The sequence below is a fragment of the Micromys minutus genome (genome assembly GCF_963924665.1).
Source record: "Micromys minutus genome assembly, chromosome: X".
Taxonomy (NCBI): Eukaryota; Metazoa; Chordata; class Mammalia; order Rodentia; family Muridae; genus Micromys; species Micromys minutus.
The window spans coordinates 83,253,107-83,541,464 of NC_137970.1; the positions used below are offsets into that span (position 1 = coordinate 83,253,107).

Here is a 288,358-nt window from a genome sequence, read left to right on the forward strand (position 1 = left end):
GACACGGGTTTCATCTTCAGCAGCATCTGGGAAATAGAGACAGGAGATCCTCAGGAGCAAGCTCACTGTCTAGACTAGCTAAATTACTGAGGGCTAGGTGCAAGGGAAAGACTCTCCCTCAGTACATAAGGTAGAAAGAGAATGAAGACACCTATGTGGCCTCTCCACACATATGCATGTACCCCAACTCATATAAAAGCTCTTATTTATGTACACAAATACACACAAACACAAGGTGTACAAGGGAAGTGTAAGAGTGTATGTTTATGGGAAAAAATTGGAGCAAGGTGGTGGTGTTGCACACCTTTAATACCAAGTACTTAGGAGGCAGAGTCAGGCAGATCTCTGACTTTGAGGCCAGCCTAGTCTACAGAGTGAGTTCCAGGACAGCCAGGGCTACGCAGAGAAACCTTGTCTCAAAAAAAAAAAAAAAAAAAAAAAAAAAGATGGGAAAACAAATTAACCATATATATGAAATATATAAGTTTGAAAGTATGGCAGAAATAATAGTAAAGAGTAGAGGAGGATTATATATCAACGTGAAAGGTAACAATTTTGTTTGTAGAAGTAAGAATATTTTTCTTTACAGTTTACAGCATCTGATTATTCCAACATACAAAAAAGGAAAACAAGGCTGGAGAGATGGCTCAGTGGTTAAGAGCACTGACTGTTCTTCCAGAGGTCCTGAGTTCAATTCCCAGCAACCACATGGTGGCTCACAACCATCAGTTATAAGATCTGGTGCCCTCTTCTGGTGTGTCATATGAGCAACAGTGTACTCATATGTATAAAATAAGTAAATAAATATTTTAAAAGTATCTTTAAAGGGCTGGAGAGATGCCTCAGAGGTTAAGAGCACTGACTGCTCTTCCAGAGGTCCTGAGTTCAATTCCCAGCAACCACATGGTGGTTCATAACCATCTGTAATGGGCATCGGATGCCCTCTTCTGGTGTGTATGAAGACAGCAACAGAAATGAAATAAATAAATATTTTAAAAAAAGAAAAGAAAAAGAGAACTTAATGATAGATTTTATAAAAGATTGTAGATTTTTTTAAACAAAACTTTTTTTTTCAGGTAACTAAAGGGCATTTATGGGGAGTTTAGATCCAAGATATGCTGCAAACACACTCTGAAGTAAAGTAGGAAATGCCATTTTTCTAAAGACACTTTTCTAAAGGCTTAGAGACTGTAATCCAGTAATTGAAGATGTTTCCTCTCTGTGATAGAGGGCTTGATTCATACCATTCACAGGTATAGCCACAAGGATGGGGTACAGACCATCCAGAACAAAACCAACTAGTACAGTACACCCTGTGTCGTGGTACAGGTTTCACAGTTCAAATCATTCTGGTTGGTTGGCAGACCTAATCTGAACCTGCTGTTGCATAAGATTCATTCTTCTCTAAGTACTTCACTATCACCCACAGCTTCTTGATTCTAATATTTCAGCTTTGAGTGAAGCTGTCTGATTCTGAAAGTTGTTTAATTTTTCTAGATATGATATTAAATATTAAACCACCTTTGCTAGCACTTGGTTTATGACTTTCCATATTGGACCACTCGGCGGAATGGCAGCAGTTTATGGCCGCCTCCCCCTCCGACCGTGTTTGTCCAGGTCCTCCTGTGCTCTACCATAACCTTCGCTAGGGTTGCCTGGGCTCCATCTTTTGTAAACAAAACATTTCATTTGCCATAGTTAATACTAAATCTCAAAAGAAGTAATAAATATGCTAATATTTTGCTCATGTTAGATTCCTTTTTTATGGAATATTTAAAAGCTTATAAAATTTCCCAACAAATGTAATATTAATTCAAAGTAAGAATTTAGCTCTTTGTATTAAAATGATCTTTTCAAGAGAATAGATAGATTTTGATCAATAGAATAAAATATAAAACCCCCAAACAGATCTCCATAAACATTTATTTTTGTCAAAGTAGCACAAGTGTCCTAATAGAGGATAGATAGATGGCCTCTTTAACACATGGCACTGGATAAGTTGGATATCCATATGTCAAAAAGTGAATCATGGCCTATATACTTCATACTTTAGTTAAAATTAAACTAAAAATGGCTAGTAAACATGAATGTGAAATGTGAAATTATAAAATGTCTAGAAAGAAGATGAGGATGTAAGACCCAAATTGAGTCTTATCTATTTGAGGCTCCCATGAATGAGACGAGAGATCGGGGATTGATGCAAAAGCAGGTTTATTAGTCCAGTGCACTGGGGTGGCCTACATCCAGAGGAGAGGTGAACCCGAAAGGCCGTTACAGCAGTTTTTATACTTTTTTTCAGTTTTTATACTCTTTAGGGGTACAGGTTACAACAGCAAGGTTATAATTTGAATTCACTGGCTAAGCGTATTAGCCTTTGAATCTATTGTCTAGCAAGCATGTGACAGGCCATAGGACCAGAGGGTCAGGTTACTATCAGTCAGTACTTTCTGTGTTATTTTTAAGAATGTTTCTGCTCCTCCAAAAAACTGTGGATGGAGAGTGGAACTTAGCCTAGACTTGACCTGAGGCAGTGGGTGTAAGGCTGGTGGAAAACCCCTAGGTTCTTTCAAGAAAAATAATCTTTACGCTCTAGATTAAGTTATATAAAGTTTTTACAGGATATAAAAAATGAATGATGAAACTAAAAACTGATAAACTGTACTTTACTGAAACAAGACAGTTTTGGCTGGAGAGATGGCTCAGTGATTAAGAGTGATTGCTCAGTAATTGCTCTTCCAGAGGTTTTCAGTTCAAATCCCAGCAACCACATGGTGGCTCACAATGAGGTCTGTAATGGATCTGATGCCCTCTTCTGGTGTATCCGAAGACAGCTACACTGTACTTATATATAAAAAATAAATGAATAAATCTTTTTAATAAATCAAGAGTTTCTGGCAAGGGAATAAGACAAACAGCAGTGCAGAGGGGCAATATTCTCAATCATGTCTAGTTAAGGCTTTGCATATATAAATACCTATCAAAATTCAAAATTGAAACAATTCAATTAAGAAGGAGATAAGCAGGCTGGAGAGATGGCTCAGTGGCTAAGAGTGCCAACTGCTTTTCCAGAGGACCTGGATTCAATTCCCAGCAAACACATGGTGACTCAGAGACATCTGTAATTTCAGTTCCCAGGATCTGACACCATCTTCTGGCCTCCAAGAGCACCAGCCTCAGACATGGTATGTAGACATAAATGCAGGTAAAACACCCATACACATAAAACAAAACAAAACAGAGAAGACTATTGCAAGTAAGGCAGGACAGCATGTCATATACCTGTAGTTTCAGCCCCTTTGGATGCTGAGGCAGAAGCATCATCATGAGTTCCAGACCAGTCTGGGTTACATAGTGAAAGCTCATGACACATCTCAAATGGGGAAAAAAAGTACAAACAAAACAATATGCACAAACATTTCATCAAACAAGTGGCCACTACATGAAAAGAATGTGAATATCACTAGCAATAAAATAAATGCAATACAAAATTACAAAGAGAGAGTACTCTACAGTTATTAGAATGGTTAATGAAAATAGTGGTGATTGTAAATGCTAGTGAGAACGTGGGAAGGCTGTATTACTTATACATTGCTGGTGGGAATATAAAAATGGTACATAGTTTGACAGTCTTCCCAATCTAAAAGTAGTTTTGGCCATATGATCAAACAGTTGAAATTTTGGCATTTACCTCAGATAAATAGTTATTTCATACAGGGACTTGTACATAAAGGCTCACAGCCACTAATTCATAATAGTAAAAAACTAGAAATTACCCTAATGTTTTCAATGGGTGGATGGGTAGACTACTTTGAAAGCAAAAAAAAAAAAAAAAAAAAAAAACAACCAAAGAACTGCTATTTATAGCAATAGGAACAGATCTCAAGGGATTATCCTGAGTGAAAATATACGGTCTGAAAGCTCACATACAATGTGGTTTTATTTGTGCAAAATTCATGCAATGGCAGATTTATGATTGCGAAGCATTGAGAATGGGAGAAAGGGGGTGACCCTGGTATGAGTAGAGAACGGGCTTTTAAACCATATAGTTGATTAAGTTGATTGCAGTGGTGTGCAAGGCCACACATATGCAGACACACCGTGTATTATAAAATCTGAATAGGCTTTATGGCTTATACCAACATCAGTATGTTAAATTTGATATGGTATTGGACTTGGGTAAGCTGTTAATGTTAGGGAAAGCTATAGAAAGAGTATGACTATGCCATGTTTCCTTCTATGTTTCTTTTACTTGCCATTTCCTGTGACCTATAAGTATATCTAAGTAAAAAAATATGAAAATTTCATTTCACAGGATAACATTAGATGTATCTTCTGTACAAGTTGCCTAGTAACAGATTTCATATATCACAAGAATGATTTTAGTTGCATTTTATTATCTCTAATTAGTGTTTTTAATTCCAAAAACTATATGCATTCCAACACGCAAAAAATAGGTTAAATGATTAAGTTATTTTATAGAACTTTTGCTTTCCTCTGATTATTTGAAAATGTTGTACTGGGGTCTAAAGCTTGCCTTCTATGTCCCTAGGTTCCATCCTCAGCACCACATAAACCAGGTGCGCTGACACACACTGATAATCTACGTCTCTGAAAGACAGAGCAAAAAGATCTTAAGTTCAAAATTATCCCTGGCTACACAGCAAGCTTGAGACCAGCTGGGGGTACATAAGACACTGTCTGGAAAAAAAAAAAATATTTAAGGTTACTATTGCTGTGATGAAATTTAGTGAACTAAAAGCAACGTGGGAAGGAAAGGGTTTATTTAGGTCAATCACAGCAGGAAGTAACCGCTAGCTTGGTAGCTGAGACAAAAGGCTAAGCTGCCTATTTAACATATCAAAGCAGACCTTGGGCCAGGTACTTCTGGTGTTCCCTTTTTCTCCAGCCCAGAGGTTCTTCCCTATATTCTCCGGACATTTTGGTTACTTGTCTCATTTGTTCCTTTGGTCTTTTTTTAAAAGATTTATTTATTATATGGATGAGTACACTGTAGCTGTCTTCAGACACACCAGAAGAGGGCATCAGATCCTATTACAGATGGTTGTGAGACACCATGTGGTTGCTAGGAATTGAACTCAGGACCTCTGGAAGAGCAGTCAGTGCTCTTAACCACCGAGTCATCTCTCCAGCCCTCCTTTGGTCTCCTTGATGCTGCACCTGGTTCTCCTATCTTCTCTCTCTTCCTCTCCCCACAACTTAGTGTGGTCACACCCACTCTGGATTCTCCCAGGTGTCTCTTCCTTTGTCTAAGCTCTCCTACATACTTATAATAAACTTTCTCTTTCATCATACATAGGAGCAGGTGTACTCCTTTGCTTTTCCTTTTTATTTCCTCTTTTCACTCCCCATTATTTCATTCATCATCAAAAGCAGTGAGGACAAATTCAAGCAGGGCAGAAACATGGAGGTAGAAGCTGATGGAGGGGGTCATGGAAGGGTGCTGCTTACTGGCTTGTTCAACATAGCTTGCTTAGCCTGTTTTTTAATTTAATAGGACCCCAGAAAATAAGACAAGGAATGCCTCACTACAATAGGCCAGGCCCTCCCCCATAAATCACTAATTTAAAATGCCTTACAGGCCCAGCGGTAATGACCCATGCCTTTAATCACAGATATCAGGAGGCAGAGGCAGGAGGATCTCCGAGTTCAAGAACAGCCTGGTCTACAGAGAAAAACCTTGTCTCAAAAGAGAAAAAAAATTACTTCACGGGCTTGTCTACAGCCCTATCTTATAGAGACATTTTCTTTCTTTCTTTCTTTCTTTTTAAGATTTATTTATTTTATGAGTACATTGTAGTTGCCTTCAGACACACCAGAAGACGGCATCAGATCTCATTACAGATGGTTGTGAGTTACCATGTGTTTGCTGGAAATTGAACTCCAGGGCTTCTGGAAGAGCAGTCAGTGCTCCTAACCACGGAGTCACCTCTCACAATTAAGGCTCCCCTCATCTCTGATGACTCTAGCTTGTGTCAAGTTGGCATAAAACTAGCCAGTACAAAAATCATGTCCTGTTAGTAAAAGAAACAGATTATTTTCTTTTTTTATTAAAAATAGATTTTTTTCATACAATATATTCTGATAATGGTTTTCCCTCCCTCAACTCCTCCCAGATTCTCCCTACTCCCCTGATCCACCCAAATCCACTACCTTTCTCTTTCTCATTGGAAAATGAATAGGCATTCTTTAAATCCACCAAACGAACAAACCAGAATAGCACAAATTGAAGTAATAGGGAATAAATAAGAACCAAAGAACATGCACAAGAAATACCTAAAGTCATGGAGACATACACATTTGCTTACACAGGAATCCCATTACAAAAACACACAAAATTGGAAAACACAACAACAAAAGACCTACAAGGTAGAAAACTGCCCAGACATTATTCCCAAGCATTATGAGACAAAAAACAAAAACCTCCAAAAACTCAGATGCCACTGAGTTCATTTTGTGTTGGCCATCTATCCATGGGTGTTACTTCTGGCCTAGAATGTGGCTTATATCCCCCACCCAGTAAGGTTCTACTTGACAAAACTAATTGTTCCTTTTTGAGGGATTATCAATTGGAAATAGTTTCTGGGTAAGGAATGGGTGCATGTGCCCATATCTTCTCTCAGCACTGCTACCCTGTGTGACTTAGACCTGTACTCCAAGAGTATAGCAGGATGTCACGAGGAGTCATTATGCTGGTATATCACTGTTCCATCAGTATTCGGTTTTCCTCTGGGTCTGTAGACTGTCTATCTATCTAGGCTTAGTTCTTGGCCACCTGAGCAGTATTAGACACAGGTCTCATGGAAAACTGTTTTTAAAATACTCATGATTATCTTGTAGACAAGTTGTTTTCATTAGGCCTAAAACCTAGGACAAAAGGCTAACTGAGGTGCTCATTAACATATTAAGGCAGATCTGGCCTCCAAGTTCTCCCAGCATCCCTCAGTCCCTACCTGTTACAGGATATGGCTGGAATACTCTGAGCCTTACCTTAAACTTCTCCAGCCCAGGGGCTGGGCTACCCTTCTCCCAGGTTCCCTAGCCTATATAATTCACCCATTTTGATCACCTGGCCTTTTCGTCTATCCTTTTTTGCCTTTCCTGGTCTCTTGGTCTGATCCCTCCTCTTTTCTCACATGGGCTGACTTAGTCCGGTCATCTTCACTCTGGACTCTTCCCAGATGTCCTGGCCTCTTTCTTTTATCTACAATAAACTTCCTCTACCCCTATACCTCTCCGTTTTTGCTTCTTCTTTTCATTCAGTTTTGTCTTCCCAAGTTAGAATTCCTCAAGGTAGAAAAGCAGAACCAAGCTAAGCGTGATGGCGCATGCCTTTAATCCCAACACTCAGGTGGCAGAGGTGGCCAGATCTCTCCGAGTTCTGAGGCCAACTTGGTCTACAGAATAAGTTCCAGGACAGCCAGGGCTACACAGAGAAACCCTATACCAAAAAAAAAAAAAAAAAAAAAAAAAAAAAAAAAAAAAAGGAAGAAAGAAAGAAAGAAAGAATAGAAAAAGAAAGAAATGGGGAAAATTATTAGGTCAGGTGAGACATTCGCACATCCCTAGGTCAAATTTGTAAATAGCATGGTCTCTAGGCAAATACTTCCCAAATTACACAATTCACAATAAGGCATCAGAAACTTGTGAATGGCTTCATTGTTAACCTGGGTGGGTGAGGGGGGAATAGTTCTTTGCTCTAGTCAACTGAGGATTTACCTGTGTGCCATTCTAACATTATTGACTACAATAATTTAATCACACCTCTGATTCTCATCAAAGAGTTTCCCTCCTGGTGCATGCCTAAAGTCTCTGCTATGTGTGTTAGCTGCTACTTCTCTTTCCAATAAGGACTGAAGTGGGAGAGATGATGGCTCAATTAGTAATGAGCTCTTGCTGCTTTTACAGAGGAAGCAGCACCCAAAAGCTGGCTAATGACCTGGTTGATGTCCATGGCCACCAACTATGGGAGAGGTTCACATATATGCATGCAGACAAAACACTTATACATGTAAAATATCAAAATAAATCTTTTATAAAGATACTTTACTCTGGAGTCATATCTAAGTCTTTGTGGCCCATGAGTTCAGACAGATTTAGAGTCTCCAAATTCTGTGTTCCACGGTGGTAGTGGTTTCATGAAGTTTTGAATTGTAATTCAACAAAGGAAGTGATAAATCAACACTTTTCAGATAAAAAAAAAATGTCACGTAATTTAATAAAATTGAATGGAAACATCACATAGGTGTGTTTGAACCCAGCAAAGTAGGCAAACCTCTGCTATGGGGCCCAGATGCTGTCTGGTGACATTTTTTAAGCCCCTTTCCTTCTGCCTTATGCTCTGGGAAGTAGTCTCCTCACCAGGCTTACTATGCCTGCCACAAGTGCTCTCACCGGCTCTTCCATATCCCTTGGCCCTTGACGTAGTTATCACTTGATATTTTCTGCTGGTTTCTGAGGTTGGGCTTTTCCCCCATATTTATTGGCTGCTGTACTTTCTCTTTTGAGAACTATGTATCCATTTCACGAGTCTGCATATTGGTTGTGTTATTTTATTTAATTATTTACTCAGTTACCCAAGCTGATCTTGAACTTGCATGGATATTTGGCGTGCATATGGACCTTGCATATTGAATTTCTAATCCTCTTATGTCCACCTTCCAGGTGCCAAGAATATTTTTAAGAAGCAATCGAGTGCTGGAGAGATAGCTTAGGGGTTAAGAGCATGGACTGCTCTTCCAGAAGTCCCGAGTTCAATTCCCAGCAACCACATGGTGGCTCACAACCATCTGTAATGGGATCCTATGCCCTCTTCTGGTGTGTCTGAAGACAGCTACAGTGCACTCACATACATAAATATGATAAATTGTTTTTAAAAATTAAAAAAAAAAGAATCTCCTTATGAACCTTCTATATAGACTGGGCTGGCTTCATACTAGTGATCTTCCTGCTCTGCTTCCCGAGCACTAGTATTACAGGCCTAAGCCATGATGCTCAGCTGGAGAGCCTTCTTCTGATGGAGTTGTAGCTTCCAGACTTGACACTTCTGGCCTGATAGGGATATATCACTAGGAGTGATAGTGCTGATTATCAAAATGTCTTTTGAGCCATTCTTCTTTTTGGTTGTTTTTGTTTTTTACATTTTATTTATGTGTGTGTGTGCAGGCTTGTCCATGTGAGCAGATGCATGTGAGTGCATTGTGTTCTTGCTTACATGTGTGAACATACCACAGTATGCATGTGAGGTTAGAGGACAATTTGAGAAAGTCAGTTTTCTCCTTCCACCATGTAAATTTCAGGGATGAAACGCAGGCCCCAGGCATGGCAGCAAGTTCCCAATAGCTCACTCTCCTGGTGAAGAAAGCTTGGCTTCCATTGACTTCATTTTCTGATCTTCATACTCATCTATTTCCTGGTGACATGAAATTTTAGAAAATGCATAGATTGGACTAACTATGATACGTGAACTTGTGATTTGAGATGGGGTCTTACATAGCAATCTCTAACTTGCTGTGTAGCAGAGTAGGTCCTTGAATTTCTCATTCTCCTGTCTCCACCTTCGAAGGGTTAGGATTCCAGGTATCTACGATCACTCTCAGCTTTGCAAATGGATTAGTAAATATCAGATATCATTCAAACTTTAGCTACTAAGTAATAAATGTCCACACACCTATTTTTAAATATTTTTTGCAAATATTTACTACTGCATATACATTTAGTAATTTGTAGGTCATATATAAGCAACCCTGTAGCAACCTTTGCCTTGACAAGTAACTAATAAATATATACAATATCTTCCACCTAATTAGTACACGAGGGCAGGTTGTTTATAAACAGAAAACAAGGGACACATTAAATATCCCCAGACGTACTTTCTACATACTGTTAAGCTCAGACATGAGGAAGACAGTTTGCTTTTTAAGCAGAGAGCCAGATAACCTTCAGAATACCATTGAATTCAGCAAGCAACTAAAAGAACTGGCAACCCATGAAGTAATAGTATTGTTTGTAGCCCCAGACCTGGGAAAAATTAATTACATTCATTTTACCTTCATGTTCGAGATCTACTTAAGAGGGCAATATAGAAAACTGTAATTTTGCGTTTAGTATTTAGTATTTCGTACTTAGTAACGTGTACGTCTCTCCTCCACCTTCCAACAACCACTCCCAAGTGACTTCAGGTATCCATTTACTAGGATTGCTATAGAAATCAACTACTAATCAGGGAATATCTGTCTCAAGGGACCAGTAATGAGTTACCAAGGACTGCATATCACATCATGTTCTAAATACAGATGAGGTTGCCATCTGGTGGATTTTTTCTTAACTAAAATCAAAATAACAAACACAAGCACAACCTTCTCCATGAAGATGGGAAAAAACTTCCATTTACCAACAACACAACGTACATTTTTACAAAAAGATATTGAGTGCTTATTTTATTATTGGTACTGAATGAGATTCTGTCAGAAGTGAAGTATGGGGAAATACTAGGAAAGTAAGTACACTGAAGGTTCTGGTGTATATAAAAGTAAATAAATATGACAGATTTTTGCCATGGGGACTCAGAATTGGGTAAAAACAGAAACTAATCCATTCAACCCATAACCTATGACTTGTCACTGTCATATTACCACCTCCCCTCCTTCCTTTTCTCTGTACAAGGCAAACAATAGCTTATTCTATGTTTATATGCTGACCACCTACTGGTACTGTGACCCATGGTCATCTCACAATTACCAGTTGTTTGTTAATCATAAAAAGGAGCAGGTCGGACTGGGGATGATGCTTAGTTTGTAAAAGAGCCTGGGTTTGATCCCTGGAACCACAAAAATCAATAATGAAACCATACAAACAAGTTTCCAAGAAGCATGAAATTTGAATTACCCTTGAAATAAAATTTTATCTCTGAGTCTCAGAGAATGCCTAGGTAAGGAGCTAAACTCATTTTCAATACAAGCCTGAAGATGGAGGTTGAAACCCTAGAGCCCATATTATTTTAAAAAGTAGTAGTAGTTGTTGTAGCTAGGGGCGAGATGACTTCGTCAAGTTCAAATCCCAGCCCCCACATGGCAGCTACCACCTATAACTGTAGTCTGAAGTTACAATCATGTGGTACAGACATGCATATAAGCAGAACATCCATGCACATAAAATAAAATTGTGAAAATGAAGGCAGATGCTACAGCCACCTATTTCCGATCTCAGCACTCCTATAGCAGGAGAGGAGGTGGAGACAGGAGCAGCTCTAGAAACAGGCCAGTTAGTCTGGAGTATGCAGTATAGCAGTAAAACACAAGCAAGAGCTTGCCTCAAACAAACAAATAAAAATCAACAAAAACCAAAACAAACAAAAAAACCATGGTGGAAAGACAAAACAGATTCCCCAAAAGTTATTCTCTGACCCCCCCAAACACTAGGTGTTCATATCCTGCACACACTAAACAAAGGGATACATAAACATACATACATGCATACATACATACATGAAAATAGTACTATACATGTTATGTTTCCTGCCTTAGAGTTACCTCCTCTTTCTCTTCTTTCTCCTTTTCCTCCTTCATTTGAATCAATGTTTCTTACTGTGGCTGTCCTAGAACTCCTCTATACACAAGGCTGGCCTCAAACTTAGTGATCCACCTGCCTCTGCCTCCCAAATGCTGCTATAAAAGCCAATGCCTGCCCAGACTCCTTCTTCATAAGTGAGTTGTTTTGGCCTCATCTTTTAGCTTTAAAAAGTGGGGAAAGTCTAAGCATAGGTTTGGTCCTTGGATGGCATGAGAATGACAGAACCTATTAAGCTGCAGGGTTTAAATCATGATACTTAAATGTGAGGAATTCCTTTCAAAGAAATGATGGACTTTATTGTGTTTATATTGTCCTCATATCAGTTTTTGCCTTATATAAAGATTGGATCTATGACTACTTCCTAACTCCAAAATTGTTGTTGTTCTGTTTTTGATGCCACATTTGCATAAGTAACACCAAGACTCATTTACAACAAAAGAAATGGGCAAATACATAAAATTACTAACTTTATACAATTGTAGCAAGTATTCTTTGGAGAAAGACACCACAACTGCAAATGTGACGTGAATGAACATTTCTGACCTGTGATTGTTATTTGTGTCTGTGTGTGCACCTGAATTTGCCTATGTATACCTTATGCATGCAGTTACGGATGGTGGCCAGCAGGTGGAGACATATTTCGTTGGCCCTGGAGTTACAGGCTGCCTATGAACAGCACAATGAACAGAACCTGGGTCCTTGTGCAAGGGCTCTTAACTGCTCAGCCATCTCTCTGGCCACAAATGTACTTTTAAAAGATTTTATAATTTTTATAAAATGTGTATATGTATGTCTGTGAAAAAGGTCCAGGCACTTGTGAAATGTTTGAGTGGATTCTAGAAAATAAAAGTATTCTGGAAGAGTGGTAAGCCATCTTTAACTACTGAGCTATTTTTTTTTTTTTGTTTTAGCCCAAGAATGAAATTCTGTTGACAGAAAGGAGATGCAAATAGTTTTCTAAGTCAAAGATTAGGAACGAGAACATTGAGCCTGGCAAGACTGGTGGGTAACAAATCCAGTCTAGTGATGATGCAGACACTTAAGAAGACTAAAGGCAACAGTGAAAGGAAAACTGTTTTAGGAAGAGGGAAAAGCAACACAGCTAAATGTAATTAGATGATGTCTTTAAATTATTTTTCTAAACTAAAAACTAAAAGTTAGTATTATAGTTGTTTTAGTCAGGGTTTCTATTCCTGCACAAACATCATGACCAAGAAGCAAGTTGGGGAGGAAAGGGTTTATTCAGCTTACACTTCCACACTGCTGTTCATTATCAAAGGAAGTCAGGACTGGAACTCAAGCAGGTAAGGAAGCAGGAGCTGATGCAGAGGCCATGGAGTGATGTCACTTACTGGCTTGCTTCCCCTGGCTTGCTCAGCCTGATTTCTTATAGAACCCAGGTCTACCAGCCCAGGGATGGCACCACCCACAATGGACTGGGCCCTCCTCCCTTGATCACTAGTTGAGAAAATGCCTTACAGCTGGAGCTCATGGAGGAATTGCCTCTGTGTGATAATTCCAACTGTGTCAAGTTGACACAAAACCAGCCAGTACAATAGTACTTACAATCTTTAGTAAACAGCTAGGCATGTAGCACAGGCCTTTAATACCAGCAACCAGGAGGCAGAGACAGACATTTCTATGTGAGTTTCAGGCCAGCCTGCTCTACAGAATGAGTTCCAGGATAGCCAGGGCTGTTATACAGAGAAACCCTGTCTTGAAAAATTAAACCAAAACCAAAACAAATAAGCCAAACAAACCCGAAACCATCACATCCTTCATATTTAAAGTGAAAATTACCAAGGTCACCAGGCTTGGGCCAAGGTGATTTAAAAATTAGTACACCATTCTAAATATATTTGGCATAACCTATTAAGGCTGATACTGTATTCTGTGACCCAGCAATGAGCAATCCATATGTATATCCATTGCAACTACATTATACACACACACAAGCCAGGAACGTCCTGTTCAGAAAAGCAGCAGTAGTCTTTGGACAGAATGAGAGTTGGCATGACACTGGCACACACTTTAATGCCCGCACTCTGGAAGCACAGGCCGGTGATCACCAGGAGTTCATGGCCAGCCTGGTCTGCAAAGAGAGTTCCAGGACAGCCAGAGATATATCGTGTATGAAACATACAAAAAATTAAAATAAAAATAGAATTTGGGGCCTTGAGAGACGGCTCACTGGTCAAGAGCATTGGCTGCTCTTCCAGATGCACCGAGTTCAAATCCCAGTAACCACATCACCATCTTAATGGGATCAGATGCCCTCTCTGGTGTGTCTGTTACAGTGCACTCACATATATAAAATAAAGAAAAATAGAATTTAACTGTGAATTGTAGAATACTAAAATTACAAAATCTATACAGGCATGAAAATAAGTGTAGTATACTGTAGAACAGTATAAATGAGTACTGGAAATACCATATTAAATTGCAGAAAGCAGATACAAAAACCACAGTTTATATAAATCTTTATCTATAAAGATCAAAAAGAAATACATCCAGTCTATTTTTATTTCTTACAATTTATTTTAATCATATCTCCTTCCCCCAACTTCTTCCAGACCCTCTCTGCCCACCCAACTTCTCTCTCTCCCTCCTCTCCCCTCTCTCTCCAAAATACAAAAAAATAAGTGGGCTGGAGTGATGGCTCAGTGGTTAAGAGTGGTAAGAATACAGTAGATTTATTTCTCAGTTGATATCTGCTGAAAATGTTCTCTGTGCATTATTATGGAGAAAATATCTGAGATGCTGTCCATTTTATTAATACTCCCATAATCCAATATTGAAGATAAAGAAGATAATGCATGTGGGTTTTTTTTCCCATATTTAAGTGACATCCCACATCATAAAAAATAGGACACTGAGGAACTCAGGGGAAATTGCATCACCCCTAATACCTTAATTGGACATAGATTCATATGTAACAATGTATATACTCCTTTTTAAATTTTTTTGATTTATTTATTTATTATATGTGAGTGCACCATTACTGTCTTCAGACACACCAGAAGAGGGCATCAGAGATGGGTGTGAGCTGGGATTTGAACTAGGGACCTGTGGAAGAGCAGTCAGTGCTCTCAACCTCTGAGCCATCTCTCCCTCCTGCATATACCCTTTTAGAGTCCATATATTTAGTGCCTGTCAAAGTGAAAAGAATACTTTTTAAAGGCTGGAAGAATGTAAAGGCTCTAACTGAGTTGTTTTTATCTGCGGTGATCTCTTCTTGCTCTGCAAACGTACTTACTGTTCTGGATTATTTCATTTAGATGTTTTCATTAGATGATTCCTAACAGTAGGAGGAGGGGCTGTCTCTGACTTTGTTCCTTACTTTGGGGATCCTTTCCTTCTACTGGGCTCCCTCAGTCAGCCGTGATAGGAGCCAAGGTGCCTTGTCTTACTGCAGCTTGATACACAAGGCTGGTTGACATCCATGGAGACTGGCCCTTTTATGTATCGAAATGGAGGAGGCAGAGGGTCTAGAAAGAGAGGAGGGGGTGAAACTGCAATCTGGATGTAAACAACAGAGTGATTGATACATATGAATTCAGAGACTGCAACAGTGTGCACAAAAACTTCAGGGATTCAAAACAAAAGCACTAGAAGGGGAAGAATTCACACACACCCTGACCAGGAATCAAGAAACTATTTGTATTTGATTTGATTCCACAGGGAAAGGGAAAATAGGTTTTCTTGAATGCAATGTCATTTGTAATATCAGTCACACTCCAAGCTCCATGCCCAGGAGGAGTTGGCCCGCACAAAAGTAACCCCATATTTTGGTGTTTTGTTGTCTATTTGTTTTTAAGTGATTTGGTTATTTTTTTCCTCTTATTAATTTTTGTTTTTTCTTTTTTTAAATTTATTTATCTCATGTATATGAGTACACTGTCCCTGTCTTCAGAGACACCAGAAGAGGACATCAGATCTCATTACAGATGGTTGTGAGCCACCATGTGGTTGCTGGGAATTGAACTCAGAACCTCTGGAAGAGCAGTCAGTGCTCTAACCACTGAGCCATCTCTCCAGCCCTGTTTTTTTTTTTTTTATAAATAGCAAATATGAACTGTTCAGGTTTATTGTTATTATTCCTAAATTAGCATGTCTTGAGGTCCAGTTCTTTCTTTTTAAAATTAACTAATTTACATCTCAGCCAGTTTCTCCTTCCTGCTCCCTCCCTCATCTACTCCTCCTCCTGGTCTTCTTGGAAAAGGGGAGGTCTCCCAAGGGTATCAACCAGCCTTGGCATATCAAGTTACAGTAAAACTAGGCCCCTTCTCTCCTATTGAGGCTAGAGGAGATAGCCCAGTAGGTGGAAAAGAGGGTTTGTTATTTTCTTATTTTTACTTTCTATAAAAAGATTGGTTTATTTTATATGAATACACTGTATCTGTCTTCAGACAAGAAGAGGGCATCAGATCCCCATTAGAGATGGTTGTGAGCTACCATGTGGTTGCTGGGATTTGAACTCAGGACTTCTGGAAAAGCAGTTAGTGTTCTGAACCACTGAGCCATCGTTCTAGCCCTTTCTTTTTCTGTTATTCTTTCTTAAAGAAAGGGTCTGGTTGTGCTGGTTTGGAACTCTATGTAGTCCAGGCTGACCCCAAACTTCATCTGACTCTGCTTCCCCAGTGCTGAGAGTGAAGGAAACACCACCATACCTAGCTCCTGGTGGATTCTTTTACAATAAAGACTAATACAAATTCCTCATTCCAAATCTAGTGTCAGGCTCAGATAACTTTTTTGATCGTACATTGCCTCAGTAGTCTTTTTGATGTTAAAGGTTAAAGATCACTGCCTTAAAGATAGTTTAGCCTTGTTTTTGCTACTGTTATTAAGGTACAATGCAACCTTTATGTTTGCTGGATGCAATTTAGAGCAAATAACTAAAAACAGACACAAAGTGTCTAACTTGGGAGTGCTTAATACATGCTAGCTCTCAGTCTTGTCAGAGATCTGCTAAATGTAACATTAAGTGTTTAAGCTCACTGTGACAGAGACTTCCAACTCCTAAAAGTGACTCTTCCAATTCCACCACAAGGTCTCCAATAAGATATGGGCACAGTGACAAAGGACTCTACCCAGATTGTGGTACTATAGAACCACTAAGAAAGACTGCTCCATTGCCTGTGTGTTGCCAGGGCGTGGCTTAAACTGTGGACAAACAGAGGTGCACCAGGAGAATGAAATGTCTCCTATTTGTTGTGTTTCATAAAAAAGAAAAATAATCCAGGGATATGTTTGGTAGAGGAGCGGTATGGTGCAGGGGAAGGGGGTGCCCCTGCAGGCACATGCTGAGGCATCCCTTTCCCCGGGAGGTACCTGTTGGGATTCTGTAAGCCCTACCCCATAGTTACCTGGCAAAAGCCAGGTATACCCTACCCCACAGTTACCTGGCAATAGCCAGGTATGCTCTGCCCCAGTTATCTGACACTATAAAAGGGGCTGCTTGCCTCCTCCTCTCTCTCTTCCCCTCTTGTACTCTTGTTCTCTCCTCCTTGCCCCTCCTCTCCCCATTCCCTTCCCCCCTCTCCATGTGCTCATGGCTGGTGGCCTCTACTTTCTCTACTCTCCTCTCTGCTTCTACTACCCTCTTAACTCTTCTGTACTATACTGTCCTGTGGCTGGTCTCTCAGGGGGAAGGGATTCCCAACACTCCCCTAGAGGCATTCCCCTTGCCCCCAGGCTTCACCAAACCTCCATGGGCCACACCCCCTTCCCTAGTCTCTTCATCCTTTTTCTAACAGTGGTGCCTAAATCAGGGACATCGTCTTTTTCTTTTATACACATCAGTACCAGCAACAGGAAGGTATAGTATAGCATAGAGTGTATTCAGGGCATGGAGAGGGGAGTTCAGGGAGTAGAGACAGAGACAGGCAGAGGGGGGAGGGAAAGAGGCCAGCCATGAACACTTGGAGAGAGGGGGGAGGGGAATGGGGAGAGAAAGGACAGGGGAAAGTTGAGTCAGGCACACCTGGCTGTTGTCAGGTAGCTGTGGGGCAGAGCCTAGAAGGCATGCTAACAATATTGCCTAGACAGGTGAGTCATTTCTTCCTTGTTTCCCCTCCTCAAGAAAAAGAAAAAGCCTCTCATCTTCTGGGCCTGATGCCCAAGCTGTGATGGAGTCCACAGGGATCTGGGAGAACTGCTAGGTGGACTACAGACTAACCTCCGTCATTTAAATATATGGAATCTAGATGAGAATTTATTCTTTCTAGATCTCTCATTACATTGACAACTAAGCTAACTGCAGCTTGCCAGGTAGAAAACAGACAAGTAGCTAAGATAATCAACTGCCATCTTAGCTCATTAGTCAATTCATTGACTAGTTAAGACTCCTAAATCTCTTATCAAGAAGGCAGACAGGTTTGCCTTGCTGGCAGTCTTTAGGAAAAAAGAGACACAGTTCCACATAAAACCTTTTGCAGATGTAACCTTCTGCTTCTTCCTTATCTGAATGCTCCATTTGTAGTGACTGCCTGCTCTGACATCTCAGTAGGTCCTCTCCACACACCATGTTCTTCTCTTGGGCCCGGTTTTTGTGTTTTTTTTTTTTTTTTTTTTGAGACAGGGTCACCTACAGAGCAGTTTGGCCTCTGTTAATTCTCAAACCAGGGCTTCAAAAGGCTGAGGTGCCTATTTAACATAGCAAAGTGGACCTGGCCAAACAGGTTTTCCCAGTATCCCTTTATCCCTACCCCTTCCTGGACCCTCAGGGTTGTACTCCAACCCCTTCCCTTTCTAGCCCAGGGGTTGGGTTGCCCTTTTCTAACCTTCCCATCCCTTTATAATCCAACCTTTGTTACCACACCTCCTTGGGCATCCAGGCTGATTCCTGGTTCTCTCCTCTCGTGGCTCAGAGTCCTGACCTCTCTGGACTGTCCCAAAAGTCCCTGCCTCTGGCTGTGCTTGTCCTTTATCTGCAATAACTCTCTCCATCAACCCTAGAAGCAGGCATGTTCTTTCATTTTGTTTCTTTTCTCATTCTGCTTCCAACTTCCTGTGTAGCTAAGGATAAAACCGAACTCCTAATCCCCAGTTTATCTCCTTGCTGCTTAGATTTGTAACCATTCCGGTGGAAACAAAGATACTCTAAAGAGATACTTGAGCGCCTTCCTCGACTATTAGACTATTGTAACAATGGTCCCCCAAGGAATTGGAATTTCCTCCAGGTGATCTCCTGCTGGGAGAAAAAAGAAAGCTGAAGCCTGTCTGCCAGAGCTTTGACTTGTCTATCTGAGGGAAAAACAAACCCCATTTAGTTCTTAGAACTTGTCAGATCCTCTTATAGGACAAACTGAAGTCTGGAAAAGCTGGATCACATCCTAAGCAGGACTGCTTAGTTCTAAGGCCTCTTCCCCTCTCTTTAAACCTAAACCTCATGTCAGGATCCAGAAAGATGGACTTTAGAGGGGGAGGGTCACAGGACCTGTTTCTTTAATCTGTTTTCTCCCCTCCTCTTTCACCTGCTTTTATTCCCCTTCCCCAAACTCTAGTCACCGGAACCACAGGATAGGCTTCCAGACTTATATGTCCATTCCATTCAGGGTCAACACTGGCAGTCTTCAGACCTTACACATCTAGGGGAAGAAAGCTACAGAGGACATTTTCTGCCCTCACTACCAACAGTCACACTTGGACAAAGGGAAGAATTGCTATCCCTCTGAGTCTTGGTCTGAGGTTTGGTCCTTGATGTGGCCAATACCTGTCAACAACATACACCCACTAAGAATTTCATCCATCCAGGGCTTTTCAGCTGGGTGACACCCATGGGCTTGAAAGTTTTCAGGCTGGGGTTGGAGACTCCTCCCCACTCCTTTGCTTGGCTGACTTGTCTGCAGAGGTCTCACTCCACGCCCTGGCAGGCTTAGTTAAGTGACACCACCTTCTCCACTCAGGTGAGCAGCATGAAGATCTAGGTGCTGTCAGAGGGACAGCAAGGGACTGCTGCTCCTCTTGCCCTTGTAGACAACTCTCAAGGAAGTAGGGCTGGTCACCACTGGGTGTGTGTGGTCATACTGCCTGCCCTGTCACCAGATGCCCCAGCAGCTTACGGTTCCAGTCTACTTGGCTCTGTAATTGACTCATTGAATACTGGTGGCTTAGCTTAGTTGGTCTGGTTACACAGCGGGGGCTCTCACCCAATCTTGGGTAACTTGATTACAGGTGTGTTCTACTGTGCGGAGCTGATAAGGAGTAATTTAAAACACGTGCATTACTTTTATTTAGTTGTTTGTTTCTATACAGGGTGGTGCATATGCTATGTGGAACATGGAAGACAATTTGTAGCAGTTGGTTCCGTACCCCCATCACATGGGCCCTGGGGATGAAACTCAGGTCCATCCAATTTGCCATTTCCCTGGCTCAGATAGTATAATCTTTGTTGCATGCTAGCAGAAATTGAAGCAAACTGGATAAAACAAAAATCTTGAGATTCTGTTAGAAGAAAATATCAATGTTATGATACTTTGGCTCAACATAACAGCATGAAGAAAATGTCTGGTAAAATGAGATCAGATTTATCCATCATAATATGTGGTCCATTAGGGGTATTAGTAAAAAAATCATTTTCCCCAGCCTCTGATGACCCAAGTAGCGCTACAGGTTGTTACTGTTTATTACAGTCCATTAAAACACCAATCCCAAGAACCCACAGTTGTGACAAAGATTTGCAATCTCAGCCTATCAGTTTATGGTCATCCTCAGCTAAATAAGGAATTCTAAGCCAGCCTGGGCCACTTGAGACAACGTTTAAAAAAAAACCAAAATAAAACTTTACTTCCATATGTTCACAGCAAAGATAAAACAAAACAGTTTAGTAGCCTTTACTGTAGCAAACTGTTTATCTTTTTTCCTCTCTAAATATTGACTGTCTGTCACCTATTTTATCTATTGCTTACTTGGAGCTCCCAACAATCCGTCCTCTTGACTCTTGTGCACTTCAAAGACATGGTAAGGTTTGCCTGAGAAAAGCTGTTCTTGTTGCAAAAGGCTCATATGAACCAGGAGCAGCGGACGTTTATGTTGTCACAGGAACATCTCAGACTTAACAGGGAAAGATTTGAGGTACTCAAACCAATACCTTCAGCACACAGTTTACTTAGGTGTTCGGGGTGTCTCCTTTTCCTCAGTAGACAAAGATTACAATAGCGAGTTTCCACCCCTTTTGATGGATAAAAACCCGCGCTACCTGCAAATATGTACAGCATTGCAACCACGTGGGAACTTGGATGGCCAAAAGGCTCTGGGACGGAAGCGCTTCGGCCCTCCCCGGGGGAAGGAGGGAACGCCCTGGCGAGTCCCGCTTCCCGCCCCTCCCCGACGCGTGTCACTCTCAGGCGTTCCCCCGTGGACTTCCGCCCCCTCCCCTCGCTTCCCCTTCAACATGGGCGTGAGCCACCTACGTCACATCCGCTCCAGCAATTCCGAATCTGGAACCCGCGCGATGAAGAGAGCGTTTGTGACCGTCGGGACCACCAGTTTCGACGACCTCGTCGCTCGTGTGGTCGCCGAGGATTTCCTTCAGGTGAGTCGGGCTGGGCGGCGGGCGGCTCTGGCTGTGGCTGCTGAACTGCTTAATCTCTGCTTGGCCTTCCCAGCGCACTGCGGGCTGAAAGGAAGCCTGGGGCAGCGGTGGCTCCCGGACCGCGGAACCCTAGCCCAAAGGTCCACCAGTGCCCCCACCCCACCATTTCTCCCTCCCTCTTGAGCCTTTCCCCGCGACTTCAGTGGCCCTCCCACAGCCTTCCCTCACGACTGTCACACCTTCCGCAGTCTCTCCCTGCGCCTCCGGTCTCCCCACAGCCTCTCTCCACCACCGCCCCTCTCAATCTCTCCTCACCCCTTTAAGCCTCTCAGCCAGTCTTTCTCTCACGCCCTTTTCCCCGGCCTCTCCTACTGCCACGTTTGGCTTCCGTGGCTTGGTCACTCCCCCGCCCCAAACTTTGTCAGACCCCTTGGGGCCCCAGACCGCGACCTCCCATTCTCTCAAGCCAGTAAGGGGTTTAGCTCGCGGCGCCTCCGTCCGCGAACCCCCACCTCAGCCCCTGGGAACAGGTTGCTCAGAGGCTCCAAGGTCCCCAGACCCTTTAAGCCCTTAACGTTTTCACCTAGGCGACGCCGTTTTAGCCCGCGACCCCCATTTCCTCCACGGAGCAACCGGCTCTCCCCCAACCCCCGCTGTGCCTCTGTCCGCGAGGCCCCACCCCCCCTCCGGCCGGACACAGTTTCCACCCCCGCAGAGTCCGTGTGGGCGACCCCTCAACTCCCTCCTGCTGGTGTCGGTTTTCCCTGCACACCTAGGTTCACGCTCCATTCCCAGGTGGGTAATGGTTGCCTTTAGCGCTTTGGTCTGCGACGTCCTCCACGCCACCCGGCCCCCTGGCCGGTAACAGGTTGCTTAGTGGCACCACAGCTCGCGACCCCTTCTCTGCACGCTGGTAACAGGTTGTCCCATGACACCTGGGCTCGGGACCCCATCCTTGCGCGCTGATAACCCGTTGTCCCGTGACGCCTGGGCTCGTGACCCCCCCTCTCGGCGCGCTGATAACTCATCCGGAGACACCGCGGCTCGAAAACCCCCTCCCTGCACGCTGGTAACAGGTTGTCCCTAGACACCTGGGCTCGCGATCCCCCTCTTAGTGCGCTGATAACCGTTTGTCCCGAGACACCTGGGCTCGCGATCCCCTCCCCGCGCTCTGGTAACAGGTTGTTCCGGGACACCGTAGCTCGAGACCCCCTCCCTGCACGCTGGTTGTCCCGAGACACCTGGGCTCGCGACCCCCTCCACCTCCCGCACGCTGGTAACTGGTTGTCCAGGGACACCGTTGCTCCACGACCCCATCCCCGCGCGCTGGTAACAGGTTGTCCCGAGACACCTGGGCTCGCGACCCCCCCCCCCTCGGAACGCTGGTAACAGGTTGTCCAGGGACACAGTGGCTCACGACCACATCTCCGCGCGCTGGTAACAGTTTGCCCCTTTGACTTAGTGCCTCCCTACACCTTCTCCGCGACGCCCTGGCTCAAGACCCCTGCCCCTTCCACCCTTCCCTCTGCTGGTAGCAGGCTATCCTGCTGCACCTCGGCTTCAGACCACTCCCAGCCAGTAACAGGTTGCCTGGAGGCGCTGACTTTCTACTCCTTGAGCAGGTAAAAGAGGGTTTTTGCCCCCGGGGTGGCTCCCCATGATGACCCCCTACAGCTTTGTAGTATCTCAGCTCTACTGGTGGGACCTAAACAAGCCCCTCCCTTGGTTCCCTCACTGTTCTCAACTCCTCCTTCAAGGTATGTTTGTTTGTTCTGTGCTCCACCAGCTGGTGGGTAGTGAGGTTCCTTGGAGGTGCCCGGATGGGGGATAAAGGGTTAATTTTGAAAACAGATGGCTTTCACATGGCTGGCTGCTGCTTTTGAGCTGCAACTTGGGGGTTGCTTGACTGGTGTTCTCAAAAGAAGTAATTTAAAAGTGCTGTGTTTTCTTATTTTCCTGTTTCAGATCCTCAAGAGTCTGGGTTACAACCACCTTGTCCTCCAAATTGGTAGAGGCACTGTGGTGCCTGAGCCATTCAGTACTGAGTCATTCACTCTGGATGTTTACAGGTATAAGGATTCTTTGAAAGAAGACCTTCAGAAAGCTGATCTTGTCATTAGCCACGCAGGTAAAGTATCTGAGAATCTTGGGGTTCTGTGTTTTTTATAAGAAGCAATAGACACTTTTTCAGATTGAATTCACGAGGGCTAGATGTGTAATTCATTGGTAAGGTACGTGCCTAGCTCCATTCCTTACTACAACAGTAAAGAAAGCCGAGCTCCATGGCTCACACCTGTAATTATAGCACCTGAGAGGGGAAGGCCAGCCTGGGCTAAGACTGTCTCAAAAATCTCTAAGTTATTACACAGAATAAATTCGTCACAGCCCCCATTTTAATAGAAATGTTTGACTTCCTTGAATATACCCACTGAGAACTTTAGTGGAGAGTAGGAGAGAAGGCTATGAAGTTATTTTAGCCCAGTTTTATACTAGGAAACTAAACACAGAGGAGAAAGATAATATATGCAATGATAATAATATTGTAAATCTAAAATAAGTATCTGGGTTTAGATTTTAAGGACATTAACCTTTTTCAGTGGTAGGATTGTAGTTGTAGAAATTGCTATTTAAAGATTGTCTTTATGGACTGGAGAGATGGCTCAGTGGTTAAGAGCACTTACTGCTCTTGCAGCACAGGTCCTGAGTTCAATTCCTAGCAACCACATGGTGGCTCACAACCATCTGTAATGGGATCTGATGCCCTCTTCCCATGTGTCTGAAGATAGCTACAGTATACATATATACATAAAATAAATATTTAAGAAAACATTTTAAAAGACAATCTTGTTTTTAAGGATTTATTTATTTTATGTATGAGTACACTGTTGATGTTTTCAGACAAACCAAGAGGGTATCCTATCCCGTTACAGATGAGCCACCATGTGGTTGCTGGGAATTGAACTCAGGACCTCTGGAAGAGCAGTCCGTGCTCTTAACCTCTGAGCCATCTCTCCAGCCCCCAAAATGTTTTTGTTTTTAAAACTTTGAACTCAGAAGATGTGTGTCAGCCCTGCCTCGGAGTGCTGGAATTAAAAGTGAACTTCACTGTGGTCTTTTTTTAAACAAGATTTTTCTTAATTTGTGTGTTTGTATACCGTGGAGCTGGACTTCTAGGCGGTTGTGTGTTTGACCTAGTCATATTTAGGTACTCTGCAAGAGAGCAGATCTTGAAATCTGAGCCATCTCTATGACATTTTTTGAAACAGTCTCACTGAACCTGCAGTTTAGGCATTAGCTCACCTGATAGGTTAATGAGCACCAGGGAATTTGCCTATTTCCCTCCTCCCCTAGTTGGTGTTATAGACTGAACTCAGCTTTTAATGTGGGGGCACAAACTTTTCTTTAATGCTTGCAGGGCATAAGCTTGCTTTTTCTGTTTGTGTTTGGATAGAAGTGAAATATAGTTACTCCTTGATATCAGCTAGGGATAAACAGGATGGATGCTAAGTTCAAGATGAGCCTGGGATATGTAAGCATGTTTCAGATAAAGTTGAGATGTAGAGTAGTGAGACCTTCACCGGCCCCACCCCCCAGTAAACCTGTTAGAGAAAAATTTTGTCTTTTGTTGTTGATAACAGACTTTGCCTATGTAACCCATGATCCTCCTTTAGTCTCCCCTATGCTGGGGTTTGGGGAATGTGACATTAAGCCTGACCTACTATACAGCTTTGTGGACTAAATTATTCAAGTTAGAATTAAATCTATAATGATGACTAATTAAAGTTTAGAATAAAAACTATTTTGATATAGTATCGTAACTTTAAAAAATTGAATCCATGGCTTTTATTTTTGTAGGTGCAGGAAGCTGTTTGGAGAGTCTGGAAAAACGCAAGCCACTTGTGGTAGTTGTAAATGAAAAGTTAATGAACAATCATCAGTTTGAACTGGCAAAGCAGTTGCACAAAGAAGGCCATCTCTTCTATTGTACCTGCAGGTATACTAGAGACTGATCTATTGTTCTCCTGCCCTAAATTCCTCCTTCCTCAGCTGTTATTTAGCCACCCGCCTACCTTTTTTACTTTGTTTTTACCTTTTTCATACTTGCTAATTACACTTTGATTTTTCTCAACTGAAACTTTGCATTTGTCTGTAGCTTTGACTGTGTTCTTTGCCCTATCATTTTCTGTTTTCACAGCCAACTCTTTGTATGTGAATTTGAATGTGTGAATGCACATGGATGTGCAGGTTTCCAAGAATCTTAGTTTTGTAGTTCACTGTTCAGGTTTTCAAGAAGGTGCATATTTCTATTAGTTAAGAGATAATTTATTTTGACAGTTTCAAATATGCATATAATGAATTTTACTTAACCTTTGACTTATTTAGTAACTTCACTGGAAGCCCTAAATTATATTCATTCACTTATTCTCTTTTACCTAGTATAAAGTAGGTACTGTGTTAAGTGCTCAGGGTACTGTGGCAAGCATTGCATTAATATGGTGGTAGAATTTCACATAGTGAGTTTCACAACAAATAAAAAGACAGGGCGATGTCATAATTGGGATAAGGAAGAATTAGGTAGACCTTAGGAGAGGATATGGACCTTGAACGTTTGCAGTGAGTCCTAAATTAGAAGGAAGAACCAGTGATAAGAAGAATAGAGATGGGGGCTGGAGCGATGGCTCAGTGGTTAAGAGCACTGACTCCTCTTCCAGAGGTCCTGAGTTCAATTCCCAGCAACCACATGGTGGCTCACAACCATCTAAAAGAGATGATATCCTCTTTTGGTGTGTCTGAAGACAGCTGTGGTGTACTTATATAATAAATAAATAAATAATTTTTTTTAAAAAAAAGAAGATGAGAGTTTATAAAAGCTTTAACTTGGAGTTTGGAATGCTTGAGGAACAGGGAAGGCCCATACGGTAGGGGCATTGTTACCAAGAATAAGTATGAAGGTGGGATGACATAGCTCACATAAGAGTTCTAATATTTTATGTTTAATAAGTCTCTGAAGCTCTTTAAGCAAAGGGATCTGGTAAAGGAATATTGCTTGATGAAGTGGTTTAGAATTTGATAGGAACTCATCAGCATCGCAATAGAAGCTTGAAGAAAAATGCTGTTTTTCTGTTCTTTGGGACACTAGAAGCTTGCCAAAGGGCCAGGTCAGTAATTCACAGGTTGCTTGATTTTAGAAGCTTTTCTACTTTGGCATTTTAAAAAAGTAAATGACATAGAGAAATTAATCTTATGGCTATATCTGTATTATAATATAAAAGTTAAAACACGATAAGTGTTTGGATTTATTTCTTATTTCTTTCAGGCATTTGTATATACTTGTACATGCATTAAGTGTGGAGCACTTGTTACGTGCCATGATGTTCCTAGTGGGAGAAGACAGATTCAGTCAATGTCTATCCCAGTAATAAAATTAATGGTATGCTCATTTCTTTAATGATGGAGGAAAAGCAATGTAGTTTTGGTAAAATGAGACAGAAGAAAAGCTAGGTATGGTTCAGATAATTGGTGTTATCTACCTATAGGTAGTTGATATCATTAAAAGTTGGTAACACCAGTTTAAAACAGGAACACATCTTTCTAACAATTTAAGCAAGTTAATATTCTGAGGACTTACTGAAAAATATTTTCAGGTTGGAGAAATGAGAAATGAGAAATGACTCAATGGTTAAGACTCTGCCCTTCCAGAGGTCCCGAATTCAAATCCCAGCAACTAACTACATGGTGGCTCACAACCCTCTGTAATGCGATCTGATGCCCTCTTTTGGTGTGCTTGATTGATAAGGCAACAGTTTACTCGCATAAAATAAATACATTTTAGAAAAGAAAAATATTTTCATTCAATTGTGTCAGCTTTTCTTTTTGGGGGGGCAGTAGAATCTCCAAGGTTAACCTTGAACTGATTCTTCAACCTCAAAGTTTTTGAAATTGTGGATAGATATGAGCTACTACTATGCCCAGCTACTTAGCTCTCATTTTTTGTTGTTGTTCTTCTTTTTAAAGATTTATTTATTTATTATGTATAAGTACATTGTAGCTGTCTTCAGACACACCAGAAGAGGATATTGGATCTCATTACAGATGGTTGTGAGCACCATGTGGTTGCTGGGAATTGAACTCTGGACCTCTGGAAGGGCAGTTAGTGCTCTTAACTACTGAACCATCTCTCTAGCCCCTGTTGTTCTTAGTATATTGTAAAAGAGAACATATTCTTGTGAAGACATCCTAACGTTTTCTGTAGGATGAAAACAACCTGTATGTCTCCTTTTTGAAAAAAATAATTTATGTATATGTGCTATGGCATGCACATGAAGGGCAGAGGACCACTTTGAAGAGTTAATTCTAACCTTCCATGTGGGTTCTGGTGATTGATTTCATAATCTCTGGGCTTGGTGGCAATCAACTTTATCCTCTGAGCTATTTTTGTCCCTCTTTTTTTCTTTTTTAAGTTTAGAAACTTTATTCTAGAAAAGTTATAGAGAAGCATTTATTATGTTTTTGGTATCGTTCAATCATTGGTTTTCCTCAAACATACATTGGATCATAATATACCCGTTGTAATTTAGTTGACTAAAGTTTCTGAAGTAATGTTCTATGCTGTTTAGAATCTTATTTCTAACATTCATGGTAACAAAATATTGATTCATTAGTTAACAATGAATTAACCATTCAAGATGGTTTTCAGTAAAGTTTTCTCCTAGGTTGGACAGATGGCTCAGTGGTTAAGAGTAATGGCTAATCTTCCAAAGGACCCTGGTTCACTTCCCAGTACCTCCATGGTAGCTTACATCTGTTATTCCAGTTTTATGGGATCTGACACCCTCATACAGATAGGCTTTCAGGCAGAACACCAATGTACATAAAATACATTTAAACTGAGAAGTTTTCTTACAGTCTGCATGAATTATGTAGTATAGTCACTCTAGCTTACTTGTGTGATACCTAGCGCTTTTGCTTTCATTCATTGTTTTTGTAAATTTTATTTTCTGAAACACTCCATTTGACTCAGATAAGAATATATTCTATTCTTTTGACATTTTATAGTATTTTTTGTGTTGGCAGCACAACTGTTCATTCATCAAATGGGTAACAGGCAGCAGTTATGTTACAGAATTTTCTCTCATGTTACCTGATATTTTTCTTCTTTTGTTTTAGCATGCTTCCTGGGCTGTTACAGTCAATGGATTTATCAACACTGAAATGTTATCCTCCTGGCCAGCCAGAAAAATTTTCTGCATTTTTGGATAAAGTTGTTGGATTACAAAAATAAACTCTCAACACTTTAAAATACCCCTAAATCCAGTTCATGGAATATGATTAGATGACATGTACTTGTAGAACAATATAAATCAATATATTTACTATAAACAATATAAGGAATTTTGTGGCATAAACATTATAGTCTGGTCTAGATACTAATTTTAGTAAATATTTGAGGTTTTCCTAACTTTGAATATGTAGTGAGTCCTAATTTTGAAAACTTAGCCTTCATAGTTTTGTCCTAAATTTTCAAGAAAGCAAAACCTGGGAAATGGTGGTGCATGCCTTTAATTATAGCCTTTGGGAGCCACAAGCAGGACTACCTCTGAGTTCAAGGCTATCCTGGTCTATATAACAAGTTCCAGGACAACCAGAGCTGCTCGGAGAAACCCTGTCTCCAAAAACCAAAACAAAACCACAAAATCAAAAAAAAAAAAAAAAAAAGAATTTATTTTGAATAAAAAATGCTAACAATGTAACATTTTGGTGGGAAAAAGTAGTAATTGTTTTTTTTTTTTTTAAGATGAGTGCACTGTATCTGTCTTCAGATACAGCAGAAGAGGGCATCAGATGGTTATGAGCCACCATGTGGTTTCTGGGAATTGAACTCAGGACCTTTGGAAGAGCAGCCATCTGATGCTGAGCCATCTCTTCAGCCCCTGTAGAGGTAGCATTTTTGTAAAAAAAAAAAAAAAAAAAAAAAAAAGGCTGGGGGGGTTCTTCATAGAAGCTAATAGTTAATTTGAAAAAGATGAATGTAATTGGAGTAACTACTTTTATCCTGAAGAATAAAGTCAGTATAATCATCTTTTGAACTTCTGTTCCTTCAAGAGCTTGGATTGCAGGCATACACCACCATTTCTCATGATATTTATTCCTCTAAAATAGACAAGGGAAATTGTTTAGTGAGTAAAGTATTTGGTATATAAGTTTGAGGACCTGAGTTTGCATCTTCAGGATAAATGTTAGGCATGGCAGTTTGTATTTAAAATCCTGTGCCTATGATGCTATTGGTAGATGTAGACAGAATCTCTGAAAGACAGTGGACTATGGTAAAAAGAGATCTGTTAAAAGCAAGGTTAAAAAGTAAGTGTAGAGCCTGAGGTTTTCCTCATCCCATGAGTACATACAGCAGATACACATGTGGAAAGATAACTTTAACAATACCTTAAAAAGAATAAACCCAAAAATACAGTATGACTTGGCTGTTACTGTTTACATTTTTAATTTTTTGTATGTTTGGACATGTGCATGTGGAAATCAGAAGACAATTGGGACCATTTCTCTCCTTCAGCCATGTTCCTGGGATCAAATGTTGGGTCTCTAGGCTTGGTACCAGGATGTTTGCTGTCAAACCTTTTCACTGCTCCCCACCCCCATTTTTTGGATAGAGGCAATAGGGCTTGAACCTAGGACCTTTAGGACTCTACCACTTAGCTATATGTCTTGTTTTCACAGTTGCCATCTGCCCCCCCCCCCCAAATCTTTGGTCTCTGGTACATTCTAGTGGTACCTCCTACCCCTAGCAGCTGCATATTTCTATTTATTATGGCTCTCTTGGCCTCTGTGCTGTCTCCAACCATACCTGCTCCTGCTACCTCTTGGGCCTTGTTTAACTTAGGATCTGTGGGGTGTATCATGAGAATTCTGTACCTTTTGGGCAATATCTACTTATCAGTGCATACCATGTATGTCCTTTTGGGTCTGGGTTACTTTATTCAAGATATTTTCTATTTCCTTCCCTTTGTCTGTAAAGTTCATTATGTCCTTGTTTCTAATAGCTGAATAGTATTCCATTACGTAAATGAACCACATTTCCTTTATTCATTCTTCAGTTGAGGGACATCTGGCTATTATGAGTTTCTGGCTATTATGAGTAAGGCTGCTATGAACATGGTAGAACACATGGTGGAACATGTCATTGTGGTATAGCTGGGTGTTCAGGTAAAAGTGCTTTCAATTTTCTGAGGATCCTCCGGTTTGATTTTCAGAGTGATTGTACCAGTTTGCAATCCCACTAGCAATAGAGGAGTGTTAACCTTTCTCTACATCCTCAGCAGCATGTGCTATCTCTTGAGATTTGATCTTAGCTATTCTGATCAGCTTCAGAATTTTTCATAGGAGTTTACTGTAGCTATTTTCAGACACACCAGAAGAGGGCATCAGTTTTCCTTGTACATGGTTGTGAGCCACCATGTGGTTGCTGGGAATTGAACTCAGTACCTCTGGAAGAGCAGTCAGCAGTGTTCTTAACCACTGAGCCATCTCTCCAGCCCCAGGTTTTGCTGTTTTTCAGCAGTAGTAATTTTACACCTGTTGCATTATAACCTTACTTAGAATTCACGCTTGTTGATTTGAGTTTGGAATTTATAGAAATGCTTTGAGTAAGATCAATGCTAGAAGACTGTTTTAATTGACAGTTTTGGACAGTTATGTAGATTGTTAGAGGTAGAAGAGATTTTTGAGAGTAGTACAAATGTGTAAATAGACTGAAAAGTCTGTTATTGGTTATGAAAAAATGTATTTGAAATATTTCTGAATAAAGTTTAGTTTGAAGTTACTGAGTAAGTGAAATTCTGTTTAATATTTTTATTAGTGATAATTAGATGTTCAGGTATAAGGAGACAAATGTTGATTGTTGGTAAATTGATGGTAGACAGATTCAGAGGTAACTTGACTAGTTCTAGAAAATACATAGTGTTTCAGTGTATGAGAGGTGATGTCATGAGATGGCCCTAGGAATTGGGGGTTTTAGATTTTCATGTTTATAATTGGGAGAGAATGGGCTGAAATGGTTGGGAGATACTGCAAGTCTAACCAGTAAACTTGTTACAAGGTTCTGGGGCAGAACCAAAGTAGGTGTTTGATTTTGATTGCTACAATTAGACACTTAAGAGACAAAAGGAAAATATAAAAAAGTCAGGAATGACAAAGTACTGTAGGCATTTTCCTTTCACCCTTAGTGTGGGGTTAGCACTCAGTTCCATGTTTATCATGTCTGTCAAGATAACTGTAAGTCATCTTTACCATCTGGTAAATGAGGTACTGTGGGCAGATTGCTTGAAATATTAGGAATGGGTAATGCTGATAACCATGTAGATGGTGACCAATTTTATGAGATACCAAATGACATTTTTCTGGGGAGAATAGGGAAGGAAGAACACCAGTTGTGGTTGACACTTGCCATGCTACATGCTGATGCATTCATTGCTGCTTATTCAGAGTACTATACACGTGAACTTAATCTCTGCAGTAGTCTTAGGAAGTAGTTTCATTTTGTCCAAATTTGTAGATGAAAAATAGGTCTTTAACAATCCAAGCAATGGGCAATAATCTGGGAATGGTAATTAGAACACTAAATTCTTAGTACATGATCAACTTTTATTGGTGTAATAAGACAGTATTGAAATTAGAACCCTATCCCCCATATTGCACATTTATACACTGCATGGGGTTTTACAGTGCTATTTTGAAGTATATGTTTATTCATAGAATCTATATGGAAAAAAAATTCTCACAATTGATTTACCTTATTACAAATATTTGCAATTTTTGTCAGATATTTTTGTATTTTGAAGTTATCTTCTGGTACTATTTCCTTCACATGTTTTTCTAGGTATTTTTATCATTCCCAAAACCTTTACTACTATATATCTTCTGACACTCATCAAGCATTCCTCAGGAGCCTTTAATATTGCTAAGAAGGCATTGTGAATCTCAATAGAACTTACTGTTTTAGAATGGTGATTCTTAAAGTGAGCTCCACGGACTAGTTAGTAACCTTAGCATCACATGTCATCTTGGGAAATTGTTTCAAATAACAGGTAGATCTACTAAATCAGAACCTAGGTGAGGGACACTGTTAACAAGCCCTGTACTTTTTATCAAGAGGCAGGGTGGTTGGCATACATTTTTAAAGATATATTTAAGGTATATGAGTACACTGTAGCTGTCTTCAGACACCAGAGAAGGGCATCAGATCTCATTAAAGATGGTTATGAGACACCGTGTGGTTGCTGGGATTTGAACTCAGGACCTCTGGAAAAGCAGTTAGTGTTCTGAACCACTGAGCCATCTCTCCAGCCCTTGATAAGAACGTATTAGTATTTTGTGTTTTTGTGTTGCTGGCCACAATTTATTTTCTGAGTGTTATCAGCTCATGCTGAGATTTCTAGTTTTGAGGGATCATGGCTGGATAAAGTGAATATTTCTCCCAAATAGACACCTAGAAGTGGAATTGTTAGATGGTAGTTTCTGTGCTTAATTTTGTAAGAAACTGTTAAACTAGTTAACAATGATATTTTATGTTCTCACTACTAACATGAGAATCTCAGTGTTCTTTCTTTGTCAACAATTGGTATTTCTTTGTTAAATAGATTTTTTTAAGAAAAATTAGTTATGTTTCAATATGTATATACTGGTATTTCATTAAAAATAGAAAAAACCTTGGCCCAAGATGTTTAGGACAGTGGTAGAACTTAAGTCTAGTGTGATCAAGGCCCTTGTTTTGATGTTGAGTTGGGTGAACTACAAACAACAAACCCCCAAAACAAAAAACAAACCCAAATGGCTGAAAAACATAATAAAAGGTTCTTAATGTTATGGGCCTCTGGGGAATTATAAATCAAAACAACAGTGAAATATCATATCCTAACTACTAGAATTCCTTAAATCAAAATGTAGATATAATTTGACTTTCCCTTCAGTAATAACAGATTTACCATATGATTCAAGAGAACCAAAAACATAAGTCTGTTCAAAAACTTACGCTTATATCAGGTTTTCTAATAGTGTAGAATGGAAACAACCAAATTGCTATTAATTGATAAACAGATAAATTAGGGTTTGAAAGTATATGACAGTGTGGTTGGATGTTGATTGAAAAACTTATGCTAAGTATAAGAAGCAAGTCACACAGGAGAATAATGTATGTTTACATTTATTTGAACTGTCCAGAACATGTCTATCTCTAGTAGCTGCCTGGGATTGTGAGACAGGATAATTAGAGGTGGGTAGGTTTCATATTCAAGAACAAGCCCCAAATTTCAATGGATGCATGACTGAATATATGAAAAATCATTTGAATTCTAACCTTAAACTGGATGTTAGAAATTAACCAATTTGAAAAGAGTATAATTGAGCAGCATTTGGGAGACAGAGGCATATACATGGCTCTCGGAGTTCATGGCCAGCCTGGCTCACAAGGGGAGCTCGAGACTTACATAGAAACCCTGTCAAAAACGGAGGATAATTTGGTAATTTTTAGTGAAACCATTAGGGGATTTTCAGATTTTTATCATTAAAGATTGTACTAGCTTGTTGCCAGTGCCTGTTTGTACACTACTAATCTGATTTCTACCTAGATTTGCCATTTTAGCATATTTCATTTAAATAGAGTCCTGTGTTTTGGAGTTACACCTTTTGCATCTGGTTCTTTTTTATTATTTATTTTAAAAATTTATTTTACGTGCACTGTTGCTGTCTTCAGACGTACCAGAAGAGGGCATCAGATCCCATTTCAGATGGTTGTGAGCTACCATGTGGTTTCTGGGAATTGAACTCAGGACCTCTGGAAGAGCAGTCAGTGCTCTTAACCAGTGAGCCATCTCTTCAGGCCTGAATCTGGTTCCTTTTGGGCTCTTCACAATCTCATTCATGCTTGCTGTATAGCCGTCCCTGTAGGTGTGTAATTGTGCCATTGTGATTTTAATTTTCCTAATAGCTAGTCAAACTGAAAAATTAACTACTCAGTAACCTTTTTTTGTTTGTTTTGTTTTTTTTTTACCCCTCCCCTCTGAGACTCTAGCCCAGGTTGGCCTCAAACTGTTTGAGAGAAACCTTAATCATACTGTTCCTCTTACAGCTAGCTCCCAAAGCTGGGGTATTGCACATAAGATAGGCACTCTTCCAACTACGTTGAGAGCTCCCAATTTATTTACCTTTAGTAAAACATGCTAAAATATTTTCCTCATTTAAAAATTGGGACTGTTTATTGTTGACTTTATTTTTGTAGTAGAGACCAGCCTCAAACCCAGTGTGTAGCTTCTGGTGATTGGAAACTTCTGAAATTATACCTCTACCACCCAAGAGCTTAGATTACTGGTTTGTGTCACTGTGCCTGATTTACACAGTGCTGAGGATTAAACTCAGGTTCTCTATCATGCTAAGTAAAGGCTATTAACTGAGCTACATCCTGGGTCTACTTTCAGTGGTTTTTAAATACATATTTTCTATACATTTTTGTTAGATATGTGATATGCAGGTATTTTTACCCTTTGTAACTTGGATTGTCACCCAACTAACAATTTTATTTGCAGAGCAAGAGTTAATTTTGTGAAAGTCCAATCTGTGTGGTTTTAAAAATAACATAGCCTATACTAAGGTCTTGGAATTTTTTCTTAAATGTCTTTGTAGTTCAGAAACTAAAGCATACAATACAAAGGGCACAGGGAGGTTCCCTTTTGGCTTTTCTCTTGCTGCCTTAACCCCTTCTTGGGAAGCAGCTGGTGAAGAACAAACACAGACACTTTTATTTGACATTTTGATCTAGTCTGCTTTGTATTAATTAAAAGAAGATGTTGAGATTCAGGTCTAGGGTTATATTTTGCATTATGATTCTTGCACTATCTGATATAAATACTTTATTGTATTATCTGTTGTACTCCCTTTGTTATTTTGTCAAAAATAAATGATTTTTTTATATGTCTGTTCTAGCAAGTGCTTCTTTTCTCTCTCTCTCTCTGTTTCTAGGTTTTGCTTATATTCTGATTGCCTTCCTGGCTCTTTTCTGTTCCATTTCTTTTCTCAAATAGAGGTATATAAGTAGTAGTTGCTGAAGTTTTTTTACTCATGTTTAGTTTAAAATTCAGTAGATGTAAACAATTTGTATTTTGTCTTCATTTGTAGAATATGACAAAATCAATCAACTTTTTAATTGTAAGCTTTAGTCATTAGTGAATTGGTGATCACAAAACAGAATTGTTCAGAACTTTGACAAAAGTTACTGCTCCTGTATTATGGTTTCTTTAGAAAAGAAAGTAATATAAAAATTGAATGGTAAGGAAAGTGGAGGTTTTATTCATTTATCTCCCATGATTTTATTTTATTCTTAGTTTTCCTATAGACTGCAGTCATACAAGAGTAAGATAGCCACTTTACAGTGGCTTAGTGGTTAAGAGCACTGACTGCTGCTCTCCCGAGTTCAAATCCGGGCAACCATATGGTGACTCACAACCATCTCTAATGAGATCTGGTGCCCTCTTCTAGTGTGTCTAAAGACAGTGACAGTGTACTCACACATACATGAAACAAATAAGTCTTATATAAAAAAAAGATAGCAACATCTCTGAAGTTTTTAGAGTATACCTTCATTGTTTTTTATAATCAAAACTGTAGATAAGAATTTACATATTTAGTCTGAAAACATTGTACAAATAGAAAAGTACAAGTTTAACAACTCCAGACCAATAGAAAAAGCAGAATTTGACTTACTTATTCATTGATTTGTGGTGCTGGTATTGAATCTAATATACTCTAGTGCACAGGCTTTACAACTGAGCCTTATGTCCCTAAAACTTTAACACTTTTTCAACTTGTTTTGCATAAGAGGAGGGTTCTATTCTGGTATTTTAAATAAAGGACATTTGATGCCAGAAGGAAATAATAGAAACTGTGCTTTTAACTGCTGAACCATATTTCGCTCTCATTGTTTCCAATTCTGTTTTAATTAGTATTATGCAGTAACCTGATATTCCTCAGGAACTGTTTTCTAGCATAATTAATGGATTTATTATTAGTAGTCCTAATAGACAATTTTATCTAGAATTAAATGACTTGATTTTATTCTCATACCTGAAATATTCAAGCAGTTAGTTGCTTGGCAATCTTTGTCACAATAGATGGAGGTCCCACCCATTTCCTTTGTCTTTTAAAAATGATGTACTTAAATACTAAAGGGAATTAACTAGCCTGCACTCCTACATCCCTGAAACTCCTCTGGAGGGCACCTGAAGGACAGAAACTACTTGGAAATTCTGGGAGTGATTTCAAAGGTTTTTGTGGAGTAGGCTCTTCTACACACCTGAGTCTTTTGTAATCTCCTTTGCAGCCTCCTGAAGCAGCTAGCTTCCCTGAGCTCTTTAGATTTCTGGAGTTCAGCTGCTTAGTCACTTTTTATGCCTTGAGTTGATTTTGTAGTCCCACCTTTCTGTAACCATTTACCTTCTTCCTCCCTTGACTCCTCAAGTTTCTTACTCTTTGGAGCATCTGCTCTTCCTTTTTTGTTTTTCCACAGGGTCCTGTCTTGTCCTGCGCCAGTCAGCCTCTTGCTTGTGCTTCTGGGAAGTGCCAAGATTCTGCAGCCCTGCCGCAACTGCCTTCTGCCTAGACCTTGAGCTGCTTCGGATACCTGCCTACACAAGCTCCAGTACTTTTGGCCACTGCCTATTCTTCCCTGCGTTCTGTGTTTTCCTTTTCCGCCCCTCTGTACCTTTCTCCTCATCCCATGCACAATGCATAAAGGATGGAAAAAGTACTGCGGACAGAAGTCTTTGAGTGAGGCATCAATGGATGAATATTTAGGCAGTTTAGGGCTGTTTCGAAAGGTGATTGCCAAGGATGCCTCTTGCCTCTTTCGTGCTATTTCTGAGCAGGTAAATATAAGCGTGACCATTGAATAATGTCCTGTTTGTAAGTTTCCAGACAGGTGTGGTGTGGTCGAATAGTTCAATCTGTAGAATATTGAAAGTCAAAAACTCTATTTTCCATTTCTTATTGAAAACATGAGGCCTGCTTGAGAAGTACAGACTGAATACTGTACTGTTGCTGATAGAGCAAATACTGCTCTCCAGTTGCTACTTTTTTGTTCTTTATTGCCTGTTTGTAATGGGGGAGGGGTACATTAATGTGAGGTTAAAGAAAACCTTTGTATGCATGTCCTACTTTGTGTACATAAGAAAAAGATTTATAGCCTGTACACTTAAAAGTTGAAAGTCCAGGACAGAATCATTAACCCTCATTCTCACTAAAGACCTTTTTTTTTTTTTTTTTTTTTTTTTTTTTTAAAATAACATAAGGAGGCATGGCTTCATTGCCTTTGGCTAAGATCAGGTGTAGTAGCAGTAGCAGCTGGACTTAATTTAATTTCTGTTTCCAACATGTGCTCTAGTTTAGGAAACTAAATGTCTAATTCGTACTCTTAATTTAGAAACTTCTATTTGAAATGACATGGCAGTGAGTTAGTCTTTTCTTTTATAGTTGTTTCACAGCCAGATCCACCATTTACATATCAGGAGAGCTTGTGTCTCATATATGAAGGAAAATCAACAAGCTTTTGAGTCTGTAAGTAGAATATATGCACTGAAGAGAGTTGTTGGTAATGTATATAGTAAACGGGCAAAGAGAACTATTAGTACCTAGTACAAAAACTGAATTGTCACACATATTTTCTCAGTAATCAACTATTTGTAAGCTGACTTCCTGACAAGAGCTAGCATGCTTTTGTACCTCTTCCTCAAATTAAAGTACTGCTTTATGGTGATTAAATCTAAGAATGGCCTGTTGTGGGTTTGTAATCCAGCACCAATCTCTCATCCCAGTACTCTGGATGCTGAATCCAGCCTGGCCAGTCTAAGCAGTACAGGGAGACTGTCAGAATAACAGTGACTAAAAGAAGTGTCTGTTTTCCTCCTCTACACTAAAAACAGACACCCAAGACTGTAACATTTATGTTTGACCGCAGTTTTATATTGTTCAAACCACTTTTCTTGTTAGATTTGACTTTGGAAATATTGTGAAATGTTCATTTTAATCTATACTCACTATTCCTCAGCCAATTTGAATAGTCTTGTAAAATTTAGTTGTAAGGAAATGTTTATTAGTCTTAGTATTACAAATTGTGGGAATTGAAACTTTCCCCCTATGGTTGACTTTAAAATAACCTTTATAGAACATCTTTGTACACATTCTGTAGCTTGATATTTGTTAATTGAAGTTTTATCAAGGTTAAATTTGACTTTTACTACTTGATTCTTTTGACTGTATATTGACTTGCCTTAAAGCCCTTGGAGGTTTGTCTTTAATTTTCTCAATAGTGACTTAAAATCCTGTAAATGCTTCTTTAAATCTTGTTGATTATAGTCTTCCCGACGCCTGGGGGAAGTAGTGCTCCTGGTATTGAAATACAAGTCTTAAGTATTTTGTGCACAGTGGAGCTTTTGTTAACCTAACTCTGACTCCAGGAGTTAGTGCTGTGGCATTAGATCTCTGCATTTTAAAACAAACTTGTAAATTAAGGGTGTTGCTTCCTTGACTATATTTTGACTAACAAAAGATGTGTAAAACACATTGTTAAAAGCCTGTTCTTCCATTTCCCTCTTGTAGAGTTAATGCTGTGTTTATACCTGTTTTTGGTTAGAGAAAACTAGGTCTTTGGGAACCTTTGGGTGTGTTAGATAAATTCATTATCTTCAATGTCACTTAATTCATTAAGGAAGTTTCGTGGTCAAAATTTGCACTATTTTAAGTTACTCTCTTTATTGCTTGCTAGTTGATCTCTGCTGACAAATGAGCCAGTTCATGTCCAATTAGAGCTATTTCACAGACCACACAGGAGGGGGTCAGTGAAGTAGAGATGGAGAGAGGGAGGGGGGAATGGGAGAGAAGGAGACGTGGAGGAAGACGGAGACTACACGAGTGAACTGTGAGCATCAGGGCAAGCACCAGAGGGGGTGGGGGGAGAGGGAGCAGCTGGAGCAGAGAAAATGAGTGTAGAGAGATGAAGAGAGGGCAGTAGAAACAGACATGCACAGAGAGCTGTGGAGAGAGGGAGGGGATAGGGAGAGGAGGAGAGGTGAAGTGAGACAAAAAGTCTGGATTGTATAGTAAAGAGCAGGTGGTTGAGAGAAACCCAGCCATTGGGTTGGAAAGTTCTGCATGGACGGTATGGTATGTGAGCATTCATCTTTCACAGGTTAGGGTCTGAGGGATGCTGGGAAAGCCTGCAGGCCAGGTTCACTTTGATATGTTAAAACTGCATGTCCTGGGTCTAAAATAAAAGTATATTATAATCTGAAATAAAAGGAAAATCTCATGAGATAGTGGTAAATATAGACTATAATTGGATTGCCATAATACTATGATTTGACTAAGTCAAGTTTGTTTTGTTTTTGAAGTATGTGGAGGGATCTTTTGAGAAATATCTGGAACGTTTGGGAGATCCCAAGGTAAGTTCGAATATGAGGATATCTTCTTCATAGTTGTTTGAAATAGTAACCTAAACATACTCCTATGGCTATAATGACTCAGCTGTATTGAGTGAAATAATTATTGTGTAAGATGCAATGACTGATTTTATGTTGAATATTGAGAATTATGTTTAACATTTCTGTGGCCTCCTGAGACTACACAGTGCTTGTAAAAAGGACAATGTTAGCAAACTTCACTTTAGTGAAGAAGGGTGTGATAATGTGGCTGTGATTTTATTTTTTTTTAAATTAAAATTTAACAATTAAGTTTTTTTTTGTTTTGTGGGTGTCATCCATAGTTTAAAAATGTTTGTTTATGTTAATTGGTTTTTACTTAGACATTTACTAAATATCTTGCCTACCCTTTAAAAAATAGGAGTTACATTTTTATGCTTTTATGGTAAGAAGAGCTATGGGTTGATTATTTTGAATTGTTTATATTATTGCATAGCTATCTTAATTTTCTGTTATTCATGCTGAACTTGTAAAAACTACTTAAGAGTTCTAAAATGTTTTTCAAAACTCTGTCTTTAGGAGAGTGCTGGCCAGCTGGAACTAAGAGCTCTTTCTCTAATTTATCAGTAAGTTGTAACAAAGAAAGGGGTCAAAGGGAGAATGGAAGAGAGAATATATGAATATGAATGGGAATGATGTCTATCAGAATTCTTTTTAGAACTCATTAAATTTGAGAGTTAATAAGTTAATGCCGAACAAAAAGGAATGAGCAAAATCCATTTGATAACAGTTCTTGGGTGAATAACCTTTTTAGTTCTGTCCTAAAATTTGGGTCTGTCTGAAAGGAAGATGAAAAGGAAGGCAGAAGTATATTGGGACATGGCTATAATGCTAGCACTGAGCAGGGAGGCAGAGGAAAGATTATCTTGATTTCAAGACCATGATGGGCTACACAACAAGATCTTTAGACAAACTAAGACTGAAAATGCTGAACTGGTAACATATCCTGTAGGAAATTAGAATAGCTATTTTTTAAAACTTACTAAATACTTTATATATTTTATATGTTATTAGGCAATATGTTCCTGGTTTTTTGAGACAGGGTTTCTCTGTAACAAGCTCTGACTGGCTTGGACTAGCTTTGGATAGACCAAGCTGGCCTTGACTTCACAGAGATCTGTCTGCTTCTGCCTTCCAAGTGTTGGGAGAAAAGGCCTGTGCCACTAAGCTCTGCAAGGACAGTATCACTTGTAATGTAAAAGTATGGGGCAGAAGTTTTTAGATACTTTTAGTTGAATGATCCCTCAAATTTACACATTATATTTTGATGTTATCACTTCGTGGAAAAATTAAGAAAAGTTAAAGGCTACTTAAATATAAATACAATCTTTTCCTGTCTTCCTTTGTTTTCTATCTGTATAGTCGAGATTTCATTCTTTATCATTATCCTGGAAAGCCACCAACCCAAGTCACAGATAATGGCTTTGAAGACAAGGTAGGAAAATCAATGCTGACTAAAGTTGGATGATGATGCTGGCTCACCACAATATTTAGAAATAACCCTTTTGATTTAATTAGTGAAACAGTAACTGTAGTCAACAAGTTTTCTAGTACAAATAATACATATAAGGGACAAAGAAGGAAGACTCTCCTTGCTCTCAGCAAGTTAGAATGCTTCATGGTGGTAGTGAACCAGTAAGAAAATAAATTGATCAAGTATGAAGTGCAGTCTTTTCAGGGGAAACCTTATGTGCAAAACTGTGGAAGCAAGAGACCCTTTGGAGATTTAATTAGTCAAATATGGAAATGTGGTGCAGAGGGGTAGAATGGGCCTTGCTGAAAATTTGGATTGTCCTTATACAGAATACTTAAGTGAAGCTTTATTTGATACAAAAAGTTTCAAACATACAGATAAAAGAATATTATAAAAGTATTGGTGTGCTGGCTTAGTGTCTCTTTAACAATTTGGTTATATATTTTATTGTGTGTGTGTGTATATATATATATATATATATATATATATATATATATATATATATATATATCCTTTTATATATTCACTATATTTTTTAGATATTTTTAGAACATTTATTTATATGAACACACTGTCACTATCTTCAGACACACCAGAAGAGGGCATCAGATCCCATTACAGATGGTTGTGAGCCACCATGTGGTTGCTGGGAATTGAACTCAGGACCTCTGGAAGGGCAGTCAGTGGTCTTAACCACTGAGCAATCTCTCCAACCTGCACCATATTTCTTAAAACCTTGTTTACAGTACGTTTTGAATTTCAGTGAACTTACCTCTAAATACTAATTTTAAAATCTTTCTATTAAATTATTTATTCACATTATATCCTGATTGTACTTTTCCCAGAGTCCCACCCTTTCAAATCTCTCAGGAATGTGATTGGGGTTCGTAGTATAACCTTAGGTGTTTTCAATCTTTATATTTAAAAATTGTAGTTAAAATTTTACTATGAGCTACAGATTGTATATTTTAAATCAAGATTGGTTAAGTGTCTTGTAAGATTAAAATTCTATTTAGTTATCAACTGCTGATTACCAACTTAATTTTTATGACTATAAGACATGTTAACACTCACATATTCTGTATATTTTTCTTCAGATACTTCTCTGTTATTCAAATAATGGCCATTATGATTCTGTGTATTCAAAAGAATTCCAATCAACAGCAGGAATTTGTCAAGGTATATGAAGGGCTTTTATGTGTGTGTGTGTGTGTGTGTGTGTGTGTGTGTGTGTGTGATTTCAGATGATTTGTTATCAGTCTTTAAACTGAAGGACTTAAAACATTGTTGGTACCTGTGGAACTTATATGTTGGGTTATGAGTGTATTCACATTGATATGAAGAGTCTTTGACAATTGGGATTTTCGCTTTTTTTCTTCCTTCAGCTATATTATATGAACTTCTTTATAAAGATGTATTTGTTGTGGATGAAGACACATTGAAAACTGCAGTTGATTTGTTTCGAAGTGGTTCCAGGAGAAACAAACATAATGCTTTGACTGGAAATGTAGAAGGCAGCACTGATCAAAAGAGCTCAACCCAAGATAGGTACTAAAATATAAGGGTTAACTCTGATTGCAATATTTCTTTGAGTTATTATCTGAAAGTAGAAATAGTCAACTCTGATTGCAATATTTCTTTGAGTTATTATCTGAAAGTAGAAATAGTCTGATTTTATATGTACGTGCATGTCTGTTAAGAGATATATTGTTTTTAATGAAAGGACATAATTCAAATTAGAATCCTTTTTTCAGTATAAGAGATATGAGACTATAGAATTAGCATTTCTTGAAATTTAGCTGTACACAAATTACTCATTGTTGATTATACAGATCTTTAGGCCTCTCCTATCACATTTGAGGTCAGGTTGTATCTAAGAAGCTGCTTTAAAAAATATTATACCCAGGTTGATCAGGCTTAGCAGATAGAACCTTTACACACTTGAGGCATCTTGCTTACCCACAGAAGAATAGTTCTTGAAGCTTATTTGGGACCATGAGGAATCTTATCAAAATGAAAATTGCTCCATTTGCTGATTCTTTAAGGGTTTTGGATTTATGGATGCTACAGTAGTTACAAGGTCATATTACTAAAAACTGCCAGCTTACCACAACAGTGATCTTACAATTGTGTGATTTAGAAGTTCCATGCTTAGCTGCTTTTGGTGTTGATGTCAGAAGACTAATGAAGGAAGGAGTTGACCAGGAGTGAGGTCTTAACTGAAACTTTGGGATATGCCTACTAATGGTTCTTGATAGCATTTAGTTCTTTCTACCTAGTGGGCTAATAGCTTTGTTTGTTTTTCCATTTTGTTGGCTGGTGGGAGGAGTGACCTACACTCAGCTTGGTGAATATGGCTGCTTACTTTTCTACTGGCAGCAGGGGAATGGCAGATCACCAAGTTAGGTATGGGTGTGTGTGTGTGTATGTATGTATGTATGTATGTATGTATTTGTGTGGCCTAGGAATCAGGAGCTATAAACATTAGAAGTCAGGATCACAGGGGCCATCTTAGAAAATAATGTCAAGTATTATATAACACATACTTAACACAGAAACCTAAAAAGATGTGTTGAAAATTTACCTGCTTTATATTTTAGGATTGAGCTAATTTGTCACTGAGTAATGGCATAGTTTTCAGACATGAGACCAATAATTGCTGCATCTATATAATGTTCTTTTCTCTGAATCTTTTCAATTAGAATTGAAGAGGTTGGTGCCTGTTCCAGTGTCGCAAGTTCCAGTGTTGAAAGTACCAGTGTCACAAGTTCCACTGTTGCAAGCACACCAGAAGGCAGTAAGCAAGGAACAGAAAAACAAAAGGTTTGATACTTTCTCAGGCAAAGAATGTTCATGCACTTGCCTTGAAACACCATAATTTAAAATAAGACCAGATAGTCTAGTCTTTTTTTAACTGAACAACTTTATTTTAAAAAACAAAGATAAATGTACAGATTTTAAAAGCATTTTTGCGAACAGTAGTATATGAATACATTTTTGTCAGTACTTGATTTTTTTTAAAGGTTTGATAATATGCCTTAAAATCTTACTAGTTAAAATGAGCATAAAGTACATGTAAAACAAGATGTCATTTTTATTTATTATTTATTTATTTTAATTGAACAACTTTATTTAAAAAAAGATAAATGTGCAGACTTTAATAGCATTTTTGCATAACAGTATATGAATACATTTTTGTCAGTACTTGAATTTTTAAAGGTTTGATAGTATTCAGATAGTTTTATTCTAATTCTATAAAGCTGGGAAAGAAGTAGTCTATGTTTTCCTTCATGGAAATCCTACTTTCTTAAAAGTGTAAAATATGTATTTTGCGAGTTTTATTCATAAGTACTAGAATTTTTTAAACTGACTCTGAACCTTTGAGGAATTTTATAAGCTGTTTTAAAATTAAAGTAGTAGTACACAAATTTGTTATAATCAATATTCTTACATTGCTTTTATCAACAGTGGACTATAATTATAAAATCAGGTGCTAATCATCATTTCTGGAAGTTAAAGAAACATATTTCTATATGTAAAGCCTAGTTGGTTTTATGCCTGTCTTGCTCTTTTAGTGTCTTGTTTTTAAATACATAGAGTAAATTTTTGTGCTATATTGTTTTAATAGCAAAAGGGGGTTATGTATGGTTTGTTTATTTAATGCATGTATACCTTTGTGCTAGAAGAGGGCATCATATTCCATTACACATGGTTGTGAGCTACCATGTGGTTGCTGGAATTTGAACTCAGGACCTGTAAAAGAACACCTTGCACTCTTAACTGTTGAGCTATCTCTCTAGTCCCCTAGTTTTTAAAGAAAGAAAATCTTTATTCATTCTTCATGAAAGAATGATTTTTAAAGATTATGAGTTTATAGCATGACTGTTTTTGTTTCAGGTTCCAGAAAATCCATCAAGGATGCTGTTTCCCTATAAGGTGCTAAAAGGTCTGGATCCAGAAATCTATCGCAACATAGAATTTGATGCTTGGTTGGACACTAGAAAAGGTAAAAATGTATCAGCAGGATACCACTGAATCCTGATCGATACAGGGGATTATCTTGCAAGTTATTCCTAATAAGATAAGGTTTTTATCAAACTATAAGAAGTTGTAAGACATGAAAATTACATAATTCAAACCTTAGTGTTCATTAGTTTTATAGGAGAATGAAATGTTTTCATGAATTACATTTGTTTATTTTTTTGTGTATGTTATCTGTATACATGGTTAGGTGAGATTCTGTGGTGGATTACATGGGAAATTGGAGTACAAATTTTGTTCTCTTTTTTTCTTGTTTTAATGAGGCAGAGTTTGTGTAGTCCTGGCTGTCCTGGAAATTGCTCTGTAGATCTTGTTGGCCTTGAACTCAGATCTCTTTCCCCTGCCTCCTAAGTGCTGAGATTAAAGGTGTTTGTTACTACCACACTTTTAATCTGTCTACTGGAGTGTTCAGTGACAAGTGCCTCACCTGCTTTTACCTGCCTTGAGTACTTTTGAAAATTTGGTGGCCTAGGATATTTAAATTTGCTGTCTGGCCCTTTATAGAACATACTTACAAAAAAGAACTCTTAATAGATTGTTGATTGCTCTAGATACATAACTGAATTTATCAAATTAGACTTTAATATACTGTCCACAAGGATGTAATAAATGTCTCACATTCAACTCCTTGAACTTTGAATTCAGTCTAGTTAATTAGGATGAAGCTAAGACCTTGTATAATGAAGTAGAAGTAATATACATAAATGGATACACACTTGTGCATGGGACTGGTATTACTTTCAAAATTGACTTTGATGTTTAACCAGAGTATAAACCTGTATTAAAGTGCAGAACTATTCTGATAGGGTCATTTAATAAAGTGATCATAGTAATAATTCATCGAGGTTGTTAGAATGACATTTTGGGACATTTTTCTTCTAATGATAGCATTGTTAGATATATTTTGTTAATATGAGATAACTTATATGCAGTAAGAAAGAAATAAGTTGAAATTGAACTTTAATTATCTATTTCTTATAGAACTTCAAAAAGCAGAGTGCATGGAGTATGGAGGAAGATATTACTTCTTAGGAGACAAGTGTCAGGTTAGTTCCTTCAAAGATGATGATTTGTTTCTGTAACATTGTACTGTAAATCAATAATCGATCATCCTGGGCTTACTAATCCCTGTTTATTATAGCATTTAGGAAGCCTTGGATGGAAAATCATAAGTTTAAGTGTAGGCGTTATAGCTTTATAGCTGTACTAAGAATGGTTAAGGGTATATATCTCAGTGGTGGAATACTTGACCAGCATGTCTAAGACTCTGGATTGGGTCCTTAATACAGCAACAAAGACATTGGTCAAGCTTCTTTACAAAATGCTGGGAAAGATTTCGTTGTTTGTATTGTATTACATTTTAATTACATACTTTATGATATTTAGATTTAAGCTGATGAGTGCGCCATAGACTAGCCATGATCTCAGTTACTTTAAGGAAGTAGACATTGAATGACATTTGGAGAAGTAGTTGTTTGATTAAGCACAGATTTGTCAGTGGACAAGACTAAATAATTATACAATTCCTTTTTCCTGTCTTCCAGGTTTGCATGGAACCAGGTGGAAAATATTATAATGCTCACATTCAGGAAATTGACAATGATAAAACCTCAGTATTAGTTTTCATTGAGGAATTTGCAGAAAGGTAAGACTGTATAGCTATTAAAGTTGCCAGGTGCTTACTCATTAAATTGAAAATTTCCAGGATGCTAGTTTAGAGAACCAGAATTGTTATCTGCTGAGCTAATTATTTTGATTAATAAAAGTAAATGTTAAAAATGAAATGTCAAAATAGGTGTTTTCCCCCAGACCTTGTTACTACTTTTTAAAGGAATTTTATTGAGATGACAATATAATTATATTTCCTCCTTCACTTTCCTCCCTCTAAATTCTAACCTATACTACCACTCTTTAATCAAACTCATGGACTTTTTTTTTTCATTAATTACTGTTATATGCACATGTGTGTATATATTCCCTAAATATAACCTGTTTAGTTTATAGGTTATTTATATGTATGCCATTACCTTTTATTTTGAGACAATCCTTTTTAAAGATTTATTTATTAATTTTATGTATATTGAGTACACTGCAGCTGTCTTCAGATACACTAGAAGAGGGTATCAGATCCCATTAAAGATGGTTGTGAGCCATCATGTGGTGGCTGGGAATTGAACTCAGGACCTCTGGAAGGGCAGTCAGTGCTCTTAACCACTGAGCCATGTCTCCAGCCCTTTTGAGACAGTCTTAACTAGTTGTGCAGGTAGCTTTGAGTTTGTAGTCAGCATGACGCTAAAGGATTTTTTCTGAAACATGCTTTCATGATTACAGACAAGAAAAAAAATGAGACCATGACACAGTATTTGATACATGTAAAGATATTTTACTTTATATTGGTCAGAGTAATTGTAGTTTATATACCCACACCTCATATGAGTCAGGTTAGGAAATACCCTCTTTCATGGAAATAGTCTACCATATTTCTTCTGGATCTGATATACTAACAAACGTGAAGTTATATAAACTATATTTAGATTGTCTAAGCTAAAAGAGAAAAAAAACAAATATGTGGGAAAGGAGTGTAAACAGACTTAACAAAAATGTTCTTGATCCATGGGTGGCAGCACATGCTTTAAATCTAACTCTCAGGAGTCTGAGGAGGGAAATCTCTTGAGTCTGAGGCCAGCCTGGTCTATGAAGTGAGTTCTAGGCTAGCCAAGACTATATAGGAAGACCTTGTCTCCAAGAAAAACAGAAAAGGTCATGTGCTTAAAAGGGAAGCAAGAGGGGTACGCTAGTATATTGAATGAGTTCAATGTGTGTTATAATGGCTACATGATACTTTCTACTTCAAGGCATTCAATTCCGATGGCCAATGTCAAACCAGTCAACCAAGTGGCACTTCTTCCTTCCTGGAATGCTATACCAATTCATAACGGAAGAGGTTACCAGGCTATAACTGGAGCTTATTTCCCAGAAATAGGTTTGTATCCTAAATGTTTTTCTTGTGGATTTTGTTTTCTGTTGCAGTTTATTTTACTTACAAATAATTATACTTTTTAGCTGGGCAATGGTGATACAGGCCTTTAGTCCTAGTACTCAGGAGGCAGAGGCAAGGGGTTCTTGGTGAATTCAGGGCCAACCTGGTCTACCCGGTGAGTTCCAGGATAGTTAGGGCTACCCAGAGAGATCTTGTCTCAAAAAGCCAAAAAGAGAAAATAATGTACTTTCAAAAGATATCCCATATGTCCTGTTATAGAGTAGTATTTCTTTCACACTACTGTATTTCAGTAGCTAATGGTGGCGGAGAGAAGGGTTATCCTATATATATTCTAGAGTGGTCCTTATCATTTGAGCTGTAGATTTTAATAACGTCTTGTGTAGTTGTAACAATGCGTCTTTGGACATTGGTAGATGTACTCCATAGGAGGGAGTTGGTTGACCTCATATAAACTTAAGGTGATATAGATTTTAAATATTTTCAAAGTAGGAAGACATCTAAAAAGCAACCAGAGGTATTCAACATAATTTTGTAGAGAAAAATACTGTAGGTAATTAGATGACTAAATATTTTAGATGACCATATCTATAAGTACTAATGAGAGGGTTGAAATACTGAGTATTGAAATACCCGTAAGTATAGAAATGAACTGTTTCTTTTGCCCTTCCAACTAGAATATCAAGTATATCCTTAAAAACTAGATGAATTTCTACCTTATACTTACATATTTGATCTGTTCCTAAGGAAAGTGTCTATCTGAAAGCTTAAAGGTATGATGAGGTCAAAGGTACAGGACCTATTACTTTTGTTATAAACCTTATGTACTATGTATTTTCTGACAGTAATGACAGACATGAACATGAAGCAACGAAAGAAGATGTTCAAGAAATTTCGAGGGAAAGAGATTTACATGACTATGGCTTATAGCAGGGGGAACCCCCTTGTCCCACCTAGGATTCAGCATAGTATGCATTATGGGCATGACCCTCTACTTTACTACTCACAGACAGCTGGCCATATTATGTCTAGTGAACATTTTTACCCTCAACGTTCATCTCAAAGGCAAGGTCGGGGATATGGGATGCCCAGGTAAGAATTCACTGATTTTCATGATAATGTATGTCTTGTCTTTGGGTTTTTAGAAACAACTCCTTAGCTGAGTTATAGTGAAATTGAAAAAATACAACTTTTATAATAGAGAGCATAGTACTGATGCATTTTTACCCTTACCCATTGGCATATTTATATTTTCATTGTCTAGAGAAATGTGAAGCATTGAAGAGATGATAAAAGATGCCATCTGAGATGAATGTTTATATAAAATATGTCTTTGTATCCATTAATACAGTATAGGCCCATTAGCAAAGTCTTGTTGAATGTTTTCAGAAAACTTTGTTGATTCTGCTTGAGACTGGCAAGAATTAAGTAATTGTTTTTCTTTATGTTTATTCTTAGGGATTCATCTCAGTTAGTAAAAAGGCAAAGCATGCCAAATCCTAAAGTTGGGATTTGTCCTGGCCCAAGCAGAAAGTGCTGCCAGAACTATGATAATGTCTCCTATAGATCTCGGTGAGTGTTGTAAGTTAAAGGAAAACATCTGGGTGTGGCTTTATTGCTAAGCAATGTTGATGTGCATCAACTTTCTAAAACCTCAGTTTGTGGCTGGAGAGAGGGCTTTGGGATTGAAAGTATTGGCTGTCCTTCTATAGAACCTGGATTTAATTCCCAGTACCCACTTGGTAGCTAACAAGCATCTGCAGCTCTAGTTTCAGAGGATATGATACCTTTGGACCTCTGTACAAGCACCAAACACACATATATAGATATGCATGCAAGCAAAGCATACATACATATAAATTAAACCTAAGAACATCTGCTTTGAGATTTGTCTTTCCTTGAAAAATTAGAAGCAAACTACTATCATGTTTTAACTTATTTTCCCATTTTGATCTTCAAATTAAGTTCTTTTAGGCGTAGCCATCGTCAGATGAATTGCACAAATAAGGGATGCCAATATGGTTTTGCTCCAGAGAATGGAGTGGAAGAAACTGTTACATTTTATGCACTTGAAGAAGGGAATGAGACTGCTTATTCAACTTTACCTGTAAGTGGGTGAAAACTTCACTTAAAAAGCTTTTTAAGGTTTTATGGAGAAATGTTATATATATGATTTTGACCCCTACCTACCCAACTCCAGAGATCAAAACTATGGCCTGGCACATATAAGGTGTTGAACCTCAGCCCTAATTTTTAACATTTGTATGAAGAACTTAGTAAAAGTTCTCAGATACTATGAAGTTATCACCTTAGAGCTTTAAAGTTAAGAAAATACACGTTTTAAAGTTGCTTCACCTATGTTGAAGTCTAAAGTATTGAAACAGCCTCTTATTTCTCTTATAGTAGTATATCAAAATTTAGTTTCTATTAACTGACTTTTAGAACATCCTTCTAGCCTTTATCTGACTAATACAGGAGGAATTCTGTATGTATATGTCTTTGGTACAGAACAATGGTGGTTCCAATTCGATGGTTCCTGCTACTTCTGGATACTGTGTTACAAGACAGGGCTATAACTCATGCAAACCGACTTTAAATTCAGAAGACAATAATAACCACTGTGATAATGGTGAGTCAGTTAGTGCTCAGTACTCTTTGAAAAGATGATTGTTATAGCATTTGTATATCAGAACATGGAAATGTTTTTGGTGTTTCACACTTTTTCTAGTAACTTTAAAGAAGTATAAGTAAGATTGGGGCTGGTGAGATGCTTTAGTGGGTATAACTGCTGCTATGCCAAATCTGAGGAGCAAAGTTTAAATCCCAGAGCTCACATACCCGAAGAGCTTTCTTTTACTTGCATTAAAAACATTTTAACATTTTTGAGTGTTATATATCATCAATTCTAGTAAATAATTATAATTTAATGGCAATCCTTACTGTGTTATAGGAAATATGACATCCCTGCATTAGATGTGTGGAAACAAGATCCAAAAGCTGATAATATGGCAAAGGCTATCTCTTGATAATGGCACAGACACATTTTTTAAAAACTTAATTCTGATGCAATTTATATACCAGTTTACTTACTCAAAAGTGCACAATTCACCTTGGGCTTTTTTGTGCATTCACACAATCAACTCTACATTTTTATCATCCTCCAAACACATCCATTCTTATATACCAAACTAAAAGTTGTCTCTCCAGCTGTTTGTATACACTTAATAGTTACTTTCTCTGTACCATGGAATTTGCTGTGTTTACCATCTACCAGTCAATAATACAGTATTATTGAAACAATCCTGAAGAATTTATGTACATTAAAGAAGTATGAGGCATTTTGAGTGACATTTAAAAAGATGGTTAAAACATCTCTGGTATGTACATAGAAGAAAATATTGAAACCTAAGGGAATTTTGAACAGAAACTTCTACTTTTGACAGCTTACCTTGTCTTCTCTTGACTAATAGAAAAGCTCAAATCACTTTCAAGTATTTATGTATTTTAATTGTGAAAATGTACCCATAAAATTCTAGAAAAAGCAATTACAATTTTGCTCTGTCATGTTAAAAAGATAAGTGTACACACATTTCTCTGTTTTCTAGGATATCATGGAGATTATCTTTATTCTTCAGGTCAGTGAGATCTAGATTTAATTTGATATTCTTCATTATTTATGCTATTTCAAACTAAAAATAATGCTTTTTTTTTAACTTTGGCTATATTCTTTAGAACAAGGCTATGAAACTTCCAGTGTGTATACCACAACTGTGTCTACAGCTAACCTGGTAGGTATTTATAACAAATCAGAATAGTTCATATACTTTATAGTAATGACACAGTAGAACCCTGTAGGAGAGCTTGCTTAGGGACTTTGATATGGCCTTCATTCTTGATTGCAAGGCAGAAACTACAAGTAGCAAATGGAGTCCTGGTACTGGAGAGGACACTGACCATTTTTCTTTTTGTTTCACTTGCCAAAACCAGATCCTGGTAAAGTCCTAACTTGACTTCTCTCTGTCTAAAAAGCAAAAGTTGGAAATTCTTGGATACTGTTAAGAACAAGAACCATCAATGTTAATTATTCCAAAGCTTTCTTTCCCTTATAAGTAGGACTCGTAAAATATTTCTTACAAAGTGAGTGGCTTTTGCATACTACAATGCTTTCATTTTGTTTATTTTGGTGTTTTGAGACAGGGTGTCACCATATAGCTCTGGTTGTTGTGAAACTCACTGTGTAAACTAGACTATCCTTGAACTCGGAGATCTTCCTGCCTTTCTCTGAGTGTTGAGATTAAAAGCAAATGACATCACATCCTATGAATGTCCTACACCCTGAAGGAAATTTGAGACCCAAGAATTATTTTATTATACTTGCACAGATTTTGTTTCTAGCTTATTTTTTTAGCTCTTAACTAAAAAAATTTAAGATTTTTTTATATCAGCCATGTTAATTATTTTTGTTGATAGATATACTACTTAGATTTGCTTTGTTTTATTCTTCATTAGTTCTTCCTACTTGATTGCAAGTATTCTTAGTATTTACAATAAGTTCTGATGTAGGATCTATACCTTGAGAAACTTTTCAAGTATGAGATGTAATATGTCTTATTTCAACTCTTATTTTGAGACAGACATCGCAATGTTTACAGATACCTTATTTTTTTAAAGATTTGTTTGTTTATTTATTTGGGAATTTCTATGGGACCCCTTTGACTAGTCACTCAACTAAATGTACCTCATTCCACACACTGGAGGTTTCAGATGATCCAGAAAGATAACTAGTTGGGGCTCTGTCTCATCTGTTATTTGGTGACTCCATTTTGATATCTTTCATGTATGTACATATTTCAAGGAGATTCTACTGTTTCCACGTGACCCATCACATGACAATTAGTGTTAGTTGCTTATCCCTGTAACCATATTCTCCCCCTTCCTTTTGGTCCTCTCCCTCAGCATTTAGACTTGTTCCATAACTGCATTTTAATTTCCATTCCTTGAAGATTCTCCCCTCCTCCCAGTGTCTTGATCTCTTCCTAACCTGTGGTTATAAGGACTATAGCATACTTATCAAAGCTTTTGGGTCTTACATAACCTTATTCAGGAAAACTGTTTTTCTAGCTTCATTTTAATCTGCAGCTTTACTAACTGAAAATTTCCCGTTAGATTTCTGTGAAGAACTGTGTTGAAATTTTGATAGGGATGCTATTGAATCTGTGGATTGATTACTTTTGGTTAAGATTGCTAGATTTATTTTACCAAGCCCAGAGAGAGATTCATTTGCATGGGAGACCCTCCCATCTTAAGTTGTCTTTGTTTTCTTTCCTTAACTTCTTAAAGCTTTTTATTATGTTTTGGTTGTGAGCCTAGCCTTTAACGGCTGAGCCATCTCTCCAGCCCAAGCTTCTTATTATGTAAGTGTCTGACTTGCTTGCTTAAAGTTAAAACCTAGAATTTTCTTTTGAGACTATTGTGAAAGGCACTGTTTCTTTGATTTGTTTTCTCTTGTTGTTTGTCATTTGTATACAGTAAGGGTACTGATTTTTTTTCCTGAGAATTTTTTTATTACTTAATGTATTTATCTCCTGTAGATTTGGAGTTTTAAATGTAATCTAAGTGTAAGATCATATTATCTGTAAATAAAGACACTGACTTCTTTTCTTGAACTTCATATAGTCTGTGAGTTGTTTCTGGGGTGTTCTGAGCTTTCTGTGGTTAGTATCCAATTATCAGTGAATGCATATTATGTCTGTTCTTTTGTGACTGGGTTACCTCACTCAGGATGATATTCTCTAGATGCAGCCATTTTCTTAAGAATTTCATAAGGTCATTGATTCTGATAGCGGAGTAGTACTCCATTGTGTACCACAGTTTTTGTATCCATTCATCTACTGAAGGACATCTGGGTTCTTTCCAGCTTCTGGTTATTATAAATAGAGCTGCTATGAACATTGTGGTGCATGTGTCTTTGTTGTATGTTGGAGCATCTCTGGGGTAAATGCCCAGAAGTGGAATAACTGGGTCTTCAGGTAGTACTATGTCCAATTTTCTGAGGAACCGCCAGACTGATTTCCAGAGTGGTTGTACCAGCTTACAACCCGACCACCAGTGGAGAAGTGTTTCTCTTTCTCCACATCCTTGCCAGCATCTGCTGTCATCTGAGTTTTGGATCTTGGCCAATCTGACTGGTGTGAGGTGGAATCTCAGGGTTGTTTTGATTTGCATTTCCCTGACAGCTAATGATGTCGAGCACATCCTTAGATGCTTCTCAGCCATTCGATATTCCTCAATTAAGAACATTTTGTTTAGCTCTGTACCCCATTTTTTAATAGGGTTATTTGATTCTCTGCTGTCTAGCTTCTTGAGTTCTTTGTATACCTTGGATATTAGGCCTCTATCTGATGTGGTGTTGGTAAAGATCTTTTCCCACTCTGTTGGCTGCCGTTTTGTTTTCTTGAGTGTCCTTAGCCTTACAGAAACTTTGAAATCTCGTTAAGTCCCATTTGTCAATCTTTGACCTTAGAGCATGAGCCATTGGTGTTTTGTTCAGGAAATTTTCTCCTATGACTATGTTTTCTAAGGTTTTCCCTACTTTCTCATCTAATAGTTTCAGTGTACCTGGTTTAATGTGGAGATCTTTGATCAACTTGCACTTGAGCTTTGTACAAGGAGATAAGAAAGGGTCTATTTTCATTCTTCTGCATGCTGAGTGCCAGTTGGACCAACACCATTTGTTGAATAGGCTGTTTTTTTTCCATTGAGTGTTTACAGCTCCTTTGTCAAAAATCAGGTGACCATATACATGAGGGCTCATTTCTGGATCTTCTATTCTATTCCATTGATCCACGTGCCTATCTCTACCAACACTGACTTCTTTGTTTCCTATTTATTTTCCCTTGATCTATGTTGTTTCACTCTTCTAGCTAAGATTTCAACTACTATATTAAATAGGCATGGGAAATGAGCACCTTGTCTTGTTCTTTATTTTTATTAGAATTGTGTTGTTTCTCTTCATTTGAGTTGATGTTGACTATAGGTATAAATCATGGCTCTCTTTAAGACTTGTCATGGAGTGGTGTTGGATTTTATCAATGGCCTTTTTTTTGCATCTGATGAGATGATCATGTGGTTTTTTTTTCTTTGAGTCTGTTTGTACAATGAATTACATTTATTTATATATTTTGAACCATCCTTGGATCTCTGGGATGAAGCTTAGTTGATTGAAGTCTATGATCTATTTTAGGTGCTCTTCCATTCAGTTTGCAAGTATTTTATGGAGAATGTTTGCATACATGTTCATGAGGTTGAAATTGGTATATAATTCTTTCTTGAGTCTTTCTGTGGTTTCGGTGCAAGGTTAATTGTGACTTTGTAAAATGAATTAGGCAATTTTCCTTCATTTTCTATTTTGCAGAGTGATTTTTGTATTATTGGCATTCTTTCAAGGTCTCAGAATTCTGTACTGAATTGTCTCTCTCTGGGCATTTTTGTTGTTTGGGATACTTAGTTAATGTTTCTATTTCACTAGGCGTTATAGGTTTGTCTAAATTATCTGATCTTTCTTTAACTTTAAAATTAATCAGTCTCCCTCCCTCTCTCCCTTTCTCCCCTCCCCCCAAACAGACACAAATAATAGGTTTCTCCAGTTTGGAAATACATTTTTAAAGTATGTCCTTAGGATTCTCTAATTTCCTTGGTGTCATGATCTTCTTCTTTTTGAATTATTTTTAATTACTTGGATCTATTCTTTATCTCTTTCCTGGTTCACTCTATTTGGTGTTCTGTATACTTATATGATTTTGTTAAAATATTTTTCTTGTCTTTGACCTGGGTTTCTTTTCCTTCCTCTATTCCTGTTATCCATAGATGTGGTCATTTTATAATTTATAATCCCAGATTTTCTAGATGTTTTATGCCTAGAGCTTTTGACTTAATATTGTCTTTGACTGAGGTATTCATTTCATCTATTTTATTGTTTTCCCTGCCTGAGATTTTCTTTTCTGTCTTGTGAGCTGTGGGTGAAACTTACCTCTGAGGATTTTAATTTCCTAAGTTTTGTATTTCCAGTTTTATTTTAGTTTGAGGCTTCCTTAGTGATTCTATTTATATCTCTTGAATTGCTTTCATTATTTCATTTTACTTTTTGTGTTTTCACAGACTTCATTAAGGGATTTTGATTCATAATTTCTTTTAAGGTCTTGAACATTATAGCTATTCCATTCCTAATAATTAACATTCATACTAGCTTTCATCTTATGCTTCAGCTATATTGCATCTCTTGAGTTCTGGTGGAGGCATATTGTCCTGTCTGTTAATTTTTTTGATTTTCCACCAGTGTCTAGTCAACTGGGGTTGGTCTTATCTTTGTTGGGTGAGCATTTCTACTTCTTGGGTTTTTTTTTTTTTTTTTGCCTCTTCTGGGTATTAGAAAAGTGTGATAACTGTAGATTGTGGATTGCTTGCTATTGAGTCCTGTGAGTTGATGGATGGCTTAGAAGAATAGAAGGTAGGCTAGGAATAAAGGCTAAGAAGAGCTTCAGGAAAGAGATAAAGGGGGATTCTGTCCACATCAAGAGATGAGGATTTTGGGAAGTTATGTGGATGTGTGGTGGAACAAGGAAATCTTGCAAGTAGGTTGAGGTAAGGCAAAGAATGATTTGAAGAGACAGGGATGAACTTGGGTCTGCGTTTTAGTCTCTAGTGAATGGAGTTAAGGTAGGAGGAGGGACACCTGTAAGTAACCTGGTTGAGGGTGAGACTGGAATGTGGAGATATTAATGAAGAATAGGAAGGATAGTGGGAATTACCTTCCTTAGTCCCTGTCAGATTTAACCACTGGGGCTACCAGGTATAAAGTGTTCTGAGGTATTAGAGCTGACAGAAAAGAATGGGGTTAGGTTGGTGTTGGGTGAGAGAATCCATAGGAAGGAAAAGCCACCTGCAAACAGGCTGCTACAGGGCTGGGCATGAAACTAAAGGAGTTATGATAGGAGAGGATAGGAAAGAGTGAAAATTTCCTTCGGTTTCTTAGTTTCCCTTTATTCAATTATGTTTTTGTTTTTATTAAAGTCTCTTCAGGACAGTGGACCATGTTCTGTGCCTCAAGACACAGTTACTTCATACAACTACCCCCAGAAGGTAATCTTCACAGTGTTACCAAATAGTTACAGTGAGCTTAAAAAAAAAAAAAAAAAACAGATTTTTTTCTTTGCCTTCATCATAATTCTGAGCAGCAGCTTATATTTCACTAAGTAGTACTGTGCCTTCTGTTATCTGACACAGGGATTAATACATTATTTTCAAATCCATTAAGTACCTGTTTCAAACACTATTAATGATCTTCTGTGAACTTGTTATTAATTAGTCTGTAGTAAATTACTTTCCGATTCTCTTCTTTACTGAAACATGAACTGGGAGTTGGCCTGGTAGCTGAAAAGGAAAGAGTATGAGACCAGCACTTAGAATAGAGCCAGTGGATCGATCATCATATTTTTGAAAATGAGAAGGAACAGTTGAGGAAAGAGGAAAAGTATTAATACTCTGGGCTGAGAACATTTTCAGGAGTAGTGAATATGGCCCTTTAATATCCCAAAAGGTCAAGCAAAGATTAAACAGTCTAGTAGGATTTGATGACTTTGTAATCTTAGATGATTGGATGGGATAGGGGTGATTGAAAGCTGCCAGTGAAGAAGGTGTTTAAGAGATTAGTTATTTGTTATTCTGACATTTGTCTTACTATATTTGCACACATTTGTATATAACATATGCCCTGAGAAAATACTATGTTCTGTTGAAGAATTTTGTATCTTAATAAAAAGAACGCTTCATTCAGTTACACTTAAATACAAAGCACCTCTAGTACTTAAATACATTTGTGGGTAAATATAAATATAAGTGGAAAGGAATATATATTACAAAGCTGTTTGGACTCAGAAGTTCCCATTTTAGGAAAACGGCAACTAGACAAGTAAAGAGCAGGAATTTGGAGGGAAACTTTCTATTATGAACAACTTGATGGTTTTATGGTTTTGATATTAATTAGTATATTTACAGAAAGAAGCATAGCTCTCATTGTCAGAGATCTGCAAAAGAAGTAACTTTATAAATAGTTTGCATGAAGATTGACTTCTCAGTATTTAGTCAACAAAGACATAATTTCCTGAAGTTCAGGTTGAGGGGAAGCAACAAATACGGTTTGAGAAACCAAACTTCAGCATTCTAATTTTTCTTCCACTTACAGGTGTTAGAAAATTCTGCAACAATTTCAGTTTCTTGGGCTAGCCATGTTCCAGTTCCAGTCATATCTAACTGTGCAGGAGATAATCAAGCTATTAGTACCTCTGATGTTTCCTCACAGAATGCCATGCAACCTGTCATCTTTGTACCTCCACCTGCACAAGACAATGCAGGTGGGTTATTAGTGTTTATTTACCTTGTAAACCCTTTTCTACTTAGGACTGTTATTCTAGTTACTAGGTAGTATTGTAATTTAAATGAATAGATACGGTAATTTTACTTAAAATTGTTGTTCTATCACTAAGGAACGTGAGAGTCAGCTTAAATTGTGATTTTTTTTTAAAGTTATTTATTTATTTATTTTTGGTTTTGATTTTGTAATAGGGCTCTGATAAGATTTTTTTTTTTTTTACCTGCCCTTTGCTACTCAGTGGCTAGTTAGAGAACGTGTACTATTCCTACCACTTCAAGTTGTTTTGTAACTTTTTTCTTACTGTGTATATGGAACAGAAGTAAAGATACTGAGGTGAGGCTGGAGGAGACTTTGGAGTTGATTCTTTCCACATTTATATGAAACTCAGAGTTCAATTGTACAGCAATTTCTTGTACTTACTGAGCCATCTCACTAGGCCCACGAATTATGTTCTATTACTTAAGGATTGACATAGAAATAGTTCTTCTTTTATATAGTAAATTTCCCAACAGTTTGTTATAAAGTTCATAGCCATGTAGTAACTCCTGTCCTGTGAATGTCACAATAAGCAGTAAGCTTTAGTAGAACTTAAGAAATCTGCAATATTATAGCCCTGGTTTTACTACTTACTAGCTGTGTGATTTTAACAAGTTATAGACACAAGTTACCATGAGCTTGAGAATGCCAACAGATATTACCTATTTATGGAGTAGTTGCTGGATTTTAATGAGGTAATATAATTTAAAGTCTTAGAGTTTTAGGAAAGTGGTTATAATCATATAGCTTTTTCATCTGGTTCCCCCCCCTCCTGCCCCCGGCATCTGCAATAAAACTAGGTGATCTGATAATCACTACATAGTTCTTTGAAAGGCCCACAAGAATTCACTATGGGCAAGCATGGTGGTGCACACCTTTAATTCCAGCACTGGTGGGTATTGAGTTCAAGCAGAGAGCTACACAGAGTAACCGTGTGTCAAAAAACAAACAGAACCCACCCAACAACAACAAACAACAAAAAAGACATTGATGGTGCAACACCTTTAGTAGCAGCACCTGGCAGGGGTACAGGCAGGTGGGACTCTTGAATTCAAGATCAGCCTATTTGGTCTACAGAGTGAGATCAGCCAGGGCTAAGCAGAGAAACCCTGTCTCACAAAAACCACACAACTTTTCCTTTATCCCCCACAAAACCAGAATTTACTTAGAAGGTGGAATGGTCAATTTGGAATCATGGGAAAAGGTATAATTTAGAAAACTTTATTGAAGCTAAAAATCATGAGAATTTAGAGATATGCATAATAGCACTTTGCTTAGAATATTAACAGAGAATATCCATCATTCAGATTATAATATTTCCTTATTTCATATAAATTCTTAGACATTTTCTTCCCCTGATCTCAACACATGCTGTGGCATGCTAGCCTACTGTCCCTACAGAACAAACAAATATAAAGAAAATACTCAAAACACCCATGAACTAAGATTTTCTGATCTGCTATAGAGATTTTCTAGCATAATGGATAACATGTTAGCCCCAATATTTTTCTTATGAACCTTTCTTGAAGAATTATCTAGAGGTGTATACTGAATCATGTAATAATCTCCATGTGACAATTTGAATTAGTTGCCACTAAATAAACCGTTAGTTCTTCCTTTAGTAGCAGCATGCTAGATGTTCAGAAAACTATGTGTGACTAGTAGCTGCTGAACTCAGTAGCATAGAAATATTTGTGCCATCAAAGTTTTTCTTCTTTTTTAATTGGGCAACTAGAGAGACGATGCAACGGTTAAGGGCACTTACTGCTTGCTCTTCCAGAGGACCTGGGTTTGATTCCCAGCACACAACCATTAGAAACTTTATATCTGATGTTCTTCTTGCCTTTGAGGGCACTAGATATGCATGTGGTGCAACAACACACACGTAGGCAAACACCAACATGCATAAATAAAGTAATTTTTTTCAAATTATATTTGGCAGTAGTATACTGGAAAAAAGTTTGGACTGTGGGTAGGAAAATTAAGGTGAAAACCATAGTGAAGTGATTGGTGGTAGAGTACTATTGTTAATCATGGGGAAGTGAAAGGGCTGTCCCATGGCAGAACTGAGAATGGCTTGGGATGGCTGACAGTTTTACTTCTAGACCTAGGTAGTATACCACTTTAAATAACTAAGCCAGACAGTACATTTATTTTCTGTCTCAACTTCATTTGTAGATAAAATGCACTGCACAGTGCTCAGAACAAGAACATTAATAAATGTTTATGATGGGACTCTTTCATTAGAAATGCCATTCTGGACCCTAGCTTTACTACTTGTCACTAAATATGGAAAAGCATTGCTTGTTTGCATTCAGCAGAGGTCTGAGCTTAAAGAATTGAAATCACAGCTAGGTAAAGGATTTTAATGCTTCAGATAGATGGATTCACTACAAAACTTAACCCTTGTGGCTGTCAATATTGCTGAGTAGCTAAATAAAGGTATTTTCCACCAAGCCTGGTGATCTGAGTTGGAAGGAGAGAACCGACTACTGAGTCCCCACTCAGAAAGACACACACACACACACACACACACACACACACACACACACACACTTGAATTAAGTTTCAGGTTAACCAGGGCTACATACTAGAGGAAAAAAATGACTGTAGTATTACACATTTATAAGAAATGCCAGTTAGAAGAGAATAACATTTAGTTCTCTAAATTTGATTCTCTTAGTTTTGTGACTATTTTGGTAACTCTAGGTCTAGTAGTTGGCATGTACCTAGTGACCATAATTACATTTCTATTTTTGGGTAATTTATCTTATTTCATTTTCTTGGTACTGTTCATTCAGCCTAGGGTCTTGTGCATGCTAGTCAATAACTTAGTACTAAGCCATCCCTAGCTGTCCTTTCATGTTCAAGACTAGGGTTAGGTCTCACTGTATTGCTACACTGACCCTGAGCTTACTCTGTAGCTCAGGCAGGCCTTGAATTTGAGATCCTTCTGCCTTGTCTATCTAGGTAGCTGATATTACAATCTTGGTCTGACAGATCCAAAAACCTAGTATGATTTGTTTTGAGTATTAGTTTAAAAGAGATAAGGAAAATAACTTTGGAAAAGCCATGTTTACAGAAACATCCAAGCATTAGTAGGTACTCTGATAATCAAGAGTTTTCTAAAACTATAAAAATAGATATTTCTATTATGTAAGTTAAAATTTGCTATGTAGCTTAGGTTTAATAAATTTCACTTTCTGTTGTCCAGTTCTGTGAATTTTTCACAAGTGTGCTGTTATGTAAGCAACACTAAATCAAAAGAGGATTGTTTCTTTATACTTCCCTTTCCCCCAAAAAGAAACCTGTTTGAGTTTGTTTTTGCTTTGGAGTCATCTGTAGATATATCTCCTGTTACTATTAGCATGTAATTGCATATAAGGTATATTTGAATTTATTATTAGTGTTGCCAGTGAATAAAGACAAAGTACATTTGTTCTGGCTAAGTTTTCAGAGTAACAAATTTAGCTTGTGGTTTGTTTTTAAGCTCAACACCATGTGTGTTAGAGTTCTGAATTTTATGTCTTACTGAATAATGAGATGAAACTGTTTATGCCTTTTAGTGTTAAAAATATGTAGATAGCACATATTTAAAGTTTGGTACTTCATTTTGCAAATTGACTAAAATTGACTAGTTAAATTTAAAGGGTTGTGTCATTTAACATTTGTCAAAATATCATGTTTTAAGTAGTATATTACATGAATTAACTTTTTACTTGGTTGGAAACACTTTTATTATCATGGGGTTTAATATGCAAACAAATACATTTTAATTTTGTATTAAAACAAAAAAATCTTAGATGGATAATTTTAAATTATAGTGATGAATATAGAACATTACAGGGATAGAGTAAAAATAAAATATTGTATCTAGCCCGATTTTTAGATTCTGTGTGATTTAAAGTTCCTTACATTCTTCTGAGGATGCCAGGAGAATATGTAAGGATGCGAAAATCTCTACTGTGTTCAATTTTGTTTCTTCACTTCTGTCTTATGATTTGACTAAGAATGATAGGTTGCTGGAAACATCTTTAAATTTGCATTGGGCAACCTCCAAGTGTTTGTTTTTAAGTCAACTCATGAGAATTCAGTGTTCTATGATTATACTGAGAATTAAAAATAAAAATCGGGTCAGCTACTGCTTTAAAAGGGACAACAGTTGTATATTGCTATTTCATGTTTTATTTCTTTGTTAATTAATACCTTCCTATCCCTAATAATTCTCCTGTTTCTACTGCTGCAGCTTATTTTCAACCTGCAGCAGCAGCAGCACCAGTGGCAACACCAGTGGCAGCACCATTACCACTGCCTCCTCCTCCTGCCACTCCTCTTGAAGCAGGAGATGCTTCAGGGTTTTCTCTTCCACCACCACCACCGCCTTATTCCTATGATCCAAGTGGAAGTGATCTGCCCCAAGGTAGTGTATTTTGAGATTTGGTCCAGGTAATTTAGGTTTGAGATGGCTTTTGAGTCTAGAATAGTTTCCTGATGGTTGATGGTACAGACCAAATGAGAGTGATTTGAAGATATAATTCAAGGTGCTTAACAAAAGTAGCAATTCCAAGTATCTTCTACATAGATGGCTAGTAAATAATTGGACTGAATCATGATTCTTCCTCTGTTCCTGTTTTGTAGCTACGTATCTTTCCTGAAAGAAATTTACAAATGACTCTTTGTTTTTTTTTTTCAAATATTTCATTTATTTTAAATTGGGAGTTGATATTAAACATTTTCTTCTATGTCTTAAATTCTCTCCTGAAGTGTATAAAATTGTTAACCTTTTTAATACTTGGTATGTCAACTGAATTCTGGGGATATAGAGAAAGTGTCTATTCATCTGATCTGCTTTGGATGTGAACATTGTATTCTTGCTTTCTTAAACAATCAGCAGTGATCTCCTCCCCCCCACCATCAGAAGTTCTTTGTTGTCCCTGAGTTTGCTGTATCACTCAGAGAGAATTGTAATTGTATGTTGTTAGCAGCTTGCTTATACTTTCTTGCTTTTCCTGATTTTTTTTTTCCGATCTGTTGCTTTTTTCTGAGTTCTTTTCAGCCACTGAACTAGTCACCTAGATTTTCTTCATCTGTTTTGATCTTTTCCCATGGAGTATATCTTTATAGTCTATTCTAAATCTATGGAGCATTGCCTGGAAATTTTGGTGACTTACTTGGCAATTTCACTTAGCTTTTTAACTTTCAAACTTAAAGGTCTCTAATGAAATTCCTCATCTTTTTCCTCTTGTCTTTCACCAGTCAACACAAACATTTATTCCTCTTCTTGGTTTCATATTTTGTAAGTATTATTGTTGTTTCTACCTAATTTAACCTAATATCTAAATCCTGATTTCTTTATTCTGTCAACCTTTTGAGTATTCATCCATCACATAATGCAGATTTTCTATTTTGCTAGCAGTTTATTGTGAAGAGACTCAGATAAACATTGTTGATCTTTAAAAAGTTAATAATTGGCAGGAAGATTATGTTCAATAATCAACTGTATTGTTTTATCACATATTTGCTCATTGTTCCTTTTATCCTTCTGACTAGAAATTAACCTACCTTGGTTTTGATGGTTTTAAAGGTAAATTGTATATATTAGTAGACCTCCCCAACCATAATGGAAAATAAACATGAGTGTATATACACAATGGAATACTATTCACCTACATAAAAGACAAAATTCTGTTCTTTGTGGATGAATCTAAAGGGCATACATGATACTTGGTAAAATAAGCCAGGCACAGACAGACTCCATGTCTCAACGTACTTGTGATGTGTGAAAACATGCTTCTTATCTCAGTGATAGGATTGCATATATACTTTATATGTACTTTTTTTCTCTATGTTAGGATTTTGTCAGGCTGGAGCTACAAGCTTTTTTTTTTTTTTTTTTTTTAAATCACCGTGCCATGTAATAGAATGAATTTCATAATGACATTTTTTTTTTTACTGTGAGTTATTGTACTTTCACCACATTCCCATTATCATTCCTCATACTTGATGCCCCCACTGGTTATTTTTTTCTAATTAGTACCCTTCTGCTTTTATGTGTTTTATACACATTTACATGTAGTTATGTATAATTAAATCTAGATTCACATGAGACAAAACATACTAATTTGTCATTCCAAACCCCATTGATGTTTCAGTTTTCAGTTTTGTCCTTTTAGTACATCAAATACAGTTGCCATAAGGGCGTTACCCTTGGCATGAATGATTGGCTGACAATACCTTCTTAAAAAGTTCCAAGCCAAGCAGGCATGGTGGTGTATGCCTTTAATCCCAGCACTCAGTAGGCAGAGGCTAGTGGATCTCTGAGTCGACTTGAGGCTGGCCTGGTCTACATGAGAGTGTTCCAGGATAACCAGGGCTACATAGAGCAAACCTGTCTTGAAAAACCAAAAGGGAAGAAAAACTTATTTAAAAAAAAAAAAAAAAAAAAAAACCTTTAAAAGTAGATTCTCCATATGAAAGGAAATAGTTGTCTGAGTCTGCCTTATTCACCTGACCTGTAGTGCCATGTATTTTCCAATAGATCTCATGATTAAATTTTTTATGGCTGAATAAAACCATTTTGTATATATGTATTTTTATTTATTCATTTATCAGTAGGTATGTAGGCTAGTTTCTTCAGATCTTGGCCTTTGTGAGTAATAGCATGTCTTTAAAGTTCATCCTTCTTTTAATAGTTATCAATACATCACTCTATTTATCGTTGAATAATTGTATGTTTGTACCATATTTATTATCTATCAATTGATGGAGAATTTGGTTGTTGCTACCTTTTGTCTGTTAATAATATTGTCATAAACATTGGTATGCGGGTTTTTATGTTGATGTTTGTGTGTACCAAAAATTTTATTTACTGCTTTCCTTATATTCTTTTGCTTGAACATCTGGTTTTATATCCCTATATTTTAAATTAAAATACAAAATGATTCTTATAAAATGCTAAAAAATGTATTTCTATAGGAAGGCTGTGACTTAAAAGAGACCTTTTTCAGAAATCCATCTGATAGTGGTACTTTGGATATAGTAATAATAAAAATATGCATGGACCCAAGTCAGCCACAGTCAGTCAAATACACTTGTGGATGCAATTCAAATACTGAGAACAGGGCCAAGGAGTTTGCTCAGCAGTAACATTCTCATTTAGTGTTTTCAATGCCGGTGGTTCATTCCAAACATTAAAATAATATAAAACAAGAATGCTTTGGACATTCCTCTTCTGTATGCACATCTAGTTTTGGTTAATTATGAACTATTTGAATTTTATCATCTTGGACTTTAACTGGTTTTCACCTGCCTTGCTTACTGTCCCCTCTCTTTAGACTTTTGGAGGGAGTGTGTTAAGGTAAATGACAATAAGATGAGTTGTTACATATCATGTCTGTTTTCAGTGGGCACCCTTAGAGATAGTAGAGCAGCACTATGCTATGTAGTCGTAATGCTACTAACTGAGGTATTGTTGTATTGAAATTTCCATCTTGAAACAAGCAAGAAAATGTCTTTTCTAGCTATTTTAGTAACATAACGTACGACATTCTAGTAACATCTGTCCAATACTAAGAAAAGAAATTAAAATCAGATCCGCTTGATTAAACTTTGTGTCTCAAAATAATCATAGCTATGCCAAGTGAAAAATAGTCCTTTAAAATACTTGCGAGTGGTAGTGTGTGAGGTGGTTGTGTCTTTAAGTGATAATTCAAATTGCTTATGTCAATCTCATAATTTTTTTTGTTTTAGATACAAAAGTTTTGCAATACTATTTCAATCTGGGATTGCAGGTAGGGATAATAAAATTATTTTGATAAATGCTATTCAAACGATAATATGTTTTAAGATACCAAGACTCCTGATCTTTGAAAGCCAAGAATACTGTGAATGTCTAAAAGGTCTTGTTATTATCAAAAGATCTCTGAAGATTCTGTTGGTCAGTTTTCTAATTTCGCATGATACAGTTTGTGTTACTATAGTGGGTTATAAACAGCACAACCTCATATATATTGGGTTAGGCTTCATATTTAACATTATACACCAGCCCTTCAGTGTTACATACTCAGAATGAATTATTTATTGTTTATTTAATAGCCTATGGAATTTCCATATTTTATGTGAAATTAATCAGACCTAGTTCAAAGATATTTAAATAACTTTTTAAAGCACCAGCTTAGGATTCTTGTCAAATTTTGAGTTTGAGTTTGGTAGGTTTTAGCATATATCTTGATACCATTAATAGGTGTTTTGTGGAACTGGAATCATTTTCCCCCCTTAATTTAAATACCCTTTACTTGTAACTAATATAACCTATAACCAGATAGCATATTTCCTGACAATGATGCAGATGAATATTTAGCAAATGATATTAAACTATTAGTCTCTTGGAAATGACTCAAGTAGTTGGTAGTACCTTGTAATTTTCCTGAAACCTTAGACATGAGCAGAAAACTCTTTCCATATAACACACATTTTAAGTTGAGAGTAGTGAGGTCGGTATTTATTCCTTGATATTTTTTTTTAAAATTTGCCCTAAGAATTATTTACTTGTCCCTTCAGTTATTACTCTCATTTGGAAACTTGGAAATATAATCCACAAGACTATAAAATCCACAATAACATCAGCTCTTTATGCCACAGGAATACTAGGAAATAAGTAATAAATGGCTTAATACTGTTCTACTTTGTTATTTAAAAACGAATGTTCTTCATTATAGTATATTTATATAGTATAAAATATGGATCATATTACGAATTTTATAACCATTTAACTCAACATGAGTAGTTTTTTTTTTGCCCTTATTTTTAAATGTTTTATTTATGTATTTTATGTATATGAGTGATCTGTCTGTATGTACATCTGCATGCCAGAAAAGGACATTGGATCCTGTTACAGATGGTTGTGAGCCACCATGTGGTTGCTGGGAAATGAACTCTGGATGTCTGGAAGAGCAGTCAGTACTCTTAACCACTGAGATATCTCTCCAGATTATGTTTTTGTCTTTAAATATTTGATTTTAAAAAGCTTGGCTTTTTTGCTTGTGTAGTATTCTGCTATGGATACATAACAATTTTCACAGCTCTATAGTTTTAAATACATAGGTTTTTAGTTTTTCCTTTAAAAATAATGCTACTAGTAACATGTTTGAAACACAAGTCTTTTTTATATGTTTGACTTCCTTAATATTTTCTAAATGCATCTCTAGGTGTAAATATTGAACTATAAGTGGTGAAAGATATCTTAAAGTTCTAGTTATAAACAGCTTTGTTCATATCACATGTTACAACACCTGAGAATTGACATGATTTCTTTAAGCTTGGAATTACCCTACTTTAGGAATTGATAACAAGCTTTTGCAAGTTTTTACTTGTTACCTTTTTTTGCTCCAGTGTTATCATCATAACTACTGGCATTCCATGGTCTATATGCCACATGTGCAGCAACAACAGCAGCAGCAACAACAACAGCTTAATGGAGAGAGTTATCCAGATTGCACTGAGCAAGCCCTCGTAGACCAAAGCGTTCCTCATGTGTACAGTGACGTGGCAAGTGCAGATGGCACACAGGCTGATGTACCAGCAAATGGTGAGTGTGTAATGAGATTGCCAACAAAAATGTTAGCTGGATTTTTTTGGTGTATAATATAGTCTTCAGATATTTCAATAAGTTCATATGCATTTAGACTTTCAGTTCTGAAAATGTAATATGTAGATATTTTGTGATCCATGAGTTTCTTTGAAAAGATCTTTGCAAGAGGGCCAGTATTACAAACACTACAAAGATTTTATTTGTTCTTATTACACTACTGGGGATTAAAAACAGGACCTCATACATTCTAGGCAAGTGTTTTACCACCAACTAGGCAAAGTGCTTTACAACTCCATCTCATTCTTGGACGTTCTTAGTTACTTTTCTATTGCTGTGAAGAGATACCATGACCAACACAACTTAGAGGAAGAAAGAGTTTATGTATTGGGAGATTGATTGTTCAGAAATCAGAGCATTAGTCCTTGAACATCACGGTGGGGAGCATGATATCAAGTAGGTATGCTTGCAGGCACTGGATCAGTAGCTAAGAGCTTACATCTACATTTGTTACACAAACTTGAAGTGGGCTGAGTGTGGGTGTTGAGTGGGAGAGAGGGGGAGGAACGAAGAGGGAGACCACGAGCTCTAACTGGAAATCTTTTGAAATCTCAAAGCCCAGCCCAGCCCCCCCCCCCCCACCCCACTGACATTCCTCCTCTAACACGGTTGCACCTCCTAACCCTTCCCAAATAGTTCTACCAAGTGTGAACCATCTTTTCAAATATGTAACCCTATGGTGGCATTCTTATTCACACTACTACATTGACTTTAAGTCATTTGCATTCAAGGCACTGCTGGTTCCATATCTTGGCCCTGGACCCAGACTGTGCTAATACACCAGCATGCTTACTAGTGCTACACTTAATTTTCTTCATGATAAATACAGGAGCTAGTCATAAAACACTTCTACAAATAAAGTTTGATATTTAAGGGTTTATTTGTTTATGCATTTTATATATATTAATGTCTGTATGTATGCCTGTACACCAGAAGAAGGCATTAGATCCCATTATAGAAAGTTGTAAGCCATGTGGTTACTGGAAATAGAACTCATGGCCTCTATAAGTGCAGAGCAGCCAATGCTCTTAACTGCTGAGTCATCTCTTTATTTTCTTTTAAATGTGAAGCCCAGGATTTTTATTCTTATTTTTGTTTTTGAGACAATGTTTTATTGTGTAATAATCCTGGCCGTCCTGAAACTAACTTTTTAGATCAGGCTGCCCTTGAACTCATAGAGATCTGCACCTGCCTCCCTCTTTGCCTTGAGTGCTTAGGATTAAAGGTATGCGCCACCCACTGCTACCACTTTAAAATATTGCCTCAAACTCTCAAGATCCTCCTGTTTCTTTGGCAAATCCTGGTGTGTATGCCAAAAGTACTTGTTTTATTGAGTTACTAGTGGACTGCTAACACAACATATTGTTTTACCTTGAAAGAATGATAGACAAATGTCATTTGGCCTGTTGGCCTGACCAATATTTTTCACATGAGAAAGTGGGCTTGTCATATCAGAGAAAAGAGCAAGGTTTTTCTCCTGAATTTGCAGTGAAAGAAAATTTTAGATTTTAAATGAAAGAGTTTTTACAAATTTTGATCTTATAATCATGTGTTTAACAGCTTCCCAGTAATTTGAGAGTCTTTGAATGTGTTAAAAAATTTTTGCATGATCTTTTAACTCGGTGAAAGTACTGGATTTCCAGTTATAAACAGATAGTATCCATGCCTGATTTATTGGGATGTATAAACACATGCTTTTGAACCTTTTTTAATTTAGAAGTGAGACCCTCTCATGCTAACCTCTTTAGTTAATAGTTATATCTAAAATGTTCATGCCATGTGTGGTGGTACAATTCTTTAATCCCAGAACTTAGTGGACACAGGCAAGCAGATTCCTGAGTTCAAGGCCAGTCTGCTCTACATAGCAAATTCCAAGATAGCCAGGGCTATGTAGAGAGACTTTGGATCAAAAAAAGAACAATAAAAACAAAACCCCAGAACTAAAATGGTCCTACTTGCAGTTACTTAGATTTTTTTTAAAAATTTATTTTTATGTGTATGGTGTTTAAAAAATGTTTTAATTAGATTGTGTGTGTGTGTGTGTGTCAGAGAGAGAGAGAGAGAGAGAGAGAGAGAGAGAGAGAGAGAGAATAAATATGTGGTTGACTCTGCATACATACACTATGGTTCATATGTAACACTCAAGAGGACAACCCAAGGCAGGAGGCAGTTTTTTCCTTCCACTCTATGAGTTACTTGAATGTCAGGGTTGGCAGCAAGGTCCCCTACCCATTGAGCATGCCCTTGTGTCTTTTGTTAAATAATTAATGATACATTTACTTTTTCTTGCAGTGATATTCATTCACATTTAGTGAAATTTTATAATAGAATATATATACTATATCTGTTCTTCATTTCAGATGTTTTTCCCATTGCTGATGCTGCACCTATCCCTCAAGGAGCTGTCTACTATCCAGTGATGACAGATCCCTATGGAGCTCCTTTGTCGGGTTTTGATTCCTACGTTCCAGTTGCATCAGATTATTCCAGTATTGTCATGTGGCATCCAGTTAGTGCAGCATATGGGGCTTCAGCACCAATCCATGGTGCTATAAATCCTGGGCCAGTTAGCTATATGCTTCTACCTAACTCAGCTCATTACACACCTCAGAATTAAGATTTGGCAGCATGGAAATAGCTTTTTGCTGCCATTTTTACTATTATAGTTCATAAATGTCATTAGTTCTTAAGTAATTAAGTTGAGAAAAATGTTCACTATGTCTTTCAAATTATTTTACTTTTGAAGTAAAATATTTCTTTAAAACAAAGACATTACTTTTTTGTTATAAATAAGAAAATTGCAATGAATGTACAACTAGTCCCTGTAATGGCCAAGTTCATTGGAGGCAGCTTCCTGTTATCTAGCTTGTTATATTGTATTAGCTGATGGTGCCAATTGATGAAAGAAAGGAAAACATATAAGCTATTTCCTTATATGATACATCTTAATCAATTATTTAAGGTTAGTGTGATGTCCATTTTTCAAGAAATTTAAAGAGACAAAAAGAATCCAGCCAAACAAGAGCCTGTGCTCTTGGTATTTGTTTATATTAAATGAGAGGTCTTCAGGTTTCTTTACGAATTGTCAGAACTGAATTGCAGTCTGATATTAAGCAGTTTTGAAGGCACATGGTGTTCTGTTTTACATTTCTCACCATATGGTATTGTTTACTACTGGATTTACATCACTGTTCTACTGCACAGTATTATAGTATCCTTTGCACAACTTGCAGTAAATAAAAACTAGCATTTAAAATTGCCAAAATGAGTGGAGTTTTCTTTTTGCAACAGAGAGAATACCAGATGTTGATTGTTTCAACATGTCTCCCTGACACTGTGATTACAAGAGAATGGATTTATAGCTTGAATTGGTGAGGAATAGTTGTTGGGCCACTTGGATTGTTATTTGATTTCATCCTCATTGCAGTTTGTACTTAGTATGTCTTGTTCTTTTCTGGTTGTATTTTAGTGTTTTTCTATTTTTCATTAATTAAAAAAAGTTATTTTAGTTAGCCTGGTAACTATTGAGTTTCTTTATGGCATTTTCAAACATACTTCATTTTTGTTCCTTGTAATTTGTTTCTGTCTTCTCTCCTGTCTCCTTGTACACTCCTACCTCAATAGTGTGCTTTCTGCTTTCACAGCACATACATTTTTTGTCTTTCTTCCCTTCTTAAACACAACTATTCAAAGCACAGTAAGGTTTATTGAAGGTATTTTAAAACAAATTTTAAACATATGGGCTAAGAGAACAATAGACACACTTTGTAGTATGACTTTTTTTTCCTGTTGTTTTAACCTCCTCATGAAACTTAAGCTACTTACTGCAGTTTTTGTAAGTCAACATTTGTCATGTCTTAGCACTTTGTGGTTTTAGGCTTGTACTGTCTTCTAAAGCATGCTTGTCTCTGTCTTTCTGTGAGATGCATTTCATCATCTCGCCCTTCTGCCTTTTGTGTAACCAAACAAGTCTCCTATTGACCAGTCCTCTGGGGCTTAGTTTGTTCCAAGTACTTTGCTCATCAGACACATGGCAACAAAAAGTATCCTTTGGTTACAACAAAACATGTTTCTAAATATCATTTAAAATGTCAGAATTGTTACTTAGTCCTACATAAAAGTAATCATTCTCTAATATTTTTGAATGTCTCAACATTTCTAAACATAATAACTCACAGCAAGTGGATTCATCTCTCATTGGTTCACCAAAGAGTCCATAAAGATTGTTTTATAATGCATTGATATATTTTGTTTGAGAACATGGGTATGGGATTAAATTGGTTTTGAAGTACACACTTCTGGCATAGGGTTTTCGTTGGATGCTTTTATTACTTCAAACTTATAAGTTGTGGCGTTGCCTTATATTTCATTACCAGTTTATGCAGCATAATTTGATGATTATCCTTAAAATCTTAAACCATTGTGTAATGAGTTTGTCTTGTTATTAAGTATACAATATTTGTATTCCACTCAGTTACTTATTCTTGTTATGGGTGGAGCAGGTTAGGGTAACCCAAATTGCTACACAAGTCTGGCGAACTTATTGAAGATAGCTACCAGAAAGAAAGCAAATAACTTAATAAACTCAAAAAACAAAAGCAGAAACATGGGCAGGCTACATAGTTGGAGGGTTATGGTTACGGGTGTTTATATCCAAGTCTGCGTGTATGTGGAAACTTGAGTGCAACCTCTAATCTTAGTCCTCAGAAGCTGTCACCTTATTTTCTTTTGAGACAGTCTCTGGAACCTGGGATTCAACAGTTATATTAGGCTGGCTGGCCAGCAAGTCCCAAGGAGCTATCTGTTTCTGTCTTCCCAGGACAGGAAATAGAGATGTGCACACTTGTGCCTGACTCTTTTACATGGGTGCTTGAGAAAGTAAGATTCTAAGGTCCTGTGATAAGCACTTTGCTGACTAAGCTCTCAAGCCTCCTTTTTTGTGTGTTACTTCTTTGTCATTGACACTGCAAAACCTAATCCTGCCTTTTCTGTATTGTTACCCAAATAGCAATTTCAAATTTATTGTAAGGGGATATAAAGGCTCTGTGTTTGGCTTGAGACTCCTTTCCTGATAAAATCTGGTCATACTAAAAGTAGGAATCTAAGTAATTTCCATAGCAAGAGAAAGGCTGTGTATATTTATTCTCAAAACTGATTGTGGCTCTCTGCTTTGATTAAAAGCAGACGAAAATACTGAATTTATTTTATTGTTGAAATTCAAGACTTGTGAATTTAAAACATCTTTCATTTCCTTACAGTCTATAATCAAGGCATAACCATTTAATTACCTTTGGAAATGAAATATAAACAAACAAATTGTATTTTAATGTGAATACCAGACTTTCAAAACCTAATTCAGATGTAAATCTACACGAATAACAAAATGGTCCATTGGGGGGAACTTGGTAGAGCTTGAACTGAATCTAGGCTTTCTTTTTCAATGTGGAACAGATTTAGTCCATTTTACATTTGAAGCAGTTTATACTTCTATTACAATAAAAGTTTAAGAATGTAAAAGAACTAATGTGTACTGAGAGACAATCTCATAATTCCTACCCACTCCCAGTTTATAGAATATTGAATTTCAGTAGAAGCAACTTGATTTGGAATACATGTCTTTTAGCTGAACTATCAAAGGTAGTTTTCCTTATAAGACTTGTCAGGAACATGTGGAGAGTGTAGTTTCAGGAGTTTAGGTAACTAATCTGTTTTTAAACCACTTTGGAGTGATTGATCCTTAAGGCTTGGGTCCACTATACTGTTCCCTACTTTTGCCTTGTGCTAGAACATTATGTAAGAATGCCACGGTATCTAGCCATATGGTGCTTGCTTCTGAAGTTCTTGCTTCTGAGTCCAGGATTTTTAATGTTTTTATTTTTGTTGTCTTTTGTTTAAAGAACAAACTTGGTGGGTAAGGTTCAGAGATGTATCTGAGCAATTGGGTGAGGGGGAGACATCAAAATATGTAGTGTGATTTTTTTTTTATTTAAAATGTCTTAAATATTGAAAATAAATTTACATGATTTTAGAGTCGTTGTCATATGGTTCATATAGATCTTGCTAAGACATCTAGGGGATTAAGGAATGTTTTCAGATAGTTAATTGAATTCTTAAAGTTTTTATGCTTCTCAAGTATATTCATAGCTCTGGGTAAAACTACTTTTTTGAAGTACATAGTCCAAGTTTGTAGTTGAAATTGACTGAGGTGAATGAACCAGTAGGTTTTACGGCTTCAGCACTTAATAACATAAACTTTTTACATAGGGACTATAGAAATTAAGATAATGTTGATTCTCAGACTTTTCAGAATAGTTTGAACTATAGTAGTCTCCCGTTAATGTATTTTTTGCATGTTAAATTATCGTTTGAAACCCAATGCTGTTCATCAACATTTATTAATAGGTATAAATGGTTACATTGGAAAAGGAGGAACAAACACCTTATTTCTAAATAGCCATACATTTTGTGGGAGGGGAAGTAAATGCTTTTTCTTCATATTGAAGCTAAAAACACACAAAATTATTATACAAGATTTTTACACACATTTCAGTTTGACACTATACACTTACACAAAATATTTAGATAAAAGTAGTTACTCAGGCTTTGAGCTATTAAAATAATCCATAGAGCCAAAATGCCATTTACACCAACACTGAAATTTCCCTTTTCATAAATTAAACTCAGGAGATACAATTTTAGCCTTAATTTTGACATTCTTTGTATGTTGATGTGTAAGGGACTATGTTGAGAAAATTTGATAAGCATAGCCTGTTTTCTAGTTTTTCTCTCCTATCAACTTTTAGGTGTAGCTCCAAATAGCAATTACTAACTAGGAAGAAACTTCTTTACCCCCCCCCCCCTTTGTAAAATCTTGAAGAAATAGTCTGTAAGCAGTTATTTCTCTCTCTTTGAATATCTCCCTACTGTGCACATGAAAGAATAAAAACAATTCATGTACCATTGAAATAAGAGAACATGGCCATATTATGTTTAAAGGGGGAATTCAAATAGTTAAATCTGAAGTTAGTACTTTATGAAATTATTTCCTTTAACATTAAGTATACTAATGTGGTTGATGGCCTGGGTTTAGAACTCTCCTTGTGAACTTCCACTGACAATGATTTTAGTGCCTTTGGTTCTAGTGGTGATGAAAACCACTTTAAATTCTGACTGCTTCTCAAGTATGTCAGGTGTAGTCGTCACTCTTACTGAATACAGGCAGCTGCCTTCATTGTTTAAGTACAGTGATCTGATGGAATCTTATTGAAAATGACTAGATCTTCTATAGAAACACCTGCTTTGAATATAGTACCTTTGGATGACATGAGAATCCAGCTAGCTGCCTCATCTTTCTATTTGAGCCCCATCTCACTACATCTGCTACTATGAGTGTCCAGTCCAAAACTGTTTTGGCTTTTTAAAAAATTCATTTGTCCCGTTAATCCTGCTCACAGCCTATGTGCCAGAACCTGTACGTGATAAAAATGTATCTTTGGATCACTGAAGATTTAGGAAGACAGTTGTCCGTTTGTTTAGAGCTTGGACCATTGGGATTCTTGGTGACTTTGCTACTTCAATACAAGGATTTCAGGAGTTAAATTTTGATTGCTCCCTAATCGGTAGAAGGTCTCTACTTAGCTATGTTGTCCTTTAAAAGTCCCCTATGAGGTGTTATTCTTGTAACACTGCCACTACTCCAAGCATACTGAATGTTAATTTTAAGTTGTAAAAATCAATTCAACCTTAGCTTGTTGCCTATATCAGTAACACTTAATTCTTCTGTTTCTTCAACACCCCATTTTCTGAAAGTAAAGCTCCAAAGCCACCTACTAGCACCTTCTTCTCTGAACCACCAAACATACTGAGGAGCTCCTTGGCTCACATGGCAGCATTAGGAATTATAATGTCTTAAATATACAATAAATCTAAGCAGATTTTTTTTGCCAAAGTGTGTATGTTCCTTGGGTCAGTTAGCTTTTTCTGGTCTAAGTGTCTTCTCAAAAGGAGAAAAGCTAAATTGGATAGCTCTTGCTTTAACAGTTCCACAGAGGATGCTTTTGTGGCTATTGATTTTAGCACTTCCTTACCACCTTCCACAGAAAAGTTATTACTGCTTCCTCATTAAAAATTCCCAACAAGATAACAGCAAGGTCAGAGGCCCTCGAACTAGAGTGACAGACAGATTGAGCTGTCACATGGGAGCTGGGAATAAAATCTGGGTCCTTTGTTAGAGCCAGTGCCTTTAAGCATTGAGCCATCTCTCCAGCCCCCTTTTAAAAGGGCACGGCAAACAACTCAGGGTTGACTGTTAAAGTTCTCCATTCCTGAAATGTTTTTACCAGTACCTGATTAGCAGGGTAGGAAGATGCCTTTCTCCTACTTGGTATTTGCTTAAAGAATGTCGTCGTCAACAATGTGGTACTTGGGACAATCCCTGTTTAGTTTCAACCTTCATTGTAACGAGGCTAGTAACATAGCTAGTGACATCCTAAGCCCAAGTCACAAAGATGATAAGCCTGAGTTCTGGACTGTAATGTGTTCCCAGGAAATAGGACACTGGTGTCCTTCAGTAGCAGGGATCGGCTATTGTGGTATATCCTTCCTCTGTCTTCAGAACTTGCTACCCTGTTTTCTGACCACTAGAACAGTTATGCCTAGATCATCAATAGTTGGTATATTGGTGAGAAAAATGTTTTGACTATGTGTTTTATGTTGGCTTTGTTGGTGGTATGAGTTAGGATTGGAGTTAGGCTTGTTTTAGACAGTATGTTTCAGGGCTTATTTTATTTGTATACATTGTTTCTGTGTGTAGCCCTTGCTGTCCTAGAAATCATTCTATAAACCAGGTTGTCCTCAAACAGATCTACCTGACTCAACCTTCAGAGTACTGGGATTAAGGGTGTGCACCACCATCACTGGATTGAAGGGTCATTTACTATTAAGAATAAAATTTAGTTAGAAAAGCTGAAATTGTGACTTTAGAACTCTTCCTTCTAGAAAGTAAGCTTCTTTGTGTAGAGCCTATTTGTGATGGTCACTCTTAGTAAAGTAGGGCAGCAGTTGGATTTGAATAAATGAGCACTTCAGATAAGACTTAAGATTACTTTGGAACAAACCCTTGCCAGCCAAATGGGTGCTCATGGGTCTTCCTCTCCGAATTCCTTTGTCTGAGTATCTGAGTTGTATCCAGCAGCTCTTCCTGCCTCCCTTTCCCTAATTTGACTCATGTCCACATAAAACACCACCATTTACCAGTGCTAGGGATCGAAATGGAAAAACAATTTAACAAAAACTACAGGGTCAAAAGCAAGCGTTGACACATTTACATTGTTTAACAGTTCTTTACACATAAGAATGTGCCAGATTTCTTGGTGGTGGTAGTGACCTTTTAAAAGATCAGGTGGTGCTCAACAACCTTTTTAACTTTTCTGCTATATACAAGCTAAGCATATGTTGGTAAACCCATGTTTTCTCAGCTGTTTGGTGGTGCCCAGTTCTAAGATGATTCCCATATGCACACTAGCTTCATTTTTAGCTTCTATTTTCATTAAGTACTCCTTGCCTATGGGAAAGAATTTGAATGTATAAATGCAGCTTTCTCTAAAGGCAGAACTTAGAGCACACGTATAATTCTACAAATCCACTAGGATTATTATGTTCTAATCCAACAGTTCACACATGTAGTTTCCACTATCCCCCAGTAGATACTGCAGCTGCAACCTGAATTAGGTTATCTGAACCTAAATTTGTATCTGTTGGGTTTTCTTTCCAGGAAGCAATTAATTAAATTGAGGTGCATTTTCCCCCCAAATTTAAACACCTCAATAAAATGTCATTTTTCTGATAAAAATATTTCAAATCCAGTCTTTAGTCTTAGAAATGCTTTTGTATCAATGGTGATTAAAACTATTCACAGTAGATAGGACACTATAAATATACCAGCTATTTTTTTTCTTGCCAATGTATGAGATGTAGTAACTGCTGGTTAAAGTACAGTAAAAGTTTTTTTTTTTTTGGAAAAAAGTACACATCCTAAATACTAATTTTGAATTATGGCAAGTTAACTGAAACATACAAACACAGGGAAGGAAATTAGCTAACTTATTAGATGTTATATGCACTGTAAAGTAAATATCTCATTGCCACACGTGAAGAAACTAACATTTACGAAACGAAACCTCAACAGTCCCCACAATTAGAAGTTGTAGTGTTTAAAAACCGAACAGAAAGGCCAGTTCTACCTAGAAACCACAAGCTGACAATTCTTTGGAGTCTAGTCTCCCTTTAATGCTGTTTATCAAACCAGCATGGGCAGCGTGTAGCACTGTGGAGCGATGAAGACAGGCAGGTTGATGTGCCTTATCTGATAGCTGGTGGGGACTGCAGACCACATCCCTCAGCTCTGTGGGGACATGGGTGTGAGATCCTGAGGCAAGTCAGGAATCTATGTGGCAGCTATGGTAGCAAAGTGGCACCTGGAGCTTCAAGGAGGCAAGGGTGAGCAAAGCAAAGGGGTCAAGCACCCGACCGCACCTCTGCTGATTTAGTACCCCTTCAGTTGCTTTTGAGACGGATTTAGTGTTTATAGATATAAAAAGCAAATGACAGCAATAGTGAAACAAAACGAAGAATGTGGCTAGAAAAGACTGAAAGTAATAGTTTCACGCCTTGGAGGGGAGACAGGGAGGGAACCATATTTGAGGTCACCTCTGAGAACAAGGAAATTACAAATTTTCTCTTGAATAGATGGGGATTTGACTTAGAGCCGAGTTGTAACTTGTTCTTCCTGTCCATCACCCCATTTGTGCATGAGCAAGTCACAAGCCTCTCCCCAAGTTTCAAATACATCCTCTGATGAGTCTAAAAGTTTCGAATTTGAGGAGCAGATGCCGGACGCACAGTGAAGAGAGCTGGAACAGGCTAGGGGGCATTCACTGCTCCCAGCAGCACCCCGGATTTCACCTAACTCTACCTCACTGAGGTTCATCTCACTCTGAGAACAGGCCTCTGCCTTCCCTTTCTCCATCTGGGAATATCTGATGTCCTGCCACATATAATGCTGCTGGGCGATGCCGTCAGAGATTGTGTACATTGGCTCTGAAGTAGGTTCAGATGTCTGACCATTAAACTTGGAGAACAGGAGACCCAGTTTCTTGAAAGAGGGACCCATGAAGGACCGTTTGCTTGACGACTCAGCTTTTGGCTTTCCTTGGGCACCACTAGCTCTTGGCATGGTTCTGATGAGAGGTGCTCCATGGCAGGCCTTTTTCTTGCAGCCTAAATTGAAAGAGACACTCTTAGATTTGGCACGAGCCCCACCACTGCCGTCATTGGTATCGTCCCTTTGAGAGAATTCAGCGCTGCTCGTGGAAAAGCTTCTTCTTGGGTGTTTTCTATTTCCCAGAAGGTCAAGCACTTCATATCGAAAGCTGGAAATGTCCTGCTTTAATTCCTAGCAAGAGAGCAGAGACATGTTTTATCAGAAAAGTGGTCTTCGTTTAAAGAAAACAGAATGTTGGATAGGCACACGTTATACTTTTAAAATCTTACATTAGTCAAGCATGGAAAGACTATTCTGTCACAGCTGGGAAAAAATGCACGGTGGGGGGGGTAAGGTTGATTTCAGAACCTCTGGACAAGAACATGAGTTAATGCCTAATGAGCTAACTGGGCTGGAGAAATGGCTTAGTGGCTAAGAGCACTGGTTGATCTCCTAGATGACCTGGGTCCAATTCCCAGCACCCATGTAGCATCTCACAACTGTCTGTAACTCTAGTTCCAGGGGACTCGACACCCTGTTTTGGCTCCTACATATACCCGACAACCAGGTGGTACACATGTATATATGTAGGCAAATATACATATAGGCAAAACACCCATAAATACAACAATTTAAATAGGGTGATAACTGACAATTTAGTACTTGTTCTTAGGAGTGTTTCTAAGTTAAAGGACATCTGAAGAAGCAAAGCCTTTAGGGGCCAGGAAGAACATAGAAGAAATGAAGTATCAGGTGATGAGACTGTTGTTTTGGGATGCGGTGGGGAGTGGGGTCATGCAAATGCTTATGAATTGCCTTATATCCAGTTGCTTGGGAACCACTCATTTGTTCCTTTACACATCACCTTTCCAAAGCTTAAAGCTGATCATGTCATCCTCCTGCTTAAAACATCTTAGCAATGTTGCTTGCTGTCTTAGGAAACACTATAAATGCCATGTTATATACTACATGGATTTTTTTATTTCGAACCTGGAACCTCTCTATCTCTCCATTTTTATTTCTCCCAATTGCCTCTACCCCTAGGTGCTCCCTATTCTTCTGCACTGACACACAATAATAACTTAGCCAAGTGATTGGGATGTTAGTCTTCAACAGATAAGTTCTGTCTGTGGATTAAGTAATAGAATTCCAGTGCGCCTTACAGGGGTGCATATTGTGTGTCTGTGTTCAAGAATCATCCGTCTTGGAATGGCTTTCTGGTTCTAGGTTCTATATGTCAGGCAGGACAGTTCTTTGTGCTGTAAAGCTATCCTGTTAGTTGTGGGATGGTTAGTGCCACCCTCTCTGTACCCACTAGATGCCAGTATGACAAAACATTTCCAGACACCCAAAGGTGCCCTCAGGACATAACTGCCCCTGCGTGAGAATCACTCTTTTAGCTTGATACCAATGTTAGGAAAATTCTACTATTTAATGGTAGTTTCTTAAGAATTGAAATTTAATAATACATCTTTTGCTCCTTACTCTCGAATCTTTAAGAGAAGAAGGCCTTTAGGTCTCCAGGTATTTTCTGTTTGCGGACCCACCCCTTCCCGTGCATGCTTGCTCTATCAGTGCAGCAGGTCTTGCTCACACTGTGAATATCAAAAGAAGGAGTATCAAAGCCAGGATGGCTTCATTTTGTTTGGAAAACTGTGATGGACATTCGTGAAAGCCTGAGACAGAGGACCACAGGCAAGAGTGGCTGCTGGGGGAAGGTATTTTATCTTTCCTGGGGATGAGCCTCCCCCCCACCCTGCCCCACTGGCTGGCCAGTGCAAGTGATCATCTCTGAAACTATATACGCACAAGCAGCAAAACCAGACTCAAACAAGTTGTATTTACATATATTTGCACATACACATGAATGCACGCGTGCACACATGTATGAAACAATAAAAATCAAAAAGAAGCTATCAACTTGTAAGTTGGGGGATATGGGAGAGATATGAGGGAAATAATATAATTTTATTTCAATTCCAGCTTTTTTTTTTTTTTTTTAAAGGAAAGGGAAAAAATTCTCTCCACCTACGGGGTGACAATAACATGGTTGCAGGGGATGGAACATTGGTACAGTGTTTAAGAGAACTGTGTTCTAGCTCTCACTGCCCACACAGTGGCTTGCAACCATCTGTAACTTCACTACCAGGGGCCCTGATACCCACAGGCAATAAACATCCAGGCAAAACACCCATATGCATAAAGTAGAAAGAAACTCAGATTTTTCAAAACTTTAATGAAAAATAATATTTTTAAAAGATTTATTTATTTATTTTATAATAAATACAGAACACTTTAGCTGTCCTCAGACACACCAGAAGAGGGCATCAGATCCCATTACAGATGGTTTTGAGCCACCATGTGGTTGCTGGGAATTGAATTCAGGACCTCTGAAAGAACAGTAAGCGCTCTTAACCTTGGAGCCACCTCTCCAGCCCCGAAAAAGAATAATTTTAAAGGCCTTGTATTTTTGAGACCCTGGTTTGGTTCTCTGTATAGCCCTGGCCTGGAATTCACTCTGTAGATTAGGCTGGCTTTGAACTCAGTGATCTGAGTGCCTCTGCCTTCTGAGTACTGGGATTAAAGGTGTGCACCACCACTGCTCAACTAAAACAAATATATTTTTTTAAGAAAATAAGAATTGTATAGGAAAATAGAATTCTATAATTAGAAATCTCAGACTCTATGAAGATTGAATTAGACCAAGAAATGAGAAGTTAGGGCTTGAATGCAGCTCTGTGGACTGGGGGAAATCCATGCACAGAGGGGTGGAAATGACAGATATTAAGAGATTTACCCACTTCATGATTAAATTACCTTAAAATTTTCTTCTGTTAGCCCCTCATTTGTTTTCGAGTTTCTTATCATTGCAGCCACATATCTCTTGACTAAGTTTCTGATAACTTCCTAGAATTGAAAGACCATGAAGAGGTATTCAGTTTTCTTTTCAGGCTATCAGGTTAATAAGAAACTTGCTTAGAAAACTCATTTAGGTCATCTTTGCAATAGGAAATCATTGGGTTACTAAGTCACTGCATCTCTGAATTTTGGTGGCAGAGTGTGCCAGTACCATTAAATTTACTCTGAAGGAAGAATTCTCTCTGACATATATGGTAAGTATGTATTCAGTGTGTGTGTGTGTGTGTGTGCGCGCGTGCGCGCGCGTGTATGCATGTATGAAGAATACAAGAGTCCCTGAATGCTCGTTCAATAACCATTCCTCAGGGATGGATTAAATGTATTTTCTCTTCAGGAACTTGAGAGTCAGTAAGTGAGCTAGCAATTTTATAATCTGGATATTTTTCATCGAATCAACACTTCAGCTTTATCGGAAAGGCCTCTTGTAGCCTCAGGAGGACTGGAACAGGCAGGGCTTCAAGGCTGGTGTCGATGCTAGACCTGTCACTTACCGCAATGTGTCAGGCAGTATGCCAGGCGCCACCTACACTGAATTTTCACAACCCTGCAGTTGAACTTTTCCTTTTCTTCCTGGTTTGCAGATGAAGGGGCTGAGGCTCAGTGCTGTTAGCTGGCTCCTTCAAGGTCATACTAATAGTAAATGTGAACATTACATTTTTGTTCTACTGAAGGCTGATTCCAAAGCCTATATTAATAGTGAGCGATACTGTAGGTGTACTTCTGCTGTTCCATTAACTAAGAGAATCCGAGGAGATGCCCAGGGAACTGTGTGCTGCTGTTGTTGTTTATTTGTTTATTTGCTTTTTCATTTTCTTGTGAAGTTTGAAGCAGAAAATAAAGGTGATGGATCTTGCCTAGGCCTCATCTTTTTTTTTTTTTTTGAATTATTAGTTTGAGGATAGGTATAGTAAGTGAACGGTTACCTATGAAACACCGTTTTTGTTTCCTATTGTTACTAAGAGGAATAAGATTATGGGAAGCCATTTGTGCAATAAGGTTCCTTTAAACCTTGTAGAATATTTTTCTACCTGGGTGTACTGGCTTGTTTAGTGTCAACTTGACACGTGCTGGAGTTATCACAGAGAAAGGAGCCTCAGCTGAGGAAATGCCTCCATGAGATCCAGCTGTAAGGTATTTTCTCAATTAACGATCAAGGGGGGAGGGCCCAGCCCATTGTGGGTGGTACCATCTCTGGGCTGGTAGACCTGGGTTCTATAAGAAAGCAGGCTGAGCAAGCCAGGGGAAGCAAGCCAGTAAGTAACATCTCTCCATGGCCTCTGCATCAGCTCCTGCTTCCTGACCTGCTTGAGTTCCAGTCTTCACTTCCTCTGGTGATGAACAGCAATGTGGAAGTGTAAGCTGAATAAACCCTTTCCTCCCCAACTTGTTTCTTGGCATGATGTTTGTGCAGGAATAGAAACCCTGACTAAGACACCGGGCTTCTTGAGACAACATCTCAACTTAGTCTTTGAACTTTTTGTAGTTGAGGATAACCTTGAACTTCTGACCCTCTGCCCTCCGTCTCACTCAGTTTATGTAGTGTTGGGGATCAAACCCAGGGCATTATGTATGGTAGGCAAGCACGCTCCCAACTGAGAGATACAGCTCTTCTGCATTTCTGTTGATCCAGAAGATTAAATATAGTTTCTTATCTGTGATTTTTCAAAGATTACTTTCAATAAATGTCTCCCACATTTGTGTGCTCAGCTGTCTTCTGGCTGTTTCCATGGGAAGCACATGTCTGTTCCTTTGATTAAGTCATGTTTATAATTTAGAAAGCCCTTCTCTGGCATGACGAATAACTTCCTCTTGTTCTACATTCCCATTTATTATGTGCTCTCGTTGCTGTATGTTCATAGTTCTAACCTTCTAATCACTTAATTTTTGTAATTTTAATGATGTAATATCTTCCATCCCTGATAAGTTTTTAAGAAGTATGTGGTTTGTCCACAGTGATTTCTCTAATGGGTATTTTAGTGTCTCTTGTACACTAGGAACTCATTTACTTGTGACTGAGCAACTACATATCTGCTGCTTAACCTCAATGAAGATAGCCTTCTAACGTGTAGATGGCCCAGATCCAGATGAGGCCGAGTTAGAGGGATATGAACAGGGTTACAGAGCAGATGACTTCATCCTGATGAATTACTTCACTCTTAAGTGAATGACTGTCTTTCCAGGGCCTCTACAGAATTTAAGTCCAGACATAGCTGGAGTGGTTTCCTTCTACTCCACAGAACTGGCCAAGAACTCTTCTGTGCAGCCACTGTGGGTAAGCAGTACCTGATAATGTTGATTTTGTATCAGGCTGTCAGCATGGCGTTCCTGTAATTCAAAATGGACAGAGAAGTTATTTCATTTGGCCAGCACCCTACCTGTTCACCCACCTCAATGACTTGGTAAATATTAGGACCATAGAATGATACACAGCTGCTGACTGTCAAATAGCAGGGCATATTTAAGGTAGGAACTGTCATGTAGGAGGAAAAGGAGAAAAACTGTTTTGTGTAAAGAGAAACACACACACACACACACACACACATATTGGTCTTACTGTGAAGCTTCTCAGGTTGTGCCTCCTTCGTCTTCCATCAGGGTCTCTTTTGGGACAGAAGGTGTTGTTGAACCAGTTGCCAAGGTAGAGAAATGATTTGGGGCTAGGGATAATGTTGAAAGGAGGTGGTAAGGTGCCACCCTCATCGAAGTAACTCATCCAGAGCTTTGTTCTCGCAAACTTCCACTCAATATCAGCGTGATCCTATGAAAGACACAAGGGCAAGGTTTGAGAGACAGGAAGGTGGAAAATACACTTATGGCCCATTTAAACCCTGGTAGTTGATTCTATAGAGGGCGAGCTGGCAGTAGGTATATAAACTCAAATCACTTATGCCCTATAAGTGCAAATTCATTCATCTGACAATTGACTTTGAAAAATAAGCCTTATTCGGTTTGGTGCTGCATGCCTCTAAAACCAGCTACTCAGAAAGTTGAGGCAGGGGGATCATGCGTTTGAGACTGGCCTGAGCTGTATAGTAATATTCTCCCTTAAAATACAAAAAAAAAAGGGATGACAATGTGGCTCAAAAGTAGAGTGCTTGTTTAGTTAGTATGTTAGTATGAAACCCTGAGTCCAGTTACCAGACTGAAAAGAAAAAATTAAAATAATCTGAAGAAGGGGAGAGGATGAAGGGAGGCATGGAGGAGGGGGATTGCAGAAAAATTATACACAGGACTCTTCACTATTGTAGAGTATTGAATAAAAACAACTTTAAACAACCTAAACAGTCAATAGTAGATGGCTATTGAAATAAATGATATAACAACAAAATGAAGTACAATCTAACTTTATAGATAGCAAGCACTTCGTCTATAGAATAGATATGAATATATGCATCTGTTCTCCATCTTGAGTGCAAAAGTCACAATATCTATTGCAAGCAAAGATGTCATTTAATTAACTGAAAACTTACATATTTACATGTTCTAGGCAGCTATGTACTACACTGTAAATCACTGTTATGTTTAAGAGGCAGAGATGGGGTTAAGGTCTGTTCATCTGTATTTTTGGGTGGTTTATGAGAGAACTATATATTTTTATTATTCACCATCCTAACTATCCACAGGCAGAAAAAGAGCATGTTTTCATCTTCAACAGAAGGTTCTTCTATAATTTCTTTAGGGCAGCAGGTTATCTGGATGCTGGTTTTCCCCAAAGAAGATTCTCCAGCTCCTCATTCTACAATTGGCCTCAAGTTGACCACCATCTATTACTTGCTTGTCCTACTGAGACTGTGTTGACATTCAGAACATTTTTTTTGGGAGACAAGCTTTCTCTGTATAACCCTGACTATCCTAAAACTCTCTCTGTAGACCAACCAGGTTGGCCTTGAACTCAGAGATCCCCCTGCCTCTGCCTCTGAAGTGCTGGGATTAAATGTGTGCACCACCATCGTAGCTTTCTTGTCTTAATGAGTTTTTCTTCAAGACAGGGTGTGTCAGTGTAGCTCTGGCTGTCCAGAAACTCTTATATAGACCAGGCTAGTTTTAAACTCAGAGATCTTCCTGATTCTGCCTCCTACATGGTTGGATTAAAGGCCTGTACCATTACCCCCTCAAAGCATTTTTTTCTCTTTTTAATATTTTTTAGAAATAGTTATTTATTTTATGTGTATGAGTAGACTGTCGCTGTTTTCAGACATACCAGAAGAAGGCAACAGATTCCAACACGGATGGTTGTGAGCCACCCTTTAAAAATGGTTTTATTTTATCTTATTTATATGAGTACATTGTACCTGTCAGACATACCAGAAGAGGTCACTGGATCCCATTATAGATGGTTGAGAGCCACCATGTGGCAGCTGGGAATTGAACTCAGGACCTCTGGAAGAGCAGTCAGTGCTCTTAACTGCTGAGCCAACTCAACAGCCTGCATTTTTTCAATAAACATTTTTTCCAGTGTCCTTTTTAGCATATATATATATATCCTGTCAGTACTTGATTTTTTTTAAAGGTTTGATAGTATGCATTGAAATCTTACTATTTACAAAGATCATAAAATGTAACATGAAAATAGTCAAAGGTTTTTTGGTGTGTAAAGATTAAACATAATGATTTTTAATTACCAAAAATTGCCACAAGACTATCTTTTCAGGTCTTGAGTTATTAATGATTTAAGGTCTAGGTGTACTCCACTCTGAGAGAGTGTTATACACTAATTATTTATTTATTTATTTATTTATTTGAGCTTCATATGGTCTGTGAGTTGTTTCTTGGGTTTTCGGAGCTTTCTGAGGCTAGTATCCAATTATCAGTGACTGTATATTGTGTCTGTTCTTTTGTGAATGGGTTAACTCACTCAGGATGATATTCTCTAGATACATCCATTTTCCTAGGAATTTCATAAAGCATTGTTTCTAATAGCTGAGTAGTACTCCATTGTGTATATGTACCACAATTTTTGTATCCATTCATCTACTGAAGGGCATCTGGGTTCTTTCCAGCTTCTGGCTATTATAAATAGAGCTGCAATGAACATTGTGGTGCATGTGTCTTTGTTGTATGTTGGAGCATCTTTGGGATATATGCCCAGAAGTGGAATAACTGGATCTTCAGGTAGTACTATGTCCAATTTTCTGAGGAAATGCCTGACTTATTTCCAGAGTGGTTGTACCAGCTTACAACCCTGCCAACAGTGGAGGAGTGCTCCTCTTTCTCCACATCCTCGCCAGCATGTGCTGTCATATGAGTTTTTGATCGTAGCCATTCTGACTGGTGTGGAATCTCAGGGTTGTTTTGATTTGTATTTTCTTGATGACTAGGGATGTTGAGCATTTCCTTAGATGCTTCTCAGCCATTCGGTATTCCTCAATTGAGAATTCTTTGTTTAGCTCTGTACCCCATTTTTTAATAGGATTGTTTGATTCTCGGGAGTCTAACTTTTTGAGTTCTTTATATATATTGGATATTAGTCCTCTATCAGATGTGGGATTGACAAAGATCCTTTCCCAGTCTCTTGGCTGCTGTTTTGTTTTCTTGACAGTGTCCTTAGCCTTACAGAAACTGCAGTTTTATGGGGTCCCCATTAAACTTTTATCTGACACTGCTAACTACAGGATAATTTTCCATAAAGCAAAAAATCAAATGACTATAATTTAGCCTAGATAACAAATCTGCACCCTGTCTCTGTGTGTGAGTGTTTCTCTCACAGTGACATTTGTACATGCATGTGGAGAGTAGAGATCAATGGTTGGTGTCTACCACAATCACCTTATTTATTGAAACTAAGTCTCTCAGTGGGCCCTGGAGATTGCAGATTTGGCTCTCACAGCAGGCCAGAACTAGCCCAGAGATTGTCTTTCTTATTTTCCTGTCTCTAGGAAACACACACACACACACACACACACACACACACACACACACACACACCATCATGACTTTTATGTGGGTCTTAGAGATTAAGTCCACTGAGTCATTCTCCCAAGCCCCAATAACTCTTTTTCTAACTCAGATGGTTTCTAATTCCTAAGTATTCATTTAACCTCTTTTTCTCTCACATATTACATCCAGACCATAGTTCCCTTTCCCTTTACTCTTCCCAATCAGAAGATGGAAAGATCTCCAATGCTCGTGGATCAGTAGGATTAACATCTTACCAAAAGCAATCTACAGATTCAACACAGTCCCCATCAAAATTTCAACATCACATTTTTTTTTACAGACCTTGAAAGAACTATACTCAACTTCATATGGAAAAAACAAAAAAAAAAAAACAAAAAACAAACAAACAAACAAACAAACAAAAAAACCAGTAAAAGCCAGGATAGCTAAAACAGTCCTGAACAAAAAAAAAAAAAAAAAAAAAAAAAAAAAAAAAAAAAAAAAAAGAAAAAAAAGAACTTCCAGAGGTATTACCATCTTGGATTTCAAGCTTTACTACAGAGGAATCGCAATAAAACCCACATGGCTTCTGATTCTTTACCTTTGATAATGTTTCAAGCCTACTCAATCATTTAATCAGATGACAGACTTTTAAAAATTGTATTTTATGAAAAATTTATTACATGACAATTTGACACAAAACTCTGAATGACAGTAGTATTATAAAACTATCTTATGAATATAAAAACAATTTCTTAGTATTCACGTTATTAAAATGAAAATATAATTGGCATTGACTCCTCTTCCTGAATATTATTCAGTATTCATCCATGAATATAATAACTAGTTGGAAGAAAAGTACTATATATATGTTTAAGAAATGTATATTTAGGGCCTGGAGAGATGGCTCTGCAGTTAAGAGCACTGACTCCTTCCAGAGGTCCTGAGTTCAATTCCCAGCAACCACATGGTGGCTCACAACTATCTGTAGTAATGAGATCTGATGCCCTCTTCTGGCGTGTCTGAAGACAAATAAAAATTTTAAAATGTGAAAAAAATGTTTGTAATAAAAATATAATTGAACAGTTTTACTCTAGTTGAATGCTAGTTAAAGTAAGAATTTTAACATATTATCATTATAAGAAGTAAAAATTAAATTTTAGTTTATAGTGGTCATAACAAATGTGACAAGATAATCGAAAATAACAGCCTCTAAATAAGATAAATGTTTTGACCATGTGTAATGTAAATAAGAATTCAAGGGGAAGGGGAATTGAAACGTCTTCCCTTCAGAAGGAGTTTCACCATTTAATTTTAAACATGTCATTTGCTTTGCATAACAAATAACTATGGCATTCTGATGTCATTCAAAATACTTAAATGAGGAATTGATTATTATTATAAATGTCAGTCTACCATAGTCCATAATTTATACCCCATATTAAGTACTGTTTAAATGTATAATGTAAAGTTTAGATATCAACCCCAATATATAAAGAAGATACATGGTTTTTTTAATTCTTTTTTAAAGATTTATTTATTATATTTAAGTATGCTGTCATTCTCTTCAGACACATCAGAAGAGGGCATCAGATCCCATTACAGATGGTTGTGAACCACCATGTGGTTGCTGGGAATTGAACTCAGAACCTCTGGAAGAGCAGTCAGTGCTCTTAACCACTGAGCCCTCTCTCCAGCTCATGGTTTTGTTTCTTTAGATTCATCAGTGAGGTGAATGTCTGAGAGCCTTTCATCTGTAAAAAATAAAATAAAACCACAACATTTGCTGAAATATGGGTAAACCTTGGGGTGCAATTTTTAAAATTCTATTGTTTATTTATTTATTTATTCATTTATTCTCTCATACAATAGATCCCAGTCACAGCCTCCTCTCCTGCCACTCCTGGCACTCCCTTCCCTACCTTCCATCTCCCCCAGATCCACTGCTTCTCCATTTCCCTTCAGACAAGAGCAGGCCTCCTAGAGGTACGAAAAAAACATGGCAGAACACGATGCAGTAAGACTAGGCACAAACTTGATATCGGGGTATGATCTTAAAAGCGAGGTGACCAAGTCTCAGAGAGATTTAAAATAAGTCCATGCTATCTCTCATATGTGGATCCTAACTTAAAAGGTTTTATGTACATAATTAAGGGGCTATGAGAGCGATATATGGACTGTAAAACAAGATAGGAATCCATGAAAGTAGGCCAGAAGAGTCCAGAAGTCACATGAGATGCAAAAGTAGAAAGGAAGCTCCTAGAGACAGAGTGCTAAATGCAGAGAGGGGGAAGAGAAGATAATAAATCCTGAGATTTGGGGGGGGAGGGAGGGAGAGAGGGAGAGGGAGATATATTAATAGACACTATGTTCACACAGTGTGAGCACAAGGAAGAATGATGCTATGGCTCCTGTGGAACGTGGAGATTCAGTTAGTTTCTCATATACTTTGCCTAGATACTGGATCTGAAAATCATCTGTTTTCTGTTTCTTTGTGTTTGTAACTCCTATGTGAGTTCAGCTTTTTCTTTGTATGAGTTTTATTTTTATGTATTTACCTTTTTAAATTTTATTTACTTTTTAAAGCTTCATTTAAAACAGAATGCATTTTTGTACCCCAGGCTGACTTCAAACTCCTGATTCAGAACTCTCAGTCTCCTGGGTCTTTGTACACGTTTGAGAATATAAGCAGTTATGTCCTTTAAAAAGCAATTTGTTTAAAAAGAAGAGTCCGTGAATTTTACAAAAAGAGCAAGGAGGATTATATCAGAGGGTTTGGAGGGGAAAAGGGAAGGGAGAAATGATGTAATTATATGATAATCTCAAAATTAAATAGAAACTGTGAAAAGTAATTTGCTACAGGTCTGGGGAGAAATGAATTTGCTTTCTGCAAACTATGCAAACAAGCAATGGGCTAAGGTATAAGCCACAGTCAATATTGCTTTCATTTAGGAGGCTTTCTGATGTTCCAGATTTTAGCTCTTTTACATATAAGCATTTTGGAAAAACAAAACAAAACAACAACAACAAAAAACACACAGGACCCCTGCCTGTCACTATCATTCCATTCCCTTGGGACTCGGACAGATTCACATGGAGAATTTCCAAAGAATTTGGGAAGTAGTAAAGAAGTTGTTGCAAGTGATCTTTGCACTAGTTCGCCCCCTCCCCCATTTATTATAAATCAACTTATATATGTCTACCTAGTCAGTTTTCAGTTCCTGTATTGAGCAAGTACCATGTGCCAGGAAAACTGGTAGGGGTTGTTGGGTAGCCCCTGAATCCTAAACACCAGTAAATAATAAACCATATTGTATGAGTCACTGGTTGATTAAGAGGTATTTGTATAAACAATGTGGCATATAGATGCTGGTTTCATTCCCAACTTGCTGTAAATTGAATTTCAGGGTTATAATGTGGTTTTTGTCAACACGCTTACTTAAACTTTCCCTAATATATGATGCCTGAGAGGTTTTTCTTTGATCAGCACAGGACTAGTCTCTACCTTATATGGTGCGCCAACCATACATTGCATCTTGTCTTGTTCAAGTGTCTGCTGGTAAGGCCAATGCCTTCTTTCTGCCTTACCTTCTTAGACTCCACTCTAACTTTGGAACATATGGATTATGACTTCTGAAAATCAGCCACACAACCACAATTAGTGGTCTTTTCCTTCCAACTTTTCAAAACTTTTAGGACTTTCATGCTACCATCATGGAACAAAATGACGCTTAACTAATCCAGGTTCTAATCCAGGTTCATGCCCTGCTTCTCCTTTGAGATCATGGTCTCCTGCAGAGCAGGTGAGAGTTTCTATTTGCTTTCGCTTCTTTTGCTGCATGGATTCATACTCTAACTGTAGAACACACCCTCTGATGTTGCTGATATCGTCAGAGCATAAACACATGGAGTTTGGTGGAAGGAGCATTTATCTGTTCAGTTTCACATTTCTCAACAAATGCAAGCTCAAGATGATTATTCTTTCAAACTATGGGGCCAATTTCTCATAAGTTCGTGACAGTCTTATGCATTCCCTCAGATCTCCTGCCAGCGCCCTTTTGCTTAACAAATTGGACACCTTTCTAAGATAATGCAGAGGGGGCCAAAACAACACAAACCCAGGAGGAGCAGATCTAATAATAACCCTTAAAGAGAAAGGCAGTCCCTAGGAATCTTTGGCCCTAGGGAAAACTCAGCGGAAGGATATTTTGGCATCCTTTACACTAATTATCGATTGCTTCTTTTATTTGAACATAGGTCTAGTTCTGTTTCCCCATGATGGAAAAGCAACAAAAATTACCGTGACACACACACCCTAAACAGAAGTGAGAATATTCACTTTTCTCTGCCATCTCAAGGGATGCCTTTTTCTCTAGGTAGAATTGGGGATTTGTGTCTTAAGTATTACTGTTCACCAGAATTATGTGGGGCAAATTTTAAAAATGCAGATTTGTGGAGCTTACAAAAATGTATATATAGGGTGAAATGTAATTTAAAAGACAGATTTTAAAGATATTATAATTTTAACTCTCTTCTATCTATACCACTTCTTTCTTTCCTTCCTTCCTTCCCCTCTTTCTTTTTTTCCCTCCCTTCCTCTGTCTCCCTCCCTCCCTCTCCCCCTTCTTTCTCAGTCTGGCTGGAAGCATAATATGTAGTCCCAGCTGGTTTTGCATTCACAGAAACCTTCCTTCTCAGTCTCTCACGTTTACTAGTCTGGTAAACTTGCTAGCTTTCCATTTTTTGTTTCAGTTCATTAAAAAAACAAAAGGAAACTAGATTGTTCAAAAAATGGTGCTCAGTGTCTTCCAAGCCCAGATGCCACCTTTTAAATTACCACATGTGTGCGGCAGTCTAGGGAGGGTTGGTTTTCTGTTCCTCAACAGTCAGCAAAAGTGTCCTATTTGAGGTTTCTAGGTAGTTAGAATAAACTGTTCATTCTGAAGCCTGTCGGGACAGAGAGCTTTTCAGCTCAAACTCTGTCTACTCATTGGCCACGACATCTTTTGCAGTCTAACACTGATATCCTGTCGATAACCTTTTCAAACTTCATGAGTGGTTGTGACAACCGAGGTGTAATGATCTAATAAGCTGCCACTGTGTATCTGCCTGGACTCCATGAAACAACTAGTGAACATGTTCCCCAGCTATAGTTACTGGGTTGTTTTGAGAGAGACTGTCTCAAAGAACATGAGTAAACATAAAAAAGAGAGAGAGAGAGAGAGAGAGAGAGAGACTGTCTCAATAAATAACTCAGGATGGCCTTGAGCCCACCATCCTTCTCAATTTATCCCCCTAGTGCTGGCTATTATGCCCAGAAGTGAGATTTTAAAAAAATGAACCTATTCTTTGATATATTCATACATATATACATATATACATATATTCAAACATTTATACAAATATATATATATATATATTCATACATACATGTAATATATTCTGGTGACACTCATTCCTCCATTTTCTTTCAATTAAACAACTCGTTGATCTCCATGCAATGAAATGCTTGTAAGGAAAATAAATCCAGTTGTCTATTTTTTAAAACAGGGTTGACAAAATATAAATCAGAGATTGCCCATAAATTGTATTTCCTAATGACCTACTATATGTTCCATTTTCCTAGGCAGCAGTGGGATATGAAGAAAACAAGCGATAGCCCCTAATCATGAAGCTTTCTTAGGTCTACAGTGGTTGAAAAGATGCATATTTTGGAATCAACCATGTAACTGGAAAGCTATTTACTTTTGTACATTCCACAAGCTAAGGATGTTTGTCTTACCTTTTTGATGTAATCAAAATCAAAGGAATACTATTTTGCCACTTGAGACTTATTGAAATTTCAGTGTCCATAAATAAAACACTATCAGCACATAGCTATGCCTATTAGTTTATATGTTGCTTTTGTCTATTTTTGCATTGTGACAGAGGAATTGAGTAGTGGAGATAGAACGTATGACCCACAGATCCTAAAATATTTACTAGCTAGCCCTTTACAGGAAATGTTGCGGCAGTGGCTAATATTGTCAATTTGATAGAACACAGAGTCACTGAGGAAGTGACCCGATTAGGTTAATTAAGATGAGAAGACCCAATTTAATATGGGAAACAGCACTCCTTGGGCTGGGGTCAGCAACTAAAGGCAGAAGTGAACTGAGTACCAATATTCATGACTCTCTGATTCCTGGCTACAAATACAGTGTGATCAGCTACCTTAAATTCCTGTCTCCATGATGGATCCCAGATAAATCCTTCCTTCAATTATTTTTACCAGGTATTTTGTTCAAAGTAATGCAACACATAGTTAATACAGTCACCCCTGCCAAGAGGATAATAAGATAAATTTTTGTCCACTTTATCCAAAATGCTTCGTGCTCCAAAAATGTTCTCTGTGTACTAAATGTCATTAATGCATGAATGCTTCAAATATATTTCATTTTTTTATGTTTTATGTGTGTTTGGATGTTTTACCTGACATGTATGTGTGTACCATGTGAATGCCTGGTACCTGTGGAGTGGAAAACAGGGTATCGTATCCCCTGAGACTGCAGTTACAAACAGTTGTGAGCTGCCATGTGGGTGCTTGAAATTGAGCCCAGGTCCTCTGGAAGAGCAGTCATTGTTCTTAACTGCTAAGCCATCTCTCCAGCCCTCAAACACATTTAAAAATAAGAGCCTACTTATCCTTAAAGCTGTTGCCTGTCTGTGGCATCAGTTTCCTTAACTGGACTGCTTTGTCTCTTCTCAGTGGGACAGAATGTACCTAGTCCTACAGAGCCTTAATATATCAGGGTCACTGGATACCTAGAGAAGAAGGGGAGGGGCGGGGACTGTGGGAAGGGGGGACTGGAATGGGGGCAGTGATGAGGATGTAAAGTGAAATATATATATATATATATATATATGTATGTATGATATATATATATATATATCATACAATGTTCTAGAACATGAGTTCTAGTTAAAATGGAGACTCTCCACTCTAAAATACCTCTGCATCAATTAGTTTGCCTGTGGGAAATGTATGAGGTATTATGAGCAAAACCTCACTGTATCATCTCCTAAAACAACCACAGGTGATCCTCTTTACAGCCAGGTCATGGAGACTGAGTGGGGTTAGTGGAGAGATTTATAAACCTATTATTTCAAATTTTCTATAATAACCATTGATTCTAGGCTGGAGAGATGGCACTGGTTGATCTTCCAGAGATTCTGAGTTCAACTCCCAGCAACTGCAATCATTTCACAACTATCTGTAATGGGATCCGACACCCTCTTCAGGTGTGTCTGAAGACAATGACAGTGTACTCACATACATTAATTGTTTTAAATTGTGGCTCCCTTAATGAGGGGATAAGTCTACAGTGCTTTCTTTTTTTCCCCTCTGCAAGATTTTTGGTATGCCGCAATTATTAGGAGGGACTTTGAGAAACATATGTTTCTAATTAAGACTTTGTTATCCAGGGGAAAATGGGAAGAAGAGCAAGGAAAACAGAATTGTGTGAATAAAACAAAGGCCAAAAGAAAACAGAGAAGGCTGGGTATGTAGGAGAAGGGGGCGAGGGAAGATGGGAAGGAGAAAAAGAGAGAGAGAGTTGTTATATATCCATTCCTCTGTTGAAGAAAAGATCATCCAGAGACTGTCTCTCCTGGGGATTCACCCCATATGCAGCCACCAAGCATTATTGCTGATGCCAAGTAGTGCTTACTGGCAGGAACCTGATATGGATGCCTCCTCAGAGGTTCTGCCAGAGCCATACTGATACAGAGGAGGATGCTTGCAGCTAACCATCAGACTGAACACGAGGACCCCAATGAAGGAGTTAGAGAAAGGACTGAAGGAGCTGAAAGGGTCTGCAACCTCCTGGGAAGAACAATATTATCAACCAACCAAATCCTCCTGAACCCCCATGGACCAAAACACCAACCATTGAGTAGACATGGAGAGACCCATGGCTCCAGGTGCATATGCAGCAGAGGATGGCATTGTCTGGCATCAATGGGAGAAGAGGCCTTTGGTCCAGTGAAGGCTCCTTTTCCCAGTTTAGAGGAATGCCATGGTGCTGAGGTAGAGAAGGTGATTGGGAGAGCACCTTCATGGAAGCAAGTAGAGGTGGAGGAGAGATGGGAGTGTGTGGGGGGGGGGGGAGAAGGGGATAACATTTGAAATGTAAATACAGAGAATATCCAATAAAATATTTTTTAAAATTAAAACAGCAGTTTTACCTTAACAACTGAGATAATATAATTTGGCTATTATTTCTCAAGTAGAAGGCAGACAATGTCCCTGACACTACTCTAGGTATTTTGGTTTGGGAGTTGTTGAGGCTCTGAGCCACTTTTATCTCTGTTGATCACAGGAAGAGAAAGGCTTTCTTAATGTTAGCTTAGAATACAGAAGGTATGTGTGTGTGTGCCCAAAGAAGCCAGAAGAGGGCATTGTATCCCCTGGAATTGGAGTCAAAGGCATTTGTGAGCTGTCTGACATCTTTGCTAGAAACCCATTTCGGGTCTTCTGAAAAAGCAGAAAGACCCCTAACTGCTGAGTCATGTCTCCAATACCATATTTAGTTATTTGTTTCGAAGCAGAAGCTGGATTGGTGTTTACACAGCTGTAACCCGAGAACACGGAAGCACTGTCAGTAGGAGCGGCACAGGGAGTTCTTGTCTCAAAAAATTGAAACAAAAAGTGAGCAGCACCTTCAAAATCTCAGTCCAATCAGAAATGAGAGAATATGTGCATCACTTATTCCAGTCAAAAGATTCACAGTATCCAAACAGGGGCTCTGAGAATAGGGTAGAAGAGGAGGCACACATCTTTGCAATGACCCCTGAGCCATAGACAACTGAGTCATCTACAAATGTAGTTTGGAATTTATGAAGAAATCTGCTGCAGTAAATATTAAAAACGAATGGCTATCTCTTTATCGGCCCTTGAGGTCTCTCTCCGTGGGCACCACTTTTAGTATGGAGCCGTGCCCACACAGACTTTGCCACTTGGTCCGAAAGCAACCCTCTCCCCATGATTCCTTTTTCAGGCTGTTCACTCTGCCCGCCCTGCTGCTTTCTGTCCCAGGTGGAGGTTACCTTCCTGGCATCTTCTTTCCTCCACTGCCCATCACAAACATCACTTCAAAGCCCGGTATCTTTTCAAATGGGTTTATATAATAGATTCTCAATTCACAAACCCTCTATACAATAAGATTACACCCAACAGACAAAGTTACAAACTGACCTTGGTTATGAGATAAAGACCTATAGAATCCCTTTAAATATTTATATCTACTTAATGTCTGATTACAGCCACCAAGTTGGCTTTCCCCGACTCCATCTTGATTTTTTTTTCTTCATCCTTGTATTTACTGTAACAGAACTCCTCCTGTGACCAATCTTCAGGGATACTCTGTTTTCAACAAGGAGCAATTATTTACCGCCCTGAATCTCAGCCTGGAACTCTTCTGAAATGCCCACTAGTTGCTGTTAATATACAGAGGCTGCTGTATCTTTGGCTTGGGAACTTCTACCCAGATCTGAGCCTTTGCAAAACCACAACGATGGGGCTGGAGAGATGACTTAGTGGTTAAGAGCACTGACTGCACTTCCAGAGGCTCTGAGTTCAATTCCCAGCAACCACTTGGTGGCTCACAACCATCTGTAATGGGATCTGATGCCCTCTTCTGGTGTGTCTGAAGGTAGCGAAAGTGTACTCATATAAATAAATCTTAAAAAAAAAAAAAACCCAACAACACAACGATGGTGATATTTCCTGTGCCTTTGATCACTCTTTCTTGCGTATGTTCCCCCCAACCCCCACTCTTCCCCAGGCACATATGGAGAGAGGTATTAGAGCTGACTGATAATTGCCAGTGTCAGTCCTGTTTCTGTTAGATTGACTCAAGACAGAATCTCTATGACAACTATTTATGTTTCTGATGAGCACCCAAGACAGGCAGATACAGAGAATCTACCCTGTTAGGTTGCCTTTGATAGCAGGAAAGAAAATAAAGAATGTATTCTTCCCATTTCTTACTGTCCCTCTGTCAGTCACTAAAACACTTGGCATTCTGCAGGAAGCAGCACAGGCCACAACTACATTTGGCAAACAGAGTTTGGAGATCATGCTGTGAGAATCTCAAGGTGAATTGTTCTGGTCTCCAGGAGATAGATACACACCCTCCAAAAGCTTGCTAATACAAAAATTAGAAGGCTGGGAGCAATAGAGCCAAGAAAGTGCTGTTCCTAAGATCCACCACCAGGGGGCGAGCCAAACTAGGCCCAGAGAGGAGCAGTCTGAGCAGTGAGCAGTTGCTGCTAGCTGTTTATCTTTTGCCAAGAATGCCCCAGACTCCAGTTCTGGAGCAGTTTGCTGGACAGTTGATTTACTAGTGTGGCTATTAATTTCAAGAGGCACTGTAGGCATATGAGATTTTTTTGGGGGGCGGGGAAATAAACAGGCAGAGGACCTAGATGTTCCCAGTCAGGCGTGTGGGAGAATGAGTTCTGTCAGGCTCAGTACAGTCGCAGGCTTGTTTCCTCTGTGCTTGGAGGCTGGTTTTCTGGCAGAATAATTTCTTTTCTTTTTTGTTTTTGAGACAGGGTCTCTTATGTAGCTTTGGTTAGTAGGGAACTTGCTGTGTTGATCAGGCTGACCTTGAACTCTCCAAGATCTGCCTACCTCTGCCTCCTGGGGGCTAGGATTAAAGGCATGAGCTATGTGCTGGAGAAGCTCAGTCACTACGAGCACTGCTTGTTCTTGCAGAGGGCCCAGGTTCTATTCCTGGGAGGTAACACCTATCAGTCAACACTAATAACTTTTCTGGCCTCTGAAGGCACCAGGTATGCACATACTGCAACAGACATGCATGCTGGCAAAACCCATACACATTAAAAAAAAAGATAAAAAAAAACCAAAACAGATATGCCTTAATATGAGAATTTGTGTGTCATCTTATTATATCTTGTTATACCGTATTCAGTTGATAGCCCTGGGAGGTCTGCTCTTTTCTGAAGGGAAATGGAGGAAGGGTGGATCTGGGGGAGAGGAGAGGAGGCACTGGGAGGAATGGAGACAGGGGTCAGGATGTATTTTTGAGAGAAGAATAAAAGTAAGGAAGTAGGTAAACAAATAAATACAAGACTGGGAAAAGAGTAAAGATGTGAGCCACCCCCCCGAAGTTGTCTGACAGAAGTAAGGACAGAGTTGAGGGGAAAGTGTGTGTTTGTTGTTTGGTAGGCATCCGAGAGAGAGAGAGAGAGAGAGAGAGAGAGAGAGAGAGAGAGAGAGAGAGAGAGAGAGAGAGAGAGAGATGAGAGAGAGACATAGACAGAGAGAGACACACAGAGACAGAGACAGAGGTGTAGGTGTCGAGCACAAGGACTTAACACTTAACAAAGATGACAGTTTGCAGAAACAAGACAGTCTCCCCACAGGATCCCTTTGTTAGAAGCCCAGAGACAGTCAGTGAGTCAGTCAACCCAAGGGGGAGAGGGGGGAGGTTGGCGCGAAGCTGGGGGTCCTGTGTGCATCATGGCCTTTGAATTAGAATGCAAGTCAAAAGGAGGAGTAGCAATATTGTTGCTACTTTGGATCAGGAGTCCTTAATGAGAATTTGCCGTGGCTAATATCAAAACGAAAACTGAAGACAAAAAAATAACAAATGCTGGTCTGGGTGGGTGGGACAATGAATTCTCATACTTTACTTGGAGGAACAAAAATTAGCATATCCATTATGAGGAACAAAATGGAGGCTACTCAACAAAAGAAAACCAGAATTCATAATATCCAACTGTCTCACTTCTGGACGTACACACAAAAGAAGTTGAAATCAGCATACCAAAGGGATATCTGTGTCCAGATGTTTATTGTGGCATCATCACAATAGCTAAAATACAGAATCAACCTGGGTGCCTATCCACAGCACAGGAACGGGTGAAGAAAACACAGTGCATATGCACAATGGAGGAGTGTTCTGCCATTAAGAAAATGAAATCCTTCTCTTTTGCAACAAAATGAATGAAAATGTAGGGCATTGTGTTAGGTGAAATAAGGCAGATTCTGAAATACAAGGGGGAACATACTCTCTTTCACAAGGACAGGCTTTTAAAGAAGGTTGACCCAACTGCAGAATAGTGATTGCTAGAGTTGGAGGGGTGGGAGGTTATATACATTGAGGCTGGGCTTCTATAGTGCTTGCTGTACACATGTAATCAAGTGGCACACTAAGACTAACTAATCAGAAAGGAAACAGAGCATGCCTCCTTAGACAAGTCACTTCATTCTCTATGCCTCAGCTTCCCCATTTCTAAAATGAAATTACTAATTGTACCTCACAAAGCGGTGTAATGGTTTAATGAGACAACACACTGAATGTATTTGTATAATGTGTAGCTCATAATGAATGTCGGTTATTAATAAAGATTATAGTGATAACAGGAAATAATAATTGGTTCAATGCTTGGCAATTGATAAACACATGTCTAAATGCCAGTTATTCTGATTCATTATATGGTAATTATTGAATGGTGACATCTTACAAAACTCAAAAACCTCTTAGATTTGGCTAAAGATGGAGAAAATGGGACTTGTCCAGGCTGTTGGCTCAAGATGCTAGGCAGAGTTCCCTCGGGGAATCAGTGAGAGGGCCCAGAAGGAGGATGTATGAAGCTAGACAAAGCAAGCTCACCTCCTTTGTTATTGTTATACATACAGGGTCTAGAGCTTTGATGGAGCTCCTAGACAGGCGAGTCTTCTCCATGCTTCTCTGCAGTGCACCAGCACATTTCTATTGGGGGCAAAAAGAACTCTGTTCATGTTCAAAAGGTTTCCCAAGGAAGCTGGGATGGCAGTAAGGAGTAAAGGGCACTCCTCTACTCTTACTGCCTCCAGCAAACACTAGGGCACACTCAGCTGGAGTACAAGCTATTCCCCTTGCCAGTGATAAAGAGCTCAATCCTGCAGTCACTTCCTTTTTCTCTTTTCCAAATTTGAGCCATACTTGAAAGTCAGATTGACATATACTTTCTAACTATACCTCCTAACAAAGCAGTCAAATGATACTGGTTGAACCACAACTGAATGAATAGGTGTCACCCAAGTTATTTGAACCTTGAAGGCATAATAGCAGCACTGATTTGACAGAGACAGAGAAGGGGAGGAGCTGAACATGGGACACTGAGGTGAGTCAGCATTTAATTGTAGTAGGGAGCACCTCTTGTTCCAGTGTTTGAAGGGTAACATGAAGAGGTACCATTAACACAGCCTAGGAACTGGGGTCCCTCACAAGACCTAGTTGGATTATGAGGCAAACTGGCCTAATCTAAACGACATGGCTGCCTGCGTTCCAATCCCTGCTCGTCTGACTGTTGTTGGGTCCATGCTTTCGGTAATACCTGATAGCTAATACCCTCATGATGATATGGCCATTGTTCTTTTCTCTTGCCAGACTTTCTACTCTGGACTCTACTTTAAGCTCCCTGGTAACATGGATTTTATTTTTTCCCCTTGTGTCATTATGCACGTTTTACAGAGCTGACTGACTAGGAAAAGTAAGTTTTTGATGGAACTGGATTACTAACAGGCACTTACACATTCCTTACTACCAAGGGAAGGGGATGCTTTATATGTTTTGATGGTTAGGCATGTCTGAATTCTCCTTTATGAAATGTGACAGTCCCTGAACAGATTGCTCAGGGTGGCTTGGCAGCATTGAAAAGCAGAAACCAAGGTGAGCAAAAGTGAGTATCAAGATTGCTTGAGGGCCTCCCAAAGGGAAGAGCCACCTAGTGACATCTGAAATGGCTCTGTCACAACTTTATGCAATTTCTAATGCTTCTCGAAATGAATAAGTCTTTCGCCTGGAAAAGGACTTTGCTATTGTTTAGTTTCATTCCAGCTTTCAGAGGCTGGACTGTTCAGTGGACCTGAAGGCTTGAGGGCTTTGTACCATCGTCTGCATTCTTAAGAAACAACTCTTCAGGCATTGAGCCAGACCCAGGATTTTTTTCAGGAAGATGTCAGGCCAGATAATAGGGCTTTTATCCTCTGATGACGACAATAAAAGCTTAGGAACTGGTTAGGCTGAGGAGATTGGATAGTTTGGGGGCTGTGATACAACTAGGTAAAGAATCACATTGTACAGTTTGACTTTTAAAAGATATGTATGTGAATGGTCTCTCTCTCTCTCTCTCTCTCTCTCTCTCTCTCTCTCTCTGTGTGTGTGTGTGTGTGTGTGTGTGTTTGTGTGTCCCACATATGTGCCTGGTGCCTATGTTAGTCAGAAGAGACCATTGGATTTTCTGGAACTGGAATTATAGGCAATTATGAGCCACTGTGTGGATGTTGGGACCTGAACTGGGGTTCTATTCAAGAACAGTCAGTACTTTTAACCATTGAGACATTTTCTCTAGCCCATACACTACAGTTCTTGTAGAGTGCATGCATTTTAAGTAAGGGCCAATGTGACAGTGTGGTGAGGCCAGACTGCCCCAGTATCTAACAGATTGTGAAAAAGTCTATAGAAATAAAAAAAGAAACCAAAACAATCACATTCTTAACATGAGTTCTTCTGGGCCATGGACACTCAAATGGTCTAGAAATATAGTTTTTAACTTATAAAGAGAACACGGTGAGACCAATCTTCAGGAAGGCCCAGTTTTTAACAAAGACCAATTCTTTCTGAATCTCAGCCCAGAACTCTTTTGAAATACAAATATAGCCATTTTTTTTTTTAAAAAATCTCCAGAATGTTCACTGGTAATTGTTATTTTATATGGATGCTGCTGTTATCTTTGACTTGGGAACCACTGCCCAGATCTGAGCCTTTGCAAAACTACAATGATGGTGACATTTTCTGTGCTTCTAATCTCTTTCTTGTTGGTATCCCCTATGATTGTTCCTCAGTCACATTTCCCTCATGGAACCTTTCTTTGCTTACCTGATCTCAGGAAGAGCCAGGACCCATACATTTAAATTGTCATAGGTGACCGGCTAACAGTTCAGATCACATTTGTTTCAGAACTGGGAACAAAATGTTAAAAAAAGCAACACATGGATAGCATTGCAAGAACTGACTCTGAACACTGGCATCTTATGATAACTTTATGTCTGTTTTCTCATTTGTACATCTTTTTCTTGTTTAGGTTCAACTGCTCCTTAAAGCAGACCATCTCACCAGCATCTTTAAATCCTTCACAGAACCCCGATAAAGAGCTCAATTTTTCTGGGATAGTGCTTAGCTGCTGCTCTTAACCTTTGAACTAGAATAAACACTGGACAATTTCCCAGTGAGATTTGCTGACAACCGAATTCCTACCAAGGCTGAAGCAGCCTGTGATCCCCTTTGAAAGGGGGAGATATGAGTCTCCAGCCGTTTCTCTATTTCTGATGTCTTTTCCCAATAACAGAGGCCTTCTTCTAAAGGGATACATCTTAAGTTAGAGATGTTACAACTGGAATGAAATCCACTTCTATTTCTTTACAACTTATTTGCAACTTGGGTATTTGTGCAGTTGGGGTATCTAGTGTCAGCATCCTACTGGATTCACTTCCAAATGAATATACAACCATGAAATTCCGGAGCAGTGGGCAGGATTCAAAATGGTTATCTCTGGCTCAAGATGTGTGAGATGGTATAGGTCTCACATAGGCTATCTTCTTGGGCCCTTAGGGAGGAGAATCAAAGTATTTTCTTCAGGTGTACAAGTAGATGGCATTAAAACCAAACCTGCAACCAGCAGCTAGTGACAAAAAAAGTTAGAGGTAATGATTCCTATTCTTGCTAGAAAAATGTCACCCAGCTCAGTGGGACACACTGAAACCCTACATTAGATGACAAGAAAATTTCACCTTTTTCCCCCCTGTCACTAGGAATAATCAACTGCTAGTTACTAAGTGAGACAATTAGAAATGCCTTAGCAGGTAGAAAAAAGAAACCTCGAAGATTCCATGTGTGTCCTCTCTCCTTCTAGAGATAGACTAGGTGTGAGCATAAATCATACTTCATCTCAAAATGCTTTGTCTAGTTGGATTTGAATGGAAGGGAGAAAGGGAACAAGGGAGGAAAGAGAGAGACTAAGAAAAGCAAGGGTGCTGAGCTCTAATATGTTATTCTGTATCAAGATAACAATGAATTGGATTTCAGAGCTAGATACACATGATGCTACCACAGGCCCATGGGTCTCTGAAGGGACCCCCCCACACACACACACTAATTGGATAATTGGACTTCCAAATTTCACTGGTTTGCCCTGAGATATTATAGAAAACTATTTGTATGATTGATGAAAATAAAACCCACCTCATGGCAAAAGAGATAGACTCACAGAGCTAGCAACCATAGCAGTCACCATCATTCCAACTCCTTCACATTTTTAAAAAAGATTTATTTATTTATTATATGTAAGTACACTGCAGCTGTCCTCAGACATGCCAGAAGAGGGCATTAGATCTCATTACAGATGGTTGTGAGCCACCATGTGGTTGCTGGGAATTGAACTCAGGCCCTCTGGAAGAGCAGTCAGTGCTCTTAACCACTGAGCAATCTCTCCAGCCCTCCTTCACATTTTGGATGAAGGAACAGAGGCTCAAGAAAGGGGAAGAAGTTATCTAAGTTGATTCCATGATAAAAGTCAGTCCTAGGATTACAGCCCTTGGTTTTTATTTTTCTGTTATACTGCCATTCCCTTTATGGTCAGCCACTTAGACATGTATGACCTAAAGTACCCCAGTAGAAAATTTTACTTACTTAAAAAAATCCCCGGTGGCAGAAATTCTACAAATTTGCCTTTCTATCACTTAGAAAAAGTACAGGAAAAAAATCAAATTATAAGGAGTAAAGATTTACTTCAGTTAATGGTTCCAGTCAATAGTTTTTCTTTTTCTTTTTTTAAGATTTATTTTATGTATATAAGTACAGTGTAGCTGTCTTTAGACACACCAGAAGAGGGCATCAGATCCCGTTACAGATGGTTGTGTGCCACCATGTGGTTTCTGGGAATTGAACTCAGAACCTCTGGAAGAGCAACCAGTGATCTTAACCAGTGAGCCATCTCTCCATCCCTGGTTTCTTGATCTTATTACTCTAAGCCTTTGGTAGAACAGCATAACACAGGAGCATAACAGAGTGCAAAGAGGATGAGAAAGGGGATAGGATCCCATAATCCTTTTCAATGGTATGCTCCACAATGACTTGATTTCCCATTTAGCCACACCTACTAAAAGTTTCATTCCCTCCCATTAGCATCATGGGCTGGAAACCAAGTGTCTAACATGTTGGCCTTGTGGGGATGTTTTAGATTTAAGCTATAATGCCCCTGTGCTAATATATTTTGTTGTCATTTATAATTAGAAAGTACTATCACATAGATAATTAAAAAATCTCTTGCTGTAACATATATCCGTCACTGTTTGGTTCTGTTCATAGTAGAAATGAATAAGAGATGCATATTATTTCCTACGATATTTGAGAAATATGAACAGTCTTTGTGAAAGCATATATATGACATAGACAAATATGTACATGTATCTAATAATTTAAGCATATATAGGCCAAATGATTCCTCATAACAAACAATACCAGAGACATAGCATATAGGATGGAAGAAAAGACTTAGGCTATATCACTGTTTGTCTTCTGCTTGATAGCATCAGACTGATCCATATGTTGAGGACAATCTAGCAACTAAATGTCCAGTTTCAGAGACATTCAACTGAACTAGTCCTCATTCAACCAGACTCGGTCGTTAATAGTCTTTCTAGAAATGATAAACAGGTTTATAAGAATTTAAGTCAAAACTGAGTATTTGTTTTGGTGTGAGAAGGAGACAGACAAACAGACACACACAGAGAGACAGACAGACAGAGAGAAACAGAGAGATACACAAAGACACAGAGAGGTGCCACAACTAATCCTGAATCCTCTATCTTCCCCATTTCTAGTCTAGGGTAACAAGCACTAATGCTGAGATAATAATGTGATGGACAAAAAAAAAAATCATCAATGTAAATGCAAAATGTCATAGGGTATGTCTGTAACCCCAGTACTCCAGAGGCTGAGGTAAGAGGATTGGTAATTTGAGTCCACCTGGGCTACACAATGAGACCTGTCTAAAACTAATGGCTCAGTCTAAGAAGATCTAATGGTAGAGTACAGTTACTCATCTGTACTTCATCAAAAAAATATCACTTCTTATAAATTGAGCATTTTAATGCACATCTGTAATTCCAGGTACTGAGCTATAGAGACAGGAGGACCAGAAGTTCAGGGTTGTCCTCAGCTACACAGTGCTTCAAGGCTAACTTTGGATACTATGAGACATTGTATCAAAGACAAAATAGCCCCTCTCTTTCTCTGAAGGTCATGTTTGCAACAGAATTCCAAATGTAGGGAGGAAGATGTTTGCACTGTTCTTCTCAGAGAAGCAGATCAACCTTATTTATCCTGAACATAAGTGAGAGGCCAAATTGAGTAGAGAACTGTGTATATATCCCTGAGGTTCCTTACTGAGGCAAGAAAATAGATGCAAATATGTTAAAAATGTTTACAACCAATAGCAAGAAAGTCATCAAATAGAGTAACCTAATCTAGATTACTGGCATTCTGTACCCTAAGACTGCAAACAGAATTGCTTTGGAAAGAAATCAGTTGAACAACTGACTAATGCATATTCAGAAATATATTCCATAAGGCAAGCATGCTGTTTCATAGGGCCTGCAATGGGCTCCACATCACTGGGATCTCCAGAAACCCAAAGGAGCCGCCCTGTAAAGCAGTTACTTACAGCAATGAGCTGGTAGGAGTTGTTCATCATGGCAATGAGCATGTTCAGCAGCACTACCAGGGAGATGACGTTGTATGTCCCAAACATAGTAGCTCCCACAAACTCGGTGAACTCATGTCGGGCCTTCACATTGGTGACATAGAGATTTAAAAGACCAAAGACAGACCAGAAGAGTGACTGAAGGGTTTCAAAGAGCCTAAAAGAGATGCAAGAGCAGGTTAGTTTCCTAAGGGGAGTATGAGAAGAGAGCAAACATGAGGTGGCCTATAAAAAGGGCAGTCACATTTGGGACAGGTAGGCTGGCATACTCATATATATCTTGTATTTCGGTCTCTTTAACACAATAGGATAACCAGGTCATTTCATTAGGACACTTTGAACTTCTTCCTGGAATATCATCTCTCCCCTGTCAGTGTACTGGTAACCTAAAAATGCTCAGGACGTATTTCATGACCTAGTTCCTTTGTCAAACCCTATTTCCTGCCTTCAGACCATGTTATCTATTGTCTTTCTAATTCTTCAGGGCCAGTAAATGCAGAGATTAGAACTTGGAGCTTTACACATTGGAGCAGGGATGGAGAAATGGCTCACTGGTTAAGATCACCTGTTGCTCTTCTAGAGGTCCCAAGTTCAGTTTCTAGGACATGTTACAAATGTCTGTAACTCCAGTTCCAGGGAATCTGGTTCTTCTAGCCTCTATAGGCCCCTGCATTCGTATGTGCACCCTAACATAAGAACACACACACACCTGCATGCAATTAAACATTTTTAAAAAGTAATATGGAGCTTGGTTTATACTGCAGTATGTTGAAATCTCAACTGACATTTGCTTTCCCTCTCTCACTGAGTAAGCATAAGAGCAAGTTGCCTTTGATCTCTTCTTTTGTTTTGGTCCAAGGGATAGACATATAGGGGCCCACATATATGACGTCCATCACTCTGTTGTACCTGAGACCAAAGTTGCTACTTTGTGATGCTCATAGGCCTCATATTCTCCTAAGCTCAGTGGAAGAGGATGATGAATCTCAAAATCATGAGTTATATGTTTTAATGATATATACATTAAGAATTATTAAGAACTCACTCTATATGCATGCTTTACATGTTCTTTTAAAAAATAAAGTTGACAAGATCTCCCGGCTCACCCCAAACTCACTGTGCCGCCTAGACTGGCCTCAAACTCAATGAGATTTGCCTACCTCTCTGCCTCTTGATTTCTGGAACTAAAGGCATATACTACCAGTGTTTTATAATTTTATGAATACATAAATATCACGACTCATAAAACCTGACTGTGAAAAACAGCAACGTTTCCATTGTAATAGGTGTTACTAATCTATAAAGTGATTCGGCAGTGCCACGAAATGGGGAAAACAGGTAATGAGGACCCAAGAGATACCCAAGAGATGCGTTTTAGATGATAACTACAGGATCTCAAAAGTCTGTGCAGGAAATAGTGACTTTTTCATAAATGAGAAACTAGTAAATCAAAGAAAAACTTTATGCTTATTGATGATATTGCATTCAGAGATTGGTTGGCTCAAGGACACTGAGCAAGTGCTGAGCCAGAATTCAAGGACAGGTCTGTGTGACCTCGCCAAGTCATGACATCAGTCTCTATGAGATGGCTTCACAGATTATTGCTTCCTGTTTTAGTCTCCATACCCAAACTTTGCAGAAGTCTGCCTACAGCAGTGCAGTGCAGTCAGCTCATGATGGCAGGCCAAGCATTTCCGAAGCAAGAAGAATTGCAGAACACACACACACACACACACACACACACACCAAAAACAAACAAAAAAAACCCAAAAAACTACAGATCCTGACAAATACAGAGGAGAATGCTCACAACCAACCATTGAACTAAGCACGGGGACGCCAGTGGAGAAGTTAGAGAAAGACTGAAGGAACTCAAGGGGTTTGCAACCCCATAAGAAAAACAGGAATATCAACCAGACCTCCCAGAGCTCCCAGGGACTAAACCACCATCAAAAGATTACACATGGAGAGACCCGTGGCTCCAGCCACATATGTAGCAGAGGATGTCATTGTCTGGCATTAACAGGAGGAGAGGCTGTTGGTCCTGTGAAGGCTCATTTCCCTAGCATAGGGGAACGCCAGAGCAATGAAGTGGGAGTGAGTGGATGGGAGGAAGAGCACCTCATAGAAGCAGGGGGAGGGGGGATGGAGTAGGAGGATTCCGGAGGGGAAACTAGGAAAGGGGATAACATTTAAAATGTAAATACATAAAATATCCAATAAAAAAGAATGAATATACTTTTTTTAAACAACTTTATTTTACAAAACAAAGATAAATGTACAGATTTTAAATATTTTTTGCTTAAAATTATACATTTTTTGTCAGTACTTTTTTTCAGATTTTAACATAATTTTTATATAAAACTATATGAATATATTTTTTATTCAGTACTTGATTTTTTTCAAGGATTGATTGTATGCCTTGAAAACTTAATAGTTACAATGAGCTAAAGTACATGTAAAACAAAATGTAACATGGAAATAGTTAAAGTTTTCTTGTTTTGTAAATATTTTTTTTTGTTTTGCTTTGTTTTCTTTATTTCTTGGACTTCATACAGTCTGTGAGTTGTTTCTGGGGGAGTGCAAGCCTCTGGGGTTAGCATCCCACTATCAGTGACTGCATATTATGTCTGTTCTTTTGTGACTGGGTTACCTCACTCAGGATGATATTCTCTAGATGCAGCCATTTTCTTAAGAATTTGGTTAAGTCATTGTTTCTGGTGGCTGAGTAGTATTCCATTGTGTATATGTACCACAATTTTTGTATCCATTCATCTTCTGAAGGACATCTGGGTTCCTTCCAGCTTCTGGCTATTATAAATAGAGCCGCTATGAACATTGTGGTGCATATATCTTTGTTGTGTATTAAAGTGTCTCTGGGGTATATGCCCAGAAGTGGAATAGCTGGGTCTTCAGGTAGTACTATATCCAATTTTCTGAGGTATCGCCAGACAGATTTCCAGAGTGGTTGTATTAGCTTGCAACCCCACCAACAGTGGAGAAGTGTTCCTCTTTCTCCGCAGCCTCGCCAGCATCTGCTGTCATCTGAGTTTTGGATCTTGGCCAATCTGACTGGTGTGAGGTGGAATCTCAGGGTTGTTTTGATTTGCATTTCCCTGATGGCTAAGGATGTGGAGCACTTCCTCAGATGTTTCTCGGCCATTCAGTGTTCCTCAACTGAAAACGTTTTGTTTAGCTCTGTACCCCATTTTTTAATAGGGTTATTTGATTCTCTGGTGTGTAGCTTTTTGAGTTCCTTGTACACCTTGGATATTAGGCCTCTATCTGATGTGGTTGTTTAGTTTCCATGTGTATGTGGGCTTTTTGTTGTCTTTGTTGTTGTTAAAGACCAGCCATAGACCATGGTGATCTGAGAGGATGCATGGGAGTATTTCAATCTTCTTATATCGATCGAGGCTCATTCTGTGTCCAATTATGTGGTCAATTTTCGAGAAGGTGCCATGGGGTGGTGAGAAGAAGGTGTATTCTTTTACTTTAGGATAATATGTTCTGTATATATCTATTAATTCTAGTTGGTTCAAAGTCTCTGCTAGTTTTGCAGTGTCCTTGTTCAGTTTCTGTTTCCCTGATCACTCCATTGGTGAGAGTGGGGTATTAAAGTCTCCCACTATTATTGTGTGGGGTGAAATGTATTTTTTGAGCTTTAGTAAGGTTTCTTTTATGAATGTGGGTGCTCTTTTAATTGGAGCATATATGTTAAGGATTGAGAGTTCCTCCTGACAGATTTCCTCGGTAATGAGTGTCCTTCCTTATCTTTTTTGATAACTTTTGGTTGGAAATTTACTTTATTCGATATTAGAATAGCCACTCCAGCTTGCTTCTTGGAGCTGTTTGCTTGGAAGTTTTTTTCCCACCCTTTTACTCTGAGATAGTGTCTGTCTCTGTCTCTGAGATGAGTTTCCTGTATGCAGCAAAATGCTGGATTTTGTTTATGTATCCAGTCTGATAGTCTATGTCTCTTTATTGGGGAGTTGAGACCATTTTTGTTAACAGATATCAAGGAATACTTGTTTCTGTTTCCTGCCATTATTGCTTTTTTTGGGTTGAGTTGTGTCTGTGTTTTTTTCTTCTTTTAGTTTTCTTGTTTAGGAGTTTTCTTGTTTTTACTAGGCTGTATTTTTCCTCATTGTATTGGGTTTTCCACCTATAATTTGTTGTAGTGCTGGGTTTGTGGTCAGATATTGTGTGAATTTTGATTTGTCTTGAAATATCTTCGTCTCTCCATCGATGGTGATTGATAGTTTTGCTGGGTATAGCAGCTTGGGCTGGCACTTGTGCTCTCTTAAGGAGTGCATGATGTCTGTCCAGGCTCTTCTAGCTTTCATAGTCTCTGTTGAGAAATCGGGTGTGAGTCTGATTGGTCTGCCTTTATATGTTACCTGACCTTTTTCCCTTACTGCTTTTAGTATTCTTTCTTTACTTTGGGCACTTGATGTTTTTACTATTATGTGTCGGGAGGTATTTCTTTTCTGGTCCAACCTATTTGGAGTTCTGAAGGCTTCTTTTATGCTCGTGGTCATCTCATTCTTGAGGGTAGGAAAGTTTTTTTCTATGATTTTGTTGAAGATATTTACTGTGCCTCTTAGTTGATACTCTTCTCCCTCTTCTATTCCTATTATCCTTAGGTTCGGTCTTCTCATTGTGTCTTGGATTTCCTGGACATTTTGGGTTAGGAGCTTTTCGTTTTTTGCATCTTCTCTGTCTGTTTTGTCTATGTTTGCAATGTTGTCTTCTGCCCCCGAGATTCTCTCTTCGATCTCTTGTAATCTATTGGAAATGCTTGCTTCTGTGACTCCTGATTTCTTTTTTTGGTGTTCTGACTCTAGGGTTATCTCTTTTAGCGTTTTTTTTATTGTGTCAATTTCTGTTTTAATTTCCCTCTTCCATTCCTTTATTTCTTTGGTTCTGTTTTCCTCTAGTTTTTTGAGTTCTTTGAGTGTTTTTCTTGTTTCTTCTTTAAAAGCTTCTGAATCTTTTTGCTTTTCCTCCCTTTCTTGTTTAAGTATCTCTATCAGCATCTTGAGGTATGATTTCAGGTCTCTGTCTTCTTTTTCTGGAGTGTTTGGAATTCCGATGTTTGCTGTTATGGGAGACCTGGGTTCTGGTGTTGCTAGATTGTCTTGGTTTCCTTGGGATATACTCTTTCTCTTTCCTCTTGCCATTTTGTTGTCAGTGTTATGTTCTTGCCTTTCCCTTGTATCTGGTCTGTGTCCCTGGTTCTCCACTGGTCCAGGTGTCAGATGGTCCGAGCCCTGTTTTATTCCTCTGAGTCGCCGGGCGTGAGCAGAAGTTCCAACCTTCTGTTTCTGGTTGCTGGTTCAGGCATGGCAGGACAGGGCAAGGCAGGGGGTGCACTTTCTGTGTGTACTCCGCAGAGATCTCTCTGCTCCCCGGCAGCCCAGGTCTCCCACCCACCAGTTGCTCAGCCTCTACCAGCCTCCATTCTGGGTGGCAGATGGGCCAGGCTCTGCTCTGCGTCCTGAAGTCGCCTCCGGGTGGAAATAGAAGTTCTAATTTTCTGTTCCCAATCGCTGGATCGGGCAAGGCAGGGCAGGGCAAGGTAGGGTGTGCACTTTCCGTGTGCTCTTCGCAGAGATCTCTCTGCTCCCCGGGAGCCTAGGTCTCCCACCCACCAGTTGCTCGGCCTCTATCATATATTATTTCTTATGGTTTCACACATATGAACCTATAATAATCTCCATATTAAAAATAATAATTATTACCAGTCTTAATTGTTTGAATTATTTGATGGGTATTTTGAATAACTTTAGGTCCTAGGCTGCCGTATGGAGAGTACAAATCTGATTACGGTGGGAGACTCAGTTTGGTGGGGACAGAGACAGGGGACTGAGTAAGATACAGATGGTTACATACTATAGAAGTGCTATAGGGCAACAGAAGAAATCGCCAGCTGAAAGAGAGTTAAAAAAAAAAAGAAAGTTTTAGAACTGGTGATCCTTAAAATCTAGAAGGACAGCGAAGAGTTTGCCAAATCGGTTAGGTGGATGGGATGGCTAATCTTGGTTGTCAACTTGACACACCTGGAAAGGGGGATCCTCAACTGAAGAATTGCCTCCATCAGATTAGCCTGTGGGCTTTTCTGTGAGTAGTTTACTGATTGCTAATTGATGTAGGAGGTTCTAGCCCACTGAGCCTGGCTTGTTTAAGAAAAGTTGTGGAACATGAGCCTGAAGCCAAGCCATTAAGCAGCAGTTCCCCCATGATTTCTGCCTCGGTTCTTGCCTCCAGGTTCCTGCATTGAGTTCCTGTACTAAGTTTCCTTAGGGCCGTTAATTACAGCAACAGAAATTTAACTTGAACTGTGGGGACAGGCATTCCAGGCAGAGGGAGAGCTGGATCATGTATGTCCAAGACCCCTGCAGCTGGGACAAGAAGCCTTCGTGTCTCCGGGGAACAGAAAATTGACTATGAAGGAATAGTGTGTAGAGGCCTGTGCTCAAATTTCTGAGCTCCTGCAGGATATGGTAGAGGTGTTTATAGAGGAGAATAGAATAGACTGGATAGGCGTGAAGCTGGGGTTCATGAGATGATACTGGGATTTCAATAGAAATTTCCACAAATTTTGGTGGGAGACTATTATGAGGAGAGGCCGGACTGCAGGCAGGGAGACCAGTTAAGAGGCTGTTGCTGTAGCCCTTAGGATTTAGGCCCGAACCTACAGTGTTTCTCTGTCTCTCTGCTTCTACATCTCCATCTCTGTCTCTGTCTCTCTTTGTCTCTTTGTCTCTGTCTCTCTGTCTCTGTCTCTCTCTCTCTCTCTCTCTGTGTGGGGGTGTTGGTTGGTTTGGTTGGAGCTTTAGAAAGTAGAACTGATGGGGTGAGTGGAAACACTGGGTGATTCATGAAAAATAGTGTAAGCACGTCAGAGGACTTGTAGGAATGACTAGCCACATGTTCTGAGGAGGTCTCTGTAAATGAGTGCCTGGATCACCAAAAACAGATGCAGGACTTACAGGTTAGCATCTTTATACTTTCACCCTGTAACCCTGACAAACGCTATGGCCAGAGTGTGATGGTGCTTTCCTAACTGACTCTACCAAGAGCAGATGGAGGTCTGGCACTCCTAACTCAGAATGCAGAGCTCAAATCAACAGCAGTGCTGCCATGTAGCTGTTAGTGAGTATATTGTGTTCTGCGAAAAGTACATCTCAAGAGGAAAAGGATTTCACCACATTTTAAAGCACAATAGCAGTGGAGTTCCTTGAGAATCATAAGGAAGGTATGTTTTGTTAAGCAGACACAAAACTCTTTTAATGAGGCATCTAAACAAGCTCACATTCCCTTTCTGTGAAAAGCTGCCTTTCTCAGGAGTCTATCATACCTGTCCTCTGAGAGGCTGCACTCAGCAGCCAATGAAAACAGACGCAGAGACCCATAAGCAAACCGATCAAGCTCAGGGAGTCTTGTTGAAGAGTTGGGGGAAGGATTAAGTGACCTGGAGAGGACTGCATAGGAAGAGCAACAGACTCAACTAACCTGGATCCCAACCAGAGTGAGTGTGGGCTGGACCTAGGCTCCCCACACATATGTAGCAGATGTGCAGCTTGTCCTTTCTATGGGTCCCCAAATGAATGGAGTGGGTGGGGTCCCTGACTGTGTTGCCTGCCTGTGGATCCCGTTCTCCTAACTGGCTGCCTTGTCTGGCCTCAATGGGAGAGGATGTGCCTAATATTGCAGTGACTTATTGTGCCAGGAGGGAATATGATACCCAGAGGGTGCTCCCCCTACTCAGAGGAGAAGCGGAGGGAGGAATGGGGAGGATCTGTGTGAGGGGGTACTGGAAGGAGTGGGGGCTGATATTGGGATGTAAAGTAAATAAATGAATTAATAAAAAACAGTAAGAAGCTGTTTTTCTGTTGTTTTGGCTGAGCAGCATGCATTTTAACATGTATTATTATCAATGCCAAAGTCAAAGTGCTAAAAGAAAACAAAGCTGAGTCAGGCCTCTTCTGTAAGAAACCAATCCGAAGACAGAAGGAAAACTGAAGTGTCATTACTGCTAAATTGGATCCAACCTGACAATGCTTCTTCATACTGGTACCTCAAAATATAATTTCATGTATGGCAGATACTCATTTTTGTCGATAGTCTCTGCTAAGAAAACAATGGGAGCAATGTGTCGGTTGGCCACAGGAGTTTTGATAATAATTACAAACTCACAAGGAGGCATTTTATATGCTTTCTTGGCAGATCTCACTTGGAAGGGAAAGTGGTAAGGACCCAGCCTCCTAGAAAACACCTTGCATCTAATCATGTTCCATTCTTTTTAACACTTGTATATGAATAATGTGGTGTCTTAATGCCAATGATACTACAGAATTGTTCTTTGTAATGAAATAACGAAGTTCATAGAATGCCAATGATACTACAGAATTGTTCTTTGTAATGAAATAACGAAGTTCATAGAGTCCCGTCTCTAGAATCATGCAGAAGAAGAAGGCAAACTTCCTACTGAAGAAGCATCAGCAAGGTGCTGAATTGCTGTTCTGCACTCTGGCTTGCCTTAACAACACCATGCTATTTCTTGATCAACCCATTCTGGACCTTTACCCTCTCATTTTTTTCCATCTGAGATTTCACTCTGATCTCTGGGAGGAGAAATGGGTGATGGTCTGGTGTAGGTGAAGAGTGCTTCAGTGGGCAACGGAATGGGCCAACATGTTTTACTCCAACATGTTCACAGGAAAGATCATGTAATAGAGCAAAGAGGAATGTCTGGAGACAAGCATATGTAGAAAACCTCTTTGTCTTCCTGTGATGGAGATTCACGGTGTAGGACTGAGTCTTATGCCAGTAAAGAACTTTTAGATTTTTGTCCAAACATTTCTGAAATACATCCTACCCTAGACTCTGTTTTCATGCCTGTTACTAATGCATTCAATGGTGGGATTTATATAACTTATGTGTGTTAGGAACCACAGCTGGAGGCAAGTCATATGGGGAGGAGAGAAAGCATTGAGCTTTCCAATGAGTACATTTGACCAAGTTAAAATACCTTTGCTAAACTGGCTATGAAAATGAAAACCTGTAATCCTAGCACTTGGGAGGTGGTGACAGGAGGACAAGGAATTCAAGGTTGTTCTCAGCTACGATAAGTTCAAAAATTATTGTATAGCTAAGATAATATGAGACATTGTCCCCGAATGATAGCAAAAACAAACACCCTTTGTCTCTGCCCTTTCGTTGTTGTTCTTGAGATAGAGTGTTGCTATGTAAACTAGGCTGTCCTCAGACTTGTAATCCTCCCTTATCCTGGGAGTGGGGACATTCCAGATGTAAGCCATCACACTTTACCTAGCTGTGGCTAGGAAAGATCTTTCTAGAATGTCAAAGTCTACTGGACTGAATTATAGAATTAAGAGAAAATCCAGCGAAAGGGGAAAGTAAGATGCCTCAGTGAGTAAAAGTGCTTGTCACCAAGCCTGATGACCAGATATTGAGCCCAGAACTTATATAGTGGAAGGAGAAAACCAATATCCAGAAGTATCAGTGTCATGTGTGTGATCTCTCTTTGATGCAGACACACACACACACACACACACACACACACAGAGAGAGAGAGAGAGAGAGAGAGTTTTAAACACCCACAAATTCATTGGAATGTTAGAATGTTATTTGACCATAAAATATTGAAATTTTGACATCTGTAGGAACATAAATAAATGCAAAGGGTATTAATGTGAAGTGAAATGATCCAGCCATATAAAAACTGTATGATCTCACCCATATATAAAATGTAAAAGAACCAATATTGTAGAAGGACAGAGTGGAGTGGTAGTTATTGGAGGCTGAGAAGGAGTGGACAGTGGGAGGGGTGGGAGAGTTTGGCCAACCAAAATAATGCTGCAGTTGGACAGGAGCAAAGAAGGTTTGGTGATCTCTTATACAATAGGGAAACTGCAGATTAAAACAGCACATTGTACATTTCAAATAGGCTAGAAGAGATTCTGTTTGTTTCACCACAAAGGAATGATGAGAAATACTTTAGGTGATGAGGATGCTAATTATCCAGATTTGACCATTTTACCTTGTGTACATATATCAGAACTCCACATTATACCTCCAAGATTTGTATATTTATATGTGAAATGATTTGTTTAAAAATGTAGAGGATAAGTTCTTAGTTTAATGACTAAAGATCATGAAGAAGCTTTGGGTCTACAGAATGTGTGTTGAGATGGAAAAAGGCAAGGACCCTAAATTGTGGCTTCGAACCTAACAAAATTGCATGAATCATCCTTCCTTTCTTCCTTCTTCCTCTCTCCTTTCATTCCATTCTTCCTTTCTCCCTCCCTCCATCTCACCCTCCTTTCTTTTTGCTTTTGCTATTTTTATACAGGGTATCATTGCATAGCCTAGGTGATACTCAAACCTATGAACTTCCTGCTGTAGCCTCCTGCATCCTGAGATAAAAGACATGTGTAACTACATCTACTTGCTTTTTTTTCTTTCTCTGTTCTATTTTCACCATCACTCTAAAGGCATTCAGGGTTGAAAAATTCCAACGAAGCAGGTCTTTACAGTAGGAAGAAAGAGCATAAAAATTACTTCTTTACAAATTGTGGTCTTCTGGACAAAGAGCTGCGTTCTATACTGCAAATTGGAGCAGAGACATTTTCAGCCTTCTAACACTTAAGTTGGTCTAGTAGGCTAGCTGGCTATAATTTTTGCCTCAAGCCTGTCTTATTCTGTCCTAGTGTGTGCATTAAGATACTTTAGTCTTCTTGGCTTTGAGCTTGACTTATAGTAGCCAGGTTAATTTTGTGGCCATGAGTTCCCATGAATAGTCTTGTTATTTCACATCTTTCATGGCTATGACTCTTTTGGAGTGCTACAAGAAGTACTCAGAGATACCTATTAAAAAAAATGGAATCACAGCACTGCCCTCTCTGTCTCTGTTTCTGTTAAATCTCTTTCTCTTCTAATGCTACTTCTTTATGTTGAAAGAAGAATTTTCGTCTACACCAGACCTTTTGGGTAGATCTGCAGAGAGCGTTGTTCTCCCACGAAGGGATGCTGATGATGCTGTGCATGGAAAATAGAAGGAAAAGGGAGGGAGCAAGAAAACGGAAGAAAGCAGTGCACATCTTACGTGGAGAAGGCGTTGTTCTGTTTTTCACACCGGATCCCCTTGCAGTTGTTAGGTTCATCAATAGCTCTGGTCTCATAGTAAAAATAAAGCTGGTTCAGTCCGTTGGCAAAAGCCAGTAGTACTAGGCAGTAGATAAAGAGAAATTTGAGTATATCAAGCAGCATGCGTCCCAAAGAGATCTGCAGAGGCCCTAAATGGGAGTTGGCTGTGAACAAGGATATGAGACGTAAGGAGCTTAAAATGTTGGATATTGCGAAGAGTGCTTCTGCAATCAGAGTCGGATGCCACATTTCCCATTCTTCCCTTGGACGAGAACCATTATACTGAAAAAAAGAAAAAAAAAAACACAAGTGCATAATATGAGAAGTACAGTATTTCCAAAAATTTCCCCTTTGCACCCTTCCACACACAAACTATGTACTCAACACTCGGCTTAGATAAAATTCCCCATGCATGATACTGCTTGTTTGTCCTTTTGCCCCATTCAACCAGTACACAGTGCTAATAACGCTCTCTCTCCCACTCTTATCCAAATATATACCAAGTATATATACATAGCAGAAGGAATTTCAGGGCATCATCTGCAGCAGCCACCTGTGGTTTATCAACAGACATTTTCTAACTGCGAGTTTACCAGATTGTTGTTGAGAGTTTCTGAAAAGGAGCCATTGGGGTGCCCAAGCTAGTGGGTACAAAATTATTTTCACTTCTCAGTGAAATCTGAACTCAAACCTATACCCCAACCCCTCACATGGGCTTGAAACATATGGTCAGTTTGCGGTTATTGAAGGACAATGGATAGAGGCAGCCTCCTCTGTGTTCACTCTCCAGGCTCTGCTGCCTACACTTTCGGGCTGATAGAGAGTCCTTAAGGAGCCTTTTCTCAGAGCTTTCTGCTGCATTTTTAGCAGTTTGTAATGTATTCTACACCATTGCAAATGGCATGTCAACCTTCCAGGTAGCAAATTTAGTACTTCTCCACTTAGCGGCATATGGATGTATTTTGCTGTTTCTTTAACAACCTTCCAAGTTAGAAAGGCCTTCCAGTGCAAATGAAGAACCAGGAAGTTGAAGGAGAGGGAATAGGCAGATTTATAGAGTTGGTTGCCCATTTTCAGCCTCTTGAAGACCTCTGTCTTCTGGAACGGGAGGAACAGCCTCCTGGAACAGTGTGAGACACTGAGGACTGAACTCCAATTTGGAAATCATCACTTAAAACTGTCTGTACTTTTAACCTTCACAATAAAATGGTAATGCCATTCCCACCCACTGGACATGTTTGTGATTCAATACTGGTCTGCAAGAGTCTCTGTACTCCACAAGGGAGGAGGGTATGGAAAAATAAGAAACTAATCTTTAACCTTCCCAAGGACAGAAGTAGGTTTTGCCTGACATTCAATCTGAAGCACAACTATTTTACACTATCATTTAAACATCACAATTTCTCAGGGCTAAATGTAGGCAACTTTCCTGAGAAAATGTGTCGGGGGCCAAATTATCTAGTAGGCACTTCTCAAGTGTGCTTCATTTCCAACAACCAACAAAACTGATGGTGTTAAAATCACTTGTGTGTATCCGAGATTCTTCATTGTCAGAGGGATCAGAGAGACTGTGCCACATGTGTGCTTCTGTTTGAGATAGGTGTTTTGGGGGATGATCAGTTTTCTGTAATCTTAGCCAAACTTCCCATATTTTCTACATTTTCCTTCAAAGGAAAGTAAACCCAAACCAGTTTTTGCATCACTGTATGCCTGGCTTACAAATGGAGGAACTGAAATCCAGAGTGGCTTGCTAAATATCACGCAGCAAATTTCGTGGCAGAGACAGAAGTGAACTCTAGGTCCCTCCACATTAAGTCTAGCACTGCTTCCATGAAATGTCACTCAAGTGGGAATTGATCTCACAACACAGATGTTATTGAAGGTCAGTCCAAGTTTTGAGATCTATGTGAGAGATGGCAATTCTTGGCTGATAACCAAACAGAACCTTTGTCTTATAACTCGAATGAATCACAGTGTAGAATTTATTTGACTTTCCATTCCTTCTCTCTATAACAGGGATGTCTGTTGCCCACAGGATGGCCAATTTGGATATGTAGAATACTCAGAAGTGTAAAAGACAGTTCTGGAGCATCTCTAGCTTGCATCTTATAGCCCTGGAGAACTCCTTAACAGATAGGTGATGGATGTGGGAAGTAAGGTTAGAGTTCACTTAGCATAGACATCAACATTATCTGTCAAGTACCAGATAGTGCATACGTTGACTTTGGCAGCAATAGGTCTGTATTGTAACTTCTTAACACTCCCTTTGTAGCACTAAACTTACCAAAGACAGTACATAGACAAATGGAGGTGACAGTGAGCCAAATTTGTTCCAGAGCTTAATAACTCCTGATCTAATACTCTAAATTTCAAACTGTATTTCTTAGACCCTCAGGGTTTAATAGAGACATCTAATGGCCTTTGAGGCAGCCAAAGATGCCGACTAGATGACCCATTCTTTATGACAAACAGCCCTTTGAGCTGTTTGATATACTGTAGTTCTTTCTATGTTTCTGCTTGGTGATATGTTTTCATGGAATACAAAGCTTAAAAACAACTAATGCAGGTTAGTTTGCTTATTTATCAGAGGCAGGACTGGAACTCTGAGAGGCAGAGGGATGGGTTGGTGGTGATCTGGCTCACAGGTGGGAGGAGGAATTCAATTCATGTTTAATTAAACTAGGTTAACGATACTGGGAAATAAATGACATTTCTTGTATTCTTTGAAACAGACTGCAATTTGCAACTTGGCCCTGCTTCTTTTCAAAGAGGTGTAAATGACATTCTGTTAACAGAATAGACAAATCTGAAGAGGCGATCAACTGATATGGGGACTCCATGATGGCAGGAACACGAAGAGGTAATTATGTCTACAGCAAAGGAAATGTTGAAGAAATGCCTGCAACTCTGCATAGTCCAGATCTAGTCTGTATATTAATCAAGGTGCAGGAGGGATGGACCGAAGTGACATGAAAGGCTGACTATTACCCATTCAAATGGTTACTTGTGGGTACTTATGTTCAGCTATATGTTCTTTGGGTTACTTTGGTGTATGTCTTCTGGTTAGTGTTGCCTTAAACCCTGTGTGAGGAGGAGTATATATTGGTAACTAAGTTCTCACTCTAATAAGTAAAGAAAAACTTGAATCTGTGAAAGAAAGAGAACCTGAGTTCAGATCTCTAGCACACATATAAAAGTCAAGTGCAGTGGTACAACCCCACTGCTGAGGAGGAGGGAAGAAATGGGTAGATCCCAGAGGCCTCCTGGTCAACCCAACTAACTGAAATGGTGAGTTCCAGTTTCGGTGAAAGACCATGTCTCAATAAATAAGATGGGGAGCCACTGAGGAAAACATTCAACAGTACCTGTTCACAAATATGTGTATACATATACATATGCATATACATATACACACATACACACATACACATACATATACATATACATGCACTGCACACAGTTAAAAATAAATTAATTAATAAACTAAGGAATTTTAAAGGCAAATTCATCTTACTTAATTTCCATATTGCCTTTGACCAGCAGTGATTTGAAGTGTTCTGATAGGGTTAGAGAGACGACACCTTTAGGTAACTTCATATAAATGTTTGTCTCATTCTACTCCGGGAATGTCTAAACTTGCTGCATTTTTTTTTTTTTTTTGTGAATGAGAGGACCACAAAACAAAATTCTCATTGAAAACATCCAAATTCTTGGGGCTGGAGAAATGGATCAGAGGTAAAGACTGCTTGTCAATCTTATAGAGGACCTGCATTCAATTCCCAATACTCACACTGTGGCTCATAACCATCTGTAGCTCCAAGTTTAGGTGGTGGGTCTATCTTTCTGGCCTTTATGAGCACTAAGCATATGTACACACATGCACAAAAATACCCATATACATAGTAAATACGGTTAAAATTGACATTCTGCCTTCGACATGTCTTGTTTGTGTTTCCTTTTAGTGTTAAGAGGCAGAATTTATAAGCTTAGCTGATTAGGTTTATTATACTTTGTGATGGAGAAGTATTTAGCTCTTTGGAAGCCTCACCAGTAAAATTAGGAAGATTATGTAATTAGATGATGTTTAGCATCTGTAGACACATTTTAATACCCCCACACAGAAATAATTTTTTTCATCATTTATTGCAAAGTTTCCTGGTCAAACAAAATCTAGTAATTTCAAGATTGCTAAGTTATGATTTCTCTACTTCTAAAAGTGATTTAAATATATAATATTTTATTAATTCTTTCTAAAAATTTCGTAATGCGTACAGTCCATTTATAAAAATGAAAACTGTAATATATTTTTAAGTTTGATAGTATGCATTGAAAACTTACTAGTTACAATGAGCATAAAGTACATATAAAACAAAATGTAACATGGAAATAGTTGAAGTTTTCTTGGTGTGTAACGATTAAACATAATGATTTTTAAATACCAAGGATTGTCACAAAGCTGCATTCTTAGCTCTTGATTTATTAACGATTTAAGGTCTAAGTGTATCACACTCTGAGAGGGTGCTATACACTTATTTTTTTCTAAGAAGTACTGAGGCTTCCACATTTTGATCTTACTTCTTTTTGAGCTTCATATGGTCTGAGAGTTGTTTCTTGAGTATTCAGAGCTTTTTTGAGGCTAGTATCCAATTATCAGTGACTACATATTATGTCTGTTCTTTCGTGACTGGGTTACCTCACTCAGGATGATATTCTCTAGTTCCATCCATTTGCCTAGAAATTTTGTAAATTCATTGTTTCTAATAGCTGAGTAGTACTCCATTGTGTAAATGTACCACAGAAAACTGTGATACTTATCCAGCAGAGTGCCAGAGGGGCACATAGTTAACACAGGCAGGCTAACCAGAGAGTCAAACATTTTCTTTCACTAGGCCTTTTCTTTTAAGAAAGTTGTAAGCATGTGTTAAATGATCTCCACACGTATAAGGCATACTCTTGGGCTCTTTTCAAAAATGTTTCATGAATGCATTCAATATTCATGCTCTATATAACTCTCAAGGTCTTACAATTTATGCAATATGCATATTAGGGATGTAAAAATAAACGAAGTTGTTGGAGACTTGGGGGACAGCCATATTCCCATTCTAAAAGTCCTCAATGTGAAATTGAATACCAAAAGCATGACTGACTAGACATCTTGGGAAATGAATTGTCAGCCTTACCTTATGGGGAAAAACTCAAAGCATAGCCATGTCTTCTATTATTAAATAACAGACCTAGACTCAGACCTGTGGTTACCCTTAAATATAAGGGTCTTTCGAGAAGAGGTTTGTGGAACTTTACTCCACATTCGTCTCATTTTGCTTAGGGAAGGTCATCTTACATAGGTTGCTTCTCTGTTGATGAGAGAACTAGACTCCACCCACTTACAGGGCTCATTTAAAATTGTAATTGTGTATATTTTAAAATTATTTTCAGAATAATTCAAGGTGCTTATGCATGGGGAAAGTATAAGGGTGACTGGGTATGCCTAGTGTCCAGTGTAGACATTTTCTGAACTGGTAGGGAGATGTAGGGTGAGTGATAATGAAAATCTGTTTCTTTTTTTTTTTTTTTAACAGATTGAACAATTATCCCGACAGAAGAAGTAAGAAAGGAAGCAGAGGTCATTGTAGGTAAACCCATGTATCATACCATTTCTGGAGTTCTGCTGCTTGCCACATGAAGTATGGGTAGTAAAGTGGGGATGTTGGCTCTGTGAAACAATGACTCCGAAGGTAAAGGAGAGGGGACACTATCTATACTACAAAGTGGAATCACTTTTGTCCGATATGTCTCCACCAATGGCTAAAGCATGGGAGAATATTAGTCAAATGTACAATCACTGATTTTACTAAAGTGATAACAGGTAAGAGGCTATTTGGAGGTAATGAATTTAGTCTATTTACCGTCCCTACACTGTGTGAGTATTCTTATATCATGTTCTTCAAAGGAATGTTATAAATATTTAAGTACTGAAGGCTGAAGACACCTCTACCCTGAGAGTCTTAGAAACTTAAGGAGTCCTCTTGGCGGGGGGGGGGGGGGGGGGAGGGATGTTCCTTTCTTCACTGGATTGGCTTAAGTAGATACTACTTACACACTACCGAGAAAGTCTCTGTAGTATTTTCTAGTGTAGATGGGACACTCATTAGTTTTTCCCATAAACTCTTCCTGCTCCCCATACAAAAGTTTATTAACATAACCCGGCCAAATAACGGGAAGAACGTGGTAGACATTCCATTTTACCTTGACATAGGCCACAATCTTCAAGGAGATAGTTGCCAGGTAGAGGGAGTTCATTGCAAAATCCATCAAATTCCACCAATCATGGATGTATTCAGTGAATCCACCATCCCACATTTCCTTTATCTCCCCCCAAATGAAACCTGAAGAATGGAGGCAATAAGTTTATTTCTATATCAAGGCACTGTTGAGAATCACAACAGAAGCCCCTCAAATGAGTGAAGATGAGATTCATGAATGAACGAACTGGGCTGAGTGGGTAAGACTCTAACAGGTGGAGCTCTCTTACCTTCCTTTCCTTGGCTACCCAATCTCCCAATCTTGAATTTGTTAAACCTAGTATGCTTCTCACTTTTCTGGGCACACCTCACTTTTATTTGTCAAACAGAAAGCACAATTTGCCTTTGATGTTTCTAACCCTTCTTCTTACCTATCTCTCTTCTTCCTCCTTTTTTCTTCTATCCCTGGTATCCCCCTTTCCACTTTCATGTCACATATGTTCCATTTCCCGTTCTCTAGCTCATGGTCTTCTTCTTTCTACTTGTATGCCCCACATTCAGTCACACTCATATAAGAGAGTGTGAAGTGTTTGTCTTTCTCAGTCTAGGTAACCTAGTTCAATATAATTTTTTGGATCCATTCATTTTCCTGCATCTTTCACAATTTCACTCCTTATGATGGAACAAATTCCCATTTTGTGGATATATCCTGTCTTTATTGCTCATCCATTTGTTCTTGGGCATCTAGGCTGGGTCCATTTCCTTGCTATTGTCAATAGTGCAGCAAGAAACACTGGCATGCAAGTAGCTCTGTGGTGGGATATTGGGTCATTTGGGTACCTGACCCAGCAATAGCAGAGTTTTATGAGGTATCTATCACCCAGATTTCTACATTGCCTGCAGAAGTCTCTCATGAGCAGTGAACAAGACTTCTTCTTTCCCCATACCTGGTATCACTTACTTTCTTAGATTCTGACTAGGATGAGACAAAATTTTAAAGTAGTTTTAATTTTCATTCCCCTGATGGTTAATTGTGATAAGTACTCCCTAAACTATGTTCCACTATGTTCTTCTTCATTGGAGGCTGTTGTGGTTTTCTCTTAAGCTTTACTTTAGCCATTGCAATTTTAGGCACTGGATTCTACATTCTTCCCATTCTGGAGTGTAATACATTGACTCTGTCAGTATTGTTCCACAGTCTTTACTTTCCACTGGGTGCTAAGGAGAAAATCTCTCAGTGGGATTTGATGTACTGACCAGGGACCAAATTGCCAGATGTAATTACTTAAGCTATGGGTTGTGGCCCCAAATAATTTAGGATCCTGTTTTCTCTGTTCACCTCTCATTTTATGTTTTTGTTATGTTTATGGAAATAAACATGTTTTTGTTATATTTATGAAAATTTGCCCATGTCAGAGATGTTTCAGTAAAACTATGTGGCTGCCGTCAAGGCCAACAAATTACCAGACTTTATATATGCATCACTTAGGGATGCTGTTGACTTCTAGAGGGTAGGTCTAAGATGTCTCTGATAAACTCCCAAATAATGCTCAAAATGTTAGTTTGAGGTTTAGAGTTTGGGCCACAAAGATTTAGAAGATGGTATTGGAGAGTTCAGTGTCATCTTATCATGTCTAGAGATCACAGGCAGATCAACTTTTACCATGGCTAGTGTAAATTGCTCAGTTTTTTTTTCTGCTGACTGTGGGATCAGTATTCAAATAGTACATAGAACCTGAACAGTTGCTAGGATTATATGAAATAGACACAAACACAAGAAATCAGCAGAATTCATGTGCTTCCTGGTTATAGCCAAGGGTGTCTTAAATAGAATGCCCAGTTCTTGTCCTGTCTAGTTTTCCTGAAGCCTATCATGACTGAAACAAAGATTTCTCCCCTAAGCCAACTAACATCCATTTTTTTCAATCCTAGAAGATGTTAGGTGAGTGGATGTAAACACTGAGAACATGCTCATTTGAGAATGGCTCATACATAATCAAATGATCTGAATGTAGGATGAAAGGAACCATATTTCTTAGATTCTCAACACAGGCTTACTGGAGTGGTTTTTCTTCAGAGGTACTCTTGGTACACGTTCCACTGAATGCATGTCCAATATTTTTTTAAAGTGGGACCAGAAAACTCACCTAGAACCCAAGGCAGTATCATCCACTCCACAACAGTTGGGGGAGGTCCTTGAACATGGAGGTCTGTCCTGACGATATGCTGAGAAGCCAGGAGAAGCATGAAGAGGAAGGTCAGATAGGATGCTGTGTGGCAGATGAACTTGATGAAGGGCTTCTTGATGAAAAGCCCAAGGTTGCTTCTGGGTGAGATCAGATAGGCTATGGACAGCATAGGAAACAGGAATCCAATGGTCATGCAGGTCAGAAGCTTGACTACCCAGTGCTTTCTCCGCCAGCCAGGGAAGCCATCGTACCACAAGGTGGCCAGCAACTGCTGACAGTTTGGCTGAGCGACAAACTGGGAAAAGAATAGAACAAGTTAGGCATCTGAGATGCCCAGGAAAAAAGACAATGCTCATAATACTTATCTTCACAGTCTTCTTCAGAAAAGGCAATTGTAACACAGAGGAGCCTGAGAGTCATTAAAAGCACATTGAAAAATTTGGGTCCCCAGGTCCATTCCTGATGGGCTGAGACTCTCTCAGGTATGAAGGGATTGAGGCTGGATATCGGCTTTCTGAATTTTCCTAGGAATATATGTGCATCTCAGTTGAGAATCCTGAGGACCTATACTTCAGACTGATTTACTTCTACTCATTCCCTTAACCTATATGAGGTCACTGTCAAGTGCACAGTTGGTTTGGGGAAACACAAACTGCTAGAGAATAAACTGTGCCTGTGGCTATGGTTTGAAATGGAAATTAGTTCCCTTTTTGAGTTTTGCCTTTTTCCCATTTTGTTTTGAGTATCACTTGGCTGGTTTGTAATAAATAAGGTTGCTACTTTGCTATCTATTTAATACTCATTCTAGCCTAGACAGACAACACAAGAAAATATTTGGGGGCCAACACTGTAATATTGTATACTAACCCAGCTGGGATTTGACTTAAGGCAATTTACAAAGTGTCAGTGATTAATAATTAAGGAATAATCAGCAATGCAAGTCACCCTCCAGCTGCTACTTCCTGGTAAGTGACTCAATAGGGAGCTCAGCTGTCAACCATGATTTGAAATACTGCCTATATTTGACTATTCATGCTTCCTGGGGGACAGATTAACATAGCTACACCATGTAGCACACTAACATAAAGGACAGAAACCTCTTCCGTCATTCACCCAACACCTAAGGCACACCATCCCAACTTTCTCCAATTATATTTACAATGACCAGAAAGTCTCAACCAAGTCATTCTTCTTTGTAGTCTACTCCATAGTAGACTAATTTCTCAGCATCCCTGGTCACGTGACTAAGTTCTCATTAACCAAATAGGAAGAGAAATTATGTGGGACAGGTCCAGGAGTGGCTCACAGAAGTGTTCCATGTGTGTTCTTCCATAGCTTTATCCCATTTGAGGAGCTTTTGGAAACCCATGTCCCCCAATATCCACAAGGAAGAGAACGATCCTGCTGACCAAGAATATTTATCTTGAAAGATTACATTCATGAGAAAGTTCTATAGTATTTAAGCCACCGTATGCTTTTAGGTTCAAAGCACATGAAAACTATGAAACTGTTAAAAATAATCTCTATGACTGAAGAGATAGCTCAGTGTTTAAGAGCCTCAGTAGGGAGGCTCTTGCAGAGGATCAAGGTCAGTTCTAAGGGCCCACATGGGGGCTCACAACCATTTGTAACATACCAGTTCCAGGGGATCCAATGCCCCCCTTTCATCTCTGTGGACACAGATGCACATGTGGCACACATACATACACAAAGGCAAAACCATCACACACACACAAAATATACCAAAATATTTTCTAGTTTGCAAAATATTTTTATCTTCTGACTTCATTGTTTTATCCACAAATTCACACACAAATCATATAGATCAGTTTTACTTTTCTAGGTGTGATGGTTTGCATATGCTTGGCTCAGGGTGGCACTATTAGAAGGTATAGCCTTGTTGGAGGATGTGTGTAGGGAGCCGTTTGTGCCACACCCAAACATGGCGCCGGCTTCCCGCCGAGAACTCGGCAAACAGAGCTGTTGCCCAGCCAAGAGACTTAGAGCGCATGAGCCATATACGTCACAGCCCGCTCTCGGGGCATGCTATTGAGTTACTGGAGGGCGCACCAATCAGGTAGCGACACGAGTCTCCTGGGCATATATAAGCAATGCATTTCTCTCCCACGGGGAGAAGTCCCCTGCTCAGGGAGATCCCCTGCTCAGAGTATTGTACAATAAAGTTTGTTCGCAGAAGAATCCTGTTGTTGCACGCCTATTCCTGCCGGCGGGACGTGGGCGAGACAGATGTGTGTCACTTGGGGGCTAGGCTTGGAGACACTCCTCTTAGCTGCCTGAAGATGTTCAGTCTGATCCTGGCTTCCTTTGGATGAAGATGTAGAACTCCTCCTGCACCATGACTGCCCTGATGCTACTATGCTCCCACCTTGATGGTACTGGACTGAACCTCTGAACCTGTAAGCCAGCACCAATTAAACGGTGTCCTTTATAAAATTGGTCATGGTGTCTGTTTACAGAAATAAAACCCTAACTAAGACACTAGGTATACTGGCTTGTTTTTGTGTGTCAACTTGACTCAAGCTGGAGTTATCACAGAGAAAGGAGCTTCCCTTGAGGAAATGCCTTCATGAGATGAAGCTGTAAGGTAGATCCTAGCCCATTTTGGGTGGTGCCATCTTTGGGCTGGCTGTCTTAGGTTCTATAAGAAAGCAAGCAAGGCAAGCCAGTAATCATCACCCCTCTGCTCTTGCTCTTGCCTCCAGGTTTCTGCCTTGCCTCCAGGTTTCTGCCCTGTGTGAATTCCTGCCCTGACTTCTTTTGGTGATAAACAGCAATGTGGAAGTATAAGCTGAATAAACCCTTTCTTGCCAACTTGCTTCTTGGTCATGATGTTTGTGCAGGTAATACAAACCCTGACTAAGACAATGGGCATCACGGACTATGCCAAAGAAGCCCAAGAAGATATAAGAAAACTGAAGGGTAAAGCTATATCTTCAGATGCAATGGGAAAAAAAAAAGAAAAGAAGACCACAAAGAGTTGTCCTCCAGTGAGAAAAACAGATGTATAAAGAGTAGTATGCTTTAAAAATATTTTTCAGTTTACTAGTCCTCTCCTTAGAAATGCCTCATTATAGCAGAAAAAGCCATTTCAGAATCTTTTATTCTCTTGCTTTTTGCAAGCTTCCTACCCCCGACCTTCAATATGAAACTGTGTTCCTTTCACTGTTCTCTTTCTTCTCAAATCACCATGTCTTGAAATCCTGTATTTGGGATCATTCTGCTTGCATAATTAAAGGAATCATAAATCATTCCAAAGCCAGTTGTCTTACCACCACTACAATGGGTTCTGAATCCAAATGTAACAATGATGTCTGTCTGGTATGGCCTTATGTATTTTGACTAACTGTAGCCAAATTTATGTCTTCAGTACTGTTGACTTCCCAGGGTGAAGGGCATAGATGACCATTTGTTCCTTCTAAGGCAGATGGTTGGCCAAAAATTTCCTGGTTTTGACAGTTATTGTTTCATTCATGATGGTAGCTATTCTCTCCTCAAGCAGTCAAAGAGGAAATGGAGAGTGCTTCCTGTTGGCCAACCATATCCATGTGCAAGAAAGTTACCCCCACCATCCTAAAAACATTTTTGCAACTGTGTAGTACAGGGATTGGAAGAGGTATGGGCACAGCATAAGAAGGAACACAAATCCAGAGATTCCACCTCACACTAGTCAGAAGGACAAAGATCAAAATCTCAGATAACAGCAGATGCTTGTGAGGATGTGGAGAAAGAGGAACACTTCTCCACTGTTGGTGGTGTTGTAAGCTGGTACATGACTCTGGAAATCAGTCTGGCAGTTCCTCGGAAAATTGGACATAGTACTACCTGAAGACCCAGCTATTCCACTCCTGGGCATATACCCCAGAGACACTCCAACATACAACAAAGTCACATGCACCACAATGTTCATAGCAGCTCTATTTATAATAGCCAAAAGCTGGAAAGAACCCAGATGTCCTTCAGTAGAGGAATGCATACAGAAATTGTGGTAAATTTACACACTGGAGTACTACTCAGCTACTAGAAACAATGACTTTATGAAATTCCTAGGCAAATAGATGCAGAAACTATCCCCAGAAGCTCTCAATACCCAAGAAACAATTCACAGACCGTATGAAGCTCAAAAATAAGGAAGGCCAAAATGTGGATGCCTCAGTCCTTCTCAGAAGGAAGAACAGAACACTCACGGGAGGAAATACAATGTCAAATAGAGGAATAGGGATTGAAGAAAAGATCATTCAGAAGCTGCCTCACCTTGGCATTCACCCCAAAGGCAGCCACCAAACCCAAGGACTATTACTGATGCCAAGAAGTACTTACTGGCAGGAATAAGATTTGAATGCCTCCTCAGGGGCTCTGCCAGAGTCATACAGATACATCTGAGTATGCTTGCAGCTAATCATATGACTGAACACAAGGACCCCAATGAAGGTGCTACAGAAAGGACTGAAGGAGCTGAAAGGGTTTGCAACCTCATCGGAAGAACATTATCAAGTATCCAAACCCTCCAGAACTCCTATGGACTAAAACACCAACCACTGAGTACACATGGAGAGACCCATGGCTCCAGTTGCATATGTAGCAGAAGATAGCAGTGTCTGGCATCAATGTGAGAAGAGGCCTTCGGTCCAGTAAGAGCATGTTTTCTAATGTATGGGAATGCCAAGGCACTGAGGTGTAGAGGGTGGTTGGGAGAGGGAGCACCTTCTTGGAGACAAGTGGAGAGGGGGAAGGGGCATGGGAGTAGGGTGGGGGAAGGGGATAACACTTGAAATGTAAATACGGAGTATCTAATAAAAAAGAAGGAACACAAATGAGGCTTTCTGGGTGAAGCAATCCCCGAGTGGAATATTAAAGGATGTATAGGGGATGTATAGCTAGATTGAGGAGTAAGCAATCAAAGCAGAGTAGATGGTGTAATTAAAGGCATGGTTAGAGGTGAAGAAGAGCATGGCTCATCTAGGGAACAGTCTTGGTGTGTTTATAGCTTGAGTCATGAGGCTGTAAATGACTAGATGAGACTGAAGGGGTAGGGAAGGGCTAAAAAGCTCATCTAAAGGATGTAATCTTGAGACATCATAAATAATCAGACTAGTACTGAGAGCAGTAGGGAAAGCATGTTTGCAAGTTTGTATAAGAGTTTGTAGTATAGAACGCATTTTATAATACAATAGATAATATTCAATTTGAAGATGGTGCCAGTGACACCAAGGTACATTTCTTGGTAGGAAGTACACTCAGAAATGATACCCAAGTCTGATAGAGTCTATGGGGTAAGTTCATAAACACCGGCAATCCATAGGTTTTTCTTTGTCTGAGAAACACAAAAAGCTGAAATTCCTTATATCTTGCTTGTAGACCTTGCCACTCTGATTGAAATGCATACATCCCTACCTGCTGTAGAGTAACATTGGCGTTTTACTCACATATTTAGGAAGTGGTAGTACATAAAGGTATTTAAATGCTGTTCTCAGCTTCTAGTTAGCTTATTGTATTAGCCAGTCGTACTGGCCGGTTTTGTGTCAACATGACACAAGCTGGAGTCATCACAGAGAAGGAACCTCAGCTGAGGAAATGCCTCCATGAGATCCAGCTGTAAGGCATTTCCTCAACTAGTGATCAAGAAGGGGAGGGCCCAGCCCATTGTGGGTGGAGCCATCCCTGGGCTGGTAGACCTGGGTTCTATAAGAAAGCAGGCTGAGCAAGCCAGGGGAAGCAAGCCAGTAAGTGACATCCCTCCATGGCCTCTGCATCAGCTCCTGCTTCCTGACCTGCTTGAGTTCCAGTCCTGACTTCCTCTGGTAATAAACAGCAATGTGGAAGTGTAAGCTGAATAAACCCTTTCCTCCCCAACTTGCTTCTTGGTCATGATGTTTGTGCAGGGATAGAAACCCTGACTAAGACACCAGTTAAGGGACCTGCCCGTCAGTAGAGAGCCCAGATCTGAGTAGAAAAGCATAACTAACAGTTTCATCTATAATAGTCTATAAACTACAGTGGTTCAACTTCTAGCTCTGCTGTTTACTGGTCACATAATTTTGAATATTATTAAAATTTTAAGTTAATCATTCTGAAATAGCCATTTATTTGGTCTTGATTTTCTTCCAACAATATCTTGTAGTTTACAGTTTTCAGGTCTTATACTCCATTTATTAAATCTATTGGTTAGCACTTTATTAACTGATGTATTTTCTGTCTAATTTAATTTTGGATTCTTTAGTGATAGTGCATAGAACCTATAGAACCTATCAAATGATAAAACATGTAGCCAATTTAGTCTTTTAATCATGATTTATAAATTGAGACAACCTATATTATACAAAATGAAATAAAAGGCCCCCACTAGACAATAGAACAATAATTGGTTGCATAAAGGATGGAGAAGAAAATAAAATAAACAGAAAAAAAACTAATGGTCACTATTAAGTTACTTTTTTTTTGCTTTTCATGTATGCTTATATATTAAATTCTCATTCCACAAACCCTCTACACATTAAGATTATATCCAATAGACAAAGATACAATTTGCCCTTCTTTATGAGATAAAAGACCTATAGAATCCCTTAAAATATATCTACTTATCGCCAATTAAGTCCACCTGGATCCAGCTCATCCTTCTCGAGCTACATCTGGATTCTCCTCCCAAGTTACTTCTCGGTACTTGTTTGTGGTAAGGACCAACATAGAGAGAATTTCCTTATCATGCTGGCTCAGTGAGACTGAATCTCCTGTTTTCCAAAAATTCTTATTTATTTGAGTATTATTATCTGGATCATCAAAGTGTTGGTTCCATTATGTAGTAGCCAGTGTAAGGGACTATTTTGATTTGGTTCATTCTGTTGAAGCCGAGTTCAGAGCTCAGTTCTAAACAATGTCCGGCATGGTAATTGTCGACTCATTTTGCATGTTGATATTATAGTTTGTAGTCTTAGCCACCGAATCCTTCTTGTTCATTCCTCGGGATCTTCTCTACACCAGATTATGTCCTCCACAACAGAATTTTAATTCTTCCTTGCAGAACTGGATGCTTAGCTGTGCTTCTTATCTAACTGAACTGACAGCTATCTCCAGTAAAGTGACCAACTGTAGTAATGAAAGCAGGCATATTTATCTTAATTCAGATCTTAGGGCAGAAGGCCTTTTGGAGATTTCCATAGATAGCTTTTATGTGCCCCGGGACATTCTCTTCTAGTCACACTTCTCATATGTTTTGAGCATGAAAGATTGTTGGATTTTTGTCAAGTGCCTTCTCAGTGTCATGTGACAGGATCTTGTGGGGTTTACTCCTCCCTCTACAACTATATTATGTCAATGAATTTTACGTTGAATTTCTTTCATTCCTGGGATACATTCCACTTCGCTAGGTATGGGATCCTTCTTATAGGTTGTTGGATTCAGATTGTCTTTGTTATTTTTTCTATTATTTTCTCAAACTACTATAGTTGGCTTCAGGCAGAGTAGATATTAAACCACTGTTGCTTCTGTTTTCCACAATGCCCTTGTAAAAGAGCTGTTGGTACTGAGTCAGATATAGGGGGACAAGCTCTATGACAGACACTTTTCTTTGTAGAGAGTTGCCTGACAGTCATATACTGCCAATTCTCTAGGGGTAGGTTTATTTGGAGTGATTTTAAAGCAGTTGGTGCCAGGTGCCAAATTTTGACAAATACTCTGGCCATCATGGACTTTTGGCTTCCCATGTTGCTGTGGGCTGAGTAAAGGAAAAGAGGAACAGGGCATGGTTAAATCCTGTAGAACTTGCTATTCTTTCCAGCACTCAGCTGTTTACTTGGATAAATTAATCTGATTATTGGAAGTTTTTGGCTTATTTCTAGAGTTTTGAAAAAAAAAGTTGGTTTTGAGGAAATTCTCAAGGTCTTGGTTTTATTCTGTAAGAGATTTTCAAAAGTCTCACAGTTGCCGTGAGCTTGAGAACTTGTTTTTTTTTTTTTTTTTTTAAACAGACGATTGAGTATATCTGTGTTGCCAGACATATCATGAACCCTCTTTTGAAAGTTATCATTCCTTGGTATAACTCTCCTAGGAACCACCACTAGGAAACCTCTTAGAATAGTTGTATTGCCATGTGCTGAGTTCTTAGAAAATGCCAGATGCCAAGATTTTGCATGTGTCAGTACACACTGACAGCAGATACTGGTATTGTGATCAGTTTATGGATGGTGGCAATGATGCTAAGGTACATTTGTTGGTAGGAGGTAGAGCCAGATCTGATCCCTTACTTTAGTTGACTCCTTGAGCTAAGACCACAAACACTGTATTCCCTGACGATCTGTGGGTAGTATAGTATGGTTTGAGAAATGCAGAAAGCTGAATTTCTTCACACCTTGCTTGGGGACCTGGGCATGCTAATTGAAATGCACATCGCTTACATCTGTGGAAGAAGTGTTGATGTTTTAATCCAGTTCCTCATGTGGTAGCAACTCTTAACCATAATATTTCCATTGTTGATTCATAACTGTCATTTTGCTACTGTTAGAAATCATAACGTAAATATCCAATATATAGGATATCTGATATATATGAGCTCTGTGAAAGGTGTGTTCAACCCTCCAGGGGTAGCAACTTATAAACCGAGGACTGCAGTTTTAAGTGGAGGGATTCGGTTGCATTGTTACCCAGTTCGGGGATACTACTTTGTTTTTCCTAAATTTCCAATACTTAATATTTTATTAATTAATTAATTTATTCATTCATTCATTTAAATCCCAATCAAAGCCCCCTCTTCTCTTCCCAGACCCACCCTCACAAATTCCTTTCACCATTTCTTTCTCCCCTTCTCCTTAGAGAAGGGGAAGCCTTCCCCACCCCCTTAGGTATCACCCACTCTGAGACATCAAGTCACAACAGGACTAAGCACATTCTCTCCTGATGAGACCCAACTAGACAGTCCAGATAAGGGAAGGGGATCCAATGGCAGACAACCAACAGCGTGGGAGACAGCCTCTGCTCCAATTGTTAGGAGACCGGGGATTCTTCTTGGCAAGAATGTCAAGTTGTATTGTCAAGAGCTTATCCCTCTCTCAGAAAACTAGAATGTTTCTTGGCTTTCCTCTCAGAATTTGAACTTCGTTTACAAAGGGAGAACCATCTCCCTAGCTCCCTACCAAGCCTGTCGTGTATGGCTTTTGTTTCTACAGCTGTCTAAATAATCAGTCGGCTTTAATAGCTTATTTACCAGCAGACCCCATGGCACAACAGAATTTGATTTGCTTATGGCAAGGAGTGGGGTGCATATGAGACTAATAACAAGTATTTATATGTGCTCCGGCTTGGTGCTGACTAGTGCTTGTTGGAGGAGCCTGACCTAAGAGACTTGGGGTGAGTTCTAGCCTGTAAGAGCCTAATTATCATGAAACTCTTAATGGGGTAATCATCTGTGCACCTAGATGCTTGCATGAGTCACCCAGAGGGTAGGCAGGTTAGGTCCCAAGATGGTTGGCTCCCAAATATCAAGGCCATCCCTTACCCAAATTCGGGGCTTATTTTGCCAAGTAAAGGTTAAAGAGAAGCTCACGCATATTTTATCTCTAATTACCATTTTTATAAGAGAAAGGTCTAGAATGAAAGGCACTCATTCTGTTTGGATCTGTTTAATGGCTTTGGGAAAATCTCACAGCTTTGTCATGGGCAGCACACTTTCTAAACTTAGGGCATTCAGTAAAATAAAAACAAACAAACAACAAAAAAAAAAACAAAAAAAAAAAACAAAAAAAAAAAAACAAAGACCTAAGTCGTAAAGAATGGAAGCAACATAGAATACCCAGAAGCAGGGGAAAAAAGTCAGCAGGCACTAAAGTCCTAAGGAAAGGCTGGAGAAAAGGCTTGGAAATCAGAGTATGCTGCTTCCAACCACAGGTGACCTGTCTTTTCTCCTTTAAGCCCAGGCTACTTTGGTTCTTCCTAATGGTCCTTATGTTATATCTGCTTTCTGAAGAGCCCGTGACTTAGCCTTTATATTGGGATATTAAGCTGCTGAGGGGAGGAACACTTCTATCTCAACCTGCATTGTGGCCTCTATGGTCTTTGACAGTACGAGGCCATTACTCTCCCCCCCACCCCCCCCCCCCCCCCGCTAAAATTTTGACTCAAATGTTCTACTGGCTTTTTCTTTTGGCCACCCAAGCACATAACGCATACAGCACATGTCCCTGCCACGTCCTCCAAAACAGGCCCCATTCCTCTCTTTATCTAACTTCTGTAGTCCCTCAAGGCATTTCTGTAGCAGCAGTCACACTAGTCAGAGGCAAAATATGCACAGCCTTTCCTGTGCTTTGTATGTACAGATGGCCCCTGATACATGGTGTTTGGACCTCTGATGCTGCAAAAGCAGTAAACATTCAGTGTAAACTGTACTTCAAATGTGAGATTTTGTTGCTGTGCATTTGAGGCCAGCCAGGGTTATATTAGTTTAGTGGTTCTTAGCTTGTGGATAGTCACTCATGACTCTTTCATGGGGATCTAACCTATCAGATAGTCTGCATATCAGATATTTACATTATGATTCATAACAGTAGCAAAATTACAGTTATAAAGTAGCAACAAAAATAATATTATGGTTGGGAGCCTCCCCCGAATATAAGGAACTGCACTAAAGAATTGCAGCATCAGGAATGTTTGAGAACCACATAGAAGTTCGTGAATTCCAGGCCCACTAGGACCCAAGAGTGAGACATTTCTTCAAAGAATCAAAGTAAATAAAATAATTTAAAAAATGAAATACAAATATGAACTTTTTACTGGGCTAGGCATATGCCTGCTGTCTGATCCTCTTTGCTGCTAATGGGCAGTGGCCTTGGCTCCCCATCAGCCACCAAAGCGTGAAGCAAAATAATGCTTCTATATAGTGGGTGAGTTCTCAACGAGGCTGAACGGGCGTTTTGATGTGTGATATTCACAGTGTACAACAGATCATGAGGATAGAAGCCCATCAGAAGTGGAGACAAAACTACTTTATCAAACGTTGACAGTTGCTACTATTATCACAGCCTTATAGACAGTTGCCGATTAGGTAATTGAGACTCAGAAAGGCATAGTAATAATAGTAGCCACGGCCAACATTTCAATGCCGATGGTGTCTCACGCTGTAGCAAGCGCTCATGGAAAAGGAAGAAAAAGTGAGGGACAGATTTCACTGGTTCTTCAGTTTCCACCTTCCGAGGAGGTGATAGAAAGTGAAGGGCAACTTCCATGTAGGAGTAGAGGACCTGGGCTTCTGAAAAGTGAGCCAGGTTGTGAAGCTAGAACAAACCAGCAAGCATGGAGCTTGCAGGGTCTCTATCAGGAATAAACAGTATCCCCTCAGTCAGTCTTGTGGCCTGCAACAGAGTCTGTAAGAAGCCAAGGAAGAAAGCAGAAAGAAAAGGAGAGAGAGAGAGAGAGAGAGAGAGAGAGAGAGAGAGAGAGAGAGAGAGAGAGAGAGAAGAGAAGAGAAGAGAAGAGAAGAGAAGAGAAGAGAAGAGAAGAGAAGAGAAGAGAGAGAATAAGTAAGTAACACTCTATCTGGATAAAACCTGTTGGCTCCACACTGAACCATCTCAGTGGCTATTTCCAGATGACTTTATATCAGTGACAATGTACAAAGTAAAGCAGGAGACACCAGAAGAAAGGTTTCCCAGAAGTTTGTGAAGTAGTACAGTTGGCAGTCTACAAAGAAGTTTTTAGAAATATATAATTCTGAGCATGAATGAACTTTTGTCTAGTTATTCCCTAAACAATTCAGCCTAGCTACTATTAAGTAGTACTTGAACTGCTGAAGATCTCGCTCTCCACGGAGGACCTGTTTGGACCAATCCATCTCTAGCTGCACAGAGCACAGTGCTCTCTGAAGTTGCTGCACTAAATTGTCTTTGCATGCTTATAAACAACTTCATGCTGGACAGCTTCTAGCAGATACAAATATTTCTTCTTTCTTTAGTCCATGTTGAAAATAGGAAGATTTGACAGGGGAGAATGAATGGTCCCCTTCTCTAGTGGGGAAGATACAGGTTAGCAAGAAACAATAGCTGTCAGTTACAATTAGATCAGAGGTAATGACCTTTCTATGTAGTTTTTTTAAAAAAGCCTGTTTATGTTTAAGAATCCTCTTTTTCATCATCAGTAAGTGGCTACACACTGAAATAGGTCTGACTTCCAGTATATCAGAAGTCAGCTCTGCAAAAGATAGTTTGTGAGCAAGGGTATGTTAGAAAATCAACTCAGTGGGAATGATCCCAGAACCTATGACTTTTCTCTGCTTTGCAGTTACCAGTCAAGCTGGGCTCAAGGAAGCCATCAAGGACAATAGAAAACAAAAACTGTGTTGTGGCTGCTTGCTTGTAGAAGCTGGGCTGCTAGTCAATGGGAAAAACATTTCCCATGTCAACCTTGACATGAGCCTCACTACTGTGAAGTCATTGGAGGAAAAGTGGGCTAGAAGCTTAAGACCATTTCCAAACACATAATTTTTAAATACATTGTTTTCTTTGAAAATAATCACACACAGAAGTCTGTATTACTTCAATGAGTTCCCTTACAGATACTCTAATTCTCTTGTGTTGGTTATGTAGACAGACTTTGAAAGGAATTAGACAAGTTTGATTATGTCTTTTAGCAGTGGTTCTTAACCTTGGTAATGCTGCAACTGTTTAATACCCTCACGTGTGGTGACCCCCAACCATAAGTTTGCTTTCATTGTTACTTCATAACTGTGGTTTTGCTACAGTTGTGGGTCCTAAAGTAAATATCTCATAGGCAGAATATCTGATATGTGACCACAAAAGGGTTGTGACCCACAGGTGGGAGAACTGCTGTCCTATACAATGGTCTCTTGGAGACACAAGATGGCAGCAGAGGGTTGTTGTGGTAGGGGGTTTCTTCCTTCTCTGAATGGCTTTCTAGATGGAAAGGAAAACCAGTGCTGGGGAGTTTCTCAGCAGGGAAGGGGTGAGATACATAATTCATGAAAGTAAGGGGAAAGGAGAGCCTCATCTTTGAGTAAAGCCATGCAAGAATTCACATGGGCACATGGTCAGGGTCAAGTCACCTGGGGATTTCAATCTTAACTGGCTTAATTCGGGAAGCTGGAAGGGGACTTTGAAGAATAAACATCCCAAAGCAGAGAGCTATAAACCAATGGTCAAACTAATACCACAAACCCAGCAGGGGTTTGGGAATCTGATGAGAACACAAAGTTATAAGTGATTCTGTTGGCATATCTGAGATAGCTGGCTATTCTTTGAGGGCTGCTGAAAATCAAGGCTGGGAGACTGCAAGACGTCTACTGGTGGCAAGTCTTATTTCAGCCACATTCCTATCCTCAGGACCAGATGTGCTTTGGAATTCTAAGTTTGTTAACATTTTCGATCAATAAAATATTAAGAGTTTGTACCATAGGTCAGGTAATTCCCAGTGGTGAGGCCAAGCTTAACACATGCAAATACAGGATGCCAAGTTAAACACACATCTCAGAGAAGTAAACAAATGATCTGTAACAAATGTATTGATAGTCTTCGGTTTATAACCTTCCAAACCAGGAGTGATGGTTTAGCTCTATAATACCAGCACTTGGGAAGACAAAGGCAGGAAAATTGTCCTGGGTTCAATGTAGCATGGGATATGGACTGAGGCCTAGTAGCAACAACAACAACAAAACCCCTGACATTAAAATACTCTAATTTGTGAATGCTTCCCCATTAGAATAGTGGGAAGGGTGCACACATTCAATAGAAAGCATATTTTGAATTTAAAATTTTGATCATTCTGGGGCAGTCCCTATGTGGTATGGAACTCTTATGATGCTGAACAGTGGCAGTGAGCCATAGCTGCAAATCAGTCCTGTGTTCACAACAAGAAGTAATGGGTACTTTACAGAATTCTATGTAGCTAAGCTGGGATGATTTACAGGTTAGCTGTATTAAAAGGCAGTTTTGACTTGTGTTCTGAACTGGCCATAGATCTGTTAGCACAACTTAATCTAAGTGGAGAGACATCTATATTGAACCTCTAGTCTCATCTGAGCTCCAATTAGTGGTGGAACTGAACACAAGTCTGTGGGTTTGAGCTTGTATCAGTGCAACAGTGGTGTTGCCTTCCTCGTAGGACTGATATGACAACTATAAAGATCATAGGTGGGAAGTACTTTGCAGTGTTTTCAACATTGGGCAGGTGGATAGGCATCTTTGATCACATGACAGAATAATACAAGCTGCAGGAGTAAAGGATGCTTCTAATGATCATGTTGCAAAGTTAAGGGCATAGTGTTTACTTTATGATCAGATGGAGAGATGCTGGGATTCAAATGGCAGCCACTTTGCAGGCTAAGTTACTTAATGTCTCTGGCCCTCCGTTTCCCTATCTGCAAAAAGAGGACCATAAAGGAACCTGTACCTTAGTGTCATTATAAGGACAAAGAGAGTTGATTCCATTATCAGACAACTAAGACACATGTATTTTTAAAACCATGAATTACTATGAGGATTAAATGAGCCCTTCATTCAATAAAGGGTAGCTATTTTCATCGTTATTGGTTTTATGAAGTAGACGAAGAGTTGTTGCTTCCTGTATATGTAGTATTGTGACGATGAGATGTATGGTTCAGTGCAGTCATGCTTAGACAAAATTTGTATGCCTCATGCTTGCCTCCATTATCAGGCCCTCTGTACATTCTCCTGATGTGATTTGTCCTGTTATGCTAATTATTGGCTTTGAATTCTGGAAGGGAGATTGATGGTGGTGGCAGGAGGGAGAAAGAATGGTGAGGTACAAGAGTGCCATTGTACTGCAAAAGTGCATCCAATTGGAGTCAGCTCGCTCATTATTGTAGTCAGACCCAATGAAATTGAATTCTGGAAAGGAAAACTGGATGGATTGTTATGCAAGCTGCATCCTAGAGGACGGAGGGCAACTTGGTAGATAACAGAGAGAAGGTTTTGTTGTGAGAGATTGGGAAGCCAGGATGGGAGAAAGGATGGCTGACAAGCTGTGGGATCTCATGGCTGCTTTTAGAACTGGGTGGAAGGATTTCATGACTGGGTTTTTCACTCAAAGTAGAAACTTGGGGGCATCCATCTCTTGGAATCCTTCCCTCTCTTAGGAACATTTTCTTTTACTTTTCCTTAACAAATCTGAGTATCCCCTACTTAAACAAGCATACAACTTGCAGGGTGGTTTTACTTCACTGGGCCAGTTTTCAGAATCATAAGACAAGCATGGTCTGTGGCTCCTGAGTGTTTAATGCAACCCAGGAACAATGTGACCTGTATGGTTCTGCCTTCTCAGCTACCCTGCTCACTTCACCTTTTCAGCCAAGCATGTTCTCCTCTCCTCTCCTCTCCTCCAGTCCCGTGTTGTGATTACTGCTTTTTAAAGTAAAGTTTGTAGAAATAAAACCATGCTTATTTCATTACATGTTACCTAAGGTTGCTTTTGTATTAGGGTAGTAGAGGTGAGTATTAGAAGAGAAAATGTGGCATACAACATCAAAATTATACTTATTTTCTGGCTGTGCTATAACCACTACACAACCCAGCCCCTATTGAGTCTGAGTTGAGTGACACAGATACGAAGTCAGACTTCTGGTTTTTGTCACATCTTAGCAGTATGTGCACAGACAAATTCCTTTCCGTTTTCATGTCTTAGCCTCCTTATTTGGATGATTATTTCAGAGTTTCTTTATGAGATTCTACATATGAAAGCTCTTAAGACCCTGCCTGGTTGCCTGACACATAGTAAATTCTTTCAAATTGGCAGTTAAAGTATTTTCAGTAGCAAAGAGGACAGATAGAATACAGTTTTGCACCTGGCACATAATGGATGTCCCCTTGAATCCTAATGCTTTGTGTTTGTCCTTTTGTTAGTGTGTGTCTTTCTAAGGCCGTGGGTTGCTGAGAAAAAGACTGAAATGCATTTATGGTTACAAGTAGAGGTGTGGGGACAGCACGTTACCAGAGTAGTTTGTGCTGGGAAGAGACTGACAACAGGGGACTCATGATGGAACAAGATGTTGGATACTTTGAGCCTAAACTAGATAGGATAGAGTTGTGGAATGTGTGGGAGGACAGAGCTCCAGATCCCAATGCGCCGTTTTGTTTAACCTTCAGAATCCCTGTCTTTGTGTGGTACATGAATGGACTCTGATTCCATCTTGAAAGACGTGGCAGTTTCATAAACATTGCAGTGTATGCTGATGGCTGCATTCTCTAAGTTCCTGCAGCAACTGCAGAGAACAAATGGTGGGTTTCCCTAATGAGACTCTGCATTTCTTTGAGGCTAAAATGCCTTCCATGTTTAGAAGAGCTCGACTGGTATTAAATAATCAAGGGGGCTGAGCGGGTAGCTCAGTGGTAGAGCATTTGTTTGCAAGGCCATGAAGTTTGATTCGAAGAACTCAAACATGGAAGGGGTACATGCTTCTTTGTGATGGGTATGTAGATATGTTTCTGCCTGTCTTGGGTAGGGGGTTACCTGAAATGAAGGGAGAATCGGTTTGACAAGTAAGGTGTTTCTGAAATAAATACAGGGATTTAATTAAGTGACCAGAGAAAAACAAGGAAAGGAAAAATGTGCGAAGAGGAAAAAAAAAAGATGACAGGGCACCAGATAGGGGATCTTTCTGTAGAGAAGGGGTGTGCCTCTTAATTATCGAGAATTAATGAGCATGATGAAAATTCTCTCTATTCTAGAGACAAATTTATGCTGGTGACCATATTTCTCTCTGTGGATATTATCCTTCCAATTTCCAGAGGAGTTTCTTCACAAACAACTCAGCTCTTACCAGTGTCTAAGAACAGATAGAAAGTTAAGTTTTTAGGTTATACTTGGAGCCCTTTTATATCCAAATGGGATACTTACTTCCTGTAAGAGATGATAATGACCCTCAAGTAAATTCTTGCCTTTTTGTAACAGTCTTGAATGGAAAGCCTGTTGGTTTCCCAATAGGAGTTATTGGCAGGAAAGGCTACAAGGGAGTTATAACCAAGCAGCTGAGAGGAGAGAGGAAATTTTCTCCAAAGTCATCTTTGTTTCTGCAAATTGTAACACTGAGTTGAATCTGTCTCAAACGAATATCAAAGGCACACACACACACACACACACATATTTGCTCTGCAGCACTTGTTCCTTGGCATTTGCCCCTTGCCTTGACTGAGGTTGTCCTCTAATGCCTCAAAAGACTAAATAAGAAGAGAAACTGTACCCTACAAACTCAGAATCTCTGGCTGCTTCTTGAGGTATTATATTCCCCTTCCCATTTTGCTTACATCTCGGATAATTAGTTTGGTATATTACATCAGTCTTAATGATATTTCTTAACATGTCATACAGTCATTGTGCTCCAAGGCTTGGGAAATGTACTTTAATGCTGTTCTTAGGGTTCCATCTACATGATCCTCCTAACAATGAAATGATGACCATCTGCGCATGATCAGATTTGTGTATCAGAAGGATCAGGTTTTACAATGGAAAAGAGGTTAGCCAAAGGAAGGAGAGTGGGATGATCAAGGGACTGGAGGCAGAGGGACTTAGTAGGAGTCCAGGCAAGAACTGAGGCTCAAAAGAAGAAATGGGAAAGATATTTGGAGATAGAAATGAGCAGTCAGTAGTATGGAAACGTGGAAGAAGAAAGGTTGAAGTTTATTCAGAAAGATGATATCTCTGTTAACAAATGACAGAGGGGAACCTCAAGACTAGAAGGAAGCCTCAGTTTTAGACTAATATGAATGAGTTTGTTGTAGTTAGTATGGCCTACTTGTTCATAGTAAATTGAGATTTAGAGAGCATGCCCAGAACACTGAAATCTTGGCTCTAAAACTTGGAATTACCAGGGGGAAAAATAGAATTGAGTTGGTCATATAAGCTGAGCCGATGCTTCTTAATTCATGATGCAGACAGCATCTCACAGGTGGTCAGGCATATGGATGGGCTGTGGAGGTAGAAGTGTCAACCGAGCCGCAGATGTAGTTTGAGAGTTGCTTGCATAGAGATGGTAGTTAAGACCTCAGAACTGGGGCAAATTTGTAATATGGCATTGTAACTACCTCGGACCCGCTGTGAAATGAAAAAAATGGTGTAAAAGAATGAATAAAATAAGAGGAAGGAGCAAGTGAAAAAAGAAACAGCAGGGTTGAGAGTCTTTGATGCTCTTTCATCTGGTGATCCTAATCCTATGTAAACGCTGCAGAAAGAAAAGAATAAAAGAGAAAGAAAGAAAAAAACTGTGAAAAAATGTGCCACTGAGACTTGAATATGTCACCTTAATGGAAACCCATGGTTTATGGATGGTATTACGTTGTTCTGGTCACAAAGAATGCAAGCAAGAGCTAGATTTGGAAAAAGACATGGAAAACCCTCAGCTCTCTTGTCCTGTTGTATCATATTTTTCAGGCTTCATAAATTCCTTTGTGCATCTACCTGCTGCTTTGTGGTAAAGTCCAATAAACCAGTCAGCGTTTAAAGAAATGAACAGAAGAAAACATGATTAACTAAAAAGTAAATATGTAAAACCCTTCTAAACCAAATACTACAGTAGGGATTCAGAACAAATCACTAATTTTTTTATCATTAAGAATCCATGAAACCATTATATATGGATTACTGCTCATGCTCTACTCTGGATTTTGTCATCTTGTTCTTTCATGATCAACAGAAACCTTTAATATCCCATAATAAGCCAAAGTTTTATGTAGCCAACCACCTACTTCCTTACAGTGGGACTGATATGCTAACTTCACAGGGTTCAGAAAGTCTACAAATCCTAGAGCTTAGTGAGCCCTATAAGAAGTACAGAAGGCTCTTTACTGCAACCCTAGTATATCAGCTATTTTTCTTCTTAACTGTGAATTTCTCATCCAAGCCCTAGCTAAATCTTGTGTAGATGGGAACACTATCTTCCATATTGGTCGCAACGTTATTACTAAGTATAAGTGTCTTTGAAAAAGTACATAACATATGACTGGGACAAAATATATTTCCAGGTTGGATATTACAGAACACATCCCTTGGTTTCTTGAGGCATACCATAACTGTTTACTGTGTCAAACTACATATGTGGCTGGGTGCAGTGGGGCTGGAGGCAGTCTTGTTTCCTGCTGTAGTGGGGTAAGATCGGGTTATACTCTTGTTCTTTTCAATGTGTGATTCAGAGAGCAGCCTGAAACTGCCAACTTGCAATGAGAGGCAAGGGCAGATACAAATTATGGGAGTACAGGGCTAGAAGGAATCTAGAATTGAATTATACTTAATGAAAAGTGACTGCAAATTAGCCCAAGCCCAAAGTCTTGAATTAATGAAAGGACTTTAACTTGGGAACTCAAGGTACTTAAGTCTAATCAAGACATATTTAGGCTACTTAAGAATGAAGTTTAACTATACCTAAGGTGTAGATATCACTTTTAAAAGTTTAGTTACCTAGTTTAGTTCTAAATGGTTTCTAAAATATAATTAAGATTTTAAAGGTCTTAGAGTGAAACTGGTTCCCAAGTATAATTACTATTTGTTTAAGCATTATTAATCTATAGTGAAGATCTTTATTTGGTTAAAAACTGTTTAGATGGTGGCATTTCTGCAGTTCTGGGTGCTGGAAGGCTGATAGGGCAGGAATTTTGGGGTATTGAAGAGAGTCTGATATATAGCAAGCTCCAGCCAATCAGGCTACATCGAAAGATCCTATTTCAAAACCAGAGAAGTTCTCAGGATTTAGTTCAGCAGTAGATTGTTTGCTTAATGTATACAAGACTCTGGGTTCCATCTCCAGCAAGGCAAAGGAGAAAAAGGAGGTAGGCAAAGTGGCACATGCCTTTAATCTCAGCACTCGGGAAACAGCAAGGGCAGCAGGAGCAGCAGCAGCAGGAGCAGCAGCAGCAGCAGCAGCAACAACAACAGAGGCAACTGCATGGTACAGGGGTAGGGACAGGAGACTGTGGCTGTGGCTGGGGTTGGGGCAGGGGCTGGGGCTGGGGCAGGGGCAGGGGCTGGGGCAGGGGCTGGGGCTGGTGCTGGTGCTGGTGCTGGGGCTGGGGCAGGGGCTGGGGCATGGATAGGAACATGGGCTCGAGCAGGGACGGGCAGATGCTTTTGAACCTTGTGTAAGCAATGAGTTCTAGTCAGGAAAGGGCTACATAATTAAATTGTTTCTCAAAAACTGAACCCAAAAAGAATGAACAAGGAAACAAACCGACAAAATAAAGCAAAAACTCCTAGTAGGGGAAGTGACAGATATTGTCACTGAGCACTTATTAAGCAGATATTTTTGTGAATTTGAGCCCAAAGAGAAAGGGTAGATGCGGTGTCTTGTGGCTTTGATCTCAGTATTCAGGAGGCAGGAGTGGCAGAGGCAGATCTGTGTCTTTCTACATAGTGAGTTCTAGTTCACCTGTGGCTGCATACTAAAACCTTGTCTCCAAAAGCAAACAAAACAAAATGGGGGGGGGGCAATCTTAGGTTTTAAGATTCGTTTACATCTATTCAGTGCCAATACCAGGAAAGCCTTAGCCAGTGTCTACGAACTGTCAAATTAAGCCCTTGCTAGGGTCGTAATGTAACTAATTGTTGCATGCCATGTAGTTAAATCTTAGCAAGTTCATAAACATAGTCACAGTCACCTTAACACTTAACTTGATTAAGATATAATAGAATGTAGTTAAGGTGTAGGAAGGATCACAGTGTAGTTAAGGGTCAGGTCATATAAGGTTTGTGATATTTGTTTTATTTTTAAATCTCTGTATCTTTGTCTGTCTGTCTGTCTGTCTGTCTCTCTCGTTCTGTGTGTGTGTGTGTGTGTGTGTGTGTGTGTGTGTTTAAAGGTCAGTCAATTTAAGATTTAAGGTTTTGATAGTATTTGTTTTATTTTAAATTTTGTGTGTGTGTGTGGGGGGGGTATGTGCAAATTGAATGCAGGTATTTGCAAAAGCCATCAAAGGACATTGTATCTTCTGTAGCTAGGATGCTAGGAACCAAAATTGAGTCTTCTCTAAGAGCAAAAACTAATCTTAAGCTCTCACTGCTGCTCCAGCCACTAACTTTATTATATCCTAGTTACATTTGGACATCATATACTGTATCTAGCCTTAGGGCTTAATAGGGTTCTGGCTAGACATAAACTAGGCTTATACACTACATCAGCCTTAAATAGACTCTAATATTTTAGTAGGGCCAGGTTCTACCTAGAATTCAATTAGACTTGATCACATGTTAACAAAGTGTAGGCTTTCCTAAGTCTTAACAAAGCTAATCATTGTTGTTTGTAAGACTCCCAATAAGTACTAGTTGGGGCTTACACCTGATTCAGGCTGGGCAGAGCCCTGCTATGCTGTAGCTAACATCTAAGTCTATTTTAGCTCCATTCCCAGTTCAGCTGAGCTCTCATCAGGGTCCAATCATACTTTTAGTCACAGTCACATCCTTGTAATGCCATTAAGCACAGTTTAGTAGGAGTCAAAACTTAGTTGCATTTAATTGTGTCTCTATGAAACTTAGGACTTACACATTGCCTAAGACTCCTTATGATTTAAAATTTAGTAACTGGCAGAGTCATAGCCAGATAGGTACTAAACTTAGTTACAATATGCTCAGATTATCATTAGTCTTGTCTAGAACCTTAGTATTGTTAAGGCCTGTTCAAAATCTTTTTAAAGTATAGCTGAAGTGTAGGTCCACTTAAAAGCTGGATTGCTAGGTTAAGAACTCTTTAGAGTTGGTAAATCCTAGGTAGTTATAACTGCTTGGTTAAACTCAGAGCCTAGGAATATGCTGGGTCTAGTAAGAGCCCCTGTACTTCTAGTTCAAATGACAGTAGATGTAAGCCCTAGTGAGGGCCTAAGATTAATTAAGTCTGAGGTACAACACACTTAAGTCCTACTAGAGAGGGGTTAAGAGTCAGGAAGTGCCTCAGATTAGTTAATAACACAGAATAAAATCTAGTTGAAGTCTAGACAGGGCCTCAGTCTATGTAAGTATTATTGATTAGAGCCCAAAGTGTGTGTAGCTAACCTCTAAGTCTAGTTTAGGTTAGAGATCACAGTTAAGCCCTAGCCAGGGTTTAAGACTTGTTTAAGTGTATAGAGAGACTAGTTAGACTCTGCAAGATATAAGCCTGGTTCTGGTTTATTAATAGTTAAGACATAGTTTGGCTTCAGCCTCATTCAGATATAATTTAGTATAATTTTGGTCTTGGCAGGAACTAAGCCTGGTTAAGTGTTAGAGTACATTTAGAACCTGGCTAGTGCAAAGGTCTCACCCTTTCTAAGATCTAATGCTACTTTAGATTCTTTTAAAGCCCAAATAATTCAGGTTTAGTTAGAATAGACATAAGCTCTTTTGAGCACATAAGGCTAATTTAGGTCTAGCAGGAGCCCAGACAAACCCTCTCTCAGGAAATAAACCTATTAAGTGTTATTCATAATGTAATTAAACTGTTGCAACTTTGAAAATGTAGTTTAGTTCTCCTAAGAGTTTATTTAAAGCTTCAGGAGTTTATAAGTACAGTTCAGTTCTCTTAAGGGTTTAGTGAAGATTGTCTAGGGACTAACCCTCACTGAACTGTAAGAAAATCTAGTTGATATGCTGGACATAGCTCTAGTCATATGCTAGAAAATAGGTAAAACCTTGCCTTTGTCCTATTTCGGTTAAGCAGTAGTTTAGGTGTAGCCAGATGTTAGTTAAGGCGTAACCTGAGTGTGAATGTAGTGATTACTCAGATATAACTAAGCCTGTTTAAGGTATAGATAGGGTCTCACCATAATCAAGTATCAATTAGGGGGCTACTTAAAACTTATGCCTAGTTTAAATATAATGAGAAATAAGTTATGATATAGGTATAGCTTAGTTTAGCCTAAGTCAGAGCCTAGTTAAGCCCTCACCCAGGCCTAGTTAATTTCTAGTTCTAACCTAACTAGGTCCAGGAAAGTCCTAGAACTCATATGGTGTTATTGAATTTACTTTAGATTTAACCAGGGTGTAGTTATAGCTACAGTGTAATTAAGCCTGGTTAACTTCTAGGCAGAGGTTCAGTGTAGTTAAATGTTAGGTTTTCCTTAAAGCCTAACTAAAAACCTGAGCCCAGGTTAAGTCTGGCAAGAGCCCAATTAAGGCCTACTGAGAGCCCAAACCTGGATAAGGCATAGTGACCTCAGGTAAAACTTAGGCAGAGCATTTGTTTGATTAAGTACTAATTAGCTTAGTTAAAATCTTGTCAACTCTCTTAAGGCACAGTCAAGACCCCAAATATACTTACAGAGCAGTCCTAACTCTATAGGTATAGTTAGCAGGGCCTCAGCACCACTGGGGTCCTATTAGGATAGAGTTGAAGTCTCATTCTGGTTAAGAGCAAACTAGTTTGGTTTAAAACACATATATTATTTTTAAAATAAGTATTAAAGTACATTTGTCAGCTTTTGGTGTAGTTGAGTCTTCAGTAGCTCCTAAAGAAAGACAAAGTCTAGATTAATTCTAACACTGGCTCGCTGAAGGATTGTTGATGGTCTACACTTACTTTACGTGTAGTCAAATCCTGGTAGTACTTGCATAATTGGAGACTAATTAAAGGGCAAATGTAAAGTTTTAGACAGAAACTATTTATGGCAGGGCCCACACCCGTGACTGTCATGAAAACAGTGACAACACAGTTAAACCTTATTCAAATCTTTTTTTAAGGTACACCCAAAGCTTAAGAATACTTCGAGATTATCCATCTTGATAAAAGCCTTACCGAGTTAAGGTTAAATTGTAACATTATTCTGGCCTAGTTAAAACCTTGACAGTCCAGTTAAAGTCTAGCTAGGGCCAAATCCCAGTTAATACCTCCATAGGGACTGAAGCTAAAGTCTAGTTAGAGCTCCAGTTTGCATCAAGCCTTGTCACAGTCTTGCTAGAACAGCGTCTTGCTAGGAAGGGTCTATGACAATTTGAAGGGCTTGTTAAATAACTCCAGACTGAGTCAGCCACTGACGGTCATCTCTTAGGGCAAAAGCCAAGTAAAAGCATGACTATTTCAGCTAAGGGCCAATCAGACTGAAACTGAAGCTTCAACAGGTTCTCTTTAAGTCTAATCAGAACTCAAGACATTTAAAGCTCTAGCCAGCCCTATTAAAGTTTGACTAGGATGTAAACATAGTTTAGGCTATTCAGAACTCACTTTAATCCCACCCAGATCTAAATCTCAGTTGAGATCTTGCGAAAACTTTGCTGGTCCCTGAGCAGGGCTATAAATCCAGAGAAGGTGTTGTGCGAATCTCTCTGGAATACGCTCTCTGACATCAATAAGCGTGGACGAGAGGAGCTGTCTTCACCGGAGGACTGAAGCCAGGATAGTTCCAGAGAGGTCTCCGTGCTGGGTCTCCTTGTATACATTAAAGCCACAAGGTGGGGGTGAGCAAGCAATTGATATTTTACAAAAGCAGTCAGACTTTTGTTTTCAAAGGCAGATTTTGAAGCTGACAGGTATAAGCTCTGGTGGCTAGGCTGTTAAGGGCAACAACCCATTGTTTCAGCTATTTCTTCAGGTCATTCTGTTCCAGGTGACAAGGGAAATCATGCTTGGAACTGAGCAGTACAAGTACAGTGCTTTAAAGAAGTCTAATAACTGGTCCTTTTCTGCCTTATTCTGCTCCATTTTCTCCTCTTCACCCTCATAATGCCTTAGGAGCCTATCTTGAAGGATCGGGTTGGTATTCCTGGTGTATCGTTTGTAGTTTGTATTGCTTTTATTCCAGTTCTGATGAACCTGGCTGGCCAGGGCGTGTGTTCGAGATGCATGGCCCTAATAGAAGTCCTAACATTATTATTAGATGAGGCCCCATCAGTTTAAAAACATGAGGGATACCTTCCTTTTCAGTGGTAATCAAATCTAATCTTCTGTTGTTCCGTGTGTGTGTGTGTGTGTGTGTGTGTGTGTGTGTGTGTGTGTGTGTGCTCGAGAGAGCCGCTGTTGCAGAGGAACTGTGTTCTCCCGGATAACTGTTAAGTCTTTTTTGATTTGAGTAGAGAGCTGGCTGTGTTGAACTTTTTGGATTACTGTGGTGGCCATACTGGTGGCCATAAATTCTGTCAGAACCATTTCCAAAAGGACAGGTTAACAAAAAAAAAAAAAAAAAAAAAAAACATGGTTCTCTTATATCTTGACTCTAACGGCTGTAAGAATTGCTTAACTCTTGTTTTCTGGGAACACACATTAAGCCTGGGGCCAAGAATATCAGTTCCAAACTGTCTCATGCATAGCAGGTATAAATATCCCAGGGGCTGGCAAAGTCTATACTATTAAGAGCTCCTCTCTATTAACTTGTCTGGTACAGCCCTTTTCCTTTCCTGCAGATTGGGCTTCTTCTATGATCTGACTAGGTGGTCAGTCCTGTTAAACATGTCCCATTTGTGTTGTTAGTTAGTTTGGGTTAGTCATTCCTACTCCAATATAGGTAACCTAGCCAGCACCAGATTGTGCTTAGCAGTCCTGACCTAAGGACAGGTCTGTTCCGTCAAGGATCTCGGGGCTGGCATTTACTGTAGTCAGCATTTTCAGAAGGGGAGGACTGGAACAGAATTAGTTGACTTTGTCTTGTTTATCTTTGTCCTGTTTACAGACCGGTTCAAGGGCCATGTGTGTGGTGGGGGTTTCAGTGGAAGGGCTTAAAGTCTTAACTCTGTTAACCCATACCATCATAATGGCTGGAACCAACCACAGGGGCTTCTGGGGACTTCTTATACCTATGCCTGACAAACCCATCCTGAGGCCATGGCTTCTCCACAAAAATGGCTTTTCTATGGTCAGCTCCTATATTATTCCTTCCAGTTTTCTCCCTCAAGACCCTTTATAGCCTTAAATATTTGTTCCTCTGTGGAGGTTCCCTTCCAGGCTTAGTGAAGTTAAGACGTGGCCAAGCCTAAGCCCAGGTAAGTCCTAATGGAATCCAGTTAGCCCATTCATGGGTCATGTCTGGTTAATATATATTTGGAATATATTCAACAATTTGCCAGGATACAGAACAGAGAGAGAAGGCCTATTTAGAATCTAATTTCAGATACAGAAAGAGTTTGAGCCTGCATAGTAGTTTTTTTTTTTCTTTTCTTTCCCCTTCATTTTCTTTCTTCTTTTCTTCCTTTTTTCTTCTCTCTTTTTTTTTTTTTTTTTTTTTGCCAAGGGTTATTTTAATTAAATTCTAATTAGAGGATAGTTAAGGCCTCACAAGAATAGAGACAAGGTAAAGTTAAACTAGGACCTATGTCTACTTAAGGCTCTTTACAGTCTATTCAAGGTCTCAGTTAAGATTTGGTGATGACTGCAGTGCCCAAATTATTTCAAGTTGCCTAAGATTTTCTTCATTAAATGACAAAAATCACAAATCCTGTAAAAGTTTCAAACCCTGGGATAAAAATATTGGTTAGCTACTTCAATTGAGTTTTTTATTTTTTATTTTTGCCTTGAACTTTATGACTTACAAAAGTTCTCTCAAAAGTTATCTCACTTGATGATTAGACCACCCATTGAGACAGGTGCCCTCACCATCCTTAGTATATAGAAGACAAAACACAAGTTTACAGAAAGTTAATTCTTTCCTCAACATTTAAGAGAAAATGGTTAAGTGTTTATCTGAACTCAGATCACACACATTTATATTTCACCTACATTGTTAGGGCATTTTCTCACAATGAAGAATTGTCTAAAGTACAAAGGTTATAGATGTCCAAAGTGTTATATTTATTTCTGATAAAGACTGAGAATCATGGTAAACTAAGCGAACTGTCAAGGTAAGGAAGCATTTAGGTTTGAACCTAAGTCTCTCTGTCTCCAATGTATGTCTGTCTCTCTTCCTTAAAAAATGTCTCTTTCCTACACCCTTCCTTCTTTGCCAGTGCCAAATATTCTGGCCATTCGTACCTGTGTGGCTGAGGTTGCCGTGCATTCATGCCTCAATGATGTTTGCATTTACGTATTATCAGAAATCGATCAAGCATCTATAAGTTTGTTTATATTTACACTACTGCTTTCAGTGTGAGTTTATATATGAAATTATTTGCTGTTTCACCATGGCCACTAGAGCTGATATGGGAGTGGATTTAACTTTCATCCCTTATATTTACTGTGATTTGGGAAGGGATACAGAAGACAAATCTGGCTTACATCAGTAATTCTTGGGACAGTTATTGTATACCTTCCTGTACAGTAACGCTCTACAACCCAAGAAAATGATCCAGGCATTCTTATTTGATACTTTGGATTCAGCTGCCAGAAGGCACTAAAGACTTGGCTTGCCATTTCTGTCACCTCCTGCGAGCTTTACCAGGGGTGACAGGCATTTCTATTAAAAAGTCTGTACATAAATATAGCCATATCTTTCACTATATTATTCTGAGAACAAAATAGTTGCCACCCCTGCAAAAGCACTGGATTAGATGCCAGTGGTATCAGTATGCCAAGCATGAAGTATCCTGTCCTTCTCCTGCCAAATAAATACCAGCCTCCCCTTTAGTGGCACATTTAAAAGAACAGTTTCCACTCTTTTTGTGTGGCAGTGGCAATGGGGAAAAGCTTTTAACATAGGTAATTAGTGGTATAGTGGAAGAGGCCATTGGGATTTACTTTAGGTCCTAGATACTTACTTGTACTGTAATTTTCTCATTCGTGTTATGTACCTGTAGAGAACTGTTTGGTGTAATGTATCATGCAAGAGGAAGGCGAAATGGCTTGGGAGAAAACAGCTGATTCATTCCACTGGAGAGCCTGGCTACTCACATTGTATTTTCTTTCTTGCAGAGACTGACAGTAGGAATCCTAGTCTCTGGATATTTACTTGCCAGCTCTACATATAGGGTCAATAGAGGATGTTTATGGCTTTATTCTAATGGATTAATGATATGTGTTACTAGATTTTGAAGCATTGGCTATGTATCTGTCCTAACAAGGCACCTGGAAGCCTTTCTTCCAAGGATTAGGGAATTTGCAGTTGGAAGCCATAGAAAGAGCAGCGAATCAGGTTCCAGCTTCTACCATTTTCCAGCTGTGCACCTTGGATTGTTTGGCTTATATGGAATTTTATTTTCTTAAATACATAGTGGAGATATAGCCTCTTCCACCATTACCTTATTGATCTCACAGTAATTTGAAGATTCAAGGAGATGCCATATAAACTACATTGGGGTTTCCACTCCCTCATTTGTGCAAGAAAAATATTTCTCTGATAGGACTACTGTAGGTTAATATATGTGAATGTGCTTGGGGATATGGTACCCAGAAGGATGAAGCTGTAAAGCCCTGGGATGAGCTACTGGGTGGAGTTCTGAAATCATATTATGAAGCCAATAAAACCAGAAAGGCACATTCTTTTGGCAGATGGTGTGAGCACATTTTCAGGCAGAGAGGAGGACTGTATTGTCTCTGATCATCCCTGTTGGTAAAATGGATGAATGTAGTCTCTCTTGGCCAGCTGGCATTTACAGAAAGAGAAAGGCAGCCAGAACTCCAGGGCTCAGTCTTGTATGTGTCAAGTGTGTTCTTGGAGCTTAGAATAAAACTCAGGCCGGGATGGCAAGGGGTAAGACACAGCATGCTTTCCTCTCTTGTCATTTGAATGAGCCACATGGGAATATTTGAAAGTCTGGACTAGTTTTGGTGAATTCACTGTAGACTTACTGTAAGATGCTTTCATTACCTAGAGAGTGCCTTCTCCTTACATCTTTATCAAAGTCTGAAGTCATTACCTGTTTGTAGCTATGATATGAATTATAACTCTATTCCTTCCAGGTTTTTTCTAAGCCTGCAGGCATCTTCTCTCCTACCTTCCAGGAGACACTAGCAGTGGCCAGGGATGCACCACATCTTACTTCCTGGATCCAGGGATTTCCATAGTATAGTCAAACAGCAGCATCTATAAGGTGTTTACCATGAACTGGGAAACAGTCTAAATTTCTTTGTGAATTAAGTAATGCAATTTCCCTGTTCTCTATATTCTACAGATAAGGAAATTAAGGCAAATATAGCTTAGGGAAAGTCTGCACTTAATAAAGTTCAGATGAAAATACAAGTCTGGTTGGCACAATATAGCATCATTACTGTTATTTTGGTGTCTGCTAAATAGACTATTTTCCCTTTTGAAAACCCCCACAACTTCCCTTCTTCCCTCTTAGAACGCTGAGGGAAGAATTAGGAATAGAACCTCTTTTTCTTATCATGCTCACTTATGTTTTTATTTCTCTCATTTTCTGCCCTTTCTCCTGTACTTGGTACTATTTGAAGGCCCGAACTCTTTCTGGAAGTACTGCATCTTTTCCTGGCTTCTCTGGGGACTCTTACAGCAGCTAAGCTTCAGAGACAAGTCTGTTTATGTTTCCCAGAGTCAAGATAAAGTGGTTGACCTCACGCTTGAATACTATGCTGAAAAACTCTGTGCCTGCCTAACACAATAGCAAAGAGATATTTGCAAACTACTGATTGCTGGCAGTGACTAAGTTTTTCTGCAGGGTAAGCAAGATTGTCTCTGCAGCATTAGGAAGGGGAGGAAATAAATGTAGAAGAACTTGCTTTAAACTGACTACGAGGGCATCCCCACTCCCTCTTGGTTTCTGTTTTTCATTTTTCATATATTTTTCAAGAAGGGGCTGTGTTTAGGCCTTCAGCGCCACACTTCTTTCCATTTTCCGTGATAAATTAAGGATGGCTCACAGACATGTCAGGCCTGATAGCCTCATTGCATGCAGTTGTTCGTAAAGGCAACAATTTCTAACTTGAAAATACAGATGCAAGGATGTCCTGTTGATCATTTTCATTCTGTGTCCCAGAGATGCTCCAGCTATATCAAAATGATAGGGTAGGTCTTTTTGACTTTTCCCTGGATGTGGGGAGGGCAAAGGGAAGTTATGTGTGTACAGAAGTGGTTTTTATTAAAATAACAATAATTTCATTCTTGTCCTTTGATAATTTCATACAGTGTATTTTGAATACATTTTACCCTTTCAACTGTCATACAGTGTATTTTGAATACATTTTACCCTTTCAACTGCTCCCCCGACCTTGTTCCAAAGCGTCTCATTCTCTCACACCCAACTTTGAGGTTATTTATCTTATTTATTTACTTTTCTTCTTTCCATACTGAGTGCAGTTTGCATTGTGCAAGACCTGCTGGGGGAGGGGGGACTTCAGATAAAGTCCCAGCACAGAGGACTGGGAAAGGTGTAATCCCACCACCAGCTGAGGAGCCATTAACAGAAGTGTTGTTTATTTAAGCATTTAAATTAAATGCTTGTGGCCAAATGGTACTGCAGCACTGCAGAAGGGAGCAAAGCAAAAAAAAAAAAAAAAAAAAAAAAAAAAAAAAAAAAATCTATTTGTGAATACGGAACTAGCACCTGTACTCAGCAAAAGCACATTTTAATCACTCCCATAGAACTACCTCTGGTCCCTTTGGATATGAAGTAATTTACCTTGCCTGCTGCAAGGAAGCTTATCGACTATAAACACGGACCCAGCAGATTTGAATTTCTTTGCTCCCTTTACTGTCTCATTGTTAGATACTCCTTGCCAGATTTCCAGATGGAAGCTGTGCCAAATGGTAGACTAAGACTTTCAGTGAGAAGAAAATGGTGGCTTTTCATTAGTCATGCTGAGAAAAGTGAGACAGAGATGCAACAATTCCAGGTATCAGTCAGATGGCATCACTTTTACTCCAGCACCTTTTCAGCTACGTATGAGAGGCAGGTTATGTCATGTTCCATCAATTAAAAACTGTCTAACCATCAGGACCTCTTGTCATTGTATTGACATGAAGCAGATATCCACACCAGCAAAGGACCCCTTTTTTTAATGTTATGTTTCATTTTCCTCAACATTAATAACAGGCTGGTCAAACATTGCTGACATCACCCATTGTTGTTTGAAATTTCATCTAAATGAAATGATGGGGTATATACTATATTTCTACATTTCTGGTTTCTTTTTACTTTCTTTTACATGTATTCTGGTAGATGTTTACAGTCTTTAATTTGGGTACATACTTAGTAGTAATACTACAGGTTCATGAGATAGAGGTAGGTTTAATTTTAGTAGATACTATCCAAGTATTATCAAAGTAATTGCACAAGCCAACACGTTCATCTACAATTGTATGTAAGTTCCAGTGGCTTCATTGTTCTGGGTTTTTCATTATTAGTCCTTTCAGATGTACTTGTTCTTGTGGAGTTTGATATATCTGCCTATGGATTGAATTTGCGTTTATCTCATGAGTAATACTAACAAATGCTGATTTGTATACTTGTAGGTCATGTAAATAACCTTTTCTCTGAAGTAGTAGTTAATTTCTGTTGTCTTGATTATAGCATTTACATTGCCTTATTCTTATTCATTTATAGGAGTCTAAAAATATGTGCACTTCTATTGGGACTATTTTCTGAATATTTTCTATCTTAAAATTGACCATTTTACTCCCTTGAGAGATCTTTTGATAAATGAGAGCTCTTTGTTAATTTAGGGCATATGTGATACATTTTGGTTTTCTAGGGTCACGGAACTTTTCTCCTGTGGTTTGGGCTACATATTGGTTTTATATTTTAGATTCCAGTCTTCCACCCCTTTCAAATTGTTAGTATTTGATATATGGTCATGCTCTTGGTTCCATTGTTTGTCTAGCCACATGTCAGTACTATATGATTTTAACCTCTGTAGCCATATATTTAACCTTGCTATTTTAAATTAATTTTTAATTTTATTACCATGTAATATTGTATAACTTTGTGGTATATGGCAATTTTTGTATGTGCATACAGCACCATATTTTTATACACACATAAATATGTACTTATAAGATTTTTGTTTTGTTTTATTTTATTTTGTTTTTTCTTCTTTGCTTTTTTCTCCCAAGACAGGGTTTCTATGTGTAACTCACTGTCCTGGAACTCACTCAGTAGGCCAGGTTGTCCTCAAACTCAGAGATCTGCCTTCCTCTGCCTCCCAAGGGATGGGACTAAAGACATGCACCCCTACCTCCTAGGTAACATGCACTAGTGGAAATAGGGTAATTACATGTTTTTTCTTTAAGATTTGTATTTTCTCTAAGATTGAGATATTTGAGTTACTCTTGTCTTGTTACTCAGAAAATATACACTTTGTTGTGAACCTATTGTGCCATAGAATCCGGAACATACATGTTTCTCCTATCTAACCTTGCATCCCCCTTCCCTGTGGCCATTCCCAGTTTCTAGTAGTCAGTATTATGCTGTCAAATTGATATTTTGTTTTAGCTTCCACATATGGGAGGGATGTCTTCCTTTGTTTCAGGTTTGATATCTGGTAGTATACATGCTGTTCCTTAAGAGGCCCGGCTCTTTGCATGTGCTGTATGTTTTAGAATAATTTTGCTCCAAGTGTCCTTCCAAAGTAGTCTTGAGCTTATTGATTCACTGTCCTCCTCTATGTCCCTCTCACTTCTGATACTAGGTACCTTTTGGAGGAGTGTACTTGTGTTGGGAGAACTTCCTGCCCAGGGGCCAGCCTAGACTTCAGCTTATTCCAGGTAAGGAAAGCTGCCCATGCATACGCCATGCTTCCACTGTGCTAGCCTCCTGCAATTCCCAAGAGACATGCTGAAATCTCTCGTTCTTTGGTGGTAGATACCTTCTGACTTTGGCGGAAGCTTTATCTTTAACTTATGCCCAGAATTAGCAAAATGCCACAGGAAGGAAAAAGCCAGCAACTATCAGCTCACATTAGAGAGTTTGCACTTGCTTCCAGCCCTTTCTGATACCCTACTGATTTTGTACTTTGTTCCCCCTACCCCATCTGTGTGTGCACTACAATTTTTGGTTGTTGCAGGAATGTTTTCAGACTATTTGAAAGCAGAACTACAGAAATCACTTTCTAGGACAGCACCTTTGTCCATCTTGATTTGATGACGGGTGAATAGCTAGTTTCCAATCACTCAGATAAATTCAGAACAGCAAAAACGGGGAGCAAACACATATCTTTGAAAGCTCCATGAACTACCGATTATGGCATGGGTGCCATAGGATCCACTTCTCTCCACCGATTAGTAGCAGACATGGTTAACTCAGAATTTAGCTGATTTCTGGGGATAGCAAGTGAAGGAATGTTCTCAGTTCTATTTTTGTTTAGGAGAATGGGATGCCAGCTCTAGACTCATTAAAGCAAACATGTTAGTATAGATACCCATATGTGAGCCCTTTGACCTAGGTCTTTGGAAGTTAGTCCTGGGCTAACTTCTATTCCATACCATGTGGCGGGCCATATGTCAGATAATACCCAATATTTTTAATCATAACTTCATATAGTTATTTTCTTAGGAGGATTAAATGCACTGATGGGTAAAATTGGTTTCTTGGTGTTTTATATGGAATGGGCCTTTCTTCTACAAATTTGAGAATTTGTTACAATTTTATAGACTTACCATCTCATCTGACAAGCTTTTTGGGTAGGGGGCTGATTCTGTTCCGTTACTTAAGGAAGGGCAACATACAGTAAAATGCACAACTTTTTTCAGTTACTTAAGGAAGGGCAACAACATACAGTAAAATGCACAACTTTTAACACTAGCAATCAATGAAATTCATCAATTTCATGTTCTCCTATAACCTAAAACTCTCTAAATATAATCGTTGACACCATCATAGACAGTACACCTATGTGTCTCTAATTACTTCTCATTTCCTTAGACACAATTATTCCCTTATTTTTGCATAGTATTTTTTCTTGAATTATACATGAACAGTATGCAGTGTTTACTCTTATGTCTATTTTTTCCTACTAAGTATAATATCTTTCCTATTAATATGCGTCTCTATTAGCAGTGAACTTCTTTTTCTATCTAGGTTAGTGTCCTCCTGGGTGAATATTCATCAACTGTCTAAATTTTGGCAATTGACACAATCCCCAAATATTATGGTTTCATGCCATAACTCGTCACCACTATAATCAAATGAACATGCTCATTTCTCATCTAAATCAACAGAGTAACCACTGTCAGCTCCATGAGATTCAGTATCATCAAACGACCACTTGTTATAGTTTTTAGTGATATTTTATCCATTGAGAAGACTGCTGTGATATGGAACTAGTGTCAGTTCCTTTAAGAATTGGTAGACTTATTAATCGTATTACCTAATTAATAAGAATGAATGAAGAACGTTTACAATTTATTGCACAATGACGTCTGTCCCCAGGATGCAGGACAATTGGAAACCTTAATGAATTAATATTTAAAAAATACCAAAGCCTCTAGCAATTCAGATATAAAAGGCCATGAGTCAAAGATACTAATAAAAACAGTTAAAGACTCTGAGTAATGATACATCCTTTTCCAATGGAGGTGTTCAGGAGAGAGATGTAAACCACTTATGCGCATTTTATGCTGAAATCCCTGAGCAAAAAATACATATCATGGGAATTCAAAGGAAAAGAGAGGCACTAGATCTTCATTGGGCTGTCAAAAAGGAAGACTGGTAGCCAGAGATCTCATTTAACCTCCTAGATGCGCCTTGATAACTATGCCCTGTAGCTATAATCTGCAGTGTGGATAAATGGTTAGTGGTACTGACCTTTTTTACTTGTCTTTTTCTATTATTAGATCTGATTGGCTGTTGTGCTTTGGAAGTGGCAATCTGGTGGTGATTATTATAGTAATAAACGACTAGTACAGACATTTTGTGAGCGATTAACCAACATCACCCAAAAGTTTTGTAGTCCTGCTAGACTCACTCTGTGCTTTGATCACCATCATAATCACACCACCTGCCTGAGCCATGGAAGCTGTGTCAATCCCTGCACTGGTTGCTGGACTTATTGATTGTGTAGCCCAGCTAATAAGAATAGCGGAGGAGCTATTACAGTTCATCTCGCAGGAACAAGCTCTCTCCTTGCAACAGAGTGCCAGAGCAGAAGAGGCAGAAGAGGCAGAAGCACCTGCGCCACCGCCACCACCGCCGCCGCCACCGCTGCCGCCGCCTCCTCCTCCCCAGGAAGATTCCCTACCGGATCTTGCAGATCTTTCCGACTTAGAATCAATCCTTTCAATAAGAGAAGATGAAGACCTAATTTTTGACATGGATGAAGCCATGATAGATATTAACGAGATATATGAGGATATTCTTCCTGCGATAAAGGATGATACAGAAAGTGAGTGAGAGCCAGCATGTGAAAAATCATCATTCTTTTATTTTGTTTTCTAAGCCTCAGCAATAGCTGTTTTATTCAAGTTTTGCATAGATTCACTATTAGTAACTTTTAGATTAGGTAAACCTTGATTTCTTTTTGACAAAACCAATTTTTCTATGTTTTAATCAAAATAGTTGTATAGTTCTTGCTTTACTTGAACTATTAGGATTCTTCATGATAAGACCATAGCAAGGAGAAGAATCTGCCTAAGAATAGAATGATGAACTGATGAACTCTACCAATACTCATACCCGGAGTTACTGCTCTGTGATAAATGGAAGTTCTAAGGGTAGTGTTCTCCAGCATGGGAGTACAGTGTGGACGTCCTCGCAGACTCTACTACATTGACATATTGTATTGTAAAGAGGGAGGTTTTTATGGCAGAGTAAGTAAATAATTCTGAGACTGCAATATCACTAGGCAATAAAAGTATAGAAAGCTTTTCCTGATTTCCTGGGGCCAACCTTTTGAGAATTCTGTGGTCAAGATATTGAATGAAAGACTGCTGATGAATTTCCATCCACACATGCTGATGTGTGCTGAAAGTCTTCTGCAATATTTTCCTCTGGTGAATATTGAAGCTGGTACCAATAAGCAAAGAAAGAAGTTCTAGAATGGCATGAAAGGGACTAACAAAGGCTTCTTCAATGGAAAAATCAGCAATTATGTCATCAGCCTGGAGATAATGGTCTACAAGGAGAAGTGGACAGTGGACATCTTCTTGTGTATAACTGCGTTTAAGACAAACACTTGGGAGGCTTATTATGATAAGACCATTAAAAACTTAACCAATAACATATGTTATTGAGAGGTAAAAATAGAAATAATATGTAGACTGGTTTTGAGGTACAATAATCCTCCACATGTCAGAAGGGTGAAATAGAGTGATTGAAACACCCCCACTCTGAAACAGAGATCAATTAAATAAGTGTGCCATAAATTCACCTATTATACCAACTTCTGCCGTCCAACCCCTTTACTTCCATGGACAGGCAGGATGGCCTTCTTACCAATTTACAAAGATTCCTAAAGTACATCATAGTTAAAAAGATTGATAGATGATTTAATTCCGATGATTTCAGAGCCAACTGACGTGGCAGATACATGACAAAAATACACAGAGAACAAATGAAAATTATGTCAAAATGTGATTAGTTAATTGTATATTACAGTAGAGAGTACACTGTAGCACCTTGCTACAATAACTTTAATAATCAAAGTGAGTTTTATTTTCCCAGTATAAAAAGATTTTAGACACACAAGCATAGACAGAGGAGCAAATAGGCAATGCACTGAAAATTAACCTAATTTTTGTTAGGAGATTGGAGACTGAGAAATTGGAGGAAGCAAGAAAAAAAGTTTATTTTTCCATTCCAAGCAGAAATGTTAATGAATAATAATTATTATAATTAGTGAAACATATATGATTATTTTTATATTTTATAAGAACATTTACCAACAATAATAACAACAATAGACTTGTGTGAAGGTTTAAAGATAATCTACACTTTAAGTAAGGATTTAGTAACAACTAGGGGATATACGTACTGCCACCTGGGAAATTTGAACTGTAGGAGATAGGGTATAATTTTCTGTCAAAATGACACTCAAATTATAATTACATGAACAAAATCAGGAAATATATCCAGAAAGAGGCTACCAGTCTACTATATATTTGTGAGCAATTTACCTGAGAAAGAGCAAATTATGCTCTGCAAACATGATAGACACATTAAAGGGTAGATAGAGGTCCAAGTAGAACTCTAGAATATGGGCTTTGTAATGTTTCCATAATAAATTAGTAAGACTTTGTTAAAAGTCAGAGAGCATAAACAACCAATAAACTCAATCAGGTTATAACAAGAGAAACCTGTAAGTCTCCTTAAACAGTGCCTTAAACAAGTAATAGACAGTGTTGTTCTCAAACATCTGAAAAAAAAAGATGCTGCAAGTTTATCATATGTGGATGTGCTTTGCCTATTGCATTTCAGTATTTCCTTTGATTGTAAAACTATGTGCACTTCAGAACTGTCAAGATGTAACTCTATTTAGAGAAATGGACTGTTGTATCAAGCATGTTGGCTATATGGAATGGGATTAGAAAGAGAGTTATAGGTGACAAGGAACAATCTTAGCAATAAGAAACTCCTCAAGAAGAACAAGAGCTAGTGGGGAAGGTATTTTTAGTAGAGAGAATGTTTTAACTTGCTAACAGTTAACATAGTTGTGTGAGATGGGGTTATTTCCTAAGTGAGTTCATTTACCTGTGCCTTATAAAAATTAGCCACCCATAAGATACTGGTAGAAATAACTGGTTGATAATTGACACGGATTAAGTAGATTGAGAGTTAAATTAAAAGGAGAAATTCAAACAATATGCTTATTGATGGTCTCTGATTGAGATGTTGATTCTTATCCAGAAGACTGGAGCGAGTAACTAGTTCATTATCCAAGTAGCCTTGTTTTCATCTTTGTGAGGTTAATGCCAAAGTCAGATTTTGTATGGAATAGATAAAGAGAGAGGGAGAAAGGCTCTATATTCTGAGACCAACTTAAAGGTGTTAAAATCCAGAAAGACAGGCTGGTAAATGGCACTGAAGTACACGATACAAATCTTCATTCCTTACCTGAGGTAGCTTCTGACAGTATATACTTGCATCTTTATATGTAACCATTTCTTCAAATTATTAGGTTATAATCACTTATGATCTTTATTGCCTATTGCTATAAACCAACTTGACTGCTTTTAAGAGATTTTACCTAATAAACATTGATTTAAAAGCCAAATAATTGTAGTCACCTTCAATTGCCTTCTAGTAAATTTCTAGTCTACCAAATTGCCACAAAAGGACTCTGTTCCACAGATGTCATAGAATAAACCACCAACTAAAGAATACATATGGAGGGACCCATGGCTTCAGCTGCTTATGTAGCAGACGCTGGCCTTATCTGACATCAGTGGGAAGGGAGACCCTTGGGCCTGTGAAGGCTCAATGACCCAGTGTAGGGGAACGCTAGGGTGGTGAGGTAGGAGTGGGCAGTTGAGAGTGGGAGCATCCTCATAGGAGCAGAGGGGATGGGGGATATAATGAGGTTTCTACAGGAGAAACCGGGAAGGGAGATAACTTCTGAAATGTAATTAAATATTATAACCAATATATCAAAAAGAAAAGGCCCTTTAGAGAAGAATGCATGCTCTTTCATTCTCACCCAAGATTTTGTTCCCAAGAGCGATACAGTACTTGTTTATGTTGGCTCCTGGCTTCAGAGGGTTGCAGTTGACAAGAGTGAGGAGGGAGTGGTGATGACACAGCTCAGTTTACGGTATTAAGTGCTCACACGCCTCAATACCAGGAAGCAGTGACTATGGCCAGGAGAAGTGATAAATAGAACGTCATAAGGCCTGCTTCTAGTGACCTACTTTTAACACCCAGGCCCTATTACCTAAGGCTCTACAACCTTTCAAATAATGCCATGAGCTGAAGACACAGCACTCAAAACATGATCTTATAAGGAAGAATTCACATTCAAGTCACAACATTCTGTCTTTCTCTCATATAGGCTTGTCACTGTTTGACAGTGCAAAATGCTTTAAGTCCAAGGGTCCCCTAAGTTTTAATGGTTGTAACATGGTTCAATAATTCAATATTGGAGTCTGTTCTCATTTTCAAATAGTCTTCTATAATTCTGCATCAAATAAAATAAAAATCCAGAGCTCCATACTGAAATACAATGTTATCTGCATCCCACCAATGAAGAAAAGTGGATACATCAATAAAACATTGTGATTACAGGCATGCGCCATCATGCCCAGCTGGCTGTTCATCTAGGTTTTCCTTTTTGAATACTTCTCCCATTCTCATGCCGAAGTTATTGCTTTATCAATACCTATGGTCTGTGAGATTCCCTGCCCCCCATTCCTTTACCAGTCTTAGGGAATTAATGACATTGGGGAAAACTATTCTTTAAAACTGTTTCCAACTTGTTTATGGGTTCTCAACATGTAATCCTCAGATTGAATTTGTTCCATTAGATGATGACGTAGGACCCACTTAAACTAATAATTAGGCTGGCGATGTAAACAAGAAGACCGGAGTTCAAATCCTACAAACCCACAAGAAAAGCTAGGCATGGTTGTACATGCCTGTACATGCCTTCACCACAGTCCGATGTGAAGAGCGGGAGGGGAGGGTATGACAGGAAGGAGGATTAGAAGTATTTGGCCACCAACTTAGCTTGAGGTTCAGTGGAAGACCCTGCCTCAAGGAAATAAAGCAGATAGTGATGGAGTAGTGGAACCATTCTTCCTCTGACCCCCGTGTAGATGAATGAGTGCTACATCTATACCCATATGTGGATACATCATGTCACATCCGTGGATGCACACACTCAATCATGTGCAAACCTAAAAATACTATTAAATGAGCAGAAGGGAAATGAAGACTCACAAAGACCAAAAACAAACTGAAAAAAAAATAAAGGAAGGAAAGAAGGAAGGAAGAAAGGAAGGAAGGAAGGAAGGAAGGAAGGAAGGAAGAAAGGAAGGAAGGAAGGAAGGGAAAAAAAGGAACTTCGGAGCCAGAAATGGTGGAACAAATGTGTGAAGTCGGTACTTAGGAAGAAGGTCAGGTGGCTGAGGCCAGCCAGAGCAACACCACAAATAAAAATATGTGTACCCCTTCCCCCCACAAAAACTAGGGAAAGAAAACATATATAAGAATAATAAATAAAAATGAATATGTTTTCCTCCTCTGACTATGAAGATACGCAAACTACATGCCTTTAATGAAAAATTTCTTAAAATTATTAAAAAAATATTTATTTATTTTCTGCCTATTGGTATTTTTGCCTGTATGTTTGAATGTGTACCACATCCATGCCTGGATCCCACAGAGGTCAGAAGAGAACACTTCCTGAAACTTGAGTTAGAGATGGTCCTGGGTCCTTTGTAAGAGCCATAAGTTTTCTTAGCCATTGACCCATCTCTCTAGCTCCATTTCCAAGGAATTTGAGGGATTTTATTTATCATAGAAATTCTAAATTCACTAGATAATAGAGTGAAGATAAAGTTATATTTCACTCATTTATTTGTGTCCAAAATAGAAGTTAGCCACATAGTTTCAAAATATATTACATGAAGAAAATTTTTATCTATAAAATAATCAGTGATCAAGTGTATTCACATTATAACAAATTATGAAGATGGTTATTCTTACAAATTTTATGTAGCCAAAGACTCTAACGTTAAACTTGTGAAATGTCTCCAAACAAGGAGGACTGGTGGTTATCCTCTGTATTCCAAACACTGAGAACAGTACTTCATGAGGATTTGTTGAATGATAATATGCTTTCCTTTCAAAGAATCAGGTGACTACATTTTTAGTCACAAAGGAAATTCACAAAAGCTGTCTGCATCAAAGATGAGTAGCTCTGTGAGGCCCACACAACCTACACATATGTTTGAAGCCTTAAGTGGTAGAAAACTACTGAGCCTGGCTTTGATGCTGTGGACACTGAGAGCTTTAAGCTTCCAGGTGACTGAGGTGATCTCAGCTTACCTCTTTCTGGTGATATTTGATTGCCACCTTCAGCTTGGCCAGGTCATGGTACTTCTGTGGGTCAAGTTCTTCACTGTGGTCATCTCGATGGTTGAGAATGATCTCCAGTTCTCGGGAGCTCCGAGCTTGGTCCAGCAGGTCCTTGGCAAAGAGCTTACATTGTTGGGAGAGCTCCTCATATTCAGCCTTGAACTCATTTTCCACCTTGCTCAGCTCCTTGAGTTCCCAGCCCAGCCGGAAGGCTGTGAGGATGGGGTCCTCACTTGATAAGGCAATGAGCGAGGGACTTGCCAGTGCCTTATATATGTTCAGTCGGGACCTTGAATGACGTAGGCTGTCTACTTCTGAACTGGATACACACTCCACACAATTGCAGCGAATTTGGTGGGGTCGTGGGATAGTGACTCTCTTTTGGACAAGCAATTTGATGATTTCATAGTTGTTGGTGTGGGCTGCCAACATGATGGGAGTGATGTCTGGTGTGAACTCAGAGAACTGGGTGTCCATCATCAGAGTGGGAACCTACACACATGAAATGAGAAACAGAGAGAGACATAGTTATAGTTAGGAGCATGAAGGAACATTCATTGGTAACTCAGAAGTGGAATTTTTCTTTCTCTTGTAACTGCTCCCCCCAAACAGTTAATGTTTGTGAACTATTGTGTTAGTGGCACTTTCCTAAGCACATCACTCATATTTACTTATTTAATATTCACAACAACCCAGTTGGTAAATATTCTTCCCATGGGAGGAAGCTGAGAGAGGTTAATGGACATACCAAAGATTATGTAGTTTTCAGTAACAGACAAAATTCAAACCAGATAGTGTCACTTTTGAGCTTAGCTAAATTTATGTTAGCATAAAATATCCAGTTCTAACTAACAGAACAAGGGAAACAAAGAAGTAGAGGTTACTGCTCCTGGCCTTCTGGAGCTGAGTTGAACAAATCATAAAATGCATAATGGTTCATGATGTTATATGTATAGCTCTAGTTGAGCTGTTGAGAGTGCTGGAATTTTGACTTGAAATACCAAAGACAGACAATCACTTTGAAGATCATGCAGCTAAATAAATACTGGCAAAAGGAAAAGTCTCTCACAAATGGTATTGACTTTGTATGCATACGGAAATTTAGAAGGCTAAAAGACAGAGCTAATTAATTCAATTTCTTCTAAGTCGAGAAAGATAAGGTATTCTCAAAAAGTAATACCGTAAATGAGGAATTCCAGATGTGGGGCAGCACTGTTAATGAAAGAAGGACCTTTTCTAAAACTGTTGTCCCTAGGATACGATGTTTGTTGAAAATGGGCACTATAGCTAAAATGTACAGTTCCTTATGTCTTTAGGAGCACAGCCAAAGAAGTGCAGAAAACCTGATCAATAAATTTAAACAGCCCTCTAACTTGAAAATATATCTCTGGGAACTGTTTTCAGATGAATAAAAAGAGCAAGAGGGTCTGGGGTCACAGCTGAGTTAGTGGAGTGCTTGTCTATCATGCACAAAGTATCTGTAATCTTAGCACCTTGGGGATGGAGGCAGGAACATAAGTCCAAGGATATATACACACATATGCACACACACATATATACAGAGGATACAGAATACTGTTTCCAGATGAAAATGAAAAGGAAGATGAGGGACCTCCCTAGACACACAGAAGAACTAGAAGAGAAAGGAGGAGTGGGAAACGACAGGAAGGGATCTGAGTATGTGAAGCATGAGTAGCATTCCAGGAAAACGGGAAATGCTGATCTTATCACATTTGAGGAAAAGAAGAGCACTGTGTCAAAGTTCATGTTTCATGTGTGCTGGGCAGAAAAGAACAGGGACAGCCGAGATTCTCATAAAGTAGAATATTGCTTTAATCAACACTTTCATTTTATTTTTTTTAAAACACCAGCAGTAACAATCTAGAATTGCGCATGACCTTACAAAAGCAAGAGTTACCGCTTTTCTATTCTATTCGGCTTCCATCTCCCCTTGTATAAGGGACTTCTAGACAGGGGAGTGGTCAGAAAGAAAGGGGACAGAAAGGTGAGAAGAAGCAGACTGCCAGGAACCTGCATCCCTTGCTGAGTAGCTGCATTGGCCTCCATTGCTAGGGCAGAGAAAGGAGTAAACATTGTAAAACTCCGAGAAAGGGAAGCTACAAACATAACAGCAGGAAGTGAACAACTTGCCTCATAAAATAAATTGGACGGAGGAAAGAATAATCTCAGAAATTAACATAAGCCTACAGGCTCAGGAAGAAATAGGCCTGAGTGGGCCTGGAGAGGAACACAAACACAGCTGGCATCCAGCCACGGAGTGGGGAGAGACGGAGAGAGCAGTTTGTCATAGGCTGCTCAGAAAGAACAGAGTTGAGATCAGGGGAAAAAAAATCTATCCTTTCTCTAGCTAGGGATGGTTTTCAATCTTTGTCATTATCTAAAAGGGTGAGGAGAAGGTGGAGTGGGTGACAACCTGGTGGACAGTTTTCTCTGGGCGAGGGCGGAGGCGTGGTCTGCTTCCTAACACGCTGCTCGCTGTGGCCTCTCACCCACGCTTTCCCTGCTCTGTGCTTCTCAGCCTCGTTTTCGTTCTCTTCTTCTTGTCAGTGCTGACAGGACTGTCCAAGACCCAAAGCAGTGCCCATGATGACGTTTAGCCATGGAGCTAGAAGGAAACTGTCTACACTTGAAACATGAAAAGCTTTCTGGAGCTATTTAATTCTAATAAAGAGCATTGTGACCCTCCACTTCATTTTCTGGTTACCTGAGACCAGAGAGGACAACTTTTCCAAAGAGAGGCACCTTCATTGACCGTGTCTTCCCTGCACCTGCCTATTGAAATACCAGAGGCTCTAGATTCTATCCAGAATAGCGATTTATTTTTCTGATGCTGCTTTAAATTGTTCTCTGTCTTGCAATTTGCTTATTTGCTTCCTTGTAGTGAGCAGAGATACTTGTCAACTTGAGTCTAGGATCAACTGATGGGCCTCTGGCAATGAGAAACTAATAAATCAAAAATAAAAATAGACAGTTCTCAAAAAAAAAATACAAAAGGACACCATATGGATGTCCCAGTGGTTAGCACAACTTCCTATTCAATCATGAGAGCTAGAATTCAGGTCCTAACACGCAAGTTGGATGGTTCAAAATCACCTCTAATTCTGGTCACAAGGATCCAATGAAATGGAAACTTCTAGTTCTTTGGCATGTTGTGTCAAAATATGTTTTTCTGGAGCACACAGGTGAAAGGATGGATGAAGGAGTATAAATATTACCCCACAAACAGTGGCAGACAAGCACTGAGCCTTGGTTTGGTTTGTTCTTCCTTGTTATTCTTCACCAAAGACACACACGTATTGATTTGTCTTACATAGCGTTGTTGAGCTCAACTTGTGGTAATGCTGTCATTGAGAGAAACTGTCCCAAGAACTACTCGTGAGGTTTCAGTGGCAGCTTGTCTCTTCCTCAGCCTCACCTTAGGTCTGTTGGCAAACCTGGTGGTTTCTTTAGGATCGAACTTCAGCTGCCTGGTGTCTGCTTGCTGATAGGACTGAACTGTAGCTGATGAATTGTGCCTGGTGTCTGCCTGCCTAGAGGACTCGTCTGCAGCTGTTGAATTTTGTGTTTGCTATGGGACTGAACTGCTGCCAAAGAAGATCAAGCTCGCTACCAAAGAACTATTGCCGAACAGGTCCACTTCCCCCATGTCTTGATAAATTTTCTCTTCTACTACCTCTGCTGGGTGGTGAGCTAGAGGAGAGGTTGAACTTTTGTTCCAAGTAGGATGCAACAAGCCCAGTGACCCTGAGTTTGATTCCCAGGACACAAGTAAAGGTATACAGTGAGCTCACAAAACACCACCATGCATGATTGAGGAAGGTTACCATTGTCAGCCTACTTCACTCAACATCCTGACTGTTGGGGTTGCATAGGGCATTGCATTTATTTTATTCATGTCGGAATTGATGTATCTTTCATACCTATGTCATAGTGTGTCATAAAAAAACTTTCCTCTGGATCAATAGATTGATATATTTGATGAATACATTAGTTAAGAAACATCAAGGTCTCTGTAAAAAGGCACAGGAGGAAGGTGTAACATGATCACTTTGGGAGCAGGAACCAGGAAAGTGGAGACATTCCAGATAAAGTGAAGAAGAGGCCTGGGGTAATGAGCAGATGTGGTCCAGATCAAAGTATGGTTTTCTACTTAATTAGACCGGAAAATGTAGGAATTTAGTAAAGCACATCTCTGGATATTTATGATGATATTTCCAGAGATGGTAGATCCTGAATGTTCTGAAATAATTAAAGAAGTAATTCTTTGATTGATTCATAATATGAGGATATTATTGAGAGATAGTGAAAAGATGGGGGAGAACATAGTTGGAGGTAATTAGGTTGGGAGAACATTCCTTGGGGACTATATCTTGTCCCCTTTCTATAAGCCCATTTTCTGAGTAACATGAGTTAAACAGCCTTGTTCTACCATACCTACTTGACCTTGAAGTGAATCTTCTGAAACTGTGAGCCTGACTAAATCCTGGTTGAAAATATAACCAAAACAGATTGTGTATATATGTCCTGTCTATATAGGAACATACAACGTTTTTAGCCATAACTGTCATAACAAACACAACTATAGCAACAGAAACACTTCCCAGTAACGTAATTTGAAAAAAAACATCTTAATTTTTTTGAGACAGGGTTTCACTTTGTACCCCAGGTTACCCTCAAGGACAAGATCTTCCTGCTTTGCCCCCCTCCACCCCATAATGTTAAGATCACATGGCTGCACCATTATACCTGGTTTACAATTATTACTTTTGGTTTTATTGGTGTTATAGTCAAAAACTTTGATGGATACAAAACCTTAACAAAAATACCTCATCCAATTATGTGTCTTTTTTTATTGATCTTCTTGCTCAATGCTAGTTAACCTAGAGCTTTCATCTCCCCGTTTCATTTGATGACACATTCATGTCATGTTCAATCATCCAAGTAAGCTTCACCAGTACTGCCTTCTTGGAGGTGTTCTTTTTTATTTTAGAATATTTGTATATAAGTTTATTGACTAAATTTGATCAAATCTTCATGGAGGCCCTTTAAATGTTCTATCTTTATAAGTCAATGATCAGCTATTCTCTTGGGAGGGGGCCAGTATCAAGTCATTAATTATTGATTAACATATCTTGGCCATGCTCCATAGAGGTTATTTGCACTTTAACTGATAGCATCTAGAAATAGCATCGTCTTCTTGTCTGAAAGCTGCAGATTTCCAGGAGTGATCTTTTGGTGACTTAGGTGTGACTGTAGATCTTCCTAAGGCCTTACACTTCATCGTACTATATGTATCCTCCTCTTCTACAGATAGAGTAAACTTTGCTACCAGTCATGACTCTTTCTTAGCAATTGGCAATAAAAGATGAGAATGACTTTGCATTGTGCAAAACAGGAAATTGGAAGTTCTGGTTCCTACATTTTTTGGGTTATTTATACCCTTTAATTAAAATATAATTGTAATGTAAATAGTTCTTTTTAATGCAAATATTTCTTTTTTTTTTAAGTTTACTGATTTTATTACTACTGTAAGGAAAGTTTTACAAGTTGAAATGAAGAGTGGAAAGACATGCATGTATACACACATCATACAATGAAAAGCCAAATGTGAACTGATATAATTGTCTATTTGAGAGTTGTTGTGTTGCTTCCCCATTACCACAAAAATTGCTAGGATTGTTTTATATTCAGGATGGACCTCATCTAGAGAAAGGAGAAATCAGCATATAATAGCCAAGTTTTCAGCTAATCTGAAGATTTTTGACTCTTCTGAAGATCATGGAAGGAATCCAAATTATTTTATCTACATGCAAGAAATCTCTAGACTTTCCTTCTTGTATGCACAGCACAGGATGATTTTTCTTGTTTCTAGGGAAAAATAGCTTTGACCTTGTGATTCTCTAAGTAACTTAAGAAATATAATGGTGAAAGCACACTCTTATGTCTTGTTCAAGTCAGAGAAGTAAGTACACAACACTAGGCCTCTGGGCACCAGATAGTTGAAACAGAAATTTGGAATTTGATCTGACTAAGGCAAATACTTCTTATCTGCTGGGATTCAGATAATCTTGCAGATAATTGATGCTTTGCATACATCTATCAATTTATTTCAATATTCTTGGTGGTATATGACATTTTTTCTGTCAAAGACCAGAGAGTAAATATTTTAGCATTGTGGGACCTTACAGTGCTGCCATTATGATTGGATGTGATTGTATTCCCAACAGAATTTTATTTGAAAAAGCAGGTGATGGCCACAGGATTTAGTTTATGTGCCACAATTTGCAGAGCCCTGCTTACAAATTTCCTTGCTAATTGGTAAGTAAAACAAATCCTTTAGCATATGGTAATTTTAAATTTGTATGAGGATCAGAATTTGTTATTGTCCTTTTAAATATCTTGTGACTGCTGGTTTGTTTGTTTGTTGTTCAGATAGAGGTCACATGCAAATGTCAATTTTATTTTATCTTACTTAAATTTGTTTCTCTTTGAACTATAAAACCAAGCTGAATGATCTTAGGCTTCCAGTTAAAAACCATATCTTTTTTAAAATGAAATAAAAAAGAAGCTGGCAGGGAGGGTAGAAGAAGAGAGGGAAATCATCAGGCTAATAAATTAAATTTGGCTTATATTATCTGCAAGAAACCTGGTACATCAGCTGACGTGATTGAATTTGAAACTTTGTGCTGATGTATGCTAAGGGCATGACCATTAAAGAAGTTACATTGCCTGCCTCTCTCTGGCTTTGCATTTAGATCCTACTGAGTTTGTTCCTACCATTCTCCCAGTGAATCCTGTTGAAAGCTAAGTATCACACTTGTAGATTAATCAACATAGGATAGAATTGCTCAGTTAAGGACTCATCTCTGTAATGAACGGAGTGAGATAAAGTCCCCTTCTTTATATTTTCATCTAAATTCCAGTGAAAAGGATGACAAAGAGGGATCGGTGATGGCATACACAATCTCCCCACTTTGAAGACTAGCTCAAGCTTTTATAAAGCTATTATTCACAAAGGATCCAAATGATGCATTGACTTCCTTCAATCTCATTCCTGAACAGTCTAGACTACTTGGCAATTTTCTGGACCGAGTTTTTCCAGACATAGGAGGTATTCTCAGTAGAAAGTTACCACAGCTGCCTGAAATTTGAATCACCTATTTTCAATTTCAACAGGAAGACCCTTTTCAGTAGCCACTTCACTCATACCCACACTACCATCTGTTCACACTCATCATCCTCTGATGGCTATTTCCTCACAGAACTAGCCTGGTAGCATCATTTGGAAGTGAATCTCCTGCCTTATGCCGAGACTGATAGAAATTGCAATCACCTCTTTTCCACGAACTATGTACCTCCTCCCCATTCTAACATGTCAGAGAAAATCTATGGTCAACCTTGTTCAGAAACTAGTAGAAGTGAAATTTCATTTTTCTGTATTACACAGAAATCGAGAACATCGATATCGAATCACATCCATTATATTCTCCTCTGCATCCCAGGAACGTTAAGTAGCCAATAGTTGCGCATGAGCTACTTTAGAGACAGTCATTGGCATCAGATGGGGAAGAATCTGCTTTCCAGACTTGAAAAAAAGAAAAAACAGAACCATTAGAATTAAGATTTGCTGGATCACATCAGCTGATCTTAATGCTAATTTCTATAACAATTTAGGTTAATTATTTAGATTAGACAACTACAATGAACAAAGTTTATTGGAAGATTGCATCACTCAGCTTCATGTTCCTACAAAAATATAAGAGCTAAGTCACTCATAAAGAGAAAAGATTTAGCTAAGATTTTGAAAGTTCAAACTCAAGATCAGATGGCCAATTAGTCTGGCCTCTGGAAAGGGTGGCAGATGGCAATGGCATGAGTCCAGTTGGAGCAAGAGAGATAGTGCTGGCTTTGATGTCATAAGCCTTTTAAAGGCATATGCTCAACCATACAAAAACCTTCCAGTAAGCCTTGTTGCCTAACAGTCCACAGTAGCTCCTGATAACGTCAACAATAACAGAACCTTTGAAATCAATCTTCTAACATGGATCTAAGGAGAAAATGACCTACATTTAAACCACAGCAAGAAAAAAGCCACAGAGTTCACCTAATTTTTCAAAAGCTAAATAAAACTCAATAATTTGGGGCTGGAGAGATGGCTTAGTGGATAAACCAGTTTCTGTGGAAACATGCCAACTCTAGTTCAGAAAACTAATGCCTATGTAAAGAGCTGGCCATAGTGACAGGTACCTATAACCCCAGTGTGGGTGGGGCAGAGATAGGAAGTTTCTAGGACCTCCATGGTCAGCCATCCTAGCCTAACTGGTTCATGGACCAGTTGAGAACTTGTCTCAAAAAATAAGGTGAGGAATGACTGAAGAAGACACCAGGCACCAACTCATCTTAGGAGGAAGACACATGCACCCACTTACATATGCACACATACATTTGTGCCCCTATGTGAGCATGTGCTCAAATACACTTAATTCAATAATGATTTTAAGAACAAATCAACAACACACAGAACAGTGGCCAGAATCACCTTAGCAAGGATAAGCCTAACACTAAGAGTTAGCATGTTTTGAGTATTTTCTGCATGTAGTGAACATACTGAGGAATATAGTTTAGTCTTCTATTACTCTATGCTATAAGTATAATTTTTCATGTTACATCTGAGAAAATCCATCGAAAGACAAGTTAAATGCCTTAAAGACACATAACTAGGAAGTAGTAGGCAGCTTTATAAGCGTGTGTTCTCTACATTTTCCTGGAAATCATAAAAATGGCCTATGAGTCAAGAAATAAATAAGTCAGGCATACATTTTATTGTGATGGGGCAGATTTCAGGAGTGATGGTCTTACCAATGTATTTCTTGTACTATACAAAAAATAAACTCCTATTTTGCTAGTGTGACCTGGGTTTTAGTTACCACTGCAGAAAGATCTGGGGCTGAATTTGATGCAAACAGCCTTTCAGGAAGGTCATGGTTCTTGTTTCATTTTTATAGGTCTCTATGACTTTTTAAAAAAATGAAATCCCTTTGTAGATTGCTTTTTTAGAAAGAGGATGGCATCCATTCTCAGTCTTCAAGTGACAAGCTGTGCTAATGTAGATAGCATAATAATGGTTTCTGGATAGGTTGCAAAAATCTGGTATAGATATGAGACTGCGGGGTTACCTGGTAACAAATTTGCCACCAACTGTAAAATCAGATTCAATGTACATAACCCTTTATTATTTTACAATAGTTTTTGGATACAGATCTTGTTAAAAACATGCTTGCCAGCAAAATAAAATAAAAGATGAATGAAAAGAGGTGCTTTTTTGTAAACAGAGGAACTGGGGATCTCTATTTAGTTTAGGCAGTTTAGAGCTATAGAGTTGAAAGATGATAATTATGACCAGGTATTCCAGTTCAGGCATAGAAGTGCTTTTATGATTTCAAAAAGGGTGCTTATTTGGTTGCTAGTGGGTTAAAGGAAAGTTATGAAACTATAGTGTTCTCATGATTACTCTTGAAAGCAATGAATAAAGAAAACAAACCAAAATAAACAATTACTGTCTGTAAGCTATTGCTATTTCAGAGGGGAGAAGCAGTTGAAAAGAAAGCATTAACAGGCTGCACAGATGCCTCAACTTCAACAGGAAAAAAAAGTACTTGGTCTTAAACTCTAGAATAATCATTATCGACTCCACATAATCCTTCCTAGGCATGTTGGTTAGGGGCTAGAGTATCAATGCCTTAGAAAGTCATCCCTCACCTATAAATCTACCATGTTGGAGTTACACCCTGGTAACCCTACAGTTTTAAGGTCTCAGTGGCAGCCTCCAGGAAGTATTGTCTTCATGGGGATTTTCTCTGATAGTTCTAACTCCATGGTCCTGTTCAATACTTATCTAATCAGGGCTGTCCATAATGGCTCTGAGCATGCAATACTCCTCAGCCTGGTTTTCCCTTTGAACCATTTTTTGAAGACATCTACATAGATGTCTTCATGTCTTTGCCCATTGTATTCTGTATATCAGCAGAATTAGCACAAGGTAAATGCTGCCAAATACAGCTTGTGTTTTTTCATTGGAAGATTGAGCAACACCTTGTTCTGATTGACTGTTAGCTAGGGTGATCAAGAAGCACTGGAGTCTAATTTTTTAAGCAGTATTTGGTGTTGTCCTAGGCAATGAACATGTGTATATGTCCCTGGCTCATTTGTCAAACCATCCTGTCCTCTGAAGCTTTAAACCTGGAATGAGAAGGGAAGAGTTAAAAACTTTGGAAGTGCCTAATGTGCTTTTCTTTTTATCTTCATGGTCCCACTGCCTTTTCACATTAATCTCTTTATCAAGCAGTTTCTCAGTTACACTCTTGGTTCCTTCTGAGATGTTCCTTTAGTCTCTAGCACATGGCTAGGCTGCGAATTTTCTAAATCTTTCTGCTCTGTTTCTCTTTTAATTATAAGTTCTATTTTAAGGTATTTCTGTGCTATTCTATCTCAGTGCAAGCAGTTAAAAGTAGCCAATGGAGGCTGGAAAAAGCTGTTCTAAGAAGTTGTTGGTTATTAAGCGAAAGTCTCAGTGTTAGAGGTAGGATAAGTTCTTATGAGTTGCTGGTCAGAGAAGACCTACAGCTCCACAACAAACAATACAGATTCTTTTTATTCCTCTTGATTGCCTGCAAGAACTAGATAATAGGACCCTAAAGTTTAAAACACCACACACCCTGGTGGCAAACTATAGAGAAATGAATTTGAAAGTGATTTAGAAACCTCCACCTTATGGTTTTTACAGTTCTAGGAGGTGCTGTGCAGCCTACTGGGGAAGACAAATGGCATCAACAGTTTTTCCTCAGCTGTGAACCCCATGAACTAAGAGACCTACCTGCCATGCAAACAACAAAAAAGCAAATGTACCCAAGAGGAATAGATGGCAGAAAATAATCAAACGAAGGGCTGAAATCAACCAAGTAAAACCCAAAAGAAGTATACAAAGAATCAACTACACCAAAAGTTGGTTCTTTGAGAAAATTGGAAAGATAGATAAACCCTTAGCCAGACTAACCAGAGGGCTCAGTGACAATATTCAAATTAAAAAAAATAGAAATAAAAAGAGAGACATAACAACAGAAACTGATGAAATTAAAAAAATCACATCCTACTGCAAAAGCCTACACTCAACAAAACTAGAAAATCTGGATGAAATGGATAATTTTCTAGACCAAAGCTAAATAGAAATCAGATAAACCATTTAAATAGTCCCAAAACTCCTAAAAAGTAGAAGCAGTCATCAAAAGTCTCCCAACCCAAAACAACCCAGGAACAGTTGTGTTTAATGCAATATCCTAGCAGATCTTCATAGAAGACCTAATACCAATACTCTCCATAATATTCCACAAAATAGAAATAATGGAACACTACCCTATTCCTTCTATGAAGCCACTTCTATGAAGTTTATACCTAAACCACACAAGGACCCAACAAAGAAAGAAAACCTCAAACTAATTTTCTTTATGAATATCTATGCAAAAATACTCAATATAATTCTAGTAAACTGAACCCAAAAGTACATCAAAATGATCATCCATCACAATCAAGTAGGTTTCATTCCACGGATGCAGGGATGGTTCAATGTATGGAATTCCAGCAACATAATCCACTACATAAAGAAACTCAAAGAAAAAAGAAAGCTACATGATCATCTCATTAGATGCTGAGAAAGCAGTTGAAAAAAATTCAATACCTCTTCATGTTAAAAGTCTTGGAAAGATCAGGAATTCAAGGCCCATACCTAAACATAGTAAAAGCAATATACAGCAAACCAGTAGCCAACTAAATGGGAGAAAATTGAAGCAATCACACTAAAATCAGGGACTAGGCAAGGCTGTCCACTCTCCCCTTACCTATTCAGTATAGTTCTAGCCAGAGCAATTAGACAACAAAAGAAGGTCAAAGGCAGATAAATTGGAAAGGAAAAGGTTAAAATATCACTACTTGAAGATGATATGATAGTATACTTAAGAGACCCCCAAAATTCCACCAAAGAATCCCTACAGCTGATAAACAACTTCAGCAAAGTGGATGTATATAAAATTAACTCAAACTTCATGTTCTCAAAGAATAAACAGGCTGAGAAAGAAACTAGAGAAATGACACAATTCACAATTGTTCCAAATAATATAAAATACCTTGGTTTGACTCTAACCAAGAAAGTGAAAAATTTGTATGACAAGAACTTTAAGTCTCTGAAGAAATTGAAGAAGATCTCAGAATATGGAAAGATCTCCCATGCCCATGGATTGGCAGGATTAATATAATAAAAATGGCCATCTTGTCAAAAGCAGTCTTCAGATTAAATGTAATCCTATCAATGTTCCAACTCAATTTTTCATAGAGTTAGAAAGAACAATTTGTAAATTCATTTGGAATAACAAAAATCCAGGATAGTGAAAACTATTTTCAACAATAAAAGAACTTCTAGGGGAATCACTATCCCTGAACTCAAGCTGTATCGCAGAGCAATAGTCATAACAAGTGTATGGTTTTTGAGAGACCCATGGCCTCAGGTGCATATGCAGCAGAGGATAACATTTTCTGACTTTAGTGGGAGGAAAGACCTTTTGTCTAGTGAAGGATCCTTTTCCCAGTGTAGGGGAATGCCAAGGTGCTGAGGTGGAGAGTGTGGTTGGAAGAGGGAGCATCTTCATGGAGGCAATGGGAGGGGAGGGGGATGGGAATGGGGGAAGGATATAACATCTGAAATGTAAATGCAGAGAATATCCATAAAAAAGGTGAAAAAAACTGTATGGTATTGGTACAGACAGGAAGGTAGATCAATGAAATAGAAGTGAAGATCCAAAAATGAACCCACACAATGATGGTCAATTTATCTTTGACAAAATAGCTAAAACCACCTAGTGAAAAAAAAGATAGCATTTTTTTGACGCTCAAGGACAATTTTATTTAGAGTTAAGAACAAAAAAAAAACAAAAACAAAAACAAAAAACAAAACAAAAAAAAAAAAAAAACAAAAAAAAAAAAAACAAAAAAAAAAAAAAAAAAAACAAAGACCTCACAGGCAAGTTGTAAATCTCAGTAGCTGCTAAGAGAATTTTGTTTTATAAAAGCCATGCCATTCAAGTTGGCATGGAGGTCAGATACATGAAGGACAAATAGCCACATGATCAGGAAGAAAACTATAAAGAGTAAGGAAGCCCAAAATGGTGGGGAAACACAACACATTCACAAAGGATGCTTTTGAAAAAGAGAGAAGAAAAGAAGTTACACATTTCACAAGCAGACTTATGAAGTTGTATGGCTGCAACCTTGTAAGCTTCTGTAGCAGGTATGAGACTTCTGGGGAATTAGAGTATATCATTGGAGGACTAATTTTTTAACCTATCTCTTTAGCATTGGTTAAGGTTAGACTACCTTGCTAGAGGTTGCCTCTTAGCCAAATGATTGACACAGTGCAGCTGGAATGGTCTCCACTCAAGTCTGCATGTCAGCAATTCTCTTAGCCAAGAGATTTTTCAACTCTAACAAGAACATTTGCTCCTCTTTCACAGGGCCTAGTTTTGATTCCCAGCACCCACACTGGGCATCTCACAACCAAATGTAATAGTTCTAGTGGATCTACACCCTCTTCTGGCTTCCATGGGAACCTGACTGCATGAGGTGTATGGATATACACTTGGGCACACACATAAACACATAAAATAAAATAAATAGATTCTTAAAAACTAAACAAATAAATTTAAAACCAAAATTTTAGTGTAAGATACATATAATACTGGCTTTTATAAAGATGTTCTCTCAATCATCCTACTTCTAAAGACTTAAATATTTAGTAGACGTTATATGTGATCAAAAAGATAGCATTTTCAACAAATGGTACTGATGCATCTGATCGTCAGCATGTAGAAGAAAGCAAATGGATACACTCTTTTTTTAAAACAACTTTATTTTAAGAAAACAAAGATAAATGTACAAATTTTAAGCACTTTTTGTATAAAAGTATACGAATACATTTTTGTCAGTGCTTGTTTTTTTTTTTTAAAGGTTTGATAGTGTGCCTTAAGATCTTACTAGTTACAATGAGCATAAAGTACATGTAAAACAGGATGTAACCTGGAATTAGTCAAAGTTTTCTTGGTGTGTAAGGATTAAGCATAATGGTTCTTTTTTTTTTCTTTATTTTTTTCTTTTCTTGAATTTTATATAGTCTGTGAGTTGTTTCTGGGGTGTTCAGAGTTTTCTGGGGTTAGTATCCCATTATCAGTGACTGCATATTATGTCTGTTCTTTTGTGACTGGGTTACCTCACTCAGGATGATATTCAAATGGATTCACTCTTATTGCCCTGTACAAAACTCAATTTCAAGTGGATCAAGGACCTTTACACAAAACCAGATACACTGAAACTAATCAAAGAAAAAGTTGGGAAGAGCCTTGAACACATGGGCACTGTGGAAAATTTCCTGAACAGAACATCAGTAGCTTATGCTTTAAGATCAAGAATTGACAAATGAGACTGCAAAAAATTGCAAAGCTTATATAAAGCAAGGGACACTATTATTATGACAAAACGGCAACCAACAGAATGGGAAAAGATCTTTGCCAATCCAATACCTGATAGAGGGATAATATTCAGTATATACCAAGAACTCAAGAAGTTAGACTTTAGAAAATCAAATAACCTTATTAAAAATGGAGTACAGAGCTAAACAATGAATTCTCAACTGAGGAATATCAAATGGCTGAGAAGCACCTAAAAATGTTCAACATCCTTAATCATCAGGGAAATGCAAATCAAAACAACCCTGAGATTCTACCTTACACCAGTCAGAAGGCAAAGATCAAAAATTCAGGTGACAGCAGATGCTAGCAAGGATGTGGAGAAAGAGGAACACTCCTCCATTGTTGGTGGGATTGCAAACTGGTACAACCACTTTGGAAATAAGTCTGGTGGTTCCTCAGAAAATTGGACATAGTACTACTTGAGGACCCAGCTATTCCACTCCTGGGCACATACCCAAAAGATGTTCCAATATATAACAAGAACACATGCTCCAGTATGTTTACAGCAGCCTTATTTGTAATAGCCAGAAACTAGAAAGAACCCACATGTCTTTCAACAGAGGAATGGATACAGAAACTGTAGTACACAATGGAGTACTACTCAGCTATTAAAACAATGACTTCATGAATTTCTTAGGCAAATGGATGGATCTAGAAAATACCATCCTGAGTATATTAACCTAATTACAAAATGACACCCATGCTCTGCACTTACTGAGAAGTGGATTTTAGCCCAAAAGCTCGGAATACTCAAGATACAATTAGCAGACCACATAAAGCTCAAGAAGATGGATAACCAATGTGTGGTGTGCTTCAGCCCTTCTTAGAAGGGGGAACAAAAATATTCTCAGGAGGAAACACGGAGACAAAGTTTGGAGTACAGACTGAAGGTAAGGCCACCCAGACACTGTCCCACCTGGGAATCCAGCCCATATACAGCCACCAAACACAGAGAATATTGCTGATGCTAAGAAGTGCATGCTGACAGGAGCCTGATATAGCTGTCTCTTGATAGGCTCTGCCAGGGCATGACAAATACAGGTGAATGCTCACAGCCAACCATATAACTGAAAACAGGGTCCCTAATGGAGGAGTTAGAGAAAGAATTGAAGGAAACAAAGGGGTTTGCAACCCCATAAGAACAACAATTCCAACCAACCAGAGCTCCCAGGGATTAAATTACTATCCAAAGAGTACACCTGGATAGACCCATGGTTCCACCTGTACATGTATCAGAAGATGGCCTTGTTTGACATCAATGGGGGTTAAGTCTTTGGTCCTGCCTAGGCTCAAGGCCCCAGTGTAGAGGAACATCAGGGCGGGGAGGTGGGTGGGTGAACAGTCTCATATAAGCAGGGGGAGGGAGGATGTGATAGGGCATATGGAGGGTAATCTGGGAAAGGTGATATCATTCGAAATGCAAATAAAATATACCCAATAAAACCATTATTTTCAAAAAATAAGCAAGAAGAAAAGGCTCATTCAGCAGGTAGTTGAAAATTTCATAAAAAAAAAAAAAACTTATGGCATTAGAGGTCATAGGTCTTGGGGGAAATCTAAATGCCATCATTAAGTTCAATTAACACACCATCAAACTGCCTTCTAAATAGTTATATTCATACTTATAGACAAATAATGTGCTTAGCTTTAGTCAGTGAAGCAACTGTTCTCAGTGAACATTAATGAATGCTGAGACTCATGGCTATAAAGGGTGTTAAGAATAAATGGTGGATGAGTGCTCAAACCTAAACTAGGTATTTATTTGATCTCGTATAAAGTCCAGGAAACATTTTATGGAAGAAGGGGCAGAAAGAATGTAAGATCCAGATGGTAGAAACATGGGCTGGAAAATGCCATGTTCTAGGCAAAACACATCCTTTCCAGTTACAAACCTGTCAGGTGCAAATGCCTGTATACATTGTGTCTATAGAAAAATGGGATTGTCAACAGTCAGGCATAGATGGAGAAGAGGCTCAGGGTCTCTAGCTCTCACTTCTGTACCTTTACTGGTGTATCAATGAGAAGGAGAGTCATTGAAGGAGAGTCATTGCCTTGAGTTGTGTATCCACTCATGATCACATGAGGCTCCAGTGGATAGTGTTGATTCAGTGGTTATACATATGGTCCTGGTTAAATGAAATGGGGCATACAACAAAACTAAAAGTCATAAGTATCAGTATGAGAGGGTGGAAGAAAAGTAATTAGAACATAATTGTATATACATATTGTATATATATTGTATATTAATATCATATATTGTATAATATTGTATATTAATATATATAAATAATGTGAAATTGTTAAAGAACCAAGTTAATAATATTTTAAAGAGTTCACAAAATGCAGTCATTCACTAATCTGAATGCTTCATTACTTATAACTTTCTTCTGTCAGACTCATTCATTGTTCTTTTATTTTAAGATCTACAGTCTGTGTAGTGCCAGCCCATTATATACCAGTTTTTTAAAAATGCATAACCAATATGGCCTTTACTCCAGTTTCCAATATTTCCCCCCAGTTCCATCTAGGACCTCATCAGAGTAGGATTTACTGTCCATATTTCTATCAGCCTGTATCTCATACTTCTTTGACAGTGCTTTCATGGGGACTTGCTTTGATGACCCTTAGAAGTTCATCAATACTTAATCTATCAGAAGTTACAGAATTTTCTTATTCTTGTCTTCTGAGCCTTCACCAGAGCCACACTTAAGGCTCTTCCCACAGTAATATAGTTTATTTTCTGCCCAGTCTTGATCTTCACAGTCTTCCCTCTTTTGTCCATTACTCTGTCCCCAAATATACATCTAGATTTCAGGTACTCATTATCAATAATCTCACGTTTCTATAGCATTTTCTATCTTAGTTCATTTTCAGCTGCTTTAACTAAAAACTCTGGGCTAGATAATTTAGGAATATTTGGATTTGTCTCATAATTTTAGAAGCTGAAAAATCCAAGTACATGATTCCACCACCTACTCAGTATCTCATGAGGGCCTTTTTGCTGCACAAATTGTGAAAGATATGACATGCCTGTGTAGACAGAGCAAGCAAGCCAGAAAAAGTTTGCTTCTATAACCAAGCCAACTCCCATAATAAACACATTGATCTATCAATTTATTTGTAGGAAAATCCACTGGTGAGTGTAGCATGCATATGAGTCAACCATTTTCCAAGGATCTTATCTTCTAAATATTTCACTAGGTGATGCTAAAATTGCCTGTCATTTAGTACCTTGAGTGGAATAAAAAATAAAAACTAAAAAAATAAAAGAAAATAAAATACTCACATGCCAATAAGGTAATGGCCCAGGTATTAGCACCAAAATATAAGATTCAAAAAAGACTAGAGTACTTGTGGTAGTTCATGCCTGTAGTCTTACCATGAGGGAAGTAGAGAAAAGAGGATCAGATCAGAAGGTCAAGATTATCTTCCACTATAGAGCAAAAATTAGAAGTCAAATTTGCTTATATGAGACCCTCCATTGGAGGGGACCAGAAGCTTGTGGGACTAGACGCTCTTCTGCTGAGCTACTTGTTTCTCATTCTGAGTCCTCATGACTAGGATTAAGACTGGTTCTTGATCCTGGACTAAAAGTGCCATTTCATGAGAGTAGGAGTAATAGTCATTCCCTGGAACTGAAGTGTTTTGCTGGACTCTACAGGATGGCTGGAATTGCAGAAATGAAGAAATCACAATGGAGGTTACCTTTCTGATGAATGATGGAATTTCTGCTACCCTGTAAAGGGCACAGTAGGTACATCAATACATTTTTATGTTGGCACCACCTCACTGATTTTCAAGATGGAAACTGAGCTTTGGATGCTTTGGGAAACTATGAGCCACACTTACGACAGTGTTAGTGACCAGAAACATTTTTGTTGGTTGGTACTTTCACAGGCGCTTTGGCAACAGTGTTGTAAACAGAATCTTTGCAGTCTAATTCCTGTCTGGGATATTTCTGCGGGGCTTTTTATGTTAAATGTTCATGGGGCTGTAAATTCATCTCCAGCAAGTCTTGAATAGAATGAGGGCATTTTTGAAAAAAAAAAATCACTAGTCCAAGTACATCAAGAAGCTTAACTTCTCTTAGATATCTCTGTGGGCCACATTTCAGAAATATTTGTTACTTATTCAACAGAGATGTGAGAACTAAACATTTCTGCTTGGTGGCCACGACAGCATACACTACAGAAAGCAACGAATTTTCAGCTCGTAGTGGCTAAGATTAAACTACTAGTTCAATGATTCAACAGAATTCATGCAAAGAACATGTAACTTTGGTGTGTGTGTGTGTGTGTGTGTGTGTGTGTGTGTGTGTGTGTGTGTGTATGTGTATGTGTATGTGTGTCTGTGTGTGTGTGTGCATGTTTAACTAACTTTTTAATTTAAAATTTCCCCTATATTTTGATCATATTCTTTCCCTTTCTCCAGCTCCTCCCAGATCATTACCACATCCCTGTTCTTCAACCTAATTTTTTTTTTAGTTTGTTTGTTTTAATCCTTTCTTGTTTGTTCTTTTGAGAGAATCAAGTAACTTTTGATGAACAGAAAAAAGTAACTTAAATCATTTGATGATTGAACTGCCGTATTCCGTTGACATCACTCAGCTGTAAGCAAGTCCTTTCCAAACAGTTACTGTCAAGAAAACATTTCTTACTCTAATCATGCATTACCTTTATTCATTATGCTCAGATAGAAAATGTTTCCCAGAGGATCACATGCTGAATACTTTGTCCCTAAACTAATGGCTTTGTTTTGGGAAGTGACAATGGAAACAGTAGGAAATGTAGAATAGTTGGGGAAAGTATGGCACTAGAGACCTGGCTTTGAATGTTTTCACTGTTCCTTAGTCCTTTCTTTCCCTGATTCCTGTTTTTCCTGGAGTGAAACAGCTACTTAGGCCCCAACACGTGTTTTGTCCAAGCACATGGGGCCAACAACTGTGGATTGAGGCCTTTGAAAATTTGAGTTAAAGTGAATTTGTCCTTTCTTGTTTTCTGGGGTGTTTCTGTTCCAGCTGTGCAAAAAGAATCAATAGACACACACACGTGTGTGTATGTGTGTGTGTGTGTGTGTGTGTGTGTGTGCTGTGTATGCGTGTGTATTCCTTTCTTACAATTTGAGAGGGAATAACACAGCATCTCCAACCCATCATCCTTCCATTCTCCTCTCTTCACTCCCTCTCCTCTTTCCCCCTCCCTGTCTTTGTTCCCTCTTCTTCCCCTCTCGTCACTTTTAGATGCATCATCAACCCTGCTATCTCAAATCTCAAACATGATGCCTAGATGCCTTCTGTTCTTCTCAGAACAGACTGTTAAAGGATCAGGAGCGTGTATGGTTCTGGTTACGAATGAGGAAAGAAAGCTACATGGGCTGCTAACTACTGCTACTGCCCTATGTCTGTTTTTCTTCCTCTATAACACCGCCCCCCACATACAAGGGGAATGGTATACTGTCTCTACACAGAATGGTAAGTAAGCTAGGTGCTGATTATGACCGAATCAAGAAACTATCAGATGTCTTGCTTGTCCTTAATTCTCTGAAGTCAAACGTGTCCCAATTTGAAACTTGCAAAGGCAAAGTATTTTAAATGCAATGATGACATTTTAGTCACTTGTGAAACATATGCCTCTATCTGAATGACACATGTATTTAGATACTATACAGTTTCAGTGTGATCTTTCCACTCGAAGCAACATCTTAGCAGCGCAGACCAGTGCTAATCCAGGGAAGGCCTTAAAGGGGAAAGGGCTGTAAAATAAAATGTACTTAGTTTCCTCTTTTGTTTTCAGTTAATACTAGATAAAGAATTCAAAGATGGATGAAAACTGAGGCTGGAAATACAGCACTTAGCAGTAGACACAAACACAGACTCAGCTTTCTCTGTGGTCACATTCACAAACTTGAGACCTCACAGAGGCACTAGACACACCTGTGAGAATTCTGAGCAACTGACACTTGGCATGAAATTGATGTGAGATTTATTTTACCCACTGTCAAGGTTCTGTTTCATAAAATCAGCATTGGGGTGTTTTAAGTCTTTCAGGAGTTAGATGTTAATATAGTATAAGTGGCTTGCAGTGACATACAGAATAGATTGCTGGTTTTAGCAGTCCAGCCCTAGGTATCCTTGGCTCTGAAACTCTGTGCAAGGCAGGATCCTGGGAAGATGTTCTGTGGTTCCCAAGTCTTTAAGGGAATGCTGCATGGTCTTCAGAAGATGCCTCCTGTGCCTACAAGGGTCAGCTGGGGTTAAGCCACCATAGAACCAGCTGCAGATGGCCCTGGGCTCGCAGCTGGATAGTGCTCTCCTGCATGGAGGAGCTGTAGCACTCTTCCCACTGCACTAATATTCTAAAGGAGCCCACGTGCCTAGGAGAATGTGAGCACATCTCCTGTAGTTAATGTATAAGTCACTGTGTTGGATCAGGATGTTCAGCCTGGATTCTGCACTTCAAGATAAACAGACTGGAAAGCATAGTCCAGTTTTATCTTTTTGTAAATTTACATTTCTTTTTTTGTTGGAATGTTTTTGCACTTACATTTCAGATGTTAACCCTTTCCCGAAATCCCTCCCTTTTCCCCTCCCACTGCTTCCAGGAAGGTGTTCCCTCTCCCAACCACCCTCTCCCACCTCAGAGGCCTCCTCAGAGGCTCTGCCAGAGCCATACTGATACAGAGGAGGATGCTTGCAGCTAACCGTCAGACTGAACACAAGGACCCCAATGAAGGAGCTAGAGAAAGGACTGAAGGAGCTGAAAGGGTTTTCAACCCCATGGGAAGAACAAAATTATCAACTATCCAAACCTACCACAGTCCCCAGGGACTAAAACACCAACCAATGAGTTTACATGGAAAGACCCATGACCCGAGGTACATATGCAGCAGAGAATAGCGTTTTCTGCCATCTATGGGAGGAGAGGCCTTTGGTTCAGCTTTATTTTAATCCTCAAATTCTGTTACATGACAATAAACTTTCAGATCCCAAAGAAGACACTGCTATGGCAAATTTATTTTGTGATGCAGAGGGGAAGAAGTTAAAAAAGTGGTTTAGTCTTCTGAGTCAGATATGTTGTGAATAAAGTGTCAGTACAAACCCAGCCTCAAAAGAAAACGAATGACAAAGCCCAGGAATCCTTAATGTGTGACTTCATTTCTACAAGTCCTCCTGAAATTGTTTCTAAAAGGGCTGAAACAGCTTCTAGAACATCTGCAAAAAATGTAGCAAAAGAAATCTCTAGCTGAGATTAGCAAAGAGTGGAATTTAAGGCCAGACACAGAAGATAGATTTGATTTCAAAGAGGAGCTGAAGGTTTGTCTCATTCTATAGCCAATGGTCAGTTATGGAAAGTCTACGGGTGAAATAGATTTATTAGCAAGTGCTTCTGTCACAGAATCAAAATGTTCAGGAAGCTTTACTGAAGTCTCTTTACCATTTGCTGAGCATATAGTGGCTCTTGACACTGCAAACAAGGGGGAAGAGATGCCTGAAAAGAAGGTCTATGTAAAATATCTTTGTTCAGTAGGGTGGAATGGAAACCACAAGGTTATGGTAGGCCTCCTTGCCCTGCATCTTAAGCAACATTCCAATCACGTGCAAAGGTTTAGCAAAGCAAACAGTGCTTGCAGAAATCGTACTCTTCTTCATTGTTGCAACAAGGGCCAAGGTCCTCAGTAGATAGCCCAAGAACAACAATGATTTGCCCCAGCCCATCAACAAAGTTGCATACCACACTAAGCCTGATTCCCATCAGCTCTTCTGTACACAATACATCATCCATGAAGATCTGCTTAACTGTCACCCAGGAAGGGTACTTCAGGGCAAAGTTTTAATGTCTCCTTCCACCTGGTTTATCAGCTACGCAATGGACTCCGTATTATTTCCTCTTGGCAGCTGAATGTCACACAGGATGAACATTTTAGGTTGTACAAGCAGGAACTGTGAAAACCCAGCCACTGTGATCTGTATGATTCTTCTTGTCTTTATGGATAGATAAGTGGAACCATTCACATTTCCCCCCTTTGAACTATGAAATAAAACAATTGATGCTAGATTATGAATTAAATTATATGCCTAAACTGCTTTTAAGATTTTTATTTTGTTCTCTTGATGGTGGGGCTCAGTGGTAGAGTCTTTACAAACCATTCAAGAGCATAGGGTTCCACACAGGGAAGTTTTTATTATACATGTGGCCTGTGGTTTTTGACTGATTGTGTCTTTCAGTTTTATCAGTATCTATCAAAAATTAATAAGTGAGATGGCATCAGAGCAACTTGTTAAATTTGTGAAGGGTCTATTATGAATTCAGCATCTGTTAGTAAATGGAATACCATCATAGGGTTTATCCTGCCTCCATTATGGTAATAGAGCATTTATTTAAATGAGACATCATGGTGAAAAGTTATATCTGTATTTATCTCTTTCTTACAGGATGTTTTTGGTTTCTACATTTTCTTGACCATCCTTCATGCTTATTCGTTTTTACAGTTTTGTGTATGCACTAGGAAATCATGATTTGGACCATTGGGTGTTAGTGGCACAATCAAAGGAGGCTCACAGTGCTGCTGCGTGCTTTTACCTTGCATAGTTGCTGTCTACTGCACATCTGTGTGCACCTCCATTTTCTGTAACTGTACAGTCAGCATATCTTAGAATGTCTTGCCAGTTTAGAAAAATAGTCAAATGTCAGTTCATTAGATTAGATTAGAAAAGACACAAGCGATTTGTGGTGAATCTTCTTTCTGGGGATTACTAAAATAAATCTCTATAAGGATTTAATCCCTACCCATTCCTTTTCTTCTTTTCTTCATTTTATCCTTTTCTCCCTTTTATTTTCGATGCTGTGTATGAAAGTCAGAGTTCTGTGCATGTTAGGAAGCTTCCCACCACAGAGCCCTACATAACCTCAGCCCAGTTTTGATCTTTTATGTGAGTGTGGGGTCAGTTTTGTACATGTCAGTCAACCGAGCTACACTCACAAACCTTTATTTATTTTAAGGCAATATTTATACACTTTTTAGGTTGGTGGGTGGGCAAAAGCTGGCGATTGTTTGATTCATAACATTTTTGCTGTATTCTACACAAAAGTCATAACAGTAAATATGGAGGTATGAGTAATGTAGAAATGATGTGGAAACAGCCAAGGCAGAGAAGCGGGGAGAGCCCTATCTGAGCTTATCTTGTTTATCCTGCCTGCTCTCACCGTGAATGGACCAGATCTTTACTTTCAAAATGCATTCAAAGAAGAGGATTCTTTGAGGAATCTTCCCAGAAATGGAAGCATGTGTAGCCCCAGGGTTTGCAGAAGGAGGTGCTGAGAGAACAACAAGTTCTGCTGTCAGGAGCAGAACAAGGCAGCTGAACAACCACTGGCTAGAACTGTTGGAGAATGTGGAGTTAATCATTTCAAGGTCCTCTTACTAAGAAAGTTTGGGAATTTTGCTGATCACTCGGAAAAAAAAAAAAAAAAAAAAAAAAAAAAAAACCAAACCAACAAAACACCTGATAAATCCTTCTCTGACATGACCTTTTCATGTCAACAGGTATATTATGTGAATAAAATAATATCTTCCTGACTGGCTTTCCCGGGTGAATAGTTATGAAAGTCTACAGGTCTTACCTGTGTCTGACTTATATTTTTTTCTGAATTTGGGGGTCGTGGGATTACATGTGGATTAAGCTATTTAAGATCTGGGGCTCTTGATTGTAGATATATTTTTATTCCAACCTTGAACTGCTTTCTGTTGCATCCAGGATCTCATTCTTGGTCAAGTTTGTGTTTGTTTCTTGCTGCGAATTCCTGTTTCTAAAAATGCATTTGAGGGTTCCTGTTCATGGTTCATTGTCTTGTCTTACCCCTCCCTCATAGTTCTCCTTTTCCCTACTAGTATTATTTCTGAGTGTTCTGATTTCAGAGTCCTATAAAGTTGGCTTAGGTTAAGCGTTTAATTCTTGAGGTTGTACCTCCTTATATATATAAATGCTTGTAATTTTCAATTTTACTTAATAGATTTAAACTTCACTCTTATTTAACACACACTATTAAAATGATCTGTGCTTGTAAAAAGAATAGAGCACCACCATTTTTATTAAATCCTAATGATTCTGTAATTAAGCATGCTGCTGGCAAATAGCTGTTCCCCAGAATGCTAGAGATTTTATCCTAAATTGTCAAGATATCTCTGTGTGAGATTTTAGTGATCTCTCCAGAAGGTTTTTATTTAATGTGGCTTTGTATCCTTGCTTCTTTACTTAACCAACTATGCTAGTCAGACATTTTTTATTGGGGGCTTATCAAGTACATTTAGGGTAACTTAGAAGTGCTGCTTATGTTCTCATAGTATTCTTGTGAGATCATTTCCTTCTCCACGGGAAGCAGAGAAGCTATGGAGAGGCTGAGGAATTTGCTTATTGCTTCCTGACAGCTAGTGGAGTAAACAGAAAGCAGCAGCCCTGAAATTGTCATGTCATGTGTCACAGCTGATAAACACATTGCAAAACTGGTTTGAAGAGACTTAGGAGATGACAGGGTCTTATCTTAGTGGAGATGATTAACCATTTTGAGGACATTCCTACAGAATTACCATTCTACAACTTGGACAATATGTCACTTCACGTCTCCTGAGTTTGGAGTCGTATGGACAAGCACATTTCATTTTTCCCAGAAAATGTTGTTTAGCACCCTCAGACCCCCCACTGCTATTATAGAACTCTTTTAAAGAAATGCTGTCTTAGCAGATATGTTGGTGCATGCCTATAATCACAGTACTTAGGTTACAGAGGCAGGCAGGATGGTCAAGACTAGCCTGGGCTACCTAGTGAGATCTTGTGTCAGGAAACAAACCAATTCAAGAACAAAACACAAAACAAGGGAAGCAGAAGAAGGGAGAGAAAGAAAGGAGGGGGAGGGGGAGAGAAAAGGACTTTTCTGACTAGGACAAAGAGCTGGCAACAGACTTAGAGGTAATTGCTATGGTTTTCTGGCTTGTTCTGGAAAAATGAGAAGCCAGGTTCATAAATTGGCAAAAAAGGAAAATTTAGAAAGAGAGAAAGTGATAGCTGTATCAAGAAGTAGGTGTTATTGCATTACTTCCGAAATATTATACCTGTATTTAGCAAGAAGCTCTACAATGTTAACCGTTGAGTGCTTTGTAATGGTGACTTTTTAAAAAATAATGAAGTCAAACCATTTGGTATAGTGCTCTAGATAGTGATAATGCTTTCCTATCATTCCCTTTAAGCACAGGATAGCTTCATGCTTAGGTTCTCAATCTTTGGGATGATAGGTTCACAGATCTTCAAGGAAGTATGGCAGCCTCTTTGAAAGAAAACATTTTAGGACAGAGTGCTAGATTGGTATTCTTATCAGGACATACATTTCTGCCTGCTGTGCTCTCTAGTATTGCAGACAAACGGGCTAGAGATGATGCCAGCAGATGGCTCTTTCACTGACTCTTGTTCCTGGGTAGTTTAAGAAAAGAAATGGCTGAATAACAATTGCCACTAAAGTTTAGCTTCACTCATTTTTTTCCATTTAAGTTCCAAGATTCAGAAAACCCTTTCTCTTCTGATCACATATACCCAGAGGAGCTTAGCATTGACAGGAGAAACTGCAGTCCTACCTTGTGTCACTTTCTGGTTTACAAATAAGGAATAGATACTTTAGAAATAATGACACTCTGACTTAAATAAGGTAGTTTTAAGGGAGAGAAAGAAACCACTCCCCATACAGGGAAGGTAGAAAGATAAAGACACTGGGGCAAAGTCTTCACTAGTTTCAGTAAAAAAAAAAAAAAAAAAAAAAGTGTTTGGTTAGCAAACAGTCTGAACTATGAATACGTCTCCATCATAAGTGAATGTTTCTAATTCAATGCCAGGAGTAGTTGGTTGCACACTAATTGAACTCAAGCTCTTAAGCTTTACAAATATTTACAAATGTTTTTAATACTTCAATACTATGGAATAGATATTGTCACTTACATGCCCTCCTAATCATGTATCTTCAGGTCCCTGTCATGTGATTTGAAACTTATTTTGTGACATTGATATATTTTAAGGCACTATAGAGACCAAAATCTTGCCTTCAGTTTTATGTAAAGTATAGAAAATACTTTATTAAAATTATATATATATATATATATATATATATATATATATATATATATATATACACATATATATATATATATACCATGTATATCATATACTTTAGCTTATAAGATGTAGGATTTTGAACTGGAGAGATGGCTTAATGGTTAAGAACACTTGCTGTTATTAGAGAGGATCTGGTTCTCGTACAGAGAACCTACATGATGGCTCACAACTGTCTTTAACTTCAGTTGCAGGGGATATGTCACCCTCTTCTGGACCTCGATGGACACTGCACAACTTGCAGTGCATATTCATCAGGCAAAACAGGCATACACATAAAACAATATCTAAAAAAGATGTGGGATTTAGGTTAGCTACAAGGAACTTTCACAGTGCCTAGGAGGATGTTATAGTCTTCATTCAGAGTGGATTTAAGGGTAGAACTATTTAATTTCAGTGTCATGGATATCATGCTCAGTACAAAGTCAGAAGTTCTGTAGTTCTTGGCTTATAGAACTTACCACATTGAACCTTGGCAGATCACATTTTGTCTGTCACTTTTCACAATAATAGAATGAAAATATGGATTAGACAATATTTTTGGGTTCGACATTCTACTAACATCACTTCTTCAGAAATTATTTATGGAACACCTACCATGTTCTAGAAACTACCGTGAGCATTGGAGGCTAAAAATAAAAACAATAGATCACCTTTGACAGGAGGTGGCACAGGCAGCACATATATGTATGTCAGGTGCGGATGATGCCAAAAGTTCTGAAGTATAGCATGGTGATGGGGAGGAAAGGGTTGAGGGTAACTGCCTTAGGAGTTATTGTTGAAACACAAATCTAAAGGAGAAAGAAGAGCTAGCCTTGCAACTACCTGGATGAGAACCATTTGAAGACACTTGAGTTATACAATTCTTGAAATTAGTGAGGGTAGGGACTGAGGGACTAGCTCAATTATAGAATATTTTCCTAGCATGGAAGTAGCCCTGGGTTCCATTCCTAGAGCTCCAAATCAATATCATTAATAGTTAGACCAAAACAAAAAACAAAAACAATTCACAAAAGGTCTCTGGATATAATTTGTAGGTGGAGCATTTATCTATCACAATAAGGTTGGAGGTTCCATCTACAGCATCCCAAACAAAACAAAACAAAACAAATCTCAAAGAAGTGAGTATGGCTAGAGCAGGTTGAGCAAGAGCAAGTGCTAGATGATGAAGGCCAATGGGCCAATGGTAACAGGACAAATCATGTAGTGTTCTATAACCCCAAAGGGCTTTAGTAAGCTTTGAGCAGAATGACAGTCTTTCTTATATGTGAATTGGTACTGGAAGGTACTATTCTTGCTCCCAGAAGAGAAAGGTAAACACCAGCCCAACTACAAACCCTGAGATCTGCAGTGGTGACCTGCCTGCATTGGATATGCTAGTAGAATTGTAGCACAAAATGTGTGGGAGTAACCAGCCAGTCCTTGCTTAGATTTAAGGCCCACTTCACAAGATGGAATTTGTGGAGCCTGATACTGATTGGGTGGCCAAGAACCTGAGAGTAGATAGGCCAAGAACCAAGGGGAAAACCAAATAGTATTGTTCTGCTAAAGGGTCATAGCAATAACATGACTCCTAATGGTATTCTTCTGTGCCCATAGATCAATGCCCTGCCCAGACATAATCAGAGAAACTTCCTCATGCAGTGGATTTGAACAAATATAGAGACCTACAACTGGACAATGTATAGAGAATGGGATACTTTTGAGCACTCGGTTCTAAATAGGATGCATCCTGGCAGGGCTCAGAGAACTATGTGGAAGAGGAGGTAGAAAGATTGTAAGAGCTAGAAGGGATGGGGGAATACCTAGAAAATGCTTTTTCCAGACACAATAGGGTTGATATACATATGAATTTACAGAGCTTGTGGCAGGATGAACAGGGCTTGTATAAGTTGAAGCAAGATGGGGTTTAAGCATTGAGGGAAGAAGTAGCCATGAGCCTCCATCACCTTCTCAGAAGCTATCTCCAACTGACATCTGTCAAAGGAAAAAATAGTTTGCTCCAATGGAATAGTATGATTAGATATATTAACCACATGTAAGGGTAGTCCTTATGCCTAGCAGTATATGCCTAGCAATAAAATGAACTCAGTGATATTGTTATAGACCTTTTGTCTTATATTACTTTTTTTTTTGTCTCAATGACCTTTTCCTTTTGTATTATGTGTTCTGATTTTGTTTTTATGTGTTATGTGTGTGTGTGTTTCTTGTGCTGTTTTCTTTGTTTTTAAAGTTTTATTTATTTATTTTTCTCCATTTCTTTTCTGAAGGGAAGGTGTGGCACTAGATGGGGTAGGGTGGTTAGGAGTTGGGGGAAGGGAAACTATGATCAGAGTACTTTAAATAAAGAAAATGTTGTCATTAAAAATATAAATAAGAGAGTAGGTGATTGTAGGTTATGGGGAAAGTCCAGAGTGAAACACAACCAGGCCACCGCTGCCACACAGAGTGGGGCAGATGTCATGATGGTGATCACATATGTGATGGAGAGGTGAGAAAGATAGAAAAAAGGGGTGGTGCATGGCCCATGAAGAAAGGTACAACTAAAGATATGATGGCAGTGATTGGTAAGAGAGGGGACTGAGGTTGGCATCACTCTGTAGGGTTGGTATGGGCCATGGGCAACAGCCTGGAGCTTATACAGATGCAAACTTAGCCCTGAATATGCCTCTTCGCTGTGGGATCACCCTGGTTTTGGGCAATGACAGAGACCCAAAATGAGGAAAGGTTCACTTTATGGATTGGACCGCTTGGAAGAGACTCAGTAGTCTGTGATGCCGTCAGAGGCCATGTTGGTGTCTGTGGGCCTTGCTTCTGCTCCAAGCTGTGATGAAGCCTGAGATCCATGTTGATGTAAGTGGTCTGTGCTGCTGACTGCTGACTTGGGGATATCCTTGAGCTTTGATGTCTGCAGGGGTGGAAAGAGCATGTTGATATTAGTGGCATGTGCAGTCATCTGAGGCTCTGATGAGGCCTGAGGTCTCTGCAGCTGAGGAGGTCCATCAGTGGGGTGGTGGTCCAGATATGGACAGATGCTGCATTGATGTGTGCGGCTCATGTTACCACTGTAGGTCATGCACATATCTGTGTTCTGGGCTGCCACCTGAAGTCATGTTTATGTCTGAGGACTTTGCTGAGCTTTGCCATGAGCAAGGGAGAGTCGGCCCTTGTGGCCTGGATACAGGAGATCTGGCTCTGCCTTTCACTTGCTTCCACTTGGAGGCATGTTGTCCAGAGGACTTCTGGGCTGACCAACTTTGCTATCAACCAGACCTTGATCTAGGGCTACCCTAAATTGGCACCAACCCAGCTATGACCTGCTGAAGGGCATGAAAGGTCTTACCCTGTGGAACCAATTCTGTAGGGTCTCCATGACCCAGGCCAACAGAAAGTTATCCAAGCAAAGTCTTGGCGAGGGTCCTGTATTAATAATGTGGCAGAAGCCAGAGGCCTTCAAACAGTCCAACAACTCATTGCAATGATCATTTGCAAGTAAAGCTGTTTGGGCAAAAGCGTGTACTGCATGACACATTGCATCTTCCAGTGCCACTATGAGAAATGGGTATGTGATGGAGAAGGCCAAAAGATGGAGGAAGCAATGGGTACTTAGCACAAAGGAACTGGAGACCCCTCCCTACAGCTGTGAAAGGTGTGAGACAAAGCTGTGGTTGACAAAGGAGCAGGCCATCGCCAGAGGGATTGGTGAGAATTTTTAAAAATGTAAATGTATTGTTTTTCATTCTGGAAAATTACAAGGATGGGGGCAGACATGGAAGGCCTGGGAAAGGAGTGGAGTAGAGGTGCACAATGGGAAACTTCTAAAGAATCAAAAAATTATGCTGAGGAAAAAGAGTGAAACAAACAGAACACATTTAGGGGACTGCTGCATTTGATCAAGCGAGTTGATGGTGTTAAGAGTGGTGTGAAGGGCTGGAGAGATGGCTCAGTGGTTCAGAGCACTGACTGCTCTTCTAGAGGTCCTGAGTCCAATTCTTAGCAACCACATGGTGGCTCACAACCATCTGTAATAAGATCTGATGCCCCCTTATGGTGTGTCTGAAGACAGTTACAGTGTAGTCATGTACATTAAATAAATACATAAATATTTAAAAGAAAAAGAGTGGTGTGAAGTGTTTAGATTCATGGGCTATTCTGAGTGATCAAAGGCCTAAATATTTTTGTCATGACCATCACAAGAGTTTCTCTGTTCTTTGGGACCATTTTAGACATGATTCTATAATTGCTGTTTACTCACTTCAAACAAAGGGAGCTCAAGCTTATCCCTCTTGTGAACTTGCTAAGTTATCAAAATCTCCCCCCAAATCAAAATAGAAAAAAAAATAACCATAGTAACAATTGAGTCTGTTGGTATCACCATCCAAGAGAGGGCTCCCTATCTTCACGCTTGTCAAAGCTGTTATGCTCTAATGACAAATATTGATCATTGGAGAAAGCGCTACTCATCTGTGTATCACCAACAATGCTTCAGTCTTTTATCAATCAGGATGTGATGATTATCAATTTTGTCACTAGTATTGATACTCCATCTTTCCATGTCGAAACATGAGAACGTACTGGAGATGGAGCCCAGGAATTTGGGTATGCTAGGAATTCACCTTCCTGTTGAATGGCAGCTCTACCCTCCAAATGTATTCATTTCTGAAGTTTAAAAAAAACTGTTTTGGGTACAGGCTGAGCAACTGGTGGGTGGGAGACCTGGGCTTCCGGGGAGCAGAGAGATCTCTGCGGAGTGCACACGGAAAGTGCACCCCCTGCCTTGCCCTGCCCTACCTTGCCCGATCCAGCGACTGGGAACAGAAAATTAGAACTTCTGTTTCCTCCCGGAGGCGACTTCAGGACGCAGAGCAGAGCCCGGCCCATCTGCTACCCGGAAAGGCAGCTCGTAGAGGCTGAACAACTGGTGAGTGGGAGACCTAGGCTGCAGGGGAGGAGAGAGATCTCTGTGGAGTGAACACGAAAAGTGCACCCCCTGCCTTGCCCTGCCCTGCCGTGCCTGATCCAGCGACCAGAAACAGAACGTTGGAACTTCTGTTCACACCCGATGACTCTGAGGCATAGAACAGGGCTCGGCCCATCTGACACCTGGACCAGTGGAGAACCAGGGACACAGACCAGATACAAGGGAAAGGCAAGAACATATCACTGACAACAAAATGGCAAGAGGAAAGAGAAAGAGTATATCCCAAGGAAACCAAGACAATCTATCAACACCAGAACCCAGCTCTCCCATAACAGCAAACATCGGAACTCCAAACACTCCAGAAAAAGAAGACAGAGACCTGAAATCATACCTCAAGATGTTGATAGAGATACTTAAACAAGAAAGGGAGGAAAAGCAAAAAGATTCAGAAGCTTTTAAAGAAGAAACAAGAAAAAAAACTCAAAGAACTCAAAGAACTAGAGAAAAACAGAACCAAAGAAATAAAAGAATGGAAGAGGGAAATTAAAACAGAAATTGACACAATAAAGAAAACGCTAAAAGAGATAACCCTAGAATCAGAACACCAAAAAAAGAAATCAGGAGTCACAGAAGCAAGCATTTCCAATAGATTACAAGAGATTGAAGAGAGAATCTCGGGGGCAGAAGACAACATTGCAAACATAGACAAAACAGTCAGAGAAGATGCAAAAAACAAAAAGCTCCTAACCCAAAATGTCCAGGAAATCCAAGACACAATGAGAAGACCGAACCTAAGGATAATAGGAATAGAAGAGGGAGAAGAGTATCAACTAAGAGGCACAGTAAATATCTTCAACAAAATCATAAAAGAAAACTTCCCTACCATCAGGAATGAGATGACCACGAGCATAAAAGAATTCTTCAGAACTCCAAATAGGTTGGACCAGAAAAGAAATACCTCCCGACACATAATAGTAAAAACATCAAGTGCCCAAAGCAAAGAAAGAATACTAAAAGCAGTAAGGGAAAAAGGTCAGGTAACATATAAAGGCAGACCAATCAGACTCACACCCGATTTCTCAACAGAGACTATGAAAGCTAGAAGAGCCTGGACAGACATCATGCACTCCTTAAGAGAGCACAAGTGCCAGCCCAAGCTGCTATACCCAGCAAAACTATCAATCACCATCGATGGTGAGACGAAGATATTTCAAGACAAATCAAAATTCACACAATATCTGACCACAAACCCAGCACTACAATGAATTATAGGTGGAAAACCCAATACAATGAGAGAAAATACAGCCTAGTAAAAACAAGAAAACTCCTAAACAAGAAAACTAAAAGAAGAAAAAAACACAGACACAACTCAACCCAAAAAAGCAATAATGGCAGGAAACAGAAACAACTATTCCTTGATATCTATTAACATAAATGGACTCAACTCCCTAATAAAGAGACATAGACTATCAGACTGTATACATAAACAAAATCCAACCTTTTGCTGCATACAGGAAACTCATCTCAGACACAGAGACACACACTATCTCAGAGTAAAAGGGTGGGAAAAAACTTCCAAGCAAACAGCTCCAAGAAGCAAGCTGGAGTGGCTATTCTAATATCGAATAAAGTAAATTTCCAACCAAAAGTTATCAAAAAAGATAAGGAAGGACACTTTTTACTCATTACCGGGGAAATCTGTCAGGAGGAACTCTCAATCCTTAACATATATGCTCCAAATAAAAGAGCACCCACATTTATAAAAGAAACCCTACTAAAGCTCAAAAAATACTTTTCACCCCACACAATAATAGTGGGAGACTTTAATACCCCACTCTCACCAATGGACAGATCAGGGAAACAGAAACTGAACAAGGACACTGCAAAACTAGCAGAGACTTTGAACCAACTAGAATTAATAGATATATACAGAACATATTATCCTAAAGTAAAAGAATACACCTTCTTCTCACCACCCCATGGCACCTTCTCGAAAATTGACCACATAATTGGACACAGAACGAGCCTCCATCGATATAAGAAGATTGAAATACTCCCATGCATCCTCTCATATCACCATGGTCTACGGCTGGTCTTTAACAACAACAAAGACAACAAAAAGCCCACATACACATGGAAACTAAACAACGCTCTGTTAAAGGATAGCAGGGTCAAAGAAGAAATAAAGAAAGAAATTAAGGATTTTCTAGAATTCAATGAAAACGAAAACACAACATACCCAAACCTATGGGATGCAATGAAAGCAGTATTGAGAGGAAAACTCATAGCCCCAAGTGCTTTCAAAAAGAAACTGGAGAGAGCTTACATCAGCAACCTGACAGCACAGCTAAAAGCCCTAGAACAAAAGGAAGCAGATATACCCAAAAAGAGTAGACGGCAAGAAATAATCAAAATTAGGGCAGAAATAGACCAAATAGAAACAAGAAGAACCACTGAAAAAATCAACAAAACAGAGTTGGTTCTTTGAGAAAATCAACAAGATTGATAAACCCCTAGCCAGACTAACTAGAGGGCAAAGAGAGAGTATCCAAATTATCAAAATCAGAAAGGAAAGTGGAGACATAACAACGGAAACTGGGGAAATTCAAGAAATCATCAGATCCTACTACAAAAACTTATACTCCACAAAATTAGAAAATCTGGAGGAAATGGACGAATTTCTAGACAGATACTAGGTCCCAAAGTTAAACCAGGACCAAGTAAACCATCTAAATAACCCTATAACACCTAAAGAAATAGAAGAAGTCATCAAAAGCCTCCCAACCAAAAAAAGCCCAGGTCCAGACGGGTTCAGTGCAGAATTTTATCAGACATTTATTGGGGATATAACACCAATACTCTCCAAACTATTCCAAAAGATAGAATCAGATGGAATATTGCCCAACTCATTTCTTGAGGCTAAATAATCCTCGTACCTAAACCACACAAAGACCCTACAAGGAAAGAGAACTTCAGACCAATCTCACTTATGAACATTGATGCAAAATACTCAACAAAATCCTTGCAAACCAAATCCAAGAACACATCAAAACGATCATTCATCATGACCAAGTAGGCTTCGTCCCTGGGATGCAGGGATGATTTAACGTAAGGAAATCCATCAACGTAATCCACCATATAAACAAACTCAAAGACCAAAATCACATGGTTTTCTCACTAGATGCTGAGAAAGAATTCGACAAAATCCAACACCCCTTAATGTTAAAAGTCCTGGAAAGAACAGGAATCCAAGGTCCATACTTAACCATAATAAAAGCAATATACAGCAAACCAACAGCCAACATCAAACTTAATGGCGAGAAACTTGAAGCAATCCCACTAAAATCAGGGACTTGACAAGGCTGCCCACTCTCCCCCTACCTTTTCAACGTAGAACTGGAAGTCCTGGCTGGAGCAATTAGACAGCAAAAGGAGATCAAGAGGATACAAATCGGAAAGGAAGAGATAAAAACATCACTCTTTGCTGATGACATGATAGTGTACTTGAGTGACCCCACAAATTCCACCAGAGAACTCCTACAGATGATAAACAAGTTCAGCAAAGTGGATGGATTCAAAATTAACTCAAACAAATAAGTAGCCTTCCTATACTCAAAGGACAATCATGTGGAGAAAGAAATTATGGAAAAGGTACCCTTCACAATTGTCACAAAAACTATGAAATACCTTGGTGTGACTCTAACTAAGCAAGTGAAGGACCTGTATGACAAGAACTTCAAACCTCTAAAGAAAGAAATTGAGGAGGATCTCAGAAAATGGAAAGATCTCCCATGCTCATTGATTGGAAAAATCAACATCTTAAAAATGGCCATCCTACCAAAAGCAATCTACAGATTCAATGCAATCCCCATCAAAATTCCAACCCAGTTCTTCATGGAATTGGAAAGATCAATGTGCAATTTCATATGGAATAACAAAAGACCTAGAATAGCGAAACCCATCCTCAACAACAAAAAAACATCTGCGGGAATCACTATCCCTGACCTCAAGCTATATTACAAGGCAATTGTGCTGAAAACTGCATGGTACTGGTACAGAAATAGGCATGTGGATCAATGGAATAGAATAGAAGATCCAGAAATGAGCCCTCATGTATATGGTCACCTGATTTTTGACAAAGTAGCAGTAAACATTCAATAGAAAAAGGACAGCCTATTCAACAAATGGTGCTGGTCCAACTGGCACTCAGCATGCAAAACAATGAAAATAGACCCGTTCTTATCTCCTTGTACAAAGCTCAAGTGTAAGTGGATCAAAGATCTCCACATTAAACCAGATACACTGGAACTATTAGATGAGAAAGTAGGGAAAACCTTAGAACACATAGGCACAGGAGAAAATTTCCTGAACAAAACACCAATGGCTCAAGCTCTAAGGTCAAAGATTAACAAATGGGACTTAATGAGATTGCAAAGTTTCTGTAAGGCTAAGGATATCGTCAAGAAAACAAAACGGCAACCAACAGAATGGGAAAAGATCTTTACCAACACCACATCAGATAGAGGCCTAATATCCAAGGTGTACAAGGAACTCAAAAAGCTAGACACCAGAGAATCAAATAACCCTACTAAAAAATGGGGTACAGAGCTAAACAAAACGTTTTCAGTTGAGGAACACCGAATGGCCGAGAAACATCTGAGGAAATGCTCGACATCCTTAGCCATCAGGGAAATGCAAATCAAAACTACCCTGAGATTCCACCTCACACCATTCAGATTGGCCAAGATCCAAAACTCAGATGACAGCAGATGCTGGCGAGGCTGCGGAGAAATAGGAACACTTCTCCACTGTTGGTGGGGTTGCAAGGTAATACAACCACTCTGGAAATCTGTCTGGCGATACCTCAGAAAATTGGATATAGTACTACCTGAAGACCCAGCTATTCTACTTCTGGGCATATACCCCAGAGACACTTTAATACACTACAAAGATATATGCACCACAATGTTCATAGCGGCTCTATTTATAATAGCCAGAAGCTGGAAGGAACCCAGATGTCCTTCAGAAAATGAATGGATACAAAAATTGTGGTACATATACACAATGGAATACTACTCAGCCACCAGAAACAATGACTTAACCAAATTCTTAAGAAAATGGCTGCATCTAGAGAATATCATCCTGAGTGAGATAACCCAGTCACAAAAGAACAGACATAATATGCAGTCACTGATAGTGGGATGCTAACCCCAGAGGCTTGCACTCCCCCAGAAACAACTCACAGACTTTATGAAGTCCAAGAAATAAAGAAAACAAAACAAAACAAAAAAATTTACAAAACAAGAAAACTTTAACTATTTCCATGTTACATTTTGTTTTACATGTACTTTAGCTCATTGTAACTATTAAGTTTTCAAGGCATACTATTAAACCTTGAACAAAATCAAGTACTGACTAAAAATATATTCATATAGTTTTATGTAAAAATTATGTTAAAATCTGAAAAAAGTACTGACAAAAATGTATAATTTTAAGCAAAAAATGTTTAAAATCTGTACATTTATCTTTGTTTTGTAAAATAAAGTTGTTTAAAAAAACTGTTTGCCCCCTTTTTCATGATCCAGACTGTAGTTTTGAATCTTGAACTTGCAGTTAAAGATTTAGATACTCATTGTGGAGGACCAGAAGAAGGCGGAGTTTTAGAAGCTAGAAACTGTTATATGATCAAACACTCTTAATCTTGATGATATATGTCTGTGTGACAACAAATATAAAAGGAATTTGGAAATTATCTTCTGAGGTCATAAATGCAGATGACTGAGAAATTGAAATGAGAAACAGTATAGATTTGACCCATCACTCATTTTATAACTCATAAATTTCTCCACTATTCAATAAATCAAGGAAAACTTTTTTCCCAAATTATCAACTTTTCTTTCTTTCTTTCTTTTTTTGAAGTAACAACTGTGTTGCTAATGAAGACAGGAAAAGTAATGAGTGAGATGAATTTTTTGCTATTGTTCTTTTGTTAGAACTCATTCTTACACTAAAGAACAACCTCTCTATTTCTGTTCTGTTTTATTTTCCTCTGGTTGAGAATGAAGTTCTTTTCTTTCTTCCGAATCAAGATGCTAACATACTAAACTGGCAACTTAAAAATAAAAAGCTATTATGCATGTATACTTTTATCCCAGAGAGATATTAAGATATTTTAAATGTCATTTAAGATAGTCTTACATGTATATACACCAGAGTTCCATGTCCTAGACTATAATTAGCTTTGCTCTTTGCTGCAGACTTGCTGCAAAATTTGGTTTAAATTCCTCATCTTTAATAAATCAAGGTGAATAGCTTTATAAAATTAGTAAGCTTAATGAGTATAATATGAAAATAATTTAGAGAAATCAGATGACTCTAGTAGAAAGGAAGGTAAAATATACAATCAGATGTTCACCCGAGAATAAAACAAATGGCTTATGACATTAAAATATGTTAAATCTTGCTTTTAAGAAAAATCAAGTGTAGGGCTGGGGAGATGGCTTGGTGCTGACCAGTCACAAGGACTGAAGATCTGGTCATAGCATCCAAGGAAGGCACTGGATTTTCTACAAACACATTATGCTTACTCTGAGGGTTTCAATGACCTGTTTTGGCCTTAAGCTACGTCTTCAAAAAGTCAAATATGCAATGATAATGAGGTAGTACTTCTTTTTGCCTGTCAGATTGGAAATGTAGATTTTTAATGTTTTTTTTTAAATCTATGATGACAAAGATGTAAGAAATAGCCACACCTTTGGACTGATGGTATCCAAATTGAACAACACATGTTTTATGATTCTATTACTAAGAATTTACATTATAGATGATAATTTAAAAAATGTGGAAAAATATCAATTATGAAATTGTTTAGAAAACAAAACAAAATTATCCAGCCTTCAAACAACTTATATGCTTACTTAATATACTAGACAGATAATTATGACACACATGTACAGGACCATATTGATAGAAACAATGCCGCAAAATAAATGTTCCCACAGAGAAAGAAAGATAGCTAAAATGTATTGCTAGAGGTAATTTCTTTTGTTTTGACCTAGGGTTTTCCTGTGTAGCCTTGGCTGTCCTGAAACTAGTTTTGAGACTAGAGTAGCTTTAGCCACACAGAGAGGCAGGCTTATCTCCCGATTTCTGGGATTACAAGGCACAACCACACAGCAAGGTACATTTTTGTAAGGCCTTTGTTCAAAAAAAGTCTCTCTATGTTTCTTTATAAATAAAAACAGACAATATTTAGGAGGACCCACATAAATTGTTCCTTGTCATGATTTCTAAGGAGTCAGTTTTGGGAATGGGAAACAGAATATTTTTCTTCTCATATTATTATATTGTTACATTTCTTATAGTTGATGTGTCTCCTGAGAGACTCTGCTAGGGCCGGACAAATATAGATGTGGATGCCCACAGCCAACCATCTGACTGAGCCTGGGGTCTCCAATGGAGGAGTTAGAGGGAGGACTGAAGGAGCTGAAGGGGTTTGTATCTCCATAGGAAGAACAACAATATCAACCAACCAGACCCCCAAAGCTCCCAGGGACTAAGCCACCAACCAAAGAGCACACATGGAGAGACCCATGACTCCAGCTGCATATGTAGCAGAGGATAGCATTGTCTGGCATCAATGGGAGGAAAGGCCTTTGGTGCTGTGAAGGCTTGATGCCCCAGTGTAGGTGAATGCTAGGGTGGTGAGTTGGGAGTAGATAGGTAGGTAGGGGAGCACCCTCATAGAAACAGGGCAAAGGAGGGTGAGATAGGGGAATTTCGGAGGCGAAACTGGGAAGGGGTATAACATTTGAAATGTAAATAAATAAAATAACCAAAAAAAAATCCCTCTCAAAACTAAGCAGATGAATGTCCACAAAGGTGCTAGTGACCATGAAGTTTGATAGCTGAACAGATTTACATTTTCTATTAGGCAGTTAAGAAGACCTTGCGTGAATATGATACACATTCATTTTGTTTGAGCACACAAAGCACAATTTGTTCTAAATATTGTCTGTTGGTCTAAGATATGCCGAGTGACGGAGACATAGTATCTCTCTGGTGGTTGAAGTATAAAGCCTATTTGATAAGGAGATACATTGGAGAGTCCCTGTTCATAATGTTTAAGCCAGAGTTCCACCCACAGTTCTGAGATGGACAATGGAACTAGCTGATAGTGGCTGTAAAGCTGCATCGGAAAAGCTGATTGGGGTTTAGAATTTGTGCTCTCGGGCAGCACATTGAGCTACATAGAGACAGCGCCAGGGCAAGCAAAAGCCGGACGGGCACTGGGTGACTCTGCCTCAAAGAAGAAAATCAACTAAACAAGGGCAAAGGAGATCTTAAGAAGCCGAGAGGCAAAATACCTTCATATGCATTCTTTGTGGGAGCACAAGAAGAAGTATCCGGATGCTTCTATCAGCTTCTCAGAGTTCTCGAAGAAGTGCTCAGAGAGGTGGGAGACAGTGTCTGCTAAGGGGAAACTTGAAGATATGGCAAAGGCTGACAAGGCTCGTTATGAAAAAGAAATGAAAGTCTACATCGCCCCCAAAGTGGAGACCAAAAAGAAGTTCAAGGACCCCAATGCACCCAAGAGGCCTCCTTCAGTCTTCTTCTTGTTCTGTTCTGAGTACTACCCCAAAATCGAAGGCGAACATCCTGGCCTATCCATTGCTGATGTCACAAAGAAGCTAGGGGAGATGTGGAAAATCACTGCCGCGGATGACAAGCAGCCTATGAGAAGAAGGCCGCCAAGCTGAAGGAGGAGTTCGAGAAGGATAATGCTGCCTACAGAGCTAAAGGAAAACCTGATGCAGTGAAAAAGGGGGTGGTCAAGGCTGAAAAGAGCAAGAAAAAGAAGAAAGAGGAAGATGGTGAAAGGATGAAGAGGATGGGGAAGAGGAGGAAGAAGAGAAAGACAAAGATGAAGGTGATGATGAATAAGTTGGTTCTAGCAGTTATTTTCCTTCTCTTTAAAGCATTTAACCCCCTGTACACAACTCACTCCTTTTAAAGAAAAAATGAAAATGTAAGGTTGTGTAAGATTTCTTTTAAAACTGTACAGTGCCTTTTTTTGTATAGTTAACACACTACCGAATATGTCTTTAGATAGCCCTGTCCTGGTGGTATTTTCAATAACCACTAACCTTCCTGGTACAGTATGGGGGTTGTAAATTGGCATGGAAATTTAAAGCAGGTTCTTGTTGGTGCACAACACACATTAGATATATACGGGGACAGTCGTTTTGTGGTTTTTTTTCTATTATTTTTCTTTTGGGTTTTTTTTTTTTTTTTTATCTTCAGTTGTCTCTGATGCAACTTAGATGAAGATAATTGTTGTTCTGTTAACTGAATAGCACTCTGTAATTGCAAAAAAAATGCGGCTGTTTTGTTGACATTCTGAATGTTTCTAAGTAAATACATTTTTTTTAATTAAAAAAAAAGGAATTTGTGCTTTCCAACTTCAGAAAGTTCCAAGTCATCACTCCATTTTACTTCGAAAGGGAGGAGAGAAGGGGAGATGATCTTTCATTGGTATTAGCTTCCTTTTTTTTCTCTTACTCTATTATTTGACATCCTTAGTTTTAGATGACCCTTTCACCATATTTATTTATGCAAAACGATATATTTATTCTTTTTACTTTTCTTTATTCAATTATTTTGTTTACATTTCAAATGTCCCCCTTTCCGGTCCCCTCTGCACAGGTTCCGACCTTTCCCCTTTACCTCTAAGAGGGTGCTCCCCCCACTCCCACTTCACCTCACTAGCATTTCCCTTCTCTGGGGCATCAAGCCTCTACAGCACCAAGTACCTCTCCTCCCACTGATGCCAAATAAGGCAGTACTCTACCACATATGTAGCAGGGGCCATGGAACAGCCCATGTGGTTGGTGGCTTAGTGGCTGGGAGCTCTAAGAGGTCCAGTTAGTTGATACTGTTGTTCTTCCTATGAGGTCCCATTTAGCTCCTTCAGTCCTTCCCTTAACTCTGAGAATTTCATATGCTCTTTTTGTTTGATCTTGCTCATTCTCCAACTTTCTACCAACTCAACTTCAGACGTTTCCTTCTCTCCTTTTCTCTTTCCCCCTTCTTCTGTCTTCTTTTTAGCAAGTAGATAAACAATAATAAAAAACAAACTCATTGAGTCCAGTTTGTGAGTCAGAGTACTCCTGGGCATGAGGCCTGCCCTGATGAGATGCCCGTTGTTATTCCACTGAAGAAAACAGCAATCTAATGTCAATAGTTACTCAGCTATGGGTGGAACATTGAGCCCACCTCCTTTCCTCCATGCTGCGCTGAGACAGGCTCTCCTTGTAGCCCAGCCTGCTTCCAAAACATTTGTAGTGAATCCCATCTTTTGACATTTGACATCCCTTCCTCCATCTCATGTGCAAGCCTATTCAGTGCTGTTTGCTTTCCTTCATTCTCATGGTTTGGTGCTTGTTGCCCCCAAGTACAAGCTGAAAGACGTGAGTTCAGCTTCCAGAATCACCCAAAGAAAGAACGGACTTCACAAAGCAATATTCTCCCCATGAGCTCAGGGTCCCTTTTCACTACTAAATGGGTGGCAACAATCCTTTGAGATCAAAGTGAGACAGGAAGCCTTCTTGCACTGAAGCTTCCTCTAATCACATTCTCTTCATTTTGCTGAGAACTTCACAGAGCTGGCATACTCCACAGCACAGAGAACATTCTGACAACTGGACTTACTTAATCTTGTTTTGGTTTATCAGTAGGAACCAGAATGCAAGGGAAACAATATAATGATTCTGTAGAAGGAAAATGCTGGAGGCAGTGGTCCAAAAAGAAGTATAGCTGGGTAGAAGATAAAAACGGGACACGAACAAAATCAGGGAGGCAATAGGAACTGTTCAGAAGTGATAGATTTGCTTATTATGTGTATGTCAGGATTCACCAAACGGTACCCATCAAATATATAAAGGTTTTTATATATTAATTTTGTCCCAGCTATGTTTCTAAATGTGCTAAATATGGTATCTAGACACTGGACTGTTGGGTCAGATGGGGTAGAAGGGAGGTACAGAGGGCTAAAGGACGAACATGGGAATGAAAGCAGTAATAAAATGGGAGGTTGTTTAGATTAATAAAAAGACAAAAACTCGTTTCTCTGACACTGGGAAATTCAGGTTATACAACTAATTGGCATAGCGCTATTATTAGATGATTAATACTGACTGTATTTGACAGACTCTAAAATCATGAGAGGAGGCAAATCTTTAGTCATGTCTATGAAGGAGTTTCTTTTTTCCCCCCTTCTTTTTTACATTGGATATTCTCTGTATTTACATTTCAAATGTTATCCACTTTCTTCCAACCCCCTTCCCCTTTTGCCTCCCATTACCTCCATGAAGGTGCTCCCTCTCCCAACCACCCTTTTCCCTCTCAACACCTTGGTATTCCCCTACACTGAGAAAATGAGTCTCATTGGTTGGTGTTTTAGTCCCTGGGAGTTGTGGTGGGTTTGGTTGGTTGATAATTTTGTTCTTCCCATGAGGTTGCAGACCCGTTCAGCTCCTTCAGTCCTTTCTCTAGTCCTTTCTCCTTCATTGGGGTCCCCATGTTCAGTATGATGGTTATCTGCAAGCATCCTCCTCTGTATCAGTATGGCTCTGGCAAAGCTTCTGAGGAGGCATCTATATTAGGTTTCTGCCCAGAAGCACTACATGGCATCGACAATAGTGTCTGGGTTTAGTGACTGTATATGGGGTGTATCCTCAGGTGAGGCAGTCTCTGGATGATCTTTTCTCTAATCCCTGCTCCTCTATTTGTACCTTTATTTCCTTCCATGAACATCTAAGAAAGACTGAGGCACCCACTTTCTGGGCTTCCTTCTCTTTGAGCTTCATAAGTTCTGTGGATGGTTCCTTGGGTATTCCATAGGTATCTTACATGGTGGGTATTTACCTAATTTTTGAGCCAGGGTCTCTTATTGAACCAGTAGTTCATTGATTTGATGAAGATTTTATGTGGATGGCTGGACAGGAATCTTCTGGACTCACCTGTCTCTATGCCTCCACCCAGTGCCGGGGTTACAGATGTATATTTCTAAGTCCAGCTTTCACAGGAGTGTTGGGGATGTGAACTCAGGTCCACATGCTTGCACAGGAGACACTTTACTAATTGAGCCATCCATGTTCCAGCTTCACTTGAGAAAATGGGTGCTATTAACCAGCAGATGATATCAGCATGACTAACTGGTCAGAGGAGAAGTAGGAGCTGTCTCGTAAGTGCTTAGTACACACCAGGGAACATTCCACATCAATGTACCCATATTTCCTTCCACTCTCACTACAAGTCTATAAAGTAGATCCCCCCCATTGTCTCTGGATGCGGATGAAAAGACTGAGGTCTAGAGAGATTAAGTGACTTTTCCATCTACTAAGTGGCTGACTCTAAAGTGCAGAGTATCTGTAAATAGCAGGGGAATTTTTTACAATCTCTAGTTTTTCATCTATTTCACTGAGTTAACTAGATGGACTCATCCTTTTTGGTCCTCTCCGTGTGTTTTAGTAACATTTATGCTGGTCCTCAGTGTCCCTCTTCCATACTGTACAATCTTACCTTGAGACTAAGAGGCAGATATAAACGGAAAAAAAAAAAAAAACCAACCAAACAAACCCAAAATCTTGTTCTGTTGCTGATTTCCTATAACCCCAACACAAACACTTATCAGTGTTGTTGAGATTTAATCTCTGTAGCTCATCTGTGAGACCAATTTTAATTTGAAGCCATCTGCCACAGACAAATGAGTAATTATGGCAGAGCCCAGAGGGGCGGGCCACAGGGAAAAGGTTGGCTTAGCCTCTTTCTGGATGCCTGCACAGAGGAAAGTGACCAAGAAAGCACATTGCTTGGGCAGGCTGTTGACACAATGACCAGAAGCTCTACTTCCACTTTGTTCAAGTTTTTAACCTCTTTTGACAAAGGAAGAATGCCTCTGAGTTTATGAAGCTTCTTTAGCAGCAGAAGGCAGACTGTTGCCATCTAGGCCAGCCAGACGGGGGCGGGGTGTCCTGTGAATTGGGCCAGCTCACGCTCCAACCCTCCCACATACTGTACTCCGGGTGCCTTGTGACCAGGGCCACAGACCATCTGGTCTCTTTACACACTATGGCGAGCGCAAGCAAACTGAAGGAGCAAATCAGAAAATGATCATTACTGACGTCAGTCTAACATTGAAAGATTTCCCAATGTCCTTCACATATTTCAATCTTAATTTTTCCTTAAAACGGACCTCAGGGTTAGGCAGCAGTTAGGTGCTGTTAGTGTCATTTTATAGATGATGGAACTGAGCTGGCTAGCGCTGCGAACAGTGAGTTAGACTGTACCTTCTGTCTACACTGGTGCTATTCACGTGGTGCTAACTCCTCAAAGATCCAGGGAAAGCAAGAGTGAGAGTGAATCAATATGGTTTTGGTTCAACCTTCAGTTAAACTGAGGAAGGTTTCTTCGGGTTGTTTCTCAGTGAGATTTTATGAAATCCCCAAACAATATGTTCACGTTGTACTAACCATGAATATGACTTTAGTTGGGAAAAGAGTCTTTGCAGATGCAATTATAGGAAGATGGGATCATCCATTTAAGGAAGAAGGCAATTTGGATGGAAACAGAGGAAAGCAACAGAACACTTTACATCTATAGAGGTAGAGACTGGAGTTGTGTGTGTGTGTGTGTGTGTGTGTGTGTGTGTGTGTATGTGTATGTATGTATGTATGTATGTATGTATGTATCACGAGGGATTGTAGGCAAACTACAAATATTACTATCAGTCTTCCCATTACCTTCATTCTTTACTGCCTCCTACTCTGTGAAATAATACATTCATTTTGCCTTAAGATGTTAAGTTTGTGGTAATTTGTAATGGCAACACAGAAAACAAATACAGAGGCATAAAGACCTACCTAGATACTGGTGGATATGAGGTTGTTAAAGTGTTGGTTTCAGGCCTTAGACCTAAGATTCAGATTCTATAGGCATGCACTGAGCCTCAGGAACCTGCAGTTTGACACGTTTCTTATATACAACAAATGGTTCAGAGTTGGTTTAGCACATTCACCAAAATGTCAACCTCTTCTCTGAATTATAGCTGAATCAGCCTTCCCTGCCGACAAGGCTCCTTTAAAGGTACCTGAAGCCAATGGCCAGAAGATAGTGAGCAGAACATGCAAGACGCCCCCTGGCATCAGGTCTTCTCTTGTCACCAAGTTTTGAATTCTGTGACTAATTCTAAAAGTGTTTATTTGCAATAAATTAACTAATTAATTAATAAATATCACAAAGCCTTCAAGTTGCCAAATTTTACTCCTCAAGACGTAGTTTGCCGTAGGTAGAAAGTTGGTCAAAAGGGCCAGAATCTGCAGCAACAAGAAGAACACATTCTCTCTCTCTCTCTCTCTCTCTCTCTCTCTCTCTCTCTCTCTCTCTCTCTCTCTCTCTCTCTGCCCTCCTCCTCCTTCTCCTCCTCCTGCTACTGTACTACTTTGCCTTTTGGGTGAGAAACAGTCGATCTAACAAGATATTACTATTTTTATTCTCAAGTTTGGTTCCAGATGAAAATTCAGGTTTCTATGTGAATGTTGACTCTTGAAGCCACTAGCAGCCATTTATGCTGGGCCTCTGATCTTTATTGTAAAGTAGTTTTAATATGACTGAGTAGCAGGAGAAACATAAGGAGAATGGGATAAATGAGGCACAGAGACAGAAGGAATTTTGCTGCCAGCCTGGACCCTTAAGTCCTTGCCTACAAATGCTGAAGATGACCCTGATTTAATCTTCCCAAGATTGATGGTGGTCAGCTTGCCTCATTTTCTAGAGCAATGAAGACCATGTGGTGGTTGTGGCTCTGTGAAAAAGATTTGCTCTTCAGATTGTGTGCGGAAGAGCTGCCTTCCTGCAAATGGTCTGCCAAGCTGAACTCAAGGTCTTTTAGGGAGCCTCTGTTTGTTTACATTTCTAATTGTTCCCAAGTAAACAAATCTTGTTTTGATCTCAAAAAAAGACAGCTCTCTAGCACTGTGAACAGTCTGGCATTACAGTTACTGATATATGACCTATCATATAGTGACTGTCACAGCAATGGAAGATAATGAAATAGTGGAAACTCATAGTTGGGCTTGGAGAAGAGAGTCCAAAGCTACCAAAAGGACTGGGATGGAGCTGATGGCTCTGTGCGATTTAACATACATTGCTGTATGATAGTGGAGTATTGACAAAGGAGGGATTATAATGGTAGTGACTGACAAACAAAAGGTCCTAGCATAAATGAGGCTGCTACAAGTATCCTAATCCAGGTTGTAAATGCCTGATTCTGTACCAGGAGTAATCTGTTTCTATGACCTAAGTTCTACTTTTGCCTAGGAGAGGTCACATCAACTTGCCCTTTAGTGTAAGGGAAACATGGTGCCTGCCTTCCTTCCTGACTAGCAGATCATCAGAATGTGCTAGAGCACAGGGAAAGATGAAAGAGATGGGAACCATCAAACATAAATTTGCTCAATATTGACTACCCAGCTAGACAAATTGTGCTGTGAGCTCTTCTTCTTCCAAACAGTTATGAGGGTAAATGTGATTGATTATACAGTCCCCAAAATTCTTGTTCAGGAGAAAAACTGTCTTATGATTTTTGGATATACTTCACTCCTTCATGTCTTCTGCAAATATTTACATATCATCCCTTATCTTTTGGGCACTTATTCAGTACACCGAGGGGAAGCATGGAAAGAAGTGGGCATTAGGCTTATCCCACACAGTAAAGAGACTAGGTACTCCTATAAGTGAGGCCACCCACTAGGTGCCATGAGATTAGTTTCAAATAAAGGGAAAAAGATTGATCCAGTGTGGAACAGGAACTTAGAGGCTGGTAGCTGAAAATTCTTTGGAATCTACCCAGGTGCTTAGTGGGGAGAACTGGACACAGAACAAATCACTTTTGATGAGTTTTCTAAGATGGAAACAAGTAGGAAACAAACTCAACTTCTTTGCTAAATCTCTTAGGTCAGTCACTAGGCAGCTCATCTATTTTCTATTCATTTGACCCATCTCATCATTCTGGTGTTAGGTTTCTATGATTTCCAGGGAAGCAGTGTAGCCAGCCTAGTATATGGCCATTAAAATGTTTTCCACTCAGAACCCCACTTCACCCAAGAAATTTTAATCCAATTCATGTATATAGGTATATAAGAGAGCTTTACAGATATTAAACATTTGCTGCTACTAAATCATGACTAAATTTATCCTGAAACAATTACTAGATCTACCTTATTAAAGATGAAACCAAAGTTGCATATTAATGAGATTAATGTACTTGTTTATGTTTATATAAATAATTGAATCTTGGCTAAATATTTGATACTACTTTTGATATTTTTGATATTTGATCAAAAAACTGCAGAATCGTTTTTTCAAAGTTGAAAAGGATTTTAGTTTTATAATCATCGGCTCTGAGAATGTGAATATATATGCAAGTATATATATATATATATATATATATATATATATAAAACCATATACTATGAAATAGCAGAAGTATGTTTAAGGCTGCAATTAAGAAATTGCTGGACATTCTGTGCTAATCTCAAGCTAAAACTCACCAATTTATTTTTCATAGAAAACAACTCAGTAAACAGCTTTTGCAAATCACAATCCAATCCAAAGGTATACTAATTTAATGTTTAATTTCACATGCCGAGGAAGTAGAATGAAAACATTAAGAGTCTTTGTCTTCTATACTTATACCATTATGTTTCTATGATCCATACTTCTTGGTATGTAAAATAAAGACACTATTATTAATGTATGAGTCACTAGCCTCAAATCTATGCAGAGAAATGCCATTGGCATTGTGTACAGTTCTAGCAATTGCAATGTAAAGGGCCCACACTATGTGTTCAGAACCAAGGTTGCAATGAAGTTGTATGATAGATCCATCATGAGTGAGCACCGCCACAAACACCTGAGATTCTTTGCATGTTCAACTTTACATCAATTTTTGATTATTGTACATCCAAACGGAGCCTGCGACCGAATCCCCTCGAGGACCTGTTAGGGTACAGTTTTTCTGAGAGCTCATGACTCAGTCTGCTTGTAGTGTAGGGTTCTAAGGCTCTGCATTTTACATAAGTTCTCAGGAAATTCTGCTGCTGCCAGTCTTGCAGGCACACTTTGAGAAGCCCTTATTTACATGACCGAGTGGGCAGTAAGAGTGAGAATTGGGTTAGAAGGGAAAGAAAGAAGAATGGGGGAAACCATGGGGCTTAGGGATTGAATATGGAGGACAAAATTAGACTGAGAAATCAAAGATGACCAAAAAGATATCAACTTTTGGTGTCTTGAGAATATGAGGCTCACAGACATAAATTCGCAAATGCCTATGAGCACAATTCAGCCACCTACCATGTACTAGGAAAATATGCAAGGTTTTTATTTGTGTCTCTGCTATGGCACTCAAATGTAAAGTCTTCTTGTCTGTGGAAGAAAAGCTTCTCAAGAGAAAGCCTGGGTCTGTGCTTCGTCTCTTTTCTAGAATGTAATGTTTGAGTAAAGGAAGAAAATGAAGATATAGTGGGGGTGGTAAAGTGGAAAGAGTTTACATATTCTTGACATGAAGAACATGACTTTGCACTGCTAAGTATTGAATATGTATGAGTAACTAAGGGAAAAAAAAAGAAAAGTAATAAAACAGCAGGGCCACACAGGGCAGCTCCTGGGATAGCTCTGGAGACAACTGATAACAGTTTCTAAGATAGAGCTTCTTAATTTCAGACTGCCAGACCTTTGTCCTTTGGACTCTGAAATCCTGATTTCTAGCTATTTCCAGCCTAAGGGAATTCTCTTACCTGCTTCTCTCCACTGGGCTTTCTGTAGCTAAGCAGAAGTTCCACAGCTCCTACCACCTCCTTGCGGATGGCATAGAGTAATGCATCACCCACGTACACACTGTGGTTCAGCAGTAGCTCCATGATCTCCAAGTTCTCATTCTCAATGGCAATGAGTAGAGCACTCCTGCCCAGAGGATCCATGCAGTTGATGTTGACATTGTAGTAGATCTCAGCCTCCTGCAGTGCCTGCTTCACCGTGGCATAGTCCCCCTTCTCCACAGCACTAAGGAAGGCTTTCTCTTCAGCAGACAGCTCAGTCTCAGCCCTCACGATTTGGAGAGGGATTCGGTCTCGGTATGGTGAGTAATTGACCTTCTTGTAGTACAGCTGGGCCATGGTTCATAGCAATTTAGAAAACTGAGGAGAGAGAGAGAGAAATAGAGAGAGAGAGAGAGAGAGAGAGAGAGAGAGAGAGAGAGAGAGAGAGAGAGAGATTTAATTGCCTGAAGGTTTCAAATGGCCACTTACTACACTTATTATCCCTTTCTAGTGGGATTTCAGAATTTCAAAGTGTTTAAATGACATCAATGTCCCCTTGTTGCCAAGGAGGAGAGACGTTGATCAGAAAGACTTGGGCTCAAACTAAGACCAGCTCTGAGATCTTGGACAAGTTAGTCAAAGCCTATACCACATTAGTTTCTAAGTTTATCCATATTGATATCATTAGAAGTTAGTGTTTAGACACTGCTTACCACGTCTTGTGCTAGAGAATAATTCCTATCCTGAAAAGCTACTCTGATAGTTAAAGGCGTTACACAGGATCAAATCCCCTAGGATACAGTACACATTAGATTCGTCTCCTTCCACTGCTGAAAGTATTTATGGTAAACTTCTGATCAGTGTGCTAACTTCATGCTGCCACAGAGCCAGTTTCTTTTGATCTCTGCCTCTGTGTATCTTTTGTTAATCTAATTTTCAAGATTTCATTTGCCACTGTTCCAGATGCACATTTCAGACCACAGTACTGTTTTAGGAGCTGAGAATACAGTTTAGTTAGTGGAATGTGTCTCCACTTACCCCCAACACCATGTTTGATCTCTAGCTCCACATGCAATGGATCTGGTCAGGCATAGTCATAATCTCAGTACTCGGGAGGCAGAGGAAGAAGAATCAGAAGTTCAAGGTCATCCTTGGCCACAAAGCGGATTCATCGCTGACTTAGGATTTATGAAACCATGTATTTTTTTTTAAAAGATTAAAGGAGAACAATATATGTGGTTTAGTGTGTTAAGTCCAGCCCTGTTTCTTGCTGATGCCCATTAGAGAAGTATGGTCTCCAACAGGCTAAAGCCATCTGCAAATGATAAGGATGGACTCCCTTCCTAAATCTACCCCTGGTTTGTTTCTGCTACTACTCCAAACTCTGAAGCTAACAGACTGGAGAACCAATTTGATTTAATTCGGAGCAACAAATGGTCTGCTTTGTTTGTGCCAGATCTAAGGTAACATCGTACTTAATAGAACTGATCGTAAAGCGAAAACTGAATAGGTTTTTACCGAGCTCCTGCAATGTGCTTAAATTTTCTCAGGATGACCAAGAAAATAAAAGTGCCCTTGCCTATAACAATACAAAAGGCATCACAGAGTTGAGTGCTTATGTTGTCATTTATAGGTCAAATTCACTCATATTTGTCATTGACACCTGTACTGTCCCTGTGAGATGAGACTGATGATCCTCTGCTGGGGAGAAAATGAGACTTAGATCTATTAGCAGATTGGCTGGCTGTTCTCTCCTGTCCCGGAGATCTCCAGGCTATTCTATAGTTAAGATGGCCTCATTTTAAGACTTTTTGTTTCACTACTAGCAGGGAATGGAAGTGTGATGAAGTACCCCCGAGTCTCATCTCTTAGATGTAAGAGACATTGTGGAACTTCTGCAAACATTTACCTCAGTTTTTCAGGAAATTACATCTCTACTTTAACGGGGCAAGAAGCATATATTATATCAAGTGGAATCTGCAATTCATATCCTTGTGATCATTGGGGAAATTAGCATTTGAAGATGACTGTTGGCTGCTTTTGGCCCAAATGATGAATTTCTTTCTCTGTTCAGCAATTAGGAAAACAGGGTGCTGCTTGGCTCCCTAGAGAAACTCTGATATGTATTTTACTACTGAGCTGGTTAGTTTTGTTTGTTTGTTTTTGTTTGTTCTTTGCTAATTGGAAACATACTCAAGTCACCTGGAAAGTGAGAGCACCTTAAATGTGGAATTGTATCCCATCAGATTGGCTTGATGGCTGGTTGATGGAAAAAGGCACAGTTCACTGTGGACAATGTTGTCTCTAGGCAGTTGTACCAGGCTACACCTTTAATCCTAGCACCTGTGAGGCAGCAGCAGGCAGAGATCTCCATGCATTTGAGACCAACCTGGTCTACAGAGTGAGTTCTGGGACAGCCAAGGCTACACAGAGAAATCCTGTCTTGAAAAAAGGAAACAAAACAAACAAACAAACAAAAAAAACAAAGCAAAAAACAACAAAAAGGTAGCTGAGTACACTATGGGGAACAAGCCAATAAGCAGCTTCTTCCATGGTTCTGGCTTCTGCATCTGCTTGAGTTGCTGCCTGAACTGATAGACAGTGATGAAGGAGTGTAAAAGAAATCTCTTCTTCTCCACGTTTATTTTATTCATGGTGTTTATCACAGCAACAGGAAGCACACTGGGGCAGCCACTGTTAAGGAACTTGCCAGAGTCTGGAGGAAGTTGGTACTTAGATGAAGCACTTGCCACTGAACAGCGTATGACCTCGATGATACTAACATTAGACTGCTTCTCTGTTTCTGTGTTGTCAACAGGAAGTGGGAGGGAAGAAGAGTGTGAGCCCTTGAAGAGAGACTCAAGAGCTCGTGGGTTTCTGTTATAATAACTTAATGGAAATTCACTGAGCAGTTCCAGGACATCCAGCAGTCTGGTAACCATTGTGGTGGTGGGGGGAGAAGATGGCAGAACCGGCTGTGCTTTCACCAGTTTTTTTGGCCTCCACTACTGCCACATGTCGAACTTACTAATAAATTTGACTCCATTCTTTCTCCATCACTTCTAGTGTGCATCTAAGTCACATCATATGAAGCACAAATTCCTTATTCCATTTTGCTTATATTCTATGATTTCTTACTGGTGTGTGTGTGTGTGTGTGTGTGTGTGTGTGTGTGTGTGTGTGCCCGCGCGCTATGTTGTGTATTATGGTAGCCCAGGATTAATAGCAGATGTCTCACTCTGTGGCTGTCCTCCTTGATCTTTTGACTATAATTTCCCTCCAGCAAATTTTAGGGATCCTCTTGTCTTCGCTTCCCCAGTGCTTGGATTATACATGTGGACTCTCATGATCAGCTTTTATTTTTTTTAAATCTGGATACCAGGGGATCTAAGTTCAGCTTCCCACGATTGTTTGTCAAGCACTTTACTTGCTGAACCATCTCTTCAGCCCCTCCTGCTATTCTTTTAACAAATCTTTAAGAGGCTTGCAAGGTCTTGGCTCTTGTTTACTTTCCTGACCTTAGTTAGTTTAAACTCCTCATCCTAGCCACAAATGTTTAACCCCATGACAATTCTTCTTCTGTGATGCCAAAATTTTCTGACTCCAAGACTTTGGACATTTAACCATCTCTTTCCATCTGTTAGTTTTTACATGAATATTACCCTCACTAATTATGCGCTCCAAATTAGTCCCCTAACCTTCTCCTCTTTATGGTCCTGTCTTCTTCCTCTTTAATGTTTACCAAAACTACTACTTAAGACTTATTTGTCTTATTTATTAGTTGTTCTTTTCAAATAGCCTTAAAGCTCAAGGAGAAGAAGTGTACCAAGTTCTGTCTTCAGGTGTCCATCCCCTGTCCAGTGCCTGGAACAACTTGGATGCTAGATCCATATTCAATAAGTAAATGAGACAACCATCCCCAATATTTTTTCATTCCATCTCAAGTTCTAGCCATATTAAGCCATGTTCTGACTTGTCCTTTTCTAACAAGTTCTTTGTATCTGGAATCATCCCTTTCTGCTTGGCCAGCTTTTCATCTTTCAATACCTCCTCAATTAAAAGTCCTGTTTTGGTGCAAAATGTTTACTGAATGGCCACAGGACTTCAGCCAATCTTTCTGTTCTCTACTGGTACTTTGATTACATTTTTCCAGTAACATTAACTGCATATGTTTTGTCTTCCTATGACTAGGGTGGCAGAAACTAGATCTCCACATTCCCATCATTCACATAGCTCTAGAACACAGCAGGTTGTAATTATGGGCATTTCAGAACTAAAACCAATTGGGAGATAATAGTATTAAATCCTAAGTAGATGCCACTAATTTCATGCTTTGTGATCTCAGAAAGGGCTCAGCATGGACTGGAGGCCTCAGAAAAGGTTTGGGGGAGCAAATTTTGAGCTAATCTGCAGAGGGCCAGTTAAATATACAAATGTGAGTGGCATTCTTCTCTATAGAGGAAAAACTTTTTTTCATGATTTTTTATTAGAATTTCTCTGTATTTACATTTCAAACGTTATCCCCTTCCCCCACCCGTTTCCATTCCCCCTCCCCCTCCACTTGCCTCCATGAAGGTGCACCCTCTCCCAGTCACCCTCTCCACCTCAGTGTCTTGGCATTCCCCTACACTGGGAAAACATGCCCCCCTCCTGGGACCAAAGGCCTATTCTCACACTGATGCCAGACATTGCAATCTTCTGCTACATATGCAACTGGAGCCATGGGTCTCTCCATGTGGGCTCAATGGTTGGTGTTTGAGGAAAGACTTTTAAGTGGTGAGACTGATCATGGCTTGGCTGAGAGATTGTTGGGGGAGGGACAGAAAAGGCTGTTTTTGCAAGATATAGCAAGGTACAAGAATTAGAGGTTTAGTTCATAACCTTGGACTTCCCAACTGAGTAATGATCTTAAACATTTTCCCTCTTCAGAGGCCATGATAGAAGAAAAAGGCTGGTAGTCTCTTCTTACTGTGTTAGGCTTAGCATTATCATGGCCATCCATGACCATCTTACCCAAGTACCACCATGGGGAAATAGAATATATATGTATCCCAGGGAAAAAGTGTAAAAGATTATGCTAGGAGATAGGGCAATAAAGATATAAAAATAATTGTTCTAGTTTTGAATAGTTAATGTTTTCTGGGCACTGTGCCAGGTACTGGGGATGCACTATTACTCTGACTGCTTCTAATAGTAGTGGATGCAGCATCATTCATTACATCCTTGCTATGTGCCAGACGCTAGGTACATGGGCTAAAATCATAAAGGGAGATGACACTAAATTCATGATAATGGGAGGCTTGGAGTACACATAATTGGCTGGGTTATAGTCAAACCATTTTGACTTCCCTTACATTTTGTCTCTTGCATTCAAACCAATCTGCTGTGTTTTCTTCGCAGTATGCTGTGTTAGGAGAGTCCTCATAGAATCCTTATGTTGAAAAACTTCCCTCCAGAGTTTTGCTTGAGATTATGATATTACAGAGCTGTTCTTTTGCATAAAGCCACTACACTTCCAAGACAGCCACTGGAAGCAATAATGAATCATGTAGTTAAAATCTAGAAATAGCCATATGAAGTCCACCATTAGGGGTGTTATGATCTTGTAAATAAAGAATTTATTTGACAGGAAGTACAGGGACAATGCAATAAAGGGAAAATGGAGAGGCCTTGTGTCCAACCTTAAGAAACTCTTTTAAGTATATAGAGCCACACCTAGCTCTACACCATGCTGAGAATCAAGCAAAGTTCTCTTTCCTGTGCCGTCTGTTAGTATCCAGGCTTGCGTAGATGTTTAATGACTTACTACATTCTTTGAACTCTTCTAGAGCCAACCACCAGAGCCTGTGGACCCTCACAGCCTTTACCTCAGTTATGGTGGAGACCCAATCTTCTTTTCATATGCTCGCTACTAGTCTATCTTTAGCAATATTCAGGAAATAAAGAGCTGGTAGAGGGAGTGACTAGGATCTCTTGAGGATCTGTTATCAGAAATATTCCTTCCCATTAGCCTTTACCTTTAGACTTGCCAGATTGCACTTCATTAACTTAAGGCATATGCTGAGGTCTATTCTAAGAAAACCAAACCAGCCTGTATTTCATGCCATCTGCCAGTAAACCCCATTACCAAGTGGAGTCCCCCAAGCACAAAAGATTAAGAATTCTCTAACAAGCTGCCTCCAGAGAGCTTATCATGTTTCCTCTTTCCTTTGATGTTGTCTAAAAGAGTTTGTCAATGGTTATCTGTGATGTTTGTGGGATTAAATCATGTGATTTAAGGAGGTAAATCAATGTACTGGGCAGAAGGCCAGAGTATAAAGTTGACTTGCCAAATTCCAGCTCAGATCTCTGCCTAGCAGAGGTGTGTGTGTGTGTGTGTGTGTGTGTGTGTGTGTGTGTAGACCATAGTCTGGCTTCCCACCTAACTAAAAAATTAGTATCATCAGAGGAATCTGTCTTCACACATTGCTTAGACTGTGTGCCAGATCGACTGGGGCATTATTATTAGAACTCATTGACCTCTCACCATTACCCATGCATGCTAAGTGTTCTAAGTACACGCCTATTGATATTTTGATGCAAAGACATTTAACCTGATTAAAATTTGACATTTAAAGTCTGAATACCTGACAATTAATGAATTTTACTATGTATCAAACTCTGTGATGTCTATATAGTGCAAATTTCTTTGTTGTGAAGTAGTCAGAAGAAGGTTGTGAGGTGTTGATTGTCAGAACATTTTGGCATTTCTCCCACTATCATTTTGCTCAATTCCTAGCTTCATTTGGTTTATTTATTCTTGAATTTTTGAGACAGGAACTTCCTATGCAGCCCAGGTTGGCCTTTAACCCATTGTTCTGCTTCAGTCTCTAGAATGTTGGAATTATAGATATGAGCAACAATAGTCTTTCTCTGTCAAGTTGATATGACGACTCTTCTGCAAAATATTCTACAGGCCATCTCTAACATGTCCCAGTCGAATGAAAAAGTTCCTATGACGATGTCCTTTTCAATGACTGTGGTTATGAGCACCTGCACTTATAGAAAACTATTTCTTTCCTCTTTTTGTCACCATTTTCCTATGTTCAGTTGAAATTACATGCCTATATTTTTCAGTCCCCAGCACTTGCTCCCTCTAGAGCAATGTCCAAAAACCATTTCTTTCTTTTCCAGATTGTCTCAAAATATTTGGTGTTGGGCATCATGTTTTCCTCTGTTCAATTATTTCTTTATTTGAAATTAATATTCTGTTTCTTAATGGTATCGTAGTAACAAATCATTTTTTATTAGACGTGAGGGATGGAATTCATCTCTGACACAGCTAGAGTGGATAAGAACTTGAGGTTACATAGGTCATGGGCCCTAGTGGAAAATCTAGCACTATTATTCTGCTAAAGGAACATAGCAATAAACCACTCCTACTAACATATTTATAGCAATAGATCAGAGCATCTCTGTCTCCTCATTGGAGAAACTTCTTGTATTGACTATATATGGTTCATTTACTAGTTAAGCACTTAGCTCTTTCTTTCCAAATACAAATACAATATGAACAATAACTTTATATATTTTGTTTTCTAGTCTCAGAAACTGATACATAGTAAGTTCCAAATAAATATGCATAGAAATATTACATAACAGTGGTAGGAATAGAGATAAGGAAATGCTTTGTTGGCAGGATCTTGCTTTTGGTTATATAAATACCCCCACTATAAAGCCATGCCCTTATGAAAGAAGTAATTCCCTCACCATGGAGTCTTAATTATTTGTTTCTTTGGAGCAGGACAAAGCTATATTTGGAAATATATATGAGATGTGCTAGAGGGTTTATTTCCTTGTGTTGTCATGAGCATGTGATACCAAAGACTTCAATGGCTATGGTTGGAAGAAAGCCAAATGTTAAGTAATGCAGCATACTTGGTAAATATGCCACAAATCAGCGCATTTATGATGTCTTTGGGTCATTGAACTAGCTCTCATGAGTCTCTCTGAACTGCTGTACTTATAAGGATTCAAGATAATAGCTCCTTTTTGCTAATCCACTTTTATACAAGTTTGTTAAAAGAACTAAAAAAAAAAAAACCTCAAATGATAGCATTTTCTCAAATATAAATTACCAAAATTAAACCTCCAAGAGATAGAAAATTTGAACAATAGTTAATTAAAATAGTCTGAAATATCTACCTATTAAAAGCCACTCAATTCAAATGATTTTATAGCTGTATATAGAACTTAAAAATACACCTAGCTTTCTTAATATTGAAATATTTTTAAAAAGAATATTTCAGGTTACAAAAAGAATGAGCACTGTCACATTAATTCTCTGGAGCTAGAATATGTTAATGTCCAAACCTAATATAAACAATCTAAATGTAATTAAAACTAACTAATCTAAATAAGAATTATATATATATGAACTTTAATCATTATCAGAACCACCATGAATTCTCAGTGAAATATTAACATTTACTTAAAAGACCCAGGTAAAATTATAAAGTAAGTAAAATAATTCCATACAACATTTATTGCTTCAAATTAATAATAAATCTAGTAATTTGTGAAATATTAAACTGATATAAATTAATATTCAAGAAAAACATAAAGACTGTACTGCTGTTCCACTTTTAAATTCTGAGTAATATACTGAGAAGCACACAAAACCAATGAATATCTAGACAGAAGCAAAAATATATTTATATGCATATAATATACTTTTAATACTTATAAAATGTTTTAAATATATATTATAATGCATGTTATATTTGTATAAGTGTTATATATATTTAAATGTATGTTTTAAATACAAGAAATTTTAATGAGGTGACAAAATATAAGAAATTTATCATCATTATTTAGAAATTTATATGAAAGCATCCAGTTCATCATAGGAACATCATATAAGGATTATTAGTAATAAATTTAACAAAAAGGGATACTACTTATGTAACAAAGTTATTGGCAAGTATAGAACTAGACCTAAGGAAATATGAAAAAATTTTAATGAATAGACAGATTTTATTTACAAAACACAGTTTCCCATATTAGGTTATACATTTTCAAAGGTATCAATATCTAGGTTTTATTCAGAACTGGGCAAATACAATGTTTAAATGGAATGATATATTTATAAAAATTATCTGAAAGCTTAGAGCAAAGTGAAGAAGAGGTACCATCAGAAATGTCACAATAAGTAATTCTGTCACTCCACTAAGCACTAGTCATTCTAAAAGTATCACTATTCACTTTCCGGCTTTACATCCTCAGACCTAGCTCCATCTACCCAGCATATACACTGGCCTAGCCTGGTAAATTCCTTAGAACCTTGCTTGCTAGCACCTTTGCCAGACTCTTATGTTTAGCTCTGGTCTTGCAGTTTGTGCACTAGTTTAGCCACGAGTGCCCTAGATTCCTGGGTGGAATGTGCCATGCCTACATATTCAGAAAGCCCAGTTTGGGTTGATTGTGCAGACAGCCCAATCTGGTGACTGACTTAGATTTCTTCCTGCCTTCACACTTCTTGAATTTCCTAGGCCTAGCTCAGGAAGCACAGATAGATTAATACCCAGGCAGACCTAGCAAGAAGTTACATTTGCATATTACCTTGGTTACTGCTGAGTTGGAATCAACCCCCCCATTTCCTTCCAGTCCAAAATCAACAGAGTAGCTGAAAGATTGACCTACCAATCTTTGATGACTAAAATGAATCAGTATGTTCTATACATTCAAGAAGCACTGAAAGCTATTAACTGTAACTTATAAGGCAATCACTAAGAAAATAACAAAAGCCAGGCAGGCATGGTGGTACATGACTTTAGCCCCAGAACATGGGTGGCAGAGGCTGGCAGATATCTGTGATTTGAGACCAGCCTGTTCTACATGGTGAGTTCTAAGACAATGAGAGCTACATAGTGAGTTCCTGACTCTAAATAAATAAACAAGAAAGAAAAACAAGAGACAAATAGAGAGATGGAGTGGGAGACAGAGACAAGGATAGAGACACAGAAAAAGAGAGAGAGAGAGAGACAGAGAGATAGTGGGAGGGAGAAAATAACTAAAACATTCCCAGAAAAGAAAATGAGAAAAGCAGGCCATGATAAACTGGCAAACAGAGAATATGTAAAGTAGGAAATGAGTATTTGAGCTGTAGAGATTCAGCAATCACAGCTTGAAGGATTTGAGCAAGGGAAATGAAAGCTATGTCTTGGCATGTTAGGAGAGGAAATGCAGTCAGCATATGGAGCGAAGGACTGAGACAGCAGGATATTGTTGAGAAGGTCTCTTCTTTTGCTGTACATTGGAGTCACATAAAGAGTTGTAAAGAGTACCCATGCCTGGGTCACCCACTTCCTTACAGTAACATTTTAAAAAATATCCTCAAGTGAATATAATATGCATCTGCGATTGACCACCATCATTATAGACAGTACCCAGTGTGGTTGGCAGTGGTTGTAGTCATCACAGAGAACAGAAAGGATTAGAACTGGAGAGAAATTTTCTAGAGAAAGGCTTGGATCTCTGCTGCTCAGTTTAGTAGCCACAAACCGCACAGGAACTTAAATGAAATAACGCCCAACCTCAGTTTTACCGGTCATTTTAATAGTCAGATATAGCACAGGATATACTATATTGGATACTGAAGGTATAGGACATTTGTATGCTTATTGGCCTCCATGTCTCTTTCTCCTCTGAAATGTTTACCGTGAAGAAGATTCTTACAATTCTAGGAAAATTACACAGTATATATGATCCTTTAATTTGTATAATGCATTTTTTTCTGGCTTTAGATGTGTATCCAGTGTTCTTATCAAAGTAAGAAATTTATTTCCAGTTGTTCTGGGATGATTTGTCAGGTCATTAGAAGCTGTATTAAATTAATACATTTCACTTTTACTGGACTCAAAACAAGCAAATATTACACACACTCACACACACACACACACACACACACACACACACACACACACACACACACACGTGTATGTGTTCTCCCTTAAGTCACTCTACCTCATCTTCATAGGGGGACTTTAAACTTTAAATCTCTTGCTCAAAATTCATTATCACCATGTCTGCATGATGTTCTTTGAAGCAGTTTAGAGAAAGACAGGATGACACTGATTGTAGCAAGTAGAAGGCAGTGTAATTGGCTGAAAGTCTTGCATCTGGTTATTAGTCGGAGAGCTGCTTTTATCCTTGATTCTGTAGCTCATGACAAATCTGTGTCTGTCTTCTTTCGCTTACCCCTTAACTTTGAAATCTAAAGTGACAATGTTTATACAATGTTTATATTAGCAAAGTCTCTTTAAATGGGGAAGTGGATAACGATCAGAAAATATGGACAAAAGATATGAGAGTTCTTTAGATTTTTTTGCATCTTCTCTATGTCTAGGGAATGATTTTGAAAATAAAAATGAGAAAAATGTATGTATATGTGCAGCTTATAAACACTTTCTCATAAAAAGTCAAATGAGAAGATTTAAAATAACCCTTCACTTTCCCCTGTGTGCAGTGTTAATGTGGTCATTCATTTTTGAATTGCTAAATTATTTTGTTTATTTACATCCCCCCAAATTCAAGCTCTTTCTAGGTTTTCTTTTTGTCCATTTGGTTTGTTTGTTTTTGTTTTATTTGCAGACTGGGTTACATTTCACTAAGTAGCCCCGGCTGGCCTGGCAGTCACTATGTAAGACCAGGTTAACCTTGAACTCCCAGAAACTCACCAGCATCAGCCTCCAGATAGGTGTGAGCTATCAGATCACTGTGATAGCATATATTCTTGGTCCAGGTTTTCCTACCAAGTGTTTGGACTTAATACTTTTTTAGAAACTTTTCATACCTCATTTTCTATATTAGTACTTTTATTATCTCTATCCTTATCAGAATTATGTTCCTTGGTAGAGGAGAGTAGACTCCAGGAGAGTGGACTGAGAGAATGTGTTTCATACTGTCATATACTAACACATCATGCTAATTAGTCTTAATGCACTTGACTGTTTTCCAGTTTGGAGACACATAAGGTTATGTCCATTTATGTCTATGGTTATAAATTAACATTTGATATATATGAGCTTTGCAAACATTCTCAATTAGTTTCCCAGTATAGATTCTCAGGAGTCAAATTAAAAGAGGCATTTTTATTGGATAGTCTCTGCATTTACATTTCAGATGTTATCCCTTTCTCCCAATCACATCCCCCTCCCCTCCCATTGCCTCCATAAAAGAAGCATTTTGAAAGCTCTCATTTCATACTGATACATTTTATAAAATTGGTGTCATTTATCAATGGTAGCTTCTAAGGGGAAAGAAAACACGAGAATTCTCAGGAAACAGAACTTGATCTTGTTTCCATGTTTAGTGTGAATGATAGTTCAAAGTTCCTTCTTTCTCAGACTCCATGTTTATTTAACAAATGGAAAATTGGACATGAATGAAGGGCACTTCAGACTTTTCAACATATGTCACTTTGATCTTGTGAAAGTAAAACATTTGAAGCCCTTCAGCTGATGGCCTATCATTCCTCATAGTTACAGAGAATCATCTCTGTTTCAAAGTCAGATATTACAAAATGGGTTCCAGATTTTAACAGTCCTTTTTTGTATTATTTGTTTTGTTGTTGTTTTAAGGATCACAGGTAGTCCAAGCTGACCTTAAGCTTAATATATAGGCAAGCCTGGCCTGAACTCCTGATGTTGCTCCCTGTCTTAGAGTTTTACTGCTGTGAGAAGACACCATGACCAAGGGAACTCTTATAAGGACAGAATTTAATTGGGGCTGGCTTACAGATTCAGAGGTCCAGTTCATTATCATCAAGGAGGGAGCATGGTAGCATCCAGACAGCCATGGTATAGGAAGAGTTGAGAGTTCTACACCTTCATCTGAAGGCTGGTAGTGGAAGACTGACTTCTTCCAGGCAGCCAGAGTGAGTGTTTTAAGTCCATGCCCATAGTGACATACCTACTCCAACAAGGACACACCTCCTGATAGTAACACTCCCTGAGCCAAGCATATGAAAACTCTCACACTCCCAATGGCTGAGCATTCACATCTGCACATGCATAGCTGGCACTAAATAATGTTCTAAACATTAAGATTAAGTTGAGTCATTGATGATGGTGGTTAGAAATATGAATAGAAAACTAGAACCTGAGTGGCATCTTCAAGGTTGGGTAGAATTTAAATAGGCAACTATAGGAACTGGAGGAATATTCATTATATCAGAAGTCCATGATGGGAATTCATATTGTCTTGGGTAGGACTACATTTGAAAAGAAAGGAAATAATATAAGAATAGGTAAGGTATATCTAGCTACATATTGGGAAATATATAAAATCTAGCTGAGAAGCTAGGCATTGGGAACCCCTCTAAAGTTCTTACAGAAAAAAATTGATCAAAAGAAAGATGAATAAGGTGATTCCAATGGCCATACTAGTGGAGAACTAAATCATGACAGAATAGAAATTATGCTACAAATGAAGGGGAAAAAAGAAGAGAACTTTATAGTTCCTTCAAATGACTTGATAACAGACTGGAGGATATGAGACACAGGAAGACACACAGGATACCCAACTCTGTGCTTAAAACTTGGGGGACTGCATTTCTGAGAAACCAAGAAAGGCGATTAGCTAGGCTGATTACCAGATCCCTAATATGGTCAAGGTAAGTGGAGGTTCTGTTGAAGACATCCTATTTCTTCCTGACTTTCCATTATTACTTCAAGGATGCTTAATTTGTCCTTTTGGTCTTCATTTGGCAATGGATCTTTACATTGAACTTTCTTTTTCTGTCCCAGAGGGTTCTACCAAGTAATGACGTTAAATGTTTAAATGCATGCAGGCAGTTCTGTTGAGCAGTCCCTTACAAATGCAATCACCTTCTGCATGCCTGTTTTATAACTTTCTTGTTTTGCATATTACGTTCACTAAAACCAGGTAACTCTTGTTCATACTCAAAGAATTATACTTTTATCCCACAAAATTGTTTAATTCTTTCCTTCCTTGCCTGACCCAACATGCAATATTTGAATTTGGGATGTCACAATAGTATAGCTTCAAAGTGAAAGAGAAAATTGTGTCATGGTGACATAGATGGAAAGATTCGTGCATATTGCTATATGTCAAATAGTGAAAATGAAGAATACATTATAGAAATGATTTTGGTTTTAGCTCTTTTCTCACCAGATGAACTCAGCTAGGACATGTTCATTGCTTTATTGAAGATAAGGACAACACTTGTTAAGATCAATGCCAGGTGTAAAATCAACTACTTACTAATATTATAAATGTTTTCAAAGCACTAGTGACATTTACAGTACTTAAAAGCCTGTGAGTGATGAATAGCACATACTGAGGGTACAACTGTCAGTCATTTTTATACCTGATACAGAATGGCAAACGGGATAATTCAGGTAAAAGCAATGAACTTTGAAGCCCAAACTATCAGTGTATGCCTTTCTTATTGATGAAATATAGTGGACTATCCATATAGAATCCCTATTCTCCTGCACCAAGTTCAGTCCAATATTATGAGTCATCTGCAAAGGTAGAATGGAACTAGCCTCAAAGAAGAGGTTGCTCTGATATCCTGTGGTTTGTGACTACAGCCTTTTCAGTGCTGACTTCCTGAAATAGCAGGCATTTTGCTCAGAGCCATCTTAATGGATCATTGTAATCTTTGATTAGCATCATAAGGAAACCAGACAAGGTCTTTCTTTTACTGGAGTCTAAGGATTGCTTTGTGAGAAGGGATATTGTTCTCCATTGTCCCTTTCAAGAATGGAAATAATGCCTATTATTCCTATTATTAATGTAACCTATGGCACTGTCATCCACAAAGAACTTCAGTATTTCACACATGTAGATGGCAGATTGCTTGTTAATAAAGATTCTCTCTTTAGACCCCATATAATTACTGCAGTAGGCTTGTTTATTCCATTTTTAAGCCTTTAACCTAGTTCTTCAATATGTACCCAACCCTATATAAATAGAAGACTGTAACATGTATAATCGTCTGCTTGTCAAGTGTTGTTTTATGTCCTGGCTCCTCCTCTTCCTCTCACGATCAATTTCTAGTTACATATCCAGTCTGTACCTTGTTCTTCTCATTAAATGCTGATGTAAACAGTTACTTTTGGCTGCAAGCTTTGGCTCCTTTTCAGGTTTTTTCACTCTCACGCAGATGACCTCAGGTCACAGTCGCCTTGTCCTGCTTCTCCAGTCCTCTATCCCAGCACTTTCCTTGTGTGGGAGCAGCTTTTGGGGGCGAGACTGAGAACATTTACTATGCTCTCATCTGACTATAGGAAATTTTTATTTTATCAGCACTTTAAAATACCAGCACAAGTATGAGAGCATGATTAAAACCAAGCAAGCTGACAATGACACCATGAATGTGTGCTAGTAGTCACGGAAGGGCAAAATGAAGTTTATAATTAAAAACTCTGAAATAGACAAAATATTTTCCCTGAGCTACATTGTTTTCAGTTTGTGTGCATAAATTAATGACTTCCTCATATTTTTTTTTTCTGGCAGTTTGTCGTAATCTGAACATCACCAGTGATTCATGAAGCTGTCATTTGACTAATGTCATTTGACCTGATCTTTCTAAAGTGGCATTTGGTTAGTCACATTGTGCCCCTACTTTTTGTAGGAAGTGGTTCAACAAACTAAATTCGGTAAGTTTCCTAATGTACTGTGTACTATGGGGCTTTTATTTAGTTTCAGAGTTTTTTGAGTAGTATTGTATCTTGGGATTTTGTGGCTTTCATTAGAAAAGTTTCTCTTGGCCAGTCACTTTAGCTGAAATGTCTCTAGGGTCATTTGACTTTTATTTCCCTCCTTCCTATTTTTTAGAGCTTTATAATTACCAGTTGTTTTCGCATGCATTTTCTCATTAATTCTTTCACCCATCCTTGCCTACATCACAGACTCATTTGGGTATTCTCAGAACCACAGAAAGGAATGACCCCAAGACTCCAGTACTAATAAGTGGCCAAATCAGCCATAACCTACGTTTCCAGGGTCTACATTTCAGGCTTTTCTCAGTTACTCGAAGATTATAACTCAATACAGATAGCAAAGATTTCGTCCATTTTATAGGTTGCATGATGACTCAATTAACTGCTTTGTGGAATTTTTAAAAAAAAAATTTGTGAAATCTCACTTGTCAGTTGCTGCTATTGTTTCTGGAGTGACTGGAATCACATTAAGGAAGTCATTGCCCATACCTGTATCTTAAAATATTTCTATTAGTTTTTCATCCAGCAAGTTCAGTGTTCCAAGTCTTATATTAAGAATTTTGACCCACTTGGAGTTGTTTTTTTTTTTTTTTTTTTAAGAGTGAAGAAAAGATCTAATTTTCTTCTTTGTGTCATGGTCATTTTGTTCTAATACATAGCTGAAGTTTGGATGAAATAGTATCTGTGCCTTCCTCAATTCCATTCTGTATATCTATCTGTGTGTCTGTTCCACCTGTCTTAGTACTCCGTCTCTATAGGATAGCTTGGACTCACATCTTTATTTATTTATTTATTTATTTATTTTATTTTATTTTAGTCAGAATTGCTTTGGTAATCTAGGGCCCATGAGCTTTAAAGATTTTTTAATTTCATCTTATAGATTGATATTCTGTGCTTGTGTAGGAGCATATGCATGCTATCATAGTATATGTGTGTGTAGTCAGAAAACAAACTGTGGGAGCTGTTTCTTACCTTCCACCATGAGAGTTTCAGAGATTGGACTCAGGTCATCAGACTTGGTGGCCAGTGGTTTTACCCACTGAGCCATCACACTGTCTCTTCCATGTAAATATTAAGACTGCATTTTTCTATTTCTGTGAAAAATGTCACTGGAATTTTGAAGCAAATGTCCCTGAATTTGCAGATTGCTTATAATAGAATATAGCTACTTTCACAATACTAATTCTTTCAAACCAGGAGCATAAGAGAGGTCCTTTGATGTTCCAGTGCCTTCTTCAATTTTATCATTCAGTGTTCGAAGGACTTTTTCTGTAGAGAACTTTTGTTTCCTTGGTAGGTTTATTCTAATGTATTTTTAAGGGAGTTTGAATGGAATCATTCTTCTGATTTATTTCTCACTATTACAAACCCAAATTTCCTTATCAAATCAATCATCCACACTTTGAGTTTTTAGTATTAGTTTCTTATTTTTATATGAACTACTGTACATCCATCATTTCTTAATATTTTTAGTCTTGGTATGATCCTAAATGTACCTTAAATATATAAAGCTCAAGATAGCCTTATTATCTTTTTCTTCCCTCAAATTCTTTCCCTAAAATTGGTATGTTATCCAGAAGTCAGGTGAGATAGATAGGTAGAAGCTTGTGCAATCTTCCTTACTAGTGAGTAATTGGGCCAAGGCAAGAGGATACAGTTATTACCTTACTTTCTTCAAGATATACTGATATGTGAACATTTCAGAAGTGATTTTCAGAAATAAAGTACAAGAGATATATTTTAATTTGAGCATTTCTACCTCTTCTTTCTAATTTTTCTTCTATATCTGTTTCTATTAGTCCTTCCAAGAGCATATCCTAAATGCCAATGACATTGGGCTTTGTTCTTATTTAGCTGCTTAATATCTATAAAGGTGTTAGGTGACAAGCTTGTTGTATTGCTGCTCAAAGGAAATACTTTATCATCTTGAAAGGTAATTCTTAGAAATTAAAGGAATGTCAGGATCTATCTTAATAAACTTTTAATATCAAAAACTTGATAATAGATTTTTGTTTTTGTGGTGGTCAAATGGTTATATGTGTATTTGTCAGGATAGTCCAACACCCTGGTGAGCAGGTGACAAGGGTAAATGAATTCTTCCTTGCTTTCTGACAATCACTAACTTCCACAATGATTCTAATTGCCAGACACAGAGGCAGTTGTATGATGCACATGGTTAATTAGTTGATTTTTAAATCCGTGATGATGATTTTTCAATATGATTACTATTGAAATGAAATTATATCAACTTGCTCTTAAATATGTAAAAGCAAAGAGGTAACTTGAATATCAGATCCTATTTCCTTTTTGCTACATTTTACTGTTATTTATTCTTTGGAAATTATTTTTTAGAAATAATATCTTTGTAGTAGAAATATTATGTGTTTTAAATACCTTAAAATTGGTCACAGAAAAAGATATTTGGAATTCTTTTATATCTCATGACTTGGCAAATGCTTCATGTCAGGTCTAGATTTATTATTTTATTGACTTTCTAGAAGGCAGCAGTGAGAGAATGCTAACAATGCAGATTTAAGCTTAAAAGACTGCCATAGAAAAGATTTATGCCTCTGGTTCAGATGAAATGACAGGAGTTGAATCTCTCCTTCTATTTGAACCAAACAAAAATAAATAGGATAGAACATATCAGCCAATGAATGTGGTCACCGGGAGATGAAAAAAAAGTGAGGAGAATTCTAGAATTGTACACGCTTGTCACCTTGAGTTTCCAGGTCATGGAAAGGGAACTGAATCAGAGCCTGCTATCTTCTTTGTGACGTGCAGACAGGGATGAAATGTAGATGAAGGCAACTACAGATTATAGGACAGACCAATGGGATGGAAACTGCAGGGAGAAATCCCCAGATATCTATATAGGACTGGACATTGTCATTAAGGAAAACAATGATCATAATCTATATATTATAAGACAACCCCATGACTAGAGAAAAGATAGCTTAGAGATTAAAAGTTCTCACACAGAACAAACAGTATAGCTCCTACTATCTCTGTCCAGACAGGAAAAATGTTAACAATAATGGGAATTGAGATGATAAGTATTGCCTTTGTAGATTCTAAAATAAACCAGTTCTTGGTCTCATCTGAAAACTTTTACTCATAAGGTTAAAATTCTGTTTCCAAATGTCTTTGCTCTATGACAGACAAAGATGATCAGTATTTTTAGGAATGTGAAAATATTCAACCCAGTCGACTAATTTCTGGCACAATGGTTATTTAAGAAGTTATGTCAATCTGATGCCCCTATAAATTTATGAAAATTTTGGAAAAATTGTCAAAAATGTCAAAAATTCTTTGCAGAATTTTAGAAATTAGGCAAAGCCTTGTAACAATCCAAGAAACATTTTTTTTAGAAAGAAAAACAACACAATCTTGATAAAAATAGGAAAAATTATGCCAACTTCACCCCCATTAATCATATAACCCACTCTTCAGAGTCATGGTAGCTTTGTTGTGCTACAGACTTATAAATACAATAATCAAAATATTCTGCATCATCATAGTAACTAGAGAGAACAAAGTGGGTTTCAACTTCTATAAAGACCCAGCCAAAACGGTTTTGTCTTTCCTGAAAACACTTTAGGAAAACTGCATTTCCAGACTTACATTAATCTTAATATTACTCCAGATTTTTTGTTAATTAGCAACTTTTCTTACCATTATTTTTTATATATGTACTGTTTTACTTATGTGTATCTGTGTACCACATACATGTAGTGCCCTCAGAGGCCAGAATAGGGCATTGCACCAAATTCTTTATGAATTGAAGTTACAGAGGGTTGGTTGCAGCCACTTAAGTGCTGGGAACTGAACCCAGATCCTTTGCAAGAGTAGCAAGTGCTCTTAACCTATGAGCCATCTTTCTAACTACATGAATTAAGAAATTCTTAATTCTAAGATGTCTATTAAAATTGGTGGCATTTTTAAAAAATGCTGCTTCTATTAAATATCCTCTTGTGACTATGACATAAAAAATGAGACAAGTGTTAAATTTTGAGGCAGAATTTTTCTCAAAAGATGTATGGCATAACACATACACATTTGTGTGTGTGTGTGTGTGTGTGTGTGTGTGTGTGTGTGTGTGTGTGTGTGTGTGTGTGTGTGTGTGTGTGTATTATGTATATCTCATAGGAAGTTAAGTAATTTGTGCTGACAATGCTCTCTATAAGAACCAAAGATTAACAAAAACTCTAGTATCAGATACAAGAAGCCTCCTTTCATAGGGGTGGTCTAGTATGTCAAAGTGATTCCAATATAGATTATCCATACAATCTACGGTTGCTTTCTGAGGGGTTGTTGGGTGGGTCTGTATTGCTGAACATACCACACTCTAACACATGAACCAGATGATGAGTTTGATTTGATCTGAAAGCTTCTTTTCTGAGGTCTAGTTTCAAGGGTTCCAGAAAGTTCTATGTGAATTGCTAAGGGAAGGAAGGAATTCAACATTTCTAACCCAGATGCAATGCCTATAAACTTCAACAATTTCAGGATGACAAGATTTGCACAAAGGTGCAAGAAGTGGCACTCACATGTCCTTGGTATACAACTGCTCCCTAATTGAACGTAAGGCCCACTCAACAGGAAAGAAATCATTCTTGGTACTGGAAATGTAGCAAGTTTCCTGAGCTTAGTAAGGTCATAGACCTTAGAAAAGTATTTACTACTTCCATGTTACTAGAATAGCATAATTTCTTATTGCACTCTAAGTCTTATTATTAAACCCACAGAGAAAAATAGTTACCACTTCACCTCAAAGAAGCTTCTCTTTCCAGCAAATGGAGATTATCATAGAAATCCACCCTGGACACAATGCAGAGATCAAGACTATGAGGAGCTCAGTTGTGACAGACATTTCTATATCACAGCTCCTGCAACTATGGCTCAGTGCAAATCTTCAAAGAAAGGGTGGTAAGACAGTAAGAATCAGAGAAATATGAAATCTGGTGTGAAATAGTTTTTCTAGTGATGCCCGCAAAAATAAGACCTGAACAATAACAGAATCAATGTTTATGTGGAATGGGGAAATATTCATGATGTCCTGCCCCTTTACATTTTTTACTATTCTTTTTCTTCCAGCTTATAACCCCACCAACAGTCAAGGAGTGTTCCTCTTTCTCCACATAGTCGCCAGCATCTGCGGTCACGTGAGTTTTTGATCTTAGGCATTCTAACTGTGTGAGGTAGAATCTCAGCATTGTTTTGATTTGCATTTCCCTGATGACTAAGGATGTTGAACATTTCTTTTGGTGCTTCTCAGCCATTCAGTATTTCCCAGTTGAGAATTCTTTGTTTAGTTCTGTACCCCATATTTAATAGAATTATTTGATTCCCTGGAGCCTAACTTTTTTAGTTCTTTATATATATATATATAGGATATTAGGCCTCTATCGGATGTAGGATTAAAAAGATTTTTTTCCCCAATCTGTTTCTTGCCATTTTGTTCTATTGATAGTGTCCTTTGCTTTACAGAAGCTTTGAAATTTTATGAGGTCCCATTTGTAGATTCTTGATCTTAAAACATAAGCCATTGGTGTTCTGTTCAGGAAATTTCCCCCTGTGCCTATGTGTTCTAAGCTCTTCCACAATTTCTGTTTTATTAGTTTTAGTGTACTTGGTTTTATGTGGAGGTCTTTGATCCACTTGCACTTGAGCTTTGTTTAAGGTGATTAGAATGGAACAATTTACATTCTTCTCCATGCTGACTGCCAATTGAAGGAGCACCATTTGTTGAAGAGGCTCTATTTTTTCCTATGGAATGTTTTTAGCTCCTTTGTCAAAGATCAAGTGACTGTAGGTGTGTGTGGTTTCATTTCTGGGTCTTTAATTCCCTTTCATTGATCTACCTGTGTATTTCTGTATCAATACTATGCAGTATTTATGAATATTGTTCTGTAATATAGCTTGAGGTCAGGGAGGGTGATTTCTGCAGAAGTTCTTTTATTATTGAGAATAGTTATCACTATCCTGGGATTTTCATTATTCCAAATAAATTTGCAAATTGCTCTTTCTAACTCTATGAAGAATTGAGTTGGAATTTTTGGCGGGGCTTGCATTGAATCTGTAGATTGCTTTTGGCAAGATGCCCATATTTACTATATTAGTCATTCCAATCCATGAGCATAGAAGATCTTTCCATCTTCTGAGATATTCAATTTCTCTCTTCAGAGACTTGAGGTTCTTGTCATACAGATCTTTCAGTTGCTTGGTTAGAGATACAACAAGGTCTTTTATATTATTTGTGACTATTGTGAAGGGTGTCTTTCCCTAATTTCTTTCTGAACCTGTTTATCCTTTGGGTAGAGGAAGGCTACTGATTTGTTTCAGTTAATTTTATATTCAGCCACTTTGCTGAAGTTGTTTATCAGGTTTAGAAGTTCTTGGTGGAATTTTTGAGGTCACTTAAGTATATACTAATGTACTGGCTGGTTTTTGTGTCAACTTGACACAAGCTGGAGTTATCACAGAGAAAGGAGCCTCAGTTGGGGGAAATTCCTCCATGAAATCTAGCTGTAAGGCATTTTCTCAACTAGTGATCAAGGGGGGAGGGCCCAGCCCATTTTGGGTAGTGCCATCCCTGGGCTGGTAGACCTGGGTTCTATAAGAAAGCAGGCTGAGCAAGCCAGGGGAAGCAAGCCAGTAAGTGACATCCTTCCATGGCCTCTGCATCAGCTCTTGCTTTCTGACCTGCTTGAGTTCCAGTCCTGACTTCCTCTGGTGATGAACAGCAATATGGAAGTGTAAGCTGAATAAACTCTTTCCTCCCCAAGTTGCTTCTTGGTCATGATATTTTGTGCAGGAATAGAAACCCTGACTAAGACAACTATCATATCATCTGCAAATACTTTGACTTCTTCCTTTCTAATTTGTATCCCTTTAACCTCCTTTTGTTGTCTAATTGCTTTGGTTAGAACCTCAATTACCATATTTAGTAGGTAAGGGGAGAGTAAGCATCCTTGTCTAGTCCCTGATTTTAGTAGAATTCCTTCAAGTTTCTCCCATTTAGTTGGTATTGGTTTGCTGTGTATTGCTTTTACTATATTTAGGTGTGGGTCTTGAATTCCTAATCTATTTCTTTTTTTAAATTCCTAATATTTCCAAAACTTTTAACATGAAGGAGTGTTGAATTTGTCAAATGCTTACTCAGCATTTAATCAGATGATCATGTGGTTTTTTTTTCAAGTTTGTTTATATAGTGGATTATGTTGATGGGATTCTGTATATAGATCCATCGTTACATTTCTGGGACGAAGCCTACTTGATCGCAGTGAATGATCATTTTGTTGTTCTTGGATTCAATTTGTGAGAGTTCATTGAATATTTTTACAGTGATATTCATAAGGGAAATTGGTTTGAAATTTGCTTTCTTTGTTAGGTCTTTGTGTGGTTTTCGTATAAGGGTATCTGTGGCTTTAAAGAATGAATTAGATAGTGTTACTTCTGTTTCTATTTTTTTGGAATAGTTTGAAGAATATTGGTATTAGGTCATCTATGAAAGTCTGATAGAATTATATATTAAACCTATCTGGTCCTGGGCTTTTTTTTTGCTTGGGACACTTTCAATGACTGCTTCTATTTCTTTAAGGGTCATGGGACAGTTTAGATGGTTTATCTGATCCTGATTTAACTTTGGCACCTGGTATCTATTTAGAAAATTGTCCATTTCCTCTAGAGTTTCTAGTTTTGTAGAGTGCCGGCTTTTGCATTAGGATCTGATAATTTTTTTGAATTTCCTCTGTTTCTGTTGTTATGTTTCCCCTTTCATTTCTGATTTTGTTAATTTGGATACTCATTCTGTGCTCTCTGGTTAGTCTGGGTAAGGGTTTATCTTGTTTATTTTCTCAAAGAAGCATCTCCGGTTTTTGTTGCTTCTTTGTGTAGTTCTTTTTGTTTCTCCTTGATTGATTTCAACCCTGAGTTTATTTCCTGCCATCTATTCCTTCTGGGTGTATTTGATTCTCTTTGTTCTTGAGCTTTCATGTGTGCTGCCAAGCTGGTAGTGTACGCCTTCCCAAATTTCTTTTTGCAGGCACTCAGAGCTATGAGTTTTCTGTTTAGCACTGCTTTCATTGTGTTCCATGTGTTTGGTTATGTTTTGTTTTTTTATTATTCTTAAACGTTACAAAGTCTTTAATTTCTTTCTTTATTTCCTTGAAGAAGTTATCATTTAGTAGAGTGTTGTTTAGCTTCCATGTGTATGTGGGCTTTTTGTTGTTTTTCTTGTTATTGACGACCAGCCTTCATCTGTGGTGATCTGATAAGATGCATGAGATTATTTCAATCTTCTATCTGTTGAGATCTGTTTTGTGACTGATTATATGGCCAATTTTGGAGAAGGTGCCATGAGAAGAAGGTATATTCTTTTGTTTTAGGATGAAATGTTCTTTAGATATCTGTTAAATCCATGTTTTCAGAACTTCTGTTAGTTTCACTTTGTCTCTGTTTAGTTTCTGATTTCATGATCTCTCCATTGCCAGGAGTTGGGTGATAAACTCTCCCACTAATATTGTGTGTGTTGCACTGTGTTCTTTTAGCTTTATTAAAGTTTCTTTTATATATGTGTGTGCCCTTGTATTTGGAGCACAGATGTTCAAGATTGATATTTCATATTGTTAAATTTTTTTGTTGAGTATTAAATGTCCTTCTTTATCTTTTTTTATAAGTTTTGGTTAAAAGTTGATTTTATTCTATATTAGATTGACTACTCCAGTTTATTTCTTGGGACCATTTACTTGGAAGGTTTTTTCCCCAGACTTTTACTCTGAGGTAGTGTCTTTTTGTCACTGAGACATTCCTTTTATGCAGCAAAATTCTTGGTCCTGTTCATGTATACAGTCTGTTGGTCTATGACTTTTTATTGAGTAATTTAGACCATTGATTGATATTTAGAGATATCAAGGAATAGTGATTATTGGTTCCTATTATTTTTGCTGTTAGAGGTGAAATTATGTTTGTGTGGCTATCTTTTTGTGAGTTTGTTGAAAAAAGATTACATACTTGCATTTTCTAGGGTGTAGTTTCTCTCCTTGTGTTGGAGTTTTCCATCTATTATTCTTTGCAGGGCTGGATTTTTGGAAATATATTGTGTAAATTTGGTTTGTCATGTAATATCTTGATTTCTCCATCTATGTTAATTGAGAATTTTTCTGGATATAGTAGCCTGGGCTGGCATTTGTGTTCTCTTAGGTCTGCATGTTATCTGCCCAGTATTGTCTAGCTTACTTAGTCAGGGTTGAGAAGTTTGGTGTCATTCTGATAGGTCTGTCTTTATATGTTACTCGATCATTTTCTCTTACTGCTTTTAATATTCTTCCTGTGTTTTGGGCATTTGGTGGTTTGACTCTTATGTGAAGAGAGGAATTTCTTTTATAGTCCAAACTATTTGGAGTTCTATAGGGTTCTTTTATGTTCACTGGCATCTCTTTATTTAGGTTAGAGAAGTTTTTTTAAAATAATTTTGTTGAAGACATTTACTGGCCTTTCAAGTTGGGAATCTTTGCTCTCCTTTATCCTAGTATACGTTAGGTTTGTTCTTCTTATTGTATATTGAATTTCTTGAATGTTTTGGGTTAAGAACTTTTTGTAGTTTTTATTGTCTTTGACTATTGTATCAATGTTTTCTATGGCATCTTCTGCCCATGAGATTCTCTCTTCAGTCTCTTTTTGATGCTTGCATCTACAATTCCTGATTTCTTTCCTAGGTTTTCTATCTTCAGGTTTTTTTTCTCTTTGTGATTACTTTATTGTTTCTATTTCAATTTTTAGATCCTCGATAGATTTGTTTAATTCCTTTACCTTTTTGGTTGTGTTTTTCTGTAATTTTTAAAGGGATTTTTGATTTTTCTCTTTAAGGGCTTCTACCTGTTTACCTGTGTTGTCCTGTATTTCTTTAAGGGAGTTATTTTTGACCTTCTTAAAGTTCTTCATCATTATTATTAGATGTGATTTTAAATTGAAAATTTGCTTTTCCAGTGTGTTGGGGTATCCAGGACTTGCTGTTGTTGGACAACTGGGTTCTGATGATGCCAAGCCATTTTGATTTCTCTTGTTTAGATTCTGTGATTGCCTCTAGCCATCTGGTTATCTCTTGTTTTGTTAGGCTTTTCTGTCTCTGACTGGAGCTTGTCTCTCCCATGGGCCTGTAAGCCCATGACATTAGGAGCCAAAGCACACCTGGGAGACCAACTATCTCAGTGCAGAATTTAGGTATGGAGGGCTGCAGGACAGCCTCAGCTCCAGGATGTAGATAGTGATAGGAAGGATTCTGTCTTAGGCTGCTCTGTGATTCCTGTGCCTTGTGTGCTCCTGGTTCTCTCTTTGGACAGTTATTGGAACAAAAGTGGTGTCTCATCTGTGGGCTTAATAATGAGTGCACTCGAGAAAGGCGGCTCGTACAGGCTGAGCTACTGAGACCTGGAACAGATCTTAGGAACTTCGGTTCCCACCCGGAGAGGACTTCAGGTCGCAGAGCAGAGCCTGGCCCAACCACCAGCCGGAAAGGCGGCTCCAGCCAGAAAGGCGGCTCATACAGGCTGAGCAACTGGTGAGTGGGAGACCTAGGCTGCGGGGGAGCAGAGGGATCTCTGCGGAGTGCACACGGAAAGGGCACCCCCTGCCCTGATCTGCCCTGTCCTCCCCGATCCAGTAACCGGGAACAGATCTTAGGAACTTCTGTTCCCACCCTGAGAGGACTTCAGGTTGCAGAGCAGAGCCTGGCCCAACCACCAGCTGGAAAGGCGGCTCCACCCAGAAAGGTGGCTCATACAGGCTGAGCAACTGGTGAGTGGGAGACCTAGGCTGCGGGGGAGCAGAGGGATCTCTGCGGAGTGCACACGGAAAGGGCACCCCCTGCCCTGACCTGCCCTGTCCTCCCCGATCCAGTAACCGGGAACAGATCTTAGGAACTTCTGTTCCCACCCGGAGACGACTTCAGGTCGCAGAGCAGAGCCTGGCCCAACCACCAGCCGGAAAGGCGGCTCGTACAGGCTGAGCTACTGTGACCAGGAACAAATCTTAGGAACATCTGTTCCCACCCGGAGGTGACTTCAGTACGCAGAGCAGAGCCTGGCCCAGCTGCCACCCGGAACCTGGGCTGCTGGGGAGTAGAGAGATCTCTGAGGAGTGCACACGGAAAGTGTACCAGGGACACAGACCAGATACAAGGGAAAGGCAAGAACATATCACTGACAACAAAATGGCAAGAGGAAAGAGAAAGAGTATATCCCAAGGAAACCAAGACAATCTAGCAACACCAGAACCCAGCTCTCCGATAGTAGCAAACATAGGAATTCCAAACACTCCAGAGAAAGAAGACACAGACCTGAAAACATGCCTCAAGACGCTGATAGAGTTACTTAAACAAGAAAGGGAGGAAAAGCAAAAAGATTCAGAAGCTTTTAAAGAAGAAACAAGAAAAACACTCAAAGAACTCAAAGAACGAGACGAAAACAGAACCAAGGAAATAAAGGAATGGAAGAGGGAAATTAAAACAGAAATTGACACAATAAAAAAAGCGCTAAAAGAGATAACCCTAGAGTAAGAACACCAAAAAAAGAAATCAGGAGTCACAGAAGCAAGCATTTCCAACAGATTACAAGAGATCGAGGAGAGAATCTCGGGGGCAGAAGACAACATTGCAAACATAGACAAAACAGCCAGAGAAGATGCAAAAAACAAAAAGCTCCTAACCCAAAATGTCCAGGAAATACAAAACACAATGAGAAGACCGAACCTAAGGATAATAGGAATAGAAGAGGGAGAAGAGTATCAACTAAGAGGCACAGTAAATATCTTCAACAAAATCATAGAAGAAAACTTCCCTACCCTCAAGAATGAGATGACCACGAGCATAAAAGAAGCCTTCAGAACTCCAAATAGGTTGGACCAGAAAAGAAATACCTCCCGACACATAATAGTAAAAACATCAAGTGCCCAAAGTAAAGAAAGAATACTAAAAGCAGTAAGGGGAAAAGGTCAGGTAACTTATAAAGGCAGACCAATCAGACTCACACCCGATTTCTCAACAGAGACTATGAAAGCTAGAAGAGCCTGGACAGACATCATGCACTCCTTAAGAGAGCACAAGTGCCAGCCCAAGCTGCTATACCCAGCAAAACTATCAATCACCATCGATGGAGAGACAAAGATATTTCAAGACAAATCAAAATTCACACAATATATGACCACAAACCCAGCACTACAACGAATTACAGGTGGAAAACCCAATACAAGGAGGGAAAATACAGCCTAGTAAAAACAAGAAAACTCCTAAACAAGAAAACTAAAAAAAGAAAAAAAAACACGGACACAACTCAACCCAAAAAAGCAAAAATGGCAGGATACAGAAACAATTATTCCTTGATATCTATTAACATAAATGAGCTCAACTCCCCAATAAAGAGACACAGACTATCAGACTGGATACATAAACAAAATCCAGCCTTTTGCTGCATACAGGAAACTCATCTCAGAGACAGAGACAGACACTACCTCACAGTAAAAGGTTGGGAAAAAAACTTCCAAGCAAACAGCTCCAAGAAGCAAGCTGGAGTGGCTATTCTAATATCGAATAAAGTAAATTTCCAACCAAAAGTTATCAAAGAAGATAAAGAAGGACACTTTTTACTCATTACCGGGGAAATCTGTCAGGAGGAACTCTCAATCCTTAACATATATGCCCCAAATAAAAAATCACCCACATTCATAAAAGAAACTCTACTAAAGCTCAAAAAATACATTTCACCCCACACAATAATAGTGGGAGACTTTAACACCCCACTCTCACCAATGGACAGATCAGGGAAACAAGAACTGAACAAGGACACTGCAAAACTAGCAGAGACTTTGAACCAACTAGAATTAATAGATATATACAGAACATACTATCCTAAAGTAAAAGAATACACCTTCTTCTCACCACCCCATGGCACCTTCTCGAAAATTGACCACATAATTGGACACAGAACGAGCCTTCATCGATATAAGAAGATTGAAATACTCCCATGCATCCTCTCAGATCACCATGGTCTACGGCTGGTCTTTAACAACAACAAAGACAACAAAATGCCCACATACACATGGAAACTAAACAACACTCTGCTAAAGGATAGCAGGGTCAAAGAAAAAATAAAGAAAGAAATTAAAGATTTTCTAGAATTCAACGAAAACGAAAACACAACATACCCAAACCTATGGGATGCAATGAAAGCAGTATTGAGAGGAAAACTCATTGCCCTAAGTACTTCCAAGAAGAAACTGGAGAGAGCTCACATCAGCAACCTGACAGCACAGCTAAAAGCCCTAGAACAAAAGGAAGCAGATTTACCCAAAAAGAGTAGACGGCAAGAAATAATCAAAATTAGGGCAGAAATAGACCAAATAGAAACAAAAAAAAACCATTGAAAAAATCAACAAAACAAAGAGTTGGTTCTTTGAGAAAATCAACAAGATTGATAAACCCCTAGCCAGACTAACTAAAGGGCAAAGAGAGAGTATCCAAATTAACAAAATCAGAAAGGAAAGTGGTGACATAACAACTGAAACGAAGGAAATTCAAGAAATCATCAGATCCTACTACAAAAACTTATACTCCACAAAATTGGAAAATCTGAAGGAAATGGACGAATTCCTAGACAGATACAAGGTACCAAAGTTGAACCAGGACCAAGTAAACCATCTAAATAACCCTATAACACCTAAAGAAATAGAAGAAGTCATCAAAAGCCTCCCAACCAAAAAAAGCCCAGGTCCAGACGGGTTCAGTGCAGAATTTTATCAGACATTTATTGGGGATAAAACACCAATATTCACCAAGCTATTCCAAAAGATAGAATCAGATGGAATATTACCCAACTCATTTTTTGAGGCTACAGTAAAACCTCGTACCTAAGCCACACAAAGACCCTACAAGGAAAGAGAACTTCAGACCAATCTCACTTATGAACATTGATGCAAAAATACTCAACAAAATCCTTGCAAACCGAATCCAAGAACACATCAAAACCATCATTCATCATGACCAAGTAGGCTTCATCCCTGGGATGCAGGGATGGTTTAACATAAGGAAATCCATCAATGTAATCCACCATATAAACAAACTTAAAGACCAAAATCACATGGTCATCTCACTAGACGCTGAGAAAGCATTCGACAAAATCCAACACCCCTTCATGTTAAAAGTCCTGGAAAGAACAGGAATCCAAGGCCCATATTTAAACATAATAAAAGCAATATACAGCAAACCAACAGCCAACATCAAACTTAATGGTGAGAAACTTGAAGCAATCCCACTAAAATCAGGGACTCGACAAGGCTGCCCACTCTCTCCCTACCCATTCAACATAGTACTGGAAGTCCTGGCTGGAGCAATTAGACAGCAAAAGGAGATCAAGGGGATACAAATCGGAAAGGAAGAGATAAAAACATCAGTCTTTGCCGATGACATGATAGTGTACTTGAGTGACCCCAAAAATTCCACCAGAGAACTCCTACAGCTGATAAACAAGTTCAGCACTGTGGCCGGATACAAAATTAACTCAAACAAATCAGTAGCCTTCCTATACTCAAAGGACAAACATGTGGAGAAAGAAATTAGGGAAAAGGTACCCTTCACAATAGTTACAAAAACTATGAAATACCTTGGTGTGACTCTAACTAAGGAAGTGAAGGACCTGTATGACAAGAACTTCAAACCTCTAAAGAAAGAAATTGAGGAGGATCTCAGAAAATGGAAAGATCTCCCATGCTCATGGATTGGAAAAATCAACATCTTAAAAATGGCCATCCTACCAAAAGCAATCTACAGATTCAATGCAATCCCCATCAAAATTCCAACCTAGTTCTTCATGGAATTGGAAAGATCAATGTGCAATTTCATCTGGAATAACAAAAGACCTAGAATAGCGAAATCCATCCTCAACAACAAAAAAACATCAGCGGGAATCACTATCCCTGACCTCAAGCTATATTACAAGGCAATTGTGCTGAAAACTGCATGGTACTGGTACAGAAATAGGCAAGTAGATCAATGGAATAGAATAGAAGATCCAGAAATGAGCCCTCATGTATATGGTCACCTGATTTTTGACAAAGGAGCAGTAAACATTCAATGGAAAAAGGACAGCCTATTCAACAAATGGTGCTGGTCCAACTGGCACTCAACATGCAAAAGAATGAAAATAGACCCGTTCTTATCTCCTTGTACAAAGCTCAAGTGTAAGTGGATTAAAGATCTCCACATTAAACCTGATACACTGGAATTATTAGATGAGAAAGTAGGGAAAACCTTAGAACACATAGGCACAGGAGAAAATTTCCTGAACAAAACACCAATGGCTCAAGCTCTAAGGTCAAAGATTAACAAATGGGACTTAATGAGATTGCAAAGTTTCTGTAAGGCTAAGGACATCGTCAAGAAAACAAAACGGCAACCAACAGAATGGGAAAAGATCTTTACCAACACCACATCAGATAGAGGCCTAATATCTAAGGTGTACAAGGAACTCAAAAAGCTCGACACCAGAGAATCAAATAACCCTATTAAAAAATGGGGTACAGAGCTAAACAAATCTTTCTCAGTTGAGGAACTCCGAATGGCCGAAAAACATCTGAGGAAGTGCTCGACATCCTTAGCCATCAGGGAAATGCAAATCAAAACAACCCTAAGATTCCACCTCACTCCAGTCAGATTGGCCAAGATCCAAAACTCAGATGACAGCAGATGCTGGCGAGGCTGCGGAGAAATAGGAACACTTCTCCACTGTTGGTGGGGTTGCAAGCTAATACAACCACTCTGGAAATCCGTCTGGCGATACCTCAGAAAATTGGATATAGTACTACCTGAAGACCCAGCTATTCCACTTCTGGGCATATACCCCAGAGACACTTTAATACACAACAAAGATATATGCACCACAATGTTCATAGCGGCTCTATTTATAATAGCCAGAAGCTGGAAGGAACCCAGATGTCCTTCAGAAGACGAATGGATACAAAAATTGTGGTACATATACACAATGGAATACTACTCAGCCACCAGAAACAATGACTTAACCAAATTCTTAAGAAAATGGCTGCATCTAGAGAAGATCATCCTGAGTGAGATAACCCAGTCACAAAAGAACAGACATAATATGCAGTCACTGATAGTGGGATGCTAACCCCAGAGGCTTGCACTCCCCCAGAAACAACTCACAGACTGTATGAAGTCCAAGAAATAAAGAAAACAAAAACTATACATATATTCACAAAACAAGAAGACTTTGAGTATTTCCACGTTGCGTTTTGTTCTGCATGTACTGTACGCTTATTGCAACTAGTACGTTTTCAATGCATACTGTCAAGCCCTTGAAAAAAATCAAGTACCGACTAAAAAACATATTCACATGGTTTTATGTAAAATTTATTTTAATGTCTGAAAAAACAGTACTGACAAAAATGTATAATTTTAAGCAAAAAATGTTTAAAATCTTTACATCTATCTTTGTTTTGAAAAATAAAATCGTTTAAAAAAAAAAATAATGAGTGCACTCCTGGGAGACGAGCTCTCTCTGGGCAGTACTTGGGTATTGAGGGCTGTAGGACAGCCCCAGCTTCAGGGCACAGAAGGAAAATGGAAAGCTGAAATTGTTTTAATTTCACAAGTATGTTTAATATGCAAAATTAATAAGTTGTAAATGCTAGATATTTATTGTTCTTTGTATATAAATAGTTCATCAATAAAGTTTTTATGAAAATAAGAAAATTAATTAATCTAAATCATTACATCTTTAGGCTAAAGACAAAATTCATCTGACTGTTATCAATAGACAGAGAGCTTTTGACAATGCTCAATTTCCATTTGAGACTAAAAAGAACTTTCAATAAATTTGAAATAGAGGTAGAATTTCTCATTCTTTTTCAAAATTTTTACAAAAATCCTGTAGTCAACATTCTGTTTTCCGGTGTGACATTTAAAACTTTCTCTTTTAGCATCATAAGGCAAGGAAGTCTGTTTAACTACTACTTTTGACTGTCATACTAGATTCCTAATTAATGTAGCAAAATAAGAAAAGAAAATAAAGTATATTCAAATTAAAAAGGAAGATATAAAAGTCTTTGTTCTCAAAAAAACACATCTAACTATGTAGAAAATCTAGGAGAATTAGAGGAAAAACTTAATATGCACCACATTATCTTTCTAAATACCAATATTAAACACACAGCATCACAAATTAAAAATCACATTACAATTGCATAACCTGTACCAATAAATGAAAAAATAAATGTATAAATCTATAAAAATATGTACAAGGAGAAAACTATAATGTTCTGTTAAGAAATGACTTTAAGATAATAGAAGAAAAGTATTTATGGTAAAAGATAAGACTAAATTTTGTAGAGATGTCAGTTCTTAACTAGAAGTATAAATCCAACATTATTTCAAACACAAAGCATGCATTTTTTATATTGAAAAGCTGATTGTAGTATTTATATAAAGAAGCAAAATACAAAGAATAGCGTATTTTGAATTGAAGGTGAAGAATACATTCTTTTATATAAGATTGACACTATCAAACCTGTGAAAATATACTTAAAGGTACAGTGATCAAGCAAGTATGTAGTTGGCAAGAGCATAGACATGAAGATCAATAGAATATACAAGAATAGATAAGAAAGCCATGAAGTAGAACTATGGAAACACTATTTGTCTTTTACAAAGCAACAAAGGCAATATAGTAGATCAGAGATTATCTTTCTATAAAATAATACTGGAACAACTAGAGATCTGCTTCAAAAAACCTATCTAGACTGAGATCTCATACCATTTATAAACATTAGTTCAGGATGGATCATGGACCAAAATGAAAAAAATATACATCATCTAAAGGTAAAAGAAAATCTTGGTGAATATGGATATACAGGTAATTTTACAGACATAACACTAAAGACTTGATTCATGAAGGGATGCACTGATAAGCTGTACTTCATTGACATTAAAATCTTATGTTATGTTAAAGACAATATCAAGAAAACAGGAAGATAATTTACAGAGGGAGAAACTACTTACAAAAGATCAAAATATATTCTCTGAAAAATATTTAAAGAAAAAAGATACAGCTTATGATGGACTTATCAAAGATATTCAAACATTTCTTGAAGTTTAACATTAATAAAACGAATATTCCATGGGATGGAGAGATGACTCAGCAGTTAAGAGCACTGACTTCTAAAGGTCCTGAGTTCAATTCCCAGCAACCACACAGTGACTCAACCTTCTGTAACGGGATATGATGCCCTCTTCTGGTGTGACTGAAGACAGCTACAGTGTAGTCATATACATTAAATAAATTATTATTAAAAAAGGAAAGTGAATATTCCAATGTAAAATGAGAAAAAGGCCAATGAGCTACTGCTGTAGCTACTTGTACAGGATCTGCACATTGGGTATGTCAATATTTTTCCTTGTTGGAGGAGGAAGGGATCATGAAGACCCAACTCTCACGGAGACACTCTTAATAGCTAATGTTGAATGGAGGAAGATGTATCACCTTATTTAGTAGTGCAGCCACTAATAAATTGCCCATTCTCCAGTAATTAATCTCCCATCTGTGCTCATGCAGGCAGTCCCAATTAATCTTGGTGGGTTATACACACACAGAGAAAAGAATGAATGCAGGAATGGAAATATATTGAGAAGAAGAAAGAATTTAACAGGAAAAGAAGCAACAATAATGGGTAAATTGAAATAACAAGAACCAAAAATTTACTATATACATTCAAAGAATAGGAAATAATTTTTAAAAGGGAAAAGGACTGAAACTTTTTATTGTTGTTTCTCTTCAGAAAAGAGCTGAATGACCAACACCATTACTTCTGGGAAAATTCAAATATTAGCAGTAGTGAAAAACCACTTCATATATATTATGGTGGCTATACCAAGAAAAAAATGTAGCAGGTATTGTTGAAGATATAAAGATACTGGAATCCTCATATACTACTTTTTGGCACCATAAAACACATTATTGACTTTGGAAATCAATCTAGAGTTTTAAAGGGTCACAGGATTAGGAAGGTTGAGAAAGTAATAGCTAAAGGATAAATGGTCGTTTTTTGAGTTGAAGAAAATGCCCTAAAAATTGGTATAGTAAGTTTTGCATGAATATATAATAATTCTACAAAATAATTAGTGTCACTGTGACATTTTCACATACTGTTTGTACAGACCACATCCATTGGTCTCTCTGGTCTCCCATTTTCCCTCTTCCTGGCCCCCAATCTGTTTCCAAATAATCCCTCTTCTACTTTCACATTTCTTGTCAAATCTCTATTCTAAATGTAAGAGACAACATGGGATATTTGTTTTTGTTATAAATTGAACAACTTTATTTTAAAGAAACAAAAAATTTGTACAGATTTTAAGCATTATTGCATGAAAGTATTTGAATACATTTTTCTCACTACTTGATTTTTTTAAAGGTTTGATAGTGTGCATTAAAATCTTCCTAGTTACAATGAGCAAAGTACATGTAAAACAAGATGTAACCTGGAAACAGTCAAAGTTTTCTTGGTGTGTAAAGATTAAGCATAATGATTTTTCATTTTCATTTTCTTTCTTTTTTTTGGCCTTTTTTTTTCCTTGAACTTCATATAGTCTGTGTGTTGTTTCTGGAGTGTTCAGAGCTTTCTAGGGTTAGTATCCCATTATCAGTGACTGCATATTATGTCTGTTCTTTTGTGACTGGGTTATCTCACTCAGGATGATATTCTATAGATGGATCCATTTTCTTAAGAATTTCATAAAGTCATTGTTTCTGATAGCTGTCATCTGAGTTTTGGATCTTGGCCAATCTGACTGGTGTGAGGTGGAATCTCAGGGTTGTTTTGATTTGCATTTCTCTGATGGCTAATGAAGTCGAGCACTTCCTTAGATGCTTCTCAGCTATTCTATATTCCTCAATTGAGAAATTCATTTTAGCTCTGTACCCCATTTTTAATAGGGTTGTTTGATTCTCTGGTGTCTAACTTCTTGAGTTCTTTGTATACCGTGGATATTAGGCCTCTATATGATGTGGGGTTAGTAAAGATCTTTTCCCATTCTGTTGGCTGCCTTTTTGTTTTCTTGACAGTGTCCTTAGCCTTACAGAAACTTTGAAATCTCATTAAGTCCCATTTGTCGAAATTTGACCTTAGAGCACTAGCCACTGGTGTTTTGTTCAGGAAATTTTCTCCTGTGCCTCTGTGTTATAAGGTTTTCTCTACTTTCACTTTTAATAATTTCAGTGTACATGGTTTAATGTGGAGATCTTTGATCCACTTGCACTTGAGCTTTGTACAAGGAGATAAGAAAGGGTCTATTTTCATTCTTCTGTATGCTGAGTGCCAGTTGGACAAACACCATTTGTTGAAGAGGCTGTCCTTTTTCCATTGAATATATACAGCTCCTTTGTCAAAAATCAAGTGCCCATATATGTGAAGGCTCATTTCTGGATCTTCTATTCTGTTCTATTGATCCACATGCCTATCTCTGTACCAGTACCATGCAGTTTTTAGCACAATTGCCTTGTAATATAGTTTGAGGTCATGAATAGTGATTCCCACAGATGTTTTCTTGTTGTTGAGGATGGATTTCACTATTCTATGTCTATTGTTATTCCAGATGAAATTGCACATTGCTCTTTCTAACTCAATGAAGAAATGGGTTGGAATTTTTATGGGGATTGCATTGAATCTGTAGATTGCTTTTGGTAAGATGGCCATTTTTACAATGTTGATCCTTCCAATCCATGAGCATGGGAGATCTTTCCATTTTCTGAGATCTTCCTCAATTTCCTTTTTTAGAGGTTTGAAGTTCTTGTCATACAGGTCCTTCACTTGCTTAGTTAGAGTCACACCAAGGTATTTCATATTGTTTGTGAGTATTGTAAAGGGCTTCTTTTCCCTAATTTGTTTCTCCACATGTTTGTCCTTTGACTAGAGGAAGGCTACTGATTTGTTTGAGTTAATTTTGTATCCAGCCACTTTGCTGAACTTGTTTATCAGTTGTAGGAGTTCTCTGGTAGAATTTGTGTGGTCACTTATATACACTATCATGTCATCTTCAAACAGTGATGTTTTTACTTCTTCCTTTTTAATTTGTATCCCTTTGATTTCCTTTTGCTGTCTAATTGCTCCAGCCAGGACTTCTAGTACTATGTTGAACAGGTATGGGGAGAGTGGGCAGCCTTGTCTAGTCCCTGATTTTAGAGGGATTGCTTCAAGTTTCAAGGGGTTGTTAAGTTTGATGTTGGCTGTTGGTTTGCTGTATATTGCTTTTATTATTTTTAGGTATGGGCCTTGGATTCCTGTTCTTTCCAAGACTTTTAAGATGAAGGGGTGATGAATTTTGTCAAATGCTGTCTCAGCATCTAGTGAGATGGCCATGTGATTTTGTTCTTTGAGTTTGTTTATATGGTGGAGTACATTGATGAATTTCCTTCTATTAAACCATCCCTGCATCCCAGGGATGATGCCTACTTGATCATGGTGAATGATCTTTTTGATGTGTTCTTGGATTCGGTTTGCAAGGATTTTGTTGAGTATTTTTGCATCAATGTTCATAAGTGAGATTGGCCTGAAGTTGGGATATTTGTTTTTATGCAGCTGGTTTATTTTACTAATATGATTTGTAGTTTCAAACATTTCCCTGCAGCAACATGATCTCATTCATCTTTGTGTCTAAATAACATTCTACTGTATATTGATGCCACATATTCTTTATAAATTCATCTCTTGCTGGGGATTTAAGGTGATTCTATACCTTTTATATTTGAATACTGTCAGAATAAACATGGAAGTAAGATCTTTAATGTATGCTGTCTTTTATTTCTTTGGATGTACATACAGGGATAGTATAGCAAATTCATATTAGATTGTAATTTCAGGTTTTGAAAATATCTCTACTGATTTCCACAGTGGTTACACTAATTTGTATTTTTAGACTAGTTTCTAGAGAATATTTCTTTCTACACATACTTAGTAGTATTCACTTTTTTTTTTTTTTTTTTTTTTTTTTTGCTGGTAGCCATTTTCACTGGAGTGCCATAGATTCTCAAAGTAGTTTCAATCTGTTTTGCTCTGATGGCTAAAGATGCATACCACTTTCCCATGCTTTTTTCATTTGTACTTTCTTGGATTCTAATTGTTTCACAGTTCTGTAAATGTGCTAAATGTCACTAAAATGCATTCTTTAATAGGAAAAGCTGTGCGTGTGTTCTATACGAATCATATACCAGTTTACAGTTTAAGACACTGTTTAACAAGCACATTTGAAGGTATAAAGGATCAATTTAAACATTTAAGAGATGAAAATCACAACAAATGAAGTGATTACACTTCAGAAGATTAATGTCAACTATACAACAAAGAGTAAAAATTAAAACAATACACAGAAACAAATAACAAATGTGTATCAGTAAATCAAAGAACATCTTAGTAAGATACATAGTTGTGACTGAAATAATCATAGCAGAAAAGAAAATAGTGCTGACAAAGTTAGTCTTTGAAATATGTTAGTTGAAATACAAATAAATTTCATAAAATCAATGTATGTATAGATAGATAGAGATAGATAGATAGATAGATAGATAGATAGAGAGAGAGAGAGAGAACATTAAGATGTTAACTTTTGAAAACCTGAAGGGAACTATACCAAGGAACATCAGAATTAAATTATTCAGCATTAGTAATAAACAGAGAATTGAAAGCAGTCCGAGGAACAGAAATCTTAAGTTCTCAGTTACAGGATAACTGAAGAGTTCTCAGAAGTTATAAAACAAGAAGGAAGTAAGGCAACATTTTTACAGTGATGTAAGTATAACCTAGAATGCTATACTCAAATAGAACTTTCAGAAATAAAGTTAAAAAAATAGTTGTTAGACTGAAAAATCTGAATGATGTCACAAACAACAGGCCCATAGCATGAGAAATACTAATGGAAGTCTCACAGCAAAAGAAAGAGAATGTAAAAATATGGGTGTATAGAAGGTTTTTATGAGGACAAAAACTGGGAACTACATGGTTTATCAGATGGTTGATAGCGGCTGTCAACTGGACAGAATCCACAACTATTGCAGAGACAAGGCTTGGGTATGATTATGAGCAATTATTTAGATTAGGTTAATAACTGACTAGGGATGACACACCATAAATATGAACTGAAGTCCTGGGCTGAATAAAATGGAAAACGAAAGCTTAGCACTAGCAACCATTACTCTGGCTCGTGGCTGGATGCAATGAAATAAGTTATAAGAATCTCCTTTCATCATTTCTCACCATGATTGAGCTGTATCCTTGAAATGTGAACCACAATAAACCACTACCCCCAAATTGCTTTTGTTAGACTATTTCTTTCCATAGCAACAGGAAAAGTAACAGATACAATATATGGAAAGTAAGGTAGTTTTCCTATTTAAGTTTCTTCACATGTAATGGGCTATTTTTGCAAAACTTGAGATATATAAATATAAAAACTTTGCTATTAATATTACAAAGCCTAGAATATAAAAAACATGAGAATTGTATTTTTATTTATTTTGTCATTATATTATATTAAATATATGTATTATATTTATGTACACATGGAAGATATACAATTTCAATCTAATGCAGAATAGGATAAGTTTAAATGTGCAGTATAAAAATAAGTTATAAATTAAACATATTTAAAGTAAATTAAACCTATTAGCTTAAGTGAACCCAATATTTGTCCAGAAAAGCCGAACCAACCGGAAGAAAAGGGCTCTGGTGTTGTTTTAGCCACATAGGTGGAGAATATTTCATTCCATCCCAGTGGCAATGATGTGATCGTTTGTTTCAACTTGACAGAATCTGGACATGCCTGGGAGAAGGGAATCTACGTATGCCTATCGGAAAATGAACTTGATTACATTTGATATGGCCAGAGTTGCTCATCATGGGTAATAGATCACAGGCTTGGATTTTGGACTGTATAAATTGAGAAAGGGAGCTAAGCAGCAATATGCATTTATAATTCTCTGCTTCCTGGTTGTGGATACAATATGACCAGATGCTTCAACAACCTGCTTTTTTGATTGCCTCACTATGATGGATTATGCCCTTGATCAAGGAGACAGAATTGACCTTTTATCACTCAAGTTGTATTCATCAAAGCAGGAGGGTTATGTTAATTTGTTTGGGTAATGAAACTACATCTAATACAGCAGATAGAATTGGAGTCAATATCTTGTTCAATTTACAATAATCCGCCATTATTCTCCAAGATCCAATTACCATCTACATATGCTAAGAGGATGATGTGAATGCTGATGTGGTAGGAATCACTAGTCCTGTATTTTTCAATTCTTTGAGGATGACATTAATCTCTGTAGTTCTTTGCGAAGTAGGGTGTGGCTTTTGCTTTACTATTTATAGAGGAACAAATGGTTCTTGTGGCATCTGTTTAAACTTTCATATCTCAATGTACAGGTCAGAGAAGAAATGTGTTATTCTTTTAACTGCAAAGTATATGTATTAAGATTGTGTAGTCCCAATTTTGGAAAAAGCCATCATAAATGTTTGAGTAAAATTGTATGTCTACTGTGAAAAAGTCTAGAGCTAAAGGATTATTTTTATTAGATATCTCTGCATTTACACTTCAAACATTATCTCCTTTCCCCAATCCCATACCCCTTCCCCGTTCCATTGCCTCCATGAAGGTGCTCCCTCTCCCAAATACCCTCTCTCACCTCAGCACATTGGTGTTCCCCTACACTGGGAAAATGAGCCTTTGCTGGACCAAAGGCCTCTCTTCCCATTGATGCTAGATAATACTATCCTCTGCTGCATATGTACCTGGGGCCATGGGTCTTTCTGTGCGAACTCAATAGTTGGTGTTTTAGTTTCTGGGACCTGTTGTGGGTTAGTATATTTGATATATTTTTTTGTTATTCCCATGGGCTTGCAGACCCTTTCAGCTCCTTCAGTTCTTTTTCTAGCTCCTTCATTGGGGTCCTTGTGTTCGGTCTGATGGTTAGCTGCAAGCATCCTCCATTGGATCACTATGGCTAGCCCTCTGAGGAGGCATTCATATCATGTTCCTGCCAGTAAACACTTTCTGGTATCAGCAATAGTGCTTGGGTTTAGTGGCTGCATATGGGATGGATTCCCAGGTGAAGCAGTCTCTGGATGATCTTCTCTCCAATCCCTGCTCCTCTATTTGTCCCTTTATTTCCTCCATTGAGCATTTTGTTCTCCCTTCTAAAAAGCAGTGAGACATCCACTTTCTTCCCTTCCTTCTCTTGGAGCTTCATAAGTTGTGTGAATTATTTCTTGGGTATTCAAGCTTTCTGGGCTAGTATCCGCTTATAAGTGAGTACATACCATGAGTGTTCTTTTGTGTCTGGATTTCCTCACTCAGGATGATAGCATCAAGTTCCATCCATTTGCCTAGGAATTTCATGAACTCACTGTTTTTAATAGCAGAGTAGTACTCCATTGTGTATATGTACCACAATTTCTGTATCCATTCCTCTGTTGAAGGACATCTGGGATATTTCCAGCTTTTGGCTATTATAAATAAGGCTGCTATGAGCATCGTTGTGCATGTGTCCTTGTTAGATGTTGGAGCTTCTTTTGATTATATGCCCAAGAGTGGTATAGTTGGGTTCTCAGGTAGTACTATGTCCAATTTTCTGAGGAACCACCAGACTGATTTCCAGAGTGGTTGTATCAGTTTACAATCCCACCAACAGTGGAGAAGTGTTCCTCTTTCTCCACATCCTCGCCAGCATCTGCTTTCACCTGAGTTTTTTATCTTAGCCATTCTAATTGGTGTGAGGTGTAATCTCAGGGTTGTTTTGATTTGCATTTTCCTGATGATTAGGATATTGAGCATTTCTTTGGGTGTTTCTCAGTCATTCCATATTCCTTAGTTGAGAAGTCTTTGTTTAGCTCTGTACCACATTTTTAATAGGATTATTTAATTCTCTAGATTTTAACTTCTTGAGTTCTTTGTATATATTGGATACTAGCCCTCTATCAGATGTAAGGCTGGTAACAATCTTTTTCCCAGTCTGTTGGTTGCCAGTTTGGGTTTGTTCTTTGGACAGTGTTCTGCTAAAGAACTCTAAATACCTCATCTCCACAAGCTACTCCTCTGAACAGTGTTGAATGATGTCATATTATGTCTACTGTGAAAAAAATGCAGAGCTGAAGCACTATTGGACCAATTTTCATATAGTCAATGAAAAATAAATATATATTGTTTTCTTAAATGATTTTTTTCTAGACTACTACATGAGTTATAACCCACCTTTAGTGGAAAAATTGGGGTTTGGAAATGCTTAGCAAATAGTTTACCACAGGGAGATTTTCCCAGTCATTCCCAATATGGAATATTTCTCTGTTTCCACAGGAAAAGAAAGTGGGAATGTTTCCTCTGCTGAATTTCTTTCTCCCTGCTTAATTTTTTTTATGCTAACCCCTGTTTCTTGTAAAAGCTGTTCTAAACACAATTACTTTATGTCTGATAGATAGAGAAGGATTTGTCTCAAATGAAAAGTCCTAGACATCTGCCTGCCATTGGATGTGGTGGAAAGATGGAAGATCTAATTGGCAACTATGGTCTCACTCCCACTCGTCTGTTGTTTCTTTTTCTTTTTTTGGTGGGAGGGGTGTCTGTCTCCTTTAGGTCAGCAATGCAGTTCCATTAGAGACTTCTTATACTGAGAATGACTTTTCCCATCAATACTGATTGCAGTTACTACACTCATTTATATCTATATCCCTGGTGGCTACATGGCATTTGACACACTCTCCCTTCTTCTGTGACCCAGTATCCCGTACCTCTTTAAGAAGGCTTCATTATCACCGTTAGTATACATAATTAGATCTTTTCATCCTAATGTTATGCTGCTTTAAATGATATTTATCTTCTTTTCCTACCATCAGATTTCATGAAGAAAGTTGTAAATCAAACGGGTGGGTAAAGTGGCCCAGGGCAGTGGTTTGTCATGGTCCAGATGTTCATGTAATCCTTCTTCAACCTTAGTTCTCCTCTTTTTTTAGAGTGAAAATGTTATAGCAATGTGGGTGGCGCAGGCTGTACTTAAACAAAGGTGATTGATAAATCAATTTGATAAAGAAAAACCCTGCAGGGCTCCTGTGCATAATTTTCTAAGAACATGGTGGCAATCTATCACTACTAGGTACATTTATCAAATAAACAGGTGTGTAGGTTTTTTTTCCTTTCTCCTCCACTCCCTTCTCCATCTTCCTCTCTTTGTCTTTTTCTTTTAAATGAGTTTAGCTACTACCTTTGTCATGGTTAGAAATTCCTTTTCCTAGGCAATATATGTATTTTTTCCAAAAGCTTATAAATACTAAGCCCAGTTTTTCTTATATATGAGAGCCACAAAGGAACATTAAGGTTTCATTTTATCTGATAAATAATCCACATATTTTATTTATAAAAATAAGAAGAAATCCGTCAGCCTAGTGACTCCATGGATTGATTTTCTAACTCAGAATTTATCATCATTCTGTTTACTGTTCTTAGTTTGGGAAGTTTAGCATTGAAAAACCCCAACTTACAATTGGCAATCCGTGATATTAATCAAGCAAATGAGTATATTAAAGGTAGTGTTGGTATGGTCAGCTGGGGCTCTTATACAATACTGTTTTGTACATTAAGAAAATACTTTGAGTTGGGCATAGGAGTGTCCACTGGGAATTCTAGCACTTAGGAGGCAGAGGCATAAGACTTCCACAAGTTTCCCAGTCTGGTCCATGTCGTGAATTATGACAGTCTTCCCTACATAGTGAATTTCACGCCAGCGAGAGAGACCATGTCTTTTAAAGCCCAAGGTAATATTAACAAAAGAACATATTAACAAAAGCTTTGACCCAGGAGCCTTTGCAAGCAATCAGTATTTTTATCCATCTTTATCTTGATTGTGACAATGACATCATAGGTACATACATGTTACAACTTACTGAGTCACAGACTTCAAATATGCAGAGTTGGTTATATATTAATTTTATCTTTATATAGCTCTTTCAGAGAGAATTTGAAGATCAAATTATTTTTTTGATAAAATTATTTTTTAACTGTGTCTTTTCACCTATACAAACTGTTGGTGACTAAGAAAACTAGTTGGGGCATTGGAAAGACATGTGGTCTTGCTATTTTCAATCTGAGTGCCTTTCCCGGTTCTGTAAGAAAAAACAAACAAACAAACAGACAGACAAACCCCTTGTTTATCATCTGAAGATAAGGACAGTAATGAGATAATCTAATTCAAATATTCAGAACTCAATGAGATAACACATGAGGTGTACTTGGATGTACACTGAGCACAAATAAAGCCTGAGAGAAATGGTAGTCACTATTTTATTTGTGACTAGAATTTAATTTTTGTCTTGGTGGAAAGTATATAGAATCACAAGAAACTATTTAAAGCATAAACACACAAATACACAGAAAGAAGAGATAATACTGTAGCACTGAACATTGTCATGTGTAACACAGCTGAACAATTAAAGATTTGGGCGTTTTCGGCAAGCAAGCAGAGTTTATGTTGAAGGCAGACAGTACAAGTTTATTCTATGAAATAATTGGCAATAAGGGTTTTTTTCTTTTGATTATTGGATATCTTCTGTATTTGTATTTTAGATGTTATCCTCTTTCCCCAAGCCCATCTTCCCTCTCCCTCCCATTTCCTCTATGAAGGTGCTTCCTCTCCCAACTACCCTCTCCCCCCTCAATGCCTTGGCATTCCCCTACACTTTGAAAACCAGCCTTCACTGGATCAAAGTCCTCTCCTCTCATTGGTGCCAGAAAATGCTGCATATGCACCTGGAGCCATAGGTATCTCCATGAGAACTCATTGGTTGGTGTTTTAGTCTCTGGGAGCTGTGGTGGGTTTGGTTAGTTGATAATTTTGTTCTTCCCATGTGGTTGCAGACAGCAATAGGGTTCTTTTGTATGTGTTTCTTGAATCAGCTGGTCCCAAGTTAGAAAGCATCAGAGCTATGGACATTTCTTCTTGCAGAACAAATATATTTGAGGGAAAAATGCATGTAGACTAAACGTGTGCAGACTTTACTCTTGTTATTCTCTCCATCAATGGCTCTCAACCTTCTTAATGCTGTGACCATTTAATAAGCTCCTCATGCTGTAGTGACCCCCTGTTGCATTAAAAATGAAAGAGTCAGCAGCTACTGGTTCCCGTGAGTTCTCACTCCGCACGGGGCATGGAGTTGGATCTGTGCACCCTGGCCGCTTCTCTGCCATGCTGCTTTCACACACTGTTCCCTTGGCAGGTTGTTACCACACCTGACACACACATTATATTCCATGGGCTGCTCCAGTGTGGCACCATGCCATGCTAACCCCAGGCATACTATAGCTGTCCTCTCCTGGCTGTCTCTCTGCCTGCCAGGAATTCTGCTCACCTCCTCTGTAGCTTGGTAAAATCAAAGTTCCAGAAACTTGCAATTTACCAGTCAGACTTATATGTTAAATTCTCAATCTACAGTATATCCACACAATAAACTCCCTGCCAATTAATAAAAATATGAACCGCTCACCTAGACAAGATAAAATTGACCTAGTTCACCTGGATCTGCATCATCCTGCTCCATCGCCATCTTGATTCTCCAGCTTCTCCTTCTCCTCTCTTCTTTCTAGACTTTCCCCCACGTAACCTTCTTCCTTATCATCCAATGATAGGATTTGCCTTATCCTGGACTTTCCTTGCTGCATAATGACATCATTCTACAGCTTCTTATGCTGTGATGATCTCCAACCATAAAATTATTTCATTGCTACTTCATAACCCAAATATCCTTCAACAGAGGAATGGATGCAGAAATTGCCGTGCATTTACACAATGGAATGGAGTACCACTCAGCCATTAGAAACAATGACTATATGAAATTCCTAGGCAAATGGATGGATCTAGAGAATATCATCCTGAGTGATGTAACCCAGTCACAAAAGAACACACATGTCGTGTATTCACTGATAAGTGGATACTAACCCCAGAAAGTTCTGAATACCCAAGAAATAATTCACAGACCTTATGAAGCTCAAAACGAACAAAGGCCAGAATGTGGATGTCTCAGTCCTTCTTAGAAGGGAGAACAAAAACTCACACGAGGAAATACAAGTTCAAATAAAGGAACAGGGTTTGAAGAAAAGATCATTCAGATGCTGCCTCACTTGGGGCTCAACCACATATGCAGCCACCAAACTCAAGCACTATTGCTGATGCCAAGAAGTACTTAATGCCAGGAACCAGATAGAAATGCCTCCTCAGGGACTTTGCCAGAGTCATGTTAACTATCATACTGATCATGGGGACTCCAATTAAGGTGCTAAAGAAAGGACCAAATGAGCTGAAAGGTGTTGCAACCTCATGGGAAGAACAACATTATCAAACAACCAAACCCTCCAAAACTCCTAGGGACTAAAGCACCAACCATTGAGCACACATTGAGAGACCCATGGCTCCAGTTGTATATGTAGCAGAGGACAGCATTGCCTGGCATCAATGTGAGAAGAGGCCTTTGGTCCAGGGTAAACACATTTTTCCAATGTAGGGAAATGCCAAGGAAATTGGGTGGAGAGGGTGATTAGAAGGGAGTGCACCTTTGTGAAGTCAGTGTATGGGGAGGGGGTATGGAATGGGTTAGGGGAAGGGGATAACATTTCAAACGTAAATGCAGAGAGTATAGAATAAAAATGGAAAAAAATAAAATAAAACCAATTTGGACAAAAGGCTCAAAATAGAAAAATATCAAGGGAAACCAATTAGTTAGTATTATAATCTAAATGTTAGTTGAAAAGAAAACAAACAAAGCACCCAGAACTGATTTGGATGCATCTCAGTGATAATAATGTACATGCTAGCATTTTGGCATTAAATACAAAACAAAAACAAAAGAAAAAACAAATAACCTCCCACCCCCTAAACAACAACATAAAAAGACCAACAAAATGCACACACAAAAAACAAATTAACAGAGAAGAAGCTTATACTTCTTACTCTAAGAAAGAACATTTACTCTAAGATATTACCATTCCAATGTTGGCCACATTTCACCTTGATTACACAAGAGTGGAAAAAATAGATTTTTTTTTCTTATAATCATTTTGGCTACAAAATCTGAGATACCAAAGATTTTGTAGTGAGAATTATTTTTAATTTAATTTTAAATAAAGTATAATTTTATGACTTTTACCCTCTCTTCCATCCAAATTCTGTCTTATTCCATTTCACTCCCTTTCAAATCCATGGCCTTCTTTTTATTGTTATTGTCATACATAAACACATCCAACACACACACACACACACAACTTAAGTAACAAACTAAAAACTATTTGTAACGTTGTTGGAGTTTTGGATTACTTAATTTTGTGAACCGATAGCTCCAAATAAAATGTAAATCAGATATTTGCTCAGAGGTAAGAATCTTTATTCTGAAAGGGAAGCAGTTAAGAAGTGGGAAGGCTTGAGTTTTCCAATTAGTGTTAAATCCATATAGCCACATGAGTCACAATGAGATTTAGTTGTGGGGAAAGTTCTTTGTTTTCATGAAGCATGGATTCTCTAGAACCCAGTCTAAGAGCAGTGCTAAAGTTCTCCAGTCAAATTTTCTTGTTTCCATCACAAATCTTAACAAAAATTACAGGGAGAAGGAGCAAGCTAGTCAGTCACCCATAACTGATGTCTAATAGGAGAGAGGAGATAGCAAGTGAGGGTTACCTGTTCCTAAATTCAGCAAAAGCTATATTTCAGAGGTGCAAAAATGTCCTCAAATGGTGTTAGGTTTGTATATGGTTGACTCAGGCTGTGGCAGTATGAGAAGTTGTGGCCTTGTTGGAGTAGGTTTATCACCGTGGGTGTGGGTTTTAAGACCCTTGTCGTGGTTGCCTGGAAGCAGTCTTCTCCTAGGAGCCTTCAGATGAAGATGTAGAACTCTCAGCTCCTCTTGCAGTATGCCTGCCATGTTCCCACCTTGATGATAATGGACTGAAATTCTGAACCTTGAAGCCAGCCCCAATTAAATGTCGTTTGTAAGACTTGCCTTGCTCTTGGTGTCTCTTCACAGCAGTAAAACCCTAAGACAAATAGCCATCTCGTAGTGATACCACCACAAAAACACAGCCTTCCACCATAAGAACCATCTTGTCCATCAAGATGGGATCTTCTGTGCTCTGTGGCACCACGCTCTCTCCTCACTGGTATTATTGTCTCCAATGAAGTGTGCTTCTGTGTGTCTCAGCTGCTCCCCTCCCAGTGTCCACATCTCATATTATTCCTCTTCTTCATTCTTTCCAATCACCTCGATTATAGCATTCAAAGGCAACACAACTCCAAATCACTTTGAGCTCAAGCAACCTATTGGCTGGAATTTTGATGTAGAATGCATGAAAGCTGAGATTTAATTAGGTCTACCATATGCACTATCATGTTCTGAGACTTTAGACTCTTGACAGTGTGTTTTACAAATTTTCCAAAAGTTGGACTTCTTGCATGACAGAAACATTAAAGTGAAGAAGGGACAGTGTGCTTTAAACAATTCATTTGTTTTACTATAATTTGGATTGAGAGTAGGCAATCAACCAGGGTGTCTCTGTGTAGCATTTTGGATTCAGGAAGAAATTGGAAACATGCATGGTGACCAACCCTTGCATTCTAATATGTTTGAGTGCAAACAATAAAATTAGAGGGAAGAATCCTTCTACCCTGTCTAATTCCCTATTTCACCCCAGTGAGTTCGATGAGAGCATCCAAACAAATCAAGTTGACAGTTTCACACTCTGCTTTGCAACTTTGTAAGACTCAGTACTCATTGCACACATTAGCACACATTTCTACAAAGGCAAAGGACCTACTGGCCGACAAGCATGGGGCATGGTGCTCCATATACGATGGAGAAAAAGCAGATGTGGTTCCTGCTTTCTTGGATGCTGTGATCTCATGGATGAAACTGGCATTAATTAAATGACTGCATAATTGAACATGGGATTTAGAACTGAGATAAATAAACTTAAGTAAAGGCACCAAGAAAGCATATGTAATAATAGTATATTAGTTCCATTCTTTATTACTTTGGTAATGTACTTAACAGAAGCAACTTAGAAGAGAAAGACTGGTCCATGATGGTAGGAAGTCATTGTGGTAGAAACCTGAATTTTTAGAAAATTGAATTTATAGCCAGGAGCCAGATAGTGATGCTTGCTTGGACTTAGCTTATATTCTCTATTAATTTAGGCCAGAATATCAGCTTTTGCAATGGCACCATTTCCATATTTCAGGTGGGTCATCCCAGGTCAATTATTAATTAACCTAATTAGATATCCCCCCATAGACATTCACAGAGAGATACTTTTATGGTAAGTCTAAATCCCTATGAAATAGATGGGTAATTGATGGTTAATCAAGATTTACCATTATAACTAGGGAATTAATGAAGGCCTCCACAAAGAAATACTGCTTAAGTCAAGCTTTGAGAATTATGGGATCCATTAAGACTTAGAGGAATTCTCAGTAAGAATTGTAGTCTAAGAAATGATAGCAGGTCCAAGGTACTGCAGAGGATTAGAAACAAGGCCAAGGCAGTTGGAGTGCAGCGGACAAAGGAACAATGGGAGATTTGGTTGTAGTTTGACAAGGGTGTTTCTGAATGGGACAGCACTAGCTTTGGAGTATGACAATTGTATTTGTAGCTAGGGGGTGCTATTTTGCACAGGCAAGGTTGAAGGCCTTTCCACACTAAATGCCCCTTTGGTATTTATGACTACTAAACTGTTCCTAAATTTCTAAGTACTCTGAACTAATAGTTGTTGAATGCAAAGCAACAGAAACCAAAGAATTTATAGTTCTGTGTTAGAAGCCAGAGGATTCAGTAAAAAAAAAATAGTTTAAGTGAAAGGAGAAAGAAAAGAAAAAATATCTTTTCAGATTCTGGAAAGATTATTCTGGCTACAGTGAAAAAAATAAAGCTTCCTCAGAGACCATTATTGATAGCAGGCGGTGACCCAGACCTGTCATCTCAGTACTAACGAAGTGGCAGCAGAGCTGTGAGTTCCAAGCCAGCATGAGCTATATAGTGTTATCCTTACAAAACAGTGACACAAATGCCAGTTTCACAGGAGAGAATAGGTATGCAGGGGTAATTGGACAAGCTCTCACCCAGCAAATATTAACAGTAAAGTTTTAACATCTTTATAATGGCAGTTACTTTTTTAGTGCTTTTTGTGAGCCAGTTGGGTAGCATTTGTTTTATTTTTCTTTCTTTCTTTTTTTTTGCATTTGCTTTATATCAGTTACTTTTAAAGGCAGCATCATAGCTTATGGTATTTAAAATATTATCACATGACAGATGAGTGAACGAATGTAACATTAGAGCTTAGTGTGTTCCTACAGTCATGTAACAGATCAACAGCATATCTGCCAGACTGATTTAACCCTAGACTCCATGCTCTTAGTAATTATAGGCTATGTGCAACTGTTATACTAAAGACAGAGTTTGGAGGACATGCGAGGAGAGCCGAGAAGCATGTCGGGAGAATCAGAATATTAGCTATGGAACACTTTGAACAGCCAACACAATCAGCAGGAAAATCCTTGGAGAGGAGCTCAGTGGGTAAGAGCACTTGCTGTGCAAGCATTAGGGCCTCAGTTCAGATACAAGCATTCATATAAGAAAAAGCCAAGCGTTGCAACATGAGCACCTGTAACCCCAGCATGGATGGGTAGGCAGAGACAGCAGGAAGCTTGAGGCTTGCTGCACCAGCCAAGTTCCAATTTCAGTAAGAGTCCCTGTTTCAAAAGATCTCTCTAGTTCACAAAGGCATGCACACACACAGGCACTGGTTAAAATCACTTGCCCCTAAACCTGCTGAACTGAGTTTAATTCTGAAGACCAACAAAATGAAAGGAAAGAACTAACTCCTACAAGTTGTTCTCTGACTTCCACATTCATATGGTGACACATTCCATCTTCCCAAACAAGGGAAAGAATGAGGAAACAGTGAAGAGGGATGAAAAGATGCTGAAGACAAACTTATTCTCTTAGGGTTTTTCCAAGGAACTATGGAAGTGTATGCCTATAACACTAGTCCTTAGCAAGCTGTAGCAGAAAAATCATGAGTTTGAGGCCAGTTTGGACTTCATAGAGAAAGTGTATCTCACAAAACAAGACAAGGCTAAAACAAAAATAAAATAAGAATAAAAAGACATATATGATGATGTCACAATGAAACCTTTTATATGTTGAAAATTACTTTACAAGGCAGGCTAGGGCTCAGTGGTAGAGAACCTACTTGTCATGAGAGTCTATTTCTATATTCATTTGCTGGTACTGCCTGAACAAACTTGACCAAAACCAGATCACCGTCAATTGCAAAGTGGCATTTTGGAAACTCAAAGAGGGAAAAGGCCATTTCCCACTTCTTTTCTCCCCCTTTTTAATTTGGATTTTTTAAATGTATTTACATTTCAAATGTTATCCCCTTTCCCCCTTCTCTCCCCTCCTTTCTATGACAATGCTTCCTTTCCTACCCATCCACTCCCAAATCAACACCTGGGGAAATGAACCTTCATAGGAGGACCAAGGGCTTCTCAAATCAATGCGAGACATTGCCATCCTCTCCTACATATGTGGCTGGAGCCATGGGTTCCTCCATGTGTGCTAATTGGTTGATGGTCTAGTCCCTGGGAGCTTTGAGGGTAGTTTGGTTGGTTAATATTGTTGTTCTTCCTATGGGGTTACAACTCCCCCTCCCCAATGATAAGTCAGTGCTGAAGCTAAGCCTTTTGATTTTCTTATTCTATTCATTCAGTATGTAACTTGAATCTCATGACATTGGATGATCAAATAAATCAAATTAAGAGAAGATCTCCTCAGTGACTGGCCCAGAATCTTCCCAAAGGCCACAGTTAATATAATCACCCAATTCAAGTGATCATATTAAAGATTATAGAAGGGTGACCCATAAGCACACTTTGTGACCTGGAACCAGACTCCCCCTCGTTCTTTTCTCCACTCTCTCTTTCTTTGAAGTTTTTCATGCCATCCTGGGAATTGAACCTAGGTTTTTGTGCACATGAGGTGAACCTTCTCCTATTGAGTTACAGTCCTGGCCCTTGAACCATTGCAGTGGGGCACACTGCTGGGATCAGCACTGAAAATTCAAAGTGTTCTGTGTGTAAAGGTTTTGGGAGTATGAATTTGTATGCTTCTTAAAAAATTCTTCCATATTTCAATATTTTTCTACAAAATGAATGTAATAGTGATATTAATATAGTATCATCATCACCCTCTAACCTTTATATACATAATAAGGACTATCAACCCATAAGAAGATGAAAGGAGCTTTTCTATAAGACATATATTCAAAGCCTCTACTTGCCCTAGGTGTTAGGAAAATGACTTCATTTATCTGAGACGTTCATTCTGAGAGTTCTAGGGAATGCAAAACTAACTATAACATAAATTGCTTCAATGGTTTTGTAGTCCATGGGGAGAGAGAAATACAGCAAGTGGAATCAATAGGGACACACTTAGAACTCCATAATGATGCCCAGTAAGGAATAATCAATCTCGCCAGGGAAAGGAGGTGGGAAGTTAAGGAAGACCTTGTCGTGAAAGGGGGAGGTTGGACAAGTCAGGCTTTGTAAGACTCTCCCAGACAACGTCTTTTCTATGTGTGCAGCACTTAGGGATTTGTTAGCAACTCAAATCTCAGGTCCACCTTAACTGTGCTCTGAAAATCTGGGGTGGAACTGAGCAGAGCCAGCCTGTTTGTTTTAACAAGATCTCTGGGGGATTCTGCTGCCTGCTGGTTCACAGTTGAGAACCCCAGCTGTTAGCAAAGAGGAGGAGGAGCCATTCTAGGTTGAGAAAACAGCCTGAGAGTTTTCTAAGAGGTGAAGGTAGAGGGCGCCTTTGTGGGCTGCTAAGGATCCATAGAGGTCAGTGTATGGAGCCTGGATAAAGGAGACATGAAAATGACCAGAGTGCTACTGGGGGCTTATGAACTTTTTTTTTCAGTAATAGGTTGCATAGAAGTATTTAAGGAGGGCTGGTGACATGCAGATCTCGATAGATATTGGCTTAGAAACAAACATTCTCATCTTCCCTATTGGTTCTTTTCCCTCCTGGAACTATGTACACACAAACAGCAAAACTGGACCCAGCGGATTGTATTTATTAACTGCCCATATTTATGCACAAGTATTTATGTGTAAAACAACAATAATACAAAAGGAGGCTATCAATTTGAGAATGGGGGCCATGGGGCAGGTTGGAGTGAGGAGACCTGGGAGGGGCTAGAGCCGGAATAGGGAAAAGTGATGTAACTGTTTGCACCAAAACTGTATAAAAAATAAAAAAGAAATGTATGGGGACTTAATATTACCAATTCTGGGATCTTTTCCTAAACCTATATATTCCACCTCAATCAGTTTTGAGGGTACCTCAGCAATGATTCGTTTCATATTTCCAGAGATGTGTTGCAAGCTGGGTAGAGAATTTCTTTTCTAAGGGAAGGATAACACACCGTTGTAAGTGTGTGGAAGGAGCAGCGTGTGAAGCAGCGTGTGCATAAGTCCCTTTTATGGAACGCAGACTACTTTTTAAGAAAGAACGTGATTTAGGATCATGGTTCTAAGGGTGTAATGTCTAGAGACCTCATATGGTACTGAACTTGATGGCAGACTCCTGTGATGGTACAGGGTATCGCCAATGTGAGAGACAGGAAGTACATATGTGTTCTGGTCTCTAGTCCTCTTTTATAAAACCGCTAGTATTTAACCACAGAGTCTTCCACCCTGATGAACTTATCTGATCCTCACCTCTGAAAGGCTCCTCTTCTAAGCACCTGATCAGATATATTTTTGTCCTCTTAATCCTACTATGACTTTGGTAATTAAACTCCCGCATGAGTTGAACATGAGAACAAATCCTCTAGTCCTACAAGGAATGACACTGCTAGCTGCTGTTCTACTCATGGCCACTGGGGAGTGGCAAAGGACTCATGCCAAAACACTGGTGCAGTTCTCCTTCATATACTGTGAACCATTTCCTCCTTGAGTACTCTGTGAATGGCATCAACAGACCAGGATAACACTTTGCTGTGAGATTAGAGTTGGTTTTTGATGCAATAGAGGTGGGCATCCCAGAGTCTAGATCCATGCTCATCTGAAATCTGTGTAGCCTCTCCCCACCCTGTCCCCCCAAAGCCTACCAGCAGAATGGATAGACTTGCAAGGGAGGCAAGGAGCTCAACTCCTGAAGGCAAGTTCCCAGAGCTTCTTTCCTCAGAAGCCTTACTTGCACATGTGCTGCCTCCTCTTCATGGCTGCCTCTGCAGCTTCTGCTGGCCCATTAGGTTTCTCCCACATAGCAGAGGGAGACAAGAGGTATGTGAACAAAGCAAAAAGCCCACAAATTATGCTCATCTACAAGCAGAGAAGGTTATCTGTCCGGTACAGGAGAAGGAAATGAAAAGACAGGATAGGTCACTGTGTGGTATGTGAAATCCAGCCAGCAACGCGGCTAATTAGATTGGAACAAAGAGGAGTGGCTTCTAGAGTCGGCTCTATAACAATGATAGTCACAAACAATAACATTAGCATTGATACCCTCTGAGCATTTCCCAGGGGTCAGACACTTTACTCAGAGACGTGTGTGTGTGTGTGTGTGTGTGTGTGTGTGTGTGTGTGTGTGCTGATCCTCTCACTTAACATCAGGAGATAGATTCTATTGCTATTCCTTTTGTGAAGAAGTATGCTCAGAAATTTCAAAGATTTTATCAAAATCTATATAGCCAGGAAGCATGAAAGCAGAGCTTTAAAGGATATCTGTTAAACTCCAGAGTAGGAGTTATTAACAGGTTTGCTGTTATTAGTTATGACAAAAATGATCCAAAAGTGTAGAAAGGGTAGAACCTATGGGATACATAAGTGATTACATAGAGGCCAGTAATAGTGCCTTGAAGGTCTGGCTGAGGGGTTATAGTTCTATTCTGGAGGTACAGAAGGGACATTAGACATGTAAAGATATTATTTTCAGTATTATAAAAAGAAGTACTGAAAAGATGGGCCCAAATGGGGACAGTCAAGCACTACTGGCTACACAATTTACAGGACCAAGTGCAAAATTAAAACTATTGAGACTTTCAAAGTAATACCAATAAGAGTTTTAAGCCAAACGTGAGTGCCCCCATGAGGTTATTCAGAGAAAATGCCCATTCAGCCAGTCCTAGGAGACAGAAAGCTAATGGAGAACCCATAGAGGACTGGGAGGTGGGAGTTTGGTGAATGAGTTTTGAGGATGGAGCAGTAGGGAGATGCTATGAAGAAAATGAGAAACTGGAATCAACAGGAAGTTGTGAATGTCTCTGTCCCTTTCACTTCCCATGCTTTGTGACTTCTTTGATATCAGGTCTGCATAACCAAATAGAAAGACTAGGAGAGGAACTGGTTTGAGAAGCAAATTTTACTTTGGAAATATTTACATGGTTTTTCCTGAAAATGTGGTATTCAGGTGACTTTAAACGTGGTTAGTTCACACTGGTGATTACCCAGAAAGTGATCCAATCTCTTGTTTGGTCATAAAGCTATGCTTTATTTCTTTTGTTTGGGAAGAAGTGTTTACTTAAAGATTTTTCCCTAGGTGCCAGAGGTGGACATTCTTTCTTTGGACTAGAGAGTGAACTCCTACATGGGCTTCATTTAGAGAACACAGCATAAATTTCTTTCTACCGGCAGGTCTAGGCATGTGTGTAGATATTCAGTTTCGGAGGGTAGGGTGGCATAGCAGATGACCCTTTTCCTTGGTATCCTTAGCAATTCTTTGATTCTGTTCTCTCTCTACCCCTTAAGGCACAAGGACACTCTAAGGTGTCTTTGAAAAGGTTTAAAGAAGACAGCCTTGTTTTCTGTTTAGATCATTCCAGAGAAAGGACAATTTGAACTTGTAAATTGGGGAGTGTCAATGCATAGTGGCAGATCTGTTGATAAACAGTATTATTGCAACTTCTTATGTAAGGACTAGAATGCACCAAGTCTACCAACCATGGCCCAACCATCTGCACAGTAAAGAGATTTAAAGAAAGAATTTCATAAGATAGACTCTCTACATTCCATATTTGTCTTACATTTATGAAGTATCCTTTTCTACTCCAAATGGGAACTTAAGAAAAAATGGACTCTCTACTCCATCCATGGTGATACTTTTCAAAGTATATATCTGTAATATAGACTCCTGATGAGGGGCCTAGGATTGTTGATAAGTGGGGATGAATTGTGGTTTAGATGAGAAATGTCCCAGAGAAGCTCATGTTTTTTAACATTTGGTTCCTAGTTGGGATATTTTAGAACTGGCAGCCTTACTGGAGAAAGTATGACACTGTGGGGGGGGGCAGGGTTTGAGGGTTTTAACCTTGTTCTACTTCCTGCTTTAGCGCTCTGTGTCCTGTGTGTGGTTGAGATCTCTCAGGGTCCATATTTGGCCATTTGCTGCTTTGCTTTCCTCAATATTATGGACTGCTCTGGAACCGTGCATCAAGGCAAACTCTCTATAAGATGCTTTTGGTCGCAGTGTCTTATCAAAGCAATGGAAAAGTGACTTAATGCAGGTACCGTGGGTGATATGACACTGATCTACATCTTTGATGACTCCAAGACTACTGAGTCTTTGGTATTCCACAGACTACAGAACAGATTATACTTCCAAATAAGTACTTTTAAACATTGTATTTGTCAGAGGACAACCCATAGGGTTAAGCTCTCCCTTTTTACCATATGAGTTCTAGGGATCAAAATCAGGTAGTTAGGTTTTGTGGCAGTGCTTTTACCACTTAGCCATCATCCTAAAATACCTAATACATTGGTGTTTTAGAAGCAGAGATACTTTTCTATCACATTGTAGATAGAAAGTCTTCACTTTACCAATTATCAACTATGCAACCTTTGACCATTTGCTTTTCAAAATCTGCTTGCTGTGCATAATAATAATGCCCAATAAACTATCATTAGTAAATGAACTAATACTTGCTTGGTTTTTGTTTTATTTGTTTTTGAGTCAGGGTTTCACCAATTAATCCAAGTTACATTTAAATTAGAAATGTAGCCCAGGTTGTCCTTGAACTCACAACCCCCTACCTTAGCTCCCTCTCTGAGTGCTGGTATTACAGGTGTGTGGTACCATGTCTGGCTTTAGATGAGTTAATGCCTATTAAACACTATAATAGTGTCAGACATATCAAATGGCTTATAAATGGGGTAGTAATCATAATCTCAAGAAATATTAGAGAAGTCAAAATCAGTTGGGTAGAGTGTGTGGGTTGTGTGGACATCTTCAGTTGAAAGTCTGGGCTTCAAGCTTTTCTGGGATCTTTATCACTTTTGTTGTCTATAGCTTTTACTCTCTTTGTCTGTGAAAGGGTCTAAATTTTTTGCTTATGACCTTGTTCTATGTGGTTGTAGGTTCAGTGTACCAGAGTCAGGCTTCAGTGAGTAGTGGTTCTTTTGCTACAGCCAAGATAAAAGAGTCACTATGTTTGGGCAAGACCATGTGCATCTACAAGAGCCTTGTCCATTAGTCTGGGAGACTTTCCCTCTAAAAACACTACTTTCATCCTTCATATTTGTGTTAGTACTAGCTTAAGTCATAACTTCTGATGGCAGAGAAGACTGGAGTCATACATGTCTTCAGTGTAGTCTTACTTCTCCTTATGGGAGCTTGCCTTCTAGATATCTAATACCTTCATGGAATTTATGACCACATAGGGGTATCCAGGATGATCATCCTGAAGTCTTTGCAGTCCAGGCAACTCTACCAGCCATGGTCATTTCCTAAACTCTGCTCCTCTTCTTTACAACTTGCCTGCTCAGGGTCTCAAGTCCTAATCATATGGTACTCTACATCGCCATGGCATTGATAATGTGCATTTATGAGAGATACTAATTGGATTATTCTTGCCAAATTTTACTCCCAATTCAAGAAGGATGTAAGATGCGTTAGAAGAGGGAAAAACTGTGAACTTATTAACTCAGCAATACAAGGGTGAGGGATTTCATATTTGGAGTCTGTATTTTTGAGTCATCATTTTTGTTTTCTGTTAAATACCACTTCATGCTATCAACCATGCAATCTTAGGCTTTTCTGTGGATCTTTCCAGTAAGCAACCTTGTCCTTGGTAGCGGGAGGAGTGTGGTTCACATTTCAGTTTGGGGCTTTCTTATCCTGGGAAATGATCATGTGAAATCATCAACATACAGAGCAACATCTGCTACTCCGAGTCACCCTTATAAGCCATGTTTTAGCAGGAACCTTTACTGTCTTGAAACACAAGCCCCAGTTTAAATGGACTACAGCACTGGGAAAGGCAAAGGCATTTTATTTATTTGGAGACCAGGCTCTGGAGTCATACTGCTAGGTCATTATTTCATCCTTTTGTATTAGTTTCTTCATCTGTGATTGGGGCTTAATAATTGTATATCCATCTCAAAGTTGTCATGAGAATAATAAATAACTTAGAATAGTGTGTGGAACATGGTAAGTTCATGAGTTCATTTTCTGTTGCTGAAATGAAATACTAGAGTTAGATACTTATAAAGTCAAAGGTTTATTTAGTTCCCAATTTTGGAAGTTGAAGGTCTGAAACTGGGCTACTTCATGTATATGGCCTTTGATGAGTCCCCATTGTGCTATGATATCATGTTGGAAGCACATGTCTTACATGGGTAAGACAAGACCCAACAAGATGGGAAAGTAGAATTAGAGACCCAGCCTTGCTCTTTTATAACAATACTTATATGTGAACCATATGGATTCTTCTCAGTAGTAGGGCTCTCACAACCTAATTGCTTTGCACTATGCTCAATCAATTCAAGGTTCCCCCACCTCTCCTATGGTCATAAGGTTCTAACCACAACCAAACTGTAGTAGTAACTGTTACATAAATGATAAAGAAATGCACAACTATAGATACATGCCTGTGAGAGAACCAGCTAGAGAGTTATCAGCTTGCATCAAGGGAGAGTAGCTGGCATTGTTATGTTTTTTCTTCTCTATGAGAAAAGCATCCAATTCTTCCTAGTGTGACAAGAGGAAAAACCAGGTTAGGTCTGAGAGGCTGTGGATATAAACAGGATTTGCTAGATTCTGTGTGAATGGAAAAATGGCTCATCAGCTGGGATTGGGATGTTTTTGAGAAACCTATCACCAGGAAATCATCTCCCCAACTTCTTAGGCTTGGAAAGGCTTTAATTTCTCTGCTTGACTTTGTTGTTTCTATGATAGAGGGATCTATTATGCACAGTGCTTGAGTAAATCAGAATGTGACTAAAATGGTTGGTGTAAAATCCAACACCCACCCAGAGAATGGGGAGGAAAACATGGCTCTACAAAATGTGCATAGATATTTTTTTAATGATGGAAAGGTTGGAGACATCATGACTGAAAATTAGAGTCATCTGTTGCCTTTTAGCAGAAACTGCTATTAAACAGTTTGTTCCCATTGGAGTGAGGCTCACACAGTCTCAAAGATCAAAGTCAGCTACCTCTCTAGATTCACTCTGGCTGTGGTGAGCATTTCTGCCTGAGCAGTGGGGCTCTCCAATAGTACCTGCAACATGTGGGGGTGTCTACAGTAAGAAATGAGTATTCCATTGCTCTTATATACTTGAGGCTGTGGGGAAGAAAGGGAATGGGGTCCAAAATAAAAGGATTTTGAAAAATCAGTAGGCACCCCCCCATATAACACACACACACACACACACACACACACACACACACACACACACACCCATACACATACACACACACACACCCATACACATACACACACACACACACACACACACACAGACACAGGGCAGGGAAGATGAATTGTTTGCTTCTAATACTATCAAATGGCACCCTATGCTGTACATTTTGCAATATATTCAGTTCAGCACTCAATTAAGTATTTAGGAAGTGGTGTTGCTTTCGTGAGCATCAATCACTTCTCAGTAGGGTCAGGCTTTAGAAGAAGTGTAGCTCTAAGTTCAACAATTGATAAATGGAAGCTCATGACTGAAGGGGTTTGCAACCTCATAGGAAGAACAACAATATCAACCAAGCAGACACCCCAGAGCTCCCAGAGACTAAACCACCAACTGAAGAGGAGGAGGGACCCATGGCTCCAGCCACATATGAAGCAGAAAATGGCATTGTCTGGCATCAATAGGAGAAGAAACCTTGTTTTTGTGAAGGCTCATCTACCCAGTATAGCAGAATGCCAGGGTGTTAAGGTGCATGTGGGTGGCTGGGAGGGGGATCATCCTCATAGAAATGGGAGCTGGGGAGGGGAGAAGTGGGAACTGGGAAAGGGACATTTGAAATGTAAATACATAAACCAGCCAATAAGGAAAGAAACCCAAAAGCTTCTATAAGGCAAAGGACACTGTCAATAGGATAAAATGGCAACCAGCAGAACCAGCAGTTTGGGAAAGGATCTTCACCAAACCGACATCACACAGAGGACTAATATCCTATATATATATATAATCCAAGAAGTTAGAAAGTTAGAGTTCAGCAAACCAAATAACTCAATTATAAAATGGGTCATAGAGCTAAACAGAAAATTCTCAACAGAGGAAACTTGAATGGTCAAGAAGCACTTAAAGAAATGTTCAACATCCTTCTTCCTCAAGAAAATGCAAATCAAAATGACCCTGAGATTCCACCTTATACCAGTTAGAATGGCTAATATAAAAACTGTAAGCAATAGAACATGCTGGTGAAGAGGTGGAGAAAAGGGAACACTTCTCCAGTGCTAGTTGGATTGCAAACTTGTACAATCACTCTGTAAATCAATCTGGTGTTTTCTTTTTCTTTTTTTTCTTCTTCAGAAAGTTGGCAATAGTTCTACCTGAAACCCCAGCTATACCACTCCTGGGCATATACCCAAAAGATGTTCCACCACACCACAAGGATACATACTGCACTATGTTCATAGCAGCTTTATTCATAATAGCCAGAAACAAGAAACAGGAGATAGAGGGAGGGAGCGAGGGAGGGAGGGAATTGGGTGGGAGAGGAAATGGAAAGGGAATGGGGATTCAGGATCAGGTATGAGGAGATACAAGAGAGAACCAGAGGCCATGGGAATGAGTGGAAATCTGCAGCTGATGGGAGTGGTGGTCAAAAATCTCTATGAAGTTCCAGAGACCTAGGATTGAGGAGGCTCCCAGGAACCAATGTGGGTGACCTTAGCCAAGATGCATAACAGTAGCCAGGGCAAGAGCCTCAGGGGAGAAATGGGGACACTAACCCACCCCCAAACTTTTGACCCCAAATTGATTCTGTTTAAAAGAAATGAGGAGATGAAGATGGTACAGAGACTGAAGGAATGGTGAACCAATAAGGGGCCCAGCTTGAAACCTGTTCCATGTGCAAGTACCAGTCCCTGAGACTGTTAATGATACTCTTATGCTTGCAGACAGAAGCCTAGCACTACTGTCTTCTGAGAAACTCTACCTGTCAGCTGACAGAAACAGATCCAGATACCCATAGCCAAACATTGGATGGAAGTCGGGAACTGTTATGGATGAGTTGGAGGAATGATTTAGGGCCCCAAAGGGGATAGGAACTCCACAAGAAGACCAAACCTGAACCCGTAGGAGCTCTGTAGGACTGAGCCACCAACTAAAGAGCATACATGGACTGGAGCAAGGTTCCTAGCATACACATAGCAGATGTGCAGCTCAGTCACCATGTGAGTCCTCCAACAATTGGAGTGGACGCTTTTGCTCAAGCTGTTACTTGTCTGTGGAATCTGTTTCCTGACAGGACTGCTTTGTCTAGCCTCAGTGGGAGAGGATGTGCCCAACCCTACAGAGACTTGATGTACCTGAATGGAAAATACCCAGAGGGCCCCACCCTCTCAGAGGATAAGAGAAAGGGGATGGGGATAGAACCCTGTGCAGGAGAATCAGGAAGAGGGCCAGCAATTGAGATGCAATCCTGACTCACATCTCAGGTTGAATTAAGTATCATTAAAATAGCCAAATAGTACAATTCTGCCATTGCACCCATGGCTTCTTAGCTATGCCCTCAATGGCACCCTGTGCAAACCTTAGTACCTCTTAAGCATTTTTGTCTTTCACATGTAAAGGCAATTTAGAAAAGTAATACCATTGTCACCGATGGAGCACTTAAGATATGTGTGTGTGTGTGTGTGTGTGTGTGTGTGTGTGTGTGAGTGTGTGTGTGTGTGTGTACATTTTTTCTAGTAAATCACCAAAACTTTGTGACATGTACGGTATCATCTCCTATTCGAAGATGGTTTAAGAAACTCAGAGATGCTAAACAGCATGTTGATGTTCTCCAGTCATTCACAACAGTAATTTGAATGTGGCTCTGGCTGCTTTCCCTTGTCCTAGCCCTCTTCGCTATTTACATTTCTTCCAATGATCTGTATTTTGGTATTTGGGGGAACGTTTTCTTAAAAAAATTTTTCCACTGGCATATATTTTAAATTTATTTTATCTAAAAATATTATACCTATTCCAAGCCAGCCCATGTTTCTTCATTCTCCATGCAACATATCCCCTCTAAAACATTTCATATTTCTGTAATACTTTAAAATTGATACAATAGGTGCTTTTACTGTATTAGTATTACTAATAAGTAAACATCAAACTTTATTAAATGTATTTTAAATCCATAATTTTTGGTATTTAACTAGCAGCATAAATGAAAGATGTTTAAAAAATCTGTTATCAAGTTATTTTTTCTGTTCATATGCCATATTCCTTCAAATGACAGTCATTTAGAGGTGCACATTTGTGAAAAATATTTTTTAAGTGGAAGTCTCAGTCCTTCTTAGAAAAAAATAAGTCTATAGCACTGTCTCAGAGTATGGTACACCCAGACCTAAAATCATTAATAATTCAAGAGCTAAGAATGTACCCTTGTGGCAAGTTTTGTTGTTTAAAAATCATTATGTTTAATCTTTACACACCAAGAAAACTTTGACTATTTCCGTGTTACATTTGCTTTACATGTACTTTATGCTCATTGTAACTAGTAATATTTCAATGCATACTATCAAACCTTTAAAAAAATCAAGTACTGACAAAAATATATTCATATAGTTTTATGCCAAAATACTTTTCAAAAATCTGTACATTTATCTCTGTTTTTAAAAACAAAGTTGTTTAAAAATATTTTTTAGCTTCTAATGCAGAAGAGTTGTGGAAGGTTCCATTCATGCCTGTAATCCTGACAAGCATAAGCAGCTGGCTCCAGTCATGTGTGTACAATGTTTCCCAGCTCCTCCAAACTGCTTCCTCCGTGAAGATGGACCCTAGTGCAATATGTAGACAGCAGAAAGCCCTAATTATTAAATGGGTCAGTACAGTGTTTGATCAGGTGGCTTCAGATGGTTACTAGCTACACATTAATGATTAAACTACCTTCAGTCGTACGAGTATGGCAGTGAGAGCAATCTTCTGCCTGCCTGAAACTGATCATGTATATAGAGTACATTCTGAGGAACCATTAAATTGTTTTATGTATTTATCCTTATATTTATAAAGACTGTCTAGGCCAGTGAAAATTTCTCAGTGTTACAGGACAGATTTACAAACAAAACAGCTTAGAATCCAAAAAATCTATTTGGTATTATAATTTATTATTATTATTATTTTTAAACAACTTTATTTTACAGAACAAAGATAAATGTACAGATTTTAAACATTTTTTGCTTAAAATTATACATTTTTGTCAGTACTTATTTTTCAGATTTTAACATAATTTTTACATAAAACTATATGAATATATTTTTTAGTCTGTACTTGATTTTTTTCAAGGTTTGATAGTATGCCTTGAAAACTTAATAGTTACAATGAGCATACAGTACATGTAAAATAAAGTGTAACATGGAAATAGTTAAAGTTTTCTTGTTTTGTAAATATTTTTTTTGTTTTGTTTTCTTTATTTCTTGGACTTCATACAGTCTGTGAGTTGTTTCTGGGGGAGTGCAAGCCTCTGGGGTTAGCATCCCACTATCAGTGACTGCATATTATGTCTGTTCTTTTGTGACTGGGTTATCTCACTCAGGATGATATTCTCTAGATGCAGCCATTTTCTTAAGAATTTGGTTAAGTCATTGTTTCTGATAGCTGAGTAGTACTCCATTGTGTAAATGTACCACAATTTTTGTATCCATTCATCTTCTGAAGGGCATCTGGGTTCCTTCCAGCTTCTGGCTATTATAAATAGAGCCGCTATGAAATAATTTATTATTTTTTAATCTCTACCTTTTCTCTCTATTCATGTTCTGTCTCTCTGTCTCTGTCTCCCATCTGTTCTCTATCTCTTTCTCTCTCTGTCCTGTCTCTTCGCTGTCCTCTCTCTTCCTCTCTCTTTGCCCTCTTTCTGTGTGTAGGCCAAAGTCTGACATTGGTCTCCCTTTTTGATTGTACTATGTCATATTTTTGTGAGACATAGCATCTTAATAAACTTGATACACACGCTCCATCTTCCCCAAAGTTACACAAGCTATCTCAAAAATGTTTAGAGAGAATGGTTTCCTGAGACAGTATTTTGGTTTTGTCCATTATTTTAAGTCCAGAAATAGCTTCCCATCCATTCCTGTCATTATACTTTCTCACAATGTTTTAGAAGACATTTGAAAAGAATGTGAGATTATTTATTTAAGCTATCTGTGGTGTAATCGGTCTCAATTTTATGATTGGCTCTCTTCCTTTATTCTATCATATGCTCCTTAAGGGATTATGGTGAGCACCTTCTCTGTGTATGACCCTGTAAGCTAACCATCTTATCCTAATTCCTTCTATGGGATGTTATACGGCGACTGGTCCCAGTAAGTCTATCCATTCGTGGACACGTGGGCATAGTGCTTGGCATAGAACAAGTATTCAGTGCTTGCCACCTTCTGTATCCTGTTGGTAAAAGCTCCCAAATTACACATGACTCACTGCATCTAAATAAGGGCATGTATTAGTTGTTAATCAAAAAGGTAGGGGTTTCCAGATGACATTCTCCTCTATAGTTCTCAATCTAGATTGCATATTAGAAACACTCAGGGAACTTCCAAGGAATATTCATATACCCATGTCAGACCAACTGAGTAAGTATCTCTGTGGGTGAAGCCTTGGTATAGGTATTATTAGACTTTCCTTGGAAATTATTTTTAAATTAATTATTTTATTTATTTAAACCCCATATATTGCTCCATCCCAGCCCCCCTCTCAGAATTTTTCACTTTATCACTTCTTCCCTTTCCCACCGAGAGGGTGTTTCTTCCAGGCTTTCTCCTTCCTAAAATTCTATTGTGAATATATCATTGAAGACCACTTGCAACACAAAAGCCGAATTTTTTTTTCCTGTCATTTACCCAGTGTCCTTCCAACTCTGAACTAGAAAGCATTCTGTAAGGGAATGGCATTGAAATGTTGGCCCAAATCACAGTCATACAAATCACAGAGCTTTCTCCAGAGTCAGGATTTCTAACTAAGGAGTACTGAGGTCAGTCTGGATTTTTAGTGAGTTCTTAGTATAAATGTTGGCTTTCAAGGTACTTCACTCAGCAACCCACTGTCTTTAGGGAAGAAACACTGTTCTTTTCATCTAGCGTCACTTTCAGAAGCTCATGGTAGGTCACTTTTAAGTTTTCAAGTGCAGGATGCAATATAGGATCTGTAAATACATCCATGATGCATGTTGGGTAGCACTTTGTCAACATTTCCAAGTGACCATTTGCAAAAACAAGTAAAAACAACACATATGAGGAAAGCCAAGCAAATGTTCTTTTAGGCAATAGGAAGCAAAGCAGTGCAAGGAAGAGTTAAATAATTAGGTTGTTTATCTTGCCCTGGTGTCTGTAGGGTTTGGGTGATTTCATTTTCATCTCCATGTGCAATGATTAGAACTGTCATCTCCTATTTGAAGGGGAACAAGCTTATTGTTAAAGCACAGGGCAAATTAGAGATCACAGGCTCCAAGAAAAGAGAACAAAACAAATCAAAGCTAGCCCTAATGTAGAGCAGCAGATCAGGCAGAAGAATGTTTTGAATTGTTTTTGAATCTCACAGTCAGCTTAAGAAAATGCTATCCAGTCCATGAAAGCTTAATTATTCTACACAGAGAAAGACACTGGGGACAACTAGACAGAGGTGTTAAGGTTGGGAATGAAATGGTTAGTCATTATATTTGCTCAGGATGAGTGTCAGTGTAGCTCCTGCATAATGTTACCCAACCTCCCCCCTCTAGGAGATCAGAGGTAAGAGCAGAGGTGATAAATGAGCCAAGCAGTCCTGGGATATTGAATGTTTTACATCTTGCAGAGAAGTGTGTGTGTGTGTGTGTGTGTGTGTGTGTGTGTGTGTGTGTGTCCAAGTATATGTATGCAGGAGAAATATACCTAGTTATACATATATTATTAGCTATCCAGTCTTTCTTGCATACACTCATGTTTCTTTGGATACTCCATGGTAGAGATGAGAAAGCATAATGCTGACCTACATGAGGATACTCAGAACCCATAAGTGGCAGCTCAGTGACACACTTTCTCTTCCATGCTCCACATTCTGGTACTTTATTACCATCTACTAAGACTCTCTCTTTTTGGAGTGAGCACCACCTCACCATCTTGAGAGCTTGGTTGAAATTATCCATCTGTTTCTCATGGGTATGTGTTTGCTGTGTGTGTATGTGCTTGTGTAATATGTATGAAGGGAGGGAAATGTACAATAGTAGCCAAATGTTAACTATCCAAACTTAGACTGATCGGGTTCACATTGTATCAGTACCTCTGGTTTTACTGCACTTCATTCACCTTGAATATACCATAAACCCTCTTGAAACCTCAAGTTTTGTCTGCACACAAAGGGTGACAAAGACTGTAGTTAGAGCTAAAATTGATAACTGGGACTGAGCATTATATTATCTCTTCTTCTCCTATTTGGGCCAGTTATGGTTTTTGGTACTGGTCATTGTTGCAAAGAGAAGTTTCTTTGAAGAGGGGTGGAGAACTGCTCTTCTCTGTGGGTAGATATAATGATAAATAATCAGAATGTCCTTAGAAATTGTGCTAGATTAATAAAATGGTGATTGTAAGCTCTCTTCCACTGTCCATGTCTTCACTAAATCCAAGTAGTTAATTTTTCAGTGTCCGGCATTGTTTCCCTCTTGTTGAGTAGCACTATTTAGAACCCCAATGGTTAGAGTCACAATTGATATATTTCTAACATAATTTCTGGATGTAAGTCTCAGGGGTTATTGCTGAAGGTTATTGCTGATTGTAAGGGACAGAGGAACAAAAAGTTTGCTGTGAGATTGTGTGTCTTAGAAACATCAGAGAGGCTACACTTATGAAGTCTCATCAAAGAGAGACTTCCTCTCTGTTAACAACAATGAAGTCACTAATGGACATGCTTGTATGGAAATGGGAAAGCTTTCAGGGCCTCAACCTTAGACAGAAATTTATGGGCAACTATTAAATTCTGAAAGTGGGAGAAATGGTGTCTTCCAGGGAAGAACTCCCTAATTGGTTTCATGTGTGTGTGTGTGTGTGTGTGTGTGTGTGTGTGTAACATTATATAGACTAAGAATATTGTATTTATATATTTAGGAATATATATGATTATATAAGGTGTATTTATATAAAAACAACTAATAAAAGGGCATGAATTTGAGAGAATGAGAATAAGAAGGGTACATGAGAGGGATTGAAAGGAATAAAGAGAAGGGAAAACATAATTATATAACTTCAAAAATAAAATATATAAAGTGGTAATTTATAAAAAACACCTAGCATGGGATATTGTAAGTTATTACTTATGCTACTATTATCATTACTTGTATGGAGAAAGGGACAACTCTGGCAGGTTGAGGAGCCAGCCAGTGTGATATTAATATTAAGTGTACAGGGCTGTGAAAACATCTATTTTGGGTTCCAAGTAGAATTTTCTTTGGGCAATTGTTACTAATATTGCAGAGGATTTAGATCTGCTAAGTCACAGGGATTGAGGTGTAAAATACTTGCAGAGAGAGAAGTAACATTTCTAAACTGAGGAGAGTTTGCTTATGAGAGATCCTAAGTAAGTAAGAGGCAGGACTCATGCATTGGATTGGCAGGCACTGAGGCTAATTCCACAGGAGGATACCAAACCTGTTCTTTCCCATCCATACTCTTGATGGTGTCTGAAATCTTGCACATGCTCTGCTTCTCTGCTCTTCTTCCTCTGGACTTTACTTTGTCCATACAAAACTTGGAAATCTGTGTCTCCCATGGTCAATTTGCAGTTTGGGTGATTTCTTTATTCTGGAACTTGCTTTCCCCCACTATTCACCTGATTAGCACTTACTAAATATTTTTTATTGTTTGTTTGTTTTCTCCATTCCCTACTTGAGTGCCTTCATGTTCCCATGACCCTCAGCACTTCTCGTAGCTTAACAAAGTATCACGGTGCATTGCAGTGTCAACTAGACTGGTGCTAGCTAGTATTGTGGCCACAAACTGTACACGGTTATTAAGCCCTTGAAATGTGGCTAGTTCAAAATGAGATGCAAGATACATGTAAAACACAGGACACAGTTGGAGACTTATTACAAACAAAATATGGAATTATCATAAAAAATTGTGTGAGGGATCCCCCTCTAAATGATATGTTTTATATCACCTTTTGTAGCACACATAGAAAGTGGAAAATAACAAGTTGGATTTTTCATTACAGTTGCCTAGACCATGTTTTATTACACTGAGAATTCCACAAAGGTAGATGTTGTTTGTGTCTTTTTTCCCCTTTTTTCTTTTTTTAATTATATACTCTGTATTTACATTTGAGATGTTATCCCTTTACCCCACCCTGCTCCCATCCCCCTCCAGTTGCCTTCACAAAGGAGCACTCCCTTCTGATCCCCCTCTCCACCCCTAGGGATTGCCTTGTCATTCCCCTACACTGGGAAAACACTCCCTCTCTGGAACAAAAGCCTCTTCTCACATTGATGCTAGACACCGCTATCTTCAGCTACATACACAATTGGATCAATAGGTCTCTCAAAGTGTGCACAGAGGTTGGTGTTTTACTCCATGAGAGTTTTGGAGGGTTTGGTTGGTTGGTAATGTTATCTTCCCATGGGGTTGTAACCCCTATCAGCTCCTTAGGTCCTTTCTTTAGCAACCTCATTGGGATTCCTGAGTTAAGATCAATGGTTAGCTGCAAGCATGCTCAGCTGTATGTATATGACTCTAGCATAATCCCTGAGGGGGCGTCTCTGTCTGGTTCCTGCCAGTAAGTACCTTTTGGGATCAGCTATAGTGCTTGAATTTGGTGACTGCATATGTAGTGGATCCCCAGGTGAGGCGGCTTCTGAGTGATTTTTTGTCAATCCCTGTTCCTCTATTTGACCTTATTATTCCCTCCCATAGGAGTTTTGTTCTCTTTTCTAAGAAGGACTGGGGTATCCCCATTTTGGCCTTCCTTCTTTTTGAGCTTCATAATGTTTGTGAAATTTTTCTTAGGTATTGGGTACCCAGAAATAAATCCAAACACCTATGGTCACTTGATCTTTGACAAAGGAGCTAAAAACATTCAATGGAAAATGACAGCCTATTTAACAAATGGTGTTGGTTCAACTGGCAGTCAGAATGCAGAAGAATGCAAATTGATCCTTTCCTATTCCCTGTACAAAGCTCAAGTCCAAGTGGATCAAAGACCTTCACATAAAACCAGGTACACTGAAGCTATTACAAAAGAAAGTGGGGAAGAGCTTAGAACACATAGGCGCAGGGAAAAGTTTCCTGAACAGAACACCAATGGCTTATGCTCTGAGATCAAGAATTGACAAATGGGACCTCATGAAATTGCAAAGTTTCTGTAATGCCAAGGACACTGTTAAGGAGACAAAATGGCATCCTATAGATTGGGAAAAGATCTTTACCAATTCTACATCTGATAGAGGACTAGTATCCAATATATACAAATAACTCAGAAAGCTAGACTATAGAGAATTAAATAATCCTATTAAAAACTGGGGTACAGAGCTAAACAAAGAACTCTCAACTAAGGAACATTGAATGGCTGAGAAACACCTAAAGAAATGCTCAACATCCCTAATCATCAGAGAAATGCAAATCAAAACAACCCTGAGATTCCACCTCACACCAGTTAGAATGGCTAAGATCAAAAACTCAGGTGACAGCAGATGCTGGGGAGGATGTGGAGAAAGAGGAGCACTCCTCCACTGTTGGTGGGGTTGAAAACTGGTACAACCACTTGGGAAATCAATCTGGAAGTTCCTCAGAAAACTGAATGTAGTACTACCTGACAACCCAGCCATTCCACTCCTGGGCATATACCCCAAAGATGCTCCAACCTATAACAAGGACACATGCTCCACCATGTTTATAGCAGCCTTATTTATAATAGACAGAAGCTGAAAAGAACCCAGATGTCCTTCAGTAGATGAATGGAGACAGAAAATGTGGTTCATTTACACAATGGAGTACTCTCAGCTATTAGAAACAATGACTTTATGAAATTTGTAGGCAAATGGATGGAAGTAGAGACTGTCATCCTGAGTGAGGTAACCTAGTCACAAAAGAATACACATGGTATGCACTCACTGATAAGCAGTTACTAGTTCCAGAAAGTTGTGTCTTTTTCACTGTGTAGCCCAGTTTTCTGACATGCACTAATGCTTCACTAGCTGTTGCCAAATGAAGGAACTGGTCTTGAATATGGACTTGTATCAAACCCAAGAATTGGCTAAACAATTCGTGAAATCATTGTGGATTCCATGTAACTTGGCATTTAATTCATATTATTTATTTTTTTAAAACAAATTACACTTCTTCAGTTTTGTGTGTATGTGTGCATGTGCAACAGTGCATAGTCACACTCCAGAATTCCCATGTGGAAGTTAGAGGTCAAATTGAGTGAGTTGGTTCTCCAATACCATGTAAGTCCTAGGGTTCAAACCTAGGCCATCAAGCTTAGGAGCAAGTGCCTTTCCCCACCGAGCCACCTCACTAGCTCATCATTTCATGTCTTTAATTTTACTAATAGCAGGAAGTTGTAGCTGTGGCTAAGTGATATAGTGCCGTTACACCTAAAATTTTATTACGTGTATATTCTCTTTGTTTCTGTTCAGAGAAGTGATGCACACAAAAGAAAATAATTCTCAGGCTAATGGAACTTTAAAGTGACAAATGAGAAAAATTCCAATAAATTAAAATAATGATAAGAATAAAGAAGAGGAGAGGGCAACAGGACCCAGGATTTGGTGACTCCATGAGCCTGTATTAGATTTTTATGACTTCATAAAAAATGTCTGCAGACTTAATGGCTTCAACTAATATAAGTTTGGAAAGTTTTTATAGTTTCTGTAGGTGAAGAGTCTACATAGAGTATGTTTGGATTTTCTAGTCATGATCTCACTAGGCTAAACTCAAGGTGTCTGGCTAGGACTGCACATCTTGGTAGGAATCAGGGCCTTTTCTGATTTCATTCTGCTTACTGGCAGAAGTGGTTTTCTTTATATTATCAGTGCTCTAGAGGTCA

General features: G+C 38.7%; 3 protein-coding genes across 3 annotated transcripts; 2 read left to right on the forward strand and 1 right to left on the reverse strand.

The window, feature by feature from the left end:
- Nucleotides 1–21,028: 21,028 nt before the first annotated feature.
- ALG13 (ALG13 UDP-N-acetylglucosaminyltransferase subunit) lies at nucleotides 21,029–71,489 on the forward strand. The gene is given in 31 exon segments (XM_080909688.1): nucleotides 21,029–21,124; nucleotides 23,090–23,252; nucleotides 24,980–25,118; nucleotides 36,690–36,706; nucleotides 36,709–36,759; nucleotides 36,762–36,795; nucleotides 36,797–36,844; nucleotides 36,846–37,047; nucleotides 37,652–37,735; nucleotides 39,568–39,618; nucleotides 40,174–40,220; nucleotides 41,017–41,089; nucleotides 42,226–42,307; nucleotides 42,514–42,676; nucleotides 43,831–43,951; nucleotides 45,026–45,134; nucleotides 46,151–46,215; nucleotides 46,714–46,814; nucleotides 48,025–48,152; nucleotides 49,013–49,259; nucleotides 49,626–49,739; nucleotides 50,133–50,274; nucleotides 50,676–50,796; nucleotides 51,773–51,802; nucleotides 51,900–51,955; nucleotides 57,237–57,305; nucleotides 58,408–58,576; nucleotides 62,879–63,052; nucleotides 66,382–66,422; nucleotides 68,023–68,218; nucleotides 70,639–71,489. Coding segments are annotated over 31 exon segments (3,375 nt in total). The 5' UTR covers nucleotides 21,029–21,043; the 3' UTR covers nucleotides 70,896–71,489.
- Nucleotides 71,490–79,037: 7,548 nt separating this feature from the next.
- Nucleotides 79,038–217,392, reverse strand: TRPC5 (transient receptor potential cation channel subfamily C member 5; the record flags this gene model as incomplete). The annotated part of the gene is made up of 10 exons (XM_080910626.1): nucleotides 79,038–79,730; nucleotides 82,356–82,445; nucleotides 84,741–84,782; nucleotides 85,012–85,215; nucleotides 107,112–107,307; nucleotides 118,285–118,607; nucleotides 124,572–124,711; nucleotides 126,715–127,051; nucleotides 167,470–167,991; nucleotides 217,015–217,392. The coding sequence occupies 10 exons, from the start codon at nucleotides 217,390–217,392 to the stop codon at nucleotides 79,038–79,040; spliced, it is 2,925 nt and encodes a 974-aa protein (XP_080766752.1).
- TRPC5OS (TRPC5 opposite strand) lies at nucleotides 161,500–161,880 on the forward strand (the record flags this gene model as incomplete). The annotated part of the gene is made up of 1 exon (XM_080910956.1): nucleotides 161,500–161,880. One exon carries the CDS (start codon nucleotides 161,500–161,502, stop codon nucleotides 161,878–161,880), a length of 381 nt encoding a protein of 126 aa, XP_080767082.1.
- Nucleotides 217,393–288,358: the final 70,966 nt, after the last annotated feature.